Source organism: Hyperoodon ampullatus (genome assembly GCF_949752795.1).
Source record: "Hyperoodon ampullatus genome assembly, chromosome: 1".
Lineage (NCBI taxonomy): Eukaryota > Metazoa > Chordata > Mammalia > Artiodactyla > Ziphiidae > Hyperoodon > Hyperoodon ampullatus.
The window spans coordinates 203,139,610-203,427,967 of NC_136914.1; the positions used below are offsets into that span (position 1 = coordinate 203,139,610).

The 288,358-nt window shown below is 39.8% G+C and overlaps 3 protein-coding genes across 6 annotated transcripts; 2 read left to right on the plus strand and 1 right to left on the minus strand.

Annotated features, from left to right (window-relative positions):
- Nucleotides 1-2,193: 2,193 nt before the first annotated feature.
- Nucleotides 2,194-141,631, plus strand: CNNM2 (cyclin and CBS domain divalent metal cation transport mediator 2; the record flags this gene model as incomplete). Of its 2 annotated transcripts, XM_079700768.1 has the most annotated exons (8): nt 2,194-3,814; nt 117,530-117,673; nt 120,605-120,742; nt 122,781-122,950; nt 133,787-133,880; nt 136,756-136,821; nt 140,641-140,825; nt 141,422-141,631. In XM_079700768.1, 8 exons carry the CDS (start codon nt 2,194-2,196, stop codon nt 141,629-141,631), a joined length of 2,628 nt encoding a protein of 875 aa, XP_079556894.1. The 2 variants fall into 2 exon arrangements, with proteins under 2 accessions (XP_079556894.1, XP_079556895.1); XM_079700769.1 differs by lacking the exon at nt 136,756-136,821.
- An 11,641-nt stretch (nt 141,632-153,272) lies between these two features.
- NT5C2 (5'-nucleotidase, cytosolic II) lies at nt 153,273-229,888 on the minus strand (the record flags this gene model as incomplete). Of its 3 annotated transcripts, XM_079696311.1 has the most annotated exons (18): nt 153,273-154,752; nt 155,359-155,535; nt 155,683-155,743; nt 155,860-155,911; nt 157,342-157,512; nt 158,225-158,291; nt 158,571-158,678; nt 160,154-160,195; nt 161,215-161,298; nt 163,703-163,756; nt 164,403-164,496; nt 165,515-165,572; nt 165,741-165,832; nt 170,783-170,806; nt 171,137-171,232; nt 172,302-172,419; nt 197,025-197,098; nt 229,788-229,888. In XM_079696311.1, the coding sequence occupies 18 exons, from the start codon at nt 229,886-229,888 to the stop codon at nt 154,513-154,515; spliced, it is 1,713 nt and encodes a 570-aa protein (XP_079552437.1). In that variant the 3' UTR covers nt 153,273-154,512. The 3 variants fall into 3 exon arrangements, with proteins under 3 accessions (XP_079552437.1, XP_079552438.1, XP_079552436.1); XM_079696312.1 differs by lacking the exon at nt 170,783-170,806; XM_079696310.1 differs by lacking the exon at nt 170,783-170,806 and having other exon boundaries at nt 197,025-197,125.
- Nucleotides 229,889-280,644: 50,756 nt separating this feature from the next.
- On the plus strand, nt 280,645-280,824 carry LOC307051729 (small integral membrane protein 30-like; the record flags this gene model as incomplete). The annotated part of the gene is made up of 1 exon (XM_079702267.1): nt 280,645-280,824. The coding sequence occupies one exon, from the start codon at nt 280,645-280,647 to the stop codon at nt 280,822-280,824; it is 180 nt and encodes a 59-aa protein (XP_079558393.1).
- Nucleotides 280,825-288,358: the final 7,534 nt, after the last annotated feature.

Genomic DNA, 288,358 nt, shown 5'->3' on the forward strand with positions numbered 1-288,358 from the left:
TGTTCTAGGCCCTGATGATACAGCAGTGAACAAAACAGACAAAATCCTTGCCCTCAGGAAGCTTAAGTTCTAGTAGAAGGAGACAGATGTAAACTAAATTAAGGAAAATACAATAGAGATGGAGTGTAGGGAGTGTTTGTTCACAAGTTTATAGAGGTGGCCTTTGGGACTTCCCTGGTGGTCCAGTAGGTAAGACTCTGTGCTCCCAATGCAGGGGGCCCAGCTTCGATCCCTGGTAGGGAAGCTAGGTCCCACATGCATGCTGCAACTAAGAGTCTGCATGCCACAAATAAGAGTCCACATGCCGCAACTAAACATGCCGCAATGAAGATCCTGCATGCTGCAACTAAGACCCAGCACAGCCAAAATGAATAGGTAAATGAATGAATAAATAAATAAATATTAAAGGTGGCCTTTGAACAATCTTGAAGGAGGTGGACTAACGTTCTATGCTGACATCTGGGGGAAGAGAGTCCCAGGCACAGGAAACAGCTGCAAGTGCACAGGCTCCCTGAAGGAGCATCCCTGGAGAGAAGGAACAACAGCCAGGAGAATCTGGCTGGAGCAGCAGGTGATGAGGTTATAGAAGAAAGTGGGTGGGCAGCAGCTCTTTTAGAGCCTTGTCAGATATTATAGCTACCAGTGGCTTTTACTGTGATGAGTTGGGAAGCCAGAGTAGGGTTTCAAACAAGGAAGGGACAGCGTCTTATTTAACAAGACCACTCTGGCTGCTGGGTTGAGAAGGGAAGGGGGCAGGTGTAGAAGAGCAGAGACCAGTGAGGAGGCCACTGCAATCATCTCTACTAGAAATTAATAAAAAATGTTTGATTGGTTTACATAAAGGGAAGAAAATGTGCTTGCAGAATACAAAAAGGAAACAATTCTTTTTCAGATGTTTAAGTTGCAAGAAAAAACCCACTTTGGCAACAACTTTCCTACTGCATCTCCTCCAGATACAGAATGGGCTTGGGAGTCCTAGGTCTTCAGGGGTTTTTTCTCCTGAGTGACCGATGAACCTAGCTGGGTTTGGTCAGTGTGTTTAAGAATGAGCCTTTATGGATCTGCTTAGCATGTCTGCCCCTTCCCATTTCCCAAATTTGCCCGAGTCCCAGTTAGAAATACAGATTCCTGGGTCCTACCCATTCAGTAAATATGGAATGGGGCCAGGGACTTTCAGTAAGAAAATGAAGGGATTCTTATGACTTGGAAGATGGGGAACTATAATTTCCGCACCTCCCTCTCACCTTGTGGGGTTTGCGACGGACCTGGAAAGCGTTGCAGGGCGCCCGTGATACCGGCAGATGGCGCCACCTGACCGTGAGCTGCAGAGGGCGCTTGTCTCTTAGGGATAAGCGAGAGGCTCCAGCAGAGCGGGTCTGTGCGGTGCTGGGGCCCACCGGCCACCGCTTATCCCGAGTGGAGAGGCGCGCACGAGTAAATAAGGGGGCCGCGGCCTGTGGCTCGGCATCATTTTAGGCTACTGTGCATCTTAAGCCTCCCTAGTCGGCTTATAGGGCTCCTGGGGCAGGAAGGCGCAGCCTCTCTGCACGGGCATTGAGCACGCGGAAGCCGGCAGCGTGGCGCAGCGAGAACCAGCCGCCTCGGGCCGCCTCGGGACATTAGTCCAGCGGGGCAACCCAAGGGCCGGGATGTACTACCGAGGTCCCTCCGGGCTGTCGGACTCGCGAATGGCCCCTTTTCATTGGCAGCCGGAAGTAGGGCCCCGCCCCCTTTCGTACAGCTCTCACCTGTGACTGGCTCTCGGGCACCGGCTGGCCACACCTCCTCCCCTCGCACATACACAAGAGTCACGCGCCTTTCAGTTGGAAACTTGGCGTGCTGAGGAGGACGCTGGCCCTCGTCTCCCCGCCCATTTATCTTGCCATTGGTTCACGGCGTCGCTCACGGCCACGCCCCCATTCCAGCCCCCTGGCTGGGAGGGCGGACGCCCGCTCGTGATTAGCTAGCTGGTTTGCCTGCCTCTCGCAGGAGCGGCTGGCACTTCTTCCCCTTCTACCCCCTCCCGCCAGCCTCGAGGTTCCTGAGCTGGCCCAGGCCGAGTCAGTGTCAGTCAGGGAGGCGGACTGCTGAGCAGTGGGTGCGAACACTGCGTTGCAGTCTCGCCCAGGGGCCGGTGCCTGCGCTCGCGCCGCCGGGTGGGAAGGATGAAGCCGCAGCTGGAGCAGCCACCCTATGATTGGCTGGGGCACTTGTGAACCCGAAGTAAAGATGGCGGGCGGGCAGGCAGCCGCCGCACTGCCCACTTGGAAGATGGCGGCGCGCCGCAGCCTCAGCGCTCGCGGCCGGGGGGTCCTGCAGGCGGCGGCTGGACGGCTGTTGCCGCTGCTTCTGCTGAGCTGCTGCTGCGGCGCGGGCGGCTGCGCAGCGGCGGGCGAGAACGAGGAGACTGTGATCATCGGGTTGCGGCTGGAGGACACGAACGACGTGTCGTTCATGGAAGGGGGGGCGCTGCGGGTGAGCGAGCGGACCCGGGTCAAGCTGCGGGTGTACGGGCAGAACATCAACAACGAGACATGGTCCCGCATTGCTTTCACAGAGCATGAGCGGCGGCGCCACAGCCCGGGCGAGCGCGGGCTGGGGGGCCCTGCGCCGCCGGAGCCGGACAGCGGCCCCCAGCGCTGCGGCATCCGCACATCAGATATCATCATCTTGCCCCATATCATTCTCAATCGCCGTACATCAGGCATCATTGAGATCGAGATCAAACCGCTGCGCAAGATGGAGAAGAGCAAGTCCTATTACCTGTGCACGTCGCTCTCCACGCCAGCCCTGGGCGCCGGCGGCCCGGGGTCTGCGGGTGGCGCCGTCGGGGGCAAGGGCGGCTCCGGGGTGGCCGGGCTCCCGCCGCCTCCGTGGGCCGAGACCACCTGGATTTATCACGACGGCGAGGACACCAAGATGATCGTGGGGGAGGAGAAGAAGTTCCTGCTGCCTTTCTGGCTGCAGGTGATCTTCATTTCGCTGCTTCTGTGCCTATCGGGCATGTTCAGCGGCCTCAACCTGGGACTCATGGCCCTGGACCCGATGGAGCTGCGCATCGTGCAGAACTGCGGCACGGAGAAGGAGAAGAATTACGCCAAGCGCATCGAGCCCGTGCGCAGGCAGGGCAACTACCTGCTGTGCTCGCTGCTGCTGGGCAACGTGCTGGTCAACACCACGCTCACCATCCTGCTCGACGACATAGCTGGCTCAGGCCTCGTGGCGGTGGTGGTCTCCACCATCGGCATCGTCATCTTCGGGGAGATCGTGCCCCAGGCCATCTGCTCCCGGCACGGCCTGGCTGTGGGGGCCAACACCATCTTCCTCACCAAGTTTTTCATGATGATGACCTTCCCCGCCTCTTACCCCGTAAGCAAGCTGCTGGACTGCGTCCTGGGCCAGGAGATAGGCACCGTCTATAACCGGGAAAAACTGCTGGAGATGCTCCGGGTCACAGACCCCTACAACGACCTCGTAAAGGAGGAGCTGAACATCATCCAAGGGGCGCTGGAGCTCCGCACGAAGACCGTGGAGGACGTGATGACTCCCCTCCGGGACTGTTTCATGATCACCGGCGAAGCCATTCTGGACTTCAACACCATGTCGGAGATCATGGAGAGCGGCTACACTCGGATTCCAGTATTTGAGGGGGAGCGCTCCAACATCGTGGACCTCCTCTTTGTCAAAGACTTGGCCTTCGTGGATCCAGATGACTGTACTCCCCTGAAAACCATCACTAAATTTTATAACCACCCCTTGCACTTTGTTTTCAATGACACCAAGTTGGACGCTATGCTGGAAGAATTTAAGAAAGGTGGGAATTTTTGCTGTCTTTCATTGGCTTGCTCTTTCTCTCTCCATCCTCCTCCCTACTTGAGTTCTCTACCCTCAGAACAACCCCCCAAGGCGAATTGACCGGAATTTCTCTTCTCTTTTAATTGCAAAGTTGAAAGGATGGCATGGATTTGGGGATGGATTGAACTAGTAAGCGCTTCTAGGTTCTTTAAAAGCACAAGACTGCCATCACTTGCTTTTTCCCATATCAAAAAGCAGGGTTCCTATTTTCTGTGCATGGTACTCTTCCCCCCTGCAGTCTGGTCTTGAGAGGTCTGCTGCATTCATTGCCCGGATTCTGAGTGGATAGATGAAAGTAGGGACCCGCTCATGCCGTGCTATGCCATTTGGTTGACATGTACTAATTGCAGGCATTTGGAAAACGTTTAAACAGCTTTTCTAAACCCTATACAATCACTGGCGCTTCAGAGATTGGAAGTGCATTTTCAGTAATTTCTGTTCCTGGTTGTCTGGTGACCTGTGGGAGAGATTAGGGTCCGCTTTTGAGAATATGGTATGGGATAAGCCAGGTATCACCAAAAAAATTCACTCATTTGGATGACTTCCCTTAGCTAGAAAAGAGGGTTTTTTAAAAACTAAAGCTATTCGTTAATATATAACTTGGAAAGACTAGAGGTAAGTTACCTTTTATGAGGCTCTATCTTACCTAGCTTTCTTCACTATTTATGTTTACCTGACAACAAATAAAATTTCCCAAACCAAGTGTGGTTTTGGCAGAAAGCTTGAATCTTTAACAATGGGATGAATTCTATTATGGTTTATTTATTTCTTGAGACTTTCTGGTTTAAAAGTGTTCTTTTTAACCTTGATCACCTGGTACATTAAATTGAAGCATGTCTCCAAGTCACTGTTCACTGTTCCAGGGAGTTTTGCCAGGGAAGAGAAGTGCAGAGTGTGGTGTGCTCACCTTTCTTGCATCGTGGTATTTTTGGTTTGTTTTACCATGTAATGAACAGGTAAATAGCAACTCATACTATTATCACTGAAATTCTGGCTTTAAAAACTTTTCCAGTAAATAGCTAGTTTTGTTATTTGAAAGCCAAGGGATACTGAGTTTTTAAATTGTTATGATGCTGGTGCATGTTCATGTATTATGTTAGAATGTGTGTGTAACCTTTAATGAACTGATAGTCCTCAAAACTAACTCTTCCTTCTTCAAATAGAATTTTGATCATTGATAGTGGTCTCTCCACTGAAAAAGGTCATGTGTAAGTGGTGACAGCTCACTGGATGTGATGATTTGAACATAGAGTGTTTAGTTGTCCTAATTCCATTTTCTTGCCTGAACGGTGTCCTCTCTGGAACAGAATCACATTGCAGTAATTTTCAGATAAAGGAATAGAGCAGAATGTGCTTCAGAGATTGGTAATTTGCATTTAAAAGCAGAAGGAGATTCTTCTGGATTCTTAAACAGTAAAAAGAAAATGTCCATTATCTCTAGGTGACAAAGCTTCTTTTGGGACGTCATTATTCTTTCACTACTAAATTGCTAATTAGAGCATCTAACCAGTCTCTTCTTTCATTTTGCTGCAGTATCTGTAATATAGAAAAATATCTTGAAATGCTTGAAAGTGGCTTTGAAATACTTTATTTTCTTTCTGTTGCTAAATTTCCCAATATTGATACAGATAATATAGTCTATGTTTTTTATTATTATTCAGAATTTTTGCATATCTACTGATGGATTGGTAGCACTGGTGTGTACTCCCTGCTGAAGTCTTTTCTTCACTTCTGTGTCTTTTTTCACTTTGAGAATTTAGTTCTGCACCTTGCAACTCATTAATCCTTCCCCTAACTCAAAATTTCAAAATTTGCATTATTTTGAAATTTGTTTTTGATTGTCCTTGAACAGTTTTCCTATGACTGATTTATTTTTACTAAGAACTTGTCCCTCTCCCCAAATTACTTCTCACAGAATTTTCTTTGAAATGTATCCTTTAAAGATTGAATTGCCAATATTTTCCCATGAATTTTAAAAAAAATTATTTTATTTTTGGCTGCGTTGCATCTTCGTTGCTGCATGCGGGCTTTCTCTAGTTGCGGCGAGTGGGGGCTTCTCTTCGTTGTGGTGTGCAAGGCTTCTCATTGCAGTGGCTTCTCTCTGTTGTGGAGCATGGGCTCTAGGTGCACGGGCTTCAGTAGTTGTGGCGCAGGGCTCAGTAGTTGTGGCTCGCGGGCTCTAGAGCACAGGCTCAGTAGTTGAGGCACACGGGCTCAGTTGCTCTGTGGCATGTGGGATCTCCCCAGACCAGGGCTCAAACCTGTGTCCCCTGCATTGGGAGGTGGATTCTTAACCACTGCACCACCAGGGAAGCCCTCCCCTGAATTATATGAAAAAAGAAATGCACAAGATGTTATTTTTGTCTGTAACCAGAATGATGTATTCAGTTAAGAAGACAGTACAGATTAAAGGTACATTCAAGCTAGTAGCATATTAGGGAGAGTGGGCAAAGAAAGTTGGTTGCAAATGGGAAATTTAAGCCATGATCTTAAAAGGACAGAGTGGGTGCTTGTTACTGAAACTGTAGGAATAACTAATTTTTCACCTTCCCTTCCTTGATCTTTTTTTGATGAGTTTGGTCACTTTCACCTTACTAATAACTGTGTTATTTCTTTGTTTTGTGTTAGTTAAAATATTTCACCTGATTTTTTTTTTCATTTTCTAATTCAATTATGAAGTTATGTGAACAGTCAACCTGCTATTGTTTTTCTCTATTGAGTAATGGTGTGTGGGGTGGTTTGAAGGCTTTTTCTTCTTTTTTCCTCTTTCTTCTAACAACACCAACTGTAACTCTACCAAACTGGTTAGATCCTTAATCCAGATCTCATTGAAAATTATTCTTTCTAATTAAAAATGTCTGCATTGAAGCCTTTCCTGGATATAGCTCTATGTCATTAGTCTGAATTATTCTTTACTAAGGAGGGGGAAAATTTCTGTAGTGTGGAAAGAAATGAAAAGCTACCTTTATGTAGTGTATGTAAATGTCTTCTTTCTAATGATTAGAAGTTTTTGCCTGGCTGCCAGGAAACTTATAGCTTTACTTGAGGTTGGAAGACAGTAATTATGCTAATTTTTACAGTTAGCTTACTATTATTATTACCTATTTATTTACTCTCTACCAGGTACAGGGCTTAGTGCTTTACATGTTTCACCTTGTTTAAATCTGATAGCTGAGCAAAGCATCATCTCCATCTTACAAATGAGGAAATTGAGGCATAGGTGAAATGATGTGTTCAAGATCATTCAGTAGTTTGTTGATTTGGGGTTTTAACTTGGTCTGTGTCACAGCCAAACCTGCCCTCTTAACCATTCTATTATGCTGATCCCCTTGATCCTGATTTTACATTTCTGTTTTAATTGAATGTGAGATTTGGTCAAAGCATTGCCTCAGGGCTTCTTCAGAGCAACAAACACAGAAATGTATTTAGACATATATATGGCCTTAAACCCAGTGCTTCTGTGATGTTGTACCTAACAGTTGGTGTCCCCACTTTCACTGTTAAATCAATTTTTGGCCTGTATGACCATAAATCTAAACAATTCCATTTCCACTATCTGCAGGTCAAGCATCAAGATTCACTTTGACAGTGTGTTATGCTAACACTGTGGTGTTTGACTAATAGCTGAAGTATGTAGTCATGTTTCACTCTTAGTCTCATATCTGTTTGTGTTGCAAGCCTGACCCAAACCCAGTTTTGTGTTTCAATCTTGATTTTATTTACATCTTTTGTAGCCACTTATGTGACAAACGGTTGCCAGGGAGCATCCTGTACAGCCCTGCCCCCCTGTGGTGCACGCCATCAGTCTTTTTCTTTTGTGAGTTTTATAGTTATTTATAAATCTAAAACAGAGAGTAAAAGTAAATCCCACTAGTGGATTATGAGAATTTTGGAAAAACCATCTAAAGCAACGTAGTGTAGAGGAAGGAAGAGTTAAATAAGGTTTCTACCTTTGTGTGCAGAAAGTGCCCTGGATGCTCTCCCTATACCTGACAAAACTTTCCTAACAAAAGGTAGTGGGCTCTGAGCCACCCATTGTTTGTTTGTTTTGCTTTGTTTTGTTTCTTTTAGCTTTGTAACAATTGCATTCCAGTATTGCAGAGCTCACTGGCTGTTTCATAGCTGCTAGAGACAGACAGGCTGTTTTTTAGCTTTTTTAAAACTAGGAACAGGTAAGCTCATCAGATAATGTTCTTTAAGGGAAGAACGCAATGTGTAGTTTTCACTTACAACATTTGGTGTACAATTCTCTCTTCCTATAACACAAGTCTTTCCATATTAATGTGCTGAGAGTTTAATATTTAAAACTTTTTTCCTCACCAAATAAAGTGTTCCACTTGCCTAGAATCTAGGAGGATGTCTTTATTGATGTTTAAAAGTATGAATGGTGTTGAGGGTGAAGGGGTGGATATATTTGTTTCTTTGATCTTGTATGTTTATTAACTTTTTGCAATAACACATGTGATACTCTTATAATTTTGCATATTTTTAGAACATCATTTTGAAACATCCAGATAGTATAGAATCAGAGCTGGAAGGCAGGCAGCTCATGGATCATCCAGTCCAGTGTTCGTGAAGGTTACCAGAGGATAAAACTTACTTGGATCACTTATTAAGAATTAGTTCCTAAGCCTCACTCAGAGACCTCCTCAACCAGAATCTCTTAGGGAAGGGGGTTTGGAATCCATACTGTTAACAGTTACTCTGAGGTAATTCTTGTGATTAGGTGAGTTTAGGAAACATTGGTCTAGTCAACCTCTTAAATAAAGAAAGTAAACCCTGAGGAGAGAAAGCTAAGTGACTTGCTTAGGGCTACCCACCTAGCTAATAGCATCAACAGGACTAGAACCTATGTCCTTGACTCTAGCATGGAGTTCTCTCCATTCTAACTAACAGGACTTCTGGTTCCAAGTTCAAGGTACCTTTAAACTCTTGTTAGAGTTAAAGGCAGCCACATCACTGAAAAAGCAAATATATAGGTTTGCCATTGGTTTTATTTGCCTTGTGATTTTCATATCAATAGTTTTGATATCCAGCATTCAAACCATCTTTGACGGGCATTTTGTTACATGGAAAATAAGTCTGAATGTGTGACCTCATTTTATTTTAGTTTACTTTAATTGAGTTTTTTTACTCTGCTAAGGTTAGACTACGAGTGTGTTTTAAGAAATGGGTATTGATATCTAGATTGAAGCCTCAGGTAGTTCAGTGTAAGCTATTTCTTTTTCTTTTGAGTTAACTTGTTTTAGATATCCTCGAATGATTTTGTTGTTGTTGTTGTTATTTCTTCTGTGACAGTAATGAAGATTGGATTTGGGACTATGGGGTGAAACTTCTTTGGCGCTTTTAATTTTTGTTCAAGGTACAGGTCTGTGAAGTTTCCATTGAAATAGTCATCAAAGCGTTTGAAGCATGTGTTCCATTCATACATCTGTGGGCCCCTTTTTTCAGGTTTTTTATAATGTAAGCTAAATTCTTTCAGATGATCCAGTCTGACTTGGGGGTTATTTGTGTTAGAATCACCGAAGCCTTTTAGGTCAGTAGACACCATAGTTGAATATCAGCTCTGACTTAGTATGATCTGGACAAAACAGGAAAGGATCTTGTTTTGCTTTTTCTTTTGGTTTTTATGGGGATTACTTAGCACCTGCCCCTTCCCCTCAAAAGGGCCTCAGAATTATTTAAATTCTGAAACATTCCAAACTACTGTGACTTACCCGTGAATTTTAATTATTAGCAAACCTAAACAAGTTTAAAATATTTTTAACCAGGAAAATGCACAAAATAGACTGAGCCAACGTAATATTTTATGGTTTTATTTGCTTTTGAACTACTTAAACTTTTAAGAACAAACCTCTGGACTCGAATTAGATGTTTACAGTACTTTAGTTACATATAAAGTAGTATATTTCTTTCTAAAGGGCCCTTTTCTCTAAATGAATGTATTTTAATTGGTAGTCAGCATCAATTCCAGTAAGATTTGCTTGGCATATAAAGAACATTTATTAAACTAAATACATGGAAATGGATGACTGGGATTGAATACAATTTTAGTATTGTCTTTTCATCATCTTTTTCTCAGAACACAAATGCAAAACCCCAAATCCTACCAACACTGCAAAGGAGAGACAATAAGAAGCATTCTTTCTTTCAAATCACATCACTGGCACCTCTAGAATGTCTATATAGAGAGATGTTAGGGGTGGCAGGCTGTGGAAGGGGAAGAAAGGGGACTAAGAACAAGCATCTTCTGTAGATGATATGTTTATTAGATTGGCTTAGGGCTTGATGGAGATAATGGGGGTGCTGACTCTCCCCCACTTTTACATCTGTGCAACCGTTGATCATAAATACTGCTGTAATGATGGTGAGATCCTCATTTCTTCATACTTAACCCCCTCTTGCTGTCAGGCCTAGGTGGGATTTTTTTTTTTTTTTTAATTCACATCCTGTGGGGAGGATACCACCTGCTAGCATAAAGGTTAAGAAAAATGTGCTCTTTCTGGATCTACTTTGGACAAGTAACTTAGCCTCTTTAAGCCTCAGTTTTTTCCATAGTAAAATGGGATATTTTGTAACTCATAAGGTACTTAGTAAGGATTCATGTGATAATGAATATGAAAATGCTTCTAATAGTACTTGGCACTTAGTGCTCAGTTAACCATTATCTTTATGTAATGGCTCTGTAGACTCTTCCACGTTGTTCTTGGTCTTTCTCTAGACTAAAGATTGCAAGTCAAGAGAGACACCTTGGGCCATGTGTGCTGACAGTTGTTATGAATGTTGAAATCATTTTTTTTTTTGGCTGCTGCGGTTGGCGGGATCTTAGTTCCCCAACGAGGGATTGAACCCGGGCCATGGCAGTGAAAGAGCCGAGTCCTAACCGCTGGACTGCCAAGGAGTTACCCTGGATGTTGAAATCTTGAAAGTGGCTAATTGTTTAGGTTTTTCTTTTTATTGTGATTGAATTCTAGGCTTTTTTAGCGGTTGCTGTTACTTATGAGATGGCCACATGTGTATATATTTTTAAGGAAAACAAGGCAATTGATTACGTGTTCTACCCTCCTTAGAGTAAGAATGCTGAATTTTAAAAAATTCTTCATTCTCCTTAACTGTAAGTGACTGAAAAAAACAACAGAGTTTAAAAGAAATAGAACAAGTGCTCATGGATTTTGGAAACCTTTGAATAACTAGAGTTTGAAGACTAAAGGAGGATCTTAGATTACTCAGATAAAATCTTTTAACATTGATTACATCAAAAGCATAAAAAATGTCAATGTCTAATATAGCAAGTTTTTGTTGCTTATAGCAATGTAACTTTTTAATACTTTTAGAAGGCAACCAGGAGTCATAAAAATGTCCTACAAAGCGTTTAGTAATATCCCCTGGAAATCTTAATTCAGTGATATAATTCAAGAGAAGAAAAGAGCTATGTTCTTGGCTTTTCATGTTGTATGTATATTGCAAAAAAAAAAAAAGAAATCTAGAAATAGTGAAAAATTCGAGATAACTTAAATATATCTAACACTTCAAGACGGACATGGAGGGGAAGGAGTTAAGAAAATTGTAGGTGTCAACTAATCACAACCATTTAATGATCATTTTGAAAGCCATGTAGCAGTATGGGAAAATTTTTGCTGATTATTTTGCATAGATTATCAATATGTAAAAATATACATGTATACGGACTGAAAGGAAACATGGAAAAAGTGTTAATTGTTGATGTGTTAGGATAGGGTAATCATAGCCAGTCTTTGCAAAATTGCCTTTGTTAACCTTGTAGAATAACATACCTGGAAAAAATTCAAATCTTCTGAGAACATTATGAGTCCTGGGCTTAGGGAAAACTAACCTTTACTAACAGAGAACTCATATTATTCCATTTCTCCTTAGGAACATTTTACTGCTGAAACAAATGGTTACTTTAAAATTTTTAAAAATTGAGATATAATTCACATACCACAAAATTCACCCTTTTAAAGTGTACAACCTGGTGGTTTTTAGTGTATTCACAAGGTGTACAGCCATCACTACTGTCTACTTCCAGAACATTTTCTACTCCAGAAAGAAACCCATCAGTAGTCACTTTCCATTCTCCTCTCCCCACAGTCCCTGGAAACTGTTAATCTACTTTCTGTCTCTATGGATTTGCCTGTTCTGGACATTTCATATAAATGAAAGCAAACACAATGTGGCCTTTTCTGTCTGGCTTCTTTTACTTAGTGTAGTGTTTTCAAGATTCATCCATGTACATCCATATGGCATGTATCAGTACATCCAAGTACATACATGTAGCATGTATCAGTATTTCATTCATTTTTTTTTTTTTTTTTGCGGTATGTGGCCCTCTCACTGTCGTGGCCTCTCCCGTTGCGGAGCACAGGCTCCGGACGTGCAGGCTTAGCGGCCATGGCTCACGGGCCCAGCCGCTCCGCGGCATGTGCGATCTTCCCGGACCGGGGCATGAACCCATGTCCCCTGCATCGGCAGGCAGACTCTCAACCACTGCGCCACCAGGGAAGCCCCAATTCATTCATTTTTTATGGTCAAATAATATTTTATTTTATGGATATACCACATTTTGTTTATCCACCCATCAGTAGATGGACGTTTAGGCTGTTTCTAGGTTTTGGTCATTATAAATAATGCTACTGTGACTACTGGTATACATGTTTTTGTGTGGACATAAGTTTTCAATTCTCTTGGGTGGATAACTAGAAGTAGGATGTCTGGGTCATATGGTAACTCTATTTTTAACTCGTTGAGAAACTGCCGAACTGTCTTCCAAAGTGGCTGTACCATTTTACATTCCCACCAGTAAGGTATGAGAGTTCCAATTTCTCCATATCCTTGCCAACTCTTGTTATTTGTTTGTTTGTTTAATTATAGCCATCCTAGTAGGTGTGAAGTGGTATCTCATTGTGTTTTTTGTTTTTGTGTTTTTTGGCTGGGCTGGGTCTTAGTTGCAGCACATGGGATCTTTAGTTGCGGCATGCATGTGGGATCTAGTTCCCTGACCAGGGATTGAACCCAGGCCCCCTGCATTGGGAGCGCAGGGTCTTTAGCCACTTGACCACCAGGGAAGTCCCGTCTCATTGTGGTTTTGATTTGTATTTTCCTAATGGCTAATGATGTTGAGCATCACTTCATGTGCTTATTGGCCATTTGTTTATCTTTTTTGGAGAAAAGTCTCTTCAGATATTTTGCCCATTTTTAATTGTGTCTTTTTATTATTGAATTGTAATAGTTCTTTGTGTATTCTACATACTAGTTTCTTACCAGGTATATAATTTGCAAATATTTTCTCATATTCTGTGGGTTGTCTTTTCACTTTCTTGGTAGTAACCTTTGAAGCAGAAAAGTTTTGATTTTGATGAAGTCCAATTTCTTTCTTTTTTTTTTCTTTTGTTGCTTTGTTTTTATTGTCATATCTAAGAAACCATTGTCCAGTCCCAGGTCACAAAGTTTTATGCCTGTGTTATCTTCTAAGACTTTCATAGGTTATCTTTTACATTTAGGCCTTTAATCCATTTTGAGTTAATTTTTGTATGTGCTGTGAAATAGGGGTCTAACTTCATCCTTTTGCATGTGAATATCATGTTGTTCCAGCACCATCTGTTGAAAAAACTACTCTTTCCCCATTGAATTATCTTGGCATCCTTGTCACAAGTCAGTTGACCATAAATGTGAGGGTTTATTTCTGGACTCTAAATTCTGTTCCACTGATCTATGTCTTCATATGTCAGCACCACACTCTTTTGGTTCTTGTAGCTTTTTACTAAGTTTTTTTTTTTAATAAATAAATTTATTTATTTATTAATTTTATTTTTTAAATAAAAATTTTAATGTATTTACTTATTTATTTTTGGCTGCATTGGGTCTTCATTGCTGTGCATGGGCTTTCTCTAGTTGTTGAGAGCAGGGGCCACTCTTCCTGCAGTGCGCTGGCCTCTCATTGCAGTGGCCTCTCCTGTTGTGGAGCATGGGCTCCAGGCGTGCAGGCCTCAGCAGTTGCAGCATGTGGGCTCAGTAGTTGTGGCTCATGGGCTCAGTTGCTCCGCGGCATGTGGGATCCTCCTGGACCAGGGATCGAACCCATGTCCCCCGCATTGGCAGGCAGATTCTCAACCACTGCGCCACCAGGGAAATCCCTTGTACTAAGTTTTGAAATCAGGAAGTATGAATTCTCCAACTTCGTTTGTCTTTTTCATGGTGATTTTGATTGTCAGGATTGCTTGCATTTCTGTATGAATTTTTCATGGATCTTCTTGTCCATTTCTGCAAAGGCAGTTGGAATTTTGATAGAGATTGCATTGAATCTGTAGATCAATTTGGGGAGTATTGCAGTGTTAACAATATTAAATCTTTCATCCATGAATATGGGATATCTTTCCATTTATTTAGGTCTTCTTTAATTTCCTTCAACAATGTTTTGTATTTTTCAGTGTATTTGAAATCTTTTTGTTAAATAAAATACTTGGAATAAAAATTTTTTGATGCTATTGTAAATGGAATTGTTTTATTACTTTTATTTTTAGATTGTTCATAGGTAGTATATAGAAATATAATCTATTTTTGTATATTGATCTTGTAACCTGCAACTTTGCTGAACTCATTTATTAGGTAACACATGGTTCTTAAAATAAGAAAGTGCTTTTCAAAAATATGTGAATTTTGGGGGGGTTACCTTATGTTTCATTTGATTGTAGTGGACTTTATTTTTTCCTTAAAAAAAGTTAAGCATTTTTACTTAACACTTTCATATGTATAGAGTGAAGCTCTATTGACGACTGACATTGTCATTCTTTGGGAAATTTGTTAGGAAAGAGTAACATTTCTATTTCAGATTCAGATTAGATATACAAAAAAAGAAATAAGCTGTATGAAATGTGTCAAAGAGACCAAAAATATAGCTGGCTGGAGCTTGGGAGTTTAAAAGTTAATTTGTTTCTGTCTAATGTTTAGAGTGGTTTTGTATCAGACTTGGGATTTGGGCTAGAAGATGAGCACAGAAAAGGCTACATTTACTTAGTATCTAAGTGGTTCTGTAGTGCCTTTCTTCTCCAGGCCCCATTTTACCAAGGGTTTTTCTTTGGGTCATTTATACAGAGACTAGGAAAAACCCTGACTTTTGGTCATTCTGCATTTCATACTGTCATTGTCAGTATGATTCTTGAGGTTTTGGGGTACCAGGTAACCAGAAGAGACAAAATGAAACTCTATGCTCTTTTTTTTTTCTTTTTTTGTGCGGGGAGTGTGGGGATGGGGGGTGCTGGTAATCTGAGAGAGAGAATGTTTTCCCATGCTAGCAAAGACAGACTGAGGGCATCATCTGATCTTTATGGGAGTGTGCAAAGCCTCAGTTTTTCCATTTGCCCATCTGCAATCATAAAAACAATGTGCTGACTCAACTTGGAGCCTCTGCAGAATGGCATTCGGGGCTTAGGCAGTACTGAGAACCATACAAGAGATGGAAATATTTGAGCAGGTTTTTAGAGGTAACATTAAAAACAGCTAGAATGAGAAAACATGCTCTCTCATCTCCTTCAAGATTTGCTTCCTTCAGTCACTAGTGTACCACCTTGATTTAAGGCATGGCAGGAATAATCTGGTCGCTATAGAGTTGATTACTGAGCAGAGAGATTTTTCTTGCTCCAGTGGTTATACTTTAGGGGCATGAGATTGTTTGCGGTGGGGGTGAGATTCTGCTGCAAGCAAATCAATTGGGTAAAATACTATTACCATCATATTGTGTGGGCCATCTGCTAAGTTTTTTCTTTAAAATTTTTACTTCCTTCTTCCTGTGTGCATACATTTACCTGCAAAGGCTAGAAGAACATTTACTAAAATATTAATTGAAAATGACTACCTCTTGATGGTGGGTTTTAGGGGAGGAAGTATGTTTTTCTATGTTGCTTGAAGTTTTTTTAAAATTTTTTTTTATTGAAGTGTAGTTGATTTACAATATTGTGTAAGTTTAGGGTGTACAGCACAGTGATTCAGTTATATTCTTTTTCAGATTCTTTTCCCTTATAGGTTATTAGTTCCCTGTGCTATATAGTAGGTCCTTGTTAATTCTTTTTTTTTTTTTTAATTTTATTTATTTTTGGCTGCGTTGGGTCTTAGTTGCTGCGCATGGGCTTTCTCTAGTTGTGGTGAGTGGGAGCTACTCTTCGTTGCAGTGTGCGGGCTTCTCATTGGTGACTTCTTTTGTTGTGGAGCATGGGCTCTAGGCGTGCGGGCTCAGTAGTTGCAGCACACAGGCTCAGTAGTTGTGGCACACAGGTTCTAGAGCGCGGGCTCAGTAGTTGTGGCACATGGGCTCAGTTGCTCCACGGCATGTGGGATCCTCCTGGACCATGGATCGAACCTGTGTCCCCTGCATTGGCAGGCGGATTCTTAAGCACTGTGCCAGCAGGGAAATCCTGATTATCTATTTTATACATATGTTAATCCCATCATGTTGTTTTTTTTAAGCACGTGTTTTGTAATGTTTGGGGAAAAATGAAATCCATTAAAATTTTATTAAAAGTGTAAATTTTGTGACTTGAACTACTGATTTAGGTATTTAAGTGAAATTCAGTGTACTTAGGTGAAACTTATCCTTTTTTTCCTAGGAAATATGGAATATTTTGTCATATTGCAACCATGCTGTCATTTGTGCCATTTTATCTTCCTCACTGGAATCCTTAGTGTTTGGAATGAAAAACGAATATCATTTTAAAACCCATAAGGTGTGTGTGTTTATGCATACATGTGTATGAGTGCACGTGTGCATGTACAACAGTTTAGCAAAATTAATATTGTATTTGAAAAAAAGGAATTTAGATTTTTGTGTTGCATTTGTTTTCAAAACATGTTATCATTTGACAAAATCCAGTTTAGATTTGTATCTGGACTGCCTGGAATGAAGCTGTTTGATACTTACTTGATTGCCCTTATTAAATAAAAGATTGGTGAAGTAGTTGAGTTTCACCTACATTTGTACTTTTAGCATAAAGTAATCCCGAGATACCTCTCACTTGGGGACATTGAGATTCTGGAAACTGATGCTTCCTTTTATCTATAGAAATCATCCTATAAAGGACAGGGAACCCTACTCAGCACTCTGTGGTGACCTAAATGGGAAGGAAATCCAAAAAGGAGGGGATATATCTATACATATAGCTGATTCACTTTGCTGTACAGCAGAAACTAACACAACATTGTAAACCAACTATACCCCAGTTAAAAAAAAAAAAAAAGAAATCATCACTGTAAAACCAGTAATAATTATTAAAAGGGGACAAAAGAGTAAAAGGAATGTACTGGAACAACACATGCCTGAAGCTCAGTAGTTTCCAGACTACCTTATACATTTACTACAATAAAAAGACTTTTTAACTTTGATGAGATCACGTATTTCTTTGATTATATTCCTATGAAATTATACATCTGTTATACATCATTTATCTCAGATAGATAAAAATATGTGAGTTTCTTTCTTTTTCTGAACGTATACAGAAACTTTATATTTATTTATAGGATAAGTTAGCTGTCATTTAGGCATCTTTCCTAAAGTGTGTTTTCAAATGAGATAAAATAATGACAGTGGATTTTGCCTCTATTCCTTTTATCTAACTTCCCAAGAAAACTAAGCATTTTAGGAAGTGAAATTGATGTTTGCTTTCTTACAAACAGTAGTGTTCTTAAATAGTCCCATGCATATTAGGCAGTCAAATAAATTTATTATTACTCAGTTCCTTGATATTTAAAAATATACAGAAGTTTTGGCATGGTTACTCTACAGTGAAGCTCATCAGTTGACACGGAACCTTTGCCAGCATTTAAGCATAACCCTCTTAAATATGAATGGACAGCCAAACATCTCCGGATGTTTGAGGAGAGCCTCCAACAGTCTCATAGTGAGACTAAACAAACAGAAAAAAGAATGTTAATTGACGTAAGCTGGTTTAGCACACATTAGCTAAAATCCAACAAACCAAGTTCTCACTACAGGTATTACTTTCTCTGACCTCTTAAGGCCACTTACCAAACCAGCTGTTAGTAGCAAACTGTGAAGACTTGCTGCCTCTTCATACGTGGTACAGATAGAATCTTTCCTGTATTCATTCAACCCACCTGGTTGTTTGAGGCTCCCAACTAGGGCAAATGTTGTAAATACTTTCTTAAAGCTTCCTTAGCCTCACTGCATGTGCAGAGGCCAATGTAGGCATTTCTGGCAGAGTTATGCGTGTTCAGGAATTGTTACCTGTCTAGTTTTCCTTTATCCTTTTACTACAAGATTTCCTAAGGAACAGGTAGTTACTTCCTTTTCCTTGCTCCTGGGTTCATCTTTAATCCTCTGCAGTCTGGCTTCAAACTGTCATGACCAGTGACTCCTTTTATTGTCAAATCGACATCTTGGTTGTCATCCTTCCTCACTTCCTTGACTCCTTTGCTGCTTTTCACATTCAGGTTAGCTCTTCAGCACAGTCTTGTTTCTCTTCCTGTTTCTCTGACGCCTTCCTTTTCCTTTTAGATTCCTGATTTCTTCCTTCCATTTCTAATTGAGCATTCCCCAAGATTTTGTCTTTATCTTCCATGGTCTTTTTCCATCTTTAGAATGTTTTCTTTGACTCACTTTTAATCCTTAAGCATTTATTCAGTATCATAATAAAAAAAACTGTGTGGGATGCAAAGATGACTTAGATATTTTTCCTGTTCTCAAGTAACTTGTAATACATGGGAACTTTATACTCTCTTTGCCCCCTGTATCTTGTTACCAAATTTAATTGACATTTTTTGAAAATACCTCTTACAGTTTTTGTTTTCTTCCCATTCCAGCTTCTACTACTGCAGCCCTTAGTTGCTTTTATTTGTGCCTCATTCAGTGCCTACTCTGTCTTAGGTGCTCCATAAATGCATTTTCAATGAATGAATGAATCAATCTCTTCATCTTGATTATTGTAAAACTTCCAGGATTGCTTCCCTTATTTTGTCTATTTCATCAAGTATGCCTCTACTAAGTTGATCTTCCTTAAACATAATTTTCATCTTACTAGTTTATTAGAAACCTCCTGTAATCAAAATAGTACGATATCATTTTCCGTGGACCGAACTGTCACCCCCGCACCCCCAATCATATGTTGAAGTCCCCAGTGTGATGGTATTTGGAGATGGAGCCTTTGGGAGGTAATTGGGGTTAAATGAGGTCATGAGGGTAGGGCCCTCATGATGGGGTTTGAGGAAGAAGGAGACAGAGGTTACCCTCTCTCTGCCATGTGAGGACACAGGAAGAGGGCTCTCACCAGGAACTGCTGGCTCTCTGCCAGCACCTTGATCGTGGACATCCCAGCCTCTGGAACTGTGAGAAATAAATGTCGGTTGTTTTTGCCATTCTCTATAGTATTTTGTTACAGTAGCTCAAGCAGACTAATATGTTGTCTTTTTACCTATCAAAATAGCCAGGATAGAAAAAAATGATAAAAGTAAGATGAATGAGTTCCAAATGTCTGCTATACAACATTGTATCCATAGTTAACAATACTATATTGTACACTTAAAATTTTGTTAAGAGGGTAGATCTCATATTAAGCATTCTTACCATAATGAAATCAAATTGAAACTAAAAGAGAGAATGATAGTGTACAGTTATCAAGGCCCCATGACCTCTTCTCTGATTGCATCTCCTACTACTTTTTCCCTGACTCTTTGTTTCGACCACAGTGGCCTTCTGGCTGTTTCTTGGATACTGGGGGCATTCTAGGCCTGCTTTAGGGTCTTTGTAGTTGCTGTTCCCTGTCCCTGGAATGCCCTTCCCCCAGATAGCTTTATGGCTCGCTTCCTTCCTTCAGATCTTTACTCAGATTTCACCAAGTTAGTGAGGCTGTCTGTGGCCTTCCTATCTAAAATTTCAGCCCCTCCTCTGCAATGGTTGTCTGCTTTCCCTTCTTTATTTTTTTCTTCCTTTGCCCCATACTATATCATATCTTTTTTTTTTTTTTTTTTTTTTTTTTGCGGTACGCGGGCCTCTCACTGTTGTGGCCTCTCCCATTGCGGAGCACAGGCTCCGGATGCGCAGGCTCAGTGGCCATGGCTCATGGGCCTAGCCGCTCCGCGGCACGTGGGATCTTCCCGGACTGGAGCACGAACCCGTGTCCCCTGCATCGGCAGGGGGACTCTCAACCACTGCGCCACCAGGGAAGCCCTAAATATTTTTTTTAAATAGCAAAAATTTATAAACAATCTAAAAATCTAGTATTTAGGAATGGTGAAGCAAATCTGGATGTGTACATTTGATGCAACCATTTAGAGTAATGTAAGGTTTTTAATAACATAGGGAAATGATTATTTTAAGTAAAAAAAAGCAACATGGTCTCAGCTATGATTCTAAAACTACATAAAAAGATGGTAGGGGGACTTCCCTGGTGGTGCAGTGGTTGGGAATCTGCCTGTCAATGCAGGGGACACGGGTTCCATCCCTTGCCTGGGAAGATCCCATATGCTGTGAAGCAACTAAGCGTATGTGCCACAACTACTGAGCCTGCGCCCTAGAGCCTGTGAGCCACAACTACTGAGCCACGTGCCACAACTGCTGAAGCCTGTGCACTTGGAGCCCGTGCTCCGCAACAAGAGAAGCCACATGCAGCAACGGAGACCCAATGCAGCCAAAAAAAAAAAAAAAAAAGATGGTAGGAGATACACCAAAATGTTACTAATAAAGATAGGATGATTTTTATATTTATCTTATTACTTTTCTATATTTTCTAAATTAAGCAGGCATTACTTTTTCTATATATAGTCATCTTTATTATAATGTATGAATACGTTAGAAACTGACATGGATCTCTTTAATAAGACACCTATGTTCTCATGGGCATCTGCTTTCAATTCATTGTTATGTAGTTAGAAAATCCACTTGAGAGTGGTAAGAAAGGCCAAGTAATATGTTAGTGTCATTATGACAGGTTTTCACCTCATAGGCACACTGAAAGGGCCTCTGGGCCTCCCAGGTCAAAAGACTATACTGTCTTCACAGACCTGCCCACACACAAGTGTCTTTTGGAATCCCTTATAAATTTCAGTGGGCACCTGGCCAAAAGAACATTCTATTACTGTACTGGTTTTTAAGGTGCAGTTCCAGGGTTAAACATTGTGTCCAAACTTAACATTTTCAAACTGTCCAGGCTTATCTTCCAAAAACAGTGTATTACTCACTTTACCAACTCTCCCTGCCAAATAAAGGACCCCAAAGCCTGAAGTGTTAACTGCAGAGAAGTTAGGCGAGGCTCATTTTCTCTCCCCAGGTCATTTGGAATCCCAAGTGAATGCAAGCACCACAAACACAGGGCAATAGTCTTCCCCCAAAGCAAGCAGGCATTACTTTATTATTTTGTTTTAATTAAAAATTTATTTATTTTATTTTATTTATTTTATCTTTGGCTACTTTGGGTCTTTGTTGCTGCATGTGGGCTTTTCTCAAGTTGCAGAGAGCAGGGGTTACTCTTTGTTGCGGTGCGCAGGCTTCTCATTGCGGTGGCTTCTCTTGTTGCGGAGCATGGGCTGTAGGTGCAAGGGCTTCAGTAGTTGTGGCACGCAGTCTCAGTAGTTGTGGCTCAGGGACTCTAGAGCACAGGCTCAGTAGATGCAGCGCACGGTCTTAGTTGCTCCACAGAATGTGGGATCTTCCCAGACCAGGGCTCGAACTCGTGTCCCCTGCATTGGCAGGTAGATTCTTAACCAGTGTGCCACCAGGGAAGCCCTTTATTATTTAGGGGGAAAATACAAAAAAACCTCCAAGAGTTCCCTTTATCTCCTGTATGGAATCCAGACCCTTCCAGAGTTTGCAGAGCTCTTCATATTCTGGCTGTAACCCATATTTGTACCTTCTGTCCAAAAGAGCAGTCTCATAACTTCATATATGTAATATGTATATGTCTGTATGTCTATATGTCTATGTTTACATGTGTATAAGTGTTTCTATATAAACATACTGTGGCTGGCACACTTCTGCTCATGTTCCTTTTCCTAAAAGACACTTAGTTCTGCCCACCTAAGACTCTGCTGTGCCTTTAATACCTTGTTAGAATGCCATTTTTTTTGAAATCTCTGCTGATCTCTAACTCTTACACCACTTATAATTATATCCTATATATTTAACACCTCTATTTCTTAATTCTTTTTGGTCTTTAAATTACTACTTTTGTATCTCTTATACTGCCTCTTTCAAGATTGACCTTGTTCTTTTCTGCCTAATTTTCACTCATCCTCCCCTCATGCAACTTTTTATTTTGAAAAAAATTCCAACACAGAAAAGTTTAAATAATGGTATAATGAATTCCTGTATACCTCTCATCTAGATTTATTAGCTGTTAATATTTTGCCACTTCTGTCTCTCTTTCCATATATACATATGTACATATATATGTGTGTGTGTGTTTTTTTTTTCCTGAACCATTGATCCTTTGAAAGTAGGTTGCAGATATCATGATACTTCACTCCTAAATACTTCAGCGTGGATCTCTTAAATATAAGGATGTTCTCCCAAATAATCGCGGTAACATTATCACACTCAAGAAATTTGATATCAGTACAAATATATTGGCTAATATTCAACCATATTCATTTAATTGTCTGATCTCTTTGGTGTCCTTTAAAACTTTTTTTTGATATATATATATATATATTTTTTACACAATTTGTAAAGGTTACTTTCCATTTACAGTTATTACAAAATATTGGCTGTATTCCCTGTGTTGTACAATACATCCTTGAGACTATCTTACACCCAGTAGTTTGTACCTCTCACTACCCCACCCCTATATTGCCCCTTCCCCCTCTCCCCACTGGTAACCACTAGTTTGTTCTCTACATCTGTGAGTCTGCTTCTTTTTTGTTATATTCATTAGTTTGTTGTATTTTTTAGATTCCACATATAAGTGATATCATACAGTATTTCTCTTTCTCTGTCTAGGTTATTTCACTTAGCATAATGCCCTCCAAATCCATTTGTGTTGCTGCAAATGGCAAAATTTTGTTCTTTTTTATGGCTGAGTAGTATTCCATTGTGTGTGTGTGTGTGTGTGTGTGTGTGTACACATACGTATACTACATCTTCTTTATCCACTCATCTGTTGATGGACACTTAGGTCGTTTCTGTGTCTTGGCAATTGTAAATAATGCCTCTGTGAGCATTGGGGTGCATGCATCTTTTCTAATTAGCGTTTTTGTTTTTGTTTTGAATATATTCCCAGCAGTGGAATTGCTGTGTCATATGGTAGTTCTATTTTTACTTTTTTGAGAAACCTCCATACTGTTTTCCATGGGGGCTGCACCAATTTACATCCCCACCAACAGTGCACAGGGTTCCCTTTTCTCCACATCCTCGCCAACATTTGTTATTTGTGTTCTTTTTTATGATAGCCATTCTGACAGATGTTAGGTGACATCTCATTGTGGTTTTGATTTGCATTTCCCTGATGATTAATAATGTTGAGCATCTTTTCATGTGTGATGTCCTTTAATCTGGAACAGTTCCCTTTCCTTTTTGTCTTTCATGACGTTGACATTTTTGGAGTCTAGGCTAGTTGTTTTGTAGAATGTTCCACAGTCTGGATTTGTCTGATTTTTTTTCCCTCATAGTTAGAATCAGTTAAAAAAAAATTTTTTTTTTCTGGCAAGAATACTACATTGAAAAGTACCTTCCTCCCTTGATAATTAATGAGTAAGCTGTGGGGTGATATTTTGAGATTGTGTTTTCCCTGAACCCCTCCCACACTTTCATCCAATGGTTTTGTCATCTTACTCCTTTTAAAAAGTTTCATTCTGCACAGTCTCTCTTGTCCATCTTTGTTGATATTAAACCGTTCCTTCCATTCTAGCGTGAAAATAGATGTTTAAGATAGGAAGACATAGTAGTGAATCTATTTCAAACATCTTATTTTCTAGATGAGCACTACGTGTTTTCCCAAGAGCAGTTGTGTAGTTAGTGACAAAGTTAGGGCCAGAACCTGGATTTCCTAGTTCTTAATCCAGTGCTACTTCCAACTGCCTCCTATTGACCCTTAACCAATAATACAAGACACAAAGCAAGTATGTATTACCTCAAATAGAGTATATATATTTTTGCAAGTAGAAAACGCATATTAGTTTTCCTTTTGCATGCATTCCTTTATTCACTTATTCAAAAGAGGCACATCAGGCTCTTCTCCTACCTGCCCCTCCCATATCCTTCAAGTTGCAGCCGTGCTCAAGTCGAGCTCCATGTTCTCCACCTCTCTGTCTTCCTAGGTGCTGTTGCTTTGGCTTGTTACATTTGTCTTTTCTTTCTCTTTTTTATTGATTTTTATTTTATTTTATTTTATTTTTATTTTTATTTATTTTTTTTTTTGCGGTACGCGGGCCTCTCACTGTTGTGGCCTCTCCCGTTGCGGAGCACAGGCTCCGGACGCACAGGCTCAGCGGCCATGGCTCACGGGCCCAGCCGCTCCGCGGCATGTGGGATCTTCCCAGACCGGGGCACGAACCCGTATCCCCTGCATCGGCAGGCGGACTCTCAACCACTGCGCCACCAGGGAAGCCCCTATTTTATTTTTAAAATGAAAAATTTTAATTATTTTTTTGATGAATAAAAATTGTGTATGTTTAAGGTGTTATCTTTTGACTTTTTGATAATAGCCATTCCAACAGGTGTAAGGTGATATCTTATTGTGGTTTTTATTTGCATTTCCCTGATGATTAGTGGTGTTGAGCATCTTTTCCTATACCTATTGGCCATTTGTATGTCTTCTTGGAAAAATGTCTATTCAGGTCCTTTGCCTATTTTTAAAGTCCAATTATTTGGGGTTTTTTTGTTTGTTTGTTTTTTGTGTTTTTTGCTATTGAGTTGTATTAGTTTCTTATATATTTTGGATATTAACCCCTCATTAGATATATGGTTTGCAAATTTTTTTTCCCATTCCATAGGTTGCCTTTTCATTCTGTTGATTGTTTGCTGTGCAGAAACTTTTTAGTTTGCTGTAGTCCTATTTGTTTTTTTCTTTTGATGCCTGTGTCAATGCCAAAAAATCATTGCCAAGACCAATGTCAAGGAACCTTTCACCTACTTCCCTTCGCTTTTTAACTATTACATGAGCTGAGTTGAGTTCTGCAGAGGAGGCCTTTAACTACCCACCTTGCAGCTGAGTTAGGTGCCCTCTTCTGTTATTATAGGACTTTGTTCATAACTCATATATCACTGTGTGAATTTTTTTTTCCTCTTGGTAATTGTTGTTTGCAATTCTCTTCTCCTTTATTGGACTGTGAGCTCCTTGAGGTCAGGAATTTTTATTTAGTTCATCTCTGGGCTTGCCACTTAGAGTGCTCAATGTGTACTTTAGCAGTGAAGCCATTTCAACTCTGCGGTCATTGATTGCTTTACCATAAAGACATGGTTGAAACTCAGAATTCCAAGTCCCTCCAGTTCTGATAACTTCCATAAATATTTGATCTAGAATGTGTGAGGCAGTATGGAAAATGGAAAGCTATTTTATATGTTATGTAAGTCCTCAAGGAACATGGGGGAAAAGTTCTGACTGTAGTTATAAAAAAGACAGAATGAGTTAATTGGTGCTATAGGGAGTGTTCTGTGGTGCTCTAGCACTGAGAAGATAGAGACGTACTTAGGGCAGTCTCGAAGAAAACCAAAAGCTGAGGGGAGGGTCAGAGCATTTCAGTTGGAGGGAACAAGTTGGGAAAGGCATAGGATCAGAAAAGTTATGTTTGGGAGAATTTGAGCAGTTGATTTGACTGGTTTTTAGGATTCTTTGCCTTATAAATAGTGTGCATGTAAATGGTTCTTTGTACATATTGATTGCTATCCTGAGTCTTTTCCATTTTGCTTTTGGGGAAAAGTAGGGTATATTTACTGGTACTAATTGAACACCTGTATATAAAGAAAAATCTCTTTGTTGGGGTAATTTCTACCTTGGAGGACTTTTTAAAGCAAGGGCTTGAGGTAGCCCATTGTTCCAATCCAAGTATTTTTTAAAGGTCTTTTCTCCACTTCTTGTGCAAACACCTAAGAGCCCAAATTCTTCACTCCTGGGTTAGATATGTGAAGCGTCAGGGGAAGTTCATTAGTGATTGAAAACCCATGAGCCATTACTGCTTCAATTCTGAACTTGTTTTCTGTAGCCTGAAAGCTTTACTTAATTATTTTGATATACATCCAGAATAGGACTTCAAGCACATTGAGAAAGGGCTGGGGACTTCACTGTGGTACTTATTTTCTAGCTGTTTACTTTTCAAATGAGGAGAAGACCTTGAAACATACTAATATAAGATACCAACTTGGAGAGCACAGTATTTGTTTTCTGAGAAAGAACTAAACATGTGCCTTTTTAATACATTAGTGTTCGTTTTTTTCTCTCTAAAATATACTTCTGCTTATATTTTGAATAACTCTTCACCAAATGCCAGAATTTTTTGCTCACAGTAAATGTTGGTAAGATGGAAAGTGTGAACCATGAAAGAACTGATTTTTTTTTTCTTATAAGTACTGGCTTACTCTGAGCAAGTTTTTAGTTACTAACCTCATTGCCATAAATTCCCCAGTCATATGTTTTGTAATCTCTTCTCTGGCATACATTTTAATTGTTTTCTTACTGCTTCATAGGTGCTATAATCCTTTTATAGTTTCCTGGGTTTTGAAATAAACCTATGAAAGGTTCAGTTTTATATTTAATAGCCATGTTTCACAGTGTTCTGAAGCTGTGAATAGGTTCAATCAGGCAAAAGCTTTTGATGTGGAATGCCTTTGTTTCTATGTTTTAAAAAAATATATTAGTCCTCCAGTGTTTCACATCGTGATGATTTTTGATATTGGCTGGGATTTTTTAAATACTTAGAAATACTTATAAAGAAGAAATGTAGAAAAACACTGAAAATCCACAGGTTAAAAACACTGGTCTCATAATTTTGTGTTACCGAGTTTCGAAAGATCACTTCTTTTTTGAAACATACTGTGTTTCTGTTGATGAGTAAGACTGTCACTGTCCTCTTGGAGCTTGCAGTTAAGTGGGGGAGATAGACATGGATCAGATAATTGCACAAATAGACTTGCCATCATGGGTCGTGCTGGGGAGGAGAAGTGCTTGGTGCCATGAGAGAATGTCAGCAGATGGGAAGTGAGGGAAGGAAGTGACTTTTGAGTGACTTGAGATCTGACAGTTAAGTCAGAGTCAACTAGGGGAAATTTGGGTGTGAAAAGAGAACATTACAGAGAGATAAGGTGAGGAGGTGGGACGGTAACATTGTATATTCAAGGAACTGAAAGAAGATTAGTGTGGTTATTAGTGTGGTTATTTAAGTCTAAACTTTTTAGATACTGATTTTAGTACTCTTTTTAAAAAGTGTTAAATAAGTACTGTTTCAAATATAGGCCTGTTAGGATTTATTAGCGGGGTACTGGGGAACAATATTTCAAAACCCAGTATTAGGGCAGCACAGTATTCCATGCCCCCTGGTTGAAGCCCATGGGACATGTTCTGTATGTCTCTGAAATATATCAATGCAGCTGTAACTAAAAAGTAGTTCTCCCTCAATACTTGAACAGAAGGCCCTGATGGTTCTGTGCTGGAAACATATAGGATGTGCTAGTGGGGTTAGTTGGTGATATTATTGTAGGATCAGTGGGTATATTACAGGGAAACTTGGAATTATTTTCTACTGTTGAGTGTACAGGAGAAGAAAATATGACTTTGGTATGTGTTGAATTAACTATTGAGTCAGTTTACACAGCTTTAATAAGTCAGTATCCCACCAGTTATATAGTATGGAACTTTATGGACAGTGATTTGTGATTTCTCAGGAAAGACTTATGCGAAATAAAGTTCTAAAAAGTAAAAATTGCTGGCTTCAGGTTTTATTTAGATTGCTACTTAAAACTTGCCTAGCAAAAAGGAAGAGTTTTCATGTAATAGTGACAGTAGCTCCATTTACTGAGTACTTACTATAGGCCAGGTACTGTGCTATTTAATTTTACCTGCCAACAGCCCAGTGAAATAGATATTATTATTCCTAACTTACAAGTCAGGAAACTGAAGCTCAGAAAGGCCAAGGAACTGTTTAAGGTTTCTCTGGGAGAAAGTGGCCGAGCGAGGGTGGATCTCAAACTGCTCAGAAGCACTTAACCACTGTGCTATTCTGTATGTAAAATTGTTTTGTTTTGTTTTTTAACAGTTTGGTTTTTGTAAGTTCATAAATCAATTAATAAATACTTATAAGACATTGAGGGCCCTGATATAGATCAACCTTTAACGTCTCCTCTTACATCTATTAAGAAGTATTTATTGACCTGACTGTGTGCAGGGCACAAAGCTGCTAGGCTAAGGCGGACAACCCAGAGATGAGGAAGTCTTAGCCCCCCATTCAGTCACTGTTTTTATATTAGGAAATCAATAAACTATTGTTTTTAGGGTTGTATAGCTTTTCTTCTCACTAAAGAAGGCTCTTCAATAGCCTTTATTTAGGTCAGGATTTCTTTCATTTCTAAGGTCTTGACTTTTGTCCTTGGAATTAAACACTAATGGAAGAAAACCATCTTTTAAAGACAGGGACTAATTTCTCTGTTTAATTTTGATACAGTTTCAGGTGCCATATAGTAATTAATCTGGCATTTTGAGCTATATTAGCCTGAAGAACTGCTCACTTGGATATCACTTTTTGCTTCTCTAATAAATCCCTACACCTACCACAATCTAGAATACTACAATACTAAATAGCAGTTGCTCTGGGAGAGAAAATTGAATTGTGTGATATTTTAGAAGGTCCACTTTTCATTTTTTCTTACTGTGTTGAATAATTTGAGACTCTTCTATATACTTAGTCTCAAAAAGTAATATTGTATGGACAACAAAGGAATTAAAGTGAATATAATTTGAAATTGGATAGTTTTTGGCATGGCCTCATCTTAAAGCTATTCCCTTTTCCTATATAGACCGTTGAGTCTGAATTGACTTGTTCTAAATTCCAGCAACTTGTGTTTGTTTTTTACAACTTGGTCTTTGTGCTTTGGCTTGTGATGGCTATTTCAGATTGGTGCTTTTAAAAATCCCTTTTAGACGATAGCCAGAATTCAGTGTGCGCTTTCAGAGGCAAAGATGGTAATCCTGGTTTTGGAAGTTTTGAGTGAGATCATTTTATTGTTACACATTTGCCAGTATAACTACACATGAAAAAATGAATCAAATATGTTACTTCTGTTCAGGAGGGATTCTCAAGCTTTCTGTGGAAGAGTAAATGGAGTTGTGATTGTAACCCAGAAAGCTACAATCTGTATCTGGGATGTACATCTGGAATGTTGGATGTAGCTTACACACTCAGTGTGGTTATTAACGAAGAAATGCCAGTGTCTCATTCTCAGTAAAAGCATGAGCTTTTGGCATTAAACATCTGACTTTGAACCCTGGCTTCTCCACTTCATAGCTGTATGACACTGGGCCAGTTACTTCAGCTTATCTGTAAGCCTCAGCATCCTCATCTTTAAAATGAGAACAGTGATAATATCATCTAGATTTGTGAGAGGGTTAAATGAACTAATCCATGTGAAAGCTCAGCACAGTGCCTGACACATTAGGTTCTCAGTAAAAGTAGTTTTAAAAAAATCATTGTGATCTTTTACTTGCATTTCATTTAAAACTTGGTGGATACTTTGTATACTGAGAGTCGCAGTACCACTTTCCTGTTTTAATGGTCATATTGTGTACAGGTATGTATACACTCTGCAGATCATGACTGAAGGGTTATTGGAGGGACAGTTACTAAAGAATTACAGAATCTTTTGTTGTTGTTGTTACAAGAATGCATAATATTATTGCAATAAAACAACCAATATTTAACTATTGAAAGCAATGTCATTTGTTTTTCTTCATCATTTTGACATATCTTTTTTCTTCCCAGTGCATATTTATCTTTATTTATTTTTAACATAATTATAGTGAGATTATTGCTATGATTTTAACATAATTATAGGGATTATAGTGTTGTATCTTCCCCCCATTTAATGTTATGTCTTAAACTCAACACAATTTTGAATGGCTACACAGAAACATCCCACCAGATGGAGCAGACCATTCTTACCTCCCTATTGTTCTTTCTCCATCAAATAATGTAAGAGGCAATGCCAGGCTTTTGAAATAGATCATTGAGTAATTTGATTCTGCTGTTTTAATTGATTTTTTTTTTTATTCTTCGGTACGTGGGCCTCTCACTGTTGTGGCCTCTCCCGTTGCGGAGCACAGGCTCCGGACGCGCAGGCTCAGCGGCCATGGCTCACGGGCCCAGCTGCTCCGCGGCATGTGGGATCCTCCCGGACCAGGGCACGAACCCTTGTCCCCTGCATCAGCAGGCGAACTCTCAACCACTGCGCCACCAGGGAAGCCCCTTAATTGATATTTAAATGTTCTTGATGAGCCAAGACATCTCTCTCATTTATAAGAAGCTGAAATTATGAAAAGAAAGAACACTTACTTAGACTCAAGGATTAATGATTTTTTTTGCAATGCTGAGGCTATTTATTTCTCTAGTAACTCATTTTGAGCATGTCTTATAAAAAAGAAATATTTACACTTTAACAAAAGAAACATTAATGAAATGTTTTTCTTCCTGTAAAATGGGGAATTTTATATTGTTTTTAGCTCCTGGATTTAATGCAGTATAACTACCTTAGCATTTTAATTGTAAAATTCAATGGTAAAATTTTAAAATTAGGGCTTCCCTGGTGGTGCAGTGGTTGAGAGTCCGCCTACCGATGCAGGGGACACGGGTTCGTGCCCCGGTCCGGGAGGATCCCACATGCCGCGGAGTGGCTGGGCCCGTGAGCCATGGCCGCTGAGCCTGCGCGTCCGGAGCCTGTGCGCCACAATGGGAGAGGCCACAACAGTGAGAGGCCCGCGTACCGCAAAAAAAAAAAAAAAAAAAAAAAATTTAAAATTAAGTTAACTTAGATGATATGAAATTCTGTTTTAAAGATATTACTTTTTTTTTTTTTGCAGTGGTTTATCTGTCTTAAGAATAGCCAAATCTGTTGTGGTATAGAATAAAGCCTTTTAGAGCCAGTTGCAATTTTACAAAGTTTTAAAGAAGCCTGTGTAATCATGCTAATGAAAAATCAGACTTCTGACTTGAAACAAGCCACTTAAATTTTAAAAAGTGAAGATAATTTCCACCTTGGTAATAAAAGAAAATTAAAGCAGCAAGATACTGCTTTTTGCCTAATCAGCAAAAAAAAAAATCTTTAATGGTAAAATTCAGTGTTGACCTGGGTATGAGGAGATGGGCATTCTCACTGCTGGTGGGTACTGACACACCCTTTCTGGTGAACATTTTTGTTTGGGATTCCTGTGATTATTCTTCTAGTCATCTTTCCTGAGGACATGGTCTAACTCAGACATAGAAGTGTGCACAGAGATGTTTATCAAAGTATTATTCAAGGGCTTCCCTGGTGGCGCAGTGGTTGAGAGTCCGCCTGCCGATGCAGGGGAAATGGGTTCGTGCCCCGGTCTGGGAAGATCCCACATGCCGCAGAGCGGCTGGGCCCGTGAGCCATGGCCGCTGGGCCTGTGTGTCCGGAGCCTGTGCTCCGCAACGGGAGAGGCCACAACAGTGAGAGGCCCACATACCGCAAAAAAAAAAAAAAAAAAAAAAAAAAAAAAAGTATTATTCAACCAGAAAAATATCAGAAACAATTTAAATGACCAACAAGATATATCCCAATGATGAAATATTATATAGCTATTAAGATGATGTACTTAAGCATAATTAATAACATGGGAGTGTACATAACACAGTGTGATGTACATTATATATTACAGTATTATACCAATTTTGTGATAGTCAATTTATTTGCACGGAAAAAAATTTATAAAGACTTTACAGAAACAAAATAAAATGTTTTTTAAATGTCCTCAATTTTTTTCATGAGCTTTTTATTCTATCAGCAGAAAGAAGTGAATAAACATTAGTATAAAATAATAATTTTGAACAAATGGCCCTAAGTGGGTTCACTTTAGATGGCCAGAGTTTTACTATATAGATCACAATACATTATCCTTAATGGAAGAACTATTTGGTAGCATTTAATAATTAATGTTTACCTTTATCTTGGAGCCATTCATTAAAAAAATGAAAGATTTCACATTTAGATGGCCCAAAGTCCTGAGAGCTTGTATCAGAAATCAAATGGCAAATCAGTGTAAGTGAACCCTAAACTTTGATGAGAACTTTGGCAAAATTTCATCAGTTCTATGAAAATACTTCTGCATTGCTGAGTAAATGATATGAGGAAGTAAAATGGGAAGAGGACTAAGTAAGTAGCTCCAAAAGGGGAAAACTTTTTAAAATAGAAAAAAAAAGTCCCTGTCTTTAATTTTTTTCCCCCGTTACAACCACCCCCTTTCCTTGGCCTAGGTGGAATGCACAGTAACATTAAGTGATCCCTTTCCCTTGGACCAGCTCTCTTGGTTAAAGTTCAGATAGCCATCTAGTGGAAAGAAGACTCTTGAAGAATGACTTTCCTCTAGACATCCAATATCATGTTTGTTCAGTTGGCTTGTCCAAACAATTTTTCTGTGTTTTCACCAGAGAAGGATCAACTTAGCATGAAGATTAAAGCTGTTCTCCATCTGCTTTATCTGCCGTTCTTAATTAGAACCTGATGACAGAAATCCACTTGGATTCAAGGCTGATTGTTCCCGAAGAATCTCATTATTATTGTAAAAATCTTTCTTATTTTTTATTAACCACATTGATTCTGAGCATCTGTATGACAGAAATGTAGGGGAGAAAGGAGAAATAATTTTCTTCATTTAAACATTCAGCATCTTCTATTCAAGATGCTGTGGGGCATATTAAAATTGCTTACAGTGTGGTAGAGAAGGTAAAGCAGGCACGGAAATAATCTTAATCCACAAAGAAGATAGTAAGTGTTTAAAGAGACAAACACAAAGTGTGTAGAAACTCAAAGAAGGCAATTATTTCTGGTCATGGAATCATATTTTTTGAGTTTTCTTTTGGAAATTAAGCAAATAAACCATTGTTTATTGCTTTCCTTTACTTTAGGATAAATGAAGGAAAGATGCAAATGTTTGGATGCCAGTCTTTTAGGTAAGGAAGTTCAGAGAGGCTTAATGGATTTTAAAAAATATTCTACAAATATTTATTGAGTCACTTCTCAAGGAATTTGTAGTCTACCAACTGTAATGAAATGTAATTTTATGCATAAAGTAATACTGAAAGTTACTTATAGAAAATGTTCACTTAATAGGCTAATTAGATGTTCTTAATGGAGAAATCAAGAGAGTCGTATTGGTGTCAGGTGTCCTGTAATTAATTAACTGGAGTGAGAGCTAGTTAACCGCACAAACTGCTCAGCTTAGGGAGGTGGTGTGAGATGGTAGGAAAGACAGAAACTTCGGCTCTGCTACTTACCAGCTTTGGGCCTTGTTAAATTTTACTTTGCGTTTCTGTTCCTCAGTCTTCCCCTCTTTAAAGCACCTCATAGGAGTCTGGTTAGGATTACATGAGATATTATATGTAAAGCACCTGACACATAGTCAGTTCTCAATAATTGTGGTTCCTCCCCACCCTGTCTGGGCTTGTTTGGAGCATCAGCCATTAAAGGATGAAAAGTTAAAAATGCTTTCAATATTTTTCCCCCCTTACTCCCGTATTGGGATGGCTTATGTTTATTTAATAAAATCACAGATAGTACTAGAGGGTTTACACTTACTACAATCACAGATGTTTAAAATAGGTGTCTGATTATTAGCAGGTCTGAGTGAAAAGGCAAGTGGCACTAGCTACTGTAGCTACTTTTTCACTAGCTATAGTTGTGTGCCTCTTTCCCAGTGGTGTGTAATCACTTCAGACTATCTTCATAGTTGATACTTGCTGTTTGACTGGAGATTGAACGTCTTAAAATCTCAGATTTCTTCCTTGAAGATTACCAGTAGATGGCTTTTAGTCCCTCATAGCGTCTGCTTCACTGTTTTAAAGCTTGTTTTTCTAAAGTCTTGAGTCAGCTTTTTTATCCTTATCAGTGTTTGGCCTTTATGTACTCTATCTCAGTGCATCATTTTTGGGAGAGTTAAATTCCATCTGACGCAAGTTGTGACTTTAAAAAGAAATTGCCTTGTCTTACCTTCTTTGAAAATAAGAGCAAATAATTTTCAGAAGTCACATATATGAAGTTAAATAACCAAAGGCCAGCGTTTGAGAAGTCGTAGGGTTGCTAGAACATTTCTAAACTTCAAGGTCTCTGTGTTGTCTGTTTCAGACAAAAGTGACCAGTGAAACTGAGTCCCCCTAAAACCGAGTTCCCCTGCCGAGTTTATGATTAAATTGGCTTTGCTGCGAGGCAGGTGAGCGGACCCAAGTTCGGTTTGTAACACCAGTACTAACACTTCTTAAGATAAAAGGTAGCCTCTGTCACAGCTGAGGATCTTCATTTCAACCAGGATTTTGCCAGAAAGGCTTCTAAAGATGATATTTTTTCTAGTTTGGGAATTTTATATGGGTTGAAATTTGTATTTGGTTGAGGTATATGGAGCCATATTTTCTTGGGTCTCATTAAGTTTTCACTGACTTGCAGATTTCATGCCTGGCTGTCAAGTTTGTTTGTGCTCAGCATTGAAATGTGATTCGTGATTCCTGTATTTGCTTGATTAAAATGGTAAAGTCTGGAATGAGCCTACTAGAAGTGTTTTCTGAACAATTGGAAGGGATATAGATAATGGTTTGTTGGAGGTTGGGGGGGAGTTAGGAGTATGAGTGAGTTTTAAAGGTTTAGATTTTTGCCACTTTTCATGCTAACGTACAAGAGGGTTTTGTTTAGCACCTAATCCCATAGATTTTGTAACTCAATATTACAAATATTCATTGAGTGCCTGCTCTGTGTAGGGTGTAATGAAGAATAGATAGATGAATGACACAGTTCTTTCCTCAAGGAATTTATCACAGAATAAGAGGTTAGGACTAAAGGTGACTAAGATAAAAGGTCTGAGCACAAAGTGCTGCGAAGATTCAAAGAAGCAGCCACCTCCTTGGGAGTGAAGTGGGGGTGGGTTAGAGTTTCCAGGAGGACTCGGTTAAGGAGGGCTTCCAGCTCCCAGAGCAAAGGCACAGAATCAGGGAAGTGCCTGGGACTTGCTGAGAGCTGTGAGCCACCTGGTGGGTCCACTGGGCTATCTTCGGTCTCTCTCCCCCTTTTATTATTCTACTTATTTACTTATTTTTAAGGTGCAAAAGTCAAATTGACTCTATAAAAGTCAATTTATAGAGCTGTGCAGCCACCACCCCAATCTAGTTTTGGAACATTTGCTTTCTTCAAAACCCCAAAGTTTCTTCCTGCTGATTTACACTTAATCTCTGCTTTTGCCTCCACAAGGCAATCACTGATCTGCTTTCTGTCTGGATAGATTTGCCTTTTCTAGAAATTTCATATAAGTGGGAGTCATATAATGTGATACTGTGATGTATGGTAAGAAATAAATAGTTGGGCTTCATCCCCTGTTTCTGGCTTAGAGCTCCTAAAACTCTTGGAATTTCCCAAGTGGTAAGAGTGTTAAAGATGCCTGCATATTCATAACTGATTCCTCTGAAACACACCTGTGTTTATGTTAATGAGGTGACTTCTGGAAAGCACTTAAGGATGGGGGCTGGTTGCCGGGGGACCAACCTTGTGATTGGAGGGTTGAAACTTTCAGTTCCACGCCCCTCCCCGTACCTCCCTCTAGAGGTTGAATTGAATTGGTTGGAGATAGAATTCAATTGCCAGCTGCCAATGATTTAATCAATCATGAAGCCTCCATAAAAACCCAAAAGGATTGGGTTTGGAGAGCTTCCAGGTTGGTGAACCAGTACGCACGCAACCTTATGCTGGGCCCTGAACTCCTCTGGTACAGAAGCTTCTTTGTGTCTTTTATGTATCTCTTCATCAAGCTGTTGTTGATTTGTATCTTTTAATATCCTTTGTAATAAACTGGTAATCTAGTGAGTAAACTACTTTCCAGAGTTCTCTGAGCCACTCCAGCAAATTAATCGAACCCACGGAGGGGGTGATGGGAACCTCTGATTTATAGCTAGTTGGTCAGAAGAACAGGTAGCAATCTGGACTTGTGATTGGCATCTGAAGTGGGGTACAGTGGAACTGAGCCCTAAACCTGTGGAATCTGATACTCTCCCTGGTTAGTGTCAGAATTGAGTTGAATTGTAGGACACCCAGCTGGTGTCAAAGAATAGCTGGATGTAGGGGTAAAAAACTGACATGTTGGAATTGGGTACTGAATACTATATATTACATTGTCTTTTATGTCTGGCTTCTCTCACTGAGCATAATGTTTTGTTCAGCCATGTTGTTGCATGTGTCGGTGGCTTGTTCCTTTATATTGATTAATTGTATTATACTGTGTGGGTAAACTATGTTTATTTGCTAGTTGATTGCAATTGTATAGCTTCTAGGTTTGGGGCTATTTTGAGAATAACACTCCTATGGACATTTGCATAAGTGTCTTTGGACGTATGTTTTCGTTTCTCTTAAGTAGATGCTTAGGAGTGAAGTTGCTGGATCATATAGTAAGTATATATTTAACTTTCTAAGAAATCACCAAGCTGTTCTCTAAAGTGGCTGTACTATTTTACAAAGCAGCAATATTTGAGAGTTCTGGTTTTTCCACATCTTCAACATTTGGTATTGCTAGTCTTTTGTATTATAATCATTCTAATGGAAGTGTAGTGATACCTTATTGTGGCTTTAATTTTCATTTCTCTAGTGACTTAGGAATCGCTTTTAATATAAATTCTGTCAGCCATTTGAGAGAAAGCTCCTTTTATAATAGTGGTAATTGGTACTGTGGTTCACTATATATATTTAAAGCTCTTGAAAAAAATTTTCTATGTAAAAAATCCAGACAGTATTTTACTAGAGACTTGTTTGCTTGTTTTTACTCTTTGAGATTTGTAAAATTATCTTCTAATGCAAACTACTGCCTGTGGCCTACCACCTGCTTTTGTATGTCTGCAGAGTAATGAATTTTTTTCACTTTTAAATGGTTGAAAATCAAAAGAATAGTATTTCATGACATATGAAAACTATGAAACTAAGATTTCAGTGTCACATTCTGATGGGAACGTAACCAAGCTTATTGGGTTAGGTATGATCTCTGATTGCTTTGGTACTATAATGGCAAGAGTTAAGTTGTGATGACAGAGAAACTACGGCCTGTAAAACCTAAGATATTTACTCTCTGGTCCTTACAGAAGATGTTTGCCAACTTCTCGCTCACCTGTTCTATCTCTTGCTTGGTCTCAGAAAAGATTTTACTACTGACTGTCCTTCTTGTTCAGTTCTTGTGTTGGTTCTGCAGTTTGTTACTGAAAAACCCAAGTCCATTTGCAGACTGTTGCCCTGGAAGGGAAAAGAGGCTGAAATATTGAAAGACTCATTTGTTAATGAGCTCTTTCCTGCAGGTGGCTCTAGTTAGAAGGGTTAAGTTAGAAAAAGCACCCAGAAAACAAAGGGGGAAGGAACAGGAACTTTTGTAGATGAAGGTATCATGTTAACTGTTTGTGTTAAGTTTGGAAAGTGATGATGTGCAGCTGATACTTTTTCATTAATTGGGAAATTTTAAAAAATTGCTTACTGTAAAAATTGAAACAATAGAGAAGCACAATATATAAAGTAAGAGTTAAGTCTATCATCCACCCCCTCACCTTACTCTTTCTTATTGGTCATTACTGTTAAGAAATCGGTCTGTTTACTTTTAGACCTTTTTCTGTATGGATATAAACATACCCAGTTGGATTTTGTGGTTTTTACAAAAATGAAATTATAGTATACATATTGTTTTAACATCAAAGTGTTTTTTTTTTTTTAACTTGGCACAGTCTGTGGTGGCTATTTTTTCCGCATGCATACAGATTTGCCTAATTTATTTTAGCAACTGCAGAGCTTTGTATGATTCTACTATAATTTACTTAACCATTGATGAATTTTTGATTCTTCTATAGATAATGCCCATATGCTTCAGGTAGCCTTACCAAGCACTAGCTGTTATTCATCTTTTAAATTTTGTGCCTATTTGATAAGTGAAAAATAGCTCATTGTTACAATTTGCACTTCTTTAGTGAAACTGACCATTTTCTTGTATTTACTAGCCATTTGTACTTCGAATTGCCTATTGCTTTGCTTATTTTTCTTTTGGGTTGTTTTTTCTAATTAATAGGAGGTCCTTATATATTTTGGCATTAACTCAATCTGCAGTATTTTCTCACAACTTATTTTTCTTTATTGTGGGTTTTTTTTTAATCTATTTATTTATTTTTGGCTGCACTGGGTCTTCGTTACTGTGTGTGGGCTTTCTCTAGTTGTGGCAAGCAGGGCTACTCTTCCTCGTGGTGCACGTGCTTCTCATTGCGGTGGCTTCTCTTTGTTGTGGAGCACGGGCTCTAGGTGTGTAGGCTTCAGTAGTTGTGGCACACAGGCTCAGTAGTTGTGGCTTGTGGACTCTAGAGCGCAGGCTCAGTGGTTGTGATGCGCGGGCTTAGTTGCTCTGGTGGAGTTTTTCCTTACAGAAGTTTTATATTTTTATGTTGTCAAATTTGCCAACCATTTATCACTTTTAGGTTTGGAGTTAAGCTTAGAAAGAGTTTACATGCTTGAATATTTTAAGTGTAACTATCTTTTAATTTAATGGTTCCTAAACAGAGGAGCAGCAGAATAACTTAAGGGAGTTTTTCTAGTACACGTGCTGTCATTTCCTACTAAGATATTCTTACTTGGTAGATCAGGTGTGGGGTACAATTCTGTGTTTTGTTTTGAAGGGAGAGGAAGAAGCTGCCTCATGATTGATGTCAAACCCTGGTTAAAAATCACAGTACGGGGCTTCCCGGGTGGCGCAGTGGTTGAGAGTCCGCCTGCCGATGCAGGGGACACGGGTTCGTGCCCCAGTCTGGGAAGATCCCACATGCCGTGGAGCGGCTGGGCCCGTGAGCCATGGCCGCTGAGCCTGCGTGTCCGGAGCCTGTGCTCCGCAACGGGAGAGGCCACAACAGTGAGAGGCCCGCGTACCGCCAAAAAAAAAAAAAAAATCACAGTACGTAAAGCAGACGTCTTTTCTTAGAGAGAATGAAGGGAGTGGTGCTGGTTGGTTACTTTCACCTAAATCCGTTGAATTCCTCTGACAGGTCTGGAGATTTAGTAAGGAGAGACTTCATGTGCTTGATAAAAAGAAACACTGCTGTATATTATATCCTGAAAATAAGCAAGTTTCTTGATCTCGAGCCAATTGTGTTAAATCCAAAACTGTAGGCTGTATTTCATTGTAAATGTACATTTTTTTTCACATTTTAACATCTATGAAATTGGGAGGATAGCATGTCATAGTTTACTTGGCAACATTTTTTTAGTTGTACATAAAGTAATGGTGCATTTAAAAATCATCTTAGATTCAATGAAATATGGATAATTTTCTGTTTTCACTTTTGAATCTATTGTACATCAATACAATTTTTTTCTCTGTTGGTCTTCATGTTCCTGAGTGGTCTGTTCTCTAGTATTTCTTTCCCTCTAATTAGTTTTATACACTGCTTTCAGATCAATCTGCTCAAACTGTAATTCTGATTAAATCACTACTTTATGCAGTAACTTTCAATGGCAAACAACTCCAGCAAAGTCTAGCCTTCTTAGTGTGGCATTTTAGACCTTTTGAATGAAATATTGTTCTTTTACTGTCCTCTCTGTACTCCAGTTTTTAGTCACTAAGCGAACAGTATCTTTCATATGTACTAGTTTTTGTTCTCTCTATACTTGCTTATTGAATCCTTATGTGGAATTGCTCCTTACAGCCTTCCAAAATTGCTGCGTTTTAAAATTCTACCCATCCTTTACAGCTCAGCTTCTCTGTCACCCATGTCCTTTATGCAGTTGTTGCTGATATATTATTGGGGGTGAAAGATAACTATTGAAAAAGAATGAGGAAACTTAAAAAAAATTTATTTTCAAAAATTTTATTAATTTTTTTGGCCGCACCACTGTGTGGTTTGCAGGATCTCAGTTCCCTGACTAGGGATTGAACCTGGGCCATGGCTGTGAAAGCCCGGGATCCTAACCACTAGGCCACCAGGGAACTCCTGGGGAAACTTTTTTTTTTATGCGGGCCCCTCACTGCTGCGGCCTCTCCTGTTGCGGAGCACAGGCTCCAGACGCGCAGGCTCAGCGGCCATGGCTCATGGGCCTAGCCGCTCCGCGGCACGTGGATCCTCCCAGACCGGGGCACGAACCCGTGTCCCCCGCATCGGCAGGCGGACCCTCAACCACTGCGCCAACAGGGAAGCTCCTGGGGAAACTTTTTAGGAGCATTGCAGTTAGAAAGACATTGAAGGAACCAGGTAATACCATTTCCTTGCCTTTTCCTCTTGCTGATTGAAGAAGAGCTGAATTCCAGGTAAAAATGTTTGGAATGATTTCTTTTTGGCTTGAAATGGAGGAGTTGGAAGGGATGTTTAGGTTAGTATGTGTGAGCCTGAAGCTAGGTCATCTGATCAGGCCTTTACTTTGAATGGAAAGGGAGAGAGAAAAGCACAAAAAACAGATCTAAGATCTAGAGGACATGTACATGTCCAAACTGGAATTGTCATGTTTTTGTCAAAATAAGTTGATGGAGTGGTTAAAATCAGATGAAATGTAACTATTTTTGGCCCATAAAGCCAATTGTATAAGTAAGCACAGGAGGGGGCTTCCTTGGTGGTGCCGTGGTTAAGAATCTGCCTGCCAATGCAGAGGACACGGGTTCGAGGCCTGGTCCGGGAAGATCCCACATGCTGTAGAGCAACTGAGCCTGCGTGCCACAACTACTGAAGCCTGCACACCTAGAGCCCATGCTCTGCAACAAGAGAAGCCGCCTCAGTGAGAAGCCTGTGCACCACAAGGAAGCCCGCTCGCCGCAACTAGAGAAAGCCTGCGTGCAGCAACGAAGACCCAATGCAGTCAAAAATAAATAAATTAATTTTTTTAAAAAAGTAAGCACAGGAAGATGTTGAGGGATACATGGATGATGAGGGATACGTGGATGATAGTAGCACTTTGGGGCATCGATCAACAGCTGAATGCTAGTCAGTAGTGAGGTGTGGCAACAAAAAAGTCAACCTCAGGTGCATTATTAAAAAAAGGAACATCTAGAATTGGGGGAGATGGTAATTGTATTTTATTCTGTACTAGAGTGGATACAACTATTGAGTCCAGGTCCATTTTGGAATACAGATTCTGGAATGTGTTCAGAGGTGGTAGACAAGATGGCGAAGGGACTGCAAGCCACATACAGAAGAATGATTGAAAGAATATTTGGTTTGGAGATGAGAGAACTTGAGGCATGGGGGAGGCCACAATCAAACATGTGTAAGGAAGAGGGTTTGTACCTTGTGCTTCCAGGGGATAGAACTAAGGCCAATGGATGGAAGCTACGGGAAGAAAGACATAGCTCAATTTAAGGAATAATCAGTGAAAGCTGTCTAACGATTGAGTGGAAGATAAATTTCTGTTGCTAGAGGTGTGAGGGCGTTGGTTGACCAAACACTTGGCAGCCATGTTTTAGGGGAATTTAAGTCAAATTGCTAACAGCTGCTCACTCTTAAACTTTGGCTGTTTATTGTCTTTTCAGTTTTATCATACTCAGATTTTAATAGGCTATCATGACATAAGGTTATCAAGTTCATTGATTATTTTGCAACTGTTAGTAATGCCTTTAGAGAGCTTGAGCCAGCAGATGCACTTCAGTTTTCTTTGCCGCTCTGCTCAGTTCAGTGTCAATGAATGAATGGATAGCAGGTTTACCTAAGTGGATTGTGTGGGCTGGAATCTTTACAAAGGCCCTCCACAGAGTTACAGCCTTTTCTCATCACTGACACAATTATAAGAACCTGCAAGTATATGTGCATTGAGGAGGCAGGAGGAGCTTTATGCCAAAGTCTTCATAAAACTGAATGAGTGAATTCTTCACATTAAAATTTGAGTGTCTGTGTCAGCAGGGCCTGTGAAGCACTTCTCTGGAACAATCTGCAAACCACGGCAATAACTGATCTCTAAGGACTCCTTCCAGTTGTAAAATTCTTTGGTAAATAATCTTGTAATAAATGTTAGGCAGTAGTTTAGGGTTACAGAGTAATAGAAGCATGGCCAGTTAAAATTGAGGAAAATTTAGGTGGGCTGTAATTGGCTCCTCTGGAGTTTGGCGACAGCTCTGGGAATCACAATTACAATGAAGTCAGCAGTTTGAAACATGGCCTCACCGTAGGGGAGAAGGGGATCTCCTCGCGGTAAACGCCTCTCTTGGTTCTGTGAGCCACTTCCAGCCTGAAGTGAAATTCTGCTCCCTTCTTGGGAAAGAACCTTACTGGGTCCTTTCAGCTGAGAAACCTCGACGTTCTTAAGAGAAGGGGAGAGAAATTTGGATGATTAATGAAAATAACATTTGGTGAGTATGAGCTCATTGAGCAGACGGAAGGGTTTAGAAGCTGAAAGATCTTGAAGCAGTCTCAGCCCCAAATAGACTAAAACATACCTCCTTATGCTAATTTTCTTTCAAGTTCACAAACTCTTTGGAGGGATAGTGGATTTAAAAGGAGAAAAAGCACAGTGCGTGGAATCTTACGGCTAGTGAAAGAAGAATGTAGTAAAGAGTGATGCAGAATTGCTGCCCTCAGCAAATTCCTCCTCGTCCTTCCTGTTTTAGCCTTCCCCCAGCCTTCGAGTCTGGGTTAGGTGCTCACCTGGTACTTTACTTAGCCTGTTATAACATGTTTTACACTGCTTTGTAATTGGCTGGTGGTCTTCAAACCCCCTAGACTGAAAGCTTCAAGAAGACAGGGACCACACTTGTGTCTTTGGACTCTAAGGGTTGGTTGGATGTATGGGAAGCTTTGATAAATGTTTGTTGACCGAATAAATAGGAGCCCGTTTACCTTTTCTTTCATTGTGCTACTTGTCTTGGCATTTCACTGAGATGTTGCTGGTATCCTCATCATGCAACTTGTCTTGGCCCTAAAACTTAACCTTTGCAGGCTAATAATTGGTCACATGGGGTGTTGGGTACAGGGGGGCTCATTGTATTATTCTCTCCCTAATAAGATTTTTAAAAGACATTGACCCCTGTGAGAGTAATTTTCTGAAGAGCTATTCTCATCTGACTACAGGGTGGAAAGCATCTGATAGCTAAATAAGTTCTTATTAGTTACTCTCTCATAGCTTTTTTTTTTTTTTTTTTTTTGCTGTACGCGGGCCTCTCACTGTTGTGGCCTCTCCCGTTGCGGAGCACAGGCTCTGGACGCGCAGGCTCAGCGGCCATGGCTCACGGGCCCAGCCGCTCCGTGGCATGTGGGATCCTCCCAGACCGGGGCACGAACCCGTGTCCCCTGCATCAGCAGGCGGACTCTCAACCACTGCGCCACCCGGGAAGCCCCATGGCTATTATTTTCAACTGGGAATAGTTTGTTTCTCAAGCTAGAGTTCTCTGATGGTTTGGGAACTTACTCTCAGGATCCTTGTTGTCTGTTTTAAAAAAAAAAGTGTTTATTTCAATAATCTTTAAAAATTAACATAAATGTAATGTGGATCTTCTGGATGATCACATTATCATTGAGCCCTGGCACTTCATTTTGGGTCTGTACCACATTATACTGCCATAATTATTGTGTGTTAATAAGAAAAGGTCTTAATGGAATGCTGTCTTCCTTCCTAATGGCTGTAAAGACACACTGTACAAATGAGGATTTTACAATTGTTTGACTAGAGGAAAGTGGCAGGACTATGTGCTGTGTAAGCTGGTACCATATTCACATTGTGAATGGTGGTTTAGTTTTAGGAGGACATTCCTTATCTCACTAAGTTTATATAATTGATTTGGATATTTTTTTTATATTTGTAAAGAGTTTTTTTTATATCTAGTTTATATTGAACACTTGGAATCTTTTTTCCTTGTTTAAAAAAAAAATTCACATTTGAGAAATCTCTCCTTGAATTCACAGGCATCAATCTCTTGGTGATCTTTGAGGCCTAAGTTAACAGGCAGATTAGTGAGGGAGGTCGTTTGGACCAGGAGGCTTATGTCCTTTTCCAGTTTTACTGTGTAGGTATAGAGAGATAGGAACCAAGGCCAAGTGCAATCTGACTTCAGATGTTTGTTTTTAAAAATTTTTTTATTGAAATATAATTGACTTGTTAGTTTCAGGTGTACAGCATAGTGATTTGATATATCTTTTTGATTTGATATTTTTATACATTACAAAATAATCACCAGGATAAGCCTAGTTATTGTCTGTCACCATACAAAGTTATTACACTATTACTGACTATATTCCCTATGCTGTATATTACATTCCCATGACTTATTTTACCCCAGATATTTTTTTTACTGGAGTATAATTGCTTTACAATGTTGTTAGTTTCTGCTGTACAACAAAGTGAATCAGCTGCTTGTATATACATATCGCCTCCTTCTTGGACCTCCCAGATGTTGTTTAAAGTGGTTCTAGGGCCAAGATAATCACGGAGAGTCAGAAGTATCATGGCTTATAAAGGGTAAAGGGTCAGGAGAAGAAAGGATCAAATAAGAGACCCTGAACTCAGATCTGTGCTGTCCAAATAGTAACCAGTAGCCCTGTGTGCCTATTTAAATTTAAATTAATTAAAATTACATAAAACTAAAAATTCAGTTACTGAGTCACAGTAGACACATGGCAAGTGCTCAGTAGCCACATGTGCCTTGGGGCTCCTGTATTAGTCAGCCCAGGTATTAGAATATTTCTTTTCATCCTCACTTAAACTTCTGTTGGACAGTGCTGCCCTAGAGGGAGCCAACTGACTGGAAGCAAGGTCAGAGGCAGTGTGAAGGTAAGAAGGAAGAAGTGAGAAAATAGGTGATGGGAGGAATGAAGCTAATAGACAGAATCCCCAGTTCTCAGTGTCTCACGTTTTCCTTGTTTTTGAGGATCTTGACAATTTTAAGGAGTACTGGTCAGGTGTTTTGTAGAAGGGCTTGTTGGGAGTTGAGGGTTTGGGGAGGAAGCCACAAAGTGTCACTCTCATCACCTCATATCATCACTTCATATCAAGGGTACATACCGTCAACATATACTGAGTGTTGATGTAAACCTTGATCACTTGGCCGAGGTAGGCAGTCCCTCGGTTTTAAAACTGTGCTTGTGGCTAACAACTCCCAAATTTATTTTCCAGCCCAGATTTTCTTGATCTCTAGATTTATACATTTATACATCCAATTACAGTTTAACAGCTCTACTTGGACCCTTCACAAAAATAAGATGCTCACAAAAAGACACCCCCCACCATGCTCTTCAAATCTACACTTTCTGTAGTCTTCTCCACTTCAGTTAAGACACTTCTGTTTTCCAGTTGTCAAGGTAAAAACATCTTAGTGTTGTCCTTGTTGCTTTCACTGTTCCATAGAGTCTGTCAGGAAATCATGTTGACTTAAGCTTCAAAGTATTCCAGGATGTGGCCACACGACACCATCTCTACCTCTCCCACCTGAGCCACTATCATCTTATACTGGAGCATTACCCTAGCTTCCTAACTGCTCTCCCTGTTATTTCTTCTTTGCCTCCTTAGAATCCATTTTCCACACAGCAGTCGGATTCATCTTTTAAAAAGAACTTTACTGACATTTATATACACACAGAAAAGTGCACACATTATGGGTTTGCAGTGAGTTTTCACAAGCTGATCACACCTCTAAGTCCAGCACCCAGAGTAAGAAGCAGCACGTGACCAGCAGCTCCTCACGTTCCCTTGCAGTCACTGATCCCCCAAGGATGACCCCTGTCTTGACTTCTAAGAGCATAGGTTAGTCTTGTCTGTTGTTTATGTACATGACATCATACAATGTGTAATTTTTATGTCTGGCTTCTTTTATGCAACATTATGTGTGTGAGAGTCGTCCACGATGGTGCATGAAATTTGGTTTCTTCTATTGCTGTGAACTATGCCATTGTGTTAATATACCACAATTTATCCATTCTGCTGTTGATGGGCATTCAGGTAGTTCCCAGTGTTTGGCTATTATGAATCACACTGCTATGAATGTTCTAGTATGTGGCTTTGGGGAAATATATGTATATATTTATGTTGGATGTATACCCAGGAGTGGGATTTCTGGTTCAGTATGTACTAGCCTTGGCCTTAGTATATGTCGCCGGTTTTTTTTGCTAGTGATTGTACATCAGCAAGTGATCTTTTTTTTTTAATTTAATTTATTTTATTTTTGGCTGCATTGGGTCTTCATTGCTGCACTCGGGCTTTCTCTAGTTGCGGTGAGCGGGGGCTAGTCTTCGTTGCAGTGCGCAGGCTTGTCATTGCGGTGGCTTCTCTTGTTGCCGAGCACGGTCTCTAGGCGCGCGGGCTTCATAGTTGTGATGCACAGGCGTAGTTGCTCCGCGGCATGTGGGATCTTCCTGGACCAGGGCTCGAACCCGTTCCCCTTGCATTGGCAGGCAGGTTCTCAACCACTGCGTCACCAGGGAAGCCCAGCAAGTGATCTTTTAAAAAATAAAAGTTAACTCCTATTACTCCTCATTTGAAAACCCATCAGTGGTTTATTAGCTCACTCAGAATAACAGCTAAAGTACTTACAATGGCACATAAAGCCCTATATAGCTGGTTTACCAACTTGTCTTTGAACATGCTGAGGACAGTTACATCTTAGGGCCTTTGCATTAGCTACTCTCTCCACCTCCTTTGTCCTTCTGACACATCTGCATGGGCTGCTCCCTTATTAACTTCAGATGTCTGCTTAAATACCACCAACGTATATAAATAGCTGTTCTACCCATTTGTTTACTTTACATTACTTTTTTTCTTACCACTTCCTGGCCTATCTATATTTATATATTTTTTGATGTGGACCATTTTTAAAGTCTTTATTGAATTTGTTACAATATTGCTTCTGTTTTATGTTTTTTGGTTTTTTTGGCCACGAGGCATGTGGGATCTTAGCTCCCCAACTGGGGATTGAACCCACAACACCTGCAGTGGAAGGCAAAGTCTTAACCGCTGGACCACCAGGGAAGTCCCTATGTATATGTTTAATATATCTAAAATATTATGTGTGTCCCCACTAGAGACTTAGTTTTTTGTTAATTGCTTATCAAAAACAGTGGACATTAGTAGCTGTCCAATAAATGGTTGAATGAATAAATGAATTCAGGAAACAGTTCTAGTTGTAATAGACATAAGGTGTCTAGAAATAGAAATTTGGGGAGAATGGAAGTAAGGCAAATGAGGTTAAAAATTTAATTTTTATTAATATAAGAGCTTTAAAAGACACTGGGCTTATGATTAAAAATAGCAGCCCTCTGTCTCCTCCCAGTTCCCACTCCCCAAAGTTGACTACTTTCAACTTTTTTTTTTTAATAAAATTTTTTTTAATCATTGTGTTCTGAACTCACAGCATTTAAAAAAAATTCGTTTTTAATCTTATTTATTTTTGGCTGTGTTGGGTTTTTGTTGCTGCACGTGGGCTTTCTCTAGTTGCGGCGAGTGGGGGCTACTCTTCATTGCAGTGCACGGGCTTCTCATTTTGGTGGCTTCTCTTGTTGCGGAGCACGGGCTCCAGAGCACAGGCTCAGTAGTTGTGGTGCATGGGGTTAGTTGCTCCGCAGCATATGTGGGATCTTCCCAGACCAGGGCTCGAACCTGTGTCCCCTGCATTGGCAGGCGGATTCTTAACCACTGGGCCACCAGGGAAGTCCCAAAAGTTGAGTGCTTTCAATGCTTAGCTGTTTCTTATGCTATTAAATTTGATATTTTAAAAATTTGTGGTTAAATTGCTTTTTTTTTTAAATTTCAGTTTTAGATCTTATTTAAGGGCTTCCTACACTGGAAGATAAGGATCTGCTTTTCCTAAACTTCCTTCCTCCTTCTAATATGCAAACATCTTTCTCGCTATCCTCCCAGTATAATTATCCAAAATTTAAAGACATGCTTTCAGTTGGCTTCAGATGCCACTTTCTCAGGGAAGCATTCCCTAACTTCTCATATCAAACTAACATGTTTAATGTGTACATTATTATGAACATGTGAAAATTGTTCACTGTGAGACAGATAATGTATTATCACATCTTACAGTTTTTTCCCTGGAATTTTCCATAATTCTTATTTTTTTGTTTGTTTACTCTTCTTCACATCACTAGCTTATTAGCCCATACTCATTGCCAGAATTCTAAAACACATGGGGTTACGTATCAGTTCTTTAGGTTGTTTTGGAGGCATCTGTCCTAGAACTGCCAACAGGAACTATAGAACTGTACAGCCTGTTGCCCTGAATCTTACCTTCACAAACTAACCTAAAAATTCTCTTTATCTTTTTTCCTGTGCTTAAATCCTTCACTTCTGGATCCCAACTCAGAGTCTTTCTTAGTAGGAAGAGTAATTTTTTAAGATCTTGTATATCAGTTATCTATTGCTATAGTAATGCCACATAGCAGATAACTGAGAAACGTTAGTTGCTCACAATAAGTATTATTCTTCACATTTCTGGGGGGCTCTGCTGACTTTGGGCTTTCAGCTGGTCTTTGGTGGTCTTGGCTGGGACGACTGGGGTGACCTAGCTCTGTTTCATGTATCTCATCCTCCTTGGGGACCGCCAGTCTAGCTAAGGTGTGATCTTCACATGGTGATGGCAGAGGGCAAACAGAAATGCTTACGTGCTTTTCTTGTATTTTAAATATACCTGCTGACCGGTTTGTTTGGTTTTCTTTTTCTGATTTACCAACATATACTTTATTATGGTTTTAAAATGTAAACAACTATTTGAAGAAACAAGGAAACAGTATACATTGAAAGCAAAACCTGAAATTACAACACTAGGGAAATTTAAAGGTCATCTGTCAGTAGCTGTCTTTCTGGTTGCAACTGCAGAGACCTCTCCTTGCCCTGAGAAATCACTGATATGTGGGGCTTTTGCTAGGAGTATGACAATTTCACTTTATCCCTTGTTTGCCTTGATTGTCCCAGGAATGAGGCAGAAGCCAAGAGGAGTTATTAAGAAGGAGAGTTTTACAAGCAGTGGTGTGTTGGTGAATGGGTTTTCCAAAAAGAAAAGCCCTGATTTGTAGCATTTGCCAGTTCCCATGGTATAAATAGTCCCACCATGGCCAATTTCAAGGATGACTGTATTTAATAAACAAACTGTGCAGTTTGTGAAAATTTAACAATCAGTTCTTAGGAGCTAGTACTGGCCCACTCCAGCACGCTGCTGCTTAGTTCTAAAATGGGATGTTTTTTAATATGCAACTTATTTGACCAAAAACAAATATCTGTGCAAATGTGCAGAGAAAAATTAAGATAAGTAACTTCCTTCAGCTGTCTGATTAAATGTCACTTTCTCAGGGGGGGTGTTCTTTCCCTTTTTATATTATGTAAGATTCTCCTCTAAGTCTTTTAACATTGTTATTGTTCTTTCATAATATTTATCACACTGATTATTTGTTTCATATTGGTCTATCCCACTAGACCTTAACCTTCAGGGAAGATGGGGACCATATCTATCATAGGGTTAGCCTGGATCCTGCAATAGTGAAGTGTATAGTAAATGTCAGATAAATGAATGATTAAATCTCAGGAATATGAAATATTTTTTAGGGTTCTTTTTATTGAATTGTATGTGAAGTGTGTTCCTCCTTCAAGGATTTGGCAGAAAAGAGAGGAAAAACATTACTAATTTGCGGGAGAGATAAGCTGGCTTCCCTTTGGGCTTTTTGCTGGGCCTCACCGCATTCCCCTGTGTAATCAAGGCTGTAAAGCTTTGATTAGTAGTATGTTGTTTGTGGCTTTAGGGCCTTCAGATACTAGTAATTGTTTTCATCAGTGTATTAGTTATGACTCTGGGACTTGTAAGCAGCTGGAAACAAGAGTGTTCCTACTGGTAAATATGAATGTTTATTGTTCTGAATTAGATGACAGTACTTTCATTGTTATTTCAGACGAGTGTTTGAAGAACATGTTTTTAAACTTGGTGACTGAGTTGCAGTACAGTTTTGTGGTTGGTATTGCATTCAGTAAACTTCTGCAGCATGAAGTTTTGAAAGAATGAAAAATTAACGTTAATTAAACTAACCTAAGTTATAGAAAGCCTTCTATAAAGGAACTAAAAAACTAACTATAAAAAACTGTTTCTAAACATGAACTTATGTAGGTTTAAATTACCCATCTATAATGTTCTATTTTTTTTTTTTTTTTTTTTTTTTGTTATGCGGGCCTCTCACTGTTGTGGCCTCTCCCGTTGCGGAGCACAGGCTCCGGACGCGCAGGCTCAGTGGCCATGGCTCACGGGCCCAGCCACTCCGCGGCATGTGGATCTTCCCGGACCGGGGCACGAACCCGCGTCCCCTGCATCAGCAGCGGACTCCCAACAACTGCGCCACCAGGCAAGCCCTATAATGTTCTATTTAATCATTTCAGCCTTTTCATAATTTGGAAAGAGATTCACATATTTATGACCCATTGTTTGGTCATTACAGGCATTGACTTTGTTTGGACAGGAACTTGTGATAGAGCTAGAAATTTGCTCCCCAGATTGAAGCAGACCTTGCTTGTGTGTGGTCTAAATATTTATATTTCTTAATAATGACAAGTTTTTGTCCTTTTTTTTTTTTTTTTTTTAGTAATAGTCCTTTTGGAACTTTTTTTTTTTTTTTTTTAATACTTATTGGCTGCGCTGGGTCTTGGTTGCGGCATGCGGGATCTTTTTAGTTGCGGCATCTGGAATATTTAGTTGCGGCATGCAAACTCTTAGTTGCGGCATGTGAGATCTAGTTCCCTGACCAGGGATTGAACCCGGGCCCCCTGCATTGGGAGTGCAGAGTCTTAGCCACTGGACCACTAGGGAAGTCTCTGTCTTCTGCTTTTTTGATCCAATTAAGTGGTAAATATAGGTGATCTTTTATATCATGAAATTTTAGATCTTAAAGGGACAATAACATCTTAGTCTAGGCTTTTCATTTTATATAGCACTTGGATTGTAAGTTTTATGAGACTGCCATTGGCTGGCAGTAGTTGTCAGTAAATATTTGTTGAATGAGTGAATAAATGAATGTACCTTGTGGATAAAGAATGAAGACCAGAGAGATTAAAAAACATTCATGCTTATACAATTAGTGGAATAGCCAAGGCTATTTAATGGCCATTTTAAGAAAGCTGAAGAGTAGGATGACTATAAAGGGTGTTATAAATGAATAGATTTCAGAGAAACACTAATAAAAATAATTTCTACTATCATAGTTCCCAGTAACTATTAAGGGAATTCCAATATTTTAAGCTATAGCAATGGCTCCAAGTCTCTCTGTGTACGAGGTTTTTGCAGGAAAAAATTTTTGATGCGATTAGTGATTTTTAAAGAAGTATGTGTAAAAAGCTTAGGAAATATTCTCTCTAGAACAAGATATTTCATTGACAGTCCAAGCTCAGAATATAACTTAAATATAATTGTGTGATTACATTTTAGTCGCTGTTAAGGACTGAAAGACTGAATTTTACTAATATTTTCTAACGTAAGAAATATGAAAGAGAAAGATCTTTCTCTTCTTCAGCAAGTGGACAAAATTCTTGCTTTGTGCAGGAAACCCTGGCAGACCTTGAGAATTCTAAATTGCTCTGTTTTGTCTTTTTTTCCTCAGAAGAATTTGAATAGTTTTTTTTTCTTCTATCTGAAACATGTTTTTCTTCTCCTCACCCTCATGTTTAACTTAATTAGGACTCCTCTTCTGTATCTACATATTTTGTATGATACAGCCAAGTCTTTTTAAAACATCGTTGAGAGCTCTCAAAGCTTTTTTAAAAAATTTTTATTTATTTATTTTTGGCTGCGTTGGGTCTCCGTTGCTGCGTGCAGGCTTTCTCTAATTGCAGTGAGCAGGGGCTACTCTTTGTTGCTGTGCGCGGGCTTCTCATTGCAGTGGCTTCTCTTGTTGCAGAGCAGGGGCTCTAGGTGCACAGGCTTCAGTAGTTGTGGCACACGGGCTCAGTAGTTGGGGCTTGCAGGCTCTAGCGCGCAGACTCAGTAGTTGTGATGCATGGGCTTAGTTGCTCTGCGGCATGTGGGTTCTTTCTGGGCCAGGGCTCAAACCCGTGTCCCCTGCATTGGCAGGCTAATTCTTAACCATTGCACCACCAGGGAAGCCTTAGAGCTCTCAAATTCTTTTACTACCAAGTTCTTCATCATCAGAGCTAGATATGGGAAGTCTTTCTGGTCCCTTGCTTCCAAGTGAATGGCCCTAAACAGACCAGAAGACCACAGTCTCATTTGTGTTCTCTTTGGTATTCTCTAGATATATTCCTGGCAGACATGTCACCCTGCACTATTTCGGATTCTTCCTTGGGTTCTTACTGGCAGCTCTTAGTCATATTCCTTCTAGCCATCAACTAGTCCAACATCATGACCAAGTCATGAGTACCCAGAAGCTCCTAGTGTTTAAGTAATCCCTTGATGGCTTATTCTACAACAGAGAGTATGTTTTTGTTTTGCTTTTAAATCGTTAGATCAGGTTGATGGAAAAGCTTTCTTTTTTTTTTTTTTAAACATCTTTATTGGAGTATAGATGGAATAGCTTTTTAAGCTAGCGTGTATTCAGTTCACAACATGTCATCAAGAGACCATCGTAAAAGTAGGATTGGGAGCATGGAGGACTTGCCTAGTTCCCTAAACAGAGAATGAACATGCCCCATCAACTGAAGAGACACCTCAGACTTGGTATCATCCATCAGCTTAGAGATCCATGGTTTCTTATATCTGCTAGACTATATCTTAGTCCTGGACATTGTTCTGTGCTTGCCCTGATTTACCTGTAGTATTCATTGCCTGTTTTGGTTTATAGGGTGCAAATTAGCTTTGATATTCAGCTGCCCTATTTTACTTGGAGAAGGAGGTCATCATGTCTTGCCACTGAAACTCAAAGATTACAAAGATAGTGCATTTGATTTAGATTTGAGTGTAGGTAGTGAAACCTCAGAAGCCAAAACTAGAACCAATATGGAAATTACAGGGAAGTCAGTTTCAGCTTAATATTAGTAGAATTTCTAATAAGTAGAGCTGTTAGAAAATGTTCTGTATTGTTCCTAGATGTGTAATTACTTTACTAGGGGTGATTCAGCAGAAGCTAGATAAACAGTTGGAGGGTTTTGTGTGGGCATTGACAGTGTGGGTGGGGTGGGCTAGATGATACACCAGTGGTGAGATTTTTGACTCCGATGTAAATGTTCAGTGGTTATAGACTAATGCAGAGAGAAAACAAGCTGAGAAGACTTCTGGCAGTGGTTAGTCACTGAGCAAGATGAAATTGCCAAGGGAGGATGTACTTGGAAGAGCAGAAGGCCATACCTCAAAGCCCATATTTAAAAGGTGGAAGCAGGAAGTGGAACTGCTGAAGGAAAACATTGAGAGGAAGAAAACTGGAATAGTTTAGAGTACAGAGGCCAAGGGGCGAGAGCTAGAAGGAGGAAGGAGGAATTCGAGAATAACATAGAAACTGGTTTACTCTAAGGCAGTCGCCCCCAAGGTAAGTTGCATGCACAGCCAACCACTAGGATGCAGTAGGACTCACGTGTCTATTCAAACATAAATAGCTTTATAGAAACACATTTATACTTATTATTCTTGAATTTATTTTTGAAGATATTTCATGATGTACATAATGTATTAATATAGTAATATTTGTGTATAACTTATAAATAGATACAGTATATTGGAGGAGGTGTGGCCAACATTTAACTAATAGAATACACAGTCAAAAACTGATTTGAGTCCTCTGTCCAAGAAAGAAAATGCTCTAGGTCTCTTCTATGCTTATAGGAATCCCATTTAGGTTTAAAAAAAAATTTTTTTTTGTTGTGTTAAAACACATAAAATTTACCATCTTAACCATCTTTAAGTGCACAGTTCAGTGGTATTAGATATATTCACATTGTTGTGTAACCATGACCTTCTTCTATCTCCATAATTCTTTTCATCTTATAAAACTGCAACTCTATACCCATTAAACAGTAACTCCCATTTCCCCCTACCCACAGCCCCTGGCAGCCACCATTCTACCTTCTTTCTTCATGATTTTTTTTGACTATCCTAAGTACCTCATGTAAGTGGAATCAGACAGTTTTTGCCTTTTTGTGGTTGGCTTAATTAGCATAAAGCCCTCAAGATTTATCCATGTTGCAACATACTACAGAATTTCCTTCCCTTTTAAGACTTAATAATATTCCATTATGTATATATACCACATTTTGTTTATTTTTCAGTCCATGGACACATGGGTTGCTTCTATGTTTTAGCTATTGTGAATGATGCTGCTATAAACATGGGAGTACAGATAGTTACCCCACACCCTCCTTTCAGTTTTTCTTTTTAGAATAGACCCAGAAGTAGAATTGCTGGATCATATGGTGATTCTATTTTTAATTTTTGGGGGAACTACCATACTATTTTCTACAGTGGCTGTACCATTTTACATTTCCACCAACAGTTCACAAGGGTTCCACATCCTCATCAACACTTACCATTTTCTGTTTTTTTTGATAGTAGCCATCCTAATGGGTATGAGGTGGTATCTCATGGTAGTTTTGATTTGCTTTTCCCTAATGACTAGTTATTTTGTGCATCTTTTCGTGTACTTCATGGCCATTTGTATATCTTCTTTGGAGAAATGTCCATTTAAGTTCTTTGCCCATTTTTAAATGGGTTGTTTTATTGTTTGAGTTTTGGGAGTTATATGCTGGATACTATTCCTTTATTAGATAAACTGTTTGTAAATATTTTCTCCCATACTGTGGGTTGCCTTTTTACTCTGTTGATTATTATCTTCTGATGTACATCAGTTTTAGTTTTCTTGAAGTCCTATTTGTCTTTTTTTATTGTTTCCTTTGCCACTGGTGTCATATCTAAGAAATTATTGCCAAATCTAATGTTGTGAAGCTTTTGTCCTATATTTTATTCTAAGAGTTTTATACTTGTAGGGCTTATATTCAGGTTCTAGATCCATTTTATGAGTTAATTTTTGTATGTGGTGTTAGATAAGGATCCAACTTCATTCTCTTGCATGTGGATATCCAGCTTTCCCAGGACTATTTGTTGAAAAGAATATCCTTTCCCCATTGAAGGTTTGGCACCCTTGTAAAAAAAAAAAAAAAAATCATTTGTCCATATTGCAAGCGTTCATTTCTGGGCTCTCTGATAGATTCCATTGGTGTATATGTCTGTCTGTTCACTAATATCACACTGGTTTGATTACTGTAGCTTTGTGGTAAGTTTTGAAATCAGGAAGTATATCCTCAAGTTTTGTTCTTTTTTAAGATTGCTTTGGCTACTTGGGGACATTTTGAGATTCCATATGAATTTTAGGATTTTTTTTTCTATTTCTGCCAAAAACATGATTGGGATTTTGGTGGGAATTGCATTGAATCTGTAGTAGCTTTGGGTAGTATGGACATCTTAACAGTATTAAGATTTCCAATTAATGAACATGGGATGTTTCTATTTATGTCCTTAATTTCTTTTGTCAGTGTTTGTAATTATCATTGTACAATCTTTCTCCTTCATGGTTAAATTAATTCCTTATTCTTTTTGATACTATTGTGAATAGAATTGTTTTTGTGAACAGAATTGTTTTAGTAGTTTCCTTTTCAAATTGTTCATTGTTTGTATATAGAAATGCAACTGATTTTTCTGCATTGGCTTTATATTTTGCTACTTTACTGAATTTGTTAGTTTTAACAGTTTTTTTGGTGTGTGGAGTCTTTAGGGTTTTCTTACATGTAAGATCATATCATCTGCAAATAAGAATTTTACTTCTTCCTTTCCAATTTGGTTGCCTTTCTTTTTCTAGCCTAATTGCTCTGGCTAGAACTTCCAGCACTGTATTGAGTAGAAATGCTGAAAGTGGGTATCCTTGCCTTGGTCCTGATCTTAGAGGAAATGCTTTCAGTCTTGGACCATTGGGTATGATGTTTTTTGTGAGTTTTTCACATATGGCTTTTATTATGTTGAGGTAGTTTCCTTCTATTCCTAGTTTGAGTGTTCTTATCATAAAAGGGTGTTATTCTATCAGATTCTTTTTCTGCATCTATTGAGGGATCGTGTAGAATTTTTTCCTTCATTCTGTTGATATGGCATATTACTTTTTTTTTTTAAGTCTGTTGAACCATCCTTGCATTTCCCACTTGGTTATGGTATATAATCCTTTTAATATGCTGCTGACTTCTGTTTGCTGCATTTTGTTGAAGGTTTTGGCATCACTGTTCACAAGGAATATTGGTCTGTAGTTTTCTTGTTGTGTCTCTGTCCAGATTTGTAATGCTGGCCTCACAGAATGAGTTTGGAAGTATCCCCTCCTCTTCAGTCTTCTGGAAAAATTAGAGAAGAATTGGTGTTAGTACTTTAAATGTTTGGTAGAATTCATCAGTCAAGCCATCAGGTCCAGGGATTTTCTTTGTTGGAAGACTTTTGATTACTGATTCAATCTCCTTATTAATTATAGGAATAGTCAGATTTTCTAGTTCTTCATGATTTAATCTCAGTAGATTTTGTGGCTCTAGGAATTTGTCCATTTCATCTAGTTATCTGATTTGTTGGCATCCAATTGTTGGCATCCAATTGTTCACAGTACTCCTATCCTTTTTATATCTGTAGAACCAGTGCTAATGTCCCCACTTTCATTTCTGATTTTAGTAATGTGAGTCTTTACAGCTTTGTTCCCCACCCCTTTTGGTTGGTGATGTCAGATAATTAACATCTTTATACATAGTACACTCAAAAACAAAGTTATGATTCTTTAAAATTATAACTTCAAAGTTATGATTCTTTCTCAAATTATGTAGAAAACAAGATTTGGAGTGAGAAACCTAAGTTACAGTAATACTAGCTTTTACAATGATAGTTTTTTTTTTTCTTTAAATGTATTGGTCTCTTAAGTCATGTAGAAAAAGCGTAGTTATAAACCACTGTTACAATAATACTAGCTTCTGCAATTGCCAATGTACTCACCTTTACTGAGATCTGTATTTCTCTATAGGCTTCAAAATACTGCCTAGTGTCCTTTCATTTCACCCTGCAGGACCCCCTTGAGCATTTTTTGTAGGGCCGGTCCAGTGGTCACATACTCCCTCAACTTTTGTTTATCTGGGAAAGTCTTGATTTCTCCCTCACTCTTAACAGTTTTGCCAGATACAGGATTCTAGTTTGATAGTTTTTTTCTTCTAGCATTTGACTATATCGACCCATTGTCTTATGGCCTCTGAAGTTTCTGACAAGAAGTCTGATAATCTTACTGAGGATCCCTTGTATATGATGAGTCACTTCTATTGTGCTTTCAAGATTCTCTTTGTCTTTTGAAAGTTTGATTATAATGTGTCTTGGTGTGGGTCTCTGAGTTCTTCTTACTTGGAGTTTACTGAGCTCCTTGGATGTTTATATTCATGTATTTCATTAAATTTGGGGCATCTTCAGCCATTATTTCTTCAAATATTCTCTCTGCCCTTTTCTCTCTCTCTTTTCCTTCTGTGACTCCCACTGTGCTTATGTTGGTCTTCTAAATTGTGTCCCATGGGTCCCTTAGTCTCTATTGGCTTTTCTTCCATCCTTTTTTTCTTCAGACTCAGTAATTTCCATTGTTCTGTCTTCAAGTTTGCTGAGTCTTCTGTCTGCTGAAATCTGCCTTTGAATCCTTCTAATGAATTTTTCATTTCAGCTATGTATCAATACTCTTCAGCTCCAGAATTTCCTTTTGGTTCTTTCTAAGTTTTCTATCTCTTTATTGATATTTCCATTTTGTTCACACATTGTTTTCTTGACTTTTTCCATATCTCCCTTTAGTCTGTTGGGCATCTTTAGGACAGTACTTTGAAGTCTTTGTCTAGTGTATCAGCCGTTACATGTTCTTCAGAGACAGCATCTGTTGATTTTTTTTCTTTTATTTATTTATTTGGCTGTGTGGGATCTTTCGTTGCGGTGTGTGGGATCTTTCGTTGCGGCGCGTGGGCTTCTCTCTAATTGTGGCATGTAGGTTTTCTCTTATCTAGTTGTGGCACGTGGGCTCCAGAGCACATGGGCTCTGTAGTTTGTGGCACATGGGCTCTCGTTGAGGCTTGTGAGCTCTGTAGTTGTGGTGCGTGGGCATAGTTGCCCTGTGGCATGTGGGATCTTAGTTCCCCAACCAGGGATCGCACCTGCATCCCCTGCGTTGAAAGGCGGATTCTTTACCACTGGACCACCAGGGAAGTCCTGATATTTTTCTTTTTCTTTGAGTGAGCCATACTTTTCTGTTCCTTTGTATGCCTTGTGATTTATTTTATTTTACTGGACTTTTGAATTTAATAATGTGGTAACTCTGGAAATCAGATTTCCCCCTTCCCTAAGGTTTGCTTGTTTTTCTTATTGTTTGTTTTTTGTTTTTGATTGTTGTAGACAGTCTCTTTGCTGAGGATCAGTCTGAGATGTAAGCTGAAGGTCTTCCCAGGTCTTTCCTGAGCCTTTCCCTCGGCACACACAGTCACTTTCTAATTTTCTCCATATATGCAGTTGTTTTTAAATGTCCTAGTCTTTAAAGTCTGGCTCCAAAAGGGGAAAAAGTGAAAAATGAAGGAGGAGAAGGGGTCTGGCCTTTTAATCCCCCTGGAAGTCATTTCAGCCAGAGGGAAGGGGCTGCAGTAGGGTCAGGGAGGCACAGTGACAGTGGCCGCCCACCTTCTTGTCTGCGCTCTGTGATTAGAAGCAGCCGTCAGCACTCAGAGCAGAGATGCCGATATTTGGAGGACAGGGTCCTTTTTGCACACCCTAGCTCCCACAAGCTGTGGGCAGTGGTTCCAGGAAAACATGCACAGTTGTCTGCCAAGGGGTTGGGGATGGACGATGGGTAGCTCCTACTGTGCTAAGAGCCAAAATTGACTGACATTCACCACAATTTACCATCTAAGTCTTCCCATGGAAGTTGCAAGCCTTCAAAGCTCCAAAATGGTTGGATCAGACAGATTCTACCAATGCAGTTGTTGTCTAGGTGGGAGATAGATTCCTGGAGCTTCATACTGTGGCATCTTCCCAGAATCCCCTGCCCCATTTAGTTTTATAAATATTCCCTCATCAGATTTTGACTGGATGTTTCCTTTTTGCCTAACCATAATGGACATAATGAAGGCTTAGAAACACGCAGAAGATGCCACCCCTGGCTCTGGTTAAGAGCACTGTCTTGTTAAGGCTAAGTTGTTGCCGCCTAACAACAACTCCCCCTCCTGGCCCTCCAAATTTAGTGGCTTAAAACAACGACCATTTTATTGGTCGTGATGCGGAAGTTCAGGAATGTATCATGGGTGGTGATCTCTGCTCCAGTGATGTTTGTTGGGCTCACTCACGGGGCTGCATTCACTTGGTGGCTGGAAGGTCTGAGGTGGCCTCACTCACGTGTCTGCGGCCTCATGCTGGCTGTCACCCGGAGTGTCACGGTTCTCATCCTCGGGGCCTTCTCTCCGCACGGCCTTCTCTCTGGCAGGATAGGCTGAGCTTCTTTACATGGTACCTGGTTTCCCAGGCAGTGGGAGCTGTCAGGACTCTTAGGGCCCAGGCCCAGAACTGGCACAGCAGTCACTTCTGATGATTCTGCTGATCAAGTCACAGGGCAGCTCAGGTTCAGGTAGAGAGGAAATAGAGTCTACCTCTTGACAGGAAGAGTAGTCCTATGTCTGCAGGTTTAGGAGGAGTTGTTGGTACCCATCTTTGCAGAATATCTCTGACAGGAGTCTAGACAGTCACTTGACTCGATATAGACTCAAAACAACTAAATGATAATGAAGTTCAAATTGAATGTGAGATTTCCAGGGCACCCCACTTCTCCCCTATTAGAATGTATGCTCCACGCGGGCAGGGATTTTTATCTGTTTGGTTCATTGCTTCATTTCCAGCCTGAGAGTAGGGCCTGGCTTGTGACAGAGGCTCAGTGAGTATCTGTTGCAGGAAGGACTGCTTTATGGTGATGGTAGTAGCAGAAGGGTTGGTGTAGAACAGGTCTATCAGAGAAGGCTGCAGAGACAACGTGAATTTGCCGCCAAGTCTGCGAAAAGAGTGATGGACGTGAATCAGTGTCTCAGAGGTGGGGAGACGACGCCTATTCACTGTTCCACAACATTGAGGCCTGCCCGTGCCAGATGTGAGGGGCAAGTAAGAGACCTTCCCTTGAGGAAGGGGATCCCAACATTGCAGTGTATGACATGCGCTAAATCATAGAAAAGAGAGGGGTCTTCTTGGGATGACAGTGGGAGGCTTCAGTGTGGGCGTGCTCGGATAGGAGTGAGTGAGGTGAGTGTGACTGAAACTGAGCTGAAAACTTGACTAAAAAATGATGGTTATGGGGTGTGCATGTGACTGAAAAATTTCCAGAGGCTTGAAAATAGTCACCTTCAGGATATATTTATACATCCTGAAATGGTAAGGGTCTCCCCCTCTAAGTCCTTAAACGTGTTGTTTGATGAAAACTAGATTTGAGAATTTCTGAATTTGGTGTAAAATTTTTTAATATCAGTGTAAGGAGGGACTTCCCTGGAGGTCCAGTGGTTAAGACTCCGTGCTTCCACTGCAGGGGGAGCAGGTTCCATCCCTGGTCTGGGTACTAAGGTCCCACGTGCCACGCAGCATGGCATAAAACAAAAACCAAAAACAGTGATAAGGAGAGTGTCAAGGGAGACCATTCATTATGAGGATTGGTGAGTTAATTGATGGTGATTATCCACCTTACTGTAGTTTTATAATGCTTTTAGAAGTTTGCAGAGATCATTGACAAATACATGTGCCAGGGTGAAAAGCAAAAATATAAAATTATTAGTATGTAGTAGTATCTTCCCTCCCTCCTTCTGCCGGGGAAGTGATCTCAGCCCTTGTTTGTGGTGAGTGAACCAGGAGAGGATATGGATAAAGGAGTGAGATGAGCATGCTGAACATTGAGTTCCATTAGGTAAACAGGAGTATTTTTAGAGTCCTCTCCCCTGAGTCACTTCTGTCCATACAGACAAGCAAACCACTGTCACTGAACCTGTGGCAGCATGTCCGGATGAGCAGGGGAACCTTTTGTTATCTTTTCAATCATCTTGAACAGCTCCTGAAGAAAGTTACTCTTCCTTTAGTGAGTAACTTTTCCCTTATCTATAAACTTAGTTGTGGTCTTCTCTTTTCTTGCCTTTTTCTCCTGAGGCTACTTCAGCAAATAAAATTTTTAAAAATTGAGGCTTGCCTGATGTGCCAGGGAAGAAAAAATACTTGTTTTGTGTGAGCTCTTAGTTGAAGTGAGTCATGTCTAACTACACTAAGAAAATGAAACACTTAAAGGTACTTTGGGTTTTTTTTAAATGTCCTCTTCACTCGTTGAACTCTAGGGCTCCTGGCTCATTGAACGTTATTAGTATGGTAGGAATAGTGTCATTTATATATTTAATTTTTTGGCTGCACTGTGCAGCACGTGGGATCCTAGTTCTCCAACCAGGAATCGAACCTGTGTCCCCTTCAGTGGAAGCATGGAGTCTTAACACCTGGACCACCAGGGAAGTCCCCCGTGTCATTTATAATAGCAGTCGTCACAGCCCACCAGGGAAGTCCCCCGTGTCATTTATAATAGCAGTCGTCACAGCCCCTTACATTTCATGTCCATTGGGCTTTCAGGTGGACAGGGCACAAGGCCAGTGAGGAGGGGGGTAAGGAGAGAACAAGCCCAATTCCTAATCTAGAACACTCCTCACTGAAACTTCATACTGGGTTTCTTTTGTGTTAATTTTTTTTTTTTGCGGTACGTGGGCCTCTCACTGTTGTGGCCTCTCCCGTTGCGGAGCACAGGCTCCGGACGCGCAGGCTCAGCGGCCACGGCTCATGGGCCCAGCCGCTCCGCGGCATGTGGGATCTGCCCGGACCGGGGCATGAACCCGTGTCCCCTGCATCGGCAGGCGGACTCTCAACCACTGTGCCACCAGGGAAGCCCCTGTGTAAATTTTTTTGTTTTAGTTTATTAGCTCATGTCCTTCGTTAATCAGTGTACAATTACTTGTCTTCCGGTTTCTTGAAACAGTAGATTAGATCACATTTGCCACAATAGCATCTGTCAAAGTGGCTGGCCATGGAAACTCCAGGCACTCCCTGCGAAGGTGGCTGATTTTACCATTCTCATCCACCTTACGGTATTTCAGGACAGCCAGCTTAGCCTTCTTTCCCTTATGCTTGCTCTTCTTGGGAGTGGTGTAAGACTTCTTCCTTTTCTTAGCACCACCACGAGGTCTCCACACAGATGAAGAGTGGACTTCTTTGAATGTTGTAGGCAAAGTCCATCTTGCAGTTGCTGGCCAGCAAAGAAGTCTTTGCTGATCAGGAGGAATTCTTTTTTTTTGGCGGTACTCGGGCCTCTCACTGTTGTGGCCTCTCCCATTGCGGAGCACAGGCTCCGGACGCGCAGGCTCAGTGGCCATGGCTCATGGGCCCAGCTGCTCCGCGGCATGTGGGCTTTTTCCCGGACCGGGGCACGAACCCGTGTCCCCTGCATCGGCGGACTCTCAACCACTGCGCCACCAGGGAAGCCCAGGAATTCCTTTCTTATCCTGGATCTTGGCCTTTACATTTTCTGTTGTATGCCAGGGTTCAACCTCCAGAGTGATGGTCATCACAGTAATCTGCATCTTGGCTGCAGTTCCTCTGTGGATGGCAGATTCGAAAGCCTCTTTAGTGTAATCTTGGTCCTCTTTCTAACCCTTCCCACTTTTTGATTTGTGAGGTGTGAGAGAATGTCTTTGTCCCTTCCTTAATGTGCATGCCTTGAATGGTTGTTTGAGGATGTGGAACTTTAAAGATCTTTGCAGAAATGTACCTTCTTGTTTCTTTTACCCCATCATCCAACTAGGTGGAGAATTTGCATTATTGTTGGAGAGTAAGACAAGATCTCTGTCTCTTCAAGACTGAGACCCGTCAGGAAGGAAGAAAACTCTCCTCTACCCTTCTAGGTTCTTCTGGCTGGTCTCAGAATTAAATTGACATGAGTCAGATCAACAGGAGAAAATCAAATTTAATTTTGGGTTGCCAGATGGGATGGGGATCTGGGGAGGAGAGAAATAGGTAAGGGATATTAACAGGTACAAACTTCCAGTTGCAAAATAAATGAGTCATGGGTTTGAAATGTACAGTGTGGGAATATATATAAATCTTTGTATGGTGACAGATCATAACGATTTATTGTGGTAATCCTTTTGAAATGTCTAGAACTATCAAATCACTATTGTGTAATATTAAACTATGTTAGTTCCTAGGTCAACTATATTTCAGAAACAAACATTCATAGAAAAAGAGATCAGATTTGTGGTTACCAGAGGTGGGAGGGAGAGGGAAGAGGAATTGGATGAGGGCAATCAAAAGGTAGAAACTTCCAGTTATCAGAAAAATAAGTACTAGGGATGTAATGTACAACACGATAAATAACATTGCTGTATGTTACATATGAAACTTGTTAGGATTTACTATCAAGAATTCTCATCACAAGGAAAAAACTTTTTGTTTCTTTAATTTGTATCTGTATGAGATGGTGGATGTTCACTAATCTTGTGATAATCATTTCATGCTGTCACATCATTATACTGTACATCTTAAACTTACACAGTGCTGTACGTATGTCAAGTATATGTCATTAAAACTGGAAGAAAAATATTTGTTATGTATGGGAACTGCATATACATGAGAGGTTGAGAGACAGAAAGGTAAAATGAAGCATACATGCCATCCTGAACTAAGGAATGGGATATAAGGGTCTGGGGCCTCCAAGGACAGGAGGGTCATTTACCAGACAAGAAGAGCAGACATTTGGTGATTAGATGTTTGTTCTACATGTGGATGGGGCCCCTTAGATAAAATTTCTCAGATAATAACCTTTTCTAAAAAAAACTCCAATATAAATTCTTCTAGGTAGTTAAGGGAGGGATAGAGGTTTCTCCTGAACCTGCAGGATCTTGATTGCCTTTAGCTCAGTTGCCTCATGCAAAAATGGCACATTTTTGGGAGGCTTGTTCTGAACCCCTTTAGACCCAACTTTTTATATTTTCCATTGTGGTCCTAGGAAATTTGTAATTTTGAAAGAGTGTGCCCCCTTTGTTTACTCTTCTCCCTCATGAAATCCTTTCTAGCTAAAATGGGATAGAAATAATTGAAGAAAATAAAATATTGATTAAAATGGATATTTTTATTCTTTTGGGTTACTTCCTTTTAAAATTGTGATATATGGTCTCAGGATTTGAACTGTGACATCAAACTTTTTCCATTATGCTGTTATGCCACTTTTTCCTAATTGGCTTGCTTAGCTCTTAGAATTTTCATTATTTCTTAAATTCCATCATATGTGGTAAAGCCATACTAACTTGAGGGAGTAGAGGGAAGGCCAGTCTCAACTAGCTTAAAATCTTAAACACAGTATTTTTTAAGGAATGTTATATTGTCATTTGTGTGTATATGTATATGTACATAAAACAGAAATCACATGTTACCTAGCATGATCCTTAAGGAATTTGCAATTACCTGAGCCTTGGTTTTGCATGTAAATGGATACTTCTAAGTGCTTGAGGCTACTTTGAAAGAGTTCTTAATAGTTTAACCAGTAACCCTTAAAGTCTTGGTTATACTCATAGTAAACTTTAAAAAATAAATTCTCATAGCTAGGGTGAGAGTCCATTTAGCTCAGCTATGAAGTATTACATTATTAAGTAGAATGGCGCTACTAGGATTTTTTTTTAGAGAAAATCTATACTGTTCTCCATATACATGTGCATTTACATGACTATTATATCTACTATACACACACTGATGTGTATGTGCACATGTATTACAATCCCTGAGCATATCACATATTTGAGGACAATTTGAGGACATGATCTTTGGGTATAAACTAGACTAAGCTTTCTGAAGGCAGAAATTGTGTCCCTTGGCATTCTTCTTCCAAAATAAACATACCTGCCAAAGACTGTGCTCTGGTACCCACCTCAGTTGGGGGCATCCTTTATGAGGAGCAGCTCCAATTCCTTTCTGCCTTTCTGTTTGGGTGCTAATGAATGGGAGGGGGGAGTATGTGTCGGGGGAAGGCTGGGAGGTTGAGCTGTGCACTGTCTACATACTTGTGAGTGGGAGTGTGATTCCTTGCCCGACCCTGATTCTCTTGCCTGCCACATCATAATCACAGTAGTTAATAGCACAGGCCCTGGATTTGAACCTTGGCACTCTCATTTTCCAGCCGTGGAATCTATCTAGATCAGATCTAGTTGATCTCTCCAACCTTCAGTAACCTGATCTAGAAAATGGGGATCATAATTACACCCTCCCAGGTATATGTACCCCAGGTTGGATTTTCGATAGTGGCAAATGGGTAATTCACGTGTCCCCCATCCATGTATGCAACAAACTGGTGAGCATAAAGTATTCAAAAAATTTCCAGAAATTTCCAAGAAACAAAACTTATTTTTGCTGCTTGCTAGCAACTATTTACATAGCATTTATATTGTATTTACATCTGTTTACATAGCATTTACATGTATTAGTTATTATAAACTAGAGATGATAGAGTATTGGGGAGGATGTGCTTTGGTTATATGCAAATACTGTGCCATTTTGTATGAGGGAGTTGAGCATTCCTGGATCTTGGTATGGAGGGTGGTGTTCTGGAACCGACCCCACCCCCATACCAAAAGATGACTATATAACACAGGTTTCTGTATCTCCTTTCTAGGTAGTCATTTCTTCTGGGACATTGTCCTTGGCTTATTTGTAACTGACTTATAGAACTTGATATTCAGAAACTGTTAATTGAATGAATGCATACTCCCCTTTGAGCTTACCATACTATTTGGATTTTTGATAATTATATTTACTACTTGTGTGCATTAAAAAACATATAGTAGAAACACACCATATAGGATGGTGCGTTTCATACATTTCCAATGGCCAGAGTAGATTATTGGCCTGGTTTGGCTAGACATTTGTTAATTCAGTCATTCCTTGGTATCCTCAGGGGATTGGTTCCAAGACCCTGACGGATACCAAAATCCTAGGATGCTCAAGTCCCTTATATAAAATGGTGTAGTATTTGCATATAACCTATGCCATTCTCCCTTATATTTTATATCATCTCTAGATTATTTATAATACCTAATACAATATAAATGTTATATAAGTAGTTTAAGTATAATGCAAATACTGTGTAAATAGTTGCCTGTGTGAAGGAAGTTGAAGTTTTGTTATTTTTTTGCTTTTCCTGAAATCTTTTTTTTTTTTTTTTTTTTGGTACGCGGGCTTCTCACTGTTGTGGCCTCTTCCGTTGCAGAGCACGGGCTCCGGACGTGCAGGCTCAGCGGCCATGGCTCACGGGTCCAACCGCTCTGTGGCATGTGGGAACTTTCCAGACTGGGGCACGAACCCGTGTCCCCTGCATCGGCAGGCGGATTCTCAACCACTGCGCCACCAGGGAAGCCCTTCCTGAAATCTTTTTTTTTTTAACATCATTATTGGAGTATAACTGCTTAACAATGGTGGGTTAGTTTCTGCTTTATAACAAAGTTAATCAGTTATACATATACATATGTCCCTATATCTCTTCCCTCTTGCATCTCCCTCCCTCCCACCCTCCCTATCCCACCCCTCTAGGTGGTCACAAAGCACCAAGCTGATCTCCCTGTGCTATGTGGCTGCTTCCCACTAGCTATCTATTTTTAAGTTTGGTAGTGTATATATGTCCATGCCACTCTCTCACTTTGCCCAGCTTACCCTTCCCCCTCCCCGTAGCCTCAAGTCCATTCTCTAGTAGGTCTGTGTCTTTATTCCTTTCTTGCTCCTAGGTTCTTCATGACCATTTTTTTTTTCTTTTTTTTTTTTTAGATTCCCTATATATGTGTTAGCATATGGTATTTGTTTTTCTCTTTCTGACTTACTTCACTCTGTATAACAGACTCTAGGTCCATCCACCTCACTACAAATAACTCAATTTCATTTCATTTTATGGCTGAGTAATATTCCAGTATATATATGTGCCACATCTTCTTTATCCATTCATCTGTTGATGGACACTTAGGTGGCTACCATGTCCTGGCTATTGTAAATAGAGCTGCAGTGAACATTGTGGTACATGTCTCTTTTTGAATTATGGTTTTCTCGGTATATGCCCAGTAGTGGGATTGCTGGGTCATATGGTAGTTCTATTTTTAGTTTTTTAAGGAACCTCCATACTGTTCTCCATAGTGGCTGTATCAATTTACATTCGTACCAACAGTGCAAGAGGGTTCCCTTTTCTCCACACCCTCTCCAGCATTTATTGTTTGTAGATTTTTTGATGATGGCCATTCTGACCGCTGTGAGCTGATATCTCACTGTAGTTTTGATTTGCATTTCTCTAATGATTAATGATGTTGAGCATTCTTTCATGTGTTTGTTGGCAATCTGTATATCTTCTTTGGAGAAACGTCTGTTTAGGTCTTCTGCCCATTTTTGGATTGGGTTGTTTGTTTCTTTGATATTGAGCTTCATGAGCTGCTTGTAAATTTTGGAGATTAATCCTTTGTCACTTGCTTCATTTGCAAGTATTTTCTCCCATTCTGAGGGTTGTCTTTTTGTCTTGTTTATGGTTTCCTTTGCTGTGCAAAAGCTTTGAAGTTTCATTAGGTCCCATTTGTTTATTTTTGTTTTTATTTCCATTTCTCTAGGAGGTGGCTCAAAAAGGATCTTGTTAAATAAAAAAAAAAAAAAAAAAAGGGATCTTGCTGTGATTTATGTCATAGAGTGTTCTGCCTAGGTTTTCCTCTAAGAGTTTGATAGTGTCTGGCCTTACATTTAGTTCTTTAATCCATTTTGAGTTTATTTTTGTGTATGGTATTAGGGAGTGTTCTAATTTCATTCTTTTACATGTAGCTGTCCAGTTTTCCCAGCACCACTTACTGAAGAGGCTGTCTTTTCTCCACTGTATATTCTTGCCTCTTTTATCAAAGATAAGGTGACCATATGTGCGTGGGTTTATCTCTGAGCTTTCTGTCCTGTTCCATTGATCTATATTTCTGTTTTTGTGCCAGTATCATCCTGTCTTGATTACTATAGCTTTGTAGTATAGTCTGAAGTCCGGGAGCCTGATTCCTCCAGCTCCGTTTGTCTTTCTCAAGATTGCTTTAGCTATTTGGGGTCCTTTGTGTTTCCATACAAATTGTGAAATCTTTTGTTCTAGTTCTGTGAAGAATGACATTGGTAGTTTGATAGGAATTGCATTGAATCTGTAGGTTGCTTTGGGTAGTATAGTTACTTTCACAGTGTTGATTCTTCCAATCCAAGAACATGGTATATCTTTCCATCTATTTGTATCATCTTTGATTTCTTTCATCAGTGTCTTATAATTTTCTGCATACAGGTCTTTTGTCTCCTTAGGTAGGTTTATTCCTAGATATTTTATTCTTTTTGTTGCAATGGTAAATGGGAGTGTTTTCCTAATTTCACTTTCAGATTTTTCATCATTAGTGTATAGGAATGCAGGAGATTTCTGTGCATTAATTTTGTATCCTGCTACTTTACCAAATTCATTGGTTAGCTCTAGTAATTTTCTGGTGGCATCTTTAGGATTCTCTATGTATAGTATCATGTCATCTGTAAACAGTGACAGCTTTACTTCTTCTTTTCCAACTTGGATTCCTTTTATTTCTTTTTCTCCTCTGATTGCTGTGGCTAAAACTTCCAAAACTATGTTGAATAATTGTGGTGAGAGTGGGCAAACTTGTCTTGTTCCTGATCTTACTGGAAATGGTTTCAGTTTTTCACCATTGAGGATGATGTTGGCTGTGGGTTTGTCATATATGGCCTTTATTATGTTGAGGAAAGTTCCCTCTGTGCCTACTTTCTGCAGGGTTTTTATCATAAATGGGTGTTGAATTTTGTCGAAAGCTTTCTCTGCATCTATTGAGATGATCATATGGTTTTTCTCCTTCAATTTGTTAATATGGTATATCACATTGATTGATTTGTATATACTGAAGAATCCTTGCATTCCTGGGATAAACCCCACTTGATCATGGTGTATGGTCCTTTTAATGTGCTGTTGGATTCTGTTTGCTAGTATATTGTTGAGGATTTTTGCATCTATGTTCATCAGTGATATTGGCCTGTAGTTTTCTTTCTTTGTGACATCTTTGTCTGGTTTTGGTATCAGGGTGACAGTGGCCTTGTAGAATGAGTTTGGGAGTGTTCCTCCCTCTGCTATATTTTGGAAGAGTTTGAGAAGGATAGGTGTTAGCTCTTCTCTAAATGTTTGATAGAATTCTCCTGAAATCTTTGATCCACAGTTAATTGAATTCAGATGTGGAACCCACTGATAAAGAAGGCTGACTATTATGTTGAGGAATTTTGCATATAAGTTTATAAGGAAGGGATACTGGTCTGTAGTTTTCCTTTAGTGTTTTGGTCTGGCTTTGGAATCAGGTTGATGCTGGTCTCATAAGATGGGAAGTGTACCTACCTCTTATATTTTCTGTAGAGATTATATATATTTAGTGTTACTTCTTATTTAAACGTTTGGTAGAATTCACCAGTGAAATCATAGGGGCATGTAGATTTTTTCCCCAGAAGGTTGTTTTTTTCTTTTAACTGAAGTATAGTTGCTATATAATGTTTTATAAGTTACAGGTGTATGATATAGTGATTCACAATTTTTAAAGGTTATACTCCATTTATAGATACTGTAAAATATTGGCTACATTCCCCATGTTGTACAGTATATCTTTGTAGTTTATTTTATTTATTTAAAATTTATTTTATTTATTTATTTTTGGCTGCATTGGGTCTTTGTTGCTGGGCACGGGCTTTCTCTAGTTGCAGCGAGCGGGGGCTACTGTTCGTTGCAGAGCATGGGTTCTAGGCACATGGGCTTCAGTAGTTGTGGTTCACAGGCTCAGTAGTTGTGGCGCACGGGCTTAGTTGCTCTGCGGCACGTGGGATCTTCCCAGACCAGGGCTTGAACCCGTGTCCCCTGTGTTGGCAGGCGGATTCTTAACCACTGCACCACCAGGGAAGCTCTGTAGCTTATTTTATACCTAATAGTTTGTACCTCTTAATTCCCTACCCCTATATTGCCTCTTCCCCACTACCCTCTCCTCACTGGTAACCGGTAGTTCTCTATATCTGTGATAAACAGATAAAAACAGAAGGTTTTTATCTACAATTAAATTTTGTTAAATGTTCGGGTTATTTATTTCATCTTGGATGAGTTTTGCTAGTTTGGAGTTTAAGGAATTGACCCCTTTCACCTAAATTGTTGAATTTATGTGTTGTAGCATTGTTTGTAGTATTCTCTTCTTTTAATGTCTTATTAACTTTTTAATGTCTGTAATGAAATTCCCTCTTTTCATTCCTGATAAAATCTGTATTATGTTTTTCTCTTTGTTACTCTTGCTAGAGATTTAGCAATTTTTTTGACCTTTTCAAAAAACTAAAGTTTGGTTTTATCAGTTATTTTTTTCTGTTTTCAATAGTTAGAACAGTAGTGCCTCTACCTTTTTTTCATCTTCCCTCTTATAATTCCAATTTGTGATGTCTTTTTACTTTTTGTTATTAAAAGTAAAGGACTTTTATCAGTATATTATCAAAGCTGGTGAGATTTTGATTTCATTCTGTAAGGTAACTACGGTTGTCTTAGATTCGACCTATATACAAATCAATAAATCACTTACATTATTATGACTGTATAAATACTGTTCACTTCTCATCCTAGTACTGCACCTTGATTACATTTCCTTTCTTGTATAGTGTCTTATTTTTTATTTATTTTTGGCTGCGTTGGGTCTTCGTTGCTGTGTGCGGGCTTTCTCTAGTTGTGGCGAGTGGGGGCTACTATTTGTTGTGGTGTGCAGGCTTCTCATTGCGGTGGCTTCTCTTGTTGCAGAGCACGGGCTCTAGGCGTGTGGGCTCAGTAGTTGTGGCTCACGGGCTCTAGAGCTCAGGATCAGCAGTTGTAGCGCATGGGCTTAGTTGCTCTGCAGCATGTGGGATATTCCTGGACCAGGGCTCAAACCCGTGTCCCCTGCGTTGGCAGGTGGATCCTTAACCACTGTGGCTACCAGGGAAGCCCTGTATAGTGTCTTTTTTTTCTGCTTTCCTTGTTCTTTGAGGTGCTTGCCTTTATTATATTGTCAATTATTTTCTAACTCTCCATTTTATTATATAATCTACTGAGTTCTAGTCTCTCTTCCTCCTTGAAACCTCCCTGGAGCCCATTGTTGCTCCAGACTAGACTGATTACTCTTTAGGCATTTACTTCTAGTTACCATCCTTTGAATTCCCATTATTGCTTTCCTACATTGTTTCCTGAATCCCGTATTTCTTCCTTTCTTGACATACTCCCTGATAATGATGGAACATATCCTTAAGGACCATCTTATTGAAAGATGTGAAGAAAGTACACTTTGAGTCCTTTTATTCAGCCTGTACATGTAATGGCTAGTTGGGTGTGGAATTCTGGGTTGAAAAAATTTTCCCTGAGACTTTTGATGGATTGCTTTATTGTCTGCTAGCATCCAGTCTTTTTAAAAATTTAATTTATTTTTGGCTGTGTTGGGTCTTTGTTGCTGTGCGCAGGCTTTCTCTAGTTGTGGTGAGCCGGGTCTGCTCTTCGTTATGGTGCTTAGGCTTCTCATTGTGGTGGCTTCTCGTTGCAGAGCATGGGCTCTAGGTACACGGGCTCAGTAGTTGTGGCGCACGGCTTAGTTGCTCCATGGCATTTGGGATCTTCCCGGACCAGGGCTCAAACCCATGTCTCCTTCATTGGCAGGTGGATTCTTAACCACTGCACCACCAGGGAAGCCCTGCTAGCATCCAGTCTTAATGGTGAGGGGGCCAGTCTTATCCTAATTCTTGTTCCAATGTAGAGGACTGATTTTTTTTTTTTTTTTTTTGCGGTGCGCGGGCCTCTCACTGTTGTGGCCTCTCCTGTTGCAGAGCACAGGCTCCGGACGCGCAGACTCAGTGGCCATGGCTCGTGGGCGTAGCCGCTCCGCGGCGGCATGTGGGATCTTCCCGGACCGGGGCACGAACCCGTGTCCCCTGCATCAGCAGGCAGACTCTCAACCACTGCGCCACCAGGGAAGCCCTAGAGGACTGATTTTATACTTGATCTTTGAAAGACTGCAGTATGTCTTGACATAAATCTTTTAAATTTGTTGTATTGGCCATTGGTAGGCCATTTTAATTTGAGGATGCATGTTTCTTTCTAAATACTACTTTGCTAGTTTTCTTCTCTTTTCTCTATTTTCTTTCTGGAATTCATTAACTGTGGGAACTCTGTTACAGTTATTGGTTGCCATGTAACAAAGTACCCTCAAATGTTAGTGGTTTAAAAAATAATCATTTTATCATACCCACAAATTCTGTGGATTTCAGACAGGGCATAACAGGGTTGGCTTGCTCTGTACTCCAAAGTCTAGGGTTTTAGCTGAGAAGACATGAAAGGCAGAGTCAAACAGCTGGAGGCCAGAATCATCTGGAGACTTCTTTACTCACGTGTCTGGTGTCCAGGCTGGGGTGACTTGAAGGCTCTGCTCAGCTGAAACTGCTGACAGGAGCACTTATACATGGCCTCTCTATGTAACTTGAATCTGTACACCTGCTGGCTGTATTCTGAGAGGGAGAGTCTGCACAGGGAACTTTTGGAGATGGACTGTCCAGAGATCAAGCATCCCTAGAGAACCAGAAGAAACTGCTAGGGTTCTTCTGACCTAGTCTCAGAAATTGCATCAGTTCTGCTCATTCTTTTGGTTGCTGGTAAGTCAGTAGTGTCAGCCTAGACACAAGGGGAAGGGAATTAGACCCCATATCACTCCATTGCAAAAGAGATAAACAGCACAGTGCTGGATTTCTAGTCTAACTATTTGGAAAAATAATACCTTTGTCTGAATATTGAAACATTTAAATTTTGATGATAGCTTCAGGTGAGTCCTTGTTCATGAGGGGTATTTTCTAGTTGTAGGGTCCACTTACGAAAACAGGTAGTAAAGTATAGAGAAACAGAATGACCAAATGATCCATTTAGGATAAGCAGTAAAAGTAAGGTAGTGGGAAAAGAGAAAGTAAAAGTGAGGTTGAGCATTTGCTAAGGCATGTTGTAGCGAAGTGATTGGGACGGCTGCAGTAGCCCTAGGTTCACAGGGCAAAGGGAGCAGATTGTGCAAACAAGCCCTGATAGGAGCCGTGCGCTCCTGGCCTGGAGAGCTGATCCTTCAGTTAAAGAACATTGTACCATATTCCCTCAGTAACCTGTTATTACAAGGCAAATCCAAGTTACTTAATGCCAGGGGAAAGGAATGACTAGATTTCAGGTTACGTTGATGTATGTTTGTTCTTCATTTTGAAGCCAAATATTTCTTAAAGAACAGAGATGAAAAGTCCTTTTGTCACCTGAGTGAAAAATCTCACTGAGCATCTGGAAATGTAGATGAGGTAAATAAATGTCTTCTTGAAAGTAAGGAGAATGAGTGTTTTTTGTTTGTTTGTTTTTCTTTTTAAATTTATTTTATCTTTATTTATTTTTGGCTGTGTTGGGTCCTCTTTGCTGTGTGCGGGCTTTCTTTAGTTGCGGCGAGCGGGAGCTACTCTTTGCTGCGGTGCGCGGGCTTCTCATTGTGGTGGCTTCTCTCGTCGTGGAGCACGGGCTCTAGGTGCGCAGGCTCAGTAGTTGTGGCTCCTGGGCTTCAGAGCGCAGGCTCAGTAGTCGTGGTGCATGGGTTTAGTTGTTCCGCAGCATGTGGGATCTTCCTGGACCAGGGCTTGAACCCATGTCCTCTGCGTTGGCAGGTGGATTCTTAACCACTGCGCCACCAGGGAAGCCCAGAAAACCACTGCGCCACCAGGGAAGCCCAGAAAATGAGTGTTTTCATGATAGTAAGTAATTGTTTATCTGACCATATACAATGAATCCACTGATATTTTATGTACCCCCAAATAGAAGATAAAGATTTTTATGTTTGAATTTGAAATACCATTGAAGAAATATAGTACAGGCACTCTGAAATACAGGAAGCGCATGACTCATGAACATCTTGCATGAACATTACCACCATGTGCTTATGCACATTCTTCAGTTTTGTTATTTTCTTTTTTTTTTTTTTTTTTTTGTGGTATGCGGGCCTCTCACTGTTGTGGCCTCTCCCGTTGCGGAGCACAGGCTCCGGATGCGCAGGCTCAGCAGCCATGGCTCACGGGCCCAGCCGCTCTGCGGCATATGGGATCCTCCCAGACCGGGGCACGAACCCGTATCCCCTGCATCGGCAGGCGGACTCTCAACCACTGCGCCACCAGGGAGGCCCAGTTTTGTTATTTTCTTGCCGTGTGGTCATAGCCATAGCAAAAGGGGTAAAGAAGAAAAGTTGTGTTCCTAAAGTTTCAACTTACTTTGCTTTTTCCCCGTGAAGGAAATAATATTATTTATGTTTTTTCCAATTAACTGCTATTGTGTTAGTTTACTTCTTTCTGTGTTTTTTCTTAGCATTGACATTATAGACATTGAGGACCTCATCAAATCAATTTAAAAATGAGTGTGAACTACCAAATGTAAAACCGATAGGTAGTGGGAAGCAGCCGCATAGCACAGGGAGATCAGCTTGGTGCTTTGTGACCACCTAGAGGGGTGGGATAGGGAGGGTAGGAGGGAGGGAGACTAAGAGGGAAGAGATATGGGGATGTGTGTATATGTATAGCTGATTCAGTTTGTTATACAGCATAAATTAACGCACCATTGTAAAGCAATTATACTCCAATAAAGATGTTAAAAAATAAATAAAATAAATAAAGCTGGCCTGTAAGCTCATCAGCTTGAGATTATCTCAGTTAGCACTTGTTGTATAACCTATTATTCTTCCAAAGTATCCCGGAATTTATTTGTATTTCTTCTTCAAAGCATTAAAAGACTATAATTAGATTGAAAAAAAAAATGAGTGTGAAGGGGGAACAAAAGTCAAAATATTTTTAAAAGATCTTAAAAAATAATGCCTTTGCTAAGTATTAAAAATAATGTTCCATTTTATCACAACTAATGCTTAGGTTACTAAGCCCACAGAAGTTTATTGACTCAATATTATTGCTGAGTCCAATACTGTACTTTACGTAGTAGATTTTAGCAACTCTAATAAACAAGTTTTTATGAAAAATCTTATCACAATTTATGACATTACTCCTCTGGGAAATTTTACTTCTGATTTAGAAACATAGGAATACAACCTGCTTATAATTTAGATACTGAGTGTATGTAAAAGTTTGTTTCAAATTCCGATGAACAATTTAAATATAATGGAAAAACAGATGTGAAGTCTAGTGTTTTGGTTTTAATATTTACGCATGCAGCATCTAAAATGTAAATGTCACATGCTATAGACCAGCTATATTTAAATTGTCTGTTTAAATATTTGTAAAGCATAATTTCTCTGAAAAAGCAGTTCAGGAAAAAGACCCATATAGTATAGATGAAGGGTACCATTGTGTGATCCTGTATGAAGTTTCTGATCAATGTAATGTATTTCATCCAGAGATAAAGCTACAATATTAAGCAAGAAGGATATGCTTACTTTTCTTGGCAGTCCCATTAGATTTCTTGTTTTTAAAAAAATTATTTATTTTCGGCTGCATTGGGTGTTCGTTGCTGAGTGCAGGCTTTCTCTAGTTGCGGTGAGTGGGGGCTACTCTTCATTGCAGTGTGCAGGCTTCTCATTGCGGTGGCTTCTCTTTGTTGTGGAGCACGGGCTCTAGGCACGCGGGCTTCAGTAGTTGTAGCACGCGGGCTTAATAGTTGTGGCTCGTGGGCTCTAGAGCACAGGTTCAGTAGTTGTGGCTCATGGGCTTAGTTGCTCTGTGGCATGTGGGATCTTCCCAGACCAGGGCTCGGACCCTTGTCCCCTGCATTGGCAGGTGGATTCTTAACCACTGCACCACCAGGGAAGCCCCTGGCAGTCCCATTAGATTTCTAACATGATTTTATAGTTCATTTCCTCCCCCTTAAAAAAAAATGACTGAGGGCTTCCCTGGTGGCGCAGTGGTTGAGAGTCCGCCTGCTGATGCAGGGGACACGGGTTCGTGCCCCGGTCTGGGAAGATCCCACATGCCGCGGAGCGACTAGGCCCGTGAGCCATGGCCGCTGAGCCTGTGCTCCGGAGCCTGTGCTCTGCAAGGGGAGAGGCCACAACAGTGAGAGGCCCGCCTACCGCAAAAAAAAAAAAAAAAAAAAAATGACTGAGCATATCATAATATGTAGCAACTAAAAGAATAAAACACTGAAAGAATAAAAGAATAGTGACATTACCCCTAGACTACGTGAAGGTTTAGAACAGATATCTCCTTGAGCATTAAACATCATATATTTAACGTGGCTTGTACTACACAGGACATATACCACCTTTATAGCCTTAGGTCAGCATTCAAGTTTTATATTTCCCCCCTGCTTCTGGATATTTCTAAGTTATAGAGAGTTTGTAAAATCTATTTTGATGCCCCATAAAATTGTGCCCACCTAGTTGGCTTTTAGAAAAACATTTTCATGAGAGCTTATGTAAAAACAAGATTAGTTCCTTATTTATACTGAAGCCCCATTTGTGGCTTTCTTACTCATAATGCACATGTGACTTCAGGCAGTGGGATGGGAGCTCAGTGAATGCATACTTATATTTGCAGAGTAGTTTTACCAGCATCTAGAGCAAGGAGGCCCATCAGGGCTTTATTTAGTGTAGTAGCAAAGGAAATTAGAATGACCTGGCTAACTGCATCAATATGCATAATTGACAAGCTACTCAATACTCCTGAAGATAAGTACTTTCCAGTCTTTTCTTTCGCTATCAAATGTAACCCCATGTGAGTATTATATTATTCCTAGGCCACTATTTTGTTCTAGAAATTAACATGTATCCTTAATGTGTGTATGCTAATTCAGAGTGAACAACTTCAAGGAACTTGAAAAATACTGTGTTGCCTCTAGGCAGGATGGTCTTTAAGACAGCTTATTCATCACACATTACTATCACATTAATATCTTTTTTAAAAAATAAATTTATTTATTTTTGGCTGCTTTGGGTCTTCCTTGCCGCGCACGGGCTTTCTCTAGTTGCGACGAGCGGGGGCTACTCTTCATTGCGGTGCACGGGCTTATTGCGGTGGCTTCTCGTTGCAGAGCATGGGTTTTATGGTGTGCGGGCTTCAGTAGTTGTGGCACGTGGGCTCAGTAGTTGTGGCTCGCGGGCTCTAGAGTGCAGGCTCAGTAGTTGTGGCGCACGGGCTTAGTTGCTCCACGGCATATGGGATCTTCCCGGGCCAGGGCTTGAACCCACGTCTCCTGCATTGGCAGGTGGATTCTTAACCACTGCGCCACCAGGGAAGCCCGGTTTTTTTTAAAAAAATTATTTATTTAATTTATTCATTTTTGGCTGTGTTGGGTCTTCGTTGCTGCGTGGGGGCTTTCTCTAGTTGTGGTGAATGAAGAGTAGCCCCCGTACGCAGCGACGAAGACCCAACGCAGCCAAAACAAAAAATCAATGTGTGATGAATAATCTATAGCCCCTAAAGAAGGATAAGGTAGGTACCCAGATTGGAAAGGAGGAAGTAACACTATGTTTGCAGATGACACGATCTTGTATGCAGAAAATCCTAAGGAATCCACTACAGAACTATTAGAATTAATAAATGAATTTAGCGGGATGGCAGGGAGGATACAAGAGCAACAGTATAGGAAAGTCACTTGTATTTCTGTGCATTCACAATGAACAATCAACTATGAAATTAAGAAAATTTTATTGACAATAGAATACTTGGGAGTATACTATATTTAACAAAAGAATTGTAAAACTTGTACTCAGTAAACTACAGAAAATTGTTGAATGTCCAGCATAGGCAAATCTGTAGAGACAGAAAGTGAATTAATGCTTGCCTGATGGTGGGGGTAAGGGGTTGGGAGACATGGGAGTGACTGCTGATTGGTATGGGTTTCTTTTGGGGGTAATGAAAAAGTTCTGCAGTTTTAGATAGTGGTGATGGTCATACAACTCTATACTAAAAACCATTGAATTGTATACTTTGGGTGAAATGTATGGCCCGTGAATTATATCTCATAGCTGTTTAAAAAAAAAGGGGAGAGGATAAGGTAGATTTTAAAATAGTGACATGAAAAGATATCTATAGCTTAACAATATAAAAGTAACATATTTCTGGTTAAAATTTTTTCTAACACCACAGAGCTCAACTTGAGGCATTGAAATTTTGTTTGTATTTTCTCTACTAAGCTAGCTGGATTCCTCTTTTCTTTAGGAACTTTTTGAAAACTGGAAAACATTATGGTAATTCATAGAATAAATTTTGTTTCAGTTTGCCTTGTATGTAGATGCCATAAATTAGATTTTAGAAGTAAAATGTTTATTCAGTTATAGTAAGAATTACTTAGTTTTTGAATGGTTTCCCAGTGTCACTGAAACCCTTGGGAGGTCACCACTAGGGATAATCTCCCAATCTTCCTCCACAAAAATAACTTATTAAATTAGTGTCCTTAGTGGTAGAAAATAAGAAATGAGAAACTCAGAAGAGTAAACAAAAGAAAACCATTATAAATCTTATCTCCCAGAGAGAACTATTTTTTAGATTTTAGGGTATTTCCTTCCAGAACTTAAAAGAAAAAAATAACAGATTTATTGAGAGAGAATTCATTTTCTATATAGTTGACCCATTTAACCTTCTGGTACTTCTTAATGAAAGTTTTAAAAAGTATAACATATATACAGAAAGTACACAAAATGCAAGTATATATACAGCTTGATGGATTTTCCCACCCATGTAAAACTATGCATATCAAGAAATAGTAACTAAGAGGGAATAATGGTCCCACGTCACCTAAAGGTAATAACCACTGCCCTGATTTCAGCATTGATAGTTTTTCCTTTTTTTGTATTTCATGTAAATTAAAACATACCAGGTGTATTCTTTTGGTCTGCTTCTTTTATACAGCATTGTATTTGTGAGTTGTAGTTACGAGTGTTCCTTCTCAGTGCTGAATAATACTCTATTTTGTGATTATCCCACCACTTATTCTTTCCATTGTTCAGCATTGGGGCAGTTTTTGGTTTTGGCTATTAATAGTATTATTATAAATACTCTTGTACATGTCTCTTGGTGGACATCTGTATGCATTTCTGATGGGCATATGTATACCAGTGAGTGAAATTGATGGATCCTAGGGCAGTGCTTCTCAAACCGTCCTGTGCACATCAGTCACCTGGGGGCCTTGTTAAAATGCACATTCTGCTTCAGTAGATTTGGGATGGGGCCTGCATTTTTAACAAGCTTAAGGGAATTCCAGCTGTACTGGTTCTGGACCACACTTTGAGTAGCAAGGTCACAGGATATACTTATATTCAGTTTTAGTAAATAATGCCAAACAGTTTTCAAAGTAATTGTGTCAGTTTACATTCCTACCAACATTTCATAAGATTCCTTTGTCTATGTTTGTTTGTTCTGTTCCATTGATCAGTTTTTCTATCTGTGCCAGTACCATAACTCCTAATTACTTCAGTTTTGTATGAGACTTGATAACTTGCCAATATGCTAATGTAAGTCCTTGAACTTTGTATTTCTTCTTCAACATTGTCTCAGCTTTTCTTGGACCTTTGCATATTCATCTAAATTTTATAATTAGTATCAGTTTCCACATACATGAACCTGCTGGAAGTTTCATTGGGATTGTATTGACTCCAGAGATCAGTTTGAGGAAGAACTGATGTCTTTACAACATTCAAATCTCTGAACATGGTATATCACCCTCTGTTATTGATGTAGTCTTTAATTTCTTTCAATAACACTTGTAGTTTTCTGTGTAGAGGTTTTATTTTGCTAGTTTATTCTTAAATATTTCATTTGTAAATGCTGTTGTAAATGGTTCTATTTTTAGAATTGGTGGTGGTTGATATATAGAATAATTAACTTTTGTATATTGACCTTTGATCAAACATATTGGTAAATTCACTTAATTTTCATTGTTTATAGATTCTTGTGGATTTTTTTTGTGTGTGAACTCAATCATGTCAGGCAAATAATGAGTTTTATCTCTTTCCTTTCCAAACTGTATACTGTTTGTTTGTTTTTTCGCCTAAATGTACTGCTTAGGATCTCCAGTATAGTGTTGAATAAAAGAAATAGTGGGTATCCTTGTCTTATTTTCCATTTTGGGGGAAAGCTTTTACTATTTCACCATTAAGGATGATGTTTGCTTTAGATTTTGTATAGATATCCTTCATCAGATTAAAAAAGATTGCTTTTTTTTTTTAATGGTACAGTTACTTTTTTATTTAATTAATTTATTTACTTTTGGCTGTGTTGGGTCTTTGTTTCTGTGCGAGGGCTTTCTCTAGTTGTGGCAAGCGGGGGCCACTCTTCATCACGGTGTGCAGGCCTCTCACTATCGCGGCCTCTCTTGTTGTGGAGCACAGGCTCCAGACACGCAGGCTCAGTAGTTGTGGCTCACGGGCCTAGTTGCTCCGCGGCATGTGGGATCTTCCCAGACCAGGGCTCGAACCTGTGTCCCCTGCATTAGCAGGCAGATTCTCAACCACTGCACCACCAGGGAAGCCCAAGATTCCCTTTAATCCTAACTTTGCTAAGAGTTTTTTTGTTTTTGTTTCTGAAATCCTGGCTAGATGGTGAATTTTGTCAAATACTATTTCTCCCTTCATTGAGGCGATTATATGTGACTTTTCTCCTGTATTCTGTTAATGTAATGAATTACATTGATCTTTTAAATGTCAAAGCAACCTTCTATTCTTGGAATTTGGGATGTATTGATCCTTTTATATATATCTTTAGATTGATTGGCTGATACTTAGTTAAGAACTATTATATTATGTTAATGAGGGAGATTAGCATATGATTTACCTTGTTATATGTATGTCATATTTTATGCTGACCTCATAAAATGAATTGGGAAGTATTCCACTTTTCGTTTCTGCCCGCAGGCTTTCTCTAGTTGCAGTGAGCGGGGGCTGCTCTTTATTGTGGTGCGCAGGCTTCTCATTGCGCTGGCTTCTCTTGTTGAGGAGCACGGGCTCTAGGCGTGCGGGCTTCAGTAGTTGTGGCGCACAGGCTCAGTAGTTGTGGCACATGGGCTTAGTTGCTCCGCGGCATGTGGGATCTTCCCGGACCAGGGCTTGAACCCGTGTCCCCTGCATTGGCGGGCAGATTCTTAACCACTGCGCCACCAGGGAAGCCCCATACATCATTTTATACTTGTGTAAGTTTACCTGTAGGATGAATTTCTAGAAATAGAATTGATAAATCAAGGAATGTCTGCAGTTTTGGTAGATTTGGCCAAATTGACCTCCAGTGAAGTTAAAGTACTTAACACTTATACCAGCAATGTCTGAGAGATTTTATATGTTATAGTTGCCTAGGTATCATTGATAATGTTTAAGAATTTTTTATGTGCCTACATTAGTGATCAAACTCTTGACATTGTGGACAAGGATAAAGTATATACTTTTTGCCAGAGGAATATGAGCTAAGACTTATTATAAACCATGTTCTAAAAACAATGGTTCAGTACAGTTTGGATGAAGTGCTGGGCATTGTTAAGAAATATGAAACCTAACAGAGGCACCATCCTGGTCATATATTAAAATGAAGTATCGGTTTATTTATTACATCTGAAGTATCGGTTTCAGTTTTGGATACAATAATACAGGAAAAACATGATTGAGTTGGAAAAGGATAACTAACATAGTTAAGAGGATGACTTGGGCTAAAAAGTATTCTTGTTTAGGAAAACAAATGACAACTAGTGAGGGTTGAATAGATCTAAACTTTTTAAAGTCATGAAAAATATGAATGTGACACACTTTTTGATCAACTTAGAATTTTAGAATTTAGGAGTATATACGACACTCAAAAGAAGGAGGTGGCCACCTCTTGGGCCAGAACAAATTGCAGGTGGATCAACTGCAGGAGAATACATTGATTTTACACTTTTGGTTGGAAGGCCTTTCTAAGATTACACAAAACCCAGAATTCATGAAGGAAAAGATTAATAGTTTTTGGGTTGTAGCCAAATCTGTTAAAAGACAACCACAGGTTGGGATAAACATTTGCAAAACAAATGATAGCACAAAATACTTAATTTACAAAGAGCATTTAAATAAAACTTTAAAAGGATAAATATGCCAGTAGAAAAATAGAGGATATGAAAAAAAGAATACCAGTAGTCAAAAACATGAAACTGTTAAGTCTAACCTAGTAATCAACAAGACATCATATTTTACACATTTCATTAAATGAAATGCAAAGATTGACTATCCGTTGTTAAGGGTATGGAAAAGTAGGCTTTCATTCTTCCTGGAAAGCAGTTTCATGCAATATATATCAAACTAAAATAAACCTTTCTTGTCTATTTTAAACATTGTCTAATAGAATTGTAGTCAATTTATACTATTAATATACAATAAACTATTTGCTTAGTAAAGTAAATTTTATATCAGTCCTTAATTAGGGAGATGTTAATTTATGTGATTAGGACATTATTTGGGCTCAATTTTGTGAACACCTTTAAGCTGCAGAATTGAGGATACTTTTGCACTTTTTGTGTAAGATTAGCTTGCAACATACAGCTGTAGGTTTCAGGTCAGGAGTATTTAATAATACAATTTTCTAGTTAGAATGTTAAATTATTGAGCTTAATGAAAGTTTGATAATTAGTAAATACTGCATGAGTGCTCCTTGAATTCCCATTTTAAATTCTAAGCTCATTTGAAAAAACAAATACTTAAACAAAACAAAACAAACAAAAAACCCCAACAAACCTTGCTAGAGATACCGTTATTAGGAAATAACCTGGTATAACTGATTTTTTTTTAAGAGTTAAATTGAACATTGAACACTAGGTTGAATTTTAAAAATACTTTCTATCAGTAAGAATTACAGAATGAGAGCTTCTAAAAATGAGTGCAAGTTCATCAATCAAAACTGGGCTGTTGCAGAATAGCATATATTTGGGTTTTGAGAGAAAAGACAGGTGACTTGACATGTCTATTAAAAATAAAATCTTGGGGCTTCCCTGGTGGCGCAGTGGTTGAGAGTCCACCTGCCAATGCAGGGGACACGGGTTTGTGCCCCGGTCCGGGAAGATCCCACATGCTGCGGAGCTGCTGGGCCCGTGAGCCATGGCCACGGGGCCTGCGCATCCGGAGCCTGTGCTCCACAATGGTAGAGACCACAACAGTGAGAGGCCTGCGTACCGCAAAGAAAAAAAAAAAAAAAAAATCTTAAGTTGAATTGCAAAAAATGGTTGAATTTATTTACCTGGAAATAAAGCAATTTACTGAAGTTCTAAAGACATTGAAGAATGTTCTAGAAAGGGTTCAGTACTTAATGATTTCACTGTGACCCTAGTCAGTTTGGTATAATCTGTTTTATTTTTATTTTATTTTATTTTTTTAAGTTTACATTTTATTTCTATTGGACAGTGCCAGTACAGCTAATGTAGATGCTTTTCTCCCCTGCATCTGCCTTTCCCCCATACGTGGCTTTGTCACCTTTGATTTGCTCTCTGCCTTTATCCAATCCCCCTTCTATCTCTCAGCCTGAAAGCCACCTCCTCCCTCCAGGAAACAGCATTTCTTTCTTCAAGGGGAGTTTTTTCCCTCTTGTGTTCCTTTCCATGTTCTGGAGTACCTAGGAGTCTACCCAAATGAGCACAGATATTCTTCTCTGTTCAGTATCACAGGTTGGAAGGATGGACTCTCGTCATGCAAATTGGAGTTTTAGGGTCTTTGGGGTCTTATTCATGTTCTTTATCAGAAAGGGCCTCAGGCTGGCACCGAGTCCAAGCTCGCTCTGCTCGCCGCATGACAGGCCAATGAATCAGAGACAAGGTGTAGAGATAAGGAAGACGACTTTATTTAGAGAGCCGGCAGACCGAGAAGATGACAGACTAGTGTCTCTGATAAACCATCTTATCTGGGTCTGGATGCCGGTTTCTTTTATCTGATCTGCTGTTTTAAATAAGAGCTTAAGACCCTTTGGAGACAGAAGTTGCCATAGCCTTTCCTTCCTTCTTTTTCCTTCTTTCACAATACAAAATAGAACCTTTTCAGGCAGATCTTTCATTCCTTAGCTGAGAATGGAAGGAAGTTCTATGAAAGGCCTTATTCAGTTGTATAGATAGCATAGCAAAATAATTAACAAGATGGATTTTGGAATCAATTAGAATTCATTTTTGTCTGTGTACTTCTTAGCTATAAAACCTTTGACCTTCCATTTCTTGTAAAATGAAGTCAGTAGTTCAGCAGGCCCTATTGTGTGTGAGGAAACGTTTTGAATAATCTACTTAGAGTCCTTTGAAGGGAGGACAGAAACCCAGGGAATGTTACCCTTTTTAAGTCTCAGTTTTGTGATTTATAAAATGGAATTGATATCTTCTTCATGGGGTTCTTGGATAATTAAATGAGATATACAAACACAGTGCCTAATATACACAGGCCCTCAATAATGGCGAATTATTACTATTACTGCAGTCATGTGATGTCTGTTGATGGAATTATAACCTCTTTGGCCTTAATCAGTACTCTAAGGAAAGGTAAATCTGCTAACTTGGCAGGTTAGATGAAGCATGTTGCTTTGAAAGGTCATTTGTAGAAGGTAAGCACAGGGTGTACTCAATGAAGTGTGACTATGGGACGCCAAGAAAAATTGGGGTTTGAAGTAACAGCCCCCTTTATCCAAGCAGAAAACAGAGTCTGACGCAAGCAGTGCTTTCTAAATGGCTGTGAATGGAACAACCTACCAGGAAAATTTTCCATCTAGAGAACTGGTAATTAACCCAAATGAGACTAAACTGCTGGAAAATCCAAGAGCAATGGAAAATCAAAAGGGTGTACCGAATTGAATGGGTTAAGGCTGTATTGTACTTTAATTCAGAAACAAGTTTTGGTGGTTGGAAAAAGTTAAAGTAATTTAATTCTACAGTGAACTGTTAGATTAAATTTATTGTGGGGGAGAATCTCATTCTTTAGTGAATCTAATGTAATTCTAGACTGAGGGTCTAGATTTTGATCAACTATTACTATCTGATCCCAATCGAACTCCCTTAGTACAAGGTAGACCTTGAGAAACCCAGAATAAATTTTTAAAATACCCAAGAAACAATATTTTTGACGGTATAAGATTTGGGGTCTTGTTTTTGTTGGCCCTTTTGTCTTTCCTCCTGCCATTTATCATGGTGGTTCCCTTAATGTGTTAAAGCTTGCAACCTACAACCTAACAGCTAGAATTTTAGAATTACTCAGTTAAATTCAGGCAGTATTTATTGAGTATCTGTTGGGTACCAGGAAGTGTGCTAAATGCTGGAAATATAGAGACAAATAAGACATTGTTCTTGGCCTCAAGGTATTCGTAGCCTTGTCAGGTTTTATCAGTAATGATGATGATAATAATTATAGCTAACATTTGTAGGGCACTTACACTTTTATCCAACTGTTTAAGTGCTTTATATGTGTTAACTCACTTCGTCCTCACAAGGACTTTGGTGCAGGTGCTATTATTATTATTTTGTTTTACAAATGAAGACCATGAGGCACAAAAATTCAAGTACCTTGCCTGCAGTGGGATAGAGGGCAGGAATTTGAATGTAGGCGCTCTGGTTCTACTATCCCAGGCAGCCCCTGAGTAACTTACACTTTGGTCAGAGTTTAGCTTACTAAAATTATGATTTTTTTTTTTTTTTGCGGTACGTGGGCCTCTCACTGTTGTGGCCTCTCCCGTTGCGGAGCACAGGCTCCGGACGCGCAGGCTCAGTGGCCATGGCTCACGGGCCTAGCCGCTCCGCGGCATGTGAGATCTTCCTGGACCAGGGCTCGAACCAGCGTCCCCTGCATCAGCAGGCGGACTCTCAACCACTGCGCCACCAGGGAAGCCCTAAAATTATGATTTTTGAAAGCCTATTTTATTTAAACCTTTAAAACACAACAAAAAGATAATAAATCCAGTAAAATAAAACAAGGTATTTCAGTCCCATCCTGATGTATCCCCCCTACCCACCCCCAAGACTAGAGTCAGATATTCTCTGCGGAGCCAGTAGCTTTTGTGGGAGAATAGTGTTAGATACTATTAGACCTGTTAGAAATTTGATTACGTATGAAATTGTTCTGTTGGATTACTGATACTGCTCTTGAGTGACAAAGATCTAAAAGATCTGTTTTTAATGGGTCATGGAGTTTCCAGTTTAACTCTAACTTTATTAAATCCTTAAAGTATTCTTCTAATTAAAAAGATTTTCCATCTCTCTTCCACTTATGCTTTGAGCCACCAGCCTGTTTCCCCTCTGTCATACACAGCAGCATTCACTTACCAACTTCGATATATGCTTGTGTGTCAAACTGTGATGACATCAATGTTGTCTAAGCCTTCTGTGGTGTGTACCTAATTAGATCCTGACCCCTCAGCCAGGCTTCATTTGTAATCCTTCTGTAATCACATGTTCATAGGGAAGATAGATTACCTGTACCTAGTTCCTAACTTGCCTTGCTCCTCCTCCTGGGATCGCCATGAATACCCCACCAGGCCTCTGCTTCCTTTTGCCCACTTCCCTAGTATTTCATCTCCCCTTTCTTTTGTTTTCTCTGTTCAAAACCCACCAATCTCACTGCATTATGGAGCCTTGTTCCCCCCGCTTTTTTTTAAAAGTACTTATAGTACTTTGTCAAATAGTTTTATTTTCATTTTTAAAAAAGCAGGTGAGAAAAATAGGTGAATCAAAAAATAGTTTTCTCTCCTTTATTTTTCTTCAAATCTGGTATTAACCTGCCTCAGTGGAGTGGGTGGGTATTCCTGGGGCTCAACTGTATTTATAATGTTTTATTCCTTAAACTGGATAATAGGTACATGGATGTTTGTTTTCTTTTATACTGTTTACATCTAAAATATTTTGTAATAACACATTTTTTCTACATTGTTCTTGTCTGAATCTCTTGATTTTTTTTGTAGGGGGAGGAAAAGATGCATCATTAGCCCTTAATAGACAAATACATGAAGATTTGTGGCTGAGGATGTGCAGTCAGTATTACTCAAAGATTTGGTGCCCTTTATGTGCCAGACAATGTTCCAGGCACGGAGGACACAGTGTCACTAGGATAATGTCCCTGCCTTCGTGCATTCTATATCTAAGTGGGGAGCAGACTAAGCAAATAAATACAAAATATAATATCAGATACTGATAAGTGCTACATATAGCATAGAAAGAGGACCTTTGACTGGGGCAGGGGGGAGCTGTTTTAGATGGGCTGGTGAGGGAAGGCCGCATAAGGGGTGACATTTGAGCAGAGACCTGAATGAAGTGGGAGACTAAGAAACATGAAAATCGAGAGAAGAGTGGTCCACAAGTGGGAACAGAGAGAGCAAAGATCCTTAAGCAGGAGTATGTTTGGCATATTCAAGGAACAGCAAGAAGCACCTAGAGAAAAGTAAGCCAGGAGTGGTGGGGGATGAAGTCACAAAGATCCGCAGGGGTCAGTAAGGCCTTGCAGGATGTGGTGAGAGGTTTTTACTCTAAGTGCGATGGGGAGTTTTTGAGCAGGGGAGTGACAGAATCTTAGTGAAGTTGAAAAGATTACTTTGGGTATTCTGCAAACAATTTATCGTAGAGAGTGAGAGTAAGGCAGAGAGACCAGTTAGGAAGCTGTTGCAGTTCAGGTGAGAGATAACAGTGGCTGGGACCAAGGGGGTCATTGTGGGTGGCGAGAGAAAATCAAATTCTAGATATTTTTCAGAGGATTAGAAGTGAGGAAAAAGTTAAGGATGAAGACTAGGTTTTTGGCTTGAGCAACTAATTTTGGTGAATGTTGGTACATCCCTTCTGCCACTAAAGGAGGAAGAGACTGAGAGAAAGAAGGTTTCATATTCTTGGTAGACAGCCTGGTGGAGATGTCAGGTAGGCAGTTGGATATATAAATCTGGCATTCAAAGGAGTGATCCGGATGGAGATGCAGGTAGGGATGTTGGATGTATAAATGATATTTAAAACTTTGAGACTAAATGAGATAATTACTCAAGTGAGTAAGTGTCCATAGAGAACAGAAGAGATCCAAGAATGAAGAGCAAGAGTACTCTGTCTTCTAGAGGTCGGGGGAATGAGAGGAACTAGCGAGGGAGCTTGAGATGGAGTGGCCATTAAGGAGAGAAACCAGGGAAGTGTGGTGTAAGCCAAGTGAAGAGACTTTCAGGAAAGGAGTAATCGAAAATTGAGTAAGATGAGGGCTAAGAATTGATCTTGGAATTTATCCAAATAAGAGGTCATTGGAGATCTTCATAAAAGTAGTTTCATTGGATATGACTAGTTTGGAACATATTGAATAGAACAGGAAAGATGAGGAAATAGAAACAGTGAATGGAGACAGTTCCGTTAAGGGTTTTGCTATAAAGAACAGTAGAGAAATGGAATGATAACAGGAAAGAGAGGGAATCTGGAGAGCTTTTTCGGTTTTAAAGATGGGAAATATTTGGCACTTTGAATGTGGTGATGAGAATTATCCAGTTGAGAAGGAGAGCCAAGTGATGGAGGGGGCAGTCTTATTACATAAAACTGTGGGCCTTCTCTAAATCCTGTGGAGGTCAGGGAAGGGTAGTTTTCCCAGGAGGAAGCATCAAACATTATATGAAAGATGAAAGATTGGAAACAATTGTGAAATGTCTAACCCAGAGGAAATGAAATACACTGGATATCTAACAATTATGGTGATATAAAATAGAACTACAATTTACCCACTAAAAATCGTTATAAGGTTCCACGTTGATTGATATGCAAAGATTTTCAGACTTAAGTGCAAAAAAAGGTATTTTTTGTGGAAAAAAAGTATGTAATAAACACTTCAGTAGAGAAAAATGTCTGAAAGGTGGGATTTTATTGGTGATTTTTAATTTCTTCATTAGATTCTAATTGTTTTCCAAATTACTTCATCATGTTTTCTGTACAGTGAGCGTATATTACCTGTATCTTTAAAAAAGTTATTCTGTGAATGTCAGTGAGCTAAACCCATTTATATCGATCATAAAATATTTATGTATTTTGACTTTTTAAGCTATTTTATTTTATGTTTTATGTTTGCTTATTTTTGCTATCTTCTTCCTACCATCTATTGGCTAAATCTAATAGTCCTTCTATTTGAAAGTTATACATTCTATTTTTATTCTTTTGGTGGTTGTCCTTAACTCTTATTTTGATAATACATATACTGGTGTTTGTTCCTATTGAAAATCTTTCCCTATTTTCATCCTTTAAATGTATGTATTCCCCACACACACTTCAAAAAATACTAGTATCTTAGAAGTTTTCATCTTCCTCTCTATACCCTCCAGTCCCTACACACCCCGCTACCGGGCCCCCTCCAAAGTGCTTTGATTTTTAAAGAATTTTAGTTCTGGAATTGCTATGGATTTACTTTTGGTTTTGTACCTTATTTAGACAGTAATAAACTTGATAAGTTATTTACTTACCTTTCCCATTTTTATAGTGTATTCCAGAATATGTATTTCTTATTTTTAAGTTTGAATTTTTTTTTCTCATCCCTTTGAACCTATCACTCCGTTGACTTCTTAGAACCAGTGTTGCTTTTGAGAATTCTGGAGTCAACGTGATTCTTGTTTTTCCTTTATAAGTCATTTACTTCTCTGCTAAACTTTAGTAATTTTTTTCTTTTTGTTGTTCTTTCATTTCATTATACTGTGACTAGTTATAAATTTTTCCCCCTCTTCTTTTCCCTTTTTATGGGTTTTTTTCAGTCCGAGGTCTTACATCTTTTTCTAAATTTGGGAACCCTCAGTTTTTTCTTGTTCAAATATTTTCTCCTTCTGTTTTTTCCTCCTCCCTTTCCTCTGGGCCTCATTACATAGATATATTGATGCTTCCACTTCTGTCCTCTACCTCCTGATGTTTCTTTTTTCCATCCTTTTTTTCCCTCCCTAATATATTCTAGGAGAGTTTCTTAACCTGATCTTTGGCTCTTCAGCCCAGCTATTGGGTTCTTTATTATCTTGGCTCTTAATTTTTCATAGCATTAACTCTAGTTCTTATTTTAAAACTTCCTGTTCTTACTGCATGTTTCCAGTTATGGTCCCTCTTTGAAGATACTTACTAATTTATTTTCCATTAGCTTGATTTTTGCTTTAATTTTGTTTTTCTCTATAGCAGTTGTGCCCCTAAGATGAGCTCATCTGTCTTCTCTATGAATCCATTTTTTCTGGCTCTTTAACCATGTCATCTGTTGATGGATCCCTGGACTCCCAAACAAAAACAGAGGCACTGGCTCGTGCTTCTGAGAGCTTTCTCTGACGATAGTCCTCATCTTACTCTGGCTGGGAAGGAGGGTGGGAAGAGGAAGATACACTTAGGGCTTTGCAGTTGCTTGTACCTATATTTAACTGTTCCCCAACCCAGCCCACTTGAGCATACCACCCTAATACTGCTGGTAGAGCCAACTGGGCAGGAGAGTGCTATGAGCAGTGGGGGCCAAGAAAGCATGAGCAACATAGAGAAAGAAACACAGGTAAAGAAGCCTCTCTCTTCCTGGTCTCCTCCATGCTACCTGCTCAGACCCTAGCATGGGCCTCTCCTCCCAGCTGAAACCTGGCTGCTCTCTGTTGCCTGAGGTTTTTCTCACAGCTTTTATGTTAGTGTGACAATTTTATTAACCTGTCTCTGGGATCTCCAGGATTCTGTTGGGAGCTCACTCTAGTTTGAAATCTTGTCAGAACCATGTATATAACATTACAAAAAAATCATTAAAGAGAGGTGGTAAAAAAAAAAAAAAAAAAGATAGGGACGGAAGTATATACACATTATCTGCTTTTTTTAATGATCTCTCTTACAGCAAGAAGCAGTTTGATATTCTAGAAACAATGATACATTTCACTTTTAGTGTTTTCATTTGAATACTTATGTTGAGCATTTGGATTTTATTATTTAAACCAGTCAAGAAATAATTGAGTATCATCCATTTACTGGGGACCGTTTTCAGCTTTGGGAATACAGCAGTAAACAAAGAAAATGAGAATCCTTGCCTTCATAGAGCTGTCCTTCTAGTGGAATAGAAGACAATAAATAAGTTAAAACATAAAATATGTACTATTTCTTAGATAATGAGTTGGATTTAACCCGGGTTGTTGTTTAGCCAAGCAAATAAGATGGAGAGGGGCCAGGGAGTTGAGGGTCTAATTAAAATGATTGACAAGGGAATGAAGTAGAGCTAGATTAGGAGGAGAAAGAGGACAAGTAAGGGTGGTGGAAACAACGGATTGAAAGTAGGGCAGAGGATTGTTGGAATTGGGATACTAGCAGGAGTGTCCTAAAAAAAAAAAAAAAAAAAAAAAAAAAAGGAGATGGTGGTTGGAGAGTAGATGTTCGGAATTGAGATAATGAGGGATTGCAGTAATTGTGAATGATGAGGTCAAGGGAGCAACCGTGGAAGAAAGTGACTAAGTTAGGATGGAAAATAAACATTAAATGGAAGAGAGACTTCCATTTGTGCCCGTGTGGAGTAACAGGGACCAGATTTACCCTCCTTCCTTAAACAAGCAGAAAGCTGTACAAAGTATATTGAAATAGTGGTTTTCAGACGTTGGATAGCAGGCAGTGCAGGAAAATGATCCTTGAGGTAAGGTGAGCCCTTATGATTGCCCCAGCTTTCTACCTGGATGGAGTACAAGGAGGGGCAACCTAAACAGAACCTGGCAGTCTCCCTGAGTTGAGGAGGCGGAGTTGAGAATTCAGGGCGGTGAAAGAGACTGGAATTCAGAGAATATCGAAGAAGAGAGCGCTCCACAGATCTCCTGAGCCTTCAGCAGAGTGCTATTGAATGCATGCGTGAGAGGAAACCACTTGAGGCTGGCAAAAAATAAGGGATGGCCTTGGAGTCCTGGGCTTCTTGTGAGTGGCGTAAAGGGCATGATGAAATTAGTCGATGATCCCAAGACAGACATTGGTGGAGAGGCTGCAGGTATTGAAGGGGAGACCGGGGAGTGGTCTTGCCAGAAACACAAAGAGTTCTGGGGCTCACACTTGACCTTAATGATGGAGGAGGCCTTCAGGGGGATTATTTTACTCCTAGGATTGCAATTCCCTCTTGATTTCTGCTACTTCACTTGACTCCTGCCCATGGAGGCACAGAGTCCTACAGAGTTGGACTCACCACTGCTAATCATCTAAGAATCATGTTTACGTGCTCCTTTTTCTATGGCCTTTTCCCCCTAGAAGAATACACCTCTAATTTATGGTTTCAAGACAGGATTCATGTAACAAAATGTGTTTTCCACCAAATTTATGAGAAAATATTGGTTCCTTTAAGAATTATTTCTACTGTTCATATATATAAATAGTAATTTTGGCCTAAAGATAGTTGCCCAAGATTAGATAAATTCCTAGTAAAGGAAACTCTCCAAAGCCAAGTTAGAACTCCTTAGAGTTGGAGAGAGAATTCTGTTCATGTGTGTTCCCAGACCCAAAGACATAGAAGGCACTCAGTAAATATTTGTTGAATGAATGTATTTTGGAGTGAAATGTGGCATTCTGAGTGATTGAAGATTTCATGTGAATCTTATCGTGGGCACTGAGGCAGCCAAGATTCTAACTTTTCCACATATAAATAGACCTGTTAAACTTCAGTTTCTACCATGTCAGCTGGGCATGATGATTTGGAACTTTTCTTATTGGTTGTGGTTGTTGATTTTTAAATTCTTACATTAGGAATGATGGGGATGAATGCATAACTGCATACATGTCAGGCTAGGGACTTAAGGTGAGAGAAGAGCTCTTTCAAGAGACCCATGTCCTAAAATTTATAGATTTCAATTTCATTTATATTTTGAATAAGTAATACATTCACATTTTTCAAAACTGAAAAGGCTCAAAGCAATAAAGTAGCTTCCTCCCATTCCTGACTACAAGTTGCCCAGCCATTCAGTTCTCCTCCCTAGAAGCAACCACCATATGACATCTTAAAAAGATGAGATGACCTTTTAGATTATGCATCAGGTTAGAAAATAATAGTATAATAATAGTAGGAGGTGCTTAGTAAGTTAGTGGTTACTGTATACCAAGCATCATGCTGAATATTTGTATATAATTTAATATGTTGTCTTCTGTGTTCACACCTCTGTCTCCTCTCCCGTCTTGCCCCTTGTGGGCTGATGACCTTGCTGCTTTGTTTTCTGCAAACCATCTTCTCCCTCTCTCCTGTTACGGCTGGTATCCTTCTGTTATGATCTGGATTCAGTGGTGTGTTGGAACTGGCTTTTACTGGCTGGAAAGACCAATTGTACTCATCTCTTCCCAACTCTTTGTTCAGTGACATCGTGTTAGTAATTTGGAATCAGTTGTGGTAGGGATATTCATACCCTGGAAACTAGCAAATGCTACATGCCAGGGCTGTTTTCCCCAGAGAGCTGGTTGTTATACATGTATGTATCAGCACCCCAGGTCTGGATCCTCTCCCCTCTTACCTTTTAGTTGGTTCACTAAATAACAAAGTTAACTGAAATATGGAATTTAAAAAATTATATACATATCTTAAATATATTATTTTGAAAAAAGCATTTGCAACCCTTTGACAAACTTAAAACTTTTGATTATGAAAATGTTAAAAAAATACAGAGAAGTTAAAAACTGGTATAATGAATATTCATATACCTATCTCCTAGATTTGATAGTTCTTAATGTTTTTTTTAACCATTTCAAAGTAAATTGCCGACATCATGACAGTTGACCCTGAAATGTTCAGCATTACTTCTCCTACATCATCCTCATTCCATTATCACTAAGAAATTTATTGTTCCCCCAAATCATTTACTACCCAGTCTATATTCGGATTTTCTAATTGTTATTTTCCCCAAATGTCATTTACAATTGTTTTTTTCTAATATGGATTCAGTCAAGATTTGTGCATTGCATTTGGTTGTTATGTCTCTTTTAAGCTAGAATAATCCCCCCCTCAGTTTTTTCATGACATTGAGTGTTTTCTACTCTTTATGTTTTGAACGTATATACAGAAGTAGTAAAAATAGGCAATTAACCCCAATATATTCATTGGTTCAGTAATTATCAACATTTTGCCATATTTGCTTCACTTATCTTTTTTCTTTGCTTTTCTTCTATTTTAAAAACAAATTCAAGACATGTCATTTTACCCCTTTCAACTCTTAAAAAAAAAAAAGACATATTCTTACATAACCAAACTGGTGTCATAATGATACCAAACAGAATTAATAATGGTATTGACTTTTTAAAGAAACCAAGCTAGTTCTTTGGTAGAGTATTCTACATTTTGGGTTTCTATGATTGTTTTCTCATTATTATCATTGAATTTCTCTGATCTCTTGTATTACCTATACACTGGAAATTAGATCCAAATTCTTAATTAAACTCTTTTGGCAAGAATATAGAGGATGAACTGTACTTCACAGCACATCACATCAGGTGGCACACAGTCTGGTTGTTCACTGTTAATAATGTTGAATCACTTGATTAAGGTGGCAACTATCAATTGTCTCCACTGTAAAGATGTTTTCCCCCTTCCACAGATTATCACGGTAATTCATGGAGTGATACTTTGGTACCACATGAAAATTATTTTCTCCATCAACCTTTCCGTTAATGTTTAGCAGCCATTTATGTTCTTTGCCTGAATCAGTTTTCAACAGGCACTGGAAAATAGTATTGCTTTTTCTTTGAATGTGGGCTGATTTGTGTTCCCTGTAATGGTTGAAGGAGATCATCTAACATCTATATTATATCTTCTCTCAATTCTCTAAATTTGAGTTTTCTTCTTAAGTGGAATAAACCATACAAAGGATTTTTGAACAAACAATACAAAGTGCAGAATCATTAAAGACTTTTTTCCTCACTTTTCGTGATTCTCTTGCCCACTCCTAATTCAGTATAAGTTTTTGAGGTGTTTTTTTGGTTCGTTTTTTAATTGGAGTACAGTTGCTTTACACTGCAACGTCAGTTTCTGCTGTACAGCAAAGTGAGTCAGCCATACGTATACACATATCCCCTCTTTTTTGGATTTCCTTCCCAGTTAGGTCACCACAGAGCACCGAGTAGAGCTCCCTGTGCTGTACAGTAGGTTCTCATTAGTTACCTGTTTTATACATAGTAGCGTATATATATATATGTCAGTCCCAATCTCCCAGTTCATCCCGTCCCCCCCCACTTCCCCCTTGGTATCCATACGTTTGTTTTGAGGGTTTTGTTTTTTTGTTTTAAAGCAACTTGGCTTTTACGGATTCTGTCCAGAGGATTCATTCTTTCCAGAGGATTCATCATAGATTCCATAGAAACAGGAATTTCTTTTTATTGTCATGAGTTTCTATAATATTTAAGTTGCAGCATCAAGTGCAGATGTCATAAATAGGTTTGGGAACAAAAATAACCAATTCTTAGTAAACATTCTGCTTACTCTATGCGAGTACAGTGTGCAGAGTAGTAGTTTTACTAGCCAGAAGCTTTCAGTGTGCTGCGGGCCTCAGTCGGTGTGTTTCACAGGGAGAATGAGTGTGTCAGTTAACCAGCAAGTTGCCACATGGAGGTCCCTTGAGAGAGTCTACCATGTTATCATTTTACTTGTCTTTCACACTAGGCTCCCAGTTCCTTGACAGTGAATACTAGTCTTATTTGTATGTGCTTGTTTTAATCCCTCATGCTTAGTACAGTGCCTAGCATGTAGTGAGTGCTCAATAAAAATATGTGTTGAATGAATCCATGACCAGCACCAGAGGAGACCATATTGACCTCAAGTCAATTCTGATCTTAAAACATAGTAATCGTCACAGTGTTTTTGCAAACGTCGGGGTTGGCATGGTTGTTGTATATAATTTATTCTTTCACTGGCTTTTCCTCTTCACGTTCCCTCAGTCTTTGAGTCTTTCTCTGCTCTGTGCCAGCTTCCTTCAATTTATGGTGTATGGCAGGCTACCTGTGTTCATGATCATTTCCAGTTTCCTGATCAAGATGCAAACATGTGTAACAGTTCTGCTGCAATGGCGCTATGCACAAAGAGAGATGGGATTTCTAGGAGAATACAAAGTAGTTCCTTCGTTCTCTATTCTAGAGCTTAACCAATCCCAGGAACTGAAGTCTTCTGTTTCTTCACAGAGGAAATATGACAAAGGCAGTGGCTGTACAAGCTTCCTTCATGGGCCGCCCTCCCCACTGCCTCATCCAGTAAGCGGGAGCAACTACTTCTAGAGGTGAGAGGGGAGCGAGGACAATCTCCATAACCCATTTGAATCCACCCAGCTGCGAAGTTTTGGTTTTGAGAAACAGAGTGAACAATTTGTGGGGTTGCTATGCTGAAGAACTTTAAAACAAGCCTGCGTAGGATTGAATGCTCAGGTGATGTAAATTACCCTTTTCATAGAAGCCCATAGCCTCTATTTTAAAACAAGCAGCTTGTAGCTGAATATTCCCAGTGATCCCAAGTTCCTATTTCTATAGATATTAATAGTATTATACATCTTCATTTGAGATGATCATTAGCTTCCGGAACCAGGAGAAAGTTCATCAAGAATATAATCATTATCGTTTATTGCATACTTGCTATGAGCCAGGTACTGTGTTAAATTCTAAACTTTTACATTCAATTTTCATGGAAACTTGGGATTTTTATCTCTGTTTCACAGATGATTAAAGTGAGAGGCCAAGAGAGGGTAAATGACTTGTCTTTGGTTACACAGCTAGTGTGTAGCAGAACCAAAGGATCCAAACCCAGATCTGTCTAATTTTAGTTTAAGCCCTTAGTCACTGACATTATTCTCTGGGGTCCCAGCACACATCTTTGAGCTCTAAAACTGACTTTTTAGGTGAGGGAGTAGTGACCAAGGATGACCTAGGTTTTTCTGGGTGTTGTCAGGAACCAAGGTGATGTTCTTATCAGGCAGTTGTTCTACCTACTCCCAGAAAGCTTAAGACGTGTTGTCATTTTGACTGAGGGGCAGATACCTCAAAAGGTGTTTGAAGAATCTTTGTGTAAGCAAATGAACGTTGACTTCTTTTGAACATTCATTCATTTAATAAGCTAAGTTCATTTCTTTCTCTCTCTCTCTTTTTTTTTTTTTAACTTGACAAACCATCATATTTCAATATTTGAGTCTCGGTTTCCAGGCTGAATTCAAGTTGTGTATTTAAGAAGACAATGAAAATTCTTTGAAGATATTCTCAAGCCCAACAGGAAGGAGCACAGGGTTTGATTTGTACTTGTTTTTCAAGCTGGCTTCATCTGGGGACAAACTCTATTGTAACTTTTCTAGAATTTGGTGCCAATAGGAGCTGAAATAATAAAATCAGTAAAATTAAATTAAATAGGAAATGAGAGTCTTTTATGTACCAGGCCTTAGATTAGGTAAGAACAATTGGTCACTCTTCTGGGAAACTGTTGCTAAAAATTACAATCAACTGGCAGTCACTGATTGGCCTCGTTTACTGCATTGTGTCCCAGGAAGAAAAACAATCTCCTCTCATGACAAGAGCTTGCAGAGATAATACTGTTTTTTTCCCCCTAATCTTCATCCCCCTTCTCATTTTCTTATGATTAATTTGAGCTATTTATTCCGCATTTATTGACAGTATTATATACCTGGCACCGTGCTAGCTTATGAGGCTTTAGGTATAAAAGAGAACTCTTGACTTCAAGACTCTCACAATATAGTATAGGAGAGAGAATATTATGATACAGGATAATAAATCCTCTGGTGGAGCTAATGAAGCCTCTATGGAAGCGCCGAGACAGGACATCAAACCCAATTGGCATAGGTGAGGTTAGGAAGACTTCAAGGATGAGTTGATAGTTGAATTGCATCCTTGAAGGAGAATCAGAGTAAAGGAGCCAAGGGGAGGAAGGTGTTCTTGGCAGAGGGAACTGTAAAATAGCACAGGAGAGTGACAGAAAGTGTTCTCTGACATTGAATGACCAAAGATGTAGGAGATGAGGCTAGAGAAAGAGCTAGGGATCATGTCATGATAGCTTTGTAGGCCATACTGAAGTGTTTAAACTATCCCAAATGCAATGGGAAGCCATTAAAGAATTTTAAGCAGTAGAATAACACGTTCAGATTTGCTTTTAAGAAAGGTTACCATGGCATCAGGGAGGTGGCTTTGGGAGATTACATTAAAGTTAGAAAGAGAAGTTAGAAGGTTATTGCAGTTCAGAAGAGAAATATATATATTTTTTACGTAAATTTATTTACTTATATTTTTTATTTTTGGCCGTGTTGGGTCTTCGTTGCTGCGCGCGGGCTTTCTCTAGTTGCAGTGAGCAGGGGCTGCTCTTTATTGTGGTGCGCGGGCTTCTCATTGCGGTGGCTTCTCTTGTTGCGGAGCACGGGCTCTAGTCGCAAGGGCTTCAGTAGTTGTGGCACATGGGCTCTAGATGTGGCTTGCGGGCTCTAGAGCGCAGGCTCAGTAGTTGTGGTGCATGGGTTTAGTTGCTCCACGGCATGTGGGATCATCCCGGACCAGGGCTCGAACCCGTGTCCCCTGCATTGGCAGGCTGATTCTCAGCCACTGCGCTACCAGGGAAGTCCCAGAAGAGAAATATTGAGGGCCTGTAACTAAGGTGAGCTGGTGTTGGGGATGTCTCAGAATATGGGAGCGATCCAATAGATACTTAAGAGGTGGTCTTAAATTTACAACTCAACAGCTTAACACAGTGTATAACCAGTTTGCCATAGCAGGGTGAAACTAGAGAAAAAGGAGGAATCTAAGATGACTCCCACAGTTTCACACTTGATATATTCTGGTACCATTAGTCAGAAAGAGGAATAGAAGTGAAGGAACAAGTTTGGTAAAGAAGATGATAGATTTAGTTTGGGGCGTGTTGAACTTGAGATGCTCATAGGACAAGTGAAGAGGATCAAGTAGGCAATTGGAATATTTTTATCTCTGAAGTTTAGGAGAGAAGATTAGACTGGGGATGGTGGTAGTGTATAGATTTGATCCTTTTCAGTCTTTGTGTTCTGTCTACTTTTGTTACAGTTACTTGATTAGTACATAGTGAAAAGCAGATTTACCATAAAGCTAATTAACCTTAAACTTAAATGCTTCTCACATGCATGGGCCCTAGCCAGATGTGTTTATTTACATGGTCATGTGTTTTTGTAAAATTTGCAAAATCCAGATATTTTAACTACAATTGATCAAAATTTCTCTCTTGGCATTTTTAATTACCCTCTTTCACTCTTTGTCTCTAATGTTGGAATGGTCCCAGGTGTTTTTTGGAATCTAGCTGTGGGGAAGTTGAGCTGGGGATACATTTAGTTTGGATTTGCAGTCACTTCAATGTATAGTTATTGCTAGCCATCCCAGTGTAGGAATGACCTCGAGAAATACTCCTGCATGGTGCCAGCTCACCTGGTATTGTGACACAAAGGTACAAAACCAGCATTGTATCGAGATACCAGTGCCAGAGGTGTTAAGACACACTGGTATCATGGAAACAGAAGAGGATGAAATGTACAAAGCCAGAAGCTGGTCAGTAGAGAAACTTCCGATGGCATCTTAGCCTGAACATTGGCCTGATACAAAGGCTTGCGTGCTGGGACGTTTATTTGGACTAGGATCCCAGGGAGTAGGAGTTCAGGACAAGGGAAGTGAAATGGGAAGGAAGGGAAGAAAATTCAAGGATGTGATAGTGTGTTAACTTTGGCTACAGGCAACAGGTGTTCTTTCCTACCTAGAACTTCTATTTTTGAAAATATTTATTTATTTATTTGGCTGCGCCAGGTCTTAGTTGTCGCACTTGGAATCTTTTAGTTGTGGCACATGGGATCTTTTAGCTGTGGCATGCAGGATCTTTAGTTGCAGCACACGGGATCTTTAGTTGCGGCATGTGAACTCTTAGTTGCGGCATGTGGGATCTGGTTCCCTGACCTGGGATCAAACCCTGGCCCCCCTGCATTGGGAGTATGGAGTCTTAGCCACTGGACCACCAGGGAAGTCCCCTACCTAGGCCTTTTTTTTTTTTTTTTTTTTTTGCGGTACGCGGGCTTCTCACTGCTGTGGCCTCTCCCGTTGCGGAGCACAGGCTCCGGACGCGCAGGCCCAGCGGCCACGGCTCACGGGCCCAGCCGCTCCGCGGCATGCGGGATCCTCCCAGACCGGGGCACGAACCCGCGTCCCCTGCATCGGCAGGCGGACTCGCAACCAATGCGCCACCAGGGAAGCCCCCCTACCTAGGCCTTTTAAAGGAGCCTTGTGAGATGCTCTCAGAATGGTGCTTGAGTACAGAGGGGGATGTATTTTCCCATGGGCATTATTTCCTTCTCCGTTCAGGAGAAGTCCCAAGGCAGAAGTGAGAGATGCAGTCAGCTGGGCCATGAGCTGTATATGAGATGATGTCTGTTTGCACTGGTCACACGGGCATGAAGCCAATCCGAGCCTGTGCGGAACTGGTTGCTGTGGCGGTGGAAGGGGTGAAAGCGGGTAAGCAATGGGACCGAGAGGATTTTGAAGTGGTGCTTAGGAGGCATCTGATGTTGCCAGAGGATTCTGTTCTCATTCATTCCTAGTCAAACATTCTCTCTTGTTAGAATTATGTACAATAATGTAGTGCATGTGGTTATAAATCTCCATTCTTTTTTACTTTTTGATGACAATCACACAAAATAGACTTTATCAGAATTATTGTTTGTAGGACACAAACTTTTAATGGTTACAAATTTCAGTCAACATGCTACTGTTAACTGTTTCCCCTGTAGAACGTTTGGTCCTGTCCAAAATGTCCTGAGCATATTTGGGCCATGCCAAATGGTTTTGGACAAGACTGAATATCAAGGATATCTTACGGACATTTTGGATAGGACCAAATGTCTGCTAACCAACTATTGCTTGCCAGAATTTTCCTATACATATACAATTTATACAAATAGGATCATACTATGTAAAATATTCCAGTTTTTTCCCCTTAATCTATTTTGGGTAAATTTTCATAACAATTTAGGGAGATCTACTCTGGTCCTGTTTAATGGCTGCATAGTATTCCATTGTATGGATTTACAAGAATTTATTTAACCAGGCTTCTCTATTGATGGATGTTTTTCCTTATAGAAATACAAAAACCTGGGACTTCCCTGGTGGTCCAGTGGTTAAGACTCTGTGCTCCCAATGCAGGGGGCCCGGGTTTGACCCCTGGTCAGGGAACTAGATCCCATATGCTGCAACTAAGAGTTAGCATGCTGCAACTAAAGATCCCTCATGCCGCAGCTAAAGATTCCACATGCCACAATGAAGATCGAAGATCACGTGTGCCACAACTAAGACCAGGCACAGCCAAATTAATTAATTAATTAAAAAAATAAATACAAAAACTTCTTTCTTTTGTTTCTGACACATTTTTATGAGATATTGGGAGGAAAGATAGATAATGGGAGTGGTGAGAAGGAATTGTGAAGGAATTTTAAACAGAAAATGTTTGGTTTTTAAAGTCATCTGATGTATCTTTTTTTTTTTTTTTTTTTTTTGCGGTACGCCGGCCTCTCACTGTTGTGGCCTCTCCCGTTGCGGAGCACAGGCTCCGGACGCGCAGGCTCAGTGGCCATGGCTCACGGGCCCAGCCGCTCTGCGGCATGTGCGATCTTTCCCGGACCGGGGCACGAACCCGTGTCCCCTGCATCGGCAGGCTGACTCTCAACCACTGTGCCACCAGGGAAGCCCTGATGTATCATCTTTTCTCTTCTGTGGTGATGATGAAGTGCTTGAGGTTTCTAGGGACAGGAAAAAGAAGAGTAAAATGCTAGGACTTCTATTATCTCAGGTCAGCAAGAAAAATACTCATTATTTTTGCTCCCTTTATATTTTTTCAAGTTTATTATTTGCTCAAATTTTGCAGATGGGATTAATGCACTGGATGAGAATTTGAACTAGATGACTTTTCATTTTTCCCTGCAACTCCAGGACTCGGTGATATTTTGATCATTTCGATAGCCCTTTCCCCTCATATCTTGTGATTATTAACTATATGATAATACATAATTATTAACTTATATTAACTGTATAATAATTTAAAATAGCAATTCCATTTCCTCATTACAACTCGAGGTCATCAGGAAGGACTTCTGAAAAGAGGAGACTTTAGTAAGAAAAGGGGATAAGGTTTTCCTTAATAAAACCAGCCTTTAGTTTTCCCTTTAAGCAGGTTTTAAAAGAAGTGATGGCCTCGCTTCTCTCCTTAAAATGCCTGCTCCTAAAGCAAATGTTGTAAGGGGTGGTTTCGTCTGTAGTGTTTTTTGGCACGTCATCTGGACTTATGTAATTTTTTTTTTTTTTTGTAAAAGTTAAAAATTCCTTTATTTTTTATTCCTGGTACCACTACCACAATTTACAGGGCAATGTACCTGATGTAATGAAAAGAAAAAGAAAAAGACAAAGCTACAACAGATAAAAGACCTCAGGAATATACAACTAATTGACACTACATTGCATTAATCAATAGCTGCACTTTTTGCAAACTGTGGCTATGACAGTCCTGAACAAGAAGGGTTTCCTGTTTAAGCTGCAGTTACTTTTCTGACTCTGGATCATCGTTCCTTCTGTGGCAGATTTTTACAGTTCCTCTACTGCATTTGGGATGACTGTCTCAAAGTAACCTGCAGCTTTCCTGACAACTCGCTGTCTCTCCTGCTAAGAACTGTAGCCCTTTTCTTCTGAGTTTTTAGAACCTTCTGCTACCATATCCATGGACTTAGGTAATTTTTATACACTGTATCAGAAGAGAACCATGTTTTTATGTCTGCTTTGTCTAATGACCGATCTTGCCCCCTTGTGTTGTAGAAATCATCCAAGAAATTAGTTCAGTTGATGTTAACAGTTTTGGGCTGCAAAACAAAGTTCTAAATGTTACTGATCCAAAGACTAAGACCCAAGGAAGGAACAGAAGCACAAATCATAAAATTAAAACACTGATAGTTGGCCTTACCTTAGCAGTGGAAGTATATTTCCCTTTTTTGAATCTCCTATTACTGGGTTTGTTGGGTAATTACTAATATTTTGGGCTGTTACCTCACTAAGATGGTCAGTCCTCATTTATCATCCTTACAAAAGCTGCAAGTCTAAAGGAAAGACAGAAATAGACTCATTGGTTCTAAAAATAAGCCCCTCAGTTTTATAGAAGAACTACTTATCTCTTGGGAAAGATGGGAAGGTTCCCATCATCTCAGCCTGAAAGCCATCCTTTGTCTTAGCCACGTTTTCCGTTGCTGATCATTTACTAGGAAAACATTCCAGTGAGTGTACAGTGAGTGGTACAGACCACGAAAAAAGATGAAGTGGAGATGCCCGGCATGCCTCACTATTTATAAGAAAATATTTCCCCCAAAGATGGGAAAATCCAAGTCTTTATATATACTCTGGGAGAGGAGAATAATGGAAAAAACTCTTCAGTTTCTATTCTGTTGGTTCATAAGATTTTTCTCACAAATCTTTTCGACAGGCCATTAAGCAAGTCACATAGTGACTGGAATCTTCTATTAACTGCCTCACTTTGGGTTTCTGGCTAACGTATCTGGCAGCAAGACTGAAGAACAAGCAAAAGAGAATGAGCAGCTGGTGGTGGTGTGGGAATGCGAGGCCATCTATTATTTGTGGCCTGGAATCCTAAGCTAGGTGGGAGGCCCACAGGGCTGTCCTTAATAGGAGAGTCCACGTGGATGGTTTGAAGTAAATGATTTAGCTTCTTTAAATACAATCGCAGTTTAATCGAGGTTAATTTTTTGTTCTGAAAATTTAGTTTACTTGCTATTTCTACCAGGAAGTTCATTCAGCAGGTCTCTCAGGCATTTAGTGCATATATTAGTACATAATATTAGTTTGTCTTCCTAGACAATCAGTCAGCCATTGTCTTGGGTTTGGGAAATATTACTTAGTCTAATCCTTGTCTAATCCTGGTTTTTCTTTTTCGCCACGCCATGTGGCTTGAGGGATCTTAGTTCCCCAACCAGAGGTTGAATCCGCACCCTCAGCAGTGGAAGTGTAGAGTCCTAACCACTGGACTGCCAGGGAATTCCCTAATCCTAGTTTTCCTTTGGTACATGCCTCCTAAATCCCTTTGTGGTGTGGATCCTGAGTAGGTCAGTTATGGTTCAACAAGCAGAACCAGTAAAAGACAGATACCACATTCATTAAGGAATTTTCTTAAAAGGGGCAAGCTTATGTAATTGCAGAGGCTGTCTAAGAGAAAGTACAGAGTTGGTAGGGCAGGCCATGAGGGAGGGAATGTGATGAGCAGGTGGAAACCCCATGGGTATGGTCTGCAGCAGCTTTCGACAGGTGGAAGGTCTTCTTTCCCTCTGAAAGCCTTCACCCTGCTTTTAAGGCCTTCAGTAGATTGAGTCCATCCCACCCAGGATAGCTACTCTTAAAGTCGACCCATTAGGGACTTTAACTACATCTGCAAAATCCCATCCCAGCAGCACCTAGATTCACGTTTAATTGAATTACTGAGGGCTGTTACCTATCCAAGTTTACACATCAAAAATCCATCCCGGGCTTCCCTGGTGGCGCAGTGGTTGAGAGTCCGCCTGCCGATGCAGGCGACGCGGGTTCGTGCCCCGGTCCGGGAAGATCCCACATGCCGCAGAACGGCTGGGCCCGTGAGCCATGGGCGCTGAGCCTGCGCGTCCAGAGCCTGTGCTCCGCAACAGGAGAGGCCACAACAGTGAGAGGCCCGCGTACCTCAAAAAAAAAAAAAAAAAAAAATCCATCCCATTCAGAGAAGCCAGAGGAGCTGCCTGGAAAATACTGCCACAGAGGTGCTTCTGCAGACATTTATTAAATCAGGGCTGGTATCTCTGCTGCTTTTTATAAGCAGTCCCATCTGAGCATTCACAGTTGTAGAACTGCCCGCTGTGTGCCTCAACCAGGGGAGCCTGGTTAGTTAATCTTGTGAGGACTGAAGCCCACTCCTGAGTTTTCAGAAGTTGCATGTAAAACAGGTTTTTGTTGACTGAAAAATGTTTTCCTACTGATCACCATTTTGTGAGTTTTTTAGTATTTGTTTACACTTAAAAGCGAAAGCTTAAGAGCCACTGTCAGTGGAAAACTAAGCACTTACTTTACCAGAGAAGCTATTAACATGGTTTGTTCTGGGGGTTGGAAAGGGAAGGGAGTGTGGCTGTAAAAGGGCAATGGTAGGGGTCCTTGTGGTGATGGAAATGTTCTGCACGTTACTGTATTGATGTCAGTATACTGGTTAAGGTGTGCTGTGCCACAATTGGGTTTTGCAGGATGCCCCCAAAAGTATGTGGGATCTTGGGTGAAAACACATGGGACCTTTCTGTTATTTCTTACAATGGCATAAGAATGCACAGTTATTTCAAAATAAAATTCTATTAAAAATGATCCATTTTATAAGGCAGTCCTTTTATAATATGGTTAACCTTTTTCTAATCTGTCTTTTAAAAATAGTCATGTTGGGCTTCCCTGGTGGCGCAGTGGTTGAGAGTCCGCCTGCCGATGCAGGGGACACGGGTTCGTGCCCCGGTCCGGGAAGATCCCACATGCCGTGGAGCGGCTAGGCCCGTGAGCCATGGCCGCTGAACCTGTACATCTGGAGCCTGTGCTCCGCAACGGGAGAGGCCACAACAGTGAGAGGCCCGCGTACCACAAAAATAAATAAATAAAATAGTGATGTTTTCTTAAGGAGGTAGATATGTATATGTCTTAGCCCTATGCTCGAATAAACTACATACTCAATATATATTTGAGTGGATGAAAGTATGCCTGATGGGAAAATTGTAGGTGACAGATGATTTTTTACAGAACACTTTTATATTAAAAACAGAGAAGCCTAAATTCTTAGATGAAATATTGGGCATACTGTAAAAAGATGGAGTCTTCACTGTGTAATAATGATGACCGAGAAAAGATGTGATTTACTACCTCAAAAAATAAGGCCAGACGTAACCTAAAACATAAGTCGAGAGGAAACCTCTAGAAATGTGCAGGAGGTAGTTAGCTGTAGGACAAATACTATTTTAGCCTGGAAAGTTGTATAGATTGAAGGTAAAACTACTTTCGAAGGATTTAGATAAGTGTGTGGATTCGCTCATTTAGTGAATATTTGCATGCCTCTGAGGTGCCAGGCAGCTATCTGTAGTTTTCATGTATTTCAGGAACTTTTCCAGATGTAAATGCTGATGTCTTTGAAGGCAGCCACACCTTCCCCAAATCTCCATGGATACAGCTGTCAAAATCTGAGAACCACGTGGATTGGATTTTCTCAGTGTATGTTTCTAATCTTACTCATCAGAGATATTTATGGAGAAGTGAAATTCAACCAGTCAAAAATAATAGTAACATTCTAAAGATATCTACAAACATAATTCTTTTAAACATTGATTGTCTTAAAAGATATGTTCAACTTAATGTTTTTCTCTTTCAGGTATTTCTTTTTTTTTTAAATATTTATTTATTTATTTGGCTGCGCCAGGTCTTAGTTGCGGCACGCGGGATCTTCGTTGCTTCGTGCGGGATCTTTTTTTTTTTTTTAGTTGCGGCATTCGGGATCTGGTTCCCTGACCAGGGATCGAACCCGGGCCCCCTGCATTGGGAGCACGGCATCTTAGCCACTGGACCACCAAGGAAGTCCCTCAGGTATTTCTATTTTAGGGATACAGAATAAGAAACTACAGTTAAGAATGGGCAGGTGGGACCAAACTTAGTTTAAATGTTAAGAGACAGGTATTTATAGCAAATAGAAGGAAGCCTGGGACAATCAGAGAGGTAACCTCCAGGGAGCAGCATTGAGGCTGGGCCCTGGGAAACTCAACCTAGGTGCTCTGACTCCTGGGGGCTCCCTGCACTGTGCCCAGGTCTCTGCAGTCAACCTTCAGGGAAGGCATAGGCTTTGCTTCTGTTTTTTTTTTAAGTCCCTTAGAGGCTGAGCACCTCCGTGAACGATTGCCCTTCTTACTTTCAGAGCTTGGTCAACGAATTTCCCTGAAAGCTGTTATAATCTAAATTAGTAGATAAATTCAGGGTTCTACCCAGGAAACGGCCCTATTGAGAAATACTGTCTGCATTAAAAACTCCTACCGTCACCCCCCAAGATTAGATTATTTTTTAGGAAACCATGATTCCATATTCCACCCCAGTAAAACTCCTGGCAGATGTGACCTAACTTGGAGTGTCGATGGCTGAGGAACCCCACATACCTGGAGCGGAGAAGCTGTCCTGCTAGGGAGATCTTGGTCAGCCACTTAGCTGGTGGCCACTGGAATTTTTAGAAGTAGTAAAACTTCTGATAAAAGAGGGCTTTTGTCTCCTGAAATAGCAACAGTTATCATCACTTAAAACCAGTGTATTTCTATATACAGCAAGTGCTTCTATAGATATACTCCTGGATTATTTATACAGGACTATTTTAAGATCTGTGTCACATTTTTCTGGTGTATTTTATGGTGGGAAAATTCAGTTGGAAAAAATGCACTTAGCTGTGGCTGGGATGGTGAGGTAAAATAAGTACTTAAAAAACATGAAGGTTGTGGGTTTTTTTTTTTTTTTTTAGCTTTAAACAGGACAGAAATAGCAAGGTGATAGCTCCCTGAATGAAATCATGTTGCTTCTCCTTAAGCAAACTTTACCATGGTACTCATGTCATAATACTAGATCTGTCACCGTATGAGTCAGTAGAAGATCTGCAAGGCATGTGTAAGAATTCATCCATGTATTCATTACAAAAATCTGTGAGAAAATAGCTGCTTCTGTGTACTATAGCTTGTTATTCAGGGTTTCTTTTTGTTTTGATTTTGCACCTGTTGAACTGAGAGGGTGATGGATAGGGTAAGGACCTATCTACTGTTAAGAGTAATGTGGGTGTAGAGACCCAGGCACTCCCCGGGCCCGGGTGTAGCTGAGGCGGGGCTGTGTCAGGGCTGTGTGTGCAGGAGTCGGGCTCCTGTGATCGCTGATCGCTTCCCCTGAGGAGAGGCTCCTTCTTAGCTCTCCTGTGAGGATGAGGAAACCCATGGAGGTTACGATTGGACAAAATCAAGTCATTTGATTGGCCGGGACAATGAGAGCATAAGAGGCGTATGATGGCCTTTGAACCCCACTCGAAGAGGTTTTCTTTCAAATTTAGCTGTTGATGGGAAATGAGCACTTTTTTTTGTTTTGTTTTGTTTTGGTTTTGTTTTTGCGGTACGCGGGCCTCTCACTGCCGTGGCCTCTCCTGTTGCGGAGCACAGGCACCGGACGCGCAGGCTCAGCGGCCATGGCTCACAGGCCCAGCCACTCCGCGGCATGTGGGATCTTCCCAGACCGGGGCACGAACCCACGTCCCCTGCATCGGCAGGCGGACTCTCAACCACTGCGCCACCAGGGAAGCCCGGGAAATTAGCACTTTTTGAGTAATAGGATGATATGATTGTGTTGCAGTTTAGTAGGTATTACCTTTGTGTATGTAGGAGTGTTAGGTTATTATGCTAGGCTTGGTGGGGCCTGCGGATGAAGAGTAAGACAAAGATGAATAACACAGAGGTCAAGGAGTTTATGATCTAAGCAGGGAAACAACTAACCTTGTGGTAAACGAGGCTCGAGTACACGGGCAGCATTGTCAGCTGAGGAGGAGCCACAAGAACCAGATGGTTACTTCCGTTTCAGAGATTTGAAGGCTGCCGTCCTGGCTCATCCCTGCCCAGGTTTCTCATCTAGCTCAATGTCTCTCGCCTTCATTTCCTCCTCATGGGCCACTGCTTATACATCTTACGAGATCTTGGTAGTTCTCGCCTCAGTTTGCCTCTTACAAAATGCAAGACCCAGACCTGAACACACTATTCCACATATGGCTAAATGTAGTAGGAGCGTTGCTTCCCCTGTTCTGAGGTTGTATTGCCACTGAGTCATCATGAGATAATATGCTGCTGGACCACCAGGTCATCTATTTTATGGGGACCTGCTATTAACAGAGAAGGGGTTGCCGACAGGTCCTACCTGGGAGGCCACAGGCAGGCCTGTGCTCCCCTCGGAACCTGCTTACGTCTGCTTATCCGACTTAGCTGCTTCTCCTGTCGCGCCCTGGCGCCTTCCTGCCCCTGCCTCCCATACCCCTGAAGTCCCCTCTAGTCCCTCCTGGGTGGTAGTTCTGTAACTACTCCTTGAACTATGCATTTTCTTTCTTTCTTTCTTTTTTTTTTTTTTTTTTGATGTGGACCAATTTTTTTTAAAGTCTTCATTGAATTTGTTACAATTTGGCTTCTGTTTTATGTTTTGGTTTTTTGGCCGAAAAGCATGTGGGATCTTAGCTCCCTGGAAGCGTGGAGTCTTAACCGCTGGACCACCAGGGAGGTCCCTGAACCGTGCATTTTATACACATTATTTCACGTAGGTATCCATCCATTCATTCACTCTTCGTTAAAAAGGGGGAAAAAAAGGGTGGGGAGAAATGGAGAGAAGAGACAAAGGTGATTTAGAGTTTTAAGCCTGGGTGATTGGAGATCTCATGGCATCATTTCCAGAAGTGGGTATTCAAAAGAGGGGGAGGTGTTATTTGGGGGAGGACAAACCAGACTCTGTCTAAAGACACAGGCCTTTTTCTCTCTGGTAAAGGCTCCCTGGCAGAAGCAGGCCAGTGTGTGTCCCTGTTAGAAGTAGGAAGGGCTGTTCTGGAAATCACAGTGGATGGCACTGAGATGATAATCTTTGGATTCTTCACCTTTCTTATCTTGAGCATCTTTTGTCACCAAAATCATCTTTCACAACCTTTTGACTACATATACTTTTGACTCTTTTCTGCCTCTTGAAGTAGTTTTTTAAAAGTTTGGCTTCCAAAACACTGTTCTCTCTATTCTCTGCTCACTCCACCGGCCCCTCCTTCTCAATCTCCTTTTTGGCTGTATCTCCACTTCCTGCCCTATGAGACATTGGCCTGCCCCAGGCTCAGTGCTGGGATCTTTTCTCTGCCCACACCCTCTCTCCCGGTGATCTCCTCCAGTGTCTGGCTTCACTAGCCTCTCTCCTCTGGGGGTTCTCGTGCTTCATCTGTAACCCACATGTCTCGCTCGCTCTTTCTCGAATTCTGACTTAGGTATGTAACTGCCTGTTTGACATTTCCACTAGGATGTCTAGTAGGCATCTTGAACTTAACCTGTCTAAAACTGAATTGATTTTTTCCTTCCAGACGTGTACCTTCCACAGTCCTCCTTGGCAACTCTATCCTTTCCACGGCTCAGGCCCCAAAACCTTAGAGTCAGCCTTGGCTTGTCTCCTTCTCTCCCGCCTACATTCAGTCCATCAGCAAAACCTGTTGGCTCCTTCTAAAATATATACCTGGAATCTAAGTACTTCTCATCCCCTCCACTGTTAGCATCTGGTTCTGGTCACTATCTCCTTTCACTGGGATCGCTGAAATAACTTTTTTTTTTTTTTTGCATGGTACGTGGGCCTCTCACTGTTGTGGCCTCTCCGGACGCACAGGCTCAGCGGCCATGGCTCACGGGCCCAGCTGCTCCGTGGCATGTGGGATCTTCCTGGACCGGGGCATGAACCCCGGTCCCGTGCATCGGCAGGCGGACTCTCAACCACTACGCCACCAGGGAAGCCCTGAAATAACTTCTTGATTGGGTTTCCTTTTTCCGGCTCTGCCTTCCCCGCTGCATCTTTCTCCCACCAGCTGCCAAGCCTTTTCTCACCGCAGCAGCCAGTGATCCCTTCAAAACAATACAGATCAAGTCGCTCTTCAGCTCAGAACCCTCCAGGGACTTCCCATCTCTGAGTAAAAGCTAAAGTCTTTGTGATGGTGACATGATCTGCCCACCACCCCTGCTGCCCCGCCCCCCATCTTTGATTCTTCCTCTCCTGCTCACTCTGTTCCAGCCACACCGGCGTCCTTGCTTTTCCTCAAGCACGCTAGGCCTCCCCTCTTCAGGGCTCCATTGTTCCCTCCACCTGAAACATCTTCCCCAGCCCCTTACTTACTTCATTTAGCTCTGTAACGACCTTCAGCGTTGCTCAAATGCCCCCTTTCCCTGGCCAGCCTAAATTAAATAATTCGGCCCCTGCTTTTTTGTTCTCCACAGCGCATTTTATACAATCTGACATGCTTTCATACTGTCTCTTTCCCTTAGTGTCTGTCTCCCCTGCTAGAATGTTCCTTGAAAGCCAGAGCTTTGTTTTGTTCCCTGAGGTATGAGCCCGGCACATAGTAGGCCTTCAGTAAATGTTTACTGAGTGAATGAATGGATTTGTGTGACTATAGTTCATTGATACATACATAGCATTGTATTTTCTCGATTATAAATTACGTTCATAAACATTAGCTCATTGATCAGGTTGTTCACTTTTTGTAAGTCAGACTAAATCTAACTCTAATGCTATTTAAACTGTATTGATTCCTTGATGACTAATATGCAAACTGGTTTCCTTGGGAGATCTTAAGTATGGCAATTCAAATCTATCCTCCATCCCATTTTGTTTTAGTGATGGGGGCCCTGAATTCTGATTTACAGAGCATTTCTTTCTTTTATCACTAGTTCCATAGAACAGCGGTCCCCAACCTTTTTGGCACCAGGGACCGGTTTCGCGGAAGACAGTTTTTTCACGGATGGGGGTGGGGGATGGAGGGATGGGGGGATGGTTCAGGCGGTAATGCGAGCGATGGGGAACAGCTCGCCACTCACCTCCTGCCGTGCGGCCCGGGGGTTGGGGACCCCTGTCATAGAACTCACTCTTAGGAACTTTATTAATTCTTACTTATTGAGTTATTATAATTCTTATGTTAGCTAAACTGGGAAATGTTTAAAAACAAAGGCATATCAAACGCTTCATTTGCCCTACCCTTGTTTAAGTGAGGGGCCACGACACTGCACAACCTCAGGGGAACCATTAGGCCTTGCATTCTGTGCCCCTGCAGTGGTGTGACACAGCAGCCATGGCAGATATAAAACGTTTGGCTTTAGTTTCTCACGGCTGAATCTTCTGTTTGTTTTCCTCCTGCTGTTCGAGTGGCATTTAAGACTCTGTCTGCCTTGCGCTTGCATTGTTAGGTCTCTTGGACTACTGCCTGTCACTTGTTATTAGTGCAGCTGTGTCGAGTTGTTCCTAATACCATTCTACTTCATCTACCCTCTTGGCTTTCTTCCTTAGGTATTTCAGTTACTCTGCCTACTGTTCCATTTCACTTGATTGACATCAAACTTGTATGATAGCCAACGAGTCCATATTTTCATCAGGCAGTTAAGGTACCCTTTGCCAGCGTAATCACTATCTAGTTAATTATTTCTATCAAAATACAAATGGTATCTGTCATTCAGAATTCGAGCCTAGCGTCGTGGTAAGGTTAAAAAATGCGAGTGTGGCAACCTGCTACCATTCTGGGCTGATTCTCCAGAGAGAATAGGCAATACTTTGATTTAGGAAGCAGTGAAAGCAGGCAGAGGCAGAAATTCGATCCCAGTTTTACTGTGTGTAGATGATTTTACTTAGCATACCTCACAATGAAGACATATTCTTGTAATTTCATCTGTGCAAGTGCCCTCTTTTGAGCACGTAGCAGTTAAAATCTAGGTGATTATTTCATAATAACTTGCTTATGATACTGAATTTGAATAGAAATATATATATATATATATATATATTTTTTTTTTTTTTTTGCCGTACACGGACCTGTCACTGTTGTGGCCTCTCCCGCTGCGGAGCACAGGCCCTGGACGCGCAGGCTCAGCGGCCATGGCTCACGGGCCCAGCCACTCTGCGGCATGTGGGATCTTCCCGGACCAGGGCACAAACCCGTGTCCCCTGCATCGGCAGGCAGACTCTCAACCACTGCGCCACCAGGGAAGCCCTGAATAGAAATATATTAATAGAGCCCTGTACTCTGAAGGGAGGCCTGCATAGATTCTCTTAGGTCTGACTTAGTGATCCCTTAGTGATCTAGGACCAGACTACATGAAGAGAGGCTATGGGTATAAAGTTCAGGGCAGTTGGAAATGACATGAATACTGCAAGACCTTTTATAGCTAGCAAATAAGGGCTGTCTCCAAGCCCTAATGTCTGCTTTATTCTGTATATAGTTAATCAAGTTTAGTTAATCCATGTATATTTAAAAGTTTTAGTGCCACTTAATGCCTATAATTGCATATTGTGCTGATGGCTGTGTTTTCATTCTTTGGAGGTTAAGAATCCAAAAAAATTCTAGTTTTTGGTTTATGAATGCCTTTTATTAGTTTCCCCAAAATTGCTTTGCTGCTTTCAATCCTGGCTTAATGCCTCCAACACTCAGGTTCAAAAGGATGCTATTTGAGCTCAGTTTTTAAAATTTCTGTATTGACAGGTTTACATTTTCTTCTTGATTGCTCCATTGATGAGGCCAAAGATTGAACTCCCTGCAGCGAATGGTTAAGTGGGGGAAGAGGTACCTTGTATTGTTGTCCTCCAAAAGCATGATTAGAGAAGAGGGGTATCATTTTTTTTTTTGTACTGCTTAGTGGGAAGAAGGTTCAAAAAACAAGACTTCTCACCAGGAATTCCAAAGCTAAAAATATGTGGCTCTGGGGCAGATGAAGAAGTTTCAACACTGGAGGTGGGGGTGTGAAAGGGAACAAGTGAGCTTGGAAGAAAACTTAATAATTTTCAATCTCAGAAGCCTACCTTACATGAATAATTTCTCCGAGAGTAAGGCTCTTTCCAGTCAGATCTGTTGGTGCTGCTGAGCTGGTATTTCAAGTATGTCCATCTGCATTTAAACGAATTGCTCCAAGACAATCTGATTATGCGGTAGTTACTTTGGTGAGAATAGCGCCTCAGTGGAATGGAAACTTCATTTTGAGTCTAATATTAGACCTTGCTTTGGAAAATTCCTTTTAAATGATCACAAGCTGGGAATAGCAAAAGAATTTAACTTTCGACAGACAGCATTCACCAAGAATTTTTAACTGCTTATGTTTGGGTCCTTGGGAAAGCAGATGTGAGAAACTGACCGGACCAAATTGACTAGACTAGAATTGACTTGACCTGATGCGGTGTTTATATCTATTGCTGATAAGTTTCCCTCTTAGTCTCATTTGCTCAAAATATTTTCATTCTTTGAGCATGAGCATGCTAAGGATGCAAATTGTTAGGAGGCCTAATTGTCTAACAATCTAAACTTCTAGGCCTCCAGACATTGTTGCCTATAAAAAGGGGTCTGAGGCATAGCGGAAAAGGGCGGACAAGCCTACAGAACCAAAGCCAGTTTCTGAGTAAGTGCTGGGAACTTGATCAGACCTGGCCTTCAGGATATTTTTAGTTTGTCTGGTTGATTGTGTCTGAGCAAACTCACCCCGTTTGAAGTTTTAAGTAAACTTTATTTAAAGGACACTCCTCACTGCCCCCCCTGCAAAAAAAACCCCAAAACCTCACCCTGACATTTAAAAAAATAATATACGTGTTAACTGATCATGAAATTTCCAGATATCATATCTCCTTGGCTTAACCTAAGGATAAGTTTCAGATGCCTTGCGTGCCTTGGGTTGGGAAAACCAATATTGGTGTTAGAGATAAATTTAATATTTTAAAAGATCTTTCTGAAATTGAAATGCATCTTTTAACTGCAGTGTACATTTAGTGTAGTAGGGTTTTTTTCTCTTACTGAGCTGGCAATAAGTTGATGGTGCCTTAGAATTGAGGAGGAATATTAATAAATTAGTAGGAGCTACCATTTATTGATCACCCAGTGGATCCCAGGCACTGTCTTTGCTAGGTACCAACATTATCTCTGACACTCACGATGATCCTGTGTGGCAGCGACTATCATGAATGAGCCTGGGTTCAGAGGAGACTGAGGCTCAGAAAAGTTAGGTAATTTGCTCATGATCACACAGCTGGTGATGGCTAAAGTGGCAATGCTGGAGTTCACATCCAGGACTGGTCAGCTTCACAGCATGTGTTCTTCCTTGTAGGTTATATCTTTTTGATGTTTACTGTATTTGAAATTAAACCTGAGAAATTTTCAACATTTACTTATTCGTTTTTAAGGGGCAATCATAAATCCATTACATGTTAACATAAACAACATTTTTATTAAAAATAACTTTTTTCCAAAACATAGTGTCATTGTTTACCTTTATGTGTATCTCTTTATTATCTAGCTAAATGGAGGGCAGCTGGATTCTCTTCTGCATTCAGTCTGTGCTGTATACTGTTTTATTGAAGTATGTGAAGAAAATCTGGCCTCACACAAATATGTATTTGGGAAAGGGAGGGGTATTTTAATAGGCTTTTTGTGTATGTTCTTCTTTGATAATATACCAAAACTCCCCAAGTGATAGTTTCTTAAAGGTTAGTTGCAATATAGAATCTGAAACTATGCCAGTGGACTTTTGGTGCACTGTTTCATTAAAATCTTTTGGTCTGGAATCTTCCTTACAGAAGAATTCTGAATAATGTATGTAGCTACCCTCTGACTCCAGGAAGTAGAGCTTAATTCCTACCACTCACCCCTCCCTGGGGGTGGGCTAGACCTAGTGACTTGCTTCCAAAAAGTAGAATGAGGGAAAGGGAAAAATTAGTAACTTTGCAGTAGAGAAGAAACCTGGGAAATTCTACCTTAACCGAGTGGTGAAGGTGAACATCGCCTGTGATGTCATGTGGCTACCATGTGAGCCCTGATGTGATGTAACTAGAAAACTCATAATCCCAGTCTAATCGTGAGAAAGACATATCCAGATAAGAGGTCATTCTGCAGAGTACCTGACCAGTGCTACTTGATTGTCAAGCTCATGAAAAACGAGGGAGGACTGGGAATCTGTCACAGAACAGAGGAACCTGGGAAGACATGACAGCTAAATGCAATATGGTACTCTGGATTGGATACTTGAACAGAAAGAGAACATTAATGGAAAAACTGGTGAAATCCAAATAAAATCTGGAATTTACTGAATATTACCATATCAATGTCAGTTTCTAGTTTTGATGACTATATCATGGTAAAGTAAGATGTTATCAGTGGGAGAGAAATTGAGTAAAGGGTATACAGGGACTCTACTGTCTTTGCAACTTTTCTGTAAATCTAAAATTACTGCAAAATAAAAAGTTTTTAAAAATCCACTGTTATGTATTGCATTCTGAATAAATCATTTACCCATGTGTGATTTGGTAATACCATGGCCATGGTCATTTGGAAAATACTTGTTCACAGAGTTATGCAGATCTTTGAAATGTTGACACATTTTATTGTTCAGTGCTTTCAAAATCTCATTTGTTAATAGCACCACCTGTCTCATCAGAAAAGTCTTTACTGAGAAGCTCTCAAGCTCATGGTAGTGGATACAAGTTTCCCAAAATTCTAATTTTCCCTTGAAAGCTCAGATGTTATCTTTGGCAGCAAACACTGCTGTTGTTTTCCTTAATGTAACAGGCTCATCTTGTTCATTTTCAAGAAAATGTCTGCCAAATATCCAAGTCTAAATAACCATAGTTTGTTTGGTAGTCATTCTTTCAAATAAAAAAGATGTTCAGTGAAAAAAAGTGGCTGATCCAACGTGCAACTCAAACAATTTGCGTTGAGTCATTTTCCTCAAAACAGTTTGAGTCCTTTTCCTCAAAACAACTATCGTACTTGAGAATGCAACAGAAGTGTTTTACCGTACTTCGCAATTTGTCACATACAATATTGAAAGACAGGTCCCGGGAATCAAGATTTAATGAAGCTAATAACTTTTACTGCTTCATCAAGGATATTCTTTTTTTGTTGTTCTGAAAAGAATTATTTTATTTTTACATTTTTATTGAAATATAGTTGATTTACAATGTGTTAGTTTAAGCTGTACAGCAAAGTGATTCAGTTACATATATATGTATATATATATACACACATATATATATTTTTATATACTTTTTAAATTCTCTTCCATTATAGGTTATTATAAGATATTGAGTATAGTTCCCTGTGCTATACAGTAGGTCCTTGTTGGCTATCTATTTTATATATAGTAGTGTGTATATTTTAATCCCAAACTCCTAATTTAAAGGATATTCTTAAGAGGAACTAACTTTTTCCCCTCTCACTGTGTGTGTGTGTGTGTGTGTGTGTGTGTGTGTGTGTGTGTGTGTGTGTGTGTAGGAGAAGACAGTGACCACTAGCATAGTGACCACTACTACCGCTGCCTTGATTTGTGCTCAGGCACTTTACACCATTGGTGCAAATATCAACACAGTGGAAAATTCCAGGAACATTTTAGTGTTCTAAATGAAAGTAGTTTGACCTTTCTGACTCTCCTAAAAGGGTCTTGAGCACCCTTAGGGATCCACAGACCACACTTTGAGAACTGCTCTCCTAAAGTAAAGTAGCAGTTGCTGAAAGGTCACAAAGGAAGAGCTGACATAACTGAAGACCAAATCCATTAGGAAGCAAGTGGTAACATGGTGGTACCATGTGTGTAGACGATGATGCTCTTCTGGATTAACTGGTCTTACTTTTTATGGCCCATGAAGCTTTTCCATTTGTGGTATTTCCAAACCATTTTTAAATGCTGAAAGATAGACTTTGATAATCTGGTATCTGTGTTTGCTGCTATTTTTACCATAATCATTTATAAGACTTCAATCAGGAAGTTCTGAAAATTACCTCTTTGTTTTCTTTTCTTTAAAGGTAAATCTCACCTGGCTATTGTGCAGCGAGTAAACAATGAAGGAGAGGGGGACCCGTTTTATGAAGTTCTGGGAATTGTCACATTAGAGGATGTGATCGAAGAAATCATCAAATCTGAGATTCTAGATGAAACAGATTTATACAGTGAGTACCATCGCCTGAGTGTAATTTTCCAAAACCTTTGCTTTTATTTGTCATGTTGTTTGTGAGTCATCTGACATCTCTCCAGCTGTTGTCTGCCTGTTTCTAATTATGCACTGTGTGTGTAGGCTGGGTACCACCTGCCAGTATATTCCAGTCGCTTCATCAAGAGAGGAAGAAGAGGCAGGTCCTGTGGTGTCAACTGGCCATGTTTTTTTGAAAAGCCAACTGCTTCTAACTATTGATTTGGGCATTGCTTGCCCTGAACAGAAAACTCCATTCCTGGTTTTCACATTTATTTTACATCTGGAGGAAGACTTGTTCTTTACTAAATTTTCATTTTACACAATTAGGCAAATTGTTTTCAGATAAATTTCTGTCTCTACCTATGGTCATAATTCAAATACTTAAAAAGTGAGGGGGGGTTTGTTAAATTGATGGATAGCAACTGTTGAAATTTCTCTATTCCAGGACCCATGGACCAGGGTAGAGGTGAGGTTTGCAGGCATAGTTTTGCTGGGGCAGTGGTGGTGCAGCAGGGTATATAGAGAAAGCAGGACGGGTTAGGGTACAAAATAAGAAATGTGTTTTTCTTGTTCTGTGCTTCTCTGCCTTCTGAGAGGTGGTCTTGGATCGGGGCAGGGGAAGAGAAGTATCCACACCTGTTTGCCCAGGAGTCGGCTTGATTCTGGGCTGAGTATTGAACATGAATCTTGTCTCATTAAAGTCTCCAACTGTTGGACTGTGGAGCTTAAACCCTCTTCCTCAGCCTTACTCTTAGCAAAGTAAGACTCTTTCAAGAGTTTCTTAATGCCAAAGATGGCCCAAGGCCTGAGATGTTAGGGGCTCTCAAAGGTGGTATAGAGAAAGAGAATCTGGGCTCTTTTTGTCCTGTTTGGCTTTTAAAGCATGACTTGGAGGGGAAAATGGACTGTTCAAATGGCCTGGAGCACCCAGGACAAAGCCGGCCTTGCTCAAAGCGGAATGATTTTTTTTTCAGTCCTGTTAGAAGGGAATGTCCCTCATTTTAAAGTTTAAAAAGTCTTCCATGCACCCTTAAAGAAATACATTTTATGTTTATCTCTTGACCTGCTTCTGAAAATGTATCTTATGTTTTCCTCACATCTGTATAGTGTTGTTGTTTTTTTTTTTTTTGCGGTATGTGGGCCTCTCACTGTTGTGGCCTCTCCCCCTGCGGAGCACAGGCTCCGGACGCGCAGGCCCAGTGCCATGGCTCATGGGCCCAGCCGTTCCGCGGCACGCGGGATCCTCCCAGACCGGGGCACGAACCCGTGTCCCCTGCATCGGCAGGCGGACTCCCAACCACTGCGCCACCAGGGAAGCCCTGTATAGTGTTCTTTAAAAGAACACCAGTTCCTATGTGCTTTATCCTTTTGACTCTTGGAGAATAATCAGAGATTTCATAATAGAGAATATTGTTAATTGTGCATTTACATTCTTTTCATCCCTCCTCATAGTGACTCTTTAATACCAAGTGTGTCTCTGCATATTTATGTGTTTCCCCAGGGGTAATCCTCATTGTAAGAAAGATAATGTAGACATTTATGAGCTTTTATGTTTACACTTCAGTTCACTTCTTTTGAACCTTGATGAGACTGATTTCATACATGGCTTCCTGAGATGAGATGCTGAACTTGTGGTTCAGGTGTATTCTTGATTCAGATCAGGGATGATGACTACCTTTGTCATTAGAAAATTATTTAGGATGCTTGCATTGATTTATGCTGCCTGATTCTAAAGAGAATTTGAGACAGGAAAATTATAGGTTGTGTTCACCGTCTCCCCAGGACAAGCCTAGTTAGTAATCACTCTGTTTTGCCCTAGGCATGAAATGGTAATGTAAAGACTCATGATTCTTGGGGGGAAAAAAGGAAGCAATTAGGATCTTGTCTCTAACCTAGTTTTTTCTTGATCATTACTTTGTCCAGAAAAATACTTGAAAAAAGGTTTTGCATGAGACACCTTCTAGATCAAGGATTGGCAAACTACAGCCCTCAAGAGCATGCCACCTGTTTTTATATGACCCAGAAGCTAAATTTTTTTTTTTTACATTTTTCGGTTGAAAAAAATCAGAATAATAATTTTATTTTGTGACATGCAAAAATGATAAGAAGTTAAAATTTCATATCCGTAATAAAGTTTTACTGTAACACAGCCCTGCTAATTCATTTACATATGGCTGCTTTTTGCTAAACAGCTGGGTTGAGTAGTTGCAACAGAGCATACATGGCCCGCGAGCCTGAAGTATTTGCTGTCTAGCCCTTTACAGAGGAAGTGTGCTGACCTCTATTCTGAATCACTTCCTTTGTATTTGGTTGACCTTGAGGATCTCATGGCCTGGGGTAGAAATGCAGCTAACAGTTATTATTATTAAAATACTGTCCCATGAAAGTGTTCTTGTTTGTTTCTTGAGATTGTGTGTGTGTGTGTATGTGTGTGTGTATTCTCTTTCAGCAGAGGCTGGGAGCCTCTTAAAGGCAGGGACGTGCTTCCCTGTGTCTTCTGTAACATGGTTGTTCTTCACTGCGGTGTGGTGACCTCAGTAGCAGGAGCGTGTGTGCACCCCGGGCTACAGGCACTGTTGCTATGTGGTTGTATAGGCTCCACGAGGGGAGGATTCTTGTCCCCAGCTGCCCAGTAATGTACTTAAAAGGGCTCTGAAGATCTTCACGAAGTGTGTCGATAGTTGCTCCCCATCAGGTTGCCTGCGATTTCTTACTCTGGACTGTGTCACAGTCATGACTGTGCTGCACTGATTTAATGAGGATTCTCTCTCCCTTCCCCTTTCCATGTGGTGCTTGTATGTAGCGTGCCCACCATCTGGAGAGAGAGCCTAGCCTTTTCCATATATTATGTCATTTTCATTCGAAAAGAGCCCCAATCTAATGGAATGCATTTCCATTTCTCCCTCAGCTGATAACAGAACGAAAAAGAAAGTGGCCCATCGAGAGAGAAAGCAAGATTTTTCTGCCTTTAAGCAGACAGACAGCGAGATGAAGGTTAAAATATCACCACAGCTTCTCCTGGCCATGCACCGTTTCCTAGCAACAGGCAAGTGCAGCTTATCGCAGTTTGAAATCTCTGCCAACCCTGGAGCGAGTTTCTCACCCACTGCTGACTGGGGTGGGCTGGGGGTGGAGACTGGGAAATGGGGTGATAAGTAATGCCACTTTTGTGTTTTGTTTTTTGTTTTTTTGTTTTGTTTGTTTTGTTTTGTTTTTTTCTTTTTAAATTCTCTCCTCTCCTATGTTCAGTGTCGGCATGAACCCTCTGAGACATTTACCAGGGGTGGACCAGTAACTTAAAATTGGTCTGAAAGGTAAGGATGAATGTTAGTGCCACACTGCATGTGAACAGTAGGCCAGGCCATCCGCTTCAGCTAAGTCCAGGGGAGAGCCAGCTGGCGGAGCAGGCGGACAGTGCAAACCAGACACTACCTCGCTGTGTGTCGGACAGTTGAGTAGTTCTCTCTTCAGCTTGCCTCAGAAGAACAGTTGGACATCGGTGGTGACACAGGTGCTATGATTTTCAAAGAAGAACAATAAATTTTCAAAATAAAATCTTTACCCTTTATGGTTTTAATGAAATCAGAAATTCTAAGAACTCTGACATGGATTTCTTGATGGCCTCTTCAAATCAGATTGTTAACTTGGGCCCATTCCAGGAGGCAAGTGTTCACATTATTAAAACCACCAACCCAGCCAGCACTGACTGCTCCAGAGAGGTCAAGGTCGAACGGACTTGAGAGACCGACTGACCCTGCTCACATCCCCAGATGGCTCTCTAGGCGAAGGGTGAGCTCTGTTGGCCAGGGGAAGTGTGAGAAAATCAGAGTACCCAGTGGCCTGTAGAAGACGTCTGTGTCCAAGATGGGCAGCCAATGCCTTTCAACTGAATGCAGTATACTTAAGATATTTTGAAAAGAATGCTAACGGTGATGGAATGTTATGCACTCTTTAAGATCATGTTTTCAGATACCTGGACATGGTCACCATATAATATTTATGACATGGGAAAATACTCATGATTTAATGTAAGGTGAGAAGAAACAGTATAAAACCGTGTGTACACAAGATTATCCTTGTGTTTTTGTGTGTACACACACACGGACATGGCACGCATGCCTAGGTGAGGTATTAGAAAGAAATGCTCACCAATTGCTCAGAATGGTTACGAGTGGTTGGTTTATAGGTGATTTTATTTTCTTCATTTTTTTCTGTTTTCCAAAATTTCCACAATGTACTGTCTAATTTTGTTATTACGAAAAAGTCACAGAAGCTAATGCAGAATTTATATCGCACATATAACATAATTAAAAAAACTTTAAAACATAGACAATGTCTTTAACTTCCTTATTATTTTCTATTTCTGATAATATTGTTCATCATTTAAGAACCACAATTTAAAACTAAATGTTACCCTACTCTGCCTCTGAGATACCATAAAGTCCACTTTCAGTATGGCACCCTTAAGTCAGTAATTTTGGGTTTTGTTATTTTAGTAAAATCAATATCTTTGTAAACTCAGATCAACATTACTTTTTTTTTTTAATTAGCAAGTTGGAGTGCATGTTGATGTGTGCACGTGCCTTGCTTTTATTCTGAATCTCTACCTTCCTTTGTTCCCAGACTTTCTCAGGGTAGTTGAATGGGAGAATGAGATATGGAGCACTGCGTCTGTGCACCTGGTACTAACCCACACCTAGATGCTTCCTGACCTTTGCTTCTTCCTTTGGCTGTTGTTGGACAGTCAGTCTTTTGTGGCCTGTTGCAGGGTGTCCTGGCAGTCATGGAGCCTGCTTCTGGTTGATTTTCCTTTGTGTCAGTCAGAAAATGAGGGTATTTTTATGAGAACTGAAACCAATGACAGGTTGAAAATGAAAAGTTTTAAAGCAACAAACATGAGAATTCAGCATTTTCTAATTTCTCCCAGGTAATCTGCCCCCAGTGGATCACCAAATGGAAGTCTCGTTAATCCATACTGTTATCGCTTCAATTCCAAGTATTCTTTTCTTTAAACACCTTAATCACTAGTATCATTTTTTTCCATCCATTTGAAGTGTAATATCAAGTTGTGTTTATATCTATAGAAGTAGAAGCATTTAGCCCATCCCAGATGTCAGAGAAGATCCTTCTAAGGCTGCTAAAGCACCCCAATGTCATCCAGGAACTGAAGTATGATGAGAAGAACAAGAAAGCCCCAGAATACTACCTCTACCAGCGAAACAAACCTGTAGACTACTTCGTTCTCATTTTGCAGGTCAGAAGAATTAATCAATAGTTGTTTGATCTTATTGAGTACCCACCCTTCCAGTTTGGAGGAGACTTGGTATAGGTGAATGGGTGTCAAGGATATAACATACTTAACTTCTGGGGTGGCCTTACAGTGGGAGAATTTCATCTCCCTGTTTTCGTATCTGCAAACAATTTCAATATAAAGCGATGTTATTAATTACTTTAATTTCCAATAAAGACAGGCACTTAGTGATTGCTGAGGCATTGAGGCATTCATTTGAAGAAGGGTGAATTCAGGTGTCTGTATTTTTTTTTGAAGAGTTTGGGGAATTACCTGTGCATGTCTAAATCTTGGCTGGGCATTTGAAATTTAAGTGTTGTGAGTTCCTTGAGTCTTCTTTTTATCATCTTTTATTTCTTCTGCCCCTTGTTAGGACTTGGTCTTGCACAACTTCCTAGAGATGCCTTATGATCTCTTCCCTTAACGCCATCAAAATAATCCATTTATTATTGTTTTGTTTTAAATGTTGAGCCTTTTAATTTTTTTATTTTTGTCTGTATTGGGTCTTCGTTTCTGTGCAAGGGCTTTCTGTAGCTGTGGCAAGCGGGGGGCCACTCTTCATCGCGGTGCGGTGCGTGGGCCTCTCACTGTCGTGACCTCTCTTGTTGCGGAGCACAGGCTCCAGACGTGCAGGCTCAGTAGTTGTGGCTCACGGGTCTAGTTGCTCCGCGGCACGTGGGATCTTCCCAGACCAGGGCTTGAACCCGTGTCCCCTGCATTAGCAGGCAGATTCTCAACCACTGCGCCACCAGGGAAGCCCTATTATTGTTTTTATTCCTGATTACTACCAGCTTCTGTTTTAATGAGGAACTGATGGGATAATCACAGCCTCTCATGGCAATGGTAACTTACCTCCTTCTCACTGTAACATAATCCACTATATAAGGTGAGAAGGTCCATCCATTCTGAACCCTCCTAAGGGCCCTAGAGGGGCTTTTGTGCTCGGATTGACAGGAGGCCCTTATTATCTCACAGTTTCACTTGGTAGAGCGCAGTTCTTCGCCTGGAGACCAAGATGAATAGTACGATGAATAGTACAATGAATAGCATGCTAGTTTTATTGATTTCTTGTGTCTCTTTATTGAAGAATTACTTTTATAGGAATTCTGAGTGTATTTCAATATAAGAATACTAGCCCCTTAAGCATTCTCCTGTTCCTTGGTTACTTCCTAGGTAAGAATTGGAGGGATCTTTATACGAGTATAATTAGCACTTGGTAGACCCATCTACAATTTACGCTGAGTCCAGCAAGTCCCAGTTATCTAAATGAATCAAGATGTTTCTTTTTATCTGAAAATAACTCTTATCAGATGTCTAGATGTTAGAAACTCTGGGAAGTGTTGTGTTTATGCCCCGTGTTTGGACTGTATAGTGAATTCTGGAAGCAGAAGTGAGGAACTGTAGAAAAGTCTATGGATTAACCAGGTATATGCTGCTTTCGTATAGTGTTTCTTGGAAACTTCTGTTTGCAGGTTTTCTAAGTCAGTACCCTGATTATTCTACTAACCTTAGTCTCATTCAATCATGAATTGTTTTTCTTTTTCTCTGGGGATAGACAAGCTTGAAACTCTGAGGGGGTTGGGAATTTATTTTATTTACTACAGTGAAGGAGTAAAGCATTCATGTTTCTTATAAAATCTAGATGTGAATATTCCTTAAACCTAGAGAAACTGAATGACATTAAAGACAGTTTATTTAGAACTTTGAGGATTGACATTGTGAATTTCAGTAATATTAGAAACTCTGTGGCTTTCAATCGTTGATTTTTATATAGTTAGCATTTATGAATTCTGATTCAGTAATGCTCTATTGGTATGTAAAAAAGCCATTTCCTGGCTGATGGATCTAAAAATAGATTTTATGGAAGAGGGACTTCATAATTCTTGTCCCTTTATAAGTAAATCTTTAAAGATATTTTTGATAAGGTTTTTATGTCCATGTACCTATATTTGAATACCTATGTCATGTTAAATATTTTTACAAATGTGACAAGTTCTTGGAACTGACGATGTCATGGGAGTTTTAAAAAATTTTTATTTTATTTATTTATTTTTGGCTGTGTTGGGTCTTAGTTACTGCGTGCGGGCTTTCTCCAGTTTCAGCGAGCGGGGGCTACTCTTCGTTGTGGTGTGCGAGCTTCTCATTGCGGTGGCTTTTCTTGTTGCGGAGCATGGGCTCTAGGTGCTTGGGCTTCAGTAGTTGTGGCTCGTGGGCTCAGTAGTTGTGGCTCACGGGCTCTAGAGTGCAGGCTCAGTAGTTGTGGCGCACGGGCTTAGTTGCTCCGCGGCATGTGGGGTCTTCCCGGACCAGGGCTCGAACCCGTGTCCCCTGCATTGGCAGGCGGATTCTTAACCACTGCGCCACCAGGGAAGCCCCATCATGGGAGTTTTATAAAGATTTCAAGGCTTTATGGAGGTGTTCAAATGGTAGAGTTTGGTGAAAATCATGTTCTTGAAGGCCAGGCAGTTACCTGAGGTACCCAGAGTATGACAAAATGAAATATAATACCCTGTCAGTCTAGCATAGCCATCACCATTTACAGAGTATATTCCACCCTAAAATATCACTAATCCATCATTGGAAATTCATGCCAGGTTATTGAGCATGTTCTACTGCATTTCAAGAACATTAAACCAGAGGAAAGCAGCTGTAGCTGCCTTCCCTTCCTGGCCCCAGTGCCAACAAGCTGCCTTCTTCTGCAGACACTAGAAAAACTCTTTTATTAAGTAATTGATGTTTGGAATACAATTATAACTAGAAACAATCACTTTGAATTTAAACCCTAGATGAAATAAAGTCTAACTTATTCAAAGCAAACCATTTAAGTAAGCTTACTTAAAAGAATATCCTATAGGTTATGGGACACATACTACATATGAATTAAAAGGCACTTTCAAGTTTTATCTGAGAAAGTAGATTTTTTTCTTTGGGGTACGCGGGCCTCTCACTGTTGTGGCCTCTCCCGTTGCGGAGCACAGGCTCCGGACGCGCAGGCTCAGCGGCCATGGCTCACGGGCCCAGCCGCTCTGTGGCATGTGGGATCTTCCCAGACCGGGGCACGAACACGCGTCCCCTGCATCGGCAGGCGGACTCTCAACCACTGCGCCACCAGGGAAGCCCAGAAAGTAGATTTTTAAACTAAAATGTATTGTGATAAAAGCACAATAAATAGTGAAAGAAAACTTTATTGGCTCTACATGCCTTAAATAACAGAATACACATATAAAAGTAGGAATGGGTAGGAACATAATCTTGGGGGGAAATTTTTTCCACCATCATAAAAGAGCAAGAAAAAAATGTTAGAGTTTTAAATTGTATAAATAAAATTAACCAAGTTGAAGAAAATTAAATATAAAGCCAGGGAAATACACTTAAAAAAAAAGTTTTATGTGACTTCTTCATAAAAATTGGTCATTTGCTCTGTCACATGTAAATTCTAGTAAATTCAGAAAGATAGAAATTTCATAAAACTACCTGCATAGATCATAATGAAATAAAATTAGATATAAAAATGCATAATCGAAAAGTACTAAGCTATTTAAAAACTGTGAGCAATTCTCTTACAAAGGTTTATACATAAGGTATAGAATAAAAGACTTAAATAATATAAATTCCATATCCACAGTATGTCAAAGTTTAAAATTTTATTCCTCTAAGTACTTACATAAGAAAAAAAGATATCTCTGATTTTCTATAATAGAAAAAGAGCAAAGCAACAAACTAAAAAGAACAAATTAAATAACAGAGTGTCATGAAAATAACTTTTAAAATGAAAAAGTTTTACACCCCATAAATAAAATCAAGATTGGTTCTTCTAAAAGATGAACAAAATCATTATTCTATTGGCATAATTAATGTGATAAGAGAAAAAAGAAAACTAGAAGTTCTCCCTTCCCCCCAAAAAAGCAGCTAGAATCAAAGGAATTGCTTGGAAAAAAAAAAATTGAGACTCTAAAGAACTCGATTTCTGTATTGTACAAATAGAACAAGATGATTTGATAGTTAAATGCATTCTTTACGACAGTATGGCCTAATCTAAAGTCTGATAATGTTCTGGGTCAGTCTCACTTGTCCACATTGATGGAGAATTCCTAAATAAAAAGGTAGCAGTTAGAGACCAATAATGGACCCAAAGAGCTATTCACTGTGGCTGTGACTGAATTAGGATTATTTTAGGTATTCAGGGCTAGTTTAATAGAAGGACAAAAAAACTAAAATATGCCGTGTTAATTAGGAAAGCAGTAAAGGAAAAAATCCCTATGCTTAAATCAGTAGATATCAGGACAAAATTAAGCATCCATTCTTGATTTCTAAAACAAACCAAAAACAAAAAATCTTTGTAAAAATCCATGATGAACAGTGAACAAAAAAGAAAAAAATGCTGTAAACCAGTCACATGCTTAAACTGGCAGCTTCCTTTTGGGAATAAATATATAAAACCCCTCATACACATGCATTTCAAGAAATCATTTTTTATAAAGCTTTTTATGCAAATAGATTTATAGCAAATAAATATATCAATTATAATTAAAGTAGTAGAAATAGTCCATATATCTAAGCTAATCAAATTTCAGTGTGGATAATATGAGATCATTATATGGTCATAAAAGAAGTAGAAAGCATGTACAAAAATATGTCAAAAAAGATAGTGTGCCTGTAATTATAACTATTATAAACCATTTTTCTAATATATATAGTTGATCTTTTACAGTGAAGTATTTGTTGGTCCTTTGGGGAATAAAATGTCTAAGCAGATAAAATATCATTGTTCTTACACAACACATAATTAGGTTATGATTTTAGTAAATATAAAGAATAATAGGAAAACAAGAGGAATAGCTTTTTTCTTTGCCAATTATATAATCAATGGAAAAGGATGCTTTTTTTTCTGGGGTTAATTTTTGTTGATTTCATGCCCCAGATGTTTTGTTGTTCAATTGCCCCATCCACTCTTTTCCTTTAGGGCTTCTGACATAGATTCGAAAGGGTTTTTCCCTGCGGAGTGAAATCTGTTCTTTTGTGGAGGTGGCAGGTAGCATCTTAGAACTAAACAGCCTTTGACAATATTTAATATCATTTCACTTGTTATTGGGAGAGAATTGAAGCCTTCAATACCAAACCTTCTTAAGGAGTTTTGAGTTGCAGGGTCTCCGTGTCCCGGTGAATAATGTTTCCTCACTCTTGAGTTGTGTACAGATAACACAGCCATGTTACAGAAAAAAATTATTTAGATGCCTAGTGTTGACTCTATTTTTTAAAAATTAAATATGTATAAATATAAAACTAGCATGAGATCCTTTTGAACCCTTTGAGCTGAGAACTCTTACATAGAACAATGAAGAAAACAAGTTTGTAATTAGTATTTTAAATGTGTAAATGATACTGTTTGGCTGACAGTAAAGTGCCACTGGTCCCAGGATGGTAGCAGGGAGCTCTGGCGCTGGCTCTTGCATTCAGCACACTTAGGTCCCTGTGTGCCTGGCAAGGATGGCACCCTCCAGCCCTGTGCTCAGTTTGAGCTACTCTGTATGTTTGTACAGTATGTTGTGTTGTTATTTGGCCTCCACTGGGTGTGACCGGATTATTTGTATGTTTAGTCCTCCCCTGTTCCTTTCTCTTTGGCTCAGTGCTTCTCACACTTCAGTGTGCTTGGGAATCCCTTGGGGATTCAGTACATCTAGGGTGGAGTCTGAAATGCTTTATTTCTAACAAGCTCCCAGTTGGTTGAGTAGCAAGCCTTAGCCACGATGATTCACGTAGTAAGAACAACTTAACAGATTTGAGCACTAAGGCAAATGCTGCCACTGACATCTGGTGGCAGTACTTGGTTAGAAGGTGGTCAACCAGATAGCCTGAAATATATGTAAATTAATTTTTGACCATCAAGAAAAATTTTTTTTTTAAATTTAAGTGTTTATGAAGCAAACTTGCTGAGTCCTAGGACTACATCTGTGGACTGCAGATTGAAAAATTTTGCTAGAGGATGTCTGGGTGGTGCGTCCCCTCTTACTGGGCAGTGCTGGTGAACACAACCTAGCGTTTGTGCCCCTGGCATTTCATTACCTCCTTTTAGGTGTCAAACCCTGTTTTGTGATGGTGATTTAAAAAACAAAAACAAAATAAAAAAAGAACTCAATTCCAGAGTGAGCAGGAGACCAAGTAGATGCTCAGCATGTGGGATCTGAGGGTCTTCAGCCTTGAGTCCACGGCTTCCACTGAGCGCTCCATCTTGTTTGTGCCGACGAGGATAGATTAGGCTTCTGCCTTGAGGCCAGGTACAGCACATGACTGCTGGGTACTTTGTCGATGCTTAGAAACTTTGAAAAGAGTTGTCTAATACCTTTTTCCAAAGGAAGGTAGGATTCTGTAGTAGTAACTTTACTCGGGGAGCCAGCTTTGCCTGGGACAGTGAGGCCTTCTTCCCGTTTTGTCAGTTTACCAACATGAAGCCCTAGCTTCCTTTGGGAGTCTATCCTGTCTCGATTTTTGTGTGTGTGTGTGTGATATACTAGACTAGAGCAAATTCGTGAATGTTTCAAAAGTAAAATTGATACGGAGCTCCTTCCCTATATGGAAGAAGTTTATTTTCTGAGAAGACACCTGATTGAACTTGGGCCAGGCAAGCCATTTCCTCATGGGGCAGCCCTGCTTTGTGTACCTGTAGGTTTACTTGAAAACGGTCACTTCTTTGAGACACTGACACACATAGATGAGTAAAAAAAAATGTGTTCACTGGATGTTTCTAAAACTTGCCTACCAGGAAAGCTTCAGTCCTCTAGAGAAGGAGATAGGGCTGGGCAGTTTTTTAAACTTTTGGAATTGTAGAATCACAGGATGTTAGAACTGAAAGAACCACAGGTCTCCTCTCCTTTACTGCAGTTTTATAACTGAAGCAAAATTAGTCTAGTGCAGTGGTTCCTAAATGCTGATACTTGGCAAAGTTTTCACCAGTTTGAGGCAAAATGAGAAAAATAAAAACAGTTGCAGTGAGTTCTTCATAAAGCTGTGTGTATTCAGCTTAAAGACCTGTTATTCTGAAATTATATATTTTCTATATTTGGGGGATTAAACTGTCTGGGCTTTTGTGGAATGATGGTCGCAGTAGATGTGTTTTAAAAATATCTTTATTTTATGAAATAAAAATGCGGCAACCCTCTCTCTGTTTCTGAGAAGGAAGATGGATTTTCCTAGTTCTTGGAATCCAAGCAGCTGGGAACCACTGACCTAGTACACCTGCCTGTAATCTGATGGATCTAGACTAGGTAGACTCCAGAAGAAAGATAGCGGATCCTCCCCACCACCTGCCGGCCTGTCTTGGGGGGCAGGGAGAGATCAGCTGGGGGGCTGCAAATCTTCGAGCAGCTGTCCTAATTTAATTTGCAGACTCACAGCTTCTGGGGAGTCTCTTGAGAGGCCAGGGTGCACAGAGGTTCCAGAGCTGGCACCCATTTGCAGGGACACGGAACACAGAAGGCCCTGTAGCTTGTTTTAAAAAAAAAAAAAAATTAAAGGATCCAGATCAACAGGAGATCCATAGAAACAGAAGTCGATATGAGGCTCTACGGCATTTGATCCTTCCTCCCGATTTTCTGCATAGAAATGCAGGTTACATGATGGTCCTACAGACACTTTCGAGCTTACGGTCACTGAGGCAGACATTTTCAGTTAGCGTATACGTACGTCCTAGCTCTCTGATACAAAATCGAAATGGATAAGTAACTGAAGGTATACACAGCGGGCACCTCCATTTCTGCTGCTCATTGTCTCTGAATATTGTGTCCCTGCCCCCCTCTCTTAGGGACCCTGCATCCCATTCTTTCCACCAGCTTTTGGCTTTTGCTCCCTGAGTTCCCACCTTCTCTCTCTCCACTAACTTTCCGCCCTTTCTGCCCCAATTTGCCTAATCCTAAACAGGCCTCACTTGACCCCAAGGCTGCTGCCAGCTCCCCTGTGGCCCTGCTGCCTGTGCTTTGTCCCTCTTGCCCTCCCTTCCCTTCCACAGTCTGATTTCTTCAGGAAAAGACTCCCTGAGGCCACAGTGGCTCCCTCCTCGGTGACCCTCTGACCATCCCTTTACTCTGAGGTTCTTCCCTCTCCCAGCTTCTGTGATGACAACGGTTGTCCGGTTCTACTCGTATCCGTTTTCCCTTTGGTCCCATATTTGTTTCCTTTTCTCCTCCTACTCCCAGTCAAGGGCTGTAATTGCTCATTTTCTCTTCTCCTCTCTCAGACCCCCATCTCCAGTTCTGACCTTTTCCCTGACCTTCGTCCTTCCATTTCAGCCTTTTTGATGGACTCTTCAAAAGGCCTTGTTTTCTTAAAGGGAATTCGTCCCCTCTTCCCGGCCCCCATCACTGATGCATCTCCCTCCCAACATTTCCATCTCCACTCATGGGGTCCCCGTTCTTCAAGTCGCTCAGAGCAAACTTCTCTTGTGATTATTGATGCCTCCCTCTCTCTCTCCTTGTGCTTCTTTTTTTTTTTTTTTTTTTAGCGGTACGTGGGCCTCTCACCGTTGTGGCCTCTTCCGTTGTGGAGCACAGGCTCCGGACGTGCAGGCTCAGCGGCCATAGCTCACGGGCCCAGCCGCTCCGCGGCATGTGGAATCCTCCCGGACCGGGGCACGAACCCGTGTCCCCTGCATCGGCAGGCGGACTCTCAACCACTGCGCCACCAGGGAAGCCCCTCCTTGCGCTTCTTTCTCCATTACGGTTTCACCAAATTATGTTGATTCCTTATCCATAGCTCCTCCCATAGTGATCTTTTTCCAATCCTGTGGATACTGCTCTCGTGTACGTCTAGACTTGATCTTCCTGAAACCGTATTCCTCTGCTCAAGAACCTGACCTCATTAGCCCATCCTTCAAGGAGCTCCGCAGTCTGACCTGCTCACCAAACTGCTTTTTTTTTTTTTTTTTTTTTTTGCGGTACGCGGGCCTCTCACTGTTGTGGCCTCTCCTGTTGCAGAGCACAGGCTCCGGACACGCAGGCTCAGCGGCCATGGCTCACGGGCCCAGCCGCTCCGCGGCATGTGGGATCTTCCCGGACCGGGGCACGAACCCGTGTCCCCTGCATCGGCAGGCGGACTCTCAACCACTGTGCCACCAGGAAAGCCCTCACCAAACTGCTTTTCCAAACCCATCTCCCCTTCTTTCCTGGCAAACCCACTGAGCCTGGAAGTCCGCTGTCACCCACCTCTGACCTTCCTCAACACTGTTCCCTTCCCTTGGCTCAAATCCTACTCCTCCTCAGATTTTCCTTCCTGTATAAAATGTATCTTTATACAAGACCAGGAAGTCATTTTTTTCTCTCTGAACTCCTTATATTCTTCTTTTTCCTCATGTAGAATTTTTGTTTACTGCCTTGCACCGTTGAGTTTCATGTGTTCTCCCATTTTCTGGATTGTGTGCTCTTGGAGGAGCAAGGGCTGTCTTCTCACAAGGCTGCACAACCTCTCCTGAGGACCCTGCATGGTCAGGGCTTTTAGTGCCTGTTGGTTTGCAGGTTGATTTTATATTATAGCAAGAGAATTGGTTGGAGATGGATAAAACTAATATTTTCCATTGAGTGAAGGAAAACCCAAAAGAGAGACAACAGATAGTTTTCTGAAGAAGGGTTTTGAGAAAGGGCTTCCATCACTGGGAATTTGGTACAGAATAATAGGGAGTGATCACAGTGATGGAGTTTGCATTCGTAGGTGGCACAGTGTAGCATACTGGTGAAGAGTTTGTTCTTCGGTTACTTCATCTTTCTGAGCCCTGCTCTCCTGAGTTATAAGAGGGTGGTGATTGTGTCTGCTTCCTAGAGTTGTGAGCATTAAATGGATTAATAAGCACTGTGAATTGTCAGCACAGTTTCTCTTCAATAAATGGTAGCTTAATTTTTGTTTACCCATGTAAAGGATGCACCATAAACGTACCCTCCTACTAGAGAGGCAATAATTATAGGTAAGGTGAGCAAGAGCTGTTCTGACCCTTGGCTTGGAAATCTAGAATGCAACTTGCTCATGAGGGTTTTCCAATAGCCCAGAAAAGGATTATGGTGAACCGTAAGGCTAGAGGGATGAATAAGGCACAGTGTGTCCCAGAGGAGATGATGAGAGGGAAGAAGTTGTAGTCAAGTTAGAGGAAGGAAAGAAAAGGGAGAACCTTAGAAGAGGTTTTGTCCTGATGGAACGAGATTACTTAAGGTGCTTTGCCGAGAAGTACCATGGTGTCCCAGTGCCTCTGGAGTGTCTGGATGACCAGGGATTGGCCTGCGACATGTCTGCTCAGTTGGTCAGGACCCATGCTAGGGAGATAAGAGGGAGTTCTGCCGCTGGGAGCCGGTTTAGTCCTCCCTGTTTCATGGTGACAAACCATGTTGGCCCTTGACCCTGACTCTGCTCCGACTCAGGCTCCCGTGGAACTGCTTGGGTGACCGTCACTGAGCACCTTCTCAGCGTTTGTCCCATGGGTGGAACAAGAGCCCCATCTTTCAGTTACTGGGAGGGCTCTCAAAGAACCCACGAACTGGGATGCTGGGAAATATTGAGTGGACTCGTGGAAATTAAACATCACACTACTTTCACCTCTGCATCTCCAGCTAAATCCAATTTTTCATATTTAAGATGAATTAGCCCTCTCCTCCATCTAAGTGGGAAAGATTATCTGAGGCTTTTTTTTTTTTTTTTTTTTTACTTCCTTGGGGTTGTTAGGAAAGGAGTTTAGACAAAAATTTGAGGAAGGACTAAATCTTGCATAGAGTTTGCAAAGAAATTCATGTAATTGGACTGAACATGCTCCCTTTTTTCTTTTCACAGGGGAAAGTGGAAGTAGAAGCTGGGAAAGAAGGTATGAAGTTTGAAGCCAGTGCTTTTTCATACTATGGTGTAATGGCCCTTACAGCCTCCCCAGGTGAGTTTCCTTCTCAGCCTCAGGGCAGGGCTAGGTTTTAGGAAATAATGCCCTTGTATTGTCATCTTTCTGTACCTGCCGGCTAACCCAATTTATTTACTTTTTGAACTTTATATTGAAGTGTATCATGCATACAAAAAAATACTGCTCACATCATACATATATACCTCCATGAATTTTCACAAACTGAACTCTTGTGTAAACCAGCTCCCAGATCAAGAGACAGAACATCACCAACCCCAGAGAACCCTCCCCCCACCCTCCCCTTTAGTCACTATCTCCCCAAAGTAACCACTGTCTTGACTTATAAGCATTGACTAGTTTTGCCTCTTTTTGAACTTCAGGTAAATGGAATTATACAGGACATATTGCATTGAGTCTGGCGGCTTTTACCCAGTGTTGTCCTGGGCACACTCATCTGTACTGCTGTGTGAGCTTATACTCTGTTTCTTCTCATTGCTGTACGGTGTTCCATGGTATGAATATACAGCAGTGCATTTATTCTTTTCACTGCAGATGGACACTGGGGTAGTTTCCTGTTTGGGGGCTACTCCGAATTGTGTGTCTGTGACACTGTCCGCGTCCTTTGGTGAAGACATTTCTGTTGGGTGTATGTGTAGGAGTGGAATGGCGGGGTCGGCGTTAATAGCTGCAGCCCCACAGTTTCCCAGGGTGGCTGAGGCAGTCACACTCCTGCCCGTGCTGACCGGGGTTCCAGTGGCTCCATATCCATCACTTGATACTGTTGACTCTTTTAGATGTTAACTATTCTGGATGTTTTTTAATTTGCATTTTTCTGAGGATAGTTGAGGTTTTAATATATATCCATTGCCTATAGCCGGTTCTTCTCAACTTAGAGAGCTGGCCAGTTAAGTCAGCCAATTAAGGGTGGGTGTGCCACGGGGTATCGACCTAGTGCTCTGAGCACAAGATGCCAGAAAGCGGTGTCTGTTCTAGTAGGAACACGGACGCGGATACTTGGCTCACCTCTGGGATGGGACTTGAATGGTTCCTCTTTGCACCACTTGCTTTGCTACCTGATCCCCGCTGGAACAGGGCAGGCAGGTAAACAGGGGCTGCAGTACCACCTTGTGGCCAAAATCCCAAATGACATGCCGTGCTAGGAAATAACGTTTTATAAACCTCAAACTTTAAAATAGCCGATCCTAAAAGAATGCTGTCACTTCTGAAAACCAGTCTCAAAAAGGGGGAGGGGTCACCTGCAGACGAGTCTGTGTTGTGACGCTGGTCCTCATCTACTCGTCCACACAGTGTCTCAGGCGCCCAGAGATGTTACAGTTAGAAAGCCAGGGAAATGTCAAGAATTCTCTGACATTGCTAAACCTCCCCTGTCCCCGATGCATCTGCTCACTATCCTGGTGCAGGTTTTTGAGTCACATGGGCCAGTGTCCCCATTGTCTAGCACCCAGTGTGAACACAAGCCTGTCTAACCCCACTTAATTAGTAGGTGTCTGCTGTCAACTTCAAGGTGATCTTCTGTTTTCACTGCTAGTGAGAGGACGGGGAGATTCTTAACTAGGCCAAGAAGACCTCGGAGACAGCCGGAGTTCCACTTATGGGTTATCTGACTGAGAAAGGCCCTTGGCTTCCTCGTTATTAAAAGGGTATAAGATTACCTCCTGTGGCTGTTAGAAGAATAGAATGTGATGATACTCACATGAGTACTTTGTCACCTTTAAAGCACAAGAGGAAATGTTTGTATAACACAAGTAGGTGTTGAGATTGTGACTATTGCTTGGCAACCACCCTCAAATTTGCCCCAGGTTAGCAGAATCAGGTATGTAAGGTGGCTTTGAAAGGACAGCTAGAGGAGTAACTTGTACATTTTTATGCATCACTAGTTCTTGAACCCTAACTATTAGCCCAGTTCATATTAAACCATGGATTTATATAGGGTAAATCACATTCAGGAAAGGAATTGAAGAGCAGGCCTTCCATATAGGAAGTGTGTGGGGCTGCAATTTCCTACCTAATGTGGTAGGAAATGCTTGGAAGGAAGAGAATTTCATTAACGGCATCTTATTTACTTCAAAGCCCAGCGTTTTACTTGACTTTACATTGAGGATTCAGGATTTTGTATATTCATTGAGATGCAATAATAAGTATAGTAATCCCAAGGTAATGTTTCTATTTATTAATGTTGATTGCCTAGAAAGACCCTACACTAATCAGTTATCAAGACCGGCCCAGTTATTTGTCAATTATACCTCAATTAAAAAAAAAAAAAACCTGCCCAGAAAATATGACCCCTGCCTGGTAGGCCATGTCGATTGACTGGTCTGCCATTCCCAAGAAATCTGTATATGATATTCTTTATTTACCTTCCTCTAATACTTTGAGTTGCTGTGGAATACTGTGAAATTTCAAAGCATCTGGTCAAAGTTACAATCAGACCAATTAAGAATGTAAATGAATTGAATAATTTTTTGCCACAGATAGGGACGCTGTAGGCTGTGCTGTGAACAGGTATCGAGGTGCTGGCACAGGCAGCTTGGGTCATGCTCTTGGGGCAGTTGATGAATCAAGCTCCACTTTTGCGTGGCTAGCTGTGATTGAAGTCCTTAAGAGCATGTTTTGAGCTATAAACTGCAATGGGGTACTACTGGCTTAAGAGATTTCTAGGTTAGTAAAGAAGCCTGTGAGTAGGATTTCTCCCGATTTCAGCCTCCCTATGTTCCTCTTCCTGGAAAGCAGTGTGTGTTCAGTTAACTTATATAATATCATATAGTCTTCTGCATTTCCGGGACTGAACACTCCTACGGGTAGAACAGGTATCCACTCCTGTCCCCTGATTACAGAGAGCTCCTTTCTTGCCTTTTGATATGGTCTCACCCTGTTTTTCTCCATTTTTCAGTTCCTTTGTCCCTGTCTCGTACCTTTGTTGTCAGCAGAACAGAGTTGTTAGCAGCAGGTTCTCCAGGTAATTCTGCATGTTTCCTTTTCATAATTCTTATTGCCTCCGTTGACCCCACCAAAGCCCAGCTGGCCGGGTCTGCTCCCTTTATTTGGTCAAGGCCATTTTCAGTTCTTCTTTGAGCTCTAAAACTCCATGGTTCTGTGACTAATAGTGAGCTATCCAGGACAGCATAAGCCCACAACAGGTGTGCAAAGGGTTTGGGAGATGGGAAGGGAATCCTGAAACTGGGAAGGGGAGAGTGCGTCTGACATGGGTTCCCTGCGTGACCCATCCACACTGCTGACCTTGGATTTTCGAGGCTGCCCTTTGGTCTTTTGGTGACCTCAGCAAAGTCATGGTGCATGGAATTTGCAGAGGCCCCAAACCTGAGGATTCTTCTCCAGAACACATTCAGCCAAAAGGCTGAAGGACTATGAACTTCTCTTGGTGAGGCCCCAAAATCTCTGTTTCTTTGGTCCTTTTTGTGGCATCCATGTGAACGAGGTGCATGTATTTCCACCCTTCCTCGGGCAGGTGGCCCCGCTTCTCCTGTCTCGCTGTCTTTGTTTTGAAATTAGTACTGTGCACATTCCTAACGAACTGCTGATTATTGCCCTGCAGGAGAGTATGGTCATGCCTGGCTAATATGTCCAGCTGCTAAAAAAGAAAGGCAGAGGTTTAATCTCTCTTTAATTAAAATTGCTGGACTTTCCTATTTGGTAGTACAACTTTTCTGTGTTTATTTTGTTCCATACAGCTTATATTTTAAGATCTGACTGGTGAGATTTGCATTTCATAATCCAGTTTCTGCAAAACTCTTAAAATGCAGATGTTCGGCAAAGGAGGCAATACTTGTCTTAGAGAGAAGCTAACATTCCCTCAGGTCTTTGCTCTTAAAAAAAATTGCGGGTGTTTGGGCATAAGATATTACTCGTGGGGCTATTTGAATCAAATCAGCTGACAGAATATACATGTATACACATATATGTATACATAAATATGTATTTATATGTATGTTTGTATTGTTTCCTCCCCATTTTATTTGCTGGCATCTGCTACCAATTTAAAATGTCACAGATGCTGAAGTAAAGTGACTTTTGGCCGAAGCTCGGGGAAATGTCATTTGTGTCTTACTTTTTCTGTAGAACTTAGAGGTTTCTTAGTTCTGCCCATTCCATCTGACCTAGTAATGGGAAAACCCACTTTGTGGGTCCAGGCCTTCAAGGTGCTGGCATTACAGTAATATGATACCTGATTAATGGGGGTTGAGCTACACCAGTGATTTCCAGCCAGTTCCACACGGTGCCTGGTGGCTCTCAGGGAGGAGTCTGGGAATGTTTCTTTATTGTGTCTTTCTAGCTTACTAGCAAATGAAAGCATCCCTAGGTAGGATGAATAAAATAAGCCAAGACCAAAAAACAAAACAATTCTGAGAAGGCATAAGAGGAATTAAAATTGAAAGTCTTTTTCATAATTATTGTCATAAAACCTTGCCACATAAATTTGGCAACAAAACATGACCTGCACTGGGAGGAGGCCACTTAAGGTCTTTGTTCTCCTTGGTATGAAGACTCGGACATCTCCCCACACGCTGATGAAAGGTGACTGTTCTGGTTCCTGTCAAGTTGCAGAAGAGGTCCTGGAAAACGGTCTGCTGCTCCAGACTCTGGCTGTGATGCCAGGCAGCGGGTTCCTGGCAAAGGAGAGGGTTCATCTCTCAGAAAAGAGAGGGCAGTGGGTTGAGAGGAAGCTGACTGGGAGTCTAGATACTTTGGGAGACCAGAGAAATTGCCCTGTAATCCTCCTCAGGAGAAAATAACAGGAGATTGAGAAGCACTGCCTAAGGCCTCAGACGGCGATCTGGCCATGCACAGGGTCTGATTGGTAAGAAAACTGCCCTTTAAACGTTTTGTTTTTATAACCTTAAATTGTAACCCACCGAAGGGAACACCATTTCAGAAGTATCTGTAGATTTGGGGCTAAAGCCCAGGGATACGGTGGGATCCCTTGTTTCACAGACTGTTCCATCCATCAGCCTGTGGGAAGTTATCACAAGTACAGAGTAGCTTGATCCTGAGGGTAGGCGCGTGGTGGAGAGGTCTGGGATGACACTTATGGGAAAGAATATAATAATGTTAACAAGCCTCCTTTATCAGGCACTTACTGGGTGTCAGACGCCGTGCTAAGCACTTTATATACCTTATCTCATTTTGAATCTCCATAAGACCTTACGAGGTGGGTGCTATTACTATTTGCCTTTTACAGATAGGGACTCTGAGGCTTAGCAAAGTTGGGTCATCTGATCAAAGTTGGGTCATCTGCTAAATAGAAAACATCTGATAAATTAATTTGCCTTGTTCTCATAGATAAGTGGAAGCAACAAGAGGAACTGCTATTGAGTTTAATTTTGACTAACAATGGAAAATTGGTTCATGACATGAAAATTGTAGGGAAAGTGGTTACATGAAAATTTTAGGAGAAAGGGGACTCACCATATGAGGTTTCTTGAGTACTTGCCATGTTTTGTTCTGCATGTCATATTTTAAGAGGGACTTTGCTGGGACTTCCTTGGAGGTCCAGTGGTTAAGACACTGCACTCCCAATGCAAGAGGCACGGGTTTGATCCCTGGTTGGGTAACTAAGATCCCACATGCCGCACGGCGTGGCCTAAAAAAAAAAAAAAAAAAAAAAAAGAGGGACGTTTGCTGAATGGACTCTCAGACAATGGTCAGGATGGGGTAAGCGGGGGTGGGGGGGATAAAACATGTGAGGTGAACAGTTGAATCATTTAGCCCGGAGAGGAAGAGACTTAACTATCTTCACACTTTTAAGGGCTATTCCAAGTAGCAGAGGAATGGAAGGCACTCAGTAGAGGTCCACAGAGTGGAGGAGAATGAAGTTGGGGAAGCAGATTTTGATGGGTGTGATGACAGACTTTCCGATAGTTGAAGGGTGGGACCAGCCGAGAGCCAGTCAGGGACGCATTGCAAAGAGGAGCCAACCATCAGGTGGGAGAATTGGTCCCCTTCAATCCCGTGACGTTGTGCAATTCAGCGTGGGCACCCAGTTGATATTTGTGCAATAGGTTTGACTAGAAAAGCAAAAATGGAAGAAGCCCTGGTGAGGGTGTGGGTTTTATTTTTAATGAAATTTATTAGAAGCTATGGTGAACATGCCTCTAAGAGCAGCAACACTTAGACTCACCTGGATATCCTTTCACTTTGTTTTAATGAAAGAGTACTGTCGATCTCATTGAAGACTCCCCCAGCACCTAAGGTGACCTAATCAAACCGTCTCAGGGTTTGGTGTCTTCCAGGGTTCTTAACAATCCTGAGATGTCCTCGGGCTGCCTGACAGGGATTTTACTGGGGTCAGAGGCAAAGATAACAGGTTTGGCTGCCAGGTATGGTATGAGCAGACAGAAGCGTTTTGATCCCTTTAAAAACGTGTACTGATTTATGAACGTTCTCAAGAGTCCTTTGGTTTTGCTTCTGGCAAAATAATGCAGTGCTGCTACCTTCCTACAGCCCATGTTTCGTATCAAGTAGCTTCTGTGTCTCGGACCTCGCCTCCCCGGCCTGTGCTCCTGACACAGTGTGCAGCCACGGGGTCTTTGCTATTGGAAACTCGGAGGATTGGGTCTGTTGGCGTGGACGGGGGCCGGGAACGTGTTGCAGGAGAAGCCGTGAGCGTGCTGTAGGAGACCCTGCGGCTGAACTGCATGGCCGAGGCGTCTGGCATAAGTTGATTGAGCTTGTCTATTCATTATTATTGGGAAAATAAAGAGCTTTGAGTTGCGTCTACCTCACTTAAAAGGCAGTTGGGTTTCTTCTCCTTTTCCAGGTGAAAACAAGTCACCTCCTCGCCCATGCGGCTTGAATCACTCGGACTCTCTCAGTCGCAGTGACCGGATCGATGCGATAACGCCGACGTTGGGAAGCAGCAACAATCAGCTCAGCTCTTCATTCCTCCAAGTCTACATCCCTGACTACTCGGTGCGAGCCCTCTCCGATCTCCAGTTTGTTAAGGTGAGAGGAGACAATGGCTTGGCGGGGCCCAGCAGGCGGCGGTCAGCTTCCACCGAGAGCGTTTGGCTCAGCGGCCTCTGCGCCGAGCCTGCCTCGGTCATTTTGCGGGCGCCCTGCCTCCAGCTCCTGCACCCTTACTCCGGCTGGGGAAGAACATCGGTCTCCTTGGCTCTGTCCAGTGAGCTGCCAAGTCAAATGTGGCTTTTTCAGGGAACGAGAGCTGGAGGGGGCGAGAAAATGAGTAAACGTTTCCAGCCGGTCTTCACGAGAGACGGGGCTCTTTTCTTAGGCTGAAATAAAGATCGCTTTGTGGGGGATGAGCCAGCTTTAGCTGATGGAAGCCATTTTCTAGCCTCTGTGAAATGTCGAGACAGAACTTGGAAATGGCTTATATATCAGCAAAAAGTGACTTGTTCACTAGAATCAACTTGAACTTTAAAAAGTGGCTCAGTTTATACTCAAGGATGGTTTTCTTCTAGAGCAACTGCTAGGGGCCCTTCGGGGGATGTAAGGTGTAATAAATACCACGTGGAGACAAGAGAGCCTAAAAATAAACATTATCTTGGTTTGTTTTCTGTACCATCTCCTGGCCTCAGATCTCAAGACAGCAATACCAAAATGCCTTGATGGCATCCCGGATGGACAAAACTCCTCAGTCTTCAGACAGTGAAAACACTAAAATTGAATTGACTCTTACGGAGCTGCATGACGGGTTGCCAGACGAGACGGCCAACCTGCTCAATGAACAGAACTGTGTGACGCACAGCAAGGCCAACCACAGCCTGCACAGCGAAGGCGCCATCTAGAGCACCGGCCTCGGCCTCCGTGTCTGACCGTGAATCCCATTAGTGTGCGCTTGTGTGCCATGCTGGATCCTGCACCATCCTGAGACCAAAGACTTTGTCCCCTTCCTGGAAGCAGCAGAGGAGGCCGGGGAGGGCAGGAATGGAAACTGGAGACATGAAATCGACAGCCAGGGCGTGGCATTCGAGATTATGGAGATGAATTTCTTCCGCCCAAATAGAATCATGTTTATTTTTTCAGCTGTACCTTTTATCATTATCCACTCTCCTCCTCCCTCGATTTGCATGAAGTTGGAAATTGTTGCGATTTATTTTTTTCCGAGAGATCATGTTTTTAAAAAGTGTCTTTTGCAGAGTTTTAAATTGTTCTGTCTGAACTCTGCTGTGACCCCATGATGTAACCTTAGAAGGATGGACTTGTCCCTCCAGTGGCCTTCCTTGGCCCCCGCCCCAGGGAGGGGCACCCTTCCTCTGTGCCCCAGTGGGTGTCGCTGTCGAAGTTCAAGGATGAATGACACAGACCTGCCCAGGCTGTTGGCCCTGCAGGGTGGAGCCTGCGCAGGGACCCGCAGCCTCTCTGAGCTCAGTGTTGTTTTAAGTTAATGTTTAACGGTGTCCCTTTCCCTCAGAAAGGTTTAACGTTTGCTTGGAATGTGATTTTGCTCCCACTCTAAGGAATTTTTATCACCAAAATGAATGTTAATGGATTTTAAACCTATGGTTTATCTTTGCAAGAGGCGAGGTGGCTTCACCCCGACATTCCCACAGCCTGGGGCCTCCAGCTCAGCCAGGCCTCTTCCGCCCCAGCTTACAGAGCGCCGTCACCCACCGCCCCGTCCTTGCTCTTGTTAACCCACGATGCTGCTACACAGATGCCAAATGGAAATCTTCCACAGGGCCCTCGAGTAAACTCGTGGTGTGGAGTCCACGCTCCTGCCCTTCCCGCTGGGATGTATGTCATTGTCAGAAAAGGAGTCGGACCTTCCAGCTGTGCTCTGTGCGCCCTGCCGAGAAGGCACGTCTAGGCCCATGTGTCTAAAGGGGGGAACACTGGGGACTGCCGGCACCTGCCCCCTTCCCCTCTGTCCCTGGGCCCGTGGGGCCCAGCAGTGGCTGTGTCCCCGCCTGAGGACCTCTGTGTCCCCCGCCTCAGACATGGCCCACGCCAGAGAGGCTGCCCGTACAACCAGGGTCAGTTTGGCCCCTAACAGGGATTCAGAAACCAAATGTGTGTTGTGGCCATTTCATGTGTGTGTCTGTCTGTCTTTACTATCAAATTCATCACGTGTAGTGAAATTAATGTCAGGAGGTATTTCTTGAGTGGCTGAACTCCTAACTCTTTTATCTGTGTTTTAAGTGTTAACCCAAGGGATATGTGCATTTTGTCGGCAACATTCGTACACTGAAATGACTTCCTACTGACCACAGTTTTCATGTAGACCTGTCAGTCCTCGCTGCGTCCAGTCACTAGGCGAGAAGATAGCATCTTCTCCACTGGGTCTCACTGCACGAAGGGAAGCCCTGGGGCTAAGCGGCAGTTTCTTCTCCTTCCTCCAGGTAGGACTGTGCACCCCAGGCTGCGCGCTGGCGGGTGGGAGCTGCGGTTGGGAAAGAACCAGCAACACGCTGGGCTTGCCTCCCGGTGAGCAGCTCGGTGGCTCCAGTGTCATGTGCGCACCTGGCGCAGTGTTTCCCTTGGGATGTTGGTCCTGGAGCATCTTCCTCAGAAGGTGCCGTGCCCCTTAGTGAGGGAAGTACTGGTCTCACCTGGTAGAAGTCACTGGGTTCCCCCTCAAGGGGCTGAGTGGCCTGCTGCTGGCACGCAAATTAGAGCACCGTGGGATGGTGCTCCCACCGCGGAGCTTGACGTTAGTGGAACCCTGTACTATGAGTATCTGCTTTTATAAACAAACCCATCCAAGTGTAAAGGTCTCACTTTCTTAAGATGCGTCTGGCTGAGCACAGCGTCAGTATGACATGACACGGGAACTGGGATTATCTGTAGGGGGCGCAGAAATGAGAGAGAGTTCCCTGTAACAGAGTGAAACTCGGGCCTTGCTGGGGGAGGAGGCCTCTGCCCCAGCCAGCATGCCACGCTCTGGGCCGGGACAGCAGTGCCATCCCTGTGGTCTGGTGCAGCTGGGCTGCTGAGCCATGGTTCCTCTGGCCTCCTGGATCTTCGCCCGTCAGCTTCCCCTGGCCTATCTGCTTTGAATCTGCCTCTCCACACGCAGTCCGTCTCCAGGCGCCTTGCTACTGGAAGGAGCCTCTGGAATCACAGTTACTGTGCTGGATCTTTTTTGGAGCCCCACTGCTGCTCTGTGAATCCTAAAGCCCTTTTGAGAGGATTCCAGCTGCTGGCTCCTTGACTTCAGGGAGAAATGGTTAACGTTTCCATACTGTCTTACCTGCTCATTGTGTGGCTTTTTGAAAAGTCCTCTCTATAAAGGAGCTGGCACAGGGGGGCTTTGCAGTAGGGCTCCTGGAGGACGAAATTTTAGCCTCCCAAGTTCGTATTTATTTTCTATAAACTATTCTTTACCTTTGATTTTCCACACTGTTTTATAACAACAGGGAATCCCAAATAAGTCCTGTCTGGTCCCTGAAGGAATGAAGGCTAACATTTGGCTACAGTTATATCTGCTTTGGGCGAGGCTCAAGGCCCTTCAGATGGTAACACTCAGTATCTGAGCGACAGATTCCTCTTTCAGGGCCCCCACTTTCCTTCGGGAGACAGACTACAGGCTGTTGAAGGAGAAATGCTGGCTCATGGCTTCTGTGGGGCAGCAGGAGAATGATTTGGGGAAGGTCTATGCAGTTCATGTCTACAAAGTAAATGGCAGCAAGGCAGAGAAAGACCATCCAATAGTTGAGATCTTGATGTGCAGCGGCCAGTGCTTAGCACTACTGGTGGGTCCTCTCCTAGGGCTGCTGGCTTCGTAAGTGTGGATGGGGAGCGGGCTGTGGAGCAGACACAGGGCCTGGGGTCCTGAATTCTGTAGGAGCCCCAGTGTCAGGCCAGGGCCTCGCTCTCCTTTTCAGTGGCCCCTGCTGCAAGCCCTGGCTCTGAGGGACCAGGCAGGGCCTCCTCCTCTCCTAAGCAGCCACTCTGGCATCCTGAAGCTTCCTCCTGGAACTGGATTCCTAGTATCCAAGTGTTCCTGGGGCAATCTGCTTTCTCTTCATAAATGGGGGAGACTTTCTTCCTACTGCTTTAGAGGTTCCCTCCCTTTAATTCTGTTTCACATGCATCAGGCAAGTCTAAAATCATATGTTTAAACTCTTAGGAAAACAGAACCTTAAGATTTGTGCATGGAAACTGAGATGTTAACTAGCTTAAGCCTTGGTTCTTACCTAATTTGAATGTGAAAGGGCACCCCGTGTAACTCTTTTTTCTCCTCCTTCCTCACCTCACTTCTGGAAGAGAGCTCAGTGCCCATGCTGACAGTGTTGTCTTCCCCAAGTGGGAGGAGTATGGCATCTTGCCATTTTCTAATATTTCAAGGAGCTTTTGTGCAAATGTTGAATGCAAAACTTCACACTAATATGGAACATTAACTGTGAATATATTTACTTGTGCTATCCCCAGTACCAACACAACTAAAGGTCCAGCTTTTCCAAGTCTAGGAAAATAGTGCTAGATACAAGTAGAATTGCACTTCCCTTAGGAAATGAAGCAATGGGAATTTGGACTTAGCAGGGACCATGAGCTTCTGTCCTCAAGTTACCTCAGGTTGAGGAGCAGACCTAAGTAGGCCCTGGCCAACTGAACCTGTGTCCTGGCTGGTCAAAAACAAAAGCAAAACCCAACGCTGTCATCTTCTGAAAAAACAGCCAGGGATCTGACCATCTTTGCCTTTCCTGGGCCAGGAGACCAGGATTCCTCCAGTGTTCCCCAGGGCCCGGCCCAGGCAGAGGACTCACCTGGGCTGGCACAGGAAGGTGCTCACCTTGTTCCCTGGGATTCTAAGCAGGAGGCCACCAGGGAAGGTTGGCTTGTGCATGTCACATGACACAAGCTCCTTGCTAGCACGAGAGCAGGAACTGTTCCCCTCTCAGCTTTGATCCCGGAGACGGTTTTTCTTGCAGAGCGTTGAAGACTGGGAGGCTGAGCTGGCAGTTCAGGGAGTGGAGGCTTCTGAGGCACCAGTGCTCACTCTCTTCCTTGAGGACACAGGCTCTTGTCCTGGGTCAGGTGTGGTTCTATTCCGGCCTCTGGACTAGCGGTGCTTCTGTCCAGCAAGGGCATCTTGGTGGGTTGCAGGTTAGCCCAGAATTAGGAGGGATTTAGAGAGTTCAATATGGAAGTGATCTGGGGACTCAGAAACTTTTCCCATGTAAATGGATCAGTGAGCAACCTACTCAGTGGATTTTTATACCTCAGGGCCATTTGCAAATTTTTATCTTTCCACGTTTCTTTTGTATTTGCGTGGGCTGATAGGAGAGATGAGTTCAGAGGGTTCTAGGATGATGTTCATTTGCCTCGTTTTGCGGATGTGCGGGGCACCCGCACCAAGCTTGCTCAAGGCTATGGCAGTGGGCCTTCCTCCTCCAGCACGTGCGGGCACCCTTCCTGCAGGGAGTGCGTACATGCTGCTTTTCCTTCTGCCCCACCTGAAGATGCCAGAGCCCCTGGTCAGCCCTAAGAACAGGAGGAAGATGGCAGTTCACAGCAGCTGCAGAGCTTGGAGCAGCTTTCCTCCCACTGTCTTGGGCTGGGGACCTTCTTTGCTTTTCAGACCTTTGTGGTTGGCTCGGCTCAAGTAAGCTTTCTCACTGTATAGGCTAGAGCCACTGATGTCATCTCAGAAGAACTGTTTTAAGTATCAGGCTGTACTTGAAGCAACATGGAAACAAAGGTTCTAAGTGGCAAGAGGGTAAAGTTCTAGGAGTTTGTATGCCGAGGTTTATATGTACACAGATCCAACACATACTATATAAGACTTGAGTGAGTGCACATTTTCAAGTTTCCATACCCACTGGGTATTAAACATAAACGAATTGGAAGAATGACTGGGAGTATTGTTTTGCCTCACTTGGCAGGGTATCTTCCAGCATTTGCCCACATCTGACCAACATGGATTCACTCAAGAAGTGATTTCTTTTGGGGCCAGCTTCCTCTTCAGACTCACCCTGGAGAGAACTATCAAATGGACCTGGTGGGCCTTGAGTGCCTGCCCTTTTTGTTGGAGGCCCAGGCCCCTTGGATATAAACAGCTGGTTTCAGGCTCCCAGAGCAGAAGGGAGAGGGAGAAAAGTAAGGCCTCAGGACTCTTGTTCCCCAGAGAGCCCCAGCCTCACTCCTGATTCATTACTCCCCGTGTCTAAAGTCTACTGTGAAGGTGGAGTGTGTCAGTCCGTTGACTTGTTTCTGGAGTCCTTTTAAGTCCACAAATGTATATGCTTTATTTTATATTATTATTTATTATGTACATATGCCTCTACTGTTAGTACATCGTCTATGACTAAGATGAGATCTGTTCTGGAGCCCCTCATCCATGGAGCCTAGGGTTCTGTTGTCTTTTAAAGTGGGTGAGAAGGAGCGGTTTTGCTTTTGTCTTGAACAGGTTGCTGCTCTTACGTTGGTCCTAGTGTCCTGGCCCCTTTTATTGGGCCCACCTCTATTCCTGATGGCAGGTGTTTGAGATGAGGATGGAGGCAGGTCTTTACTTCATGGCAGGGCCTCTCAAGTACCTCCGTGAAATACTTTAGAGGTGGTTTCCTGGTGACTGGGTCTATTCTCTGGGTAATGGTACAGCGTGGCTGTGAGGCCAGAGCCTCCTTCCTCACTCCCACACTCCCAAGCCAGGTTGGTGGCCTGGTCCCACAACAGTGATGGTCTCTAATTCCCACCTTGGATTGCAGAATCCATCTCTCTGGACCATGGAAGCTGCCTGCCCACCTGGGCTTCTAATATGCCTTTTCTTGGTTTTGAGGCCCAATGCCAACACTGCCTTGGCGCCTCAAATAAGACCCTGCTTTGAGTCTGATTTCCATCCTCCTTAGCCTTTACTGACTGTATCATAGTGTACATTTCATGCTTTGTAGCACTGAAGTTTTCTGAACACAGTATCCAGAGCTGTGTATATAAACCTAAATAAGCACAAATGACATGTATAGGTTTCATGAGCTGATTGTCATAATGAATGCATTTTATAATTCAAATGATGTTGTAGATTTACAATCTCTCCTATTTATTTTGTATCAATTTATTTGTAAATTTTGTGATTGTTTTAAAAGGTTTTTGTTCATTTCTATTATTCTGTTTAGATAAATGATTTCTGTTCACCCTTCTAGCGAATGTGTGTTCCCTCTTTCCTCTGTCACCTATGCAACACTGGCCTCTGTCCCCTGCCTGGTGGGAAAGCTGGGATTGGTGGTCGGCATGGCAACACAGCAGGGCATTTCCTTTGGATGTACACCACCAAGTCTTATGTTAAAAGGGAAGCGGGTGCTAGAACTGAGCCTCCAACTTCCAGCCTGGTACAGCCAATGCCAGGGGTGTGTTCTCTTTCTCGAGGAGTGTCATCTGTCCCCCATCAGTTCATTTCAGATAAAGATACTGGGCTAATCCACTCAAACTGCCCCAGACATTTGCCACGCAGTTACTAATAACACACTTCAGCTGGCAAATCTCTAAGCTGTTTTTTCCTAGGCAAGACCAGAGGCCTCATTCAAGCCTCTCAATTGGCTCTTAAAGATGAAAATGGCTCTGCAGATCCTTCTCTGCGATGGGAAGCCTAGGAGAATGGTTGCAGCAGGCACAGATGGTCCACCCTCAAGTTAAAAACACTGGGCATGAGTGTGGTGAGTCATGGTCAGATGCTCTTCAGGATTCAGTGGGCCTCCCACGTTCCCTAATAAGCCACATGCTCTTCCATTGTCCCTTCTATTCCTTCTACCCTCCTCACTCATGTGCCCAGACTCTGAAGATCTTCCAGTCGAGGTTCATGGCCCCTCTGTGATCTATTCCTAGACCACATTCTTTTGGAATCCTTCTTCCCTCCACTCTTAGTCTCTGTTTTACATTCTTCTGAGAATTGAGCCTCTTGATGACTGGTCCCTTGTTTTTCCTACCATATTGTTTTAACCATGATGTTCTCGGTCTGTTTTACTTGCACTTAGTCCTGTGGATGGAGACATTTTAGTGAAGAACTGCTGACAAGACTGGCTGAGACACTTCCAGACCTAACCAGTGCTCCCACCTCCCCAATCATCACCCCCAATTTCTCGAAAGTGGAACAAGGTAGATTACATTCCAGTGAAGTATTATCTTCTTGGGAGCCTGTCAGAAGCAGAGCAGAAAGCAGCAAGCAGTGCTGGGAAAGGAATTCTCTCTCTAGCACGTCGCCTCCCAGTTGGCTGCTTTGCTTAGTTTTTCCTGCTCTATTCACTTTGTCTAGATGAGTCCTGAGCTCAAATCAGGAAACTCTCCAAGGGAAATAAAGGTGATTTTTCCTATTGTGAAGATGAGATTTGCCTAAGCCTTCCCTCTGCATCCATGGGGTTGCCCACACGTCAGTTCATTTCTAAGCTGTAGCATGATAAAAGCTCTGGGGTTTCTATTCCGTCTAACAGATTATGCTCCCCAGCGCCTCTTCTCGACTCAGCACTTCTGACGACACAGATAGTGATCAGACGGTCTTGTAGAGAAAATGACTGGTGCAAACTGAACCTTTTTGTAGCCTGGAGTTGATTTCTGAAAGCACACTTTTTGAAGGTAATTCAGTTTAATAGAGAGGTGATTCCTTATTAAAGCCAAAAAGTTGAATTACATGAGATGGCTAATAAACGTTTGGCTTCTTTGTATGACTGTTTTATCATTTCCCCTGAGGTCCTCACATCTCTGCTCTTTCAAAAAGTCCCAGAACAAAGCAATGGTTATAGTGCCTCTCTGTGACATTCTGGTGGCATGCCATCTCCCCAGGTAGACGATTGTGAGGCCTAAGGATGCAAGGGGGAATCGGTTAAAGGAATTCTTTGTCAGAGTGCTTTTCCTGCTAGGGTATGAGTGATTGTGAAGCAGTCAAACAGTAGGCCAACACATGGCAGGAATTTTAGATGAAGCCAGCTTCCTTGCCACAATTCTGCTACATCATTGACTTGAGGGCAGTGGGTCTAAAAATGAAGTTACTTGCTTCAAAATATGTATACCCACAAGTTAAAGATTACCTTTGGTACAAACCCTCTCTCAAAGACTGGACATTTGATAAACATTTTTCAGTGGTGGGAAGGTTTGCATGACAAATCCTCTTGCCAAGTATCTCAGGAACTTGTGAGACTTGGAAGGACTATTGCTGTCTTTCATGTGAAGACTGTGCGTGCACTCAGCTGCTTGGGCTCCAGTGTGTATGATGAGGTTTATCTTGGCCTAGACTCTTCAGGCCTCATCTATAGCCCTGGCCAGACATGGCTTTGGGACGAGCACAATGGGAGAGGCATTTGGGTGAATATTTGTACCTAATTTGATTCATGAACCAACCTGTCTAACCCATCTTTTTTCTAGTAATAAAATGGAGCAAAGGTATTTTATAGGAAGGAACATAAAGGGACCAGACCAAAAACTTTTGTCATTTTAAATTAGAAAATAGATTACTTACACTTGCAGTAAGAGTCCACAAGCTTGAGATGAGGTGTTGCGTGTTCAATCGGGAGTACTTTTTTCTGTTAAAGCTCTTTAGAGGGACTTAAACTATTGTTTATATTTTATTGCATACCTTTGTGGGAACAAGTCAGATAGTTGTGGACTTGGGATGAAGACACCATGTCTGAGGCCAGGGGAGAAATGGTTGAGATTGCCAGGTTAAACAGAAAAGCTGCCTTGTTCATTCTGTAAACCAATGCATTCTCTCCGTAGATGACTTGCTTTCTGCTATTCCTACACGCTCAGCTGTGAGAACAGCGTGCAGTGCCCCTTCTCCGTTCGTGGAGGTGTGAGATGGGACAACGTGGATTCCTGGAAGTCACCGGCTCTGCGTCCTGGCTGCTGTGCATGTGCACGTCCTCCCTGCTCTCTGGTGGCTGTGCACCGGTCTTTTTTTCAAGGCTGCTCAGGTAGCTCCATGGTCTAGATTTCATTCTCAGGGCCTCCCAAAGCTGTGTATCATTTGAAATTGTTCCATTTGAGGAAAAACTTTAAGAATAGCTCTATGCTCTAGTCACCAAGAAAGAATGTCATGAGAAACCTAAGTATTGAGACATAAACTGCTGAACTGAGGATCTGGGATTAAGTGTATGGCAATAGCTAGATCATAGTTACCATTTTTCCCACCATCAAAGAAAGGTTAAATAGTTTCCATAACATGGAATGTGGACAAGGCTCCTACTCTTAATGTAGACTTAGATATGCAGTTGTTTGTCTCAGGCTATTTGTGGTGAATAAGCAGAGTATTTTTAAATGCTCGGCAGCCTTGGAAAAACTGCAGGGCTTTAAAGTTGCTGACAAAATATTTCTTAAATAAATAAATCTGATTTAGGAATATCTAAACATGGACAAAGTACTTTTAAATCTGACATGTCACTGCAAGTGGCTTTTTAAAGTGGTTGCTTAAAAACAATACTAACATGTCTAAAGGATTTGTAGCTCTAAGTTTTTCTGTTAAGACCCACTTTTCCTAAAAGCAGGGCTTGTTTTCTTATTTTAGGTCTCAACAGAGCTTATGGTAGGAAACTTAAGGTCTGAACAGAACACTAAACTTTCTTGGCTTTAAGTAACTTTTCTAAAATACACCATCTGAGCTTTACCTGACCATCTCTGTAGAGAGGAATGCACAGGACAAGGCCTCTTGCAGAGGCTGGGCTATGGTCTGCTGTGCCTCTGACCGCTGCTGGATATACTAGGGTGCTGGGGGCCTCACAAAGTCTGAAACTAAGTGGTGTTTTCCAAATACCCAGGAAGGAAGTTCTGAAGAGAGTTGGGAGAGCTTCCTCTCAGTCTAAACACCTTAGGGTTTTTTTTTTTTTTTAACGGAAAATTATAATTTTATGTTTCTCTTCCTTAATTATTAGCAACAGAAAGAAACTCATATTCATGTTTTAACAAGTCCAGTTACAGCTGCTCTGAGTCCCTGCCCACGGACCACTTACTTCTCAGCACTCTTCTAACAGGAATAATATGTAGAGAAGCAAAAGCTCTGCTCTGGGTCTTAGACTCTTATGGAATCCTAGCTCTTTAAAATATATTTTGGTGGTCCTAAAGAAAGCTGTAACCAGCAGTGGAATTCTTATTCCAGGTGTGTGCTTTTCACTTCTCAATCTTTGGACCCACTACCAGAGACTCATCTAGTTGAAAAGAAACTCTTAGATAAGGTCTTATGTGACTAAAACAAAACAAAAGGGGTGGTAAATTAAAGCAACGTGATCATGTTGGGCCTTGCTCTAACAGGGGAGATATTTAAAGGTACTATTAAGTTACCCATGTAGTTGTAATAAGTCACTCACATATTATTTGGCTTTGGGAACAATGAAGACAGTGTCAAACTGGGCAGCATCTCCATCTTGAATGAGAATAATTAACAGCTGGGGTGATCACAAACATTTGCTAAAATTTAAAACAGGAGTAATATCTAATTGTTATAGCCTATATAGCTATTGCTATAGCCTATTTTATTTATTTATTTATTTTGGCTGCGTTGGGTCTTTGTTGCTGCACGCGGGCTTTCTCTAGTTGCGTCGAGTAGGGCTACTCTTCGTTGCGGTGTGCGGGCTTCTCGTTGCAGTGGTTTCTCTTGTTGCAGAGCACGGGCTCTAGGCAAGCGCAGGCTCAGTAGTTGTGGCGCATGAGCTTAGTTGCTCCGTGGCATGTGGGATCTTCCCGGACCAGGGATCAAACCCATGACCCGTGCACTGGCAGGCGGGTTCTTAACCACTGCATCACCAGGGAAAGCCCTGTAATAGCATTTCTAACCTAATACTTTAAAAGTAGTATAAATTCCTAACAGATAACAGAATGTACATGTCTTGATGTGACAGTGTAAAGCCCTACACATTGAAAAGTGGTGATGTAATACGGCCTTGGCTAAGTTACTGAGCTGTGTTCCCTACCTATAAAATGATTTTTTAAAAAAGGAAAAAAAAAAAAGCCTCACCTCGTAGTCCTGTACCAAAAAACTTTCCATGAAAAAACTGAGGCCTATTTAAGTGCTATAAATTTAGCCATTAATCATGCTACACTATATTTCCTTTAAGAGAAAGTCAAATTGATATCACTAAGTCAAACCTAAACCCACGGACATCCCTGGTGGCGCAGAGGTTAAGAATCTGCCTGCCACTGCAGGGGTCACGGGTTCGAGCCCTGGTCCAAGAAGACCCCAATGCCGCGGAGCAACTAAGCCTGTGCGCCACAACTACTGAGCCTGCGCTCTAGAGTCTGCGAGCCACAACTGCTGAGCCCGTGTGCCAAAACTACTGAGCCTGTGCTCCACAACAAGAGAAGCCACCTCAGTGAGAGGCCTGCGCACTGCAACGAAGAGTAGCCCCCGCTCACCACAACTAGAGAAAGCCCATGTGCAGCAACAAAGACCCAACACAGCCAAAAAAAATAATAAATAAATTAATTAAAAGAAAACAACAACAAAAAAACCTAAACCCACTTGAAGACCAGCAGTTACTATAGTTGTGCTACAGGAAGGGGTCAAAGTCAGTATTAGAAATATTATACTTTATTGAATTCTAGAGCAGCTAATCTACCCTCCTGTGTTGACAAATGACAGTAAGAATGGAAGAAACATATGAAGGTTAAAGTAAGAGTCTACACCACTGTGAAAAATGTTTTAACAACTTTCACTGTTCTGGTGAGGCAGTTATAATACCTTAAAGTATACAGTGATGATCCATTCTTGTTCTGAACAACAAGAAGTGATTCCACTTGGGATTCTGAAGTGAATTTATCCACGTTGATTGTGCCCTGTTTTTGTAAAGGTTCTGGCTTACAGAGCCCTCTTTCCACCCTCTTATGCTTGAATTTGAAATATAGCAAGAGGATACAGAAGGCTGGAATGGGGTGGCATAAGCCACACTATATGGCCCACACTAATGAATTTTACTCCGTTATGGCGTAATATAAGAAAGAGGTTGTCTTCTTTTCGAGTGGCTTGCTCCTTTGTCCTCTTTCAGCTGAATTCTTTCTATAGATTTATCCCAGATGAGAAAAAGACTGTGTTTTTGGATAATAAGCATTTTTGCTATCAATCAAAAACATGTAGAAGTGGATGAAGACTTCTGCCTCAAAATGAAATTGCTGCAGTCCATTCCAGACCAGCCCTACAGCAAGTAGAGAACACTTCTGCTAAGCCACTGACAGCAGCCTTACTGGAGTCACTGAGGACACTTAAAAGCTTGTAAAGGAACCTTGACCTTAACAGAAGACTACATTTGATAATGGAAATAATATATTTCTCCACTGATATACAATACTTATGCAATGCACTGAAAAAGATGGATTTTGGAATAAGAGCACAATTTGTACCATAACAACATTTTTTGGATCACCTCTTCCCATTGTCTTCCTTGCTCCACTCTGAGACCCTTCACCACCCTTAGTGTATCTGGATACACTATGACATACTGATGATGAAACAAGACAAGGAAACAGTGTCACAAGCCACGATGGAGCCAGCTGCATGCAGTTCAGCCCAGCTTTACCCTTACTTTCCTCCAATACAGACTCCATTACAATTCTGAACCATCTGCAAAGAGTGCAGACACACAAAACTAAAACAAGTATCCCCTATGATTAGAGTATTTTAAAGTCTTCAGAAACTTTCCGGATGTACCTTTGATGGAGCCCCCCCACCCCCACTAGGACCCCCCACAGGGACATCCTTTGCTCCTGTGAGTCCTGCCAGAACTTGTTTAATGGGTGCTCAGAGTTTTGCTTTTCCTTCTCATTCTTCCTCTTCCTCCTCTTCCTCTTCATCATCATCTTCATCATGACAGTGTGTAATTTCCTGGGGGGCCAGTGGGAAGAGGTTGGGGGGCTTAATCTCACTAATCGACCGTGTCAACTGGTGCCGTTTGTAGTCGGTATCTTTGAAATCCACTGATGTACGGTTCCGGGTTGCAAGGGGGGACTCCATCTCATTGATATCTACATGTGTGTGTTCCACTGTTGACTCATGAGGCATCTACAACAAGTCAGAGGTTCAGAAAGCAGGTAGAACAAAACAGCTGTCTCCCAGATCCTAATCCCTCTGCCTTTGTTAGATGGCTGTACAGAAGCACCTATAATGGACCAGAGGCCAAGCCAATTCAGATACTGCAGTATCTTCCTAGAACTTCCTAAAGCTGCCTATCCTCTTTTCTCTCCCACTCAAAACTGTGCCCACATTATATACTATAGCCTGAAACTGGATAAGATGGGAGAGAAGAGATTATTATTTCCTATTTATTTCACAGCAAAAAAGTCTTGAAATACAGATCAGTATTAGAATATAGGAATTTAAAACTACACTTCTCTCATTTAGCACTAATAATAGAGGAAAGTCTTCACCATTCAAACAACTTTTAAACCAAGTAGTTTTCAAAGTAAAGTTAAGCTCTGTAACATTCTATCTTGATCATACTTTCTCAAAAACTCCTTTTTGTGCAGCCATGTAACCTGGCTATGGGCTTTGCACATTAGAAAGAAATGATCTAAACTTCCCTGTGCCAGGCCAGATAGCTAGTGGCAGATCTTGGCCTTAACAGCATTATCTTAACTGCAAATAGTAGCCTTAGGCTATATAACTCACCAAGACGTGGGCAGCTCTGAAGAGGTAGCTGAACGGGTAATACAGCAGATTAATGAAAGATGCTGCATAGAGATCAGCATAGCGCATCACCTGACTGGCAAAGAGGGTCTGCCGGGAGCCACTGCGAAACAGGCTTCCCATCATCCCGTAGCACATGTCCATGTCATGAGTTACTTTCTAAAGCAAAGAACAAGATTAAGGCTCAGCTCATTCCATAAGTATTTACTGAACACTGGCTATGTGCCACTCCCTGTATAATATCAGAAATACAGAAATCACTTAAAGTTTATTTTCAAAGTTTTCTCCCAAATCCCACTTGGATACCTTAATACGTCTCTGGATGGAGCTAATGTCTGGGCGCTCATTGCTGCTGCTGTCAAGGTGCCTGGAGACAAGAAAAATCCAGTGAAAATCTCCAGAAAGGACGTCTCTCACATCTAAGTGACTCCTGAGGAGGTAGATGGTTTTTAGGGGAGAAATTTTTAGGGTTCGGAAACTTACTTGTAGAGTTCAGCCAAGAAAATATCCAAGCTCTGAAGCTCTTCGAAAAGTGCTAAAGTTTGGAAGGAAAAGGAAAATGTTTTAAGTAAATCAAAAATCATCTAGTTTTTAACTGTTGCTAAAACTAAAGTAAAAGGCTGCAGATATGACTGAAAAGTAAAGCTATAGGTGAGTGTGTAAAATGACTTCCTTCCCCCACCTTCGGGAAGACCCACTGACACTGCTTGGAATCTGGCAGCAGATGACGCCAGCATTTCCTCTTTAACTGCCTTTCCTCCTACTTAAAACCACCCACTACATACAACTTTCCTAACTGGATGCTGATTCTGAGCTTATAAAGTGCCAATTCATACCCCATCTCAGGTGTGTCAACAAAGCAAGTGTTAACGGTTCCATCTTTAGATAAAAGAATGAGTCACAAGTCCAGAAAACAGAACCAAATCAACTAGATTTCTAAAATTCTGTAGGTAGAAAGTTGAAAATGTAGATGAAAGGCTAGCCAGAAAATCCCACCACGAAGTACAAACAATAGCAACAGCCACTATACGTTGCATGCTTTCTGTGTGTACTAGCCTTTCTCAACCTGGGTTCCCCAACGAGAATCAAGCCATGATGTATCCACTGTATATAACAAATCTTCTTTATCTGTATCCACTGTATGTAACAAATCTTCTTTATCTACCATCTTTGGGAGAACCGAGTCGCCTAGGTTGAGAAGGGTTGTTACTTCTATCTCCTCTATGCAGGCATTGCCTCAGATAAGTCTCAGCAGCTTTATGAGAGAAGGTGTTACCCTCATTTTCACATTTGAGGATACTAAGGCACAGGGTGTTTCAGTAACCTGCCTGAGGGCTGAAGATAGTAAGTGGTGGAGCCAGGGTCACTACCTGAGGCAGGCTGAGTTTCCAGAGGCAGGACCTTCCACCACACTGTGAGTGATGCCAGCTAGGACTGGCTGGAGAACTTGTGTGTGTCAAACATCTTTACATAACTAGGGTCAAAGCTCAATTCAGTGCAGAGTATAGCTCAGTTCAGAGAATGCCTCATTCTCTACTTCTCAGAAGAGCAAATAAATACCAGGTGATCAGCACTCAGAGCCATCAATGCCCCAGAATCACAGATATGAGCTGGTAGCAGAGAGACTGGAACTAGCAGGCATGGTTGAACAAATAAGGGACTACAGAGGTAAGCAGAGTTCACTTTCAGTTGCTACTGTAACATAACTCAGACCAGTAATATTCTAAACTTTAAAGGGATTCAAGAAGAAGGCTGAACAAGATAACCTCTCAAAATTCTGGACTTCTGTGAAATATCTGGCTATATGAGAAGGAGGTATCCAAATAGAAGGGCCCATCTTTTGACCACCTCTGACCCCCTGCATACAAAGTAATGGTTCATCAAAAAGGACTGATTCCTAGCTGGCCATTCAGATATAAACTAGCTACATCAAAGATTTATAAAGTAAGAATAATGGCTCCTTACAACTCTTATCAGTCCAGACATGCAGCTCCTGTGCAAGTTCAGGAATCACCAAAAAAGTTCGCCACCCTTGCCGTTTCTTTGATTTTAAAATGTCCCCAAAAATGTGATCTCCAATATATAAAATGTCTTTGCCCTTGGCTCCCAACAGATCACAGATTGTATCAGATGAACCTGAAACAATGGAACGAACAATGAGAAAACAATAAATGTCTCCATATTAAAAACCAGCGTTCCAAGTACCATAACCATTAAATACAGATTAATTTTATTCTTTTAACTATGTGAGGAACACACTAAAAAAAGGGCGTACCTTTCTTAAAGACTCACCATTGTCTTTTTTCATCAACCTTTTTAGTGCCTCTAAGACAAGGCCTTTAGCTCCACTGTGCTCACCAGAGCTCTTGATCACCAAACGCAAGAGCAACAAAACTACACGTCTCAACTTTAGGGAACATAACCCTTCAAAGGACCACTGCCATTTCTCATCACAGATCTGCCATTAGGTTGGTTTTGTTCCACTGCTTCTCATTCTAACAAAATACACATCTGTGTCCACAGGGGCTCCTAAAAACCCCTAGAGGACCCCTTGGGAACCACCCGACATGATTCCAGACACTGAGAAAATGCCTCAAATAGGCAAAAGGAGGATTGGAAAAAACTGATCCTTTTAGTGAAAATCAAAGGTTCACTAGGACATACTGACCACTTCTCAAAACCTTTCTCCCTGACTCTTATTGTATTAGTAGGTGATTGAAGTGTTTACCATCAGGAGACGATATCTTTAGAATTCTGAAGAGTATATGTGGCACTGTGCCAGGAGGACACCAAAGCTTTCAGGTCTGAGCAAAGACTTACACTAAATAAAGGGAAGTCTGTGACTCACCCCCAGAGTAGACAATGCCATGCTGCAAGGGGCCCGTGTAGGTACCAATCTTCAGCTTGCCAGTTTTCTGTGAGAAAAGAATATGGACTTCGTAATGCTTTATCCTTCTATCACAGTCTCCACCCCAAAATGCTACTTGGCTAGGCAGCCAAATGAATGTCACTTTTGAATTATATTCATTTGAATTATTCTGCTATATCGATTAAGACCAAAACTCTTAGATTAACTTCAAAAGAGAGATATGGCTAATAAGTTAAAAATACCTGTTTCCTTAGGGAGAGTAGGAGTGGGGAAAGGAGGAACATAAAGGGTAATTGCTCGCAGATAGACCTTCCTCTCAACTTACAGTATCCACCTGACGCAGTACTGTGCCTTCTCCAAAAAAGAGTGGTTTCCGTGCGTCCACCAAGATCAGGTCAAAGTAGGACTGCCATGGTCGGTGGGAGCTCCCAGGCTGAAAAGGGAGAAACAGCAAAAGCCAAAACATCACTCCTAACCTTAAAGCACTCATGTTTCATCTCAATCAGATGAAAGGAATGTAGAAATACTAAGTATAACCAGAAAATCCCACTATTTTATTAAAAACGTATTGTGGCTTATTATAAGCCACATCCTTTTGGAAGCAGGCAAAGTAAAAATATAAATAATGACTCTAACCTCTATATTTTAAATCATTTCACCTACTTATTAATTTATTTCAAGCAATATAATGTATGAAAGAAAGTGTGCTCACACTCTAAAAATGGGCTATAAGAGGCTCAAAGGGGCTAAGGAGAGTTGCAAAACAAATATGTAAGAGGCAGATTAGCATCAGAACTGAAGTATACAACTGACGTGGAACTATTATTAGCAGATTTCATCGGTTATGTTCTCAGAATGATGGTTCCAGGTACACACTGGTTTTTGGCTTATATGGCAGGCTAATCAGCACTAATGTAGAAGGTATGCCCATTAACATTACTTCCATCCTGAACTGGAATCATGGCATTAACCTTTTAAGGTCAAGCCAAAGAGCAGTGCATTACTCTGCTTTTAGGTGATCTCAAAACAGTTATTTATGACATTTATTCGAAGAAGCTTAGTGACTAAATCGCAATGAGTATTCCTTAAATCTAAATATGGCCACACTACAGGAATGAAGACCTCTCTGCTAAGTATCAAGGTTAGCTGTTCTTTTGGCACAGAACTCAGCAATAACTAACGGCAGAATCTAGACGTTGGCAAGAATATATACATTTTCTCTGTTTCTTTTAATTACATTATCTTCTTCAACCTGAAAATTCCTTTATTTGCCACACAAATGTAACAATTCTGTATAAAATTTCTTGGGCATAAAATTATTCTGATCTCATCCTACTAAATACCACATGAATCGCTCTTATTTCTGTCTACCAAGTTTTCAAACTGCTAGCAACTTTAAATTACACTAACTCCTGGCATTACTACTACTTTTTAAAAAATATTTATTAATTTATTTATTTACTTATGTATTTATTTATTTTTGGCTGCACTGGGTCTTCAGTGCTGTGCACAGGCTTTCTCTAGTTGCGGGAAGAGGGGGCTACTCTTTGCTGTGGTGCATGGGCTTCTCATTGCCGTGGCTTCTCTTGTTGCGGAGCATGGGCTCTAGGCGCGCGGGCTTCAGTAGTTGTGGCACACGGGCTCTAGAGCGCAGGCTCAGTAGTTGTGGCACACGGGCTTAGCTGCTCCGCGGCATGTGGGATCTTCCCAGGCCAGGGCTCGAACCTGTGTCCCCTGCATTGGCAGGCGGATTCTTAACCACTGTGCCACCAGGGAAGCCCGACATTACTTCTAATATTAATGAAGATTTCTGAATGGCTTCTGACCAATTCCTTACCCTCAACATTCCAGGATATTAAATGCATTCATTGTTACTAAAGCAACAGTCTATTAAGTTACATAGAGTACCTTGGGGCCATGTGGGAAATCAAACAGGTAAGTCATAATTTTCTGGAAAAAAAAAATCCAACATAAGGTCCATATACTACTTCTGCAAGAGATATATGACACCTAAATAAATCACACACAAGCTTTTTATAAGACATGTCTTTTTCAATACAAGATTCATCATTCTTGTTTCCTCTAAAGTTTATGAAATCATGGCAGTGGAAGCCAGAAATGAATGCTTCATCATAGCAAACAAACGCAAGCTGACATTCTCAGTAGAACACAGACTTCTAGATTTTTTTTGTACAGATTCACATCCATATATTCCTATCCAGTTCTTCTAGTGGACTGGAACACATATTTGGAGGTAAGGGGTATCTGAGATAAGGGTGTAGAGATAACTAATGACTCACGTGGAAATATACCTTGGCCCTCTTACTACTGCTCCTAGACCAACCAAGCCAACTTACTTGCTTACTCCAAATCACCAAATTTCTAAATCAACATTTTACATAAAGAGGACTGGGGAGTGCTGAGCTTCTTGCTAGTACTGGGAACTTGTAACTGTCTTAGCAAAAGTAACATGATAAGGAGTTAAATCATCCTTTCTATATGCTTTAATCATGGCAAAAATTTTTTTTAAGTTAAGAGGTAGTAAATTTTGATGGCTAAGAGTCAAAACACCTTAGCACCATCTATTTCTGTCTGGCTCCCAACAGCAGGGAGGGCACATATGTACACATGCGCAATAAGAAAGGGTGTAACTTCTCAAGTTTTAGAAATGAAGCACAAAGAGACAACGAAGACATTTGAATCAGCACAAATGTTTTAAATAACCCCTAAGAGAAAACCTTCAAGTAGCCAATTGTAATCAGGGAAAATAGTCAAAAGAAATATTTAGAAAAATTTGAGAACCACTCTGATGTATGTTATATATTTTTGCTTTTTTCATTCTGCTTTCAAAATGAAATGGCAATAAAATACCCTCACTTAATAAACTATCTTCCTCATTATAGTCACAGTTCTTTAGTCCAAAATAATTCCTTTGTATAAATAAACAAATATGAATATTAAGCACTTACGTCTGTGTATTTATAGTCACTGTTGGTGGCAAGAAATACTTTCCCTACTTCCTTCATCCGGCTTAGAAGCAAAGGCAGTTTTCCCTGAAATATAATTATGATGATGAGCGAAACACTAAAACACACAGATATTCCTCCACTTATGTTGGGGTTATGTCCTGATAATACACCAAACATGACAGCTAGCCAAGCCTACCTTAAACGTGCTGAGAACATACACTGGCCTACAGCTGGGCAAAATCATCGAACACAAAGCCTATTTTATAATAAAGTGGTTGAATATCTCATGTAATTTATTGAATACTGTACTGAAAGTGAAAAGTAGAATGGATGTTATCAGTTGTCTACCCCTGTGATCGCATGGCTGACTGGGAGCTGTAGCTCACTGCTGCTGCCCAGCATCACGAGAGTATCGTAGGGCATATCACTAGCCTGGGAAAAGATCAAAATTCAAAATTCCACATACAGTTTCTACTGAATGTGTATTGCTTTCACACCATCGTAAAGTCAAAAACTCTTAAGTTGGGGACCATCTGTATATATTCATTTACACTGTGGAGTAGTTAGACACTGGACTTTTGTCCACGGAAATAGGAATAGGGGATGCCCTTTAAGGGATGGTTGGTTGGTTTCAGAATTTTGCATTTAGAAGACCACATTGTCACTATGCATGAATTAAGTATCATAGATGTAGTATATACATGGTGTATATATAATAGATTTATATATAAAATATATAAATGATTATATGCCTATTAAGAACATATCTCTAGGGCTTCCCTGGTGGCGCAGTGGTTGAGAGTCCGCCTGCCGATGCAGGGGACACGGGTTCGTGCCCCGGTCCGGGAAGATCCCACATGCCGCGGAGCAGCTGGGCCCGTGAGCCATGGCTGCTGAGCCTGCGCGTCCGGAGCCTGTGCTCCGCAACGCGAGTGGCCACAACAGTGAGTGGCCCGCGTACCACACACACACACACACACAAAAAAACCACCATATCTCTAGCTTCCTCATTATGTCTGCCTCAGGAAAGAGTTTAAATTACCTCGTAATCTCTAAAAGTAAGTGAATTAAGTGTGTTAGAGATGAGGAGAAGCTGATTTTTAAACATCATCAGCTAAATACTCTATGGAGAGTATTAGATACAGCTTCACTGTGTATACTTTTATTTTATGAAATACCTTGCAGAAATGACATGTTGTGTCATGATGCAACCTAGAAATGTCCAGACCCACCTGCAGATACATGAGGAAATTCTAACTCCTGATGTGACCAGAAAGAAAAACAGCCTTTCCTTCTCTCACAGTAAATAGCTTCCTTCACTTAAATCTTCCTGAACCCCTCAGTGTTCTTTCTTGAAACAACAATCATGGGAGTGGGAGTGGACGGGAAATAGGAGGTACAAAGAATGAAAACAATAAGAAATCTTTACCAAAGAACTTTGAGAAAATAATTGCATTCTACTTTTACTCTGTAAGAAAAGGAAGAAGTATCTCATCTCAGTGCTGTGTGCGTCTGTGTGTACTTTTTATTTTGAAATAATTTCAGACTTACAGAAAAGTTGTGAAAACAGTAGAGGGTTTCTATATATTCTTTATCCAGCTTCCCTTAATATTAACATCTTAACCCCAGTATAATGATCAAAACTAAGAAATTAACATTGGCACAATGCTTTTAACTAAACTACAGATATTTAAAATTTTTATTAGGTTTTCCACTAATGTCATTTTAAGTATTTTAAAGCTTTCCTCATTATTCCCTGTTTATAGGTTAAAGACAATTTAAATAATAGTCACACATATGTACTTTTTTTTTTTTTTTTTTTTTTTTGCAGTACGCGGGCCTCTCACTGTTGTGGCCTCTCCCATTGCGGAGCACAGGCTCCAGACGCGCAGGCTCAGCGGCCATGGCTCACGGGCCCAGCCGCTCCGCGGCATGTGGGATCTTCCCAGACCGGGGCACGAACCCGTGTCCCCTGCATCGGCAGGCGGACTCTCAACCACTGCGTCACCAGGGAAGCCCCATATGTACATTTTTTAGATGATCTAGCCCTGTGGTTATGATTCAGGATATATTTAGGTGTGATTTTGGCTTTACTACTTATTAACTGTTATTTAAGTCCCCAGTTTCTTCATCTATAAAGCAGAGGTAACAGTAACTAACTCACAGTTATATGGAAGATTAAATGGGATAATGAATGTAATCACTTAGCACAGTGATGTGCGCAAAGTAACCACTCTAGCTGCTGTTATTGTAATTAGAGCTAAAAGGACAAATGAAATACTGGGTCTTCTTGCCTAATAACAAACAAGAAAAACTAAAACCCATGCTCCGGCTGAAAACTCTTGGTGGTTATACTCGGAGTGTGTTAAACTACCATGACAGAGAAGTATCTTCTCTTGTCCACTTCATTATAAATAAGCTTGTTATTAATTTCCCTAATAGGTAAAGGAAGCTATCATGCAGATCTATTTTTCCCTTTATTACTTACATCTTTGACTACATACTTCTCAAGATTTTCAACTGTCTTTTCCTTAAGGGAACCCTAGAGAAAGAAAAAAGGAAGGAAGAAGAGAACAAAATCAATTTTTAAGTTTATTATAAAAACTGTGACTACTGTCAGCCTAAATGCATTTCTTAAGTATTTCCAGAAAAGGAGATAAACTAAACAAGGCCAGGATAAAGTGGCAGATGTGATGTGCTGCAACTCCACCTCCAAAATGTATTTAAAATATAAAACTATTTTTATTTTAAACCAGAAATCAAAAGGCATTTCATATTTTATTCAGCACAATTTATAATAAATGTAAACATAATATTACTTAGTTAATGTTATTGGCCAAGTGGGAGGTATTTGGAAAAAACAAATGGACCATAGTCATCCTGAAAGGATATGGTAAGTATAATCCTAATGCTAAAATCTCTTCCAGTAAGTTTGGGAAATGCAAACTGAAATAAGATCTAGAAGCCAAGCACCACCACTGAGGAAAGACCGGCATTACCTCTGTAAGCAGGACAGCCAAAGACAAGGACAGAGGTATTCTAGACAGCTATCACCAGAGGCAGATCCCCCCACCCCCTTTTTTTTAACAGATGAACAATTCTGCTCTATTTGCACTTGGAAAGTTAATGTCAGACCATAAAAAACACATGCCAGGCAGTGAGCAGGTGAAGCAGCAGCTCCTAGGTACCTTGTAATGAACCCAGTCAACTGCATCTCTTACATCCTGGAACATACTCCGGTAAGACATGAAGAGGTCCCCATCTTTAAATCCGGTTTCACAGCTACAGAAAGATAAAAAGAACATGACAGGGAATCCAAAAGAGGGTAAATAAAATGAATATCAAACATTGCCCAGGGGACCCAAAGGTTCCACTGTCACATAATAAAGGCCGTGTGGCTAATTTGGAAAATAATTACTCCCTAATGAAAACCCATTTTGACCACCAGAGATGACTACAGTGTTCAATGGAATACAATAACTGTGAACAGATACAAAGTGGTAGAAGAATATACTGAATGGAAGCTAAAAGGCCAGTTCCAAAAATATCAGGTCCTTTATCACTTTTAAGAAACAGGTTCCCATCAAAGAAACATTTAAAATTGGTAATTAAGGTTCTCTCCACCCTCACTTTTCTGACATTGTCTCTAGGTACTAAGGTATTGTCTATTTTCTGTTTATCTTAGTGACTTAGTGCTCCACCAAATTTAGTGCCTTGAAGTGGATAAGGCCTAAAGAGGATAAGAAGTTAGCAAACTCTGGCACATACGGCTGAACTTACAATTCTCCCTAGAAAGGAAAGGATAACTTTTTTAAGACTTAAGCAAAATTTTACTTCAGGGAGGATAAACAGTATTTACTACCTAATTAAATCTTGCTGGGCCTGGGAATGAAACTAAATTACCATCCCTGAATGGCTCCTGGGTAGCTGCTGTGAAATGAGTTGGGGGGTTTTAGTGCAATTCTGCTTGGACAGATAATCATCACACAAACCTCCCACTCAGTTGTCACAATTAGCACCTCTGCTGGCCGTCTTCATTCCCAGGAGAAGCCAATCAGAAGTGGTCCCTTCCAAACATGGCTGCAGCACACTGGCAAGGAGAGGGCCGTGTGGGAGGTGAGAGCCTGCATGGAGCTGCTGGTGCTGTCCCATCTCTCAGGCTGGCAATGTGGCATCTTTCACTAGCACTAAATTCACTTCAGAAAAGCAGAAAAGACCTGCAGTGGCCAGTTCTCTAAAACCCTGTACATTAATTTTTTTTAAAATCAATTGGAAAAAGAAAATTATAGTATATACATACCTGGTATATCTGGGACAATTAGTAAAAAAATCTACTAGGCAGGCCAACAGGTAGGTCTCTGAAAAATGAAGAATAGATATTCATAAGCTAGAAGTGAGATAATGAAATTTGTTTCATTATGTCCTTGCGCAAAGACAAACGATCATGGAAAGAAGGGAAGGCATCAATATATATAAGCATAGAATAAGCATAGAATATATAATATATAAGCATAGAATGAGTCTACCTGGTAGGTTGAACAGTGTGTTCAGAATGTAAAATCTTTCAGTGTCATCTCGCTGAATAAATTTATTTGGATACTGCTCTCTAGTTTCTGGTCTGAAAGAAAAAATTTTAAATTAACTGACATTCAAAAATAACATTATAACTGAGACATATTCATCATTCAAAAATTTATTCAGATATTTTGGTGGCTATGTGCAAGGCAGGGTTCCAAATAATACACATGGCAGGACTTCCCTGGTGGCGCGGTGGACAGGACTCCGTGCTCCCAATACAGGGTGCCTGGGTTCTATCCCTGGTCGGGGAACTAGATTCCACGTGCACACCGCAACTAAGTAAGGGTTTGCATGCCACAACTAAGGAGCCCTGGAGCTGCAACTAAGGAGTCCCTGTGCTGCAACCAAGACCTGGCGCAACCAAAAAAATAAATAAATAAATATGTAAAAAACCCAAAAAACACATGGGTAGCTCTGAAAGGGAAGAAGCTTGGTTCCAGCCCCTAAAAAGTTCTCAGTCTGGTAAGGGAGGTGAGTCACATACACAGATAATTACAGCAAGGTAAAAAAATCACAACTACAAGCAAGGTGCGAGGAGCTATGAGAAAACCGAAGCAGGGGAGACCACTCCAACTTAAGGGGTAGAGAGAAGTGAATGTGGGAATGTGGAGAGGAAAATCTTGGAAGAATTCATGAAAATGGTAGCATATGAGCTGGCCCTTGAAAGCTAGATAGACGAATCCAGAAACTAGTCTGAGAAAAGGGAACAGAGAAAAATAAAGCTAGAAAGTCGAATTGAGGCAATTATGCTATTGTTTTTATACTTCATTCAGGGGCAACAGTGCCACTGACAGTTTTGGGGTTTTTTTTTTGGCTGCATTGGGTCTTTGTTGCTGCCTGCAGGCTTTTCTCTAGTTGCCGCGAGTGGGGGCTACTCTTCGTTGCAGTGCGTGGGCTTCTCATTGTGGTGGCTTCTCTTGTTGCAGAGCACGGACTCCAGGCGTGCGGGCTTCAGTAGTTGTGGCACGCAGGCTCAGTAGTTGTGGCTCACGGGCTCTAGAGTGCAGGCTCAGTAGCTGTGGCGCATGGCGTAGCTGCTCCGCAGCATGTGGGATCTTCCTGGACCAGGGCTCAAACCCGTGTCCCCTGCACTGGTAGGCGATTCTTAACCACTGCGCCACCAGGGAAGTCCCCACCAACAGTTTTTAAGCAGAAGGATAAAACCATCAGAGCTGAATTGTAAAATATTAAATTAGTAGGAGTTTTAGGATAAAACCAAGGAAGAAATGTGATGTGTTGCAAAAATGGCTACAAATTCTTCCTATCCTTTTGTAATGTGACTTTGCAGTTTTTCTTATTAAGAGGCTCAGTCTGTTTCTCCATTCTTGAATACAGGCTTGAATGGCAGCAAATGGGATCCAAGCAGAGACTTGGAAAACACTTGTGTATTGGGGCTTTCCTACTCTTGCTGCACTTGGAACTCTGAGACTGCTATGTGAATGAGAGTGAGATAACCTGCTGGAGGATAAAAGGTTACATGCAGAAATGAGGTGCCCCAGTCAACAGGCTGCCAACTGCCAGACATGTGAGTGAGGCCATTCTAAATCAGCTGAACAATCCCAGAATTGCCCAGCTGACTCTCAGAATTTTGAGCTAAATCAAATGGCCATTGTTTTAAGCCACTAAGTTTTGAAGTACTTTATTATGCAGCAAAAACTAACTGACACAGAGACAGAGGCCTGGGAAATCAGGGGATTACTGTAGTAGTACAGTTGAGAGCAGGAGGGGCATGTCCTAGAGTGGGTGCAAAGGAAATTAAAGAGAATTATTCAAGAGAGATTGCCAAGGTAAAATGAACAAGACGAGGTAACTTATCGGATGTGGTAGATGAGGAACCTAAGAGCCAAAGATGATGCTGCTCACACTAAGGTGTCTCTGAGAGGGTGGTGGTACCATAAACAGAATCATGAAAACTAGATAAAAAGTAGATATAAGAGGAATTCTATTTTGGATATGTTAATCTAAAAGTAAACATTTTTACAGGCAATTAGAAACAAAGGTCAAGAACTTAAAATAGAGATTCAAACTTGAGAGATAGCTGGGATCATCTCTGCACAGGTAATAAATGAAGTCAGGAAGACTATTAGAGGAGAAGAGGCCACTTAAGAGTGCAGAGAAAGAAGAGCAGACTGAGACTAGATCCACGGAGGATATTCAGAGTTTAAAAGAAAATGCCAGTGAAAAAAACAGAAGTTAGAGATGCATGAGAACCTTGAAGAGTGAAATAAAACACTGCAACAAGAGGAAGGGGATAGTATTAATAGTATAAAAATATTACAGAGAGTATATATAAGGGTGGGATAGGGAGGGTGGGAGGGAGACGCAAGAGGGAGGAGATATGGGGGTATATGTATATGTATAGCTGATTCACTTTGTTATAAAGCAGAAACTAACACACCATTGTAAAGCAATTATACTCCAATAAAGATGTTTAAAATATATACATATTACAGAGAAACAAAAAGGGAGAAAAACTAAAATATAAAAATGCACAGTCCTCACAGTAAAATATGAAGATTAACTATTTTGAAAAAAGGACACCAAATTTAAAGTTCATACTCAGAATAACTTGGGTAAATTCCTGCTTGTGTTTGTTAACTACAAATGGCATAAACTCTAGTTAGGGATATAAAATCACATTAGCTCCCTGTCTTAGTCACCCTTCTGAAATAAGTGTTCCCAATAAAGAATAACTTTATGGAATAGCGTATCTTCTAGCCTTCCAAGATTTTCTATAATGAAAATTAAGGCAGAAGGGAATAGTAATGATACGCTTTCCTCAGTCAGGTTTAGTAAGATGACATTTTCATCATTAAAGAATAATTCCTTTACCTAAATATAGTTATTTATTAGGCAATTAGAACCCAAACAGACTTATAAATACAGTTAGTGATTACATTTTGTTTACTATATTTGTTTTTTTGGGTTGTTTTTGTTCTTTCTTAAATTTTATTTTTGGCTGCGTTGGGTCTTCGTTGCTGCACACGGGCTTTCTCTAGTTGCAGCAAGCAGGGGCTACTCCTCATTGCAGTGCGCGGGCTTCTCATTGCAGTGGCTTCTCGTTGCAGAGCATGGGCTCTAGGCACGCGGGCTTCAGTAGTTGTAGCTCGCGGGCTCTAGAGCGCAGGCTCAGTAGTTGTGGTGCACGGGCTTAGTTACTCCGTGGCATGTGGGATCTTCCTGGACCAGGGCTTGAACCCATGTCCCCTGGATTGGCAGGTGGATTCTTAACCACTGCGCCACCGGGGAAGCCCCTACTATATTTGTTTTACTTTTTGTTTTTTTAAACGTTTGGCCGCGCCTCACAGCTTGCAGGACCTTAGTTCCCCGACCAGGGATAGAACCTGCACCCTTGGCAGTGAAAGTACGGAGTCCTAACCACTGGACCGCCAGGGAATTCCCTACATTTTGTTTAAATTAAGTGTCAAGTCATGCTAGTATACAGTTAAAAAAAAATTAATTCATGGGGAGGTAATGTATCATAAAGGAAGGGATGCTAGACTTGGAGTTGGGAAGAAGACGGTTATACTACAGTACTGCTAACTATCTGTGACCCACAGAATAAAGACTTGATCTTAATATTATCCTAGTCTAAAGCTTTAAAAGCCTTTACCATTGTCTGAAAAGAGGCTCCAACTCAATTGGCAAGGCAGATAAGGGGATGCTTGCTGGAGCCCTAATTTTCCTTCCAACCTTGTCCACCACTATACTTCAATAATTATCTTCCTTTCCCTCCACCTTCATTCTGTCCTTCTCCATGGACTTTTTTTTTTTTTTTTTTTTAACTCTAAAGACTGTACAGTGCCAAGTACTGTTTGAATGAGTCTGCATTTAATCATAAATGACTTATTTCTGCAACAATATTAAATGTATTTCCAAAGGAGCTATTTGGAAACTTTATTGGCTTATTTGCGGGGGAAGAAAGGAGGTCTATAGATCTTGAGTTAGTAAATCTAATTGTAGTACTAATATATAGAATTTCTTCTCTTCCTTTTCTTCTCTGACTACACCCCTACCCAGTAACACAAAAGTCCATTTCAGACGTTCATAAATAGAACCTTGGTTCATCACCACTGGGATTCTGAATTGTAGTGACAATATCTATACATAAAATAGCTTGGGTTTTTAGTACTATTTGCAGTCACTTCACATTCTAAATCCTGCCTTTTGATATTCATGAACTTGAACAAACCCCTCACGAGAGGAACAGTGAAAGGAAGATAGATATAACCACTGGCCTAACCAGATGTGTCAAGGTAGGGTGTTCACTTCATACTGTTCTCACTATGTACACTTGAAAATTGTTTAGCCTGTGTAACGCCAGCTGAAGAGTCTTGTAACATATGATTCAATTCCAAATAGGGCATTGCTGTGACCTCAGATTTAAAGGAAACTCTGGTACAGTTTCTGTTAGTTTGTGTCTCTTATCACAAAATGTACTTACCAAAAAGACACTGTCTCTTTAACAACTTCATTGTAGACTGTGGTTTTTACTACTTTGCTATTGAAAATAAATAACAGACTGACACTTAACCCATTTTGATTTTAAGAGTTGCTGTGATCCTAATACAGTGTCAGTAGTAAATTAGGTAATATAACAGTAGAGAAAATATATACTGTAATTGTAAAGCCACAATTATAGAAACTGTCATATTGTGGCACTGTGATTTTTAAAGAAAAAATTGAGATGTTTCACAAAAAAAACACTAGATACTAAATTTTATCTGCTGTTTATTACTGGGGTGAAAAGTCCAAATTAGTAAGAATAGTGGAAATATTCTAATTATGAAAATAAAATGTATCCTTATTTGTTTTAAATAGTGTCACTCTGTATTCATTTTTAACCCCATGTTTTAAAAATTTTTAACCACATGATCAAATACCTGAAGGTACTCATTGTAATATAAAAAATAATGTATTAGTTGTTAAAAATCTCAGTCATTTACATTGCTGTAGTTTCAAATTTTTCAAAGCACTTTTACATACATACCTCTTCTGAGCAGCTACCTGAGAACTGTATTACAAAGGAGAAAATAAAAATCTTAGAATTTCAAATAAGTCAAAGCCACTACAGTTCTTTTTGGGCAAGTTTCAAGATTAGCTTTGTCGTATGCTATATAATTAGAAGGCACTAATTTAAACAAAATGTAACTGCTAACTATATTTATAAGTCAGTTTGGGTCCTCACCGCCTAATAAATAATTTTTAAGTATCCTTATGTAAAGGAATTGATCTTTAATGATGAGGGAATAGGAAAATATATTGTATTTGGGGAGACAATATCATCTTCATATTGTTTGACTACAGAAACACGAGAAAGAGGTTAAAGGTTCTTTGAACTCACCCCCTTATGAAGTTAAATCCATGTGCACAGACCAAGAGGTTTCCATAGGCATCAACTTTCAAAAGATTTCCGTATAGTGTATCAAAGACAAGTCCCCTATGTAAAAATGAAGACATCACCAATCATGCAAAGTAATAAAGGCAATTATCTAATGGAGTATTTACTCCATCACCACAAACCAACCCTCACCTTATTCAGGTTTTATGGCAGCTCAAGTATGTCCCCAAACAATATAACTCTAGAGGCTAAAGTGAGTGAATAAAGTCTTAAAAACAAATCTCAGAACAACTAACAAATATTTACTCTGTCCAGATAAATAATCACAACTGTTTTATGTGAGAAATAAGAGCTTAATCAAACAAGGTATAAACAATAGTTCCTCTTAATACAGCTGGTTCTATCCTAAAACAGAGTCTCTCTTAATTTCCTTGGACAACTGAGCTGCCTTATATTTCCCTCTGTTACATGTTGTATATGGGACATATATGATGGCATCTCAAAATAAGCATCATCTTTCTTTTTTTTTAAAAGAGTTTTTTGGTGTGGACCAATTTTAAAGTCTTCTATTGAATTTGTTACAATATTGCTTCTGTTTTATGTTTTGTTTTTTTGGCCATGAGGCATGTGGTATCTTAGCTCCCCGACCAGGGATCAAACCCACACCCCCTGCATTGGAAGGCGAAGTCCCAACCACTGGACCGCCAGGGAAGTCACAGCATCATCTTTCTTAATGTCAAATCTTTCTTATCAAATCTAGGAATGCAAACTGCCAAGAAGCCTCCTGATTACCAAGTTAAATATATATTAGCAAAACATGTAACCACTCTCCAATAGCGTAAGAGAAGGACACCTGCGATTACTGCCCATCAATTTTAATAATCCCTCTTCTTTCTCATAAATGGATCTTCTTTAATAATAAACTAAGTTCAAAGTTCAAGTCAGGAACACAAAATATATGGTGTACATGAAAGGTTTCATGGTCATTTCAGAATCAACACCAACCAAAAACAAACAAAAAACACAAAAAAACCCCAAAGAATCTTTTGATGCTTTGTTGGTTTTTTGTTTGTCTGGGGGAAGTTTTTTGGTTGAGGATGCATTTGGAATTATTAATTTGGGGGACAGAAGGAGGAGTCTTAATCCAAAAATAATCCTGAAATATTACCTGGTAGGGAATGTAGAATCATATGCAAAGCTGAGCAGCTCCTGAGGATAGCCAATAGAAACTAATCTCTCCACGGTAAGCTCAAAGCCAAGGGACTCATACTCCGGGGACTTGTACACTGCACAAAGAGGAGGTTCTCATTAAAAGAATAGCCACTTAAAATAGAAGGCAAATGAGCGAATTTCTACTTTCCCAATTCCTCTCTCCTCCTAAATCTGCCATTTTTCTTCGTTTCCTTCAAACTCCATGTTTTGTACCACCCTGAGTAATCACAGAACTCAACTGTCAGTCTGTGGAAATAGGTCATATTATAGTAGGAGGAGCAGCAACAAGATGAATTATCAGGCATTTCAGAAGAGTTCCTTCATTCTTAGGAAACCTAATCCCCAAATTATTTCCTCTTTATTCTTTCATGCCCACAATCTAAAGGCAGGCGGGATAATGTAATATGCACAGCTGTGATATTAACCATGAGAATATAATTAATGTAAAACTAGATAGGTCTATGTATGTTGAAGTCCTCACTGTTGTGCATGATTGGTGTAGGAATCCTTCAAAATTAGTTGTTGTTTTTTTCTTTTTTTTAAAGAGCAGTCTATTTTTAGAATTCCTATCTGGCTTAGTAGTTACTTAAACTCCTTCTCCAATCAGCATGATTCCATTTGTTAGGATTTACTTGTTTTCTTTATCAGCCCTGACAATGTCATAGCCATCAAAATTGCATTTTGCAAATTATTAGTGCTAAAACAACCATAAGAAGACATGTCTGAGATAGGAAAATCTGGATATGAATTGGGAATTAGACATTGAAGAATTATAACTCATTTTATTAGATCTGATTATGGAAGAATGAGTACGTGCAAGTATATATATAAAATATATATACCTCCTTATCTGCCGAAGAAGAATAATGAGTTTTTTACAGGGGAAATAAAATGGATTTTGGAATATGGGGCTTTCTCTCTAATATTATATGTCTGAAGTTTTCTATAACGAAAAATCTTTTCAGAATCATTATTGCAGTTTAGTATAAAGAAAATGTTGCTCCTTTAAACAGGTTTCTTCCAAATGAAAGATGTAGGTAGGCAACCATCCATCAGTCTCTAGGGTGGGTAAGCCATATTAAAAATAAAAATAAAAAGACCTGCAATCTTGCTAAATGCCAAATGAGGATTAAAAAACACCCCCAAACATCCTATTCTTTTGTCTCATAATAATTAAACTATTATTATTATTATAGTTCTACCTATAATTAACATATATAGCCTATGGCTCAAACTGATTCTTCATTGCAATTAGTCTGCCTATCCAAGTTAGTGCTAATGTTTTAATGAGTATGATTCAACTTTCCCTTTCCAAAAACAATCCTTTAGAATATTTCTGGAAATACATAAAAGAAAACAGCAATAGTGGTTTCCTCCACAGAAGGGAACTGAGTGACTAAGAGATAGGGGAAGGAAGAAGACTTTCATGTACCTTCTTCTGTACCTTTAAAACTTGTAACATATTAATGTATTATCTATTCTTTTTAATTAAACTGAAATTTAAAAAAACAAGGTGAGATTTTAAAATCCTTTAATAAACATTTGTCATATTTATAAGCCTCAAAATTTTAAGGTCCTTTAGGAGATGCTTAAGTCTTATCTCACCAGAACAATGCCAAAAGAAGCTGTCATTTCGTCTGTGGTCTCAGGGGTAATAATAATTTAAGGCTAATGCTAACCCTGGCTAACATTTTCAAAACTGGCTATATTTTTCTCCTCCCCTCAATTCCAGCCCCATCCTCACCCATTCCTGCCCACAAAATTTTTTGAATCCTCAAGTGTGGAATTCTTAAATTTGAATGATGTACACTGTGGTAAAGGAAGTGCTATATATTCATACATGCTAACAGAATAAGAGCTGGTGTATTATCATAAAACCAGGAAAGTCTGGTATCCATTGATGTCAATTTGAATTATTTTGAGAGTATAAAAGAATATCTCACCCCACCCCGTGCTTCCACCTCAATTGAAAGTGAATTTCATTTTAACAAAATTTTCATAAAACAAAAATTACTTCTCAGTCCTAACAAAGCCCCACTTACGTCAAACAATATTTAATGGAACAAAATTCCAGTATAGCTCAGTAATTTGGATAATCCATTGACATTCATTCTCATAGGATTTGGCCCATATAAAATGTTTTCAATTATTAATTTTTCAGAAAGATAATTTGCTGGATATGCCTTAAGAATGGGAGACAGAAACAAAACTTAAACACCCTCCACCCAGGCTCGCCTCTAAATGAATAATTTTCCCTAGTTAGGGAAGTGATGGAGCAATAGTGATTAAAATCTATTTCTATGAGGCAATTCAGATTGAAACCCAAATCAATTTATTCAGAATTTTTGGTGAAAAAAAATGTGTGAGGGCAGAGATCTCAATTCCCCATTTTGCCACCATAAAGAATAGAATAACAGAAAATAAAACACTATACTCTTGTCACATTGTGTTTATTCCAAGGCAGAACTTCCAAGTGTTCAACTGAGATGACTTTCTAGAAATTCCACCTACAGAAATAAATACTTTAAATTTCCTTTCTCTCAATGAGTTTAGGGTGCTTCCAAAAAATACAGTGTATTTTCCCCATTTGCTAACTTGAAGTTACACAGCATGTAGAAACATCAGCTGAAGCCAGAATTTCGGTCTCCCTGAGTCTCATCCAAAGCTTTTTGTGGTGGCATATAGTGCCACTGTTAAAAATGAATTTCTAGATTAAGTAGTCCGTCAACATTTAAGCTTGGGTGTTGAAATACACTACTCTCCCTCCAATTTCTTTCAACTAGTCCAAAAGAAACTGCTCTAATCACAGGTGGGAATGGATTTAGCAAAGAGAGTCCAAGTTCCACTCTGACAACACTATCTATTTCACTAAGCTCTATATTAATCAGTAAGACCTACAAGGTATTGACATTTTCTCATAAGCTTCCTGGATAATCATTTCAGTAACACGAACTCCCAGGTCATTAAATCAGCTGCTAGAGAACCCTACAGTACAACCAGGGCTGGAGAAGCAGAATTGCAGCTACAGAGCATGAATCTAGATGTCCCTTGGGAATAATCACAAGTTGTTCTGACCTGGTGGTAAAAATGACAATTCCTGAACCCTACAAAGTACCATCATGCCTTAAATAAATAGATAGATAGATAGATAGATAGATAGATAGCAAAATTTCTTTTTTAATCAACCAGGCCCTTCAAAGCCAGCCTGGACATCTGTGCAGAATCATATATATCACCTCAGACTAGAGCTCTATATGCCCTCCACAGCTGCAAAGGCTCTAATTTCAATTTGTCTGGCAAAACTGGCAAGTAAATGATGCAGAGCTTCAAACTCAGTTCTCACAACTGACTTTCCAAAACACTGCCAATAGCTTCAAGAGTAAACACAGCCTCACACATTCACTGCTTATTTCTTTTTCAAGAAGGTTCTCAGGCCTATTCTAATTTACCCAATATCCAAAGACAAAGGAAGAGGTTATTTTAAGGGCCAGAGTCCAAAAAAGAGGACTGCTTCAGGCACCAGGGCAGCACACAGTGTTCTCAGGTTACGTAACCAGACTATAAAGAGAACAACCAAAGCTTTGAAAGCTGAAGCTACTGAGAGCATTTAAAGATATTCTTTACTTCCTAATCCGCGAGGGAAAAACAGTTCTTCAAAAAATATCAACTGCGTGTTGTGGAGGTGAAAGTTGTGCACTGTTTTGAGTAGATTTTGTTCACACAAGATAGAATCTGGATTAGTGGAGACAGTCCCTTTAGGTGAGCTGAAAACTTTCTGCAGGGAAGTCTGGAATTCTCATGCACTTTTTATCTTTGCCACCAAGACACACTGTGTAGTAGTTTATATTAGACAAAGGAAGGGCAAACCTCTACAGAGGTTCCAGCCTAGCAGAATGCTGCTGCCAAAATGAGAACTCACATGAGGCAGATGCAGATGCAGAGTGTGTCACTCCAGTCTTGAAGGAGTTACACTGGCACTCCTGTTAAAAAACAAAACAAAGCAACAAAACAAAACAAAAACAAAAACTGGTTTTAAAACTGTTGTGATGGGCTGGAACAGAGAGATACCATTTGGAAATTGGTATTAATAGGAGTTACTGCCTCCTATTTAGAAGCCTCTGACCATCACTTAAATTCATCTAATTAGCCATAACAAAACAAGGGTATTGAAGATAATCTTAAGTATTATACATTATTTAACTTTTCCGGTACCCTGAGCCTGGAATACAAGCCAAGTCTGATCCTGAAATGTTAAGTCAAAAGACAAACAGAAAAATAAATTTCTTTTGTCTTAGTTTATTTTTTCTAGCACATTTCAGGTTTATACGATAGAAACTGAATGCAACTGGTAAACAGCATTTAAAATTGAACTATAGTAAGTGAAACAGACTAATAAAGGATGCAAGAATAAACCTGAGCAGTCTCATCTTGCTTTTAAGTACCCATTTAAACTAAGTCTACCTGTACCTATCTACCTACTTTTCTACCCTTCTAACACCTAATTTTGTATTCTTGATAAAGATAAAAACCAATGTCACCCTACTAAAAATCTAACCAGATGTCTAAATATGAAATAGAGGGTAAAAATTTTATTTTGATTCTGTGAGTGTATATTTGCCCTCAGTAAATGGAGTCATACTACTCTACTTTCATAAAGTTAAAGAAACTACCTAGTCTAGTAAGATAACTGACTTGAAGACACATAAATCCTTTCAAGATACTGATACTTTTTTTTTTTTTTTTTTTTTTTTTTTTGCAGTACGCGGGCCTCTTACTGTTGTGGCCTCTCCCGTTGCGGAGCACAGGCTCCAGACGCGCAGGCTCAGCGGCCATGGCTCACGGGCCCAGCTGCTCCGCGGCATGTGGGATCTTCCTGGACCAGGGCACGAACCCGTGTCCCCTGCATTGGCAGGCGGACTCTCAACCACTGCGCCACCAGGGAAGCCCAAGATATTGATACTTTTAAGATATGAATTATGTTTAACTTTATAGGGAGTCATTTTTCCTCGAGACATTTAGGTTTTTGAAAACATACCATTAGATTTCTCCAACTTCTGGATTTTTTGTGAAAGGGAGATGGTACTAAATGGAAGAGCAAAAATGACTAAATACAATGTTGAAAATTTCTAAAAACATTACGACTAGGAGAAACCAGCACTACCAATCACACTATGAAAAGCAAAAATCCAGCCCAACCACTCAAGAATAGTTATTTGCTTTTATTCTATGAATGCGATCAACATCAATGTTCTCTATTTATTTAGGCTAAGTGATCTTAGCTCTCTGAGACTGTAACTAGCAAAGATAATAATTCACATTTTCATTAAGGAAACTTTAAATTAAATCTTTCCATTCCGATATAAACAGACACCAGAGGACTTTTTCTACTTTTCACAACTATTTGAAAACCCCAACACAATATCACAGACATAGTCAAAAATTTTCTCTCTAACCTAAGAGATCGTAAATGATCTAAAAAGAGATATTGAAAAATTCTAAAAACTACCTCTATTTTAATTTATCTAAAATACAAAAAGCTAGATACCATTCAACATTTTCAGTAATATAAAATAAAACCAACTCCCACATGGCTAGACATGTAAATAAGTAAACAAGTAGAGTCTGAAAGACTGCCAGTCTCAATTTATTGCAAAAGCAAAATTAAATGGTAATTAAAAGATTTGTTTTAAAAATTACCAAGAGTATTAAAAGAATGTTTATTTTAAAATAAAATGAAAAAAATTACCTAACTCAAAATTTTCCCTCTGAGAACCTGTATGCTTACTAGGAATGTGTATTTCAGCTATTGTTTTCAACTTAAAATGCGGAAAACTGAAAATTATTGAAATTAACTTTAAAAATCCTCTTTAACCAAAGAAGCTGCTTGTAATTAAAAAAAAGAAAGAAATAGCTAGTATATAATTTTTCCCCCAAATAAGAACAGATCATCACACTCAAATGCCTGTACTAAAGTTAGAATAATGTAACAGACATTTGGATGCCTACTGTGTACAGGTACTAGATGCTAAGAACAGAAAACAAAATAACTCATGGTCTTTGGCCTGAAGGAGCTTGTAGTGTGCTACAGGGATATACAATTAGATATTTATAATAAATTTTAGAAGATCCACAATACAATGTGACTAAGGAGGTACAGAGGGACAGAAACGGAGCCAATTAACCCAGCCCAGGAAGTCTTCTTAAAAAACATGTATGGGACTTACCTGGTGGAGCAGTGGTTAAGAATCCGCCGGCCAATGGAGGGGACATGGGTTCAAGCCCTGGTCCGGGAAGATCCCACATGCCGTGGAACAACTGAGCCCATGTGCCACAACTACTGAGCCTGCGCTCTAGAGCCCGTGAGCCACAACTACTGAGCCCGAGTGCCACAACTACTGAAGCCTGCACGCCTAGAGCCCGTGCTCTGCAATGAGAAGCCAATGCAATGAGAAGCCCGCGCACTGCAATGAAGAGTAGCCCCTGCTCGCCGCAGCTAGAGAAAGCCCTCGTGCAGCAACAAAGACCCAACACAGCCAAAAACAAAATAAATAAATAAGTCTATTTTAAATATATATATATATATGTATCATTTACTCAGGCTTATATGGATAATTCATTTTTATAACCAGCATCTCAAGGTACTATAAGGTTTACCAAACTTTCTGAAACTCAGATTCAGGTAATATGTTCCAAACACCTCTATCAGGGTCAGGCAAGTTAATTAATGTGAGAAATGGTCTAAGTGTTGGTACATGTCTTGGCCTAAAGGGGGAAGTAGCTGTCAGATGTAGCTGACTCCCTGGTGGGAATGAGAGCCAATTGTTGCCATTTATGTGATAACAACCAGCCCAGATTTTCATACTTGGAATCTCCCAACTTTTAACTACTGACTCAATTTAAAAAACCAACAAACTCTATTTGAGCCAAACGATGGGTCTGTGGTCTGAGGTGTGCCCATGGCCGACTGGTGTGCAACCTCTAGTGTATACTTTAGATTAGATACTTCCACATAAGTTCTCCATCTAACTGAAATGGTTTGACTGTCCTCTTCAAAGAGCCTTTTTTTTTTTTTTTTTGCTGTGCCGCACAGCTTGTGGGATCTTATTGATACTTCCCTGACCAGGGATCGAACCCAGGCCCTCAGCAGTAAGAGCACAGAGTCCTAACCACTGGACTGCCAGGGAATTCCCCTCCTCAAAAAGTTTTAAAGAAATAGAATTTAAGTACTTAATGAATTGGAAATCCAGGTGGAAAAATTCATTCTTCAACAACCACAGATTATCCTAGATAATGTTGTTCTATTCATCTCAAGGAAAAACTGAGGGGGTGGATAAAAAACATTTAGGAAATAAAGGAACCGTTATGTAGTCACTTAATTTGGTCCCCTACCATAATGCTGTAACAATTATGCCATAACAATTGTAATTATCTGAATCTTTCATATGACTGTGAAAGCAAACAAATGTTCCCAGTGATTTAAAGAATCACAGTCACCTCATGATCTGCCTAGGTAACCGACTATTAGAGTTCCCTGACCCAGCAGGTTTTATCCATTACGTTTAACCTAAATCTTCCCTACACAGCTTAACTCTATTATCATTTGTCTTGTTCTCAGTGGCCATTATCCCCATGATAAAGCAAACATTCAGAGAATGTGTAAGCAGAAAAGAAATAATGAATCAAAGATAGCTATTATGGGGCTTCCCTGGTGGCACAGTGGTTGAGAGTCCACCTGCCGATGCAGGGGACACGGGCTCGTGCCCCGGTCCGGGAAGATCCCACATGCCGCGGAGCGGCTGGGCCCGTGAGCCATGGCTGCTGAGCCTGCGTGTCCGGAGCCTGTGCTCCGCAACGGGAGAGGCCACAACAGGGAGAGGCCTGCGTACCGCAAAAAAAAAAAAAAAAAAAAAAAAAAAAAAGATAGCTATTATGTTAGGACTATTTTGAAAACAAGTTTATCCATGTTGAAAATGGCATGGGATGTTAAAACAAAAAAGATTCATTTTAGTAATTTTACTGATGCAACTAATATTACATGACATTTAATCACACAAAAAATCTGGCTTACATTTGAATGATTTTATGCCTGGCAATGGAAAACAAAGACCATAATAAACACTGGTAATGAATTACTTCTATCACTCACTGTATAATATGGAGGACATGGAATTGGGGTTTATTAAGAAATCATTTAAATTTCCTAATGATCTAGGAACAAACCATATATTACTGCAATTCAGAGGATGAATCTAAAATTAGTGAAAACTCTACTGGGATACAGAAATGACATAAAGGAAATCAAAGCTTAGAAACTAAGTGTAGATAAATAAATAAATAGGCTGCCTAAAAGTAATGTATAAACCTAACACAGGTAATATATAATATAAATATATATGTAAAAATAACAGCCTTGAGAGTATTTATCTCAACTAATACAAAGAACTTTAATCCACAAGAAGATAATACACTGGAGTATTATTTCTTTTTTAATTCTTCCCTAACACACAGAGACCACTTCAAAAGTATGCTCGGCTGGGGAAATCGTATTTCATTTCTTGAGGGAGGTAGTGTAAGAAATTCTTAAGTTTAAGGAAAAGCAGTAAGAGGAGGTAAAATAAAGATTATATTCTCAAATGGAAATGAAAAGACTAAAAAAACACCTTTAAATTTAAGCGCCCTTTTAAAAATAAAATCACTTTGTTGGTATTTGGTCAGTTTTCCCCACCTGATTTTTAAATTTAACTTTATTAAGGATATTTTTTAATCATACACAAAAGTAGATAGAATATTAAATGAGCTACACTTTAAACCCATTAACAATTATCACTATTTTGGATTCTTGTTTCCTCTATCCTCGCTAATTTATTCTTTCCCAATTGAGTAATTTTATCAGATGAAAAAGTTTTTAAACTGATCTATAACAGAATATTTAAATAGCACACAAGTATCATATATATGCACCTACAGAATTATTTCATTACCTAGATCAGGTGATCCTTTAATTAAACTGCTTAAAAATCCTTCCCATTTAGAGGCCAATGTAATACCAGAACAGTGTTTTATCAGCAATAAGTTATAATAAAAGCCTTCTAAATTAAGGATTGCTCAGAAATATTTTAACTATACTATGGCTATCAATTTTATAGTCTTGATGAGAAAACCAGTTCTACCAAAAGCACTGATCTTTTGGTATGATAGTACTGGCTTAGTACTACCATGCATTAAAACTCTTAGGAGGGACTTCCCTGGTGGCCCAGTGGTTAAGAATCTGCCTGCCAATGGAGGGAACATGGGTTTGATCCCTGATCTGGGAAGATCCCACATGCCTTAGAGCAACTAAGCCTGTGCACCACAACTACTGAGCCTGCGCTCTAGAGCCCATGAGCCAAGACTACTGAGCCGGCTGCCACAACTACTGAAGCCCGCGCTCCTAGAGCCCGTGCTCCGCAACAAGAGAAGCCACCGCAATGAGAAGCCCATGCACCAAAACAAAGAGAAGCCCAGCTCGCTGCAATTAGAGAAAGCCTGCGGCCCTCCCCGCAACCAAAAAAAAAAAAAAAAAAAAAAAAAACTCTTAGGAAATCAGAGTTAACACATAGGCTGATATGTTGGGCTAAAGAAAATAGAAGTGTAAACATGTGAGAAAATTTTTATATTAGGGATGCCATCAAAAATAGCTCAGTTAAAAAAAGGATAGCTTTGTTCAGTTAAAGAAACAAACTAATAAAGAAGTATTTCTACCTAAGGATCAATGAATCTATTCCTAAGTAAGTTCTCTCTAAAAGACAACTACCCCCAAACAACAGAAAAATAAACCAAAAACCTCCAAAACAAAACAATCCTGAAGTGAAAACAATCAAACTGTATTATGCCTTTTATTTTTTCCCCACCCTCTCCCCAAATAACACCTTTTAAAAGCAAATGTAATAAAATTTACCATCCAAGTGAGCCTTCTCCCATCCAAAATAATCACTCCCAAGGCAATATATATTGATACTTATTCCAGTAATGCAATCATTACTTAAAACATATCTGAAATTCTTCTTTCAAAATTACTTTCAGAGTCAACAGCACATTGTTCTAGATATAGATCCTCCCTGGTGGCATATTTTCATCAACAGATGATGAATTTAATTTAAGGTGTGGGGGGCAGTTATTGAGAGCAACCAGCGACTAAGAGGGGAATTTGAGAAGGGTTAAAAAACAGGTGTGGGGCTTCCCTGGTGGCGCAGTGGTTGAGAGTCCACCTGCTGATGCAGGGGACATGGGTTCATGCCCCGGTCTGGGAAGATCCCACATGCCGCGGAGCGGCTAGGCCTGTGAGCCATGGCCGCTGAGCCTGCACGTCCGGAGCCTGTGCTCCGCAACGGGAGAGGCCACAGCAGTGAGAGGCCTGCGTACCGCAAAAAAAAAAAAAAAAAAAAAACAGGTGTGACTACTTGAAGTGATGAAGCAGGTTTTCTTGTGGGTTTATAAACTGGCTGTGGAAACAATTCCAAAGGAATTCCTAAAATTCTAAGAAATGACAGAGGTATTGCAGTAAGTTTTCCCTAATAAGGTGACTTTATGAAGGATAATATCTATTTGGCAGCACATTTTCTTATGGGCTTTCTTTTATAAAATTACTCTTTTGACCCATTTTATATGTGTTTAATTTTGCAAGGCACCTCAAATCTCTTTTGAGGATTTACATAAAAGTAAACTTTATTGCTTTATAGGTAGCAAACCTTCCAGCTATGTAAACCCATTCAACCATAGGCCTGTGAAGTTCAGCTTATTCTAACTGGATCCTTGATACAAATCACTGATTGGACTCTAATACTAAATTATCACTTTTCATCTTCACAATTCTCTTTTTTGGGTTGAGTCCTCATAATATATTCTAATTAGATTTTTATTTTGCTTAGTTTTATGAGGCTGTGTTCCAATTTACTTTTATTGATAATTTTATCAACCACCATCCTTGTTTTTTTCTTTTATGGAAAGGGATCGTCTCTTTTTGAAAAGGTTTCCCCCCCTGTTATCTGTTACCCTAGTTTCTCTGTTCACTCAGCTTATCCTCCTATTCTACTGTTTCAGAAAAACAAGAAACAAAAAACCCGTTCAAAAGTTCTTTTAAGAAAAAAGATCACTAAGGGGGGATAATGAATGTATTTCACTTACTGAACTACACCTATTTTTATATTCTGTGTGTTTAAAACAACACACAGAATGAGAGACAATATTTGTAAATCATATACCTGAAAAGGGATTAACATCTATAATATTTAAAGAGCTCCTGCAACTCAACAACTACAACAAACAACCCATTTAAAAACTGAAAAAGGACTTTAAATAGATATTTCTCCAAATAAGATATACAAATGGCTAATAAGCACATGAAAGATGCTCAACATCACCAGCCATTAGGGAAATGTAAATCAAAAACCACAATGAGATACCACTTCACACCCATTAGGAAGACTATTATCAAAACAAAAACAACAACAAAAACCTGAAAATAACAAGCGTTGGCCAGGATGTGGAGAAATTGGAACCCTCTTGCATGGCTGATAGGACTGTAAAATGGTGCAGCCACTGTGGAAAACAGTGTGGCAGTCCCTCAAAAAGTTAAACATAGAATTACCATGTGATCCAGCAATTCCATTCCAGGGTATAGACCTAGAAAAACTGAAAGCAAGGACTTAAGCAGACACTTGTACACCAATGTTCATAGCAGCATTAGTCACAGTGGCCAAAAGGGGGAAGCATCCAAAGTATCCACTGACAGATGATGGATAAACAAAATGTGGTATATAAATATAATGGAATATTATTCAGCCTTAGAAAGGAATGAAATTCTGAGATATGCTACAACATGGATGAAATTTGAAAACATTATGACAAGAGATAGAAGCCAGACATAAAAAGACAAATATTCTATGACTCTACTATTTATATGAAATATACAGAATAGGTAAATTCACAGAGACAGAAAGTATACTAGAGGTTACAGGGACTGAAGGGAAGAGGAAATGGGGAGTTATTGCTTAATGGGTACAGAGTTTCTGTTTGGGATGATGAAAACATTCTGGAAATGGATAGTGGTGAAGGTTGCACAACACGGTGGATGTATTTAATGTCACTCAATTATACGCTTAAAAATGAAGAAATAGTAAATTTTACGTTATGAATATTTTACCACAAAAAAAAAGGGAAGAAAAAAGTGCTCTACCTCATTTGAGATGTCTTCAGTGACAGTACGCCAATACTATATAGTACTTGTTACTTTAATTGTGTTTCCTCACCCCTTTAAATGCCTCTAATGCCAATAAGTTTGGTAGGAATACACAATTGCTGACAGAAACATGATCTCAGTGCTCTGGACTTTAGTCCAAGTAAATACACCATGCAAAAAAATGTTCATTTAAATGTCAAGTGAATTGAGTCAATTCCAGTTAACAATAAAACAAGATCAGAGTGCATCTACTATGCCTGAGAGGACAGGATGAGAGATCAAAAGTCCTGAGACGCTTCTGCTAGTAGCAGATGTACCAAAACCAAGGACTAGTTTCTCTTAATTTCTTCCTTGATACTCCTAATAGCTTTATTCTATCTTCTCTCCCCACTTTAGGCTTGTTAATGCGAAGTGCTTAGCTTTGGCATAATTAAATTTCATCCCCAGCGGCTAATGACATGGCCTAGAAAGGAGAGGAGGACAGAAAAATTCAAAAGGAGTCTAAAGTATATTTTCAATCCCTCCCAAGATTTTTTAATTGAAAAAAGCATACTTTTATAATTCTAAAAAGCATAATTTTATAATTCTAAAAATAATTTTATAATTCTAAAAATACAGTACTCTTAAGGCTTCATTCCCTTAAGACTGCTTCTAAAAATTAAAGAAGGAAAAATAGTGTAAAACTATAGTAGTCCCCCTTTATCTTTGGTGAATTCATTCCAAGAGCCCCAGTGAATACCTGAAACCATAGACAGTACCAAACCTTACATATACTATGTTTTTTCATATACATACATACCTCTGATAAAGCTTAATTTGTACATTAGGCACAGTAAGAGATGAACAATAATAACTAATAATAAAATATAACAATATACTGTAATAAAAGTTATGCACACTCTCTCTCTCAATCATTGTACATATTTAATGCCTTTTCCATCTTAACTAAGCACTCATCACACAAACGGTGGCCAAACTTTTGTAGTTTGAGGTGACAGCAGAACTAGCACGAGTTTCTATTTCCTTCTTCACAATTTCGCGAATATTCATTCTTACTGTAGATCTTAGTAACCTCAGCATGATTGTTTTCTTTCCTAATGAAGTTGAGAACTTTCACTTTTTCACTCAAAGGAAGCATTTAAAGGCTTCTCTTCAGCAAATATGAATTGCCAGCATCACTACTCTTGCTCTTTGGGGCCATTATTAAAAAAAATAATAAAGGTCACTTGAACACAAGCACTGTGATATCATGACAGTTGATCTAATAACTGAGAGGGCTATTAGATGACTAACAGGGAGGATACACGGGACAAAGGGATGATTCACAGTCTGGGTGGGATGGAGCAGGAAGGTGCGAGATTCCATTGTGCTACTCAGAACAGTGTGCAATTTAAAACTTATGAATTGCTTATTTCTGGAATATTCCATTAAAAAATTTTTTTTCTGACCACAGTTGACTGTGGGTAAATGAAACCATGGAAAGTGAAACTGTAGGTAAGAGGCGACTACTGTATCTGCAGTCTAAGAATGAGGATTACATTTAAATAGATGCAAGAGCAAGATGGATTTCGCCCTAGGGAGAATTCCTATTTTGGGAACAAAATGAAGGATGATCTTTTATGCTTATGAGTTTTTTTTCTCTTATTAAGTTCTCATCTAGAGGTAAGTAAATAATTTCTATACCTCTGATAGCTGGGAGCAGCATGAGAAATGGAAACTGACCTGGGTTTAAATTTTAGCTATGAGTCTTAAGCCAATGTACAAGCTACATACAGGTCATTTTACCTGTTGACTTGGTGGCCTTATTTGTAAAATGGAGCTAATAATCCCTACTTCAGAGGGTTGATATGAGGATTAAAAGTTACGCTGTACATAAAGTACATTTTCTAGCTCATAATAATACATGCTTAATAAATGTTTATTCTCTTCCTCCTGACAATTTTTCAGAAAAGATGGGGGAGACTAGACACTGCCCATGGCATCCACTATTTCTGAAATGGTAACAGAAATAAGGAACTTATTGCTGGACTTAAATGGCTCAGAACCTGAAGGTATTGAAGCTGGTAAAATATTGGAATGTGTCTCTTTGGGATCTTTGAGCTCAAGAGGGAAACAAACAAACAAACAAACCAAACAAACAAAACACCAGACTTCTTAATTGAAAAAAGAAAAATCAAGATGATTTCCTAAATGAACCAAGTTAGAAACAGTAATACATTTTCATAATCCTAAATCAAGAGTCACTCTGTATTTGTGAAGGGCATTAAGTAAATATTCACAAATCTTCCCCCCTCCCCCAAAAATGTTGTACTACTCTCCCTTGGGGTAAAAACTTCCGAAAACTTAACAATTCTACATATATAATTTTGATGTTAATTCCATGGAACTTACTGCATGTTTAAGTCTTTCATGCAACTGCAAAGGTCAACTTGTTCTTTTCACTTAAAAGAGTCTTATTGTTTCAAAAAAGCAAATAACTCCCCTTGCATTTATTAGAAGCATATCAGTGATATCTTTGTCATAAAGTAAAAAATTTTAATTTAATTAAGGATCCTTTCTCAGAAATCTATTCCTTCAGCATGATCCTGCTAAGAAATAACCCTTCACTGAAAACACTGCTTAGTTTCTACGGAAACATAATCTGATGCCAAATACCCTGTCATTAAAAATTTACTCAGAAAAGAACTTTAACTTTCTGTTAAGTTTGTGATCATTTGCAATACTTAAGAAGAAAATTCAAAAGAATGATTATATATTCCACTGCCATGTGTTTAGCACTCCAGGTTTTCCCACAAGATATAGGAGTACAAATGAGTTTAATATTGTCACTTTTCTCCTTAGAGTTTCCTTTATGCTCAAGTTCAGTATATTAATATTTTGGTATCACCAGTCAGAGCAAGAAAACTACTTTCACTGCATTTATCATTTTATATACATTATTCCATTCAAACTTTATACCAATAGTTTATCCCTATACTCACTCTTTCCTTCTTTTTGGATTAAATGAAGGAACTGAGATTCAGGGAGGCTAAGTAACATGCTGGTGGCCTGGTGGCCAAGAGCTAGTACAGGTAGAGCTGGGATCCAAACCCAAGTCTATCACACTCTGAGGTTTCTTCTTCTTCTCCAACCACATAGCCTCTAAGGTAAAGATGAAAAATAAGACTGGGCCTAAACTCAGAGTGTTATGGGACTTATCCCTCAAAACAGAAAGAGGGTTATTCTGGCTTTTTTTTTAAATCACTTTTTTATACCCAGATTACTGTCACTTAACAGCTACTGACTAGCATTTTGCTTGTTAAAGAAACCACATTTTGTAGATTAGCAGTCTGTCAGAAAGTGATGATCTGTAACTGTGAGGAGGTGATGTAAGTACATTATGTCACTCATTTCATCACAAAAGATTTTCTCATTTGAAACCTCAGCAATAAATTTCTGGGTATAATATTATAAAACTAAGTTACAGAATACTAAGAGTAATGGAAAACACAGGTCTTTTTATGCCTATATACCACTTGAAAAATAAACAAGCACTAAACCTTAAAAACTCCAATCCTCCTTTTGTTTTCTATTTTCACTCTTCTGTCCACTCTTAGTAACAACAAATTGAGCAACATAACATTTTTAGGAGTCCTCTATGCAAACAAAGTCAAAGAAACAAAATTCACAAATAGTATAGATTGGTCCCTTCATTCTGTGGAGAGGGAGTAACTGGGTTAAAAACAACATTCTTGCTCTCTGACAAGTCCAAAGACCTAATCTTAGGTTGACTATCAAGATCTTTTTTGGCTTGATTTGTCCTGGAGAATGCACTTACAAGTCTGATCCATCTGTCTGTCCCACTTAAGCACAAAAAGGCTAAAGATCACTCTCAGAAAAAGACCAGAAACCAATTCTGAGGTCTAGAAAGGACCTACACTAGGGCAACTTAATAAAATAGGAAACCAGAGCACTCAACAGGTCTAATTAAGGGAAAGAGAAGCCAAGGGAAAAGAAAAACACTTAACTGTAGAGGAAGCCAAAAATGCAAAGGACCAGTTTCTGATATACATCATGTGGAAAGAATGTTGATAAAGTAATTGGGGTGAGAGAGGAATTATAAATAGGCCTAATAGGTACTTTTTATATAAAACATAGTCCTCCATTAGTCAGTGGCAAAGCTAATATACAAGACTAAGTATGACCTAGATTCTAAACACTGACTTTCATATATAAACTAATCTGTACTTAGTAGAAAAACTGGTTAGACCATAATTAATGTACATAATCCCATTAGGGAAATAAAGTGTTAATCTACAGTATTACAGAGATGGAGCTAAATAAATACCAATACTGGCATTAATTTTCTAGGCAGATTTCAGGATTAAAACTGATTTTAGGTCCAAAAGTTTTTGTTTGGGAGTTTTAATTTTTATCTTATATAAAAATGTCAATCTTACATAGATATCCTGCAAATAAACTAATAAAAGCAAAAATGTATAGCTTGCTTTAATTATAGGGATAGCTGATGATAAAGGGATCTTCTCTAAAAAACTGTTTGGGCTATGAGGCTGACATTCAGATCAGATGAAGATAATGAGGTTCCCATCAGAATGGATTTGATACTGAACACTGTGATTCACTTCATTCAGGGGAATAAATGTACCAAACTGTAAGCAAAATCATAAAATTTTAAAAAATTAATATAAAGCTATTAATTTCTCTTTTAATAAACTAAACAAACAAACAAAAAATACCACAACTTAACTTCATTCTACCAAAGGTCCATATAATTTACTTTTGGAAAATTACAAATTTGGAATAATTATATACATACAGCTTAACATTCTTAGAGTCCATGTATGTATTCTTGCCTCAGTTATCCTCTTCCTTATTTATTAGTGACAAGTCAAAGTTTTAAATGATTATTCATCACTAATTCTATCAACCCCAACATTTGACATGAAGAACATGAGGATTATTCAAAGCCAATTTTCTTACCTATCAATATGAATTAAAGGTGAAAAATCAGAGCTAACCCAAACCATGACACCCCTCCTCCCAAAGAAGGTCTCCTGTGGCCATTTTCTAGACCAAAAACAGAACTGTTTCCTTATGAAAATAGCTTAAGTCTCCACAATTAGACCCCAACCCCAACACTTTTATGAAAAAGACATGTATATTTCAAACATTGTAAACAGGGGAAAAGAAACTTTGAGAAAACCTATGTAACTGTTTTCTGAGAAGAAATTTAGGCAAAGTTTACAGCGTGATAAGGTAGGCCCTGAGCCAATAACCACCCTCTCTCACTGAATGTACCATTCCAAAACATGACTGCCATTTGAAATGTGATGTCCTATCCAGACACTTCAGAAGCATCAATCCTAGCCTTACTATCAATTTCACTACATTCTAACTCTGAAAACTAGTAATCCATCTATGCTGTAAATGATAACTCTCTATCACTCAAAATGTTGTTTGCCAGAATAGGCAATTCATAGATTATGCTAATAGCAATTTTATAGCATATCTAATAATTTCATTTCATATAAAATGAACATTTATTGGCTTGTTCCTTCCCCCAATAAAAAAAAGCAAATGGTTATTGAATGTCTTCTCTAGTTAGGAATAGTATACAAGAGGGTAGCTATTTATTGTAACTGCTACTATTTATTAAGCCCTTAATATACACTGAAATTATACTGGAAAAAAAGGCTAAAACAACCAATTCCCTAATCCCCCGAACTCTAAAGTCAAAATATACAGGGGGAAAAAAACTGAAAGAAAGTGCTTTGTGCCACATTTCATTCTGCACAAAGAATCAACATTTTCCAGTAACACCTGAAGCAAGAAAGTAGGCCAACAACATAAAAAATGTTAATGGTGCTAAGAGTTAGAATACAGAAGCAAGGGCTTCCCTGGTGGCGCAGTGGTTGAGAGTCCGCCTGCTGATGTGGGGGACACGGGTTCGTGCCCCAGTCCAGGAAGATCCCACCTGCTGCAGAGCGGCCGGGCCCATGAGCCATGGCCGCTGAGCCTGCGCATCTGGAGCCTGTGCTCTGCAACGGGAGAGGCCACAACAGTGAGAGGCCCGCGTACCACAAAAAAAAAAAAAAAAACAACTTTCATCAGAAATAAAAATGGTTAATGCCTAGGTCCTAATAAAAAAATATAAACCAAATAAAGATAATGATGTCTGGGATATCTGGATAATACTTTATTAATTTTATAAGTAACTACATTTTTTTTAAACTGCTGTTAAAAAAAATTTTTTTTTTAACAGTAGTTAAAAAAAAAAATTAAATCTTCCTCATTCTCATGTACTCACTGAAACCAAAAGGTGGTTCTTTGGGGGAGGACTGATAACATAGATAAACCTCCGGCTAGACTGATGAAGAAAAAAAAAAGGCACAAATTACCAATATCAGGAATGAAAATAGGAACATTACTACAGATCCTACAGACATCAAAAGAATAATAAAAAATATTATGAATAATTTGATGCCAATAAATTCTAAACTTAGATGAATTGGCACAAATTATCAAAATTAATCCAAGAAGAAATAGTAACTTGCCCTATATCTATGTTTAAAAGTTGAATGTATAATTTGAAACCTTCCCACAAAAAGATAACTCCAGGCCTACATGGTTTCACTCCTATCAAATATTTAAGGAAAAAATAATACCAATCCTACCCAAGCTCTCCAAAAATAAGAAAATGAAATGGGGGAATTCCCTGGCAGTCCAGTGGTTAGGACTCTGTGCTCTTACTGAGGAGGGCCCAGGTTCGATCCCTGGTTGGGGAACTGAAATCCCACAAGCTGTGAGGCACCGCCAAAATACAAACAAACAAACAAAAAAAAGAAAAGAAAAAGGGAAAGCGAAATGGTTTCCAACTCAGTATATGAGGTCAGCATTACCCTAAAACCAAAATTAGACAGACATGACAAGAAAACTATCAACTAATACCCCTCATGAACAGAATGCAAAAATCCTCAACAAAATATTGGCAAATCAAATTTGCCAATAAAAAAAAAAAAGGTACATGGCCAAGAAGGATTTATTCCAGGAATGCAAAATTGGTTTAACATTCAGAAATCAATCAATGCCATTCACCCTTTTAACAGACTAAAAAAGAAAAAACATATGATCATCCCAATTGAGGCAGAAAAATATTTGATGAAATTTAGCAACCAATTCATGTTAAAAAAAAAAAAAAACTCTCGGAAAACTAAGAATAAAAGGGAACTTCCTCAACCTAACAAAAATCATCTATAAAAAACCTGCAACCAACATCATACTTAATAGTGAAAAACTAAACATTCTCTCCTTAAGATCAAGAACACCCAAGGAGGTCAATTCTCAACACCTCTATTCAACATGGTATTATGGTTTTAGTCAGTGCAATGAGGCCAAAATTTTTTTAATAAGATATATACAGTTTGGAAAGGAAAAGTAAATTATTTGCAGACCATATGATCATATATGTAGATAACTCTAAGGAATCTACAAAAGAGCTCCTAGAAGTATTGAATAATAAGCAAATTAAGCAAGTCACAGGACACAAAAATAAGCTGCATTTCCAAATGCAAATGACAAAAAAATGGAAAATGAAATTTAAAACACCATTTACAACTACATAAAAATATGAAATACTTAACAAATGAATGTGACAAAATATGTATAAGACCTTTACACCAAAAATCACAAAAAAATTGTTAAAAGATAAGAAAGAAGATTAGGTAAATGGAATGATGTATTAATGTTTATGGACTGGAAGATTCTATGTAGTTAAGATGTCAATTTTCCACAAATGGAACAAGGGATCAAGACAATCCTAATCAAGATCCCACCAGGCTTTTTTGAAAAAGTGATAAGCTTATTCTAAAATTTATACAGTAATGTGAAGGACCTAGAATATCAAAACAATTCGAGGAAAGAATAAAGTTAGAGGACTTAACACTACCTGACTTCAAGACTAACTATAAAACCTACAATAATCAATCAAGACCATGTGATAGTCACTTAGACCAATGGAATAGAATGTCAATAGACATACCAACACATATTGGTCAATATATTCAGAAGGTATATATCTGACAAAGGACCAGTATTCAGAATATATAAAGAACTTCTATAGCTTGAAAATAAAAAGACAAACAACCCAATTAAACCATGCGCATTTGAATAGGCACTTCACAAAAGAAATACAAATAGCCAATAAGTACATGAAGATTTTCAACATCACTAGTTAACAGAGAAATATGAAGTAAAATCACAGTGAAATAACACTACATATTCACTATAATGGCTAAATTCAAAGGACTGACAATGTCAAGTGTAAACAAGGAGTGAAGCAACTAGAAATCACATGTTTGCTGAGTAGAAATTTAAAACGGTATCACTACTTTGAAAAACCATTTGTCAGTTCCCTACAAGGTAAACATAATCTGGCAATTACACTCCTAAGTATTCTCCCAGGAAAAAAAGAAAAATATACATCCACAAAAAGACTGTACACCACCAATGTTCTTAACAGTTTTACTCACAATAGCCCCAAACTGGAAACAACCCAAATGCTCATCAGCAGATAAATGGATTAAACAAATTGCAGTATAAAAACAAAGGACTACTACTTGGCCTCCCCTCCAAAAAAAAAGTAAAGTTTAAAGAGAAAGGAGAATTTCATAATTTTGACTGGTTAACATCACTAGTAGTAAGACCCATCAACATTATGTACCCCTGGTATCATGCTCTAAGAAGGGCACATCACTTCTGTGGTATTCTTCCCAAATATGCATAATACTTCAACCTATTCATGAAGAAATATCAGACAAGCCCGAATTGTGAAATATTCTACAAAAATACCTAACCAGTACTCTTTAAAGTGTCAAAGCAATGAAAGACGTAGGAAGTGTCACAGAAGAGACAAAGGATATATGACAACTAAATGCAATGTGAGATTCTGGTTTGGATATTGGATTGGAATAAAGGACTTTAGTGTAAAAACTGAATAAAGTCTGTAGTTCAATTAACAGTACTGTACTAATGTTAATTTCTTAGTTTTTATAATTGTACTACGGCCAACCATGGTCAAGTAAGATGTTACCATGAGGAGAGACTAAAGGCAAACTCTTATTTTTGCAGCTCTTCCATAGGTCTAAAAATATTTGAAAATAAAAAGTTTAAAAAGTTAGGGGTAAAAAAAGAATGAACTGCCTACTGACAGACACACATGAATAAATCACGAAAAAAATTATGCTAAGCAAAAGAAGCCAGAAACAAGAGTACATTAGAATATGATTCCATATACATGAAATTCTGGAAAGGTAAAATTAATCTGTAGTGACAAAAAGCCCTGAGGCAAAGAGTGGGGCCGGAGAGAGAAGTAACTTCAAAAAGGCAATGAGGGAACTTTCTGGAGTGATGGAAAAATTCTACATCTTGATTGTGGCAGTGGTTACACAGGTGTATACATTTTATCAAACTCAATCTATATACTTAAAATGCATGTACTTTATTGTATGTAACTTATTCCTCAATACAGTTTATTAAAATTTAAAAAATAAGTTCATATTTGAAAGTATTTAACTTGAATTGTTAGTGTATATTTTATACTGGGTAAACTAAAATACTATGATTGATTCTTAAACTGATATATTAAAACTTATGCACCCAAATCGTTCATTCAATAAATATTTACTGGGCAACTACTATATGTTAGGCTTTAGGCAACACAAAGGATATAAATGTGAAAAAGAAAGCCCTTACCCTTGAGGAATTCACAGGCCAAAGGGGAGGCATGCAAGTGAACAAAAGCTGCAAGTGACATACAAATTGCTCTGGGGAATGATATAGCAAGGTGTCAGGACTGCACAGAGAATGCAATGTCTAAGAAAAGTCTTCAGAAAGAATACAGGCCCTTTCCATGAATTCACCCTGTGAGGCTATTACACTTATTTCAGGGATATTTATCGAAACTTTCAAAAAACACTTCTTTTAGTCTTGTCTCTCTACTTCATGGCACATTTTTCTGATGAAAAGTCCTTAGCACTTCAAGGGTGCAGTTTGATTGTTAAAATTACCAAAAGTTATTCACAGACAAATTTAATGAATACCATTCTGGAAAACAGGTGACAGGTATGAAGTCAATAAACTTGTTTTCCTACATGCTTTATGAAGTGAAGGCAATACCACAGGGTAGTACCAATGTTTTTCATCCAACATAGAACTGTTGGAAGAATATATAGTCTCTCAAGGGGGGCTACTTTAAAGAGCTTTGCCCTTTTGAGTGCTTAAGTCTCAGTTTGCTTGGGGGGGTGCTTATTACTTTGAAATTATACCTCACTATAAACTGTCAATATTCACAATAATAATTTAAATTTATTATATACATATATATCATATACATATATAAACACGACGCTTAAGTTTGAATCGTAGTTCAGCTATATCACAGCTAAATGTTTTTAGACAAAGTCCTTAAAAAATCAGCATCTGCTGTAAAATGAAGACAATAATAGTAGTATCTGCCTCATAGGATTTTGTAAATATTAAATAAGTGATGTGAATGAGATAATCTATGTATTAAATGAAATAACCTATGTAAAACACTTAGAACAGGGCTTGGCATATAATAAGCACTTAATAAATGTTAATAATTATTGTTACATATAAGCAAAGTATATTAGTGTCTAGACTAAGAGTAAGCATTAAAATATAAAGTGGGATTACCAAAAAAAAGCATATAAAAAGAAGAAACCGTAAGGTAGCTTTAAAGTTTAGAAACTAAGATTCAGTGACTTTTTTGTTAAACAAGAGAATTCTTTTTTAAATTATTCTATGGGAATATACATTTATCTCAATGTTCAGTAACAAAATGTGCCAGGCACATTACAGGTTTCCAATAAATACTTATTGAATTGAACTACTTCAATATAGTGAGACTGCCTTAATAATCAAGAAAAAAAGTTTGTCACGTTTCAGCCCCATTAACTTCTACTTCTGCTTTAGTTAATATCCTTTTCAGCTACCAAACTACCTTGCCATTCTTTTCCCTGGAGAGTAGAATTCTAGAAAGGAGAGACAATGCAAGATTTTCTCCCAATTTGGACAGCAAGATCTACACTGAGAAAGTATAGAGCTTCTAACTGCTTTCTGACAAGTATACCTAAAAAGTGTCTGTGTCCAATTAGGAAAATATAAAAGAATCTAACTGCTGCAAAAACAGCTTTAAGGCAATAGAATACCAAATAAAGAATATAGAGGGAAGAAAGAGAAATTCAAATCAAGTCAGTGCATATTTTCAATATAGAACTTGTTTGGTAAAATATCATACCCACATATATGTGGCAAGTACCTATAAACTACATGTGTTCATTTTTGTACATTTATATTATTCACTTATATTTGTAGCCTAAATTGAAAATCAAATTGAGATTTGTCTAGTTGGAGATGATATAAACCTTCTAATAATGTTATATAAAGTTTCTGAACATAAGTGAATTAATACATCTTAATGTTTTTGTGTACTTAAAGACAGTATTTTTTAGAGAAAATTTCTGAAAGATTCTTTTCTGAGTGTCACAGTTGTATACATGTGCATGTAGATACATATATGCACATGTGCTCAACTCAGTTCTTCATCCCTACTTTTCTTTTTAGTTTTTTTTTTAACTGAAGTACAGTTAGTTGATTTACAATGCTGTGTTAGTTTCAGGTGTACAGCAAAGTGATCCAGGTATATATATATATATTCTTTTTCAGATTCTTTTCCATTATAGGTTACAAGATATTGAATATAGAATATAGTTCCCTGTGCTATACAGTTGATCCTTGTTCATCCCTACTCCTTCTTAAATTAAATGACATTTTTGTCAGACTGCAAATATTTTAATAAAAACTTCATAAGTTCTGAACAGATGCTGCAACTATTGGCTAATACACTGAGTATTTCAAATATATCTCAGAGATATGAAGGGAAAAACAGCAGAGTGCTGGTGTTTAAGGTCTATTTGATAATGAACAAAGTAATAGCTCTAGTTTTTAAAAAGTCTTTACATAGTATATGTGCAATCACTTCAATAGAAAATCAACACATTTTTCATTTGTCTTAAGAAAATATTAAAAATTTTAACTGATAAACGTTTACTGGTGGTAGAGAGATACAAAATTCCATCCTTGAAGAACAGCTTAATAGAGTAAAAGCCAAAAGTGCCCAAATATACACATTAATGTATAATTTCATCATATCATTTCTTACCAGGGTCTCTAAAATAATTTAGCACTTGTTCTACCTATCTCTACAATCTAGATCTCAAGGACATCTGGTAATTTCAATATTCATAAATTTCAATGAAAGAGATTGAGCTAAATATATGACTGGCAGCTAAATATATGACTATGTCAACAAGTGTTTATTGAATGGCCTACTGTGTTATATCCAAAGTAGTAGTTCTTAAGCAATCAGAAAGTGCTACTTACCAGCAAGCGTATAATCCATATCAAAACCGAAACACTTTATTTTTTCCATGGCTAAACTTCGGTTCACAAACACCCTAAAGAAAGGAGTAAAAAAATGATATCTCAATTAACACTGAAACAATAAAAAAAATTAAGTTCAATGGAATTATTTGGCTATCTTTCTAGAATTCATTTAAATACCAATATTAAGATTCAAAATATAAATTATTCAAGTCCTCCTTATACCATAAGTGACATCAGATATTATACAAAAATACATAAATTTCCTTATTATGTCTTGATTTTAATGATGCCATGTACTCAAGTTTTCAGAGAATCAACTCTCCTTTTCTAAGTCAGACCCCCCATAATATAAGCTTATTTCTGAGATTTTATAATTCATTCACTCATTCATTTATAGTTTATTTAATAAACAGAGGTTCATTTAAAGCCTACCATATGCCAGACACTAAAGACGCAAATATAAACAGATTCATGTGACAAATACTTACTGAATGCCTACTATATGCCAGATACTGTGATACGGCAGAGAACTAAAGGGTACCTGCCCTCATGGAACTTATATTTTAACTTACAATTTCTATCCTTGAGGAATTCAGCATAGCAGGAGAGAGACTTATAAGCAAATAATTATAGCAATTCAATAAATGCTATAAAATAACATGCAGGAGAGAAAACAAGTTGTTTAGAGACCAGATGAGATGTCTGAGCTGATTTTAACAATTAGTAGAAGTCTTCCAGTAGGACAAAGCAAGAAGGGCATTCCAGACAGAATGACAAAGGAAAGACAGGGTTTGTAATGAACAAAAAACATTTACTGAGGCTGGAGCTGGGTTTTCTTTGGTTTTACTTTTGTTTGTTTTTGCAAACGGAAGTTTTCCAGAGGAGAAGGGAAAGAGGCAACAAAGGTTATGAAGGTAAAAAAGGACAGCAAGGGTCCAATTAATGAAGACTTTGGATGTCACATTAGAGAGTTTGGACTTTATCCTGCAGGCAAGAACAAATTATCAGATTTTGATGAAATGAAATAATCAGATTCAAATTTCAGAAAGATCGCTATGAAGACACAGAGAAAACTAAACATATTAGTCTGGTGGATCATCACCATGATGGTGCTTTGCGGTAAGTTTTAATCATCTCTGAAAATAAGGATACCCCCTCCATCTGATCCCAAAGTATGGTGGCCAAAATTACTGAACGGTTTATCCTCTTATTACCAAACCTCTTCTTTGCCTTCATTTCATAAGTAGCTATGAGAAATGAGAATGCTACAAATCACCCAGGAAACTTGGTAGAAATAAAGATACCTGGGCTGGGCTTCCCGCATTAACAATATAGGTCAGTAGTCTCCAAAGAGGAGTGACTGCACCTGCGGATACAGAAGACTCCACTGGGATACAGAAGAAAATATTACAGCTTCTACTCAAATTTATCTCATCATTTTAGAATATCTAATTTGTGTATGTTTTCTACTACATACAAGTAAGAATAGTAGTATAAATAATTTATAAATAAGCACACACAGGGATGAATGCTCCATATTTTAACTGTGAAATACTCAAGAGTTTGGAAACCACTAATCTAGATAATGACTTTTTAAAAAAACTCTTCACCAACTCAAATATTACTGTTATAAACTTTAATAGAAAACTTTTCCTCTCATCTCAGAATGTATGCACCAATTTTATTTTATTATTTTTTTAACTTTTTATTTTATATTCGAGTATAGGCAATTGACGATGTTGTGATAGTTTCAGACGCACAGCAAAGGGACTCAGCCATACACATGCATGTATCCATTCTCTCCCAAACTCCCCTCCCATCCAGGCTGCCACATAACACTGAGCAGAGTTCCCTGATATGCATCAATTTTAAATGCAGACAAATAATCAAATATTTGCTTTAAAATATTTTAATAGGGTTTCCCTGGTGGCGCAGTGGTTGAGAATCTGCCTGCTAATGCAGGGGACGCGGGTTCGAGCCCTGGTCTGGGAGGATCCCACATGCCGCGGAGCTACTAGGCCCGTGAGCCACAACTACGGAGCCTGCGCGTCTGGAGCCTGTACTCCGCAACAAGAGAGGCCGCGATAGTGAGAGGCCCGCGCACCGCGATGAAGAGTGGCCCCTGGGGCTGCCCTGGTGGCGTAGTGGTTAAGAGTCCGCCTGCTGATGCAGGGGACATGGGTTCGTGCCCCGGTCCGGGAAGATCCCACATGCCGCGGAGCGGCTGGGCCAGTGAGCCATGGCCACTTAGCCTGCACGTCCGGAGCCTGTGCTCCGCAACGGGAGAGGCCACAACAGTGAGAGGCCTGCATACCGCCAAAAAAAAAAAAAAAAAAAAAGAGTGGCCCTCACTTGCCACAACTAGAGAAAGCCCTTGCACAGAAACGAAGACCCAACACAGCATAAATAAATTAATTAATAAACTCCTACCCCCAACAACAACAACAAAAATATTTTAATAGGGGACTTAAAAATCAATAGGTCCTTGAATTCAGAAATGTTATCTTCTAAAAAATATGAAAATCATTACTTATCTCATAGTGCACTATGCACACTAGATTAGCTTTATAAAACTCTTAGTTCCTGAGAGAGATGTTATATAAAACATCTACACTTTCTTTCCCTAAGAAAACCTGGTATTCTGTAAAATCAACATTTACTTTGATTAGGTTAATAATGGATGGGAGGGGAAGAGTAGGGAATAGCTGAAAGATACAGGGAACTAGAGGATAAATGATACCTACCCAAATCTTTAAAAAAAAACAACAAAAAAACCCCCAAACTCCAACTATATCACCATGACCCTTCTACCACTTCATCAAACTTCACTCTATTTCTACTGATTGGAGCATCTACTTTATTATCACCTTTTTCCAGTTATATAAATCCTTATGAAGGCACAAGAGAGGGAAAAGACACCGAGTAATGGTTTTAACTCCGGAAACACACTGAAGCTCGGGCTTTTCAAACACTCTCTCAATTCAGGCTAGGGGGCCAACTGGATCAAATCCTTGATCAGAGCCCAAACAGCTGACATGCCTAAAATATTCTATGGGAATTGAGGCAGGAACAGACTGGGAAGATTCTTCTATCCAGGAGAGATATATGTGGAGCCACATAATAAAAGAAACAGCTTTGATTCTGATAGAAGAATGATGCAAGCTGGTTTTAGGCACAGCTAAAATCACAGGAAAAAAAGATACTTTGCTAGTATCACTCAATCACTGATTAAGGTAGAAAGAAACTATCAACAGACCCAGCTAGATAGTTTACCCGTTTCTTTCTCGTCCAGAAGGGAGGTTAAGCCTATATTCCTTTTCATATTTTTTAAGGATATAGAGATCATAATGTACCTTAGGTATTATCCAGAGAAACTCTGGGAATGATATATATCAGGAATAAGAAAATCTGTTTTTTCTGTGAAAATAATCGTTGCTAAATATCCATCAAATCACACTCTTTCCTTGTTGACTAACTGGTCACTTGATTCAATCAACAGATTTGTTGAATGCTTATTACAAAGCAAGTACCATTTTATGACATATATCCTAGAAGCTGTCCTTTAGGGAGTAGCTAAAACTAGCAAAGACTTTCTAGATGTCTAAAATGAGAAAATAACACATTTTTCTATGAAACCAAATAAGCTTTATCTTTTCATTTTCATTTAAAATAAGTACCCTCACCCACAGGAGCAACTCCTGAATTTAAAAAAGAAACAATCACTCCTGTCTCCCCGTCTAATTTATTCCTATTATGAAACAAAAAGAAAAACCTCACATATATTCTCATCTCTCCTTTTCTTTCCCTAATTTATGCTACAACATGGGAGATGGGGGCAATAGGGAATTAAATCTAATTCGTACATGAATATCTAAAGTGCATAAGCAAGGCTATGATGACGAAATGGAACAGCTGCATTATAGAGAACTGTAATAATATATATGCTACGATTTACAAAGATAATAAACATGCAAATGCTGAAAGTATGCACTGACTTCAGCAGAGAGGCAGCCTTGAGCCAGAAATACCACATCTCCAGAACATAGTCTTAAAGAGAAACTGATCTCTTGGCCTCAAACTAATAACTATTCTTTACTATTATAATAAAAGAAAGTGTTAGGCACTATGTCAATTAAAAGACTGGCTCACTGTTCCACCACACATTTAAAATGAAAATATTCTATCTGCTTGGGGAATCCAAAAATTTCTATTGGTCCCAGGACCCTGGCTGTATCTTTGTCAATGCCAGTCAACTTGTGTCACTTTTCTACATTATTAACCAGTGGAACATACTCCACTTCTATCTTCGAGAGCCTGAATATATTTGTGAAACTAACTTTCCGAAGCTTGCTTTAAATAAAGCACAAAGTTGCCACCCTAGAAAGCATGACTGAACTAAGCATCCAACCTTGAAATGCAATTATCAGCCAGAAATTCCTACATACTAAGTCATTTGCAAGATATAGATTTGAGCATTAAAACAAGAGACACAATCTTTAGGAGACAGACCCAGAAACACTGTAAAACCAGGCACAGAATTCAACACAAAGACAAATGTAACAGTTTTTACTATCATATAACACTGCAGTAAGGCATAAAACTTAAAGAAATGCTATCCAAATAAATATAGATATTAATCAAAAGAAATAGGACTATTAATATAATGTGCTTTAAGAACAGGGATCTAGTATTCTTACACTTAAGGAACATGAACATGCAATTTACTAAATTTGGAATTTTGTAAATAGCAAACTGTTAATGGTTTTGAGATTTAACTCATAATTCAAAGCAGTATTACCTCATCTGTCACTGGTTGCCGTTCTGCAAAGTGTGCAACTATCAGAGTCAACTAGTTCTTGAAGTCACATAACAAAATTCTTCTTCAAGACCCTAGTATAATTCTTTGTGTGTGACTTTAACCTTACTTCAAAAAGACTTTCAGTCTGAACCAGGCCCCCTCAACAGCATGTATCTTCTGAGACAGTGTTGGAGAAAACACCTCTGTGTTTAATTTAACTTGTCATTGGATATCACTGTTGCTCCACACAAATCCATTTGGAATAGAATTTCTTTGGCACTGGTGAACTTTATCCCTAGCTCCTCCCCCTGCCTAAGAGTCACAAGTTCCTGGCCAAAGGCCCAATAACAGTTACTGAAACAATAAATGAGAATAAGGATACAAGTAAAAAATCTTCCTAGGCATGTTTTGGTTATGGGTTTGTGTAATTATATTACTCAAAGTTTGTTACAATCAAAGAAAAGAAAAAGTTACAATGCTTTTTGGAGACTGCCAAATTTAGATTACCAACCAAATGGTGCGGGTGCGTGTGTGTGTTAATTAACAGAAAAATGCTATAATGTGAATTTTTGTTGAAAACCTAATTTAGTATCTTTTCTCCCCAACTAGTTTCTATTTCTGCTATGGCACTCTCATTTTCCCCTCAAGCCTAAAATCCAGTTAACATCTTTTGATTCTTTCCTCTCCCTCAAATCCATATCATCTCACTTGCCTTCATTTAAATTTCCAAATGTCTCTAATCCAGATCTTCCATTCAGCTTAAACTACTAACAATTTGTCCAGGTCCTCATTAACTCTCCAGCAATCATCTCCCAATTGCTGTGCCTGCACACTAATGCCAAGTTAATTGCTTTGAAGTAGTGCTCCTCAAAGTGTGGTCCACAGACTAATGCTGGTTTGTGAAGTGTTGTTAGTAATTCAAGAAATTGCAAGTATTTAGAAACTTTTATAGCAATTCGACAAAAAAATTTTGTTTATTGAACACAGTAACAAAAAATGTATACTTACATTTTATGTTTTCATTTTTCTAGTAATTCATTTTTATTATAAGTGTATCAATTTGAAACAGAATAGAATTAAAAAAAAAAACTGGTCCTCTAACATACATGAGAAGCACTGTCCTAATGCCCAGCTCTATAATCACCTACTTAATAACTTTTAGACATTCCTCACTACCTACCACCAGACTAATATATTACAAATTTTTATATCTTCAAGGAGTTCAAAGCCTTGGAAAGGCGGAGATCTTTCCAAAATCAGTTTTATCTCATGTTGCTCCACATCATGCACCATTTGCTCTAATAATCAAAATGAACTACTTGTTATTTCCTAAAAGTGCCCTGAGGCTTTGTTTATATTGTTCCCCATACCTGAAATGACCTTCTCAGTTATCTCTATCTTATTTTTCAAGACCCAGCAATTTCAAGTGATTTCTTTAAGAAACTATTCTGGCCATGCCAGAGAACTATGTAACAGTGATGCCTCTGGGTCTCAGATCACTTTTTTAGTTAATGAAAGAAATTTCACCAACAACTATAATTCTATAAAGTTGTGATCCATGTGAGCAGTATGAATACTCAAAATCATTTATTTCTATATTTTATCATATACATAAAGTATGTGTTTAATTCTCTTATTCTTTACTGGATTATAAACTTTGAGGTCAGGATTTATTGCCTTCCCAAAAACTAGCATAGGGCCTGGTAAAGACCGGACACAGTATTTAATAGAACTAAAAATTAAATTTAAACTAAAACCTTAATAGCAATTAGTGGCTGCCAGAGGCTCTTGGGGAGAGGGAATGGGGAGTTTCCCTTGGGGGATAATAAAAATGTTCTAAAATGAGAGAGTGCTGTTGGCTGCACAACTCTTGTGAATATACTAAAACCACTGAATTGTACTCTTTAAAGGGTGAACTGAATGGTATGTGAACTATATCTCAATAAAGCTATTCTTTTAAAAAACATAATGGCAAGACCTCATTCTGCCTTTATGTCTCCATTCTTCAGTAAAAGAATGCTAGTGATTAAAAAAAGAAAAAGGGGGCTTCCCTAGTGGCGCAGTGGTTGAGAACCTGCCTGCCAATGCAGGGGATACGGGTTCGAGCTCTGGTCTGGGAAGATTCCACATGCCGCGGAGCAACTAGGCCCGTAAGCCACAACTACTGAGCCTGCGCTCCACAACAAGAGAGGCCGTGACAGTGAGAGGCCCGCGCACCGCTCGCCGCAACTAGAGAAAGCCCACGCACAGAAACGAAGACCCAACACAGCCCAAAATAAATAAATTAATTAATTAATTTAAAAAAAATAAAAACTTTCTAATTTATGAAATGGATTCTTAAAAATTCAAAGTTTAAATACCATGGATATACAGACACAACAAGAAAATTTAGACTAGATTATAAAAACAAAAGTCATTTAAGCATGAGTTTTTGTCTTCATAAATATGCAACCAATAACTTCTTACTAATTTGTCTGAATATTTTCTCTGAGGATCATCCTCAGGGGTGATACATTTTGTTTATCAGATTATACCATGAGAACAGTACCCTGTACTTTGAAAGTCTGAACAAGCATATTATCATTTCTAAAATAATATGTGAATTAATTATAATATTAATTTTTCTCAAATACTCAATATAAATAAGTTCCAGTAAAAAGAAGAGAATGTAGAGGCATGCACAGAACAAAATTAAAGATGATTAAAATTTAAGATGCCATCAATTGTAAAACTCACCCATACTATATGTCACTAGCAAAGGGCAAGGGTGGGTGGGTGGGAGGGATGCCCAAGAAAAGTCAGCCTCATAAAGCTAGGATTATCAAAGGGCAATACCCATAATACAAGGAAAAAGGAGAAATAAATCTGCAACAAAGAAAAAGCATATAAGGACATTTGTACATCTCAGCCTTGACAGTGAGTCCAAGGAAGGGGAAAATCCTCCCCCTGAGAATTTGAACAATTAAGTCAGGTAGGTTTGTGGTCTGCATTTACACTACTAGGGTGGTTAATATTGCCCCTAAGTGACTGAGAGAAATGAAACCCTTTCTAGAAGAACTCAACTTAATTCTAGGTGGATGTAGCCCAAATTCAGAGATGTCTAAATGTGAAAAAAAAATGTGTATCTTAAAAGCGATAAAAGACTAAGAGTAGTGATCATGCTATCTTTCCCCCAAAGACTTCAAAGCATACTTTAAGGAGATTCTCTTTAAGAAACAGACATTAAAATTCCCTTCACCTTCAATCTCAAATGAAGAAACTGCAGTAATGAGAGCCGAATGGTGGGGAATAAAAAAGAGGACTAAGAAATGAAGGATACATAAATTAAGGGAGAAACCAGAAACAATGTCAGTACTTCTGAAAACAAATTTACTGTTCTAAAATCTCAGTTGAATTAAAAACAGGTTTTTCCAATCTTTTTTTCCTATTTCCCCCTAAATTCTTTTTTACTTTTTCTCCCCAATTTTTAAAAGTAAAAACCAGTGTGTAGAAGATAATTTATAAAATGCAGCAAAATATTAAGGTTGAATTCTGTGGGATAAAAATTAGAGAAGAAAATATGTTTATCCATGTTATCATTAGACCAAATTAACAAGTATACTGACTGTACCAATAATGGAAAAGAGAGGTCAAAATCTAGAATTTAAAATAAAAGCAAATGCCAAAACTGATTCTGGTCTCTCATCTATAGGACAATAATAGCTCTAGTAATAAAAGGCTTTCTAACAGCTTTAGAAGACTAGAGTTCAATCATGACACTGAAAGGAGAATGCATTTTTCCTTGCATTACACATCCTAGAGCACCTGTATCTTCCCAAATATATTCCCCTGAATATACATAAACAATAACTATTTACAGAATTTTAAATAAACAAGTTGAGGTATATACTTTATTGAGGTATAATTTACTTAAAGTGAAATTTACCCATTTTAAGTGTGAAGTTTGGTGAGTTTTGGCAGTTGTATACACTCATGTAACAACTACCCCAATCAACCCAAAATATTCCCTCATGTCCTTCTGCAATACCCTCTCCAACCCACGGCCCCAGACTACCGTTGATCTATGCTTTCTGTCACTAGAGCTTTCAGATAAATAGAATCAAACACCGTGTAGTCTGTGTCTGGTCATTTTTCTTAGCACAATACTTCTGAGGCTCATTCATGTTGTTAGATGTATCAAAAATTAGCTCTGACTTCCCTGGTGGCACAGTGGTTGGGAGTCCACCTGCCAATGCAGGGGACACGGATTCGAGCCCTGGTCCGGGGGGATCCCGCGTGCCGCGGAGCAGCTCGGCCCATGCACACCACAGCTGCTGAGCCTGCGCTCTGGAGCCCACGGGCCACAACTGTTAAGCCTGTGAGCCACGACTGCTCCGGCCTGCGTGCCTGGAGCCCGTGCTCCACAACAAGAGAAGCCACTACAATGAGAGGCCCACACACCACAGCAAAGAGTGGCCCCCGCTCTCCACAACTGCAGAGAGCCCGTGCGCAGCAGCAAAGACCCAAGACAGACAAAAATAAATGAATGAATGAATGAATAAATAAATAAATAAATTTGTTTTAAAAAACTCAGTTCTTTTATTCCTGAGTAGTATTCCATTGCATGGATATACCACAATTTGTTTACCCATTCAGTTAATGCATATTTTGAGTTGTTCCCAGTTTTTGGCTATTATAAATAATGATGCTATGAACACTCATGTACAAATCTGCATGGGTATACGCTTTCATTTCTCCTGGAGTAAATACCTAGAAGTGGACTCATTAGTTCATTAGTAAGTATATGGTTAACTTTAAAAGACATTGCCAAAATGTATTTTTATTTTGCATTCTCATGCAAAATGCGTGAGAATTCCAGTCGCTCCACATTGTCAGTGTATTTAATTTTAGTCATTCTAGTGGGTCTGCAGTGATGTATCACTGTAGTTTTAATTTGTATTTCCCTAATGACTAATAATGTGGAGCATCTTTTCAAGTGCTTATTGGCCATGTCTTTTTGTGTGAAGAACCATTTATAAACTGGGTTGTTTGCCTCATTATTGTGTTATAAGAATTCTTCATATATTTTGGATAAAATAAGTCCTCTATCAGATACATATGTATTGAGAATATTTTCTCCCAGTCTATGGCTTGCCCTTTCATTTTCCTAACGTTGTCTTTCAAAAAGCAGAGGGTTTTAAAAAAATTTTGATGAAGCTCAATTTATCAATTTTGTCTTCCATGTTTTTATTTTTTTATGTATTTTTTCTGAGAAGTCTTTACCTAATTCACAAACATTTTCACCTACACTTTTAACTTTTATATTTAGGTCTATGATCCTTTTTGTGTTATTTTTTATATATGGTTGAGGCAAAGGTTGAGGTTCATTTTTTTCTATATGAATGTTTAGTTGTTTCAGCACATCTGTTACAAAGACTAACCTTTTGCCATTGAATTACCATAGCCTCATTACTGAAAATCAATTGACTATATATGTGTGGGTCTATAAATTCCCTATTAGGTTTCATGATCTATATATATCTATCCTTACACTAATACCACACTATCTTGATTACTATAGGTTTACATAAGGCTCAAGTATAATTTTTGATGATTTAACTCTACTAACAATCCTTTCCCATTACTATTAGGGAAATATTTTATAGATATCAAAATATCACACATACCAAAATTCTGAACATAAGAATTCTTTTCATCCCAAAGTAGAAGATTTAGCCATTTATTTCTAAAGGTAGCAAAGGAAAATAAAAGCTAACTCATTTCATATATATGATCCATGCATTTCAAATGCACTTGTTCATTACCTATTCAGGCAGTACAAGAACTGCCCCATGGGCCCCTAGAAATAAATCTAAAAGAATATCTCAGGCCTGATGGTGTCCTCTGACTTATACAGAGCCCTTTCTAACTAACCAATTCTAGCATATGCTTTACCATAGGGGAGAAAGTAGTACTAATTTTGACTGCATCTAGAAATATAGTTCTTCTTAAATCTATAAACCAGCTTTATAAACAACCACTTGTACAAGCCTGACAAATATTACCAGCATCCATGATAATATTTATCATAAAAATTGTTTAACAAAAACTGCAAATTTGTAGCCAGTGCTGGAAGGAAAGAAAACACACAAACCTGAAGAGGCAGTCCTCTCATAATTTTCACATTTAAAGAAACCTTAAAATTCTAGTGATGTCATGAGAGGTCTAAAAATAATACAGAATTATTTATACCCATGGCTGTTCTCTTTACCCAATAATGAGGTTTTAAAATAGCAGTAAAATGTGCCAATTTTATTCTGCTCATAATCAATACATGATTAGATTAAATTTTAAACACAAGGCTATGAAACTATTTCAAATTTTCTATTAGAAAAAAATTAAGAGCTTCAAGAAAATAAAAATTTTAATTGCACTGTATTTTTAAAGACTTATTTTTGAGGGAATCTATGTCCTATGTGATCAAAGGGAATGCCTCTCTAAAATTAACCAGGTCTAGTTATGCTTGAAGGCTAGAAATAAGGTAATTAACAGTATGCAGCTATTAACTGACATGTCACCTATTATAGTGGTCACAAAAAGAATATCAATAATAATTCAGACTCTGAAACATAAGAGAAAATAATATAAAGACAATTAAAAAACCTAACACAGAACTATTTTATATTGCAAAATACAGAGGAACAGGGGATTCCACTTGAAATTATTTTTTGTCTACACTGCCCAGAAAGAAAACAATATCACTGGCTGCTTTTCAATCTTTCACACCATTTTCTAAAGGTACAAATTATTTTAAAATGCATTTGAATTTTTAAACTTCACTCATTTCTATGTAAAATTCTTTGGTAAGATACTACTGCTTGCTTCCAATCTTCATAAACACTTTCTACTGAAAAACAAAATGAGTTTACCACAGGGTAAACAGGGTGCTTATATTTCACTAAATTTCTATTAAGATCATCCATCCTCAATGCAGTCGTTCAAAATAGCAAGAGTAACTTTACAGCAGATTACATGTGAAACACTAACAATGTAAACTTTCAGCTGAATTTCTTTCAATCTCTCACCCCCCCATCTCCACTCTCAGACTGGTAGCCCTGCTTATTAATCTCCCAGTTCACTCAGATGACTAGAACATCTCTTCACTGAGAAAAATGAGGAGAAAAGAATAATAAACTCACTTACCCTTCCTTAGACATTCTCAAAGATCTACTTCCTCTGGAAGAGAATACAGGATCAACAAACAAGCTTCACTGATCTCTAGAGAACTGTAGCTCATTTGTTAAAGCACAGAGAACTCAGGCCCTGAGAGGCCCAACAAATTTGGGCATGATGCCGAACCCTAACCAGGCAATATCTCAGAGACCAATATCCTCAGCTTTAAATACTTGAAAACCAAATAATAATAGGAAAAAATTGGAGAGCAGGAAAAATAACTAATGGTCTGAACTGTGTAAGACTGGCCAGTTTAGGAAGGAGACAATCCAAATGGTAAGTTCCCGTAAGAGACAGGAATCGTTACTGGCAAACACACAGAAAAAGCAAATTTACCCCCTAATGAGGCCCGCCAACAGTACGCAAACAATGTGAGTTTCACAGACCGGAGCAGCCCTAGTCAGTCCAAATCATTTAGTTTACTCTGGGAGAAAAAAACAAACAAACAAACAAAAACCCAACATAATACATAATACTATGTTTTAATTATCAGTTTAGTTATTTCCTCCCCTTAGAAAATGAACAATGTGAACTACAAGAGAAGGAAGTATTTATGTGCCGATCATATTACAGGAGGAACCTAAAGTATTTCCACACTGTGGTCTTTTTTCTGATCATTAGCTGCTTTTAAGGAAAACATCTGTGTTCACATATATTTTACCCAAACATCTGAAAATTTCAGCCCATGTGAAAAGAAATTTACAGGTCTTTGGCATGTGGGGGATATACCCAGAACATTCTAAAAGTTAATTCCAAATCTTAGAGCAAGCTGAAGTTCGAAAGAAAAACATCTGCAACATTCCTGCCTCCTGACCAATATAATGCATAGGGATTATGCAACATGGGAAGAAATAAACAAGTGTGCCAAAGTCTAAGAACACTGGTATGGCAAATAAATCCATCTATTGATGATTCAAATTAAAAATAAAATATATATACCTTAAAGAAATACTAGTTGAATTTAAATTTTAACTTTAAAAAACTTTATCTTTAAATAGTATCTAAATATCTTACTATAAAGGTTTCTATTAGTTACTAAAATGTTTAAATAGTCACCAAGTAACTAAAAGCACTACTAAATACTATAAATTCAAACTGAAATTATTTTCAGTGTATTTAGAAAAACAGTATGGTGTAATGGAAACAGAACGAGCACCAGAGCAACTAGGTTTGAATTCAGCTTTCTGGCTGAATAACTTAATTAACCTAAGCCTGAGATTTTTCATCTATAGAAGACAGATAATATCTGGTAGGGTTATTGTCTGTCATTGGTAAGCACTCAAAGAACTATTGTAACTTGGGGGGTTGGGGTACAGGGAAAGCAACTCGACTGTCAAGCATTATCTCACCAAAATATCTCTTGAGAAACACATTTTAAAAATCCAATTCTCAAATTATACATGAATAAGGACTTTCACTATCCTCAAACCAAATTCCATAAATACAAGAATACAAACTGAATATGGAAAAATGATCTAATCCCTGAGAGTGCCAACTTCCCATGGCTTCCCTGTATTTCCAGCTTGTGGCATCACAGCTCAGTGTGGTGGAAATAAATGTAATTACTATTTTAAGACTTTACTACTTGTAAAGAGAAAGGAAAACAAAAATCTCACTTGAACGGAGCGTATGCACACTTATATGAGCTTCCTGTGCAAAAGAGCCTGCACTGTCTACCTATTTCAAACTCATACATTTAAGAAATATTTACTAAATATCTACGTGCCAGTGCCTGGTACCAGTAATACAGAAACAAACATGACAGTCCTTGATTTTAAGGAGTTCCAAGTCTAATGGAGGAGACCCACTCAAAATCTGTGAAAAAGTCGTGTGTAACTGTAGTATTAGAGATATGCACAACAGAGAGGTGCATCTATATTCTCCTCAGTCTTACTGAAAGACAGGATGCCCAAGTTGTTGTTGTTAAACTGACACTGTGCTAAGCACTTTATATATTTATTATCTCATTTAATCTTCAAATAACTCTATGAGGTAGAAATTATTCCAATTTCATAGATGACAAAACAAAGTTTACAGCAGTTAAATACTGTGATTCTAAAGAAATTAAACGAAATAATCCGAAATGTTAACCCAAGGCCCAGGTTCCTAACCACCACACTAAAAAGATTAGCAGGTATTAATCAGACTTAAGAGGAAAAGAGGGGTGGAGAACATTCCAACAGAAGAGAAACTATGAATGAACAGCAGAGTGACACAGACATTATGATGTGTGGAAAAAACCTAGATTCAATTCAGAGTTGATGGAATACAGAGTTTGAGGAAGGGAGCTGCTCAAGATGAAAGTGCAAAGGAAAGGATCAGTCCTCACAGGGCCTTAAATGCTCTATTAATGGGCTTAGAATTTATCCCATAGCATGCTGGATGTGATGCCACTAAAGGTCTTAAGCAGAGTGATAAACATGATTAACAAAACAGATCTGAAGAGGACAAGGCTAAAGGCAGGGAGACCTAATGGGGGTTACTTTTGTAAACCACAACAGTGATGACCAGAGCCTGTACTAGCACCATCAGGAATGAAAAGAACAGGCCAGAATCTAGAAAGATTAGGAGGCTGTATTAAAATGCACACGTGTGCATGTGTGTTTAAATGTATTGAAAGGGGACTAGAAGAATAATCTCCAAACTACTGACAGTGTTCATCTATGACAAAGAGGACTGGGGGGTGAAAGGGTAAATAAAGGGGAATGTTCATATTTTACTCTATATATTTCTGTATTCCTGAATATTGCACAATAAGAATTTATTTGTGTATTACCTAAATAATTTCAAACACTTTAAAAAATAATTAAGAGATTAAAATTTGGGATTGATGATTGTATTGCTCTCCATTTCTTGATCTATGGTAGTTACATTCAGAGATGGTTTGTCTTACTAATGGGAATAGTAACAACTACAGTTCTCTTCAAAAAGCTTTGAAAAGGAAGTGGTTGGAAATAGAGCCAGGAAACTTCAGGTGTTTTTGATTCTTAAACCAAGTTCATTAAGATTTAAATGTTTAATATATAACTGGAAATACAAAAAGTAACAGAGCATATTTGAAAAAAGATTCCAAAATGAAATTCTGAAGAAACTAAAAAATAATAAAAACTAAAATTAAAAATGTGATGAATACAAAAAATCTACAATCAACAAATGCTGGAGAGGGTGTGGAGAAAAGGGAACCCTCTTGCACTGTTGGTGGGAATGTAAATTGATACAGCCACTATGGAGAACAGTATGGAGGTTCCTTAAAAAACTAAAAAGAGAACTACCATATGACCCAGCAACCCCACTACTGGGCATATATCCTGAGAAAACCATAATTCAAAAAGAGTCAGGTACCACAATGTTCATTGCAGCACTATTTACAATAGCCAGGACATGGAAGCAACCTAAGTGTCCATCAACAGATGAATGGATAAAGAAGATGTGGCACATATACACAATGGAATATTACTCCGCCATAAAAAGAAACGAAATTGAATTATTTTTAGTGAGGTGGATAGACCTAGAGTCTGTCATACAAAGTAAAGTAAGTCAGAAAGATAAAAACAAGTACCGTATGCTAACACATATACATGGAATCTAAAAACAAAAAAGTGCTTCTAAAGAACCTAGGGGCAGGACAGGAATAAAGACGCAGATGTAGAGAATGGACTTGAGGATATGTGGAGGGGGAAGGGTAAGCTGGGAAGAAGTGAGAAAGTGGCAATGACATATATACACTACCAAACGTAAAATAGGTAGCTAGGGGCTTTCCTGGTGGTGCAGTGGTTAAGAATCTGCTTGCCAGGGCTTCCCTGGTGGCACAGTGGTTGAGAGTCCACCTGCCGATGCAAGGGACATGGGTTTGTGCCCCGGTCCGGGAAGATCCCATGTGCCGCGGAGTGGCTGGGCCCGTGAGCCATGGCCACTGAGCCTGTGCGTCCGGAGCCTGTGCTCCGCAACGGAAGAGGTCACAACAGTGAGAGGCCCGTGTACCGCAAAAAAAAAAAAAAAAAAGAATCTGCTTGTCAATGCAGGGGACATGGGTTCGAGCCCTGGTCCGGGAAGACCCCACATGCTGCGGAGCAACTAAGCCCATGCACCACAACTACTGAGCCTGTGCACCTAGAGCCTGTGCTCCCAACAAGAGAAGCCACCACAATGAGAAGCCTGCGCACTGCAACAAAGAGTAACCACCGCTTGTGGCAACTAAAGAAAGCCTGTGCACAGCAATGAAGACCCAACGCAGCCAAAAATAAAAATAAATTAAATTAAATTAATTTTAAAAATAAAAATTAAAAACAAAACAAAACAGATAGCTAGTGGGAAGCAGCCGCATAGCACAGAGAGATCAGCTGGGAGCGCTGTGACCACCTAGAGGGGTGGGATAGGGAGGGTGGGAGACGCAAGAGGGAGGGGATATGGGGATACATGTATACATATAGCTGATTCACTTTGTTATACAGCAGAAACTAACACAACGATGTAAAGCAATTATACTCCAATAAAGATGTTTAAAAAAATTGTGATGAACAGATTCAGGTCAGACCCAACCAAAAAGATAATTAGTTAATTGGAAGGTAGGTCAGGAAAAACCTTCCAGAATGTAGCATGGAGAGAAAAAAGGATGGAAAATACAAAAGAAAGGATATGAGAAGAGAGGAACACAGTGCTAAAGTCTAACATATGCTTATTAGAGTTCAGAAGGAGAGGAGAAAGAGAATAGAGCAAGGACAACACATGAAAAGATAATGGCTGAGAATTTATAAACCAATTAAACACAAGCAGAGAATCAAAAACTCCAATGACTCCCAAGCATGATAAATAAAAAGAAATCCAAAGTTTATTACCTACCAATTTTGGGAGGAATATTAGTGACAGTGACATTTCTGATAGGCCTTTTGCATACTTTTGACTTCTGAGAGCATGTTACTATTATATATAATAATATAGTTGACCCTTGAAAAAGGAGGGTGTTGGGGCACCAAACCCCACAGAGTTGAAAATCCATGTATAACTCTGCAGTCAGCCCTCTATTTCCTTGGTTCTGCAAACTAGGAATAGAAAGGGACCTCAAATGAGGGATAGAAAAGAACTTCCTCACATGGAAACAACCTAAATGACCATCAACAGATGAATGGATAAGGAAGATGTAGTACGTATATAAAATGGAATATTACTCAGCCATAAAAAGGTATGAAATTGGGTCATTTGTAGAGATGTGGATGGACCTAGAGACTGTCGTACATTGTGAAGTAAGTCAGAAAGAGAAAAATATCGTATATTAATGCATATATGTGGAATCTGAAAAAAATTGGTATAGACGATCTTATTTACAAAGCAGAAACAGAGAACAAACATATGGATACCAAGGGGGGAGAGGAAGTGGGATGAACTGGGAGATTGGGATTGACATATATACACTATTGATACTATGTATAAAATAGATAACTAATGAAAACCTACTGTATAGCACAGGGAACTCTGCTCAGCACTCTGTGGTGACCTAAATGGGAAGGAAATCCAAAAAAGAGGGGATATATGTATACGTATAGCTGACTCACTTTGCTGTACAGTAGAAACTAACACAACATTGTAAAGCAACTATACTCCAATAAAAATTTTAAAAAGTAAAGAAAACTTCCTCAACCTGATAAAGGGCAGCTATGAAAACCCTGCAGCTACCATCAAACTTAATCATTAAAGACTGCAAACTTGGGACTTCCCTGGTGGCACAGTGGTTAAGAATCCACCTGCCAATGTAGGGGACACAGGTTCAATCCCTGGTTCGGGAAGATCCCACATGCCGCGGAGCAACTAAGCCCATGTGCGTCAACTACTGAGCCTGTGCTCTAGAGCCCATGAGCCACAACTACTGAGCCCACACATCACAACTACTGAGCCCACGTGCCACAACTACTGAGTCTGTGCTCTAGAGCCCGTGAGCCACAACTGCTAAGCCTGCGTGTTGCAACTACTGAAGCCCATGCGCCTAGAGCCCGTGCTCCACAACAAGAGAAGGCACCACAACGAGAAGCCCGCGCACTGCAACGACGAGTAGCCCCCGCTCGCCGCAACTAGACAAAGGCCACGCGCAGCAACAAAGACACAACGCAGCCAAAAAAAAAAGACTGCAACCTTTCTTCCTAAGATGAGGCGAAAGAAAAGGATGTCCACTCTCATGAGTTTTATTTAGCACGGTACTGGACATTCTAGCCAAGGCAATCAGGCAAGAAAAGGGCTCTCCAAACTGGAAAAGAAGAAGTAAAACTATCTTTATTTGCAGATGACATGATCTTATATATAGAAATCCCTAAAGAATACACACACACACACACACACACACACACACACACAATTAGAGCTAATAAACAAATCTGGCAAAGTTGCAGGATATAAGATCAATATGCAAAAACCAGTTGTATTTCCATAAACTAGCAATGTACAATCCAAAAATAAAATTAAGAAAACAATTCCATTTACTATAGCACCAAAAATCATGGACTAATTAGAAATGAACTGAACAAAAGTAGTGTTAAGACTTATATACTGATAACTACAAAAACTGTTGAAAGTGATTAAAGAAGATCTAAACAAATGTAAAGACATCCCATGTACATCAATCGGAACACTTGATATTGTTGAGATGATGATACTCCTCAAACTGATATATAGAGTCAATGCACTCCCCACTGAAATCCCAGTTGGCTTTTTCACAGAAATTGACAAGCTGATCCTAAGATTCTTACGTATATAGAAGGTCCCCAGAATAGTCAAAACAATTTTGAAAAGGAAGGAAAAACTAACTGTAGGACTCACATCACAATTTCAAAACTTAATACAAAACTGTAGCAATTAAGACTGTGTAGTACTGACATGAGGACAAACAGACCAATGGAATACAATGGGGAGGCCAGAAAGAAACACATATATCTATGGCTAACTGATTTTTGACAAGAGTATCAAGATAATTTAATGTGGAAACAATACTCTTTTTCAGCAAACAGAGTTAAGATAACTGGATATTCACGTGCAAAAGAATGAATTTAAACCCCTATCTTGCACCATATACAAAAATTAACTCAAAATGTATCCAAAACCTAAATATAAAACATAAAACTATAAAACTCTCAAAGGAAAATATAGGTGTAAATCTTTGTGACCGTAGGTTAAGCAATGATTTCTTAACATGATGACAAAAGCACAAGCAACAAAAACCATAAATTGGACTTCATCAGCATTAAAAAACATTTGTCCTTCAAATGACATAACCAAGAAGGTGAAAAGACAACCCACAGAATGGGAGAAAATGTCTGAAAATCATATACCAGACAAAGGTTTAGTATCTAGAAAACATGAAGAACTTATACAACTCAATAATAAAAAAAAAAACTCAATTAAGAAATGGGCAAAGGATCTGAAGAGATATTTCTCGAAAGAAGATATACAAATGGCCAATAAGAGCATAAAAAGATGCTCAACATCATTAATCATAAGGGAAATGCACATCAAAATCACAATGAGATACAACCACACACACACTAGGATGGCTATAGTAATTCTTAAAAACCCACTAACAATAACAAGTGTTATTTTGAAGGGCGTAGAGAAATTGGAAGCCACAAACATTGCTGAAGGGAATGGAAAAGATGCATTTGCACTGGAAAACGGTTTGATAATGCTTCAGTAAGTTAAAGTTACCATATGACCCAGCAAATTCTACTGCTAGATATATAATCCCCAACACTGAAAACATGTCCACACAAAATGTATACACAAATGTTTGAAGTATCATTACTCATACCAGCCAAAATGTGGAAACAATCCAAATATTAAGCAACAGATGAACAGATAAACAAAATGTGGTATATTCAGACAATGTAATATTATTCAGCCATTAAAGGAATTAAGTATTGGCTCATGCTACAATATGGATGAACCCTGAAAACATTAAGTGAAAGAGATAGAAAGAAAAAAAGCCACATATTTTATGATTCAATTTATATGAAATGTCCAAAATAGGCAATTCCAGAGAGAAAGAAAGTAGATTAGTGGTTGTCAGGGATTGAGAAGAGAAGGGAATGGGGAGTAACTAATAATGAGTGTGGGGTTTCTTTTTTGGAGTGAAGAAAATGTTCTGGAATTAGATAGTGGTGATGGTTACATAACTCTCGATATACTAAAACCCACTGAATTGTATATTCAATAGTGTTCCTTTTTCCGAGTTATATTTCATTGTGTGGATGTACTGCATTTTATTTATGCATTCACCCACTAAAGGATATTTGGGCTGTCCCTTGTTTGAGGTAATTATAGACTGATATACTATAAACATTACTCATGTACAGTTTTTTTGTGTGAGCATAAAGTTTTCCTTTACCTAGGGCAAGTATCTAGGAGTAAGATCTCTGGGTCATTGGCTAAAGGTCTCTAACTTTATAAGAAATTACCAAACTGTTTGGCAAAGTAGCTGCAGCAATGTATCAGAGCTCCAATTGCTCCACATTCTTGACAGCACTTGCTATCGCCAGTATTTTTTATTTCAGCCACTGTAATAGGCATATACAATGTGGTTTTAATTTGTATTCCCTAATGGCTAGTGATGTTACAAATATGCGTGTATGCCATCCATATATCCTCTGTAGTGACATGTCAGTCTTTTGCCCATTTCTTCATTGGGTTGTTTTCATATTATTGAATTTTAAAAGTTCTTCATTTATTCTGAATACAAGTTCTTTATCAGATATGTGATTTACAATTATTTTCTCAGTCTGTAGCTAAAAACTGAAAAAAGCCCAAAGGTCCACTAACAGAAAATGAATAAACAAACTGTGGTATAATGATACAATGGAATGCCAGATAGTAATAAAGAGAACAAATTACTGATATACACAAAAACATGGATGAATCTCTCAGACATTACACTGAATAAAAGAAGCCATATCCAAAAGAATCCTTGAGGGAGTTCCCTGGTGGCCGAGTGGTTAGGATTAGGGGCTGTCACTGCCACGGCCCAGGTTCAATCCCTGGTCAGGGAACTGAGATCCCTCAGGCTGCGTGGCGCAGCAAAGCAAAGCAAAACACACACACACACACACACACACACACACACACACACACACAAAGAATCCTTGAAGGTGAAATACACTATCTAAATATGATTAACATTTCCTCAGCCTGAGTTTCTTACTGCAGGATTTCATTAAATCAAAGATCTGCTATCACTTATTCTTTCTCTTCCTTGATGCCGCCACCACTACTTCCTGTTTTATTTTACTCTTAGGTATACTGCTTTGGGAAGAAGCATAGAGGGAATGGTGGCAGAGAAACAAATTGAGCATGTTTTAGGATCCAGCATCTTCTTTTGAACAATAAAGTTTGGAGGATTTGTATTCCATAAAGTAGTATCACTGCTCATTATAAAGTGTACCTGTATTTAGAACAGACAATACCTATGATGTAAGAAAAGGTATGTCACTGAGAGAATTTTTTAAAGTCAACTTTTTATGTTGAGATAATTGTAGATTCACATGCAGTAGTAAGAAATAATACAGAGAGATTCCCTACACTCTTCACCCAGTTTCCCCCCAGTGGGAACATCTTGCATAAACATAGTACAATATCACAATATCACAACCAGGAAACTGACCTTGACACAATCCACCAACCAGACTTCACCAGTTTTACATGCACTCATTTGTGTGTGTGTAGACTCACGTAATCACCACTCGAGTCAAGATACAAAACAGTTCCATCACAAGGATTCCTTGTACAACTTTTTATAGCTACACCCACCTCCCACGACCCAAGCCAATCCCTAACCCCTGGCAACCACTACTCTTTTCCCAATCTCCATAATTTTGTCATTTCAGGAATGTTATAGACATGGAATCACACAGTAAGTAACCTTTTGAGATTTGCTTTATTAACTCAGCATAGTTTACTTGAGCTATATTAAAGTTGTGTGTATCAATAGTTAATTCATTTTTATTGCTGAAGAGTATTCCATCGATCAAATGTTTTGGGTCAAAATAAATAAAAATTTAAAATCTTACCAATTCCTGAATCCCCATTTGTCATTCCTTAGGAATATGAAACTCTAACCAAAGCATTAGAATGATACACTAACAAAAAAATTTAGTACAGTTCTGATACTCTACCTCACTTTTTTTTTTAAACATTCTTTTTTTTAATTTATTTATTTTTGGTTGCGTTTGGTCTTCATTGCTGTGCGTGGGCTTTCTCTAGTTGCGGTGAGTGGGGGCTACTCTTCGCTGCGGTGTGCGGGATTCTCATTACCGTGGCTTCTCTTGTTGCGGAGCACGGGCTCTCAGCACATGGGCTTCAGTAGTTGTGGCACACGGGCTCTAGAGTGCTGGCTCAGCAGCTGTGGCACATGGGCTTAGCTGCTCCGCAGCCTGTGGGATCTTCCCAGACCAAGGCTCGAACCCGTGTCCCCTGCATTGGCAGGCAGATTCTTAACCACTGCACCACCAGGGAAGCCCCTCACTCTTCTTATTCTGACAAGATGTATGTACATTATTTAAGGACGGTTCCTTGGCATTCCTGAGGACCTATATTTCCATGTGATTTTCAATTTATAATATGGCTACTGAAATGTTAACAATTTATCCATTTGAATATTTGAAACCATACTGAAATGGCAGGTTAATTTGGCTTGACTGATGACACAACTAAAAAGCTGAATGACATTCATGTGATATCCATAAGTGGTTGACAAAAAAATTAAAATTTATCAACCTGTAATCTTTGCATAAAACCTGATACCTACTTTTAATTTGAGGTTAAAAAACCCATAAATATTTCTACTTCTACTAATGTGCCAAGCTATAGGTACTAAAAAATAATTTTATATATGTATGCAAATTCCTTTTTATTACTTAAACATATATAATAAACTTATTTTGATTGGAGAATTATTATTCAACAGATTTAAATAAATACTGGTATGAAGGCCAAAATTTCAATTAAAAAAATAATTTCAGATAAATATATAAAGAACTTTAAAGACAAAGTAACTGCAGTGTCTTTCAAAATAAGGCAAGGGAGGGTGGGATGAACTGGGAGATTGGGATTGACATATATACACTACTATGTATAAAATAGATAACTAATGAGAACCTACTGTATAGCACAGGGAACTCTGTGGTGACCTAAATGGGAAGGAAATCCGAAAAAGAGGCGATATACATATACATATAGCTGATTCACTTTGTTGCTGTACAGTAGAAACTAACACAACATTATAAAGCAACTATACTCCAATAAAAATTAATTTAAAAAAATAAAAATAAAAAAAATAAGGCAAAAGACTGGATAACCAAAAATTCACAAGCCCAATTACTTACCAAATTTCAGTTCAACATGATAAAAACCACTGATAAATTCATAAGCTGTGTTCATAAAGAAAGAGCAAATTCACTTACAAAAATTCTTTCGTACTGTAATCATAAAACTTTAAAAGGATAAAACCAAATACCTGACTTCAGCATCCTGGACACTGTCAAAAGGGAGAGCAGATGAAAATTCTAATTGTTCCAGTCCTGGATATGGTGGATACAAACTGTGGTCTGTACTCATCACTATCAGATTTTAAACAGAGGTAAGTGTCTAACCTGCCTCCTTCAAGCGACGGTAACATATGAGCAGCTCAGCCTGTCTCTGACCATACACCAAAACATATTCCAAAGAAGGGTTTGGCCTGATGATTAGCTCCAGCCTAGAAGACTCAACAACCATAATAAGGAAATGGAAGAAGAATAAGTCATACATTCTGAAGGCCAGTTTCTTAATAGTGACACATGACCATTATTTCCATATTGAAACTTGGATGACCAACATTAAGCAAGAAAAAAGGCTAGAAGTTAGATATTTATTTACTTAATTAAAAATATTTAGCTTCTTCTAAAAGGGAATTCTAAAGCATCACATACAATGTACAGTTATGATAAATGATCATCATAGCCTGCCTAATTTAACCAATGATAAATTACCAACCCCAATAAATGTCTTTAATAAAAAGCCCTGAAATAGAACATTCTACAAATTGACTTAACTAGAAAACTAAAACAAATTTCTTTTAAATGCTTTCTATTTAAAAATTTTAATTAACAAAAGCAAATACCTGCAAGAGTTCAAGAACCTAATTTTTTGTATTAAAAGGAAATGCTGCAATATGCTACATCATGGACGAACCTTGAAGACATCGTGCTAAGTGAAACAAGCCAGTCACAAAAAGACCAATACTGTATGATTCCCTTTATATGAGGTACTTAGGGTGGCCAAAATCATCAAGACAGAAAGATAATGGTGATTAGTTGCCAAGGGCTGGGGTGAGAGGAGAATGGCAAGTTATTCCTCAGTAGGTGTAAGGTTTCAATTTCACAAAATGAAGAGCTGTGGGGATGGACAGTGGTGATAACTACATAACAATGTGAATGTATTTAATACCACTGACTGTATACTTAAAAACAGTTAAGATGGCAAATTTTATGGTATGTGTACTTTATTAAAATTCTATTTTAGTAAAAAAATAGGCGGGGAATAGGGGAAAAAATAGAAAAAAGGGGGGGTTTTAAATGACTTAAGAATTCAAACCCTTCAAGATGCTTTTTCTATTCCTTCTATTACTTCAGATTGCACTCTACTATATGAAGAATGTAGGGTACAGAGCCTGTCCAGAATCTTCCAGGAAGTATCATTCTAAATGAGTCAGAAGTGCTCTCAGGCTGTGAAATATTAAATACAATTAGGACACTTGATGTTTCCTAGATGATCTCTCTTCATTGCATAATTCTAGCCCTTGTTTCCACTGATAAATACGTTACATCACAACCAAATGTATACTTCATGAATATACAGACTGAGCAAATAATTGAACAGAAAGTATAAAACACCTCTATATTTTATCTCTTCCAAATGCATATGTTATGTGTTTTATTTATACATAAACACTCTGTTTTATACTTTAATTCCCATGCACATCTAGCAACACGTCTCACACACTGCAGAGGATCATTGGTACCCACTGATTGATTCTGAGTCTTCATATCTTAATGGGAACCTGAAATGTTTTTACTCTTTCAGGGTTTAAGAAAAAACAGCAGCCTAAAATCTAGAAATGCTACACAGTCAGATGTTTCTGCTTAATAGAGTTAAATCAATTTGTTATGGAATACTTTGTTTCCTCCATATAAACACATTCACCAGAGAACTACCACGAAGGTGAAATCACAACCTGCTGGGCCAGTGACTGGGAGTTTATTCAGTAAATGCTCAGCTTGTTTTCACTTGTGGATCAGCTGACTAAAGACTCTTATATGCAGTGTGTAACATAAGCTCCCAAGTAAGCAATTATTAATTAGCAATTATTAAGTTCAAAGCAACAAATATTTATTGAGCATAGAATTTTTAAAGCTAGAAGAAGCCTTAAAGATCTTCCTCTTTAATCTCATCATCTTATAGCTAAAGAAACCACCACCCAGGGAGGCTAACTGGTCTCCCCTGGACCACAAAACCTGAACCCAGCACTTCCAACTCTGACTCCAATTGCTGACTTCTTTTCCATTGCTTAGAACAAATTTCAGAGACAGCATTATAAACTTATATTTTGTCATCTTCACTGTGTTCCTAGGTCCAATGTATCATAAATATACAATGTATCTGATTCCTAGACATTTACATTTTTAAAGTAGATCACTTGTGTACATTTCTTTTTGATCTTGATTATTAAAATTATGTACAAATATTCAATATAAATGTTTTGGTTCCTTGAAGTATACTACTAATATAAATATGGCTTATTTTTCTTTCTGGTAGATTTGTACCACTAAGTGATCAAAATAGAAAACTTACGGGGGCCTAAAACAAGGTAAATGGGTACTGCCTACAGTGGAATGGACTGGAGATTCCACCTTGCCAAGACAAAGATTTCTTGTCAGCGCCTGTGCTTAATTTAGGTCATACTGAGCTCAGGACTATGTGAAATATAAATATGCATTAAATGAAACTGACAAGAAAGGACAGTTTATACTGCATGAAGCTGTTGTTCAACAAATACTGGATGGTAAGAGAACATAAAACCCCTTGGACCAAACCAAACCAAGAATGTAGAAGAAATGGGTGTTTCCAATGAACATAACAAGCAAACAGAAAAAGCAGAATAAAAGATTTGGAATTTGGAAAAGGCTGTACCCATGTTTTAAACTCAGAGTACAAAAATTAGCACATTTTGTGAGGTTCAGGATTCATCCTTTGCATCCTTCTAAGAATGTGACACCAGCTGGCAGGCAGGTGAGTTTTTCACCTAAAAGTGATAAAACTTTGTGTATATCATAAATTAAATTATTTGAATACAAACCTTTTTACTTTTGGAAGTCAGTTTTTAATTTTTCATCTTGAACTCTCTCTTGATATAAGTTTCCAAAATTTTATTCTTTAGTACAAGTAGTATTTACAATGTTTGTTCTTACATTAACTTTTTTCTTAATGTAAACATTAATGAATTGGGAAAAATGCTACCTAGTGACCTACCATCAGGGAAATATCACCAACCTACTTTAAAAACCAACTATTGATGTAATAATTAACTTTCAAAATATTCAATATCAAGTAACTATTTTCTTCAAAATATTAATGCTTACTGAAGCACTAAAATGTTACCTAATTCTGACCTAGCTTTCCTACACAGAGAAGAATGGAATCGGAATTATTTTTTTGTCTGCTTACAAGAACTTATCTGTATAAACTAGTTTAACCATCCCAGAACAGATGAGTAATTATGAGTTGTTGTAGACTTCCTGGAGTGCCTATGCAAAGTTTTTGCACTACCAGTACACCAGCATTTCCACTTTTCCTGGCTTTCCCAGGACAGAGGCAGAGACAGTTCTACTAGGGCCCAGATCTTTCTATCCTACAAGTATAAACTTCTAATTTCTGTCTAAAACCAAATGATTCCTAATTGCAGTATCTACTTCCAAGTATCTCAGCCACTTAAGATTCAGGTAGCCATTAAGATTTAGAAGCAGCCATTTAATTGAATCTATTAAAACTGGCAAATGAATTGAAAATACTTACTTTTTAAACTTTTAAAGGAAAAATGATTTAGAGAAAATATTGAAGTCTTAAATCAATATAAGTAAACACTGCTAATACCCAGAATAATCCACATTCAATCTAATACAGTAATCAGCAGGCACAATTCTAAAACTATTTAAAAACTATAATCAGTTTGTGGCAAATGGCAATTAAAAACTGCATTATTGAGAGGGCAGACAGCAGAAGCAAGAAGAACTACAATCTTTCAGCCTGTGGAACAAACACTACATTCACAGAAAGACAGACAAGATGAAAAGGCAGAGGGCTATGTACCAGATGAAGGAACAAGATAAAACCCCAGAAAAACAACTAAATGAAGTGGAGATAGGCAACCTTCCAGAAAAAGAATTCAGAATAATGATAGTGAAGATGATCCAGGACCTCGGAAAAAGAATGGAAGCAAAGATCAAGAAGATGCAAGAAATGTTTAACAAAGACCTAGAAGAATTAAAGAACAAACAGAAATGAAAAATACAATAACTGAAATGAAAAATACACTACAAGGAATCAATAGCAGAATAACTGAGGCAGAAGAACGGATAAGTGACCTAGAGTGGAATTCACTGCTGCGGAACAGAATAAAGAAAAAAGAATGTAAAAAAATGAAGACAGCCTAAGAGACCCCTGGAACAACATTAAATGCAACAACATTTGCATTAGAGGGGTCCCAGAAGGAGAAGAGAGAGAGAAAGAACCGGAGAAAATATTTGAAGAGATTATAGTTGAAAACTTCCGTAACATGAAAAAAGGAAATAGCCACCCAAGTCCAGGAAGTGCAAAGAGTCCCATACAGAATAAACCCAAGGAGAAACATGCCGAGACACAGAGTCATCAAATTGGAAAAAATTAAAGACAAAGAAAAATTATTGAAAGCAGCAAGGGAAAAACCACAAATGACATACAAGGGAACTCCCATAAGGTTAACAGCTGATTTCTCAGCAGAAACTCTACAAGCCAGAAGAGAGTGGCATGACATATTTAAAGTCATGAAAGGGAAGAAGCTACAACCAAGATTACTCTACCCTTCAAGGATCTCATTCAGATTCGATGGAGAAATCAAAAGCTTTACAGATGAGCAAAAGCTAAGAGAATTCAGCACCACCAAACCAGCTCAACAACAAATGCTAAAGGAACTTCTCTAAGTAGGAAACACAAGAGAAGAAAAGGACCTACAAAAACAAACCCAAAACAATTAAGAAAATGTTAACAGGAATATACATATCGATAATTACCTTAAACGTGAATGCATTAAATGCTCCAACCAAAAGATACAGGCTCGCTAAATGGATACAAAAACAAGACCCATACGTATGCTGTCCACAAGAGACCCACTTCAGACCTAGGGACACATACAGACTGAAAGTGAGGGGATGGAAAAAGATATACCATGCAAATAGAAATCAAAAGAAAGCTGCAGTAGCAATACCCATATCAGATAAAATAGACTTTAAAATAAAGAATGTTACAGGAGACAAGGAAGGACACTACATAATGATCAAGGGATCAATCCAAGAAGAAGATATAACAATTATAAATATATATGCACCCAACATAGGAACACTTCAATACATAAGGCAACTGCTAACAGCTGCAAAGGAGGAAGTCGACAGTAATACAATAATACTGGAGGACTTTAACACCTCATTTACACCAACGGACAGATCATCCAAACAGAAAATTAATAAGGAAACACAAGCTTTAAATGACACAATAGACCAGATAGATTGAATTGATATTTATAGGACATTCCATCCAAAAACAGCAGATTACACTTTCTTTTCAAGTGAGCATGGAACATTCTCCAGGATACATCACATCTTGGGTCACAAATCAAGCCTCAGTAAATTTAAGAAAACTGAAATCATATCAAGTACTTTTCTGACCACAACGCTATGAGATTAGAAATCAATTACAGGGAAATAAAAACGTGAAAAACACAAACACATGGAGGCTAAACAATAATACATTACTAAATAACCAAGAGATCCCTGAAGAAATCAAAGAGGAAATCAGAAAATACCTAGACACAAATGACAATGAAAACATGATGATCCAAAACCTATGGGATGCAGCAAAAGCAGTTTTAAGAGGGAAGTTTATAGCTATACAAGCCTACCTTAAGAAACAACAAACATCTCAAACAATCTAACCTTACACCTAAAGGAACTAGAGAAAGAAGAACAAACAAAACCCAAAGTTAGTAGAAGGAAAGAAATCATAAAGATCAGAACAGAAATAAATGAAACAGAAACAAAGAAAACAATAGCAAAGATCAATAAAACTAAAAGCTGGTTCTTTGAGAAGATAAACAAAATTGATAAACCATTAGCCAGACTCATCAAGAAAAAGAGGGAGAAGACTCAAATCAATAAAATTAGAAATGAAAAAGGAGAAGTTACCACAGACACAGAAGAAATACAAAGCATCCTAACAGACTACTACAAGCAACTCTATGCCAATAAAACGGACAACCTGGAAGAGATGGACAAAGCCTTAGAAAGGTATAACTTTCCAAGACTGAACCAGGAAGAAATAGAAAATATGAACAGACCAATCACAGTAATGAAATTGAAACTGTGATTTAAAATCTTCCAACAAACAAAAGTCCAGGACCAGATGGCTTCACAGGTGAATTCTATCAAACACTTAGAGAAGAGCTAACACCCATCCTTCTCAAACTCTTCCAAAAATTGCGGAGGAAGGAACACTCTGAAACTCATTCTATGAGGCCACCATCACCCTGATACCAGAACCAGACAAAGATACTCCAAAAAGGAAAACTACACACCAATATCACTGATGAATATAGACGCAAAAATCCTCAACAAAATACTAGCAAACAGAACCCAACAACACATTAAAAGGATCATACACCATGATCAAGTGGGATTTATCCCAGGGATGCAAGGATTCTTCAATATACGCAAATCAATCAATGTTAACACCATATTAATTGTTAACACCATATTAACAAACTGAAGAATAAAAACCATACGATCATCTCAATGGATGCAGAAAAAGCTTTTGACAAAATTCAACACCATTTATGATAAAAACTCTCTAGAAAGTGGGTATAGAGGGAACCTACCTCAACATAATAAAGGCCATATATGACAAACCCACAGCAAACATCATTCTCCATGGTGAAAAACTGAAAGCATTTCCTCTAAGATCAGGAACAAGACAAGGATGTCCACTCTCGCCACTATTATTCAACTTAGATTTGGAAGTCCTAGCCACGGGAATCCAAGAAGAAAAAGAAATAAAAGGAATACAAACTGGAAAAGAAGTAAAACTGTCACTGTTTGCAGATGACATGACACTATACATAGACAATCCTAAAGATGCCACCAGAAAACTACTAGAGCTAATCAATGAATTTGGTAAAGTTGCAGGATGCAAAATTAATGCACAGAAATTTCTTGCATTCCTATACACTAATGATGAAAAATCTGAAAGAGAAATTAAGCAAACACTCCCATTTACCACTGCAATGAAAAGAATAAAATACCTAGGAATAAACCTACCTAGGGAGACAAAAGACCTTTATGCAGAAAACTATAAGACACTGATGAAAGAAATTAAAGATGATACAAACAGATACAGAGATATACCATGTTCTTGGATTGGAAGAATCAGTATTGTGAAAATTACTATACTACCCAAAGCAATCTACAGATTCAATGCAATCCCTATCAAATTACCAATGGCATTTTTTACAGAACTATAACAAAAAATCTTAAAATTTGTATGGAGACACAAAAGACCCCAAATAGCCAAAGCGGTCTTGAGGGGAAAACATGGAGCTAGAGGAATCAGACTCCCTGACTTCAGACTACACTACAAAGCCACAGTAATCAAGACAACATGGTCCTGGCACAAAAACAGAAATATAGATCAATGTAACAGGATAGAAAGCCCAGAGATAAACCCACGCACCTATGGTCAACTAATCTATAACAAAGGAGGCAAGGATATACAATGGAGCAAAGACAGTCTCTTCAATAAGTGGTGCTGGGAGAACTGGACAGCTACATGTAAAAGAATGAAATTAGAACACTCCCTAACACCATACCCAAAAATAAACTCAAAATGGATTAGAGACCTAAATATAAGACAGGACACTATAAAACTCTTAGAGGAAAACAAAGGAAGAACACTCTTTGACCTAAATCACAATAAGATCTTTTTTGATCCACCTCCTAGAGTAATGAAAATAAAAACAAAAATAAACAAATGGGACGTAATGAAACTTAAAAGCTTTTGCACAACAAAAGAAACTACAAACAAGACGAAAAGACAACCCTCAGAATGGGAGAAAATATTTGCAAATGAATCAACAGACAAAAGATTAATCTCTAAAATATATAAACAGCTCATGCAGCTCAATATTAAAATAACAAACAATCCAATCCAAAAATGGGCAGAAGACCTAAATAGACATTTTCCAAAGAAGACATACGGATGGTCAAGAAGCACATGAAAAGCTACTCAACATCACTAATTATTAGAGAAATGCAAATCAAAACTACAATGAAGTAACACCTCACACCAGTTAGAATAGGCACTATCAGAAAATCTACAAACAACAAATGCTGGAGAGGGTGTGGAGAAAAGGGAACCCTCTTGCACTGTTGGTGGGAATGTAAATTGATACAGCCACTATGGAGAACAGTATGGAGGTTCCTTGAAAAACTAAAAATAGAATTACCATATGACCCAGCAATCCCACTACTCGGCATATACCCAGAGAAAACCATAATCCAAAAAGACACATGCACCCCAAAGTTCACTGCAGCACTATTTACAATAGCCAGGACATGGAAGCAACCTAAATGCCCATCGAAAGATGAATGAATAAAGAAGATGTGGTACATATATACAATGGAATATTACTCAGCCATAAAAAGGAATGAAATTGTGTCATTTGTAGAGATGTGGATGGATCTAGAGTCTGTCATACAGAGTGAATTAAGTCAGAAAGAGAAAAACAAATATCGTATATTAACGCATATATGTGGAACCTAGAAAAATGGTACAGATGAACCGGTTTGCAGGGCAGAAACTGAGACACAGATGTAGAGAACAAATGTATGGACACCAAGGGGGGAAAGTGGAGGGGTGTGTGTGATGAATTGGGAGACTGGGATTGATATATACACACTAATATGTATAAAATGGATAACTAAGAGGAACCTGCTGTATAAAAAAATAAAATGAAATTCAAAAATACAAAAAAAAAAGAAAGTGTCTGTTTCCCCATATCTATACTAATACCTAACCTTTTGAATCTTTGACATTGTGATAAATTAAAACTATATCTCATTTAAAAACAAAAAAACCAAACTGCATTATTAATAACTAAGGCACAATTTTCTAGCAGCTGAAGATTTTGTGCTCTTAAGGACTTTTTTTTAGTAGATATAAGAAGCAGTAAGAAGTTTTTTAAAAAAGCACCAGCAGTGTGGTTGTAAAATTCTGGCAAAAAAATTCTGGACTCTGGACTGGGTTTGAACCATGAACCAGCTATGTGATCTAGGGTAAATTGCCTAACCACTCTGCACGTTAATTTCATCATCCGTAAAATGAAGATATTATACGCCCACTTTATAGAGCTGTTTTGAAGATTAAATAGACAAAATACTTACCGATGATAAGCTTCTCGTCGATACTTTTTCAGGGCATGTTTATCCATGTTAGCAGGCATATCTGCTGCATTTTGTAACCGATCACTCCAGGAAGTTGTCATTTTATTTTACTTGTATGCTCAATTCTAGAAAAGAAAATCAGTAATTTAGTAGATTAACATTAGCATCTGTATATTGAAATCAGATTTTTTTTTAAAAATTAGTAAAACTCTAGATTGCAAATTGTCTGATATTACTATTTAAATATACTGAATATGGAAATATACTGAAAAATTAAAGTAACACTTCTAAACTATGTAAATTTAGGAAAATAATTTCATATAGTAATTTCTATCCAGAAAGATCATATATAACACTTTCAAATAATTAAGCATGATTGCCAGTAATAATTTACATTTTTTAAAAAAATAATTTACTTTAATCCTAGATTCTAGAAAAGGGGCTGAGACCACAGACATGTGAAAATATATAATTTTCAGTTAATGTATGTTCAAAATATGTAAAGTAAGCAACTTTTTAATTCTGATAAACATACTAAACTCAATCAATGGTAGTACAAATATGTATGAGTATTTGACTTCTAATTATATTATGCTGTTATATTTTTCTTTTTGTTTTTTTATTTTGCTGTACGTGGGCCTCTCACTATTGTGGCCTCTCCCGTTGCAGAGCACAGGCTCCAGACACAAAGGCTCAGCAGCCATGGCTCACAGGCCCAGCAGCTCCGCAGCATGTGGGATCTTCCCGGACCGGGGTACGAACCTGTGTCCCCTGCATCAGCAGGCAGACTCTCAACCACTGTGCCATCAGGGAAGCCCTGCTTTTATATTTTTCAATGATAAATTATCTTGCAGCTAGTATTACAGACTGAACTAGAAGAAGAAATAAACTTAAACATTTCATCTCATTAGAATAAACATCTAAATCGAGGTGAGCAGGTGTCTTTACTGTATTTTTACTATAGGCACTGTTACAGGTTTCACTTCTATTTTTGCAGTTTTCATCTTCAGCTTTAAATAAGGATGAAAAATAACCTTTTAGAGTTAAGAAGTTTATTAACATTTTATTAAAATACCAATGTTTGTGAAAACATCTGCATTCTAACTTATTTCCAATTTTGAAAATGCTAACATTGTTTATGACATTATGGCAATTTTAAAGTAAGCCATCTTTGTAGCTTTTTAAAATAATAATTTACTGAGGTGAAATTCACATAAGAAAACTAACCATTTTAAAATAAGTCAATGGCATTTAGTATGTTCATAATATAGTGCAACCACCACCTCTATCTAGTTCCAAAATACTTCTGTCACTCCAAAGTAAAACCCTTTACCCATTAAGCAGTTTCTCCCCATTCTCCCCACCCCATGGCCACCCCAATCCCACTTCTGCCTCTTTGGGTTTATCTATTCTGGATATTGCATATAAGTAGAATCATACAGAACGTGAGTTTTTGTATCTGGCTTCTTTCATTTAGCATGTTTTCTAGTTTCATCCATGTTCTACCATGTTTCAGATACTTCCTTCCTTTCTATGGCTGAATAATAAATATTCCACTGTGTGCATGTACCACAATTTGTTTATCTCTTCATCCGCTGACACACATTTGGACTATTTCCACCTTTTGGCTACTGTGAATAGTACTGCTATGAACATGTATGAACAATGTATTTACTTGAGTACCAGTTTTCAATTCTTTTGGATATATATTTAGGTCTGTAATGTTTCTGAAGTAATCAAGATTTCCAAACACTGTTTAGATAACAAAAGTACTGTTACTTGCAAAAGACTCTAGTTAAGGGACTTCCCTGGCAGTCCAATGGTTAAGACTCCGTGTTTCCACTGCAGGGGGCACAGATGCGATCCCTGGTAGCGGAACTAGGACCCTACATAACTTAAGAGAAGTTATTTGCTAGGCTACTATAACTGAATCTAGATACACTATGGGGTTATTTGTTTATTTTTAAAAATTCATGTAGCAGGGCCTCCCTGGTGGCGCAGTGGTTGAGAGTCCGCCTGCCGATGCAGGGGATACGGGTTCGTGCCCCGGTCTGGGAGGATCCCATATGCCGCGGAGCGGCTGGGCCCGTGAGCCATGGCTGCTGAGCCTGCGCATCCGGAGCCTGTGCTCTGCAACGGGAGAGGCCACAACAGTGAGAGGCCCGCGTACCACAAAAAAAAAAAAAAAAAAAAAAAATTCATGTAGCAAATCCAGACTATTTTGTGGACCAAAAAGGGTTAAATTTTGAAAAGTAGAGAAGTACAATGGAACTTCAATGGTTTTCGGTGGGGGGTGGAGTGGAGGTTGAGGGAAGGACCAGGACTATATCTTACATAAGTTTAAATAAGACTCAGAAATGAAATTTGTATTCTATGACGAATTAAGGGAAATCAGAATAGTCATGCCATTAAAGAAAAACTTTAACGTGAGCTCTACTGCAATTATAGTCCATATAGTAAAGTACAGGAAACAAATTTTGTTAATTTATTGTTAAGGCCTTCAGTGAACTCCAACTTTTAAAAAATCTCTAATAGTATTCACAAAAGTCTACCTCTTTTTATTTTTAAAAAGTTAAGGAGGGATTCCCTGGTGGCGCAGTGGTTAAGAATCCGCCTGCCAATACAGGGGAAGCGGGTTCGATCCCTGGTCTGGGAAGATCCCACATGCTGCGGATCAACTAAGCTCGTGTGTCACAACTAATGAGCCTGCACTCTAGAGCCTGCAAGCCACAACTACTGAGCCCGCGTGTCACGACTACTGAAGCCCACATGCCTGGAGCCCGTGCTCCACAAGAAAAGAAGCCACTACAATGAGCAGCCCACACACCGCAACGAAGAGTAGCCCCCACTCGATGCAACTAGAGAAAGCCCATGCACAGCAACGAAGACCCAACACGGCCATAAATAAATGAAAAAAAAAAAGGGACCTCCCTGGTGGCGCAGTGGTTAAGAATCTGCCTGCCACTGCAGGGGACACAGGTTTGAGCCCTGGTCTGGGAAGATCCCACATGCCACGAGGCAACTAAGCCCATGTGCCACAACTATTGAGCCTGCGCTCTAGAGCCTGCGAGCCACAACTACTGAGCTCGCGTGCCACAACTAGTGAAGCCCGCACGCCTGGAGCCCAAATTGGAAAAAATTAAAGACAAAGAAAAATTATTGAAAGCAGCAAGGGAAAAACCACAAATGACATACAAGGGAACTCCCATAAGGTTAAAACCTGATTTCTCAGTAGAAACTCTACAAGCCAGAAGACAGTGGCATGACATATTTAAAGTCATGAAAGGGAAGAAGTTACAACCAAGATTACTCTACCCTTCAAGGATCTCATTCAGATTTGATGGAGAAATCAAAAGCTTTACAGACAAGCAAAGCTAAGAGAATTCAGCACCACCAAACCAGCTCTACAACAAATGCTAAAGGAACTTCTCTAAGTAGGAAACACAAGAGAAGAAAAGGACCTACAAAAACAAACCCAAAACAATTAAGAAAATGTTAACAGGAATATACATATCGATAATTACCTTAAACGTGAATGCATTAAATACCCCAACCAAAAGATACAGGCTCGCTAAATGGATACAAAAACAAGACCCATACGTATGCTGTCCACAAGAGACCCACTTCAGACCTAGGGACACATACAGACTGAAAGTGAGGGGATGGAAAAAGATATTCCATGCAAATGGAAGTCAAAAGAAAGCTGGAGTAGCAATACTCATATCAGGCAAAACAGACTTTAAAATAAAGACTATTAGAAGAGACAAAGAAGGACACTACATAATGATCAAGGGATCAATCCAAGAAGAAGATATAACAATTATAAATATATATGCACCCAACATAGGAAGACCTCAATATATAAGGCAACTGTTAACAGCTGCAAAGGAGGAAATCGACAGTAACACAATAATACTGGAGGACTTTAACACCTCATTTACACCAACGGACAGATCATCCAAACAGAAAATTAATAAGGAAACACAAGCTTTAAATGACACAATAGACCAGATAGATTGAATTGATATTTATAGGACATTCCATCCAAAAACAGCAGATTACACTTTCTTTTCAAGTGAGCATGGAACATTCTCCAGGATACATCACATCTTGGGTCACAAATCAAGCCTCAGTAAATTTAAGAAAATTGAAATCATATCAAGTACTTTTCTGACCACAACGCTATGAGATTAGAAATCAATTACAGGGAAATAAAAACGTGAAAAACACAAACACATGGAGGCTAAACAATAATACATTACTAAATAACCAAGAGATCCCTGAAGAAATCAAAGAGGAAATCAGAAAATACCTAGACACAAATGACAATGAAAACATGATGATCCAAAACCTATGGGATGCAGCAAAAGCAGTTTTAAGAGGGAAGTTTATAGCTATACAAGCCTACCTTAAGAAACAACAAACATCTCAAACAATCTAACCTTACACCTAAAGGAACTAGAGAAAGAAGAACAAACAAAACCCAAAGTTAGTAGAAGGAAAGAAATCATAAAGATCAGAACAGAAATAAATGAAACAGAAACAAAGAAAACAATAGCAAAGATCAATAAAACTAAAAGCTGGTTCTTTGAGAAGATAAACAAAATTGATAAACCATTAGCCAGACTCATCAAGAAAAAGAGGGAGAAGACTCAAATCAATAAAATTAGAAATGAAAAAGGAGAAGTTACCACAGACACAGAAGAAATACAAAGCATCCTAACAGACTACTACAAGCAACTCTATGCCAATAAAACGGACAACCTGGAAGAGATGGACAAAGCCTTAGAAAGGTATAACTTTCCAAGACTGAACCAGGAAGAAATAGAAAATATGAACAGACCAATCACAGTAATGAAATTGAAACTGTGATTTAAAATCTTCCAACAAACAAAAGTCCAGGACCAGATGGCTTCACAGGTGAATTCTATCAAACACTTAGAGAAGAGCTAACACCCATCCTTCTCAAACTCTTCCAAAAATTGCGGAGGAAGGAACACTCTGAAACTCATTCTATGAGGCCACCATCACCCTGATACCAGAACCAGACAAAGATACTCCAAAAAGGAAAACTACACACCAATATCACTGATGAATATAGACGCAAAAATCCTCAACAAAATACTAGCAAACAGAACCCAACAACACATTAAAAGGATCATACACCATGATCAAGTGGGATTTATCCCAGGGATGCAAGGATTCTTCAATATACGCAAATCAATCAATGTTAACACCATATTAATTGTTAACACCATATTAACAAACTGAAGAATAAAAACCATACGATCATCTCAATGGATGCAGAAAAAGCTTTTGACAAAATTCAACACCATTTATGATAAAAACTCTCTAGAAAGTGGGTATAGAGGGAACCTACCTCAACATAATAAAGGCCATATATGACAAACCCACAGCAAACATCATTCTCCATGGTGAAAAACTGAAAGCATTTCCTCTAAGATCAGGAACAAGACAAGGATGTCCACTCTCGCCACTATTATTCAACTTAGATTTGGAAGTCCTAGCCACGGGAATCCAAGAAGAAAAAGAAATAAAAGGAATACAAACTGGAAAAGAAGTAAAACTGTCACTGTTTGCAGATGACATGACACTATACATAGACAATCCTAAAGATGCCACCAGAAAACTACTAGAGCTAATCAATGAATTTGGTAAAGTTGCAGGATGCAAAATTAATGCACAGAAATTTCTTGCATTCCTATACACTAATGATGAAAAATCTGAAAGAGAAATTAAGCAAACACTCCCATTTACCACTGCAATGAAAAGAATAAAATACCTAGGGAAAAAAAATTAGCAGCATTCAAAGGCAAAGGAAACTATGATACATAATGAAGAGAAAAATCAACTGAAGCAGGGACTTACCTGGTGGCCCAGTGGTAATGAATCCACCTTACAATGCAGGGGACATGGTTTTGATCCCTGGTCAGGGAATTAAAATCCCACATGCCGTGGGGCAACTAAGCCCACATGCCACAACTACTGAGCTGGCACGCCTCAACTACAGCCCACGTGCCACAAACTACAGAGCCCACGTGCCCTGGAGACTGCGTGCCACAACTAGAGAAGCCTGTGCACCACAACGAAGAGCCCGCACACCTCAGTGAAAGATTCCACATGTCTCAATGAAGATCCCTCGTGCCTCAACTAAGACCTGACGCAGCCAAAAATAAATAAAATAAATAATGAATAAATCTTTAAAAGAAAATCAACTGAAGCAAACCCACAAATGACACAGATGATAGAATACGCAGACACTAAGTTATTATAATTGGACAAAATTCAATATATAATATGCAATTCAAATAATATATCATTCAATATATAATTGATAACTGAATGTATTTCATATGTTCAAAAAACTAGAAGACTGAAAATGTTAAGTACAGGCGTGAAAAATCTTTTTAAAAGACCCAACTCAAACATCTAGAAGTGACAACTACAATCTGAGATGAGAAATACACTGAATAGATTAATGACAGATTAGACTTTAAAGAAAACATTAGTATCTTGAAGACATAGCAATAGAAAGTATCCAAATTAAAACAGATCAGTGACCTGTGCAACAGTTTCAAGTGTATTCTGATTTCTAATATATGCATAATTGGAGTCCACAAAAGAAAAGAGAAAGGGAGAAGACAAAAAAATTATTTAAAGAAATAGTGGGGGAAAATTTCTAACTTAATGAAAATTATAAATCTACAGGTCTAAGAAAACTCAGCAAACCCCAAGCACACAAAACAAGAAAACTACACCAAGGCACATCAAAATCAAATTACTTAAAAGGAGTGATAAAGAGAAAATATTAAAGAAGCAGCTAGAGAAAGAAGACATCATATAGAGAAGAAAAAAACAAATTCCTCATCTGAAGCAGTGAAGCCAGAGAAAAGTGGAGAAACACCTTTAAAGAACTGAAAGAAAATAAGTGTCAACCTAGAATTCTTTCCCTGACAAAAACATCCTTCAGAAATAAAGACTTCCTCAGATGTAGAAAAGCTGAAAGAATTCATCAACAGCGGACTCTAAAAGAAATTTTAAAGGAAGTCCTTCAGGTAAGAGGAAAACAATACCAGATGGAAATCAATCTACACAAAGGAATGGGTAACTATAAAAGATTTTTCCCTACTATTAAGTTTTTCTAAAAGATAACTGAAGTAAAAGTAACAGTAATATATTGTTAGGTTTATAACATATACAGAACTAAAATATGTGACAGTAATAACCCAAAGGTGTGTAAGAAGAGAACAGAAGTATACTACTTTAAGACTCCTATAGTACACATGAAGTAGTGTACCACTTGAAAGCAGACTGTGATAAGGTAAAGTCGCATACTATACACCCTAAAGCAATCACCACAGTAACAAAGTTATAGCTAATAAGGCAACAAAAGAGATAAAATGGAAACAAGAAATAATCAACCCAAAATATGACATAAAAAGAGAAAAAGGAAACAACAAAGCAAACAAAAAAATAGCAAGGTGGTAGAATTTTACTCAACCATATTTTTAAAATTACATTAAGTTTTAAATATCTACCCCAATCAAAAAAAAAAAAAAAAAAGCTGTAGGACCTAAATATAAGACATGACACCACAAAACTCCCAGAAGAGAACATAGGCAAAACATTCTCTGACATAAACTGTACCAATGTTTTCTTAGGTCAGTCTCGAAGGCAATATAAATAAAAGCAAAAATAAACAAGTGGGACCCAATCAAACTTATAAGCTTTTGAACAGCAAAGGAAATCATAAACAAAATGAAAAGACAACCTACAGACTGGGAGAAAATATTTGCAAATGATGCGACCAACAAGGCCTTAATTTCCAAAGTATATAAGCAGCTCATACAACTCAATAACAACAACAATAAAAATTACCCAATCAAAAAATAGGTGGAAGACCTAAATAGACATTTCTTCAAAGAAAACATACAGATGGTCGATAGGCACATGAAAAGATGCTCAACATCGCTAATTATTAGAAAAAAACAAATCAAAACTACAATGAGGTATCACTTCACACCGGTCAGAATGGCCATTATTTAGAAGTCTACAAATAACAAATGCTGGAGAGGGTGTGGAAAAAAGTCTACACTGTGGGTGGGAATGTAAACTGGTGCAACCAGTATGGAAAACAGTATGGAGGTTCCTTAGAAAAACGAAATCTAGGACTTCCCTGGTGGCACAGTGGTTAAGAATCCGCCTGCCAATGCAGGGACACGGGTTCGAGCCCTAGTCCGGGAAGATCCCACATGCCATGGATCAACTGATCCCATGCGCCACAAGTACTGAGCCTGCGCTCTAGAGTCCGTGAGCCACACTACTGAGCCCACGTGCCACAACTACTGAAGCCCACGCACCTAGAGCCCGTGCTCTGCAACAAAGACAAGCCACCGCAGTGAGAAGCCTGCACACTGCAACGAAGAGTAGCCCCCACTCACTGCAACAACAGAAAGCCTGGGTGCAGCAACAAAGACCCAATGCAGCCAAAAATAAATAAATAAATTTATATTTAAAAAACCCAATAGGGGCTTCCCTGGTGGTGCAATGGTTGAGAGTCCGCCTGCCAATGCAGGGGACACAGGTTTGTGCCCCGGTCTGGGAAGATCCCACATGCTGCGGAGCGGCTGGGCCCGTGAGCCATGGCCGCTGAGCCTGCGCGTCCGGAGTCTGCTCCGCAACAGGAGAGGTCACAACAGTGAGAGGCCCGTGTACCGCAAAAAAAAAAAAAAACAAACCCAACAACACGAAAACTAGGGAATTCCCTGGTGGTCCAGTGGTTGGGACTCCACGCTTTCAATGATAAGGGCACGGGTTCAATCCCTGGTCGGGGAGCTAGGATCATGCATGTCACACGGTGTGGCCAAAAAATAAATAAAATGGTTCACATAAATAAATAAATAAATAAAGTCTGTCCTCCATCCTGAGGTTTAAAAAAAAAAAACAGAACTAAAAATAGAGTTGCCATATGATCCAGCAATCCCACTCCTGGGCATATATCCAGAGAAAACTGTAATTCAAAAAGATACATGCACCTCAATGTTCATAGCAGCACTATTTACAACAGCCAAGACAAGGAAGCAATGTAAATGTCCATTGACAGATGACTAGATAAAGAAAATGTTGCATATATATATATACAATAGGATACTAGCCATAAAAAAAAGAAATAATGCCATGTGCAGCAACATAGATGGACCTGGAGATTATCATACTAAATGAAGTAAGTCAGAAAGAGAAAGACAAACACCATATGATACCACTAACATGTGGAATCTAAAATATGATACAAATGAACTTATTTACAAAACAGAAACAGACTCACAGACATAGAAAACAAACTTGAGGTTACCGGAAAGGGGATGGGGGCAGGATAATTTAGAAGTTTGGGATTAGCAGATATAAACTACTATATATAAAATAGGTAAACAACAAGGTCCTACTGTATAGCACAGGGAACTATATTCAATACCCCATAATAAATCATAACGGAAAAGATGAAAAAGAAAAAATATATATATTTATATATATATAAAACAATCACTTTGCTGTACATCAGAAACCGACACAACACTGTAAATCAACTATACTCCAATAAAAAAAAGTTTTTTTTAAGTTGGCATGGTTACATTAGTATTAGACAAAGTATACTTCAGATCAAAGACTATTACCAAGTTTAAGGAAGCCCATTTCTTAATGATAAACATGTCAATTTATCGAGAAGACATAATAATCATAAATGCTTATGTACATCTAATAACAGAGCTTCAAAACACATGAAGCAAAAACTTGTAGAACTGCAAGGAGGAAGTGACAAAACCACAATTATAGCTGGAGATTTCAGTAATATTTCAATAACTGATAGAACAAGTGGACAGGATGTCCGTTAAGGATAGAAAAGACTTGACCAACATTATCATCCAACTTGACCTAACTGACATTCATAAAACAGTCCACCCAACAACCACAGAATACACATTGTTTTCAAGTGCACATGGAACACTTACCAAGATAGATCATGTTCTGGGCCATAAAACAAGTCTCAATAAATTGAAACTGAAAAAGAATCAAGTCTTACAAAGTATGTTCACTGGCCACGATGAAATTAAGTTAGCAATAAATACAGAAAGATACCTGGAAAATCCCCAAATATCTGCAAATAAATGAACACACTTCTATATAACCCAAGGGTCAAAGAAGAAATCAAAGGAGAAATTAGAAATTATTTAGAACTGACTCAAAATGAAAATACAACATTATTAAAATTTGTGAGGACTTTCCCTGGTGCGCAGTGTTTAAGAATCTACCTGCCAATGCAGGGGACACGGGCTCAAACCCTGGTCCAGGAAGATCCCACATGCCAAGGAGCAACTAAGCCCATGCACCACAACTACTGAGCCTGTGCTCTAGAACCCACGAGCCACAACTACTGAGCCTGCACACCACAACTACTGAAGCCCATGCTCCTGGAGCCCATGCTGCGCAACAAGAGAAGCCACTGCAATGAGAAGCCCGTGCACTGCAACGAAGAGTAGCCCCTGCTCTCCGCAACTAGAGAAAGCCCACGCGCAGCAATGAAGACCCAATGCAGCCAAAAATAAATAAATAAATTTATTAAATAAATAAATGTTTAAAAAATTGAAATCATACAAAGTATCTTCTTCTATCGTAATGGAATAAAGGTAGAAGTCAATAAGATAAGGAAAACTACAAAATTCACAAATATGTGGAAGTTAATCAACACTCTCTTTAACAACCAACAGGGTCAAAGAAGAAATCACAAGGAAAACTAGAAAATAGTTAAGAGACAAAAGAAAACAAAAACACAAAACACCAAAAACTTATGAGATACAGGGAAGGCCGTATGTACTCAGAGGAAAATTTACAACTGTAAATGCCTACATTAAAAAAGAAGAAACATATGTATAACTGATTCACTTTGTTATAAAGCAGAAACTAATAAAAAAAAATTTTTTAAAGAAGAAACATCTCAAATCAATAACCTAACTTTATACCTGGAGGAACTAGAATGGCAAAAAAAAAAAAAGATGAACAAACTAAGCCCAAGCCCAGCAGAAGGAAGGTAATAATAACAATTAGGGAAGAAATAAGTAAAATAGAAAATAAACACAGAATCAATGAAACCAAACGTTCATTCTTTGAAATGACCAACAGAATTGACAAAACCTTAGCTAGAATGACTAGGAAACAGATATAAGATGCAAGTAACTAGAATCAGATGAAAGCAGGGAAATTATTACTGATCACACAGAAATAAAAATCAAATCCAACAATTTTTTTTTTTTTTTTTTTTTTTTTTTGCGGTACGCGGGCCTCTCACTGCTGTGGCCTCTCCCATTGCGGAGCACAGGCTCCGGACGCGCAGGCTCAGCGGCCATGGCTCACGGGCCTAGCCACTCCGCGGCATGTGGGATCTTCCCAGACTGGGGCACGAACCCATGTCCCCTGCATTGGCAGGTGGACTCTCAACCACTGTGCCACCAGGGAAGCCCTCCAACAATATTTTAAAAGAATAATACAACCAAGTGGAGTCAAGCCCAGGAATGCAGAGATGATTTAACATGCTAAAATCAGTCAACGTACCAGTCTACTTAAAAAAAAAAAAAAAAAAAGGAACAAGAAAAACTGTATGATCATCTCGATACAGAAAAAGTATAAGACAAAATTCGACATGCTTCCCTGATAAAAACTCTCAGCAAACTAGTTATAAAGGTAACTTCCTTAGTATGATAAAGTGCATCTACCAAAAACCTACAGGTAACATCATACTAAAAAGGTGAAAGACTGAATGTTTTCCCCCTAAAATCAGGAAAAAAGAGATGTACAGGGGCTTCCCTGGTGGCGCAGTGGTTGGGAGTCCGCCTGCTGATGCAGGGGACGCGGGTTCGTGCCCCGGTCCGGGAGGATCCCACATGCCGTGGAGCGGCTGCGCCCGTGAGCCATGGCTGCTGGGCCTGCACGTCCGGAGCCTGTGCTCTGCAGCGGGAGAGGCCGCGGCGGTGAGAGGCCCGTGTACCGCAAAAAAAAAACAACAAAAAAACAAAACAAAACAAAAAAAAAGAGATGTACAGTCTCACCACTTCTACTCAAAATTGTACTGGAGGTTCTATCCTAGCCAGTACCATCAGGCACCTCTCAGCATATACAAAAATTAATTCAAAATGCACTGTAGGCCTAAATGTAAAATCTAAGACTATAAAAGTTCTAGGAGAAAACGTAAGAGAAAGTCTTTGTGAGCTCTGGGTTAGTCAAAATTTCCTAGTTCCAAAACCTAAAGCACAATGGATAAAAGAAAAAAAGTTGATAAATTAGATTCCATCAAAATTTAAAACTTCTGCTCTTCAGAAGACACCAATAAGAGGAGGAAAAAACAAGCGACAACAGAAGAGACAAATTCTCAGCCTCATGGAGCCTACATCTTAGTGGAGGAGTAAGACAGTAACCAAACACACTGTGTCAGGTAGTGATAAGTGGTATATGGTATAGGTAAAACAAATAAGGTGAAGAGATAGAGAATGACAATGATAATATTGTAGGAAAACCTTGGAAGGTATCTATAAGGAAATAATATTTGTTCAGAGACCTCAGTAAAGTGAGCGGATGATAGATAAAATAAAACAAATAAATCAACTTACTACTAGGTTGGCATTACAAGTCATGTTAATCTGTTTTGCACATTATGGTTTATATGTATATGAGTGATGCAAAAACACTTAAAATATTTTACTCCCTTAGGAAGTTTAAATATTGTCTCTTCAATCTTGTTTGTATACTCAACTTGTCCCTTTTCATGGCTAACAGAGGAATATAAACAAAACAAAATTGTATTTTCGTATTATGTTTCCATTAAAATGTTTTCTATCACTCTTTGGGAGGAAAAGCAGAGGAGATAAGCTACAGTCTGAGGGAAACTATTTGCAAATCACACGTCCGATAAAAGAACATGTATCCAGAACATATACAGAACTCTCAAAACACAAGACAAAGAATCCAATTATTAAAATATGGGCAAAGTGTTTGAATTAGACACTTCATCAAAAAAGATACGTAGATGGCAAATAAACACATGAAATGATACTCAACATCATTTATCAGCAGGGAAATGCAAATTACAACCATAATGAGATTCTACTACATGCCTATTAGAATGTTTAAAAGTAAAAAGTCTGACCAAGGACTTCCCTGGCGGTCCAGTGGCTAGGTCTCTGCACTTCCGCTGCAAGGGGCACGGGTTCAATCCTGGTCGAAGAACTAAGATCCCGTGTGCCGTGAGGTGCAGCCAAAAAAAAAAAGACTGACCATGCCAAATCTGATGAGGATAAAGAGCAACTAGAACTCCAATACACTGCTGGTGAGAATATAAAAACGGTACAAGCACTTTGGAAAACAATTTGCCATTTCGGTTTTTTTTTTTTTTTGACGTGCTGTTGGTCTTGCAGGATCTCAGTTTCCTGACCAGGGATTCAACCAGACCCACGAAGTTAAAGCCCGGAATCCTAACCATTAGGCCACCAGGGAACTCCCACCATTTCTTTAAAAGTTAAACGTGACATCTACTCTATGTCCCAATCTTTCTACTCCCAAGTAATTGTCCAAGAGAAATGAAAGCATATATCCATATAAAGACTTGCACATGAATATTCAGAGCAGCTTTGTTTGCCATAGTCAGAAACTGAAAACAACCCAAATGTCTATGAACAGATGAATGGATACATGTTGTGTCATATCCATACAACGGAATATGATTATGCAATAAAAAGGAATGAACTATTGATATACGACAAGAATAAATCTCAAAATTATGCTGAGTGAAAGAAGACAAAAAAATGAGTGCACACTACATGATTTTGTTTACATAAAATTCTAGAAAATGCCACTAAGCTACCGTGACAGAAAGCAGATCAGTGGTTGCCTAGAGTGGAGGCGTGAGGCGGGGAGGGGCCCAAGGAAACTTTTGGGTGTGATATGTTCATTACCTCAATTATGGTGACTGTTTCATGGTTATATACATATGTCAAACTTGTTGTACCTTCTAAATATAGAGTTTGTTGTATGTATTTATACCTCAATAAAACTGTTTTTTAAAAGTCAGGCTTTTCTTTCCCTCTTTCCTTACAAATTAGAGGTAGTAATTATACTAAAAAAAGATTTCCCCCATATATTTTAACTTCTTTTTGTATTACTTTCTTCAAATTATTTGTAGGAAAAATTCAAAGCACTTTCTTGAATCATTCATGGACTAAACAGAATACATTTTATTTTAAAAATTCAAATTACAGAGTCTCAGCAAAGATAACACAAGATTTTATTCAACTAAAAAGGTAAACATAAATGATTAAATAACCATATTATCACTAATATGAAATAAAATTTGCCATGAAGTCTATATAGTTATGTGCAGGTACAGGGGTGAGATTTTCTTAAATCATCATCTTCAAAAAGTTCCTTATTTGAAAGTTTTCCTATGATCTTATCTAACACATGTTAGCATTACTATGACAGACTTTTGGACTCTATGCACAGAGTCAGTCTATCTAATGCTTAACTATTTTTTACAGTGACAGTAAAATTATAGACGTTGATTATCATCTGGCAAAAAAAAAATGTTCCAATAAGTAGGTAAACACTTTATTTGTCACCTGTTTACAGTGTCAAGCTTAAGAGTAGTTTTTTCAGTAAGGCACAGCAGTGACTAATGCTGAATAAAAAGCTCAAATTTTAATTCCTTCCAAGCAATAGTGGTACAGTTTATATTGAAACAGTCCTTTGTTTCAATATAAAATATCCAGCCTGCAAAGTAGTTGTATCTGAAGAGTAACAACTGAAATGAACTCTCAGGCATTTAAAATATTTTAGTTTCACACTTTAAGAATATTTCATAGGCAAAACATACATAGTTCCCTTCACCACTAACATCATCCTCCCCCAAAGAAAGGGAAACCAGCTGCCCCAAAAGCTTCAGGCAACTTCTGAAAACAGGAAGCAAAGAGTAACTGAAACTGCAGAGTAAGCCTGGTGAGCAATCTGCAGCCTGGTTAGCAAGGCCATTTTAATGTCTCTTTCAGGTCATGTCAGTAGCTCACTTAGAAAGCAGTAGCACTTAAACACAGTATGTAGCACAGGTCCATCAGGCAAAGTGTTTTACACACGTGGCAGTTTGAACTAAATATTCATCTTTCAATGGGATTAGTGTGTCACTATAGATAATAGGATAATGATAACAGTTAAGTAAATATGAACACTCAGTGTTTTACTAAACTTCACTGGAATTTATCTTGTGTTTGAAATATAAAACTAGGAATTTATAAGTTTTATAATCAACCACTGTCATTCTAAGAACAATGAACACTGCTCTGAGACTTGAGTGGAAAGGATAATTTTGAATGGCTTTTTTGAATTTTCTCACCAGCCTGAAATTTATTTTATTTTCATAAATACAACTTTACTTGCATATCACACATATTAAACTAGTTTACTTTATGGGAAAAGAAAAGTTAAAGCTATATCGTCTATCTGTATGCCTGATATCATACTAACATTTTACACATAGCCCCTGATAATCCTAATCCTTGACAGGTGAGCAAATGAAACCAAGAAAATACAGAGGTAAATTAGATGGTTATATCATTATGTTGCCATCAAGGGTCCCCTCTGTAACAAGACCACAAACCAATTTACTTACAAATACATTCCCTGGAAAACAAGGGAAGTCAGATCCAAATTTAGATTAATTTGTCTAATAATACTGCTGAAAACCTAAATCACAGTATCTGTAGTTAATAGGATCACCTCTAACTCAAAGAACAGCACTTTGAAATAAAATTTAGCTTTGAAAGTATTCTTGTAACCTTTGTTCCTTCTAAACATTAAATACATGAAAGAAAATAATCACATGAAATATTTTAAGATGAGGAATATTCTTCCCAAAAAGTAAGACTCCTAAAAGTGTGTTACGTATAAATTGTGTTAAATGTTTCATTAACTCCTATCTTTTAGTTTATGAGGAACAGTTTTTTATTCATTTTTCATTTCATTCATTATTTTCCTTCAGAGTTCTTTATATCATTTGCCCCAAGTTATACTATACATTTGTGTAAAAGACCAACATTCATAGTTTACACACCAAGTGATACAGATGGCTAACAAATTCCAACTAATAAAATCGCACCTACCTATCCACACATATCACTTGCTATCCTCTCACCCCATTTTGTTTTTCTTTTTTGCACATTTACACTTCCAGACATAATGTATCTGACAGTTTGGTACTATCAAGTCCTTTTCTCTAAAATGTAAGTTTCATGAGGGTGAGGCTTGTTTTGTTCGCTGCTGTATCCCCAGTTCCTTGAACTATAGACTTGATATATACAGGCAGAAATAAACTCCTAAACCTCTACACTTGGAGCGCTTTGCTTTCCAGAGGCTAAGTTCTGTGTAAGCCTGAAAATGCAAGAATATTACACAAGTTCTTTTTAATGCTCTAAATGAATCTTCATGAAATCGTACTCTTGGTTCAGAAAACGAATAAGATTCTTAGCTTGATTGATGTAGTATTTTGCTAACATTTCAACACCAGGCCTTGGAACAAAAGGTTCCTTGTTCTCTAATAGAAAATAACAAAGCTGAGAAGAGATCTTGTCAAATAAGAAATGTAGTACCTGTTGCCCGGACAATTTGTTTTTCCTCTTCAAGCAACAACATGCTCCAATCTCTAGTTTGAAACTGTAACTAGAAAATGTAAATTTATTGCATATGTTCCTAAAGTTCCAAAAATACACAAAAAAGACCCGAATTTTATGTTATCCTGAACACTTTACTGCTGCTACTCCTAGAATTCCATTACCTCTGCCATATCACACAGAATGCAATATTTGTTCTACATCTGCATATGAAGGTTGTTTCCAACTGAATGTTTTGAGTAATACCAGACCTTCAACAATAACATGGTTGTTGACAAAAAGGAACAAGAGTATGTAAAGAAAACATTTTAAATGATTGGGCTTGAGAATATGTAGTACAGATCTCCAGTGGATGCCTGAAACTGTGGATAGTACAGAATGCTATATAAACTATATTTTTCCCTAAACATACATACATACACATGATAAAGTTTAATTTACAAATTAGGCATATAAGAGGCACATTAACAACAATAACTAATAATAAAACAATTCCAACAAAACGCTGTAACAAAAGTTATATGAATGTGGTCTCTCTCTCTCTCTCTCTCTCTTGAGATATCTTATGCTACTGTACTCATCCTTCTTGTGATGATGTGAGATGATAAAATGCCTACGTAATGAGATGCAGTAAGGTGAATGGCATAGGCACTGTGATACAGTGTTAAGCTATTATTGACCTTCTGACGATATGTCACAAGGAGGATCATCAGCTTTGGGTGATCCTGGATTACTGAGCCATGAGGATGTCAGTGACTGTGGATCCCAGGCAGGATGGTGCACGATTTCATCACACTACTCAGAACAGCACACAGTCTAAAACTTATGAATTGTTTATTTCTGGAATTTTCCATTTAATATTTTCAGACTATGGTTGACTGCAGGTAACTGAAACTGTGAAAAGTGAAACTGCAGATAAAGGGGGACCACAATATGATTTTTATTTCTTCAAAACATTGCTATAATTAACTAAGCTATAATTAATTATAATTAAACTATAATTTCAAAAGCATAAAGGTAACAGAGCTGAAAAGTTTTTACATTCAGCTAATATATAACACTTTGCACCTTTAGTAATCATTCTTGAATATTCTTTTAAAAGGCAGATAAAAAATTCTGCTTTATTTCAAAAAGAACTCATTCTCTTACCAATGAGCTCCTGGCTCATCACTCAATTTTGTTTTAGCTGTTATCTTTCCTCTTTCAAAATAATAAAGAGATAAAAATCAGAAAGGCAGAAATAATCACCATGGTATTTCTACTTTTTTGTATATATACACTCATATATATGGCATACTTCACTTATTTGGTAAAAATTCAGAGATACGTATAAGTTCAATGCCTTAGTAATGCTAACATAATAATGGCTAACATTTATTGAGTGCTCACTTTTTTCATGTATTATTCTAAGCTCTATACATATTTTATCTAATTAACTTCTCACAACAACCATATGAATTAGGTACTATTATCTTCATTGTACAAAGAAGAAAACAGCATAGAGAAGTTAAATAATTTGACCAGGGTCACAGAATTATACTTGTAGTGAAGAGTGCAGATTCTGGAGCCATTCTGTCCAGGTTCAAAACCCGCCTCCGACACTAATTTAGCTCTATGTTTGAGCAAATTATACAATCACTTCAGTTTCTTCAACTCCAAAATGGTCAGAGTTGGAACAAGGATTTAATGCATTAATAAGCGCAAGGTGCTAAGAACAGTGGCTGACACAGTGCATAATAAATTATTATTTATAATACTAGAGCCCACAGTGTTTAATACTTGCGGCCTCTACACAATGTAGGGGCCTCTGCACAATGTAGTACCTTATGTTTGGAGGAATGTTATAATACGTTTCTACTTTCAGAGTCAAAACTTCAGAGTGTCAATTATGTGGCAAAGGCTATACAATTTCACACATTTTTTCATGTCAGTGTAAGTATCCTAAATCTAATCTTAATCTACTATCTGTAGGTTTCTTTCATTCCCGAAAGCTTAGTTCCACATAGGATTATCTCATCAAACCTGCTGCAAAAGTCAATAATCCAAGGTTAAAAATATGGCATTTACTGATTTCAGATTTGTGAAAGATCCTGATGTTTCATCTTGGTCTTATTTACAGCATACCATGCTTAAATTCTTACAAATACATCTTTAAATTTTTACAATTTTCACACAGAATGTTTCAGCTGTTTCAACCTCTACACCTTTAGCATGGTTAGATAACTCAAAATTTTCACAATTTAGTGCATAACAAAAGCCTTTATGAATTTACAGAGTAATTTTATGACAAACACAATAGTAGAAAAAGAATGTGTAACACAAATGCTAATTTAACACCACATTAAAGGTAGGCTAAGCAGAAAAAATAAACAGCATTTATAAGCCTAAATATAAAAAAAAGCAAAACCATACAACTCTTAGAAGAAAACAGAGACGAAGAGCCCTATGACATCAAGGTAGGGAAGGTTTTCTTGGATAAAAGACAACACAAACCATAAAGGAAAAGATAGACAAATATGACTGTGTTAAAATTTAAAGCTTCTTCCTGCCCTAAACATTTAGTCTGAATTTAAACATCTAAGGAAAGGATCAGACAAATCCAAATTGAAGGACATTGTACAAAACAACTGACCTGGACTCTTCAAATATATCAATATTATGAAAACAAACCAAAGTCTGGGGACCTGTTGTCGATTAAAAGTAACTAAAGGGACATGGCAACTAAATGCAACTCATGATCCTGGACCAGGGGTGGGGTTGGAGATTAAGTATAAAGGTCATTATTGGGACAATTGAGAAATTTTTAATATGCACTGTATATTAGATAATAATGTTACATTCATATTAAATGTGATAATTATACTGTAGGTTTGTAGGACACCCTTGTTTTTAGGATATTCAAGTATATCTTTTAAGAGATGAAGTGCCATGATGTCTGCAAATTACTTTTAAATGGTTTAGGAAAAAAATGTATATATGAAATAAAAAGTAAATATGGCAAAATGTTAACAGTTGGTGAATCCAGGTGAAAGATGTAAGTGTATTCATTGAACTATCACTGCACTTTTCTGTAAGACTGAAATTTTTCAAATAAAAAGTTGGAATAAAAATGTAAAACTTATGCACAACAAAAAGTAAAGAGCAACCACTGAGAAGACTTTTGCAACATCATAACTGAGAGAGGATTAGTATAGAGATAAAGAGAGCTGCAAACTAATGATGGAAAAGAAAATGAGCCAACAGAAAAAGAATGAAGCAATTTATAGAAAAGAAAACCTTACAATAAATGGATGCAAATGGAATAAATCCTTACAATAAATGGAAAAGCAAATTAAATGAAATTTAATTTGATTTTAAAATTTAAGAGTCTGGCAATATCAATGTTTGTAAGGATATGGTAAAAAAGGAACTCTCAAAAAAAAAAAAGGAACTCTCACAACCTGCTGATGGGTGTTTTGTGTTTAGTATTTTGGAAAATAATTCAGCTTTATTTAATAAAGGTGAAGATCCTCATACCCTACCACCTAAGAATTCCCTAGGCTTAGAATTCTCTCTCACACATGTAAACAAGATGACACATCCAAGAATGTTTATTACAGCACTGTTACTAATAGCAAAAAAGGCAGAAACCCCTAAATATTCATAAACAAACTGGCTTATTCATATAATGCAATATTATAGAGAAATTAAAATGAATGAACTAAAGATCTATCTGCCAACATGGATATGTAGCAAAAACAATGTTAAATAACATCACTAATTATTAGGGAAATGCAAATTAAAACCACAAAGAGATATCACCTCTCACCTGACAGGAAGGCTACTATCAAAAAAACAAGAAATAACAAGTGTTGGTGAGGATGTGGAGAGAAGGGAACCCTCCTACACTGTTGGTGGGAACGTAAATTGGTGCAGCCACTATGGAAGACAGTATGGACATTCCTCAAAAAATTAATATGATCCAGCTATCCCACTTCTGGATATTTATCCAAAGAATACGAAAACACTCATCTGAAAAAAGACACATGCACCCCTAGGTTCATCCCGGCATTATTTACAATAGCCAAGATTGGAAACAACCTAGTGCCCATCAGTGGATGAAAAGATGTGGGGTATATATACATACACACACAATGGAATACTACTCGGCCATAAAAAGATGAAATCTTGCCATTTGCAACTACATTGATGGACGTTAAGGATATCATGCTAAGTAAAACAAGTCAGATGGAGAAAGACAAATACCACATGATTTCACTCATGTGGAATATAAAAAACTAATAAACAAACAAACAATAAATAAACAAACCAAACCAAACAAAAACATAGAACAGAGTAGTAGTGAGCCACAGGGGGAGTGGGAGTGGGAGGGCAAAATGGGTAAAGGGGAGGAACTGTATGGTGATGGACGGACACTACATTTTTGGTGGTGAGCAAAGGGTATACAGAAGTAGAAATAAAACACTGTACTTGTGAAACTTAGATAATGTTATAAATCAATGTTACATCAATAAACTAAATTAAAAAAAGGAAGAATAGCCCCAACATTGGGACAGACTTGGAAACACAGGCTGGGCAAGAAGTTAAACATTGCCTACCCCCCCAAAAAAATCTTCATATGAGCTTCTTTCATCAGTGCTTTATCATAAAATCATATCTTCAAAAAAAAATAAAAACAATGTTGAATAAAAAACCAAGTTGCAGAATCATGTGCATAATACATTAAACAAAAGTATATGCACTTTCAGGGATATATACATATTAGTAAAAGTATATAAACATAATGGGAATGATAATTACTGAATTCATGACAGGGAAAGAGAGGGTAATAGGATCAGCAAGGATTCATACAGGCCTCAACTGTATCTAATTTTATCCCTTTGAAAAATACAGTAAATTGAAAAGACAGACTACACAATTAGAAAATGGGTAAAAAAACCACAAAATAAATATGATGGTCTATAATTAAGATGATCATTACATTATTTCCTGTATTTTGAAATATTTCATATTTTTGAATAAATTTAAATTAAAACATTAAAGAAACCACATTAAACTGAACCAAGGAGCATTAAAAAACATATACTCCACTGGACATTGGAAACAGAAATACTAATACAGCAGTCACTCTGTATCCGTGGGGGTTGGTGCCAGGACACCCCCCCAATCACAGATACCAAAATCCCCAGATGCTCAAGCTCCTTACATAAAATGGAGCACTACAGTCGCCCCTCTGTTTTTTTCCCCTGCCCTGCATCCAGATACGACGGGCCTACTGTACCCAACAAATTTACTGAGATGTATATTCTATATGTATATAAATATATATGTATATATATTGGGCTTCCCTGGTGGCGCAGTGGTTGAGAGTCCGCCTGCCGAAGCAGGGGACATAGGTTCATGCCCTGGTCCGGGAAGATCCCACATGCTGCGGAGCGGCTAGGCCAGGCCCGTGAGCCATGGCCGCTGAGCCTGCGCGTCCGGGGCCTGTGCTCCGCAACGGGAGAGGCCACAACAGTGAGAGGTCCACGTACCAAAAAAAAAAAAAAAAAAAATGGAGCACTACAGTCGCCCCTCTGTTTTTTCCCCTGCTCTGCATCCGGATACGATGGGCCTACTGTACCCAACAAATTTACTGAGATGTATATTCTATACGTATATAAATATATATGTATATATATTTATATATATATATACACACACGTGTATTTTTAGCCATTAAACTTCAGGCACCAGATTTCAGTCTTCTCTTTCCAAGGAGATCCTGACACAGCAGGCTTTTTCATCTCACACTCCTGATAATGCTTCCCAACCAAAAGAAACACACAAAAGATAGGAACAAATAGTTCAACACTCTCCAAGGCAATTTAATCCTTTGAAGTATGTATTCCACCTAAAAGGGGGGCTATTTTGCTGCTCTGCTGGCAATTTTGCTATTTGGTGGGGCGTGGGGTGGGGGTGGGAGTTGCTGCTAAAGTTGTTTTCCACAGAAAGCAACAGAAAAAACAGCCACTGCAAACCTTGGTAACCAATCATAAAACACAAATTTCAAATGGTAGGAAGTCATATAAGATTTACTGTGTGGCTTCCCTGGTGGTGCAGTGGTTAAGAATCCTCCTGCCAATGCAGGGGACACGGGTTCGAGCCCTGGTCCGGAAAGATCCCACATGCCGCAGAGCAACTAGGCCCGTGAGCCGCAACTACTGAGCCTGCGCTCTAGAGCCCGCAAGCCACAACTACTGAGCCCATGCGCTGCAACTACTGAAGCCCACGCACCTAGAGCCAGTGCTCCTCAAAAAGAGAAGCCACCACAATGAGAAGCCCGCGAACCGCAACAAAGAGTAGTCCCCGCTCGCCGCAACTAGAGAAAGCCCAGTCGGAGTGCAGCAACAAAGACCCTATGCAGCCAAAAATAAATAAAATAACTAATTTTTTTTAAATGCTTTAAAAAATTTATTTAAAAAAAAGGATTTACTGTGTCAAATAACAAGGACCTTAGCACTGCATAACAATTTGCTATCGATTTCCTTAAAGCAAATAATTTTCAAGGTCTGAACTTAAAAAACAAAACAAACACCAGCTACTCACAAATAAGAGCTGTCTTACTTCATTAATTCTATTCTATCTGCAAGAAACCCATGTAGCATATCTTGGAAACAGTTTACTAGAATTTCTCTCTCCGGGTTTTTTTTTTTAATTAATTAATTTATTTATTTATTTATTTTTGGCTGTGTTGGGTCTTCGTTGCTGCCCGCTGGCTTTCTCTAGTTCCGGCGAGGTGCGCGGGCTTCTCACTGCGGAGGCTTCTCTTGTTGCAGAGCGTGGGCTCTAGGTGTGCGGGCTTCAATAGTTGTGGCTCGCAGGCTCTAGAGTGCGGGCTCAGTAGTTGTGGCTCACGGGTTCTAGAGTGCAGGCTCAGTAGTTGTGGCGCACGGGCTTAGTTGCTCTGTGGCATGTGGGATCTTTCCAGACTAGGGATCAAACCCGTGTCCCCTGCACTGGCAGGTGGGTTCTTAACCACTGCGCCACCAGGGAAGTCCTCCCTCTCCAGTTTTATCTCACAGTATTGCTCTACCAAACCCTTTGCTTTAGTGAGAACAATCTACTCAGTAAACCCTCAATATGTCCACTTTTGCATCCTCTCCCTACTCTCAAGTGTCACCTTCTCTATGATGTTTTCCCTGATCCCACCAACCTACAGTAATCTCTCCACTTTGAATGAAAAAAAAACAGTAATAATAGCTAACATTTATAGAGAATTTAATGTGTGCCTGTATTGCTTCAATGGAATTATCCCATTCACCCCACACAACTCTGTGAAATTTGAAATTTGTTCTATTTTTCCCTTTTTCATGGTGAGAGAAACTGAGTGAAGCTCTCTACGGTTAAGTTCTCTAAGGGTGCATGGATGGTAAGTGGCAAAGCCAATTCTCAAACCCAGACTCCAAAATCCAGGCCCTTAAACATATGTGATGCTGCCTCCTGTCTCACGTGCCTTTGCATTGATGGCCTTTACCACTCACATGTCATTTAACATATGCCTTGTGATATTTAACATTTTGTGTTCCGAGATGTCTAAGCAGCTCAAAATATTACATTCATTCAACAAAAATTTACTGAGAGCCTGTATGCCAGGCATTGCTTACTGGGCATAAAAGCATGTTACAGAGCCTCCACAAATGAAAAGCAGATGAATTCTCTAGACACATGGACATCCCAAAAATGTGCGGAACTGCAAAATTTTAAATATGTACACAGCAATTATAACTACATAAAAATTATATGTACAAAAGAACTGGAAAAGATATGATATTTATCATAAACAACATGATAAAGTTGGGGGTTTTTTTACTATTGAATTTAAGCTTTTTGGTAAGAGAGGTAAGCAATAAAAAGATGTACTTTTTTAGGGCTTCCCTGGTGGCACAGTGGTTGAGAGTCCGTCTGCCGATGCAGGGGACACGGGTTCGTGCCCCGGTCCGGGAAGATCCCACATGCCGCGGAGCGGTTGGGCCCGTGAGCATGGCCGCTGAGCCTGCGCGTCCGGAGCCTGTGCTCCGCAACGGGAGAGGCCACAGCAGTGAGAGGCCCGCGTACCGCGAAAAAAAGATGTACTTTTTTTAAAAAACATGTTTTGTGTGCTTTCTTTCCCCTATTAAACAGTAGAAATAGCCTAGAGACAGATGAATGAACATTCCTCCTAACATTCTACTGTAATCTGTCTTTCTTTAGGAAGATACACCTGATATCACTAGTAAGGTTTGCAGATACCCTATGTAAATATCTATATAAATCTTCCTACAATTATAAACTTTTGGAAACTTGAGGCTGATTGTAAATTTGCAAACAATGGAATCAAATCTTAGAACGGAATGAACCCTTGCAAACAACTCCTTTGGCCCTCTCGTTTTACAGATTAGCTAATCACTGAATTCTAAATATCTAAAGTCTGGGGACTTCCCTGGTGGCGCAGTGGTTAAGAATCTGCCTGCCAATGCAGGGGACAAGGGTTCGATCCCTGGTTCAGGAAGATCCCACATTCCTTGGAGCAACTAGGCCTGTGTGCCACAACTACTGAGCCCCCATGCTGCAACTACTGAAGCCAGCGTGCCTAGAGCCCGTGCTCTGCAACAAGAGAAGCCACAAGGAAAAGCCCACGCACCGCAACGAAGACCCAACGCCACCAAAAATAAATAAATTAAATAAATAAATTTATTTTAAAATAAATTAATTAAATAAAATCTAAAGTCTAGGTTGATGAGAGTAATGCAGCACCTATACCAAAATGTAGTGGCTTACACTGCAATAGAAATGCATTTCAAAAATAAAAAGTCTGTGTGCGCTAGCATCAGCCCAGCATGTAGAGTTCTGCTTTTAATTACAAGCTGTGTCTTCTTGAACTTAACCTCTTCAGGCCTGGATGTCTTCATCTGGATAAATTCTAACCAGTGTTGAAAAGTGTCGAGGTAAATATCTAAAAAGACCTCAGTAACATTAAGTTTCCACAGTAAATAGCACTGTTTCACATTACAGTTACCAGAGTTTGCATCCGCTGCCTTAAGAGGCAAAATGAACAGTATATACGCATTATGAAACAAGTTCAATCAGGAAGAACCTGTCCGCACCCCAAACACGCACACGCGCGCGCACACACAACCCTATAATGGTGACTAGTCACTGCAGAGCACCGCACTTAACAATGCATCCTCAAAATAACGGCCCAAAGCCGGGAAAACACTACGTCTGACATCCAACTCTACCTACTGCCTTTAGTTTTATTTTTTTATTTTTTCCTACTGCCTTTAAAAGCTAAGGTCTACCGAAGTAAAAGCCCCCCAACGTCATGCTTACAACTAATGGTTTAGGCCTCAGATTTGCATCTCACTCTTGGCTCTAGAGGGCTTCGGCGTACCCCAGGAAAAGGAAAGGAATAGACTGCCACCGGACATTTGGCCCCTGACTTGGGAGCCATTGGGAAACAACTAGCACGTTTTTTTGCGGCGGCCTGCAATTCGGTGTGAGCTTTCCAGGAAGTGCTGCAAACGACCAAACTAGCATGTGGGCTTTCAGATGGCAATTTCTGGTGGTTCTTGCTACAACGCTGTCAACCTTGCATCCTAACACAGCGGCTAGCTAGTTCCTCGGGGTTGACCGGGAACGCGCAAGGGGTGGGGAGGTCCATTAACAGCGCGGAAAGACAGGCTTCGGGTGCGTACGGGAGGAGGCCAGGCGTCGGCCGTAAAATATAAGCAGAATTGCGTAAAGAGGCGTCCGTCCGAGGCGGGATGGGGGCTGCCACCAGCGCGAGGCAAAAGGGGGGCACCGGACCGGAAAGCGGCGAGGCGAAGGGCCGCGCTCCGAGGGTAAGGCGGCTCCCAGCGAGCCCAAGGCCAGGAAACAATGGCGCGAGCGTGACGTGGGGCCGGGGGCGTCTCCGCGGCGCGGAGCAAGGGGCTGCTCCGAGGCCGGGGCTACCTGGGGCTGGAGGCGCGCGGGGTCCGCGGGCTCTCAGGCGGGCGCCCGGACGAGCGGGGCCTGAGGGGCATAGCGGCCGGGTAGGGCCGGGGCGGGGGCAGGAGGGGGGGCCCTGGCCCAGGTCGCGCGCTCTGCCGCGCACCCTCCCTCGCTCCCTCGCCCGCCCGCTCCTTCCCCTCCCGCCCGCGGGTCCCGCCGCACTCACCGGCCCCACCGCACGGCAGCAAACCCAGAGCGCAACTGCCGCAGCCGCCCGGGCGCGCGCCCTCCCAGCCCCCGCCGCCCCGGCACCGCCCCCGGCTCGCGCCCGGCCAGGGACCAGCGCGCTGTTCCGTCCCCCAGCTCCGCCGCAGAACCCGGCCTCCGCGACGCTCCCTGGCCGCGCTTCGGGAGTAGAACCGCGAGGCAGTCCTGCGTCCCGGTCCCTTGCGTGGGTCTGGGGATCTTCAAACAACAGAACATTGCCCGCTGCTGAGCTGTGGGGTGACACACGTTGACAACCCTTCCATGTCCTTTAGGTCTCCATCCCTGGGCCTTCTGCAGGGCCCTGGACTACCTCACTTACACTCCGACGCTTTCTCTTAGGGGGGTGAGGGCATCCGTTTTCCCAGCCACAGAATATTCCAGTCGAACGGACCTCAAAAACCCTCTGGTCCAGACTCCCATACCACGCCTGAATCCCAATGATGACTGAAAGTACCAGCTTTGGAGTTTGTCAGAAAGGGTTGGGAACCCCAGTTCCACAACTCGCCAACTGTGTCACTTTGGGCGATACACCTGACTTCATCATACCTAGTTCCCTCATCTTCAATATAGGGGTGGATAACAACAGTACCTACCTCATGGGGTGGTGACAGGATGAAATAAGATAAAAGAGGTAAGATCCTCGGCACAGTCCTGGCACATGGCACTCAAGAAATGTTCATTATTGTATCAACTCCCACCCACCCACCACCAACTTGCATCTGAAAGAAGACTCCTCAATGACAGAAAGCCACTATTTCCAGAGCAATGCATTCCTTAGTCTTGGCAGCTCTGACTAGCCAGAAGGTGTTTCTTAAGCGTCCACTCTCTGGCCCAAGTCCTATCCCTTGGAGCCTCAGAGAACAAACAGGTCTAATCTCTCTCCCACCTTCCACTTTTCAGATACTTGAAGACCTCTGCCCAAGGTCTTCTCTCTTCCAGACCAGTATCTCCCATTCCTTCCATTGTTTCTCCTTCGTCCTCGTTTTGAGGGTCTTTGTCCTCATTCTTCTCACGCACCTACTCTGTTTGATTGTGGCTACTTTAGAGTACGTTGCCCAAGACTGAACCAAACGTTTGTGGTACCATCAGAGCAGAGCAGGACTGTAGCTTCCTCCTTGTACTGCCTTGAATTCAAGCAATAAAGTTCTTGGTACCTGCACTACTGACTCATTGAACTTATAGTCAGCTAAAACCTCCAAGACTTTTTAATAAGTGCTCTGCTGGAGCATTTCTACCCTCTCATGTTTTTGAGCCAACTTCAGGTTGGCTGAGGACAGGGCTTGGGGCTCTCACCTACTAGATTTTTCAGGATATGTGGGGAGAAGAAATAGGAGTTGGAAGGTAGTCTGACACTACCTTTAAACCAAGGGCACATGGAAAAAGGCCAGAGTTTGTGTCTAAAGACCATGGCACTAAGCAAATAGAAAAAATATATATATGCAATGTGATCTCATCTGAGCAAAAAATGTGCATGCACACACACACACACACACACACACAAGACTAGAAAGAAATATGTAATTAAGTATGTTCATGGTGGTTATCTTTCAGCGATAAGACTTGGGGTGGTTTCTTTTGTTCTTTATACTTTTTCATAAATTTCCCAGATTTTCTACATTGTTTATATTACTTTTATAATCAAGAACTTTGTTTCCAAAAGAAAAAAATGAGAAAAAAAAATTTTTTAATCAGAGAGATGAAATAACTTGAAAAAAATGGGAAACAAAGTTAAGAATAACAGACTAGGAGAAAACATTTGTAATATATAAAACAAAGGATTTGTATGTGGAACATATAAAGGACTCAACAAATCAATAAGAAAAAAATTCACTAGAAAAATGGGCAAATGTAAATAGGCAGTTCACAGAAAAAAAAATATAAATTGCCAATAAGAATACAAAAAGATGCCCAACCTCAGTAGTAACCAGGGAAATGGAAATTAAAACAGAAACTGGCAACAATTTTCAAGCTTCATGATATCAAAAGAATGTAAATTGTCACAGCCATTTAGAGGGCAATTGGACAACATCTATTAAATCCGTGTCTCAGCAATGCCACTTCTAGTTATCTACCATAACTCCATGTTATGGAGGTATGTACAAGGATAATTACCATGATACTGCTAATAAAGAAAATTTGGAATCAGCCATAATGCCCAGCAACAGGGGAATGGCTAAATAAAATGTAGAATACTCATAAAATGGAATTCTGTAGAGAATTTTAAATAAATGACCTTGATCTATATATGTTAATATAGATCTATCTCAAAAGCATATTGTTGAATGAAAACAGCAAATTGCAGCATGAGATTGACTGATTAGATATTTTTTAAAAACTCTCCCCAAAAATGAATAACTTTAGTTTAATCATGAAAAAACATCAGACAAGCCCAAATTGAGGGATATTCTACAAAATACCTGACCTGGACTCTTCAAAAGTGTTAAGGTCATGAAAGCCAAGAAAAGACTGAGAATTATTAAAGATTGAAGGAGACTAAGGAGACAAGACAACTAAACATAACATGGAATCCTGGATTGGATCCTGGAAAAGAAAAGGGACATTAGTGGGAAAACTGGTGAAGTTCTAATAAAGTCTATAGTTTAGTTAATAGTATTGTTCCAATGTTAACTTCTTCATTTTGATGACTGAACTGGAGTTATATAAGCTGGTAGCACTAGGACAGGCTGAGTGAAAGGTACACTGAAACTTTCTGTACTATCTTTGTAACTCTTCTGTAAATCTTAAATTATTTCAAAATAAAAAGTTAGGGCTTCCCTGGTGGCGCAGTGGTTGAGAGTCCGCCTGCCGATGCAGGGGACACGGGTTCGTGCCCCGGTCCGGGAAGATCCCACATGCCGCGGAGCGGCTGGGCCCGTGAGCCATGGCCGCTGAGCCTGCGCGTCTGGAGCCTGTGTTCTGTAACGGGAGAGGCCACAACAGTGAGAGGCCCGCATACCGCAAAAAAAAAAATAAATAAACAAAAAATAAAAATAAAAAGTTAATATAAAACACAGAAATACCATTATTTCTTATCCTCCCTGCTATAGACAATATTTGTGTCCCCTCTAATTTCATATGCTGAAACCTCATCCCCAATGTGATGGTATCTGAAGGTGGGCCTTTGGGAGGTAATTAGGTCGTGAGGACAGAGCTCTCATAAATGGAATTAGTGTCCTTTTAAAAGAGATCCCAGAGAGCTGCCCACTCCGTTCTGCCCTGTGAAGACATAGCAAGAAGACAGCTGTCTCTGAAACAGGAAGTGGGCCTTCACCAAACACTGAATCTGCCAATACCTTGCTTTTGGGCTTCCCAAACTCTAGAACTGTGAGAAATAAATTTATATTATTTATAGACCACCCAGTCTCTGGTATCCTGTTATAGCAGCCTGAACTAAGACAATTACACATTAAGTTTGTAAGAGATTTTCAAAACAGATTGTAAGGCTACCTGCCAAACTCTTTTATCAGAGGTTATCTTTAAGACAGGGATAAAGGACCAAGATTGTGGATAATGTTCAAAGGGGGTATTAGCTTTAATGTTTTAGAAGATAAATGTACTCATGCATTGCTTTTTAAAAAAATAATAAATTTATTTATTTTCATGGCATTGGGTCTTTTTTGCTGCACGCGGGCTTTCTCTAGTTGCAGCGGGCGGGGGATACTCTTCGTTGAGGTACGTGGGCTTCTCATTGCGGTGGCTTCTCTTGTTGCGAAGCACGGGCTCTAGGCGCATGGGCTTCAGTAGTTGTGGCGTGCGGGCTCAGTGGTTGTAGCGCACAGGCTTAGTTGCTCCACGGCATGTGGGATCTTCCCGGACCAGGGCTCAAACCCGTGTCCCCTGCACTGGCAGGCAGATTCTTTTTTTTTTTTTTTTTTTAAGATGTTGGGGTAGGAGTTTATTAATTAATTAATTTATTTTTGCTGTGTTGGGTCTTCATTTCTGTGCGAGGGCTTTCTCTAGTTGTGGCAAGCGGGGGCCACTCTTCATCCCAGTGTGCGGGCCTCTCACTATCGCGGCCTCTCGTTGCGGAGCAGAGGCTCCAGACGCGCAGGCTCAGTAGTTGTGGCTCACAGGCCTAGTTGCTCCACGGCATGTGGGATCCTCCCAGACAAGGGCTCGAACCCGTGTCCCCTGCATTAGCAGGCGGATTCTCAACCACTGCGCCACCAGGGAAGCCCCGGCAGGCAGATTCTTAACCACTGCGCCACCAGGGAAGCCCCGGCAGGCAGATTCTTAACCACTGCGCCACCAGGGAAGTCCCATGCATTGCTTTTTATTTTTTTCATTTTTTTTACATCTTTATTGGAGTATAATTGCTTTACAATGGTGTGTTAGTTTCTGCTTTATAACAAAGTAAATCAGCTATACATATACATACGTTCCCATCTCTCTTCCCTCTTGCATCTCCCTCCCTCCCACCCTCCCTGTCCCACCCCTCTAGGTGGTCACAAAGCACCAAGCTGATCTCCCTGTGCTATGTGGCTGCTTCCCACTAGCTATCTATTTTATGTTTGGTAGTGTATATATGTCCATGGCACTCTCTCACTTTGTCACAGCTTACCCTTCCCCCTCCCCATATCCTCAAGTCCATTCTCTAGTAGGTCTGTGTCTGTATTCCTGTCTTACCCCTAGGTTCTTCATGACATTCTTTTTCTTTCTTTTTTTTTTTTTTTTTTTTTTTTCTTGTGGCACGCGGGCCTCTCACTGTTGTGGCCTCTCCCGTTGCAGAGCACAGGCTCCGGACGCACAGGCTCAGCGGCCATGGCTCATGAGCCCAGCCGCTCCGCGGCATGTGGGATCTTCCCAGACCGGGGCACGAACCCGTGTCCCCAGCATTGACAGGCGGACTCTCAACCACTGCGCCACCAGGGAAGCCCCATTTTTTTTTTCTTAAATTCCATATATATGTGTTAGCATACGGTATTTGTCTTTCTCTTTCTGACTTACTTCACTCTGTATGACAGACTCTAGGTCCATCCACCTCATTACAAATAGCTCAATTTCGTTTCTTTTTATGGCTGAGTAATATTCCATTGTATATATGTGCCACATCTTTATCCATTCATCTGATGATGGACACTTAGGTTGTTTCCATCTCCTGGCTATTGTAAATAGAGCTGCAATGAACATTTTGGTACATGACTCTTTTTGAATTATGGTTTTCTCAGGGTATATGCCCAGTAGTGGGATTGCTGGGTCATATGGTAGTTCTATTTGTAGTTTTTAAAGGAACCTCCATACTGTTCTCCATAGTGGCTGTACCAATTCACATTCCCACCAGCAGTGCAAGAGTGTTCCCTTTTCTCCACACCCTCTCCAGCATTTATCGTTTCTAGATTTTTTGATGATGGCCATTCTGACTGGTGTGAGATGATATCTCATTGTAATTCTGATTTGCATTTCTCTAATGATTAATGATGTTGAGCATTCTTTCATGTGTTTGTTGGCAGTCTGTATATCTTCTTTGTTAGAAGCTTCATAAAATTAATAGACTAGTAAGTAGACTTTCCAACTGTAGACAATCCAGAAATTACAATGACTATAATTTAAAATGGGCATACTAGAAATAATCACAACTGAGAAAGTACACCAGCATATAATTATTCTTAGCTAAAGTTCTGTTGTCCATTTAATACAATTGTTAAAAACAAGAATATATATATAAGAATATATATATTCTTATATATTTTACCTTTTGTGATAAGTAATACAAAATTCAAAAATTCTAAATCTAACTTTTTGGTGTCCATATTGCTAGAAAATTTTTAATTTATTTATAAATTCCAGGTAAATAGTGGGTTGCCAACACATAATATTAACTTTTAAACATTATCTAATACACCAGATGTTTAAAAAAATGGAATGGCTTAGGAAAACTTGAGTAGGGTATAAAGAACAGTAAAACTGGGGACACAGAAAGTAGTCTGCTCTTATAAAAACAAATTTAGTCTAATTGATTTTTGTTATTATTTGCCTTAGCAGTACAGAAAGCTGATACTCTTTGACTATTACTTTCTTTAAAGGATAAATCTTATTTGATCACTTGAAATTTACAAGTTAATTATTTTGTTAGTGGAGAAAGAAATAAAGCTATTGAGATGTTTACTAGTATTTTTCTTTCATAATTGGTGAGTAAATCATTAATAGTTTCTCAATTTCTTAGAGTTTATTTGAATTTGGGGGGCTTTTGCTTTTGTTTTGCATAGAAAGAACTAAATCAAAAGCTGGTTTAAGCTAGTTTTTAATACATGTGTTCATATTTTGTTACTCTACAATTACATCTTTAAGTAAATTGACCTACAGATCAAATGCTGTCTCCAAAGCAGTAGTACTAACATTGAAGGAAAATGTAATTCTATTTGTATTCACATCGTTAGATTTGAAAGGGAGAATGTTAGTATAGTTTTCTTAGTAGATAATTGCCTGTTCTCAACTGAAAATAATCCACAGGAGATTCTATTAAAATCAGTGACTGTCTTTTTAATTGACAATAAATATCCTAGGTAAAGAAAAAAGTTTTTACTACTTTGGAGTTCTAGCATAATAGACAGGTATTTCTCCAGTGAAAACAGGAAAATGGCATAGCAGAACTGCAATGGGAAATTTCTGAGGTAGAAACCTTCGTTCATTCATTAAATACATATTGAGTACTTGGGGAATACAGAGATGAAAAATGAAGTCCTTGTCTTCCAGCTGCCTGCTGTCTAATGAACAAGAAAGATACGTTTTTCTGATTGCAGGTCATCTATGTAATAAGGGCAATTATAAAGATATACCTAAGGTGCTAAGGGGACTTGGAGAAGGGACTCTTAACTCAGCCTGGTGGCCCAGATATGATTCCCAGAGGAAATAACTCTTGAATTAGAGCTTATGTCACATAAAGCTAACCAGAAATGGGAAGATAAATAAGGCAGAAATAAATCAGTATATACCCAGGCAGGGCAGTATATGCCCAGAGGCAGGGCAAATCGTTTAGTAAACATCATGGGGGAGGGCATGGGGAAAGGTAGAGCATACACTGAGAGAGGGAGTAGCCCCTTCTCTCTCCAGTGTATGGTTGGATAGGAGGCAAAGGCTAGAGATGTTTAAATGCTTTTTTAAGCTTGTATTTAATCCCAAACACCATAGGTAGTGACTGATGAATTTTTTGGACTGATATGATTTGATCTGCACTTTAGAAAGATTATCCCAGTGGCATCATGCAGGGTGAGACTAGAAGCAGAAAGGTCAGGTAAGACCTTTAAAACTTCAGGAAGGGGCTAGTAACATAGGCAAGAAGTGAGGAGGGCCTGAATCAACTAATATTGATCAAGGGAGCAATATTGACCAATATCAAGTGAGTATCTTCTATTCCTGGCCCTGGGCATAGCATATATTCTGTATATTTCCATTAACAATCAGTTAAAAAACAGGTGAAGTTCATCTTAACTGGTGAAAATCAGAACAGTAGACTATGGGGGTGGGGTAGGGACGGACTGGAAAGGAGTGAAAGAGTGATGTGAGTATACTATATCTTGACTGAGGAGGTAGTTAAGAGTGTTTCCTTTATCAAAACTCATAAAAATTTATAATTAAGATAGGTGTTTTTCACTGTATGTGAACTTTACCTCAATTTTTTTTTTTTTTTTTTTTTTGCGGTACATGGGGCTCTCACTGTTGTGGCCTCTCCCGTTGCAGAACACAGGCTCCGGGCACGCAGGCTCAGCGGCCATGGCTCACGGGCACAGCCGCTCCGCGGCATGTGGGATCTTCCTGGACCGGGGCACGAACCCGTGTCCCCTGCATCGGCAGGCGGACTCTCAACCACTGCGCCACCAGGGAAGCCTTTTACCTCAATTTTTAAAAATGGCTTAGTAAAAAACAAAGAAGAATAGATTGTTTTATATGATAGAAAAATCTAGAAGTAAACCAGGCTCCAAATATGGTTGGATCCAAGTGCTCAATGTTATTGATATTAAAATTTTGTTTTCTCTTTGAAAAAAAAATGTATATCTTCTTTGGAGAAATGTCTATTTAGGTCTTCTGCCCATATTTGGATTGGGTTGTTTGTTTTTTTGTTATTGAGCTGCATGAGCTGCTTGTAAATTTTGGAGATTAATCCTTTGTCAGTTGCTTCATTTGCAAATATTTTCTCCCATTCTGAGGGTTGTCTTTTGGTCTTGTTTATGGTTTCCTTTGCTGTGCAAAAGCTTTGAAGTTTCATTAGGTCCCATTTGTTTATTTTTGTTTTTATTTCCATTTCTCTAGGAGGTGGGTCCAAAAGGATCTTGCTGTGATTTATGTCATAGAGTGTTCTGCCTATGTTTTCCTCTAAGAGTTTGATAGTTTCTGGCCTTATGTTTAGGTTATTAATCCATTTTGAGCTTATTTTTGTGTATGGTGTTAGGGAGTGATCTAATCTCATACTTTTACATGTACCTGTCCAGTTTTCCCAGCACCACTTATTGAAGAGGCTGTCCTTTCTCCACTGTACATTCCTCCTCCTTTATCAAAGATAAGGTGACCAGATGTGCGTGGGTTTATCTCTGGGCTTTCTATCCTGTTCCATTGATCTATATTTCTGTTTTTGTGCCAGTACCATACTGTCTTGATTACTGTAGCTTTGTAGTATAGTCTGAAGTCAGGGAGCCTGATTCCTCCAGCTCCGTTACATTGCTTTTTTAATCAAAAATTAATTTTACAAATGCAAAAGGACAAGATACCTGGTCTCATGACTTTCAGGAGTAAGACAAGCCATGCCAACTACGAAACAACCTTCTAACAGAGGGTTGGGGAGCCTGAGGAAGCAATGAAGAGCCTTAAGTGGCTTGCTTGGTGTCTCTGACTTGACATTGGCGGAAGGGCCCAGGGAGTACTTGGCAAGAAAGGCCATCTCACTGTGGCCTTGGATGGCTTCTCACCAAACTTCCTGCCCAAGCACCCACATGGCTACCCTACCCCTCTGATTAACACAATTTCCCCCTAGAATACCATAAACTCTGAGTCACCCAGAATGTGAGCTGCGTTTACAGGTCACTCATCAGTTTTCTGCTTCTTGGCAGAATCCCTCAGAGAAACGCAAGCATTGCTCAATACCCTGCCCTATGGCCTAGAAACAGCCTGCCCCCAGATCTTTCTCCCAGGAAGTATTGAGTCATAGATCCAATCAGCCACCTTGGAAGTCTCCTCTCTTTTTCATCCATCTTTCTCTAATAGCATAGGGTCAGCACTTACTGTGATAATGCATTATTCAAGGAGACAATCAGAAAACATTTAGTCCAGCTAGAAACATCTAGTTCAATTTGAGAGACAGGACACCCATGTAAGACTTAGGAGCACCTACATGTCTTCAAAAATATGCACTGAACTCCTTCCATATGCCTAACGCCGATCAATAAAGACATGAGACTCTGCCCTCACGTAGGTTTCTGACTGCCTGGAAAGATGGACTTTAAACAAACAAATAATTATTTTACTACAATTAGTAAGTGCTATGCAGGAAAAGTAAAAGATGTTTTGAGGGAGAACAAAATAGGGGCTCGGCTTTGGGGTAGGGAGAGGGTCAGGAACATCTCAGCTGAGCCCTGAAGGATGAACAGGACTTTTTTAAGTAAAAAAAGTGAGAGAGGGGCTTACCTGGAAGAGTAGAGAATCCCTGAAAAAGGGACCAGTTGGCACAAAGGCCCTGAAGTAGGGATGAGCCTTGTATTATCTGCAGAATGATCAGCAGCCTAGAGGGAAAGGGGGAAAGTGGCAAAAAATGGTCCATAAGGAGGCAGAGGGCACAGGGCACTATACACTTTATAAATCATCTGTAGCCTTATCTTAAGTGCAATGGAGAGTACTTGACGGCATAAAGCAGAGGAGTGGCAGAGATCAGGTCTGCAGTTCAAATGAATGGAATGTAACCAACCAATCAATTGCCTCATATACTCATGAAAATTAATTCATTTGAATCAAGCAAAGATCTTTGAGGTGCCTGTTGGAAACTTCCACTGGGTGTTTACAACATGAGAGAGATAAGATCTGCAACCTCTATGACAATTGTTCTATTTATCAAACATCTACCAGGTAGTAAATACTGGAAATCTAAATTGATCCCCTGGGACTTCCCTGGTGGCACAGTGGTTAAGAATCCGCCTGCCAATGCAGGGAACACGGGTTCGAGCCCTGGTCCGGGAAGATCCCACATGCCGCATAGCAACTAAGCCTGTGCGCCACAACTACTGAGCCTGTGCTCTAGAGCCCGTGAGCCACAACTACTGAGTCCATGTGCCACAACTACTGAAGCCTGTGTACCTAGAGCCGTGCTCTGCAACAAGAGAAGCCATAGCAATGAGAAGCCCGCGCACCACAACGAAGAGTAGCCCCCGCTCGCCGCAACTACAGAAAGCCCATGCGCAGCAATGAAGACACAATGCAGCCATAAATAAATAAATTGATTCCCCACCCACACTTTAGCCCAGAGTTGCTGAATATCTATTTAGGGAATTAAACACTTGGGTAAAAGATGAAGGTAGGTCGTTATAAGCCCCATGCCAGATTAGTGGTCCTGAAAAACTTCAGAGTTTCAGGATAGCTGGATTCCTGAGGAGACAGAAGAGTCAGAATCGAATACACAGAGATACTACTTCATACCTACTTTAAGGAAAAAAAAAAAAAGGTAAGTGTTGGCAAGGATGTAGAGAAACTGGAACCCTCCTGCATTGCTGGTAGGAAAGTAAAATGGTGCAGCCTCTGTGGTGGTTCCTCAAAAAGCTAAATATAGAATTACCATATGACCCAGCAATTCTACTTCTGGGTATATTCCCCAAAGAACTGAAAACAGGGATTCAAACGGACACTCATATGCCAACGTTCATAGTAGCATCATTCATAGTAGCCAAAAGGTGGAATCAACCCAAATGGCCATCAACACATGAATGGATAAACAAAGTATGGTACATCCATACAATGGACTATTACTCAGCCATACAAATAAATGAAGTTCTGGTACTGCTACAACATGGATAAACCTTGAAAACATTATGCCAAGTGAAATAAGCCAGACACAAAAGGACAAATATTATATGATACTACTTTTGTGAAGTATCTAAAATAGGCAAATTCATAGAGACAGAAAGTAGATCAGAGGTTACCAGAGACTGGGGCAGTGGGGAGGAATGGGAAGTTATTGCTTAATGGGTCCAGAATTTCTGTTTGTGATGATGAAAAAAGTGTTGAAACAGGCAGTGGTGACGGTTGCACAACACTGTGAATGTACTCATGCCACTAAGTTGTACACTTAAAAATGGCTAAAATGGCAAAGTTTGTGTTATATATATTTTACCACAGTAAAAAAAATTCAAGGGAGGGTGGGCTGGAAGTTTGGGGTTAGCAGATGCAAACAATTACATATAGAATGGATAAACAGCAAGGTCCTACTATACAGCACAGGGAACTATATTCAATATCCTAAGATAAACCATAATGGAAAAGAAAAAAAATAAGTGTTTACTACACAGATAAACAATTTTTTTAAATAAAATGGAAAAAAAATTCAAAAAAACTTAAAAGAAAAGAAATCAAATACTTAAATAGGACCATTTCCTCCATGTTCACTGAGCTCCTTCCAAATTGCCACTTTTCAGTTGCTGGTCCCCATGTCCCTCCAAAAAGCTCTTTTTACGTTTTGAACTCTATTCATCCTTTCAGCCTTAGTTCAAATGTAACTCAGAGAGGGCTTCCCGATCTCCCTACCCCAGTATTCTTTCATGTTGCCCATACCTTCCCTTCCCTTCCCTTCCCATCCCACAATTGCAATTAAATAAATATTTGTGTGATTATGTCTTTAATATCTGCCTTTTCATTAGGTTGTAAGCTCCAGAAGAGCAGGGACAGTCTTGTCCACTGTGTCTGTCTCATCCCCTGAGAGAGGATACAGCACCTAGCCCAGGGTCTGGCACATTGGGGATTCCATATATATTTTTACATAAATTAATTAATAACTAAATGAATGTGTGTGGTAGGATTGTTTTTAATTTTAATGCCTTTTACAATGCTTTGAGTTTGATTAAATTATTTTAAAACCAAAAAAAAGTACATCAGGGCTTATATCCCTGTGTTCTACCTTGTGAAGTCGTCAGCAGTCTCTTGGACCAGGAACCTGAGTGAGACAGTAGTACAATTTGTTTCCAGGTAGATCTGCTACACCACCAACCATTCCAATCTTGGTCTCTAAGTGGTAAGTTGTTGGGCTTACGATGGAACCCCTCTTCATTGTGGGACCAGACCTGCCAGCCCCCTATAGAGCATTTCACGTGTTCAGGTTAAGCAGCATCTATATTAGGACCAAAAAGTAAGGCATACTAATGTCAGAATGAGAAAGAGCGTTCACTCGTTTATTGGGAAAGCCACTTCTTTGATAAGCCTAGGTAAGTTTAGGTTTTATGCCATTCGTCAATGAAGGCACTTCCTAACTGAATGTCCCCATCTTAGCACTCTGCATCAACCTCAGTAAACAACATTCTGTGCTAAAAGGAAGCTAGACACATATCATTAATTTGGAGACAAGAAATACAAAAAGAAACTGATTTAATGAATTTGTCTTCTGGATGTGGACACCTGTGGGAACTGAAAGGTGTGATAATACAGGAAGAAGCACACAACTCACAACAGCTTTTATATAAACAAATTTTGTCCCATAGATCATTATTCTCTCAGCCCACAATCTAATCTTCTTTCTTTTTACTTTTCTATGTGTTACATATAAAATGCATAAACCAGAGTACAAAGCAAACGAGCAACTGTAGACATTAGGAGATTTTTTGACCATAAGGAAGAGAAAACCCAGTTAAAACGCGCTTAAACAATAAGAAAATCCAGAGGTATTGTGGACTCCAGGGTACACGATTCAGTCACTGACATTGCCACAAGGAACAGGTTTCATTTCTCTGTCCTGCAACCTTCAGGGTCGCCTTCATCCTACAACATGTTCCCCTCATTGCTTGTAGGATGGCTACAAGTATCCTTGTTTGTGTCAACAAAAGATTCTAAGTCCTTCCCTTCAACCACACTGGGATGAATTAGGACACATGCAGACCCCCAGGACCAATAATCATTGCCGAGGAAGGATCATACACTGATTAATCAGATTTGTCCCTGGGTTTTGGGGATGGAGAGGATATCTGAGCAAAACTGGGATTTTTGACAGGGAGAAGGGGTGGGGAATGGATGCTAGGTAGGCAGTCAAGAGTGTTCACTACAACTAGCAAATCAGAATTTGCCCACACCTTGAGTTACAAGTATTGTAGTAGTATTAGAGAAATATAAAACACTTTGAATTTCACACATCCACTAATCCACTTGTTCTTAACTCATGTAAGGGATAAGAACACATTCTCATCAGCAACAGTGGCTCATGACAGCAGTGATTCTTGGAAAAATCAGGAAGCCTGTGTGGTGTTCTTTATGTATACACGATAGTCCCACCTTCCTAGAGAAAGAATGGTATCTCTCCATCATATCAGAGGCCCAGTCCTGCATCTTAGCCATCCTCTCCAGTCCTGGGTTCATATTGAAATCTGCTTGGGTCCCACCCTAGTCCTTCCCAGTGATACAGAACAGCATTTCACCCATTTGGGAAATTTATTTTGGGAGTCCCAAAGTATATTTTGACATGACTAGTTCTGTGAGAGTTACTAGATGTTCCTTGGGGAAAAAAAAATTTCCATTCTTGCAGAAATCATGAAAGGACTATTTAAACTCTTAGCACTTGCAAAACTTGGGCATTTGTCATTATCAATTCCTGGGACAGCACATCTACTTTGCCTTTTGAAGATTAGGCCTTCGTAAGCAAGAAAGTGCCTCTGATTTTCACAGCAAAGAGGTGAGGCCTCATGCAAGGATATACAACAAGGGTTTGTATAGGGACTTGTAACAGGGATGCATTATTTTCTTCAATCAGTGGTTCTTAAACTACAATCAAGAATAAGGGTTGGGGGCTTCCCTGGTGGCGCAGTGGTTGAGAGTCCGCCTGCCGATGCAGGGGACGCGGGTTCGTGCCCCGGTCCGGGAAGATCCCACATGCCTCAGAGCGGCTGTGCCCGTGAGCCATGGCCGCTGAGCCTGCGTGTCCGGAGCCTGTGCTCCGCAACGGGAGAGGCCACAACAGTGAGAGGCCCGCGTACCGCAAAAAAAAAAAAAAAAAAAAAAGAATAAGGGTTGGGCTTCCCTGGTGGCACAGTGGTTAAGGATTCGCCCACCAATGCAGGGGACACGGGTTCGAGCCCTGGTCTGGGAAGATCCCACATGCCGTGGAGCAACTAAGCCTGTGTGTCACAACTACTGAGCTTGTGCTCTAGAGCCCATGAGCCACAACTACTGAGCCCATACGCCATAACTACTGAGACCATGCACCACATCTACTGAAGCCTGCACACCTAGAGCCCGTGCTCTGCAGCAAGAGAAGCCACCACAATGAGAAGCCCGTGCACCGCAACGAAGAGTAGCCCCTGCTCGACGCAACTAGAGAAAGCCCACGCACAGCAACAAAGACCCAACACAGCCAAAAATAAAATAAATAAAAATAAATAAATTGAAAGAAAAAAAAAGAATAAGGGTTGCCTTTCAAAAAGGCAGATTCCAGGGGCTTCCCTGGTGGCGCAGTGGTTGAGAGTCCGCCTGCCGATGCAGGGGACACGGGTTCATGCCCCGGTCCGGGAAGATCCCACATGCCGCGGAGCAGCTGGGCCCGTGAGCCATGGCCGCTGAGCCTGTGTTTCTGGAGCCTGTGCTCCGCAACGGGAGAGGCCACAACAGTGAGAGGCCCGCGTACCGCAAAACAAACAAACAAACAAAAAGGCAGATTCCAGATCTCATCCCAATCTCTGGCTGTGCAGCCTGGGAATTCGTATTTAAACAAACTCTCCAGGTAATTCTGATGCAGGTTGTCCGTGTGTTCTCTGAAATTGCTATCTACCTACCACATGCCTGCCTGTGACAGTAATCAATGTTGCCACGGCAGCAGCCAGTCTGAGCCACCTCCTGCTGCCTGCTGCCTGGGCAACAACTGACTTTTTGGGTCTCTTCCTTCTTTGCTAGTCCAAGGAGCCACTGTGAACAGCAGTTTTTCAATACTGTGGAAACTATTCAATTGACCCAAACAAAGAAACTGACTCATACTTGTACCATCAGGGATTACAAACTATGTCACCTCACCTTCAGAGCACCAGTCTTTTAACCCCCTTTCTTGGCTCCACTTCAGATGTCAGATACTAGCCCTCAATGATTACATTTCATTGGCACGAAGAGGGTGCAGTCCCTGAGACCCACACAGTTTTCCAAGCCTGCCACAAACTGGGGTCCTCCCTTATCCGGCATCTATAGCACTCTTGTAACAAGTGTCCTATTGGGTTAAAAGTAAATAAATCTCTCATTTGAGTGACGGATAGTTGAGTTCATTACTTTTACTTTCAGCAAACCCAAAACAATTATTTTCAACTAATTTTTTGGTCAGATGCTAACTATCTGAAAGAAAACCCATGCTAATAGAAGAGAAAATAGGTTAAGTACTAGGATCTGTATCTAATCCCTTAGCAGGTGTGGTAAACAGAATAATGGCTTAATCCCCAGAACCTGTGACTGTGTCGCAATTATAGAGCAAAGGAGAATTAAGGTAGCAGATGGAATTAAGTTTGCTAATCAGCTGACCTTAAATAGGGAGTACATGCCGCAGAGCAACTAAGCCCACGCACCACGACTACTGAGCTCGCGGGCCTCAACTAGAAAGCCCATGTGCCGCAAATTACAGAGCCCACATGCCACAAATACAGAGTCCACGCACCCTGGAGCCTGCGTGTCACAACTAGAGAAGAGAAAACCAGTATTCCACAACTAGAGAGAAGCCCACGCACCACAACGAAAGATCCAGTGTCCCTCAACAAAGACCCCGGGTGTGCAACTAAGACCCGACGCAGCCAAAAATAAATAAGATAAATAAATAATAAATAAATCTTTAAAAAATAATAAATGTAGAAGAGGGAAGGACAAGAGTCAGTGTCAGTGATGCAATGTGAGAAAGAGTTAGCTGGCCATTGCTAGCTATGAAGATGGAAGGGGACCATAAGCCAAGGAATACCTGCAGCCTCTAAAAGCTGAAGAAGGCAAGGAGACTGATTTTCCCTGAGAGCCTCCAGAAGGAATGTAGGAACATAGCTGGATAAGACCTTGATTTTAATCCGCTGAAATCCATTTCAGACTTCTGATCTCCAGAATTTAGATAATACTTTTGTGTTGCTTTAAGCCACGAAATATATGATAATTAGTTACATCAGCAATAGGAAACTAATACACAGGGAATTAGGAATGAAGACCAGAAACAGATACAGACTAGAGAGTCAAATAAATGTGGGCCTCCTTGCTCAGTGCATACTATAATACCTTTTCTCTAGTGGTGGTCCAGGGGAAACCCTTCATCCTATGAGTTTTCCAGGAGCCCTGCCTTTGAACCAGATAACCTGATTCAGAAAAGCTGCGGTGTTAAAAAATATATATATATTTTTTATGAGTTAAATTCATGTACATTTCTTTTTTGGTCCCTTCAATGTTGGTATTTCGTTTGCTTTTCCCTTTTTTTTCCTGAAGCATAACATAAACATATATATATGCAGAAAAATGCACAAATCATTTTCACGAAGTAAACACACTTATGTAACCACCACCCAAATCAAGATATAAAATATAACCAGAAGCTTCAAAACTCATCTCATGCCCCCGTCCATGCACTATGTCACCTTCCACCTCATACAGTATACATGCCTTTGTGTCTGGCTTCTTTCACTTATTAGTATAGTAGTAAGATGCATCCATATGTAGCAATTGTTTGTCTATTTTCATTGCTCTATAGTACTGCACTGTGTAAATATAAAATGATTCACCCATTTTTTTTTCAATTCATCCATTTTTTTAAGAGGAAAATTGTGGATTAAAAGTGGTTTCGGGGCTTCCCTGGTGGCGCAGTGGTTGACAGTCCGCCTGCCGATGCAGGGGACACGGGTTCGTGCCCCGGTCTGGGAAGATCCCGCATGCCGCAGAGCGGCTGGGCCCGTGAGCCATGGCCACTGAGCCTGCGCATCCGGAGCCTGTGCTCCGCAACGGGAGAGGCCACAACAGTGAGAGGCCCGCATACCACAAAAAAAAAAAAAAAAGTGGTTTCACCCCCTTCCAGATTTTTCGGACATTTTACCCACTAATAAGTAACTGTAAATAAAAAAGCAAGGATGAAACAACCTGAGTTTCCCAAATGTATTTGACCATGAAACTTTTTTTTCCCCTACAAAGCATCTTACAAGACTAATATTTTGTAGGACATGCTCCAGGAAACCATGGTCTGGAGCAATGGTTTTCAAACTGTGCTCCTCAAAGCTCTAAGTTCCCAGATAGTGACTCAATAGTGCATAAGGGATCAGAGTAAGATCAACCGGATCCCCACTTCTGCTTCAACACACCCTCCACTTGTATCTGCTTTAAGAAGGGAGTTCACATAGATGGGGTGTGTGTGTATATGTATTAACTGCCCATGTGTCTATGATTGAGAAAAGCGTTTGGTTGCTTTAAAAAATGTGTTTGAGGGGCTTCCCTGGTGGCGCAGTGGTTGAGAGTCTGCCTGCCAATGCAGGGGACACAGGTTCGTGCCCCGGTCCGGGAAGATCCCACATGCCGCGGAGCGGCTAGGCCCGTGAGCCATGGCCGCTGAGCCTGCGCGTCCAGGGCCTGTGCTCTGCAACGGGAGAGGCCACAACAGTGAGAGGCCCGCGTACCACACACACACACACAAAAAAGGTGTTTGAAAACCACATGTCTAAGCTCTAGGGGACCTCTCAGAAGGCCTTTGCACAGACCCAGGTTCCAAGCTACAAGGACTTCCTGACCTTATCCAAAGTTCACTGCTTTCACCATTGCTTACTTGCCAGGCTCTGTCCAAGAGCCATCTGCCCACTGATTCTGCCAGTGGTGTTGTGGAAGGGCTCAAAAGAGATCACTGACAGCTGCTCAATACAGATCAGGCAGCTTAGTCCACAGGCAGCTTCTGTCTATGGAGTCAGAGGCTGAAAATAGATCATTACATGCCACAGAAGTCTGAAATTGCTTCTAACCAGGCAGCATGGTATAGGGATTAAGAGCATGGACTCCAGAGCCAAACTCCCTGGCTTTGATTTCTGGCTCTGCTGCTAACTAGTTGTGACCTTGGGCAAGTTTCTCAATGCCCTCACATTTTAGTTTGCTCATCTTTAAAATGGAAGTGAAGATAATAATAGCATGTACCTCAAAGGCTTGATGAGAATGAAATGAGATCATGTTTGTGCAGCAGTTGAGACTGGGCTGGGCATCTAGGAAGCACGATGTAAATGTCTGTTAAATAAAATCAAAGTGGTTCTGCGAACTTATAGGTGGCAAAGCCCAATTCCATGCGTTTTAATTATTTTACTGTTCAATTTTTACCACCGCCCTCGAGATGAGGCGCTCTCTGTGGCCTCCCACACCCCTGAAGAGTTGAGATCACATGGCCCTCCAAAATGGTGTTACCAAACTCAGGATTCCTTGGATCAATAACATTTCAAAAGCAATTTTGGGAATTCACGTAGGGTGGCTATTTTAACTATGCCATTCAGGACATTAAAATAAACTGCCATCTACCATTACCACTATTTTATGAAAGGTAATTTTAAGACCAAAAAAAGTAGGAAAGACATAATCTCAGGAAAAAAGACAGGGTTTTAAATTGAGCTTAGTTAAAAAAAAAAAAAAATCACTACCCTGTTCTGGTTTTTCCATTTCATCTTGAGCCAGTGGCCAAGGGCCAAACCCTGTCTGTGACCCAGCATTTGCATTTGACTAACAGTGCTCTACAGGCCCTTGTGAGTGTCCCTGGACACATGGGCCATTAAAACTAAACACCCCCCTGAGTGTCCAAGCCTCAAAGCTAGTACTGAACACCCCAAACTGCAGAACTGAAGGCATTTGCTAATGATCCCATTTAGCACTGCTATGCTCAGAGGCGGGGGATCACAGGGGAATTGGGCAGAGTTATTTCAGTTGTTCGCGGTAGCATTTGATGGGGCCTTTTAGAACCACAGCTCCAACTCCAAGGAACCAAGAAAGACTGAGCTATCTGGGTGTTTTAGATAAAACCTCAGTCTTTCCACCTGTGTTTCATTGCTCTCACACCACTACCACACTCACAACACTTCTGACACCACAGGTGTGGGGTTTTCCCCCATGCCAAGCTATTCTTTGTGACACACCAGGGTGTTCTACAATTTAACTCAATCCTGACACCATCTACTAGAGACAGCGTCAGATCCCACAGGTTAAGGGCTCAGTCCCATGAGACCGCCCCCTCCCCCCATCCCCACAACCAAGATTCAGATGCCAATCACAAGTAGTAGGCCACCACGATACCCACACCTTCTGTCTGACTTGGCTACAAATTGGAGGTTCCCATGACGTCTTCCTCCTTGGATTCAATTATTTGCTAGGGTAGCTCACAGAACTTATAGAGACACACTTACTTACATTTACCAATTTATTAAAGGATACAGATGAACAGCCAGATGAAGAGATACATAAGGTGAGGTCTGGGAGGGTCCAAGCACAGAAGCTTCTGTCCCAGTGAATGCGGGGTGTATCACCCTCCTAGTACTTGCATGTGTTCACCAACCTGGAAGCTCCCTGAGCTCCATACTTTTGGGATTTTAATGGAGACTTCATCGTGTAGGCATAGCTGATCATTAACTCCACTACCAGCTCTTCTCCCTTCTTGAGGGAATGAGAGGCAGGGCTGAAAATTCCAAGCTTCTAATCATGGCTTGGTCTTTCCAGCTAGGTCATCCAGTCAGGTCATCCAGGAGCCATTCAGGACCCCACCCAGAGTTGCCTCATTAGAACAAAAAACACTCCCATCACCCAGGAAACTACAAGGGTTTTGGGAGCTCTGTGCCAGGAAGCAGGAGATGAGACCAATATGTGTTTTCTATTATCTCACACTGGGTGTGCAGACATAGTGAGAGAGGCCAGCTTGGGGAGTCAGGACACAGGGGCTGTCATGCTGGTCCTGCTGCTAACCCAACCGTGTAATGTTTGGTGAAGTCCTCAACCATTTGGAGACTTGTTTTTCTCTTCTACAAAATGGGGGCAGTAATGCCTGCTTTGTGTTTCTCAAGGTTGTTCTGGGAATCATATAAGTAATGGCTGTGAATATGGTGTTAAAGCACCCTAAAGGAATGCATATTTGTGACTCTCAGCCTCCACCCCCTTCTAGTCAGGGCCCCAAGTTTTCCCACTAAGTTTATACCAAGGATCTTTCCCTCCAGCCTGACACAGTACTTTCCACAGTACAACACTCCAGGGTAGACTCCAGGGCCTTGGTTTAGAGCAGTGGGGTTAAGGAGAAGCCAATTTTTTTCCTTCTCAGACTTCTGGTCCCCCAGGTCACTCCAGGATGGAGGGAGCTGCTAAGTATAAACACTCAGGAATCCACAAATACTCTTGGAATTCCAGCTTAGTGAGCCTGTTCAGTAATGCTTCCTGCTAAACTAACAAAGAGTGATAGCAGAAGAATGCTGGGAGACATTCCATCCCCTGGCCTCCAAAGAATCCTGGCAGCTCAACTTGTTATATCAACGTGTTATATCTGGAAGAAACTTTAGATCAGTGGTTCTTAATTCTGGCTAAACATTAGAATCACCAGGGGAGCTTTTAAAAAATACCCTTGCCCGGCTGTACCTCACACCAATTAAATCAGAATATTTGGGAGAGGGACCTAGACATCAGTATTTTTAAAGCTCCCCAGATGATTGCAATGTGCAACCTAGTTTGAGAACCACTGCTATACAGGATCCAGGTCAAACACCTCACTTTACAGAAGGAAAAACTGAGGCCCTGGGAGTTTAAGAATTTTGTCCGAAGTCATAAAACTGATTAGAGCTTGAGATATCAATTCAACAAGTTGATGATAATAACAGCTAATTTTTTGTTGAGCTTTTACTCTGGGCCAGAGTAAGCACCAAACACCTTACAAATATAATCTCAATAAATCCTAATGACTTTATGAGGAAATTGAGACCCAGGGAGTTTAACTAGTTTTCTCAAGGTCAAAACAACTGAACAGTGGCAGAGATTCCAGTTCAATTGTTCAACTAAGTTTGAGCAGCATGCAGATGACAAGACAGGGATAGGGCCCTGCCCTTAAGGAATTTACAGTCTACCTGGAGGGACAGGACACAGGTGAGCCAACATTTAAAACACATTCTGATAAGTGTTACAGTAAAAGTCAACAATGGAAAGACAAGGAAGGCACCTAACTCTGGGAAAAGTCAAAGAAGTCTTCTTAAAGGAGGAGGTATTGAAGAAGTCTTAAAAGGTGAATGAAAGGTAGTTTAGTGAAAAACGAAGAGGGAGAGAAAGTGGAAGCAGCCAGTGTAAAGAATGGTGAATGCTCAGAGCTATGCAGTAATTCATAGTGACTTGATAAGTGTATTTGGGTGGAGCTATCGCCAAGAGGTGAGATTGAAGAAGTACAGAGACTAGATCATTAAGGAGTTTAAAAGAGGGAAACATAGCAGGATTATAAATGGACAGTGGAAGGATACAAATGTATGTATTTAAAAGGTTATTGGAGGATATGATACCAAAAGCACAGGCAACAAAAGAAAAAACAGATAAAGTGGACTACATCAAAACTGAAAACTTCTGTGCATCAAAGTACACTCTTAACAGAGAAAAGGGGCAACTCATGCAATGGGACAACAAAAAACAATCTGATTCAAAAATGGGCAAAGGACTTGAATCGATCTCTCTCCAAAGAAGATATACAAATGGCCAATAGGTACATGAAAAGATGTTCAACATCACTAATCATTAGGGAAATTCAAACCAAAACCACAATGAAGTATCACCTCATAGCCAGTAGGATGGCTATAACAAAAAAATAGAAAATAATAAGTGTTGGTGGGAACGTGGAAAAAATTGGAACACTTGTGTATTGCTGGTGGGAGTGTAAAATGGTGCAGCTGCCGTGGAAGACAGTAGGGCAGTTCCTCAAAAAAGTAAAAATAGAATTACCATATGGTCCAGCAATTCCACTTCTTGGTATGTACCTAAAGGAATTAAAAGCAGGGTCTCGGGCTTCCCTGGTGGCGCAATGGTTGAGAGTCCGCCTGCCGATGCAGGGGACACGGGTTCGTGCCCCGGTCCGGGAAGATCCCACATGCCGCGGAGCAGCTGGGCCCGTGAGCCATGGCCGCTGAGCCTGCATGTCCGGAGCCTGTGCTCTGCAACGGGAGAGGCCACAACAGTGAGAGGCCCGCGTACCTCAAAAAAAAATAAAAGCAGGGTCTCAAAGAGATATTTGTCTATTCATGTTTATAGCAACATTATTCATAATAGCTGAAAGGTAAAAGCAACCCAAGTGACGAATGAATAAATAATCAAAATGTGGTGTACATATATACAACGGAACGTATTCAGCCTTAAAAAGGAAGAAAATTCTGGTACATGTTACAACGTGGAACCTTATTGTGCTAAGTGAAATAAACCACGCACAAAAGGACAAATAATGTATGAAGTACCTAGAGTAGTCAAATTTACAGAGACAGAAAGTAGAATGGGGCTTCCCTGGTGGCGCAGTGGTTGAGAGTCCGCCTGCCAATGCAGGGGACACGGGTTTGAGCCCTGGTCCGGGAAGATCCCACATGCCGCAGAGCAACTGGGCCCGTGAGCCACACCTACTGAGCCTGCGCGTCTGGAGCCTGTGCTCCGCAACAAGACAGGCCGCGACAGTGAGAGGCCCGGGCACCGCGATGAAGAGTGGCCCCCGCTTGCCACAACTAGAGAAAGCCCTCGCACAGAAACGAAGACCCAACACAGCCATAAATAAATAAATAAATAAAGCAAAACTGTCAAAAAAAAAGAAAGTAGAATGATGGTTACCAGGAAGGAGACAGGGAGATGGGTAATGGAGAGTTACTGTTTAATGGGTACAGAGTTTCAGTTTGGGAAGATGAAAAAGTTTTAGAGATGGATGGTGGTAGTGATTTCATAACAATGTGAATATACTTGATGCCACTTAACTGTATGGGTTAAAATGGTAAATTTTATATTATGTGGATTTTACCACAAAAAAATTATGGCAATAGCATTAAAAGATTAGCAGGTGAAAACTCAATGAGACCAGTTAAAAAGCTAATGCCCAGGGGCAAAGAACCCAATAAGAGCCTGATAATGTAAGACAGTGGCAGGGGAGACGTAGGGGACAGACACTAGAGATCTCTAGGAGGTGAGTGGCTAGCTAGATGGGGCGTCAGAAAGAATGAGGAGCCCCAAAACGCTACTCCCAAAGTCCTGACCTGAGGGAGTGATGAACAGTGGTGTCCATCACCAAGACAGGGCCCACAGAGTTGGTGGGGGAGGAACAGGTTTCTGAGAAGGTGGTGAGTTCAGCTTTGAACAAGCTGAGTTTGAAGTACCTGGAGAATATCCAGGTGGCAATATCTTAAAGGAATCAGATACACTACAAATTGATCTCAGAAGGTTGGATATTTTTTTTAAGTATGATAATAGTATTATGGTTATTTTTTAAAGTTTGTATCTTTTGTAGAAAATATGGGTGAATGGGGCAGGGCTGGCCATGGGGCAATGGTTGTTAGGGCTGAGGCATGGCACACAGAGATTCTTTATGCAATTCTGTCTACTCTGGGGACCGGTCAAAAATCACCATAATAAAAAGTTTAAAAAACAATAATAGCCCTGCTTGCCATTCCTGTAATGGCTGCTTCCTTGAAGGTGCTGTCACATGGAACCTCTTAGCCTCAGCATCCTGAACTGATAGAATTAAACAAATACCGCTTTCTTTGAAACCTTCAGCCTTTAAGAACGAGTCACCTCAAGATCTCAACATCATGATCTCAGTTTCAACACAATTGTTCCTAGTTCTCTTTTCATTGCTTTTGGTGCTGCCTGTTGTTGAAGCAGTAGAAGCCAGAGATGCAATCGCTCTCTTGCTCGGTGTGGTTCTCAGCATTACAGGCATTTGTGCTTGTTTGGGGGTGTATGCACGAAAGAGAAATGGACGGATGTGACTTTGAAGGGCCTCCTGAATCAAACCTTGCCCTGAAAACCTTTGTGCTATTGAGGTTCAGAACTGAGTTTTGGTGACTGAAAGTTCCCAAGAAACAGTAAATAGGGTAGTTCATAGTCTTGGTTATTTCCCTATAAATAGGAACAAATTGATATACTATGTTAAATGGAAAACAAAACGTTTTCTTCACAACAAATAATGCACTGAAAAATGCCTTAGAAAGGTCAAAGAAGTGAGATGGCTGAACTTTGCAGTTTCAGAATTCTCAATAGGAAGAAGAAAACTCTTGCCCAGAATCCTGGGAAATTTCCACTGTTTAAGTTATAATCACTGCCTCCTGCATCATCGAGGAGTCTTTTCTCCATATTTTTAATGGATTTTTGTTTTGTTATCTCCCAAGTTAATATTGCACCTAGATATTAAATACAGTTGGTCAAAAATTAAAACTTATCTCTTTGTGGGGGAAACATTTAGAAAATGTATTCGATGTACCTAACGTTGAAATGGAGAAAAGATTTAATGTAAAAAAAAAATACTTTGGGCTTCCCTGGTGGCGCAGTGGTTGAGAATCTGCCTGCCCATGCAGGGGACGCGGGTTCGTGCCCCGGTCCAGGAAGATCCCACATGCTGTGGAGCGGCTGGACCCGTGAGCCATGGCCGCTGAGCCTGTGCATCCGGAGCCTGTGCTCCACAACGGGAGAGGACACAACAGTGAGAGGCCCACGTACCGCAAAAAAAAAAAAAAAAAACAACTTTATATTGACATTGAAACGGAGAAGAGATTTAATGTTTAACAAAAACAAAAAACTCTTTATATTAACTGGTAACATCTCCATGGTAAGAAGTACTATATCAAATATAAACCCATTAGGTAAGTTAAAAAAAATAATAAAGAGAGATGTAAACCTATAGGGCAGAGATAAAGACATTATTTCATTATTAACAATAATAATACAAAGTACTACCATTTAGGGAGTCTCTACTCTGTGGCAGGCACTTTGCTGAGCCCTTTGCATGCCTATGTTGTACTTTTCATGACAACTCTCATTTTACTAAAGTTCAGATGTCTTGCATACCAAGTGGCAAGCTTCAGATTATATGAGGTATATCAGAGGGAACGAATAAAACGAGAAGCTAGAAGGGCTAAACAAGGAAAGGTATGGACTGCTGACGTCTGAGAATAGGAAAAGGACCCCATAAAGACAGTGGTGGGTAGAGTGCTTTGCAAACCAAGGAAGAACAGAGATTCAAGAAGAAAGGAGTGGCTCCTCGTGTCAAATACCATACAAAGTGCAGGCAAAATAGCAACTAAAAACTGCTCAGTCAATTTTACAGTTAGGAGGCTGGGAGCACCTGGGGTCTTGGAAAGAACCACTGGAATGGTGGGGACAGAAACTGGGTTGGGAATGAGTGGGTAGCAAATTAGGCCTACTCTTGATAAGCTATGCTGTGAAGGGAACTTGAAAGATTGGTGTGATATTGTGATTTATAATAAGAAATATATATTTGGTCTTCATATGTTTCTGGCAGAGCTTCTAAAGCCCCTGGAATTTCCTAAGTGATGAATGTGATAAAGATGTCTTTTGTTAATGAGGTCTCTTGGCCCACACCTAAGGATGGGGCTGGCTGCCAGGAGAATCAACCATGTTTTTAGAGGGGTGGAACCTTTCCACGCCCCTGACCTCTGGGGATGGGAGAGGGGCTGGAGGTTGAATCAATCACCAATGGCCAATGATTTAATCAGTCATGCCTATACAATGAAGCCTCCATAAAAACCCAAAAGGATGGGGTTTAGAGCACTTCCAGGTTGGTGAACATCTCTTTCTATCTGGCTATCCATGAGTTTTATCCTTTTAAAATAAACCGGTGATCTAATAAGTAAAATGTGTCTCTGAGTTCTGTGAGCCACTCTAGCAAATTAGTCAAACCCAAGGAAGGAGGGGGTCATGGGAACCTCTGACTTACAGCCAGTTGGACAGAAGCACAGGTCACAACTTGGGCTTTTGATTGGCACCTGAAGGTGGGTGGGCAGTCTTGTGGGACTGAGCCCTTAACCTGTGGGATCTGATGCTAACTCTGGGTAGATAGTGTCAGAACTGAGTTGAATTGTAGGACACCCAGCTGGTAACCAAGAATTGCTTGGTGGTGTGGGGAAAGCTCCACACAATCAGAATTGGTCCCAGACCTTAACTGGCTAATAGCTAGAGGAAGGTAGCCACAAAGGTGAGAGGAGCTTGACTGTGTTGATGTGTGGTAGGAAAACAGCAGGGGAGAGACTGAAGATGGAGGAAAGGGAGGTGACGACACGACGCAGTGCTGAGGGATCGGGAGGGATGGAGTCCAGCGCCCAGGCGAGGGATTGCCTGGGATGGAAGGAGGGGCACCTCCCTGTGGAAGGGGAAGAAGAAAGGAGGCTACTTGTGGGTTGGGGCTTAGGAAGGAGATCAGGGAGTCATGATGTCAGAGAGCAGGTGAACTGGGAGTGGGGGAAGTGAGTAAGCTGAAGGCAAGGAAGTTCTGGCCAGAGACCGGCATGTTGGCATTTCTGAGCTGAAGCAGTCATGACAAGGTCCAGGGTGTGCCTGGCTGAGGTGGCAGGTATGGCACTAGAGTTAAAAGGTCAAGAATTATGAGATGGATGATCCTGAGGAACAGATCTGAGGTGGAGAAAAAGTCTGGTGAGTTCTATCCTCAAAGCGATCAGGAGAGAGCAGTTCCTTGGCTTAAGACAGGATCACATTTTGAGATTTTTAAAAAAATAGTAATTCTAAGTCCTAACTCATGGCTAATCTAAATAGCTCTTGCCAAAACGTAAATCTGTAGCTTCCTCAAGAGTAGACCAAATATTTAGACCAAGTAACAGACTGAAACTGTGAAGCAGGAAACCTGCATGATTAATCCTGACTCTGTCAGTTACAAAATGGGTTAACTCTACCTTTCTGAGTTAGACTGGAGCCTGGTCTCCATTCATTCACTCATTCCTTCATTCAGCAAACATGCTTTCTGTCTGCCAGGTACTTTGCTAGGTCTAGGGAGTTCAAAAACAAATTATCTATGGTCTTTATGGAGCTCACAAACAAGCAGAGGAACCAACCCTGACAGTATGAAAATTCTAGGGCAGAGGTAGGTAGAAAGTGAAGTGGGGTTGTGTGAACACAAAGAAAGGAACCTAGATTTGGGGTGAAGGAGCACAAAAGAGCTAACATGAGATAAACCTTAAAGAAGGAGAAGAGTGCACCAGCCTGGGAAGGAAAGGAAGAGCATTCTAGGAAGAGGAACAGCATGAGAAAGGGCACCGAGGGCCCAGATAGTCATGAAATAACAATCTGGTTTGGCAGAGCAGTAGTTCTTTTTTTTTTTTTTTTTTTTTTTTGCGGTACGCGGGCCTCTCAGTGTTGTGGCCTCTCCCGTTGCAGAGCACAGGCTCCGGATGCGCAGGCTCAGCGGCCATGGCTCACAGGCCTAGCCGCTCCGCAGCATGCGGGATTTTCCTGGACCGGGGCATGAACCCGTGTCCCCTGCATTGGCAGGCGGACTCTCACCCACTGCGCCACCAGGGAAGTCAGAGCAGTAGTTCTTAAATGGCAGTCTGCACAAGAATCAGCCTCAGTATCATTAAAAAGCAGGTTCCCAGGCCCCGGGAGCAATGGATCTGGTAGGCCTAGGAATCTGCATTTTAAAAAAACAAGTGTGCTCGGGCTTCCCTGGTGGCACAGTGGTTAAGAATCCGCCTGCCAATGCAGGGGACACGGGTTCGAGCCCTGGTCCAGGAAGATCCCACGTGCCACGGAGCAACTAAGCCCGTGCGCCACAACTACTGAGCCTGTGCTCTAGAACCCGTGAGCCACAACTAGTGAGCCCACGTGCCACAACTACTGAAGCCCGCGCACCTAGAGCCCGTGCTCCGCAACGAGAAGCCACCGCAATGAGAAGCCCGCGCACTGCAACGAAGAGTAGCCCCCGCTCACCGCAACTAGAGAAAGCCCGTGTGCAGCAATGAAGACCCAACACAGCCAAAAATAAATAAATAAATGAATTTATTTAAAAAAAACAAAAAAACAAGGGCCCTCGATGCTTCTGAGGACAGTTCATGCTGCAAAACCCTGGGCTAAACGACATTGAACTATTTGTAATGAGGTGGATGGACCTAGAGTCTGTCATACAGAGTGAAGTAAGTCAGAAAGAGAAAGACAAATACCGTATAATAACACATATATATGGAATTTAAGAAAAAAAAATGTCATGAAGAACCTAGGGGTAAGACAGGAATAAAGACACAGACCTACTAGGAAATGGACTTGAGGATATGGGGAGGGGGAAGGGTAAGCTGTGACAAAGTGAGAGAGTGGCATGGACATATATACACTACCAAACATAAAATAGATAGCTAGTGGGAAGCAGCCGCATAGCACAGGGAGATCAGCTTGGTGCTTTGTGACCACCTAGAGGGGTGGGATAGGGAGGGTGGGAGGGAGGGAGACGCAAGAGGGAAGAGATATGGGAGCATATGTATATGTATAGCTGATTCACTTTGTTATAAAGCAGAAACTAACACACCATTGTAAAGCAATTATACTCCAATAAAGATGTAAAAAACAAAACAAAACAAAACAAAAAAAACCCTGGGCTATAGTACAGGGTACCTGGTGGGAGAAAGGAGTGGGGGTTGTGATGAGGCAGAAATTTTGGTCAGGACCCCATTGTGCTAAGGATGACAGCTCAATTCACAAGCAGTGAGGCATCTTTTGGGAGTGCCCTGATGACATCTGTTCTAGAAATCCCAGTCTGGAGATGGTACTGATAAGAGCCTGCAGAGAAGGAGGGTTGCGTATCCAGACAAAACATGAAGGGCTTCTTCAAGGGAAAGTACATTATTTAGAGATGAAACCATAACGAGGACCCTGGTCTTACCACCCACTTATTAGCTGGGGGGTGGCCAGGACATCGTCGGGCTCCTAGGAGACAAAACCTCCCCTCAGAAGACCTACAGTAACAGCCACGGTGGCCCACATAGTGCACACAGGCCTACGCAGAATCCAGGCTGCGGGACACTCCCTGTGGTTCTGAGGCCTGTGCTGAGTCACCTCTCGCTGGAACAAGCTTCTCAGAGCCCCTGGGATCTTGCTTCACATGGTGCTGCTTGGATTCCCCTTGGTTTCCAGCCCAAGGAAGGAGAAAGAATAAATATTAACCAAAGGTGTTGCTAGGGCTAGGTGCCCAGAGCCCCTTCCCTTGCCTCTCTGCCCTCACTCCCCACCCTAGAAGCTAGGATAAACAGCTGATTTCCCAGTTTCATGATCCTCTTGGCTGCTCCTGCAGAAAAAGGGCAGAGGTGAGTGCCTCTCAGAACAAACCCAAGGCTGGAAGGGACTTGATGACAACCTGTTTTCTGGGAGAGGTCCCAGGCTGGCTAATGTGAAGCTCGCATCGTCACCCAGGCCTGGCTCCAGGGGCGGGGCTCTCACCCCCAGACTCCTTCTCAGGGTAACTTCCTGGCTGACTGACACGAAGGGTGACCTCGCACAAAACGACTCCCTTTCTTGGGCTTTGGCTTCCTCTGTAAAATGATGGAGTTGGACTCAAAGAAGCTTATCCAGTCCTGTCATTCCTGGACTGATTGGGCTAAACTGATTGGGACTGAATATCCTGCCTCTAACGTGCCCAGGAGGGCCAGGAGCTATTTCAGGTACTCTCAAGACACATCGATCCATTTACTTATTATTTTCTGAACACTCTACTATGTGCAAATAATAAGAACGGCCATCATTTTCAAGTGCTTACTATGTATCGGCATTATGCTACGCATTTTACACTTCTTTGCCCATCACAACAACCCTATGAAGTGGGTACTATTGTTATCTTTATTGCATAAATGAAAAAATTGAGGCTCAGAGAGATTAAGTATCTCGCCCAAGAACATTCATCTGGTAAAGCAGCAGAGCCCATATCCGCTCCAGGTTGGTCAGTTTCAAAGACCATGGTCTTTCCACTCCATCACACTTTAAAATGCTGGTCAAACAAGGATTAGTTAGGTGCAGATCACAGCCTATACTGGAGTTGTTGTGGAGGAGGGAGGGAGGAAGGACAGACCAAGTGATGAAATTATTTTATTTTATTTTATTTTTTGGCCGCACCGCACAGCTTGCGGGATCCTAGTTTTCCCAACCAGGGATGGAACACGTGAAAGCGCAGAGTCCTAACCACTGGACCGTCAGGGAATTCCCGAAATTCTTTGTTAAATGGGAATAAGAATAGTACCTACCTCAACTGGTGGTTGTGAGAATTAAATGATTAACACCTTCATAAATGCTTTAAAAAGACAGCTACTAATATAATTAACTACTGTTATTAATGAATGTTTTTAAATTGTGGTAACATATACATAACATAAAACTTACCATTTTAACCATTTTTAAGTGAACAGTTCAGTGGCATTAAGCACATACATACTGTTGTGCAACCATCACCACTATCCATCTCTGGAACTTTTTCATCTTCTCCAACTGAAATTCTGCCATTGGTTTTTAATAATTATTAATACAACTCATTATTATGCTAAATATCTATATGCTCCTATCCCCTTGACAAAAGGCTGTAGGTTGTAGCAGAGGGCACGGGTTAGAGATCGTAGCCCTGAGTTCAAATTCAGATTCCCTCACAGTCGGTTTGAATTTAAACCCCTCAACATCAGTTCCTCCATGGGGATGAGACAAATACACGGAGATCACACAGGATTGTGATTAGTATTAGGTGAGATCACCGAGGAAAAGGTACATTGCAACCTCCATGCAAAGAGCTCCACAAACGTTAGACCCTTAGATTGGTGGATAGATACTTTTAAGCTCCCAGCTCAGCTCCTGGCACAAAATAGGAACTCAGAAAAAGTTCTAAACGAACCGGAGAAGCTCTAAGTTGTGGGGCCATACTGCCCCCTGGTGGTAGCCCAAAACTGTGCAGCGTCTCTGGCCTCCCCGGTGCTCTTTGAGGCTAATTGGGTAAGACCACGGGGCCGGCTGGGAACGCGAGGGAAACCAAAGGTTACTGCCTGGAGGGGCTTTTCCTGAAGACTCTCGTTATCCCAAGACATTCTCCAGGCTCCACTCTATGTTCCAAATGGACTGGTCTCCTTTTTGTACTGCTGACTTTCTCTTACCGCTTTTGCTCATGTTGCACCACCTTCCCACCGGTGGCTCTTTCAAACCCTAAATCTCCCTCAGACCCGCTCAAATCTCACCTCCTCCAGAAGGCCGCCCTGTAGAACTCCAGCCAGGCTCTCCTTCACTCCTTTTTTTAACCTCTACAGAACTCATAGCCTGTACTTAATTATGTGCTGTGTGTATTTATCTCCAAACTTTGGTTCCTTGATATAATTTCCTTGTTTTCTAATGTTTCCCAGGTCTACAGAGCAAGAACTGAAGTGATGGATAGAGCTCCTTAAAAGCTATATATTTTTTTGGAAATACAGCTGATTTACAATATTAGTTTCAGGTATGCAACATAGTGATTCAAAATTTTTATAGATTATACTCCATTTA